This window comes from Canis lupus, chromosome 4 (genome assembly GCF_048164855.1).
Source record: "Canis lupus baileyi chromosome 4, mCanLup2.hap1, whole genome shotgun sequence".
NCBI classification, from domain to species: domain Eukaryota; kingdom Metazoa; phylum Chordata; class Mammalia; order Carnivora; family Canidae; genus Canis; species Canis lupus.
The window spans coordinates 53,416,050-53,652,969 of record NC_132841.1 but is presented as its reverse complement, the minus strand read 5'-3'; the positions used below and the strand labels follow the sequence as shown (position 1 = coordinate 53,652,969).

The following is a 236,920-nucleotide window of genomic DNA, read 5'->3' as shown; positions in this document are numbered from 1 at the left end:
TTCCAAGAAAATGTTTGCTACGTAAGTTTCATTCAGGCATGAGTTATAATGCTGTTAACTGTGAATTTAACATTAATGAGTCCACAAGGTATAAAAGTTTTTCAACAGAAATGTGTGTAAAACAAGGTTATATATAGATCAGTTAATGAAAATGTTGGGTCCAGGGGCTCACAGGAACCTAATCCTATACTTCCCCTAGGAGCAATGGTTTAGTATCATTCATTCAGTGTCCATGGCAACTTTATTTTTTAATATCTTATTTAAATTCAACTTGCCAACATACAGTATAACACCTCGTGCTCATCTCCATGGCAACTTTATAAAATGTAAGTACCAAATAATGAGAATCAAATGTGATTGCAAGGGGATGCTGTAGGTTTACCTGATGGAGCAGTGATGACAATATAGTGAAAAGACAAAGAGCAAAAACACCTAAGAGATCAAGGAGGACTTCACAGAGGAAGTGATGTTTGAGCTGTCCTGAAGGGTAAATGGGAGCTCCCAAGGAAGAGGGGGTTTGGAAGAACATTTCAGGCAAAGAAACCAGAATAAAACAAGAAAAATACATTGTATTCCCCATTCTTCCCTTGCATTATTTTTTTAAATACCTGGGCTTATTTTTTTTTAAGATTGATTGATTGATTGATTCATGAGAGACAGAGAGGGAGAGAGGCAGAGGCATAGGCAGAGGGAAAAGCAGGCCTCCTGCAAGGATCCCAGTGGGGGACTCAATCCTGGACCCTGAGATCATGCCCTGAACTAAAGACAAAGGCTCAACCACTGAGCCACCCAGGTGTTCCTCTTTGCATTATTTTTAAATTAGGACTTGGGAACATTGAGGATAAAGGCAGTAGGTGCTAGTGAGGTTACAGGACAATCAGCTGAAGGAGCCAAGTGGATAGTGATTCCTCACCATCCAGGGTCACCTCTACCCACACCCATCTACACCCATCTAGAGCTGTGAAAGAGTTTCTGGTGCCTTTCCATTTTCCAGACTGATTTTGAGTATGGCACAGTTGTCCTCTTGGACTCCAACGCTGTTTAATCCTGCTGGGGCTTTGTTTCCACAGTGGCTTAGGTCTCTGAGAAGAATACCCCTACTGTGACTGCTCTGGATTATCACATTGGAGAGGTCCCTGGTTCTTCAGGGAGATGCACCCAAGGAAGATGAAAAACCTGAAGTCTTACTTTTTTTAAAAGATTTTATTTATTTGGGGCAGCCCGGTGGCTCAGCAGTTTAGCACCTCCTTCTACCCAGGGCATGATCTTGGAGACCTGGGATCAAGTCCCACGTCGGGCTCCTTGCATGGAGCCTGCTTCTCGCTCTGCCTGTGTCTCTGCCTCTCTCTCTCTCTCTCTCTCTCACTGTCTCTCATGAATAAATAAATAAGTCTTTAAATTAAAAAAAAAAGATTTTATTTATTTATTCATGAGAGATGCAGAGAGAGAGAGAGAGAGACATAGGCAGAGGGAGTTCAGGCTCCCCAGGGGGAGCCCGATGTGGGACTCGATTCCCAGACCCCTGGATCATGACCTGAGCCAAAGGCAGATGCTCAGCCACCTAGCCACCCAGGTTCTCCCTCATATTTTTTTAATGGCATTGTAATTGTCTTTATTTTTCTAGGCTGTTTGAAGTAATTTAATACAGTTGGATCCCGCAAAAGGTACATACCAAGGGAAACTCAGCAAGTGAGAGCTGGCTGGCTAGAGGCACCACAGCACTCGCTCCTCACGCACAGCCAGCATCTCAGAGCCACAGAGGTGCTGCCAAAAAAAGAGGCTTCATGCTCAGAGTTGAAGCAGGACTTTGTTCAAACTACTCCACACCACGTATGGGGGCATGGGTGTCTATAAGCTGAGACAAACTATATAAACATTCATTTGCTTTTCTTTTTTGTATATCTCAAAGCATTTTCCCATCTAAGATGATGTTGGATCTTTCAGCAGCTTTGGGATAAAAGCAGGAGTGCATGGGTCTGACCAGACAGAAAAGGGAAGTGATACACAGAGAACATGCCTGAGGTCATAGAGCTACTTAACAAAGGTGAGGTTAGAACTCAGAGCTCCTTCCAAGTCCTGCATTCCTCCTAGAGGTCACACTAAAATTCAAACCATGTTAATAATAATAATGATAACAATAAAAACAGCCATTTTTAAGTACTTATGATGACTCCACTTAATGTATTACATTTATTATTTCATTTAACCTTCCAAGAATTCAAGGGATAGCTATTATTATGATCAATTTTACAGATGAGAAGAGGGCTTAGTAAATTAGGGAAAGAATTCATAGTCCCACAATTAGTGAGTGACAGATGAGGGCTTGAAGCCAGACCTATCTGTCCCCAAATTCCATGCTCCCAACCATTCTGTGGAGCTGGTTGTAGGATTCATTATGCTAGCTTCTGACAACACAGCACCACTGGGCCCCCTGGGCCTTGGCTACACTGCTGTGTTCCAGATCCTGTTCAGAATATGCTCGACCCTCCTTAACAGTTCTTATCTAAAATTATTGAATATAGAATTTGTTTAAATAAGGATAAAATGTTCTTTGCCATGAAGTTATGTGTAAAAGATCTGACCTTCAAGGGAGGCCAGTTCTGTAGAAGTTGTGAGAAATGACCAAAATGAGAGAATGACAGTGTGAAGGGGAGACATGCATTTCCAAATGGCCCAGGATGAGGCTGCAATCTTTCAGCAGCAAATCCATTGTCGATGTTTCATTTATAAAATAACAGGGCTGTTTCTTAGGATTTCGTAAGGATGAAACGAGCCGATCCATAGATAGATAGTACTTAGCATAGAGGCTAGCCCCAAATAAACATCTCATAAATGTTAGTTTAAAACATAGGCTTTAACAAATTATTCCATATTCAAAGAAGGAAATAGACAATCCAGTTTCCTATGGGAGGGCCTGGGTCTGGGTCCAACCAGCCTTGGGCAACTCTTCCCCTCTCTGGGCCCCAGTTCTTTCATCTGTAAAATGAGGCAATTTTGAGCAAGTGCTCAGGTCTTATCTTACGGACAACGTAAATTGCAAAACAAACCATCAAGTTTCTCTTTTCCTGCTAACTACACGCACCAGTGTGTGAGCCTACTGCATGTAGCAAGCCCATTGCACTTAGTGACTTCTTTTGTATTATTTACAGTTTCTCTCCATCTCATACCCTTTTCCTTGTTTTAAAAATTTATTATTGAGGGGTACCTGGGTGCTCAGTGGGTTTAGCCTCTGACTCTTGATTTCAGCTCAGGTCATGACCTCTGGTCCTGAGATGAGCCCTGCCGGAGGCTCCATACTGAGCACGGATTGAATTTGGGATTCTCTCAATCCCTCTTCTTCTGCCCCTCCCCTGCTTGTGTTCCTGTACTCTCTCCCTTTTTCTCTTTCTCAAATAAATTAATTAATTAAATCTTTAAAAAAAATTATTAGTGATTCTAGGGGCACTTGGGTTCCTCAGTCAGTTAAGTGTCTGATTCTTGATTTCAGCTCAGGTCTTGATCTCAAGGCCGTGAGTTCCAGCCCCATGTGCGGGCTCCACACTGGGCCAGGAGCCTACTTTGAAAACAATTATTATTGATTCTAAAACATTTTAGCCATTATTGTTAACATTAATATTTACGTTCTCTGTCTCCAGAACCAATCCTTATATCCATTCCAGATACTCTAGTACTGGTTTCTATGAAGGAGAATCTGCGAATTTTAAATGGAGACTTGGATGTCCTAAGTGACCTGAGACTTTTCTAAAAACAAGGCAGTGTTGCCACACATGAAACCACGGTGCGTGGGCCACAGCTTTACAAGTGGGAAAGCAATTTTTGCCTGATAGCTTCAATCCTCTCATTGCTGATGGTGCAGCCGGGGGTTGGACATGAAGCATATCTGAAGGCAGTAGACAGATGGCTACACATTTCATTGGCAACATGTATACTAAGATTTTACTTTTGATTATTGATTCAACTCATATTTACCGAATTCCTATTAAGTACTAGTCTCTGAGGAGGCAATGAGAAGTAAGAAAGACACATCCCTCTCTCTTCGATTTTATGCTCTAATGATGGTATGCAGGCAAGTATGTCCTCAGTGACAACACGCACAACAAGGGGGATGATAGAGGAAGCCCAGGGGGCTCTGGGGAGCTTAGGTGACTAACACTAGCCTAACATGTCTCTCCAGACATGGAGGGAGCTTGAAGGAACAGACAGGTAGGTGGACACCAGAGGGACAAATAGAGGTTAGTCAGCAAACTGGGGGCATGTGCAAAAGCGGGAGGAAAGGAGGATAGATCATTCCAAGCAAGAAGTCCAGCTTAGGTAAAGGCCAAATGCAAGAGGACACAGCAAATCTGGGACACTAAAAGATTGCTTTTAGCTGAAAGCATAGAGAGCTTGCTCACAGCAGTAGAGACTGGAGAGGTAGATGATAGATTATGAAGACTCTTGTGGGCCATTAGTTAAGGAGTTTGGGCTCCATACTGAGAACAATAGAGAGCTGGTGAAGTGCTTTAAGTGTGTTAGGGGCATGCCCTTTAATTCATGTGATTTTCTACATGTAGAAGGATTTGGGAATGTATCCAACTTACTTCACTGTATAGATGGGGAAACAGGTGAAGTGACTTGCCTAGGATCACTTACTTGCAAAACTGGGACCAAAAGGCAAGCCTCTGGATTTCCAACACAGCGGTTTGAACGACACCATACTGCTTCCCCTTATAAGCAAATGGAAATCAGGGGTCATGGAATTATTCTTGCCTAACATCTAACCAAATATATATGCAATAGTCTTTTTGTTTCTCTTAAGCAACTTGTTCTTGAAAGGTGAAAAGACAAGGAAGGAGTAGCAGGGGAAATGTGTCTTCCAGAAATCCACAACATCCAACATAGTATGTCCTCTAGAATGAAGATCCAATCTCTCTTGTTACATAACCACTGACACTCAAAAAACTAAGGATCACAGTGGAAAATGAAAAATTAAACAAGGAAGGAAGGAAGGAAGGAAGGAAGGAAGGAAGGAAGGAAGGAAGGAAGGAAGGAAAAGAGAATGAAAGCAAGCAAGCAAGCAAGAAAAGAGAAACTCAGTTCGGTTTTTAAAGCCATCCTCCACAAACACCTCCACAGCTTTCTCACAGGGAAGAAATGTGTGTGTGTACATATATATATGTCATCCTTTCTGAAATAGCAATTTAAATTGGAGTGAGTGATGTAACATCAAACCATAAAGGATCATGAATTCTGAGGGTTTGGGAAGTGGTGTGAGATCCATGAGGGCAAAGATTCCTCAAGTCCTTTGCCAGAGACTCCTGTAATACGGCCCCTCCATAATTAGCCCCTAAATAGGAATAGCTGAGTGATTAAGTATAAATTTGTGGGCCCTGGGCAAACACTCCAGAAAGCTTCCCTTGTAACAGGACTTGATTCTTTATATCTGTACACACTTTAAAACGTCTCGAATGCTTTCCAGTGTTTACCCTGTGAAGTAGGAAGGGCAAGCATTACCCTCACGTTATAGACACAGTGGCTTCTCAGGAACAGTGTTGAAGTGACTTGGGTAGGGGGTCTCAAGGTTGGATCTGAGGGCCCACGAGGCTGCAGTTCAGTGAGGACTGTTCCTTTGAACAGCCCTCAACGCAGAACAAGGCTTCCTGTTGCCACGCATTTTCCCTTTTGTCCATTAGGCAATTCTCCCTCAATGAAGTCGAGGCAGAGCCTCCTTAGGAGATGGCCCCTTCCGGGGGTTGGCTCCAAGGAACGGAGAAGGTATTCCTTTTTTTTTTTTTTTTAATTTATTTTTTATTGGTGTTCAATTTACTAACATACAGAATAACCCCCAGTGCCCGTCACCCATTCACTCCCACCCCCCGCCCTCCTCCCCTTCCACCACCCCTAGTTCGTTTCCCAGAGTTAGCAGTCTTTACGTTCTGTCTCCCTTTCTGATATTTCCCACACGTTTCTTCCCCCTTCCCTTATATTCCCTTTCACTATTATTTATATTCCCCAAATGAATGAGAACATATAATGTTTGTCCGGAGAAGGTATTCCTGAGCAGAGGAGCGGCACTGGGGGCCAGAATCAATGGGTTGGGGCCCCCTCGCCCCAGCCTCAGCTGTATTTCCCATCACTTTGCCCGGTTCTTTCCTTCACGGAACTTCTTCCCGCTGTCAGTGCGCGTTGGCCAGGTTAATGCGTGCCCCATCTCCCCTGGTAGGTAAGAAGCTCCAAAAGGGCAGTACACCGGTGCATACTCAGCTTCTGGCACGGGGCTCGGAACAAAGTAGCTGCTCAATAAATATTAGGTAGATAAATGAGCGCTTGGAAATAGTGAGGTCGATGAGCTCCGAGCGCAGCCCAGGGCCGCCCTCCCCGCCGGCGGCAGGTGTGGCTCCCGGCGAGCGAGACCTGAGCGCAGGTGCCGCCTCCGTCCCTTACGCGGGCCGCGCGGCCGGTCGTCCTGGGGCAGGAGCCGCGCGGCAGGTCGGGCGCCCCGGGAGCCCCTCGCCGCAGCCATTTCCTGCTCTTTGTGTGACGGCGGCGGCGGCGGCGGAGGGCCGGCCCCGCGCGGGGGAGGAGCCGGAGCCGGAGCCGGGAGCCGCGAGCCGCGAGCCGGGCGCGGGGGGCGGGGCGGGCCCGGGGGCGGGGGCGGGGCCGAGCGCGGCGGCCGCGGGAGCCGAGCGGAGCCGGGCGGAGCGGGCAGAGCATCCTGCGCCCCGGCGCGGGGCCCCCGGCAGCCTCGGGCCGCTCGCCTGGACCTGCCGCCGACGCAGGTAAGCGGCGCGGCGCTCGCGGGCCTGGGCGCCGGCCTGGGCGCCGGGATGCTGCGGGGGACGCCGGTGCGGCCGCGAGGATGCGCGGGGGGCCGGCGCCCCTCCACCCAGCCCGAGGGGGGGCGCTCGGCGCGGCGCCCCGGCTGGCGCGGCCTGGGGGACCCGGAGCCCCTGGGGCAGGGCTGCAGGCCCCGCGCGGCCCCTGCCGGCTCCGGCCCATCCCGGCCCCGCGGCGCGGACCCGGGGCGAGGAGGCGCGGACACGCGACGCAGCTCGGGCGCGGCGGCGGCGGCGGCGGCGGCGGCGGCGGCGGCGGCAGCAGCAGGTGCGCGGCCTGGGCCGAAGCCGCGGGCCGGAGACGGAGCGGCGCTGATCCCGGCCGGGAGACACCTGCGGGGGCCGCGAGCCCAGCGGCGGCGACCCCCGGAGCCCAGGTACTGCGGAGCGCCGGCCGCCGCCTCCGCCGCCTCGGCCCATCCCCTCCTCCAGGGCCAGCGAGAGGCGCGTGGGCCCGCCTGGCGGCCGCCGGGGACAGCAGCGCCCTGCGCTGGGCGCGACATGGGTGGGGCGGGGGGGCCGCCGGCGACCGGGGGTGCGGGGCTTTAGCGAGGCGGGAGGAAGCCGGACCGCTTGGAAGCCTGCGGGCCTACGCTGGCATCCTCTGCCTCCCGGCTGCCTGTGGGCGGGGGAGGACACGGGGAAGGGGACGAGTGCGCCGGGTCCTGGGGAAAAGGTTGGATTTCTCTTGAGCCCTGAAGAAATCAGGAGGATCGCCTACCTGTCTGTTGTGGCTTCTGCTTTTCAGGACAGCCCGCCCCCTCGATGGATGGGTGGAAAGGAAGAGGAGGGAGTGCTCTCTGTTTAGAGGTGGGGGTGGGGACGGGGGCAGGAAGCCTGGTCACGGTCAGACAGGAGGACGGTTCTCTGTACTGCGGAGACCCTGGCAGGAAAGGACCCTGGGACTGCCCTGGCCCTCCTCAGCTCCAGGAACCTGCCTTTGACCTCTGCTTGCCTACTGTCTCCAGTTGAGCCGAAGCACTCACCTAGAGCTGATGGGCCATCTGCTCCCCTTCCAGCCAGGACAAGAAGGTGGCAGGGGTCTTTCCCAGCTAGCTCTCGGGTGCCTGTGCCTTCCTGGCATGGGTAAGGAGACTGGGGCAGTCCTGCGGGCATGAGGGACAAATCAGAGTGCTGGTTCTCATACTCCTCTTTTCTAACTCCTACCCTGTCCCTCTTAGGGCAGGTTGTCTTATCTTACTTACCCTTAGGCACTGGCCCTGTGGGAGGCCATGCCGGTAACCCTGGAGATCACAGATGTTGGAGGGCAAAATTCTAGGACCATATCCCTGGGCAGGATTGCAGAGGCCTTGGAGGCAGTTTTCTCTGTGACTCTCCCTGAGGCCTCCCATCTCCAGCTCCAGCTCCATGTTCTGTGCTTCCCCTAGTCTCCTATGTCAAAAATTATTTTCAAGAGAGGAGCCAGTGAACATGTTTATCCTTAAGAGCTAAATACAAAAGAATTTGAAATTCGATGCAGAGCAGGTCCTTTAGAAGTCGTTTAACTGGAAAGGAAACAGAGGCTGGGAGGCATTTGAATGGAAAACAAAGCTTTAAGTCAACATATTTGCTATCTCTAATGGTGGAATTTCAGGCAGTAGACTGGAAGTGGGAATGGGGAACTGGGTAGCAATGTTGGGGAACAGTCACTGAAATGACAGTATCTAGCATCTGTCAGCAATGTTTGCTGCTGGGGCAGAAATGCCATTGGAGTGTGTGTCTGTGTAACTGTCCAGGGGTTCCTGGCACTGGAAGGTATCTGTGGTGCACCCAGTATCCACTTGGGGGAGGTGAAACTTTGCTATAGAGAGTTATTCAGTGGTACTGGCTGCCATCTGCCTGGCCAGTTACTGAGCCACAAGAAGAGTGTGTTGTTGCTTACAAAGCCAGTGCTTTGCCTAGTTCTGAACACTGAGCCTCTGGCGGGGGGCATTAGCTGTCAGCTCACTAAGCTTCGTTATTATATTTCCTGGTAAGTTCTGACCAGTTCTGTAGGCACCCAAGCCTGCCCTGTTTAGTCTCTGCTGAAAGTAGAAACTGAAAAACTTGCTTTAGCCGTTAGGCCAAGAATGGGGTATCCGATCCAAGAGAGTTCAAGAGTTTTTTCTCGAACCAAATCAGAGGCTGGCCCAGAAAAGGAAGTAGGCATTTAAAATTTAAAATCTGGAAAAGGGGGGATCCCTGGGTGGCGCAGCGGTTTAGTGCCTGTCTTTGGCCCAGGGTGTGATCCTGGGAACTCAGGATCGAATCCCGCGTTGGGCTCCCGGTGCATGGAGCCTGCTTCTCCCTCTGCCTATGTCTCTGCCTCTCTCTCTCTCTCTCTGTGTGCCTATCATAAATAAATAAAATTTAAAAAATATATATATATATCATTAAAAAAATAAATAAAAATAAAATAAAATAAAATCTGGAAAAGGGCCCCAGGAGAACACTACATGTACCCTCTGATAAATTGTGCCCTCTTGGGTGTTCAGTGGGCCTTCTCTGCTGTCATTGACCAGCAAGCTGAATGAGGTGATGAATAGGCAATGAGCTAATTAGCATTGGAAACAGCACTCCTGGAAAACAGTACAGGGCTCCAGTCCCTACATTTGAGAATCGGCCTACACTCTCAAAGAGGTTTCTTTTGGCTGCTGTTGGCCCCAGGGTTCTACCAAGAGCTTCACAAAATGGCCTTTTGTAGCCTCCATGTGGCCACCATAACAATGCATCTATTTCTTTACTAGCAAGTATTAATTATTCACTCGTAGTTGATGAAACAAGACATCAGTCACCTCATTGGAGTCTTTGTAACAGGCCTTTGGTCTTGTCCTTCTAAAGAGCAAACCCATGTCTAGGGCATAGAGGATAGACCCTGCCTTGGTAGTAGAGCATGTTGCTGGGCAGTGACTGGGAGGTCAGTGGTAGTGGGGAAGGAGCTGGTATTCAATACTGGATGCTCTAATTGAATGAGGGATGCATGAACATGTTAAGCAGAATGTCTAGTACATAATAAAGTGCTATTATATTTATATATTTAAGAATACGGTTCATGTGTGTAGTCAACCCATAGCCCTTCCCAACCCTACCTCCAGGGGCTTCCTGGATTTTGCTTTTCCCAGGGGAGTTGGCTCTGTGACCAAGAAACCTAGCCCCTGCAGGTTTACCTGCAAAAGTTAACCAAAAGAGTGGTAAGGTGTAGTATCAGTAAGGGCTTCAGGTCGGAAGTAGCTCTTGAGTAGCTCACTGAAGGTGGGTATAACTTGAGTAGGCAGAAAGAAGGGGAAGAAATATACTGAGCAGAAGCCCAGAGGTAGTTCTCACATTTCAACACACAAACAGAGGTCAGGAAGGAACTTTCCTCCTGTGTGCATTTAGCATTTTGCAACCAGCCAAAAATGTTAAGGGCATGCTTCACTTCCCAGGCAGACAGAGCAGAGCAGTGGCCTTCGGACACAGGATTTATCCTTGACTTGCCATGTGCCTTTAAATCCTCCACTACCTCTCTGACTTCAAAAATTAGCCCAGGGAAAGCAGCTTGCCCTGCTTGTTACCTACCTGTTGCCACAGGAGCCTGCAGATGAGATAATGTCTATAAATCCCAGTCTTAGAAGAAAGGCCGTGGAAACAGGGAAGAGAAAGAGGTTTCTGAATGGGTGGCTCTTTTGGATGACTGCCCTTTATTCCTAAAGGAACAATTTATTAATTATATATTGTGTGTCAATTTAAGAAGACAAATCTGTGGCCTCTCTGTAACATTGAGCCAAAGGGAAACTGAAAGGCACTTTGTGATTCCCAGATTCTGTCAAGGCCCCTGGATGGCCTTGTCTGTACAAAGACACTTCAGATTTCAGTTGGTGGGTGTGGGACGCCTCCCAGGATGCAGAGTTTGGATATTGGCTTCCTGGCCATGGCCATTATGCCAAGGGCTGTGTGTGGTGTGCCTCAAAAGATGACCATTCAAGCCATACTTCTGGGGCCCTGGCAACAGAGGAAGATTCTTGAAAGGAATTGTTTTAAGAATTCTTACAGGGACCATTATGGCCAAGTGGCATTTTTGAGAGACTTCCAGCAACTCAGAAATAGTGCAAGGAGAAAGGAAAGTAAACATGACCTTCTGGAGAGATACCCAAGAAGGACCCAGTGATGACTTCATCAATAGGCCTTTTGATTGTGTGTTTGCATCATCATTAGGTCATCTTAGAGCAGTGGTTCTCAGACTTTAATCTCTTCGTAGGATCGAGGGAGGTTAGTATGTCCATGTTGTATGGTCTCTGTCTTCTAAATAAGGGAGGAGATGAGGTCCTCCACAGAAAGTAAAGGTGGTGGACTGGTTAGGAGAGTTCAGGAGACTTCCGGAGGTTTGGAACAGCTGCCCCTGTGGGTGGAATAAGAAATCAACTGGGGGATGAATGAGAGGATTGTTTAACTTTTCTGAGACCAAAGAATCTGTAGGGCTGACCCTCATAGAAGACACTCAGTAACTCAGTGTTAAGTGAAGGGATACCTGAGAAAGATAGTCAATGTGTCCTTTTAAATTGTGATGCCTTAAGACAGATTTTGGCAAGGTGTGAATGCAAGAAAAGAAATCAGGACTAGGGGTCAGTCACCAGCCTTCAAGTATGTTATACCTTCATGTGGGAAAGAGAAATAAGGACCTGTGTCTTAAGGTGGAAACTACATGACAGAATTTTCTAAAGAAGTCTCTTCAAAGTCTTCATAGTAGGAAGGTTGACTTAGATATGATGCTTTAGAGGACCACAATATTTTAAATTAAAAAATTTGTTTTTACCAGAAGATATGTGTTTTGGGTCGTTGGCTTATGCATTCAGCAAGTTGTTCATATCGTGCTTATTAAGTAAATAAAATGTGCCTAACATGTGCCCGGATCTGTACTAAGGCTATGAGTCAATCTAAAAAAAAAAAAAAAAAAGGATGACCATTCCTGTTTTTGGTGATCCAAAGAATTAGTGAAATATAAATCAATTTATAATGCAGTAGGAAATTGTAGACTCTTCGTGCACTTTTAGAATCCAGAGAAATGAAAGTTTGGGGGGTTTGGTCAGACCTTTATGAAGGAGGCCTATCTTGAATTGGGCCTTGACAGTGGTTAAGGGTAGGATTCAAGAAGGGGAGAGGAGAGTCTACTGGAGAGTGGAGAGAGTTGGAGCAAAGGCAGGAATGTCCATGGGCAGGTTAATGGCACTCCAAACATCCTGGCCAGTGTGGTATCCATGTTGGAGAACTATGGTCTTAAAAGAAGACCTTTGCATGGAGTCTCCATCTACTGTCCATGTCATATTTTTTTTTTCTGGTTGGAAGGGCCCTGAGATAGTCTCAAGTCCAGTGATTCTTAACTAGTTGCTTTTGGGTTTGCACTCTTTTTTCTTTCTTTTAGTAATATGATCGACAATATTGATGAGCTCAACACACCACACCCACAGCCAGTCCCCTCCCCACTCCACCCCCGTTTTCTCCCACACAGGGAAAGATACACATGCAAGCAATGATAGCACAGGAGCAGTTGGAACCTCCCCAAAGACACAATAAAAAGTACATTGCTTGCACACCTCACTACATAAACCATTACTGGTAAAAGTTGCCCACAAGAACCTTCACAATGGAGGTTTTGACATCATGGTTGAGAACCATTGCCCAGGCAGCTTCCATATTTTACAGACTGGGAAATGGCCTTTTTAGAATGAGTGAAAATATGATTCCAGGGCCTAAGTCAGTTTTCAGAGTGAGCCACAACCAAATTGCACCTTCACATCCGTGAGACTGAGGCCGCAGGCTCTGCTCTGGGGGCTGAACCTACAGTCTCACTCTGTTTCCACAGCAGATGCAGCGTGGCTGGCTTCCCTTCCTGAGTTTTAGCAGGTGCTTCTGAGACACAGCATATCTCCGGATATGGGTCACGTTGGTGCCCCTCACATGGTGGCTTGTCACAGGCCCCAGCGGGAGCAGATTGACAGGCCACCCTCCCTGGCCTGACCGTGTGCCCCCCACCCCCACCCCCGGTGCCTGCAAGAGGATGGGATCTGCCCAGTTGGGTTATCAACGGAAAGGCCCCCTCAGCCCTGACAACACAGGAAGCAGCTGAGTAGAACTGGCTGGCAGGAGCAGTGGCAAGGTTTCTAACCTTGCCAGGGTCTTTTTCTTTGCTGTAAACAACCAGGAGGGTAGGCCTTCTCCAGAGGCCCCAAGACATGGACTTCTCTGCTCTGACCTCCTGTCCCTTGTGTGGAGAGAAGCCGCCGGTGATGATGCCTTTTTCCCAGAAGCCCCACAGCGAGGGAGTTAGGTAGCGAAGGCCACCTGGAGACCATGCTGTGGACTGGCTAGATGTCCCTGGAAATGCTGGGAAGGAGGCCTTGGGTTGTTGTCTCTGAAAGTAAATATAAAAATTTCAATCAAAGCGATACATGCTTTAAAAAGATCAAAGAGTACTGAGAGGTGCGTGATGAGAACAACCAAGCAGTGCCCACCTCCCCGTAGATGCTGTCGCTTCTAACTCACTGTTTCTTCCAGCACTTGTCTCCACATCTCGAAAGGATATGCTTACGCTGCCGTTTCTTGATTTATCTGTTCTATGTATTGTCTATTTACTTCCTGCTGTGATAGAAGAAGGCTTGGCTTTCTTACACCATCTGCCTCCCTCCCTGTCCCCATCTCCTGATATAGGGAGAGCTGTTTTAACCTTAGTCGTGTTTAAAGCATCTATATTATTAAGATGTGTAAATGATGGTCACAAGAGAGCTAGGCAATGTCCTTTGATTTATCTCCTTTCCTTCATGGCTTTTTTGTTTTATTGCAGAAGTAGAATTTTCTCCCTCCCTTCCTGCCTACCTATTTAATGTTACTTTTTTTGTTTTTGTTTTTGTTTTTTTTACAGCTCTGTCCTATCTATTACTGTATTAGATCTTCTTACCTTCCCAGGAAGTTACAGTGTTAACCCCAGCTCTGCCCCTAACTGGCCAGTAGACCTTGCCCAGACCTGTCTTGCCTCTCAGCCCCAATGTCCTCCTTGCAGAAAGAGAGCTCAGGGTGGAGGTGGAAGGAGGACTACACACCCATCTCGTTCTCATTCTAAACCTCAAAGCCCATCCCCCGGGTCAGAGACTGTTGCTGTGTGAGCAGTCTCCCCTCCAGGGTGGGGCAGCCCCAGACTTGACAGATGGAAGGGCAACAAAACTGGGGTGGGGGTGGGGAGCAGGTGGAGGTGCAGGTTTGGGCCCTGCTCCACGGTGCTCCAACCCCTCCTGTCATCTAGGGGCTGCTCCATGGGATCCTGTGGATGTGTCTGTTACTCTCTGGTTCTCCCCCACTTCCTCGGGTGATTTTTTTTTTCAGCACAGTCTCTGCTCATCAGGGTAGCATCATAGTTCCCAAACACACCCACCTCCTTCTCTAGCTCCCTCTCTCTTTGTACCACTCCTGCCTATGTTATACCCAAAGTTTTCCCAAGTACTCATGCAAACCCTCACGTTTTTTTGGTAACGACTTTATTTATTTATACACTCTGCAGGTCACCCACTTAAAGCATATAGGTCAGTAATGGGGTATTTACAGAGTTGTGCAATCGTCATTGTGACTAATTTTATAATATGTTCATCACGCCAGAAAGAAGGACCTTCATGCCCATTAGCAGTACCACTATTTCCCCCAGTCTCCACCCCAAGCCTAGGCAACCACTAATTACTTAATGTCTCTCTTGATTTGCCTACCCTGGACATTTCCTTTAAAAAGCATATTATCCTTCTTTCACTTAGCAGATTTTCAAAGTTCATCCATGTTGTAGAATGTGACTATGACTCATTCCTTTTTGTGGCTAAATAATATTCCACAGTGTGGACATACCGTATTTTATTTACCCATTCATCAGCTGATGGACATTGGAGTTGTTTTCACTTTTTGGCTATTACAAATAATGGTGCTGTGAACATTCATGTATATGTTTTTGTGTGGACATATGTTGTCAGTTCTTTTGGGGTTATACTGAAGCATGGGATTGCTTCATCATATGATAACTCTATGTTTAAAATTTGGAGGGACTGCCAAACTGTTTCTCAAAGTTGCTGCAACTGTTTTACATTCCTACCAGCAGAATATAGGGGTTCCAATTTCATATCCTTACCAACATTGGTTATATCTGTCTTTTTGATTATAGCTGTTCTAATGGATGTGAAGTGATAACTCACTGTGATTTTGATTTGCATTTCCCTAATGGCTAAGGATATTAGTAATTTTTATGTGCTTATTGTCCATTTGTATACATTCTTTGTAGCAAAGTCTGTTCCTATCCTTTGCCCATTTTATTTTATTTTATTTTATTTTATTTTTAAAGATTTTATTTATTTATTCATGATAGTCACAGAGAGAGAGAGAGAGAGAGGCAGAGACACAGGCAGAGGGAGAAGCAGGCTCCATGCACCGGGAGCCCGACGTGGGATTCGATCCTGGGTCTCCAGGATCACGCCCCGGGCCAAAGGCAGGCGCCAAACCGCTGCGCCACCCAGGGATCCCTCCTTTGCCCATTTTAAAGATTGGATTCTTTTTCTGTTATTGAATTTTAATAATTCTTTCTATATTCTATAGCAGATATAGGACTTCCAGATAGTCTCTCCGATCCTGTGGATTGTCTTTTCACTTTCTTGATGATGTTTCTTTTTTTTTGAAGCACAAAAATTGTCAAGTTAATTTTGACGCTATTAAAAGCTGGTAAAATCAAATAGGTGCTTATCTATTTTTTATTTCACTGCTTGTACGTTTGATGTCATTACATATTCCAAAGTCACAAAGATTTACTCTTGTGTTTTCTTCTAAGAGTTTTATTGTTTTGGCTGTTACATTTAGGTCTTTGATCCATTTTAAGTTTTTTGTTGTGTGGTATGGGGTAGAGTTTACCTTTATTCATTTGCATGTGGATATCCAGTTGTCCCAGCACCATTTGCTGAAAAAAGTATTCTTTCCCCCATTGAATTTTTACTTGGTACCCTCGTCAAAAATCAATTGACCTTAAATATCAGGGTTTATTTTTAGATTTTCAATTCTGTTTCATATTCTTATACCAATGCCACACATTTTTTTCACAGTTTTGATTACTGTAGCTTTGTAATAAGTTTTGAAATTTTGAAGTGAACGTCCTCCAGTTTTGTTGGTTTTGGGGATTGTTTTGAATTTCTATATGAATTTTAGAAATAGCTTATCAATTTCTGTTACAGATGCCAGCTGGGATTTTGATTCAGATCACATTGGATCTGAATCAATTTGGGGAGAATTGCCATCTTAAAACATTATTAAGTCTTCCAAGCCATGAAAATGGGGTATCTTTCCATTTATTTGTGCTTTCTTTAATATTTTTTACAATGTTTTATAGTTTTCAGAGTATACTTTTTGTGCTTTTTCCTTGTCAAATTTATTCCTAAGTATTGTATTGTTTGTGATGCTGTTGTAAATATATTTTCCTGATTTCATTTTTTGATTGTGTGTTGCTAATGTATAGAGATACAATTGATCTTCATATGTCAATCTTTTATCCTGCAACCTTGCTGAACATGTTTGTTCATTCTAATACTTTTCAGTGGGTTTCATTAGGATTTTCTACATACAAGATTAAGCATCTGCGCATAGAGATAGTTTGACTCCTTCCTTTCTAACATGGATACCTTTTATTTCATTTTCTTGGCAAATGACACTGGCTAGAACCTTAAAACAATGTTGAATAAAAATGGAGAGAGCTTACATCCTTGTCTTCTTCCTAATTTTAGGAAAACATTCAGTCTTTTACCATTAAGTCTGATATTGGCTGTGGGTTTTGTTTTGTTTTGTTTTGTTTCAGCTGCCCATTATCAGGTTTAGGGACTTCCCTTCTATTCCTAGTTTATTGAGTGTTTTTGTCATGAATGAGTATAAGATTTTGTCAAATGCTCTTTTTGCATGTACTGAGATAACCGTGTAGGATTTGTCCTTTATTCCGTGATATGGCTTATTGCATTAATTGGTTTTTGTTTTTTGTTTTTTGTTTTTTTTTTCATTAATTGGTTTTTGGATGTTATTGTTAAAGCAATCATACATTCCTGGGCTATATCTCACTTTGTCATGATGTCTAATCCTTTTTGTATGTTGTGTGGATTTGGTTTTATTGAGCACTCTTTACCTAGCAAGCAAGGATTTGCTGGGTCACATGGTCACATGGTTACTCTGTGCTTTAAAATTTGAGTAACTGCTACACTGTTTCATAAGTTATTGCACTGTTTTACATTCCCACCAGCAATGTCTGAGGGTTCCAATTTCCCAGCCTCACCGATATTGGAAGGAGTAATCAGATCCCAGAGGGGAGAGACCTTGAAAGAGGAGTGAAATCCAGTCATACCGTGAGAGGAGGATGAGCATTTACTTCAGAGATAACTGCTCACTTTAAGTGCTCACATGTTAACTATTTGAACCTTTTTGATAGAGTTCTTTCTAAAACATAAACAGGTTTTTTTTGCTATTTATACTCCTTTTCCTCCTCTCCCAATCTTAAAATCCTGGTATCTTGGACATAGCTATGTATTTCTTGATGTCTTGGGCTACCTACTCATTGAATAATTCATCACGTAGCTACGAATGTGTGCTTGATACTGTGCTTGGGAGCTGGGTGGGAGTTAGACACAGCTCCTGCCCTCAAGGAATTTGGCGTTTAGAGCTGGAGAGAAAATGTAAAAGATGTAATAAAGCGTTCTGGATGCCATGAAAGTAGGGGCGCACTGGGTTTAAGGAGGGCCAGGGGAGGAAGTGAATTCAGGTAGAGGGTAGGAGAGGCAGAAAGGCTCCTTAAGGAGGTAATGTTCCCTTCGTCCTCCGCTCCCCCAGCCCCAGGATCATTCTGGCAATGTATGAAGCCTTCAGTGGGTTCTACTGTGTCCTGTGCTAGTGATGATACTTCTATAGGCTATTGAAGTATGTAGAGTTGTGCTTCTGTGCTTGGTGGCCCAGACTCCCAAGCCCATATAGTTCCTCTCCATCCCGTATGGCTCTGCCTCTCCTCTTCATGCAGCACTGTGAGGCTTGCTGCTGTCAGCTCTGGGGCTGCACCTAACCTATGGCTTTATTTTACAGATAGGCGATACATTAAAAGAAGTGCCAAGTGGCCACAGTGGGGTTTGAAGTCACAAGGTTTGACCACTGGGTCATTTCATTTCCAGCCTGTTCAAGATAAGCCACAGGGTCCATTCTGGTACAATCTGTGGAAGTCCTGCAAGATGCATATGGGTGACTGTGTCCCTGTTTGGCCCCCACACCTATGAAGATGCTGACTCTGACATGTGGAAGGGTCTCAGCTGCAGAGGAAATACTGACCTGTGAAGCTACATCCTGTCACAGCAAACTTGGGTCCCTGTGTAATCTCCAACATGCCCAGTGTATACATGGAAAAGCAGGCTGCACTCCAGGTTCCTTCTTTGGATTTTTCCTTGCTCAGTCAAATGCTGCTCAAGAATACACTTTTTTTTAAGAGGGACAGTCTAAGCCTCCCTTTTATATTTACATATTTGTTTACATATTTATTTATATAATATTTGTATATATAAATATACTCATATTTATAATTTTTATTTTATTTTTTCATATTTATAATTTTTAAAATTCTGTATTTGTGTATGTATTTAATTGCTTTCCAGCTGGAGAGATTACAGGCAGCGAAAATATTTCCTGGCCTCTTGATGTTTGTGGGACCCAGAGGTGATAGTTACCTAATCTTTTCAGGTTGGCAGAGGGTTGTTCTTCATGAGGGAAAAAGCAGCCAAGCTACAAGGGGAAAAAAGTAAAGTCCTTGGTACTTTTCATAAAGGTACAAAAGTAGGTGTCGTCCAGAAGAAAGGGCAAAGGACTGGGAGTCAAGATACCCCTTTCTGGCCCAGCTCAGCCACCAGCTGACCACGTGACCTTGAAAGAAAGTTTTCACTTCTCAGTAACACCATGCCCTCTTTAGAAAAACAGCAAAAATAACACCTGTTCTCTCGAAACTGCAGGGTGGTTGTGATTAAGGAAATCAATGTGAAAGACCTATAGAGTTGAGATGCTGCAGTTGAGATAATGGTAATGCCCTCCTTTTTTTTTTTTTTTTTTTCCAATAGAACTGTTGCAGTGTTTGCTTCATCCATTCACTGTGTTGAAAAGAGGCCACCCGGCTGCTAACATTTCCCAAGGGCTTACTCTGTGCCTGCTATTGGGCAGCATTCCACATTCTGTAATGTTATATAATCCTCAGAATAAATCACTGAGGACTGGGACTATTATTAATTATTGCCCCCATAAAGGTAAGGAAACGGAGACTTGAGAAGTTAATATGCTTATGGTTATATAGCTTAGTGACAGATGACAGATTTGAGTCCATAGCTAAAGCTTAACTGTTACACTTTGGTATTCCACTTCTGTAAAAAGATCTTACTCTTTTTTTCCTTTCCTTCCAGAAAGTCAAATAGAAAATGACAATGCAGATCTTTTGCTTACATAGTAGCAGCCTTTAGGGTGTGGTTAGTCAGAACCTGCATCCCCCAAGCCAGGTTTTCCTGGCACCCTGCTGGTGTTCATGGGGCCCATCTCCTCTTCTCGGGGTCCCTCAGTCATCTGAGCCACGGTGCCCCTAAAGCCCTTCCCAGAAGCAGATTGCCTTGGAGCCCAGAGTTCTTACCTTTTGGTGAAACCAGGCTGCTGGGTTTGAGCTTGTTAGCAAGATGTTGAATTTAAATTTGCCATCAGTGCCTGCCCTGACAGCCTGCAGCTGTGCCTGGTAAGTGACACTCTCAGAGCACTGTTCATTGTTCAATATTTTTATTAATTTCTTTTCCAAAGTGGCAAAATGGCCACATGTTCATTGACTGGATATGGGGAATTATTCTCATTTGGAAGATTGCGAAATGGGCAGGACACTTGAGCCAGAAAACAAGTGCCTATTTTCATGTATACTGCTTAAAATGCCCAAAATGTTTTTTTTTCTTTCTGATTGATGTGGAGTTGGCAGTGACTTACAGCACTTGAGTTAAAAATGTCTGATTTCCTTCTCCCTGAGGCAGTGAATGATCTACAAACAAACACAGGAATCCATTAGAGAAGCTGCATTTACAAGGAGAAAAGGAAGGTTGCATTAACAGAAATAAAGACTTCTAATTTACTGGCTTGTAGGCTGTTTACTTATTGATTCTCTTCAAGGGAGGTGCAGGGGTGTTATTGTGTTAAAGGAAAAACCTGAAGGGTTATTCTGGTAGATAAATTGTTTTGAAGCTTGTGAAGTCCAGAAGAAACCCAGGTTGTAGGAAGGTGAAAAGAAAGATCATGGCAAGTGGGAGTCATGGAAGGTAAAGGAAGGGGACATGGATAAAAGCTGATACTATATACACTGAGCTGATGATTTCTTGAACATTTTCAAACATATATAAAATTGGGTGGAAAAAATATAATAAGCATCACACAGCATTAACAGTTATTAACTCCTAGCCAGTTTTGATTCATCTGTTACTCACTTTCTCCCCATCTAGTATTATTTGGAAGCAAACTCCTCTATCATTTTACCCATATTTTAGGAAGTGTTTCTAGAAGATAAGAACTCTTTTAAAATATAACCTTGTTATTGTTATCACATCTGAAAAATAATAGCACTGTTTCCTCAATATTATCAAACATCCAGTCACTATTAAATTTTCCTATCTCCTCATAAACGATTTTTTTACGATTGTTTTCTTATGGTTGGCTTCTTATGGTTTTGTTTGAAAGAGGATCCAAAGAAGGTGACGCACTGTGATCGTCTGCCAAGTCCCCTATTGGCTATAGTTTCCCCTCCATCTCTTTTTTCCCCCATGGAATTTATTTATTGAAGACACTGAGTCATTTATCCCACAGAGTTTCCCATAGATTATGTTTTACTAATTACATCACTGTGGTGTATTTTAATGTGTTCTTGTGTCCCCTCCATTTCCTATGAATGAGTGTCAAAGGCTTGATTGGGTTTAAGTGTTTTGCTTTGGGTCCAGCATTCTTCATAAGGTAATGGTGTGCTTTTCCGTCAGGAGGCACATAATATCTGATTGTAATTCATTTAGTGATGCCAGCAGTGGTTGATGATCAGTGCCTATATCCATTTTAAGGGTTAGAAAAATGGGGATATTTTAGTTGCCAATGTTTCTGGGGGAAAAAAAGAACTCCTATATCTATAGAGAGAAACATCCCCTCTTCTGCAATTTGGTTATCCAGCGGTCAGTTTGTATAGGAAAGGTATGTTAAATGTTTGCTTTTTTCCTTTTTTGTACCTATTTTCAACATAAAGTTTGGTTCACAGGCATCCTCCAGCAGTAAACAAACAAAAGTTAACAAAACCAAGGTCTAATTGTCTTTATTATTTCATGGATTTAAACATATTTGACATTGCTTCATTGAGGTATACTAACTGTGCTCACAGTCCCCTTTGTTGGCCAATGGAAGCTGCCTCAGGTTGGCTCCTGGGTCCCTTGGACACACCCCAGGAGTCATGGTTAGAGACCTGCTTCCTTGCTTTCTTCTGTGACAACTTGCTCTAAGCCTTTCTTATACTTTTTCTGTCCCAGACCTGGATGAGCTGTTTCTTCAAAATACTGATCCTTTTAGTGGGAAATGCTATTTTCAGACCACAGCTTGACACTAAAGGCACTCATTCATTGCTCATGGGTTGGTCATTGCGTCCTGGGCTTTTCAGTGCACAGAGCTAGGAAGTAAATGCACATATATACATACATACAAACATACATATGGTATATTTAAAGTCAGAACACATGATGACTTCCTACTAATACCCAATTTCCTATTCAGGACTATTTGGTTTACTTGGTTTAATATCTCCTTTCACCAAGAATGGCAGTGCTCAACACCACCAGGAATGATAGAGTATTCCACAATTACTAATTTGTTTTACTTTGCACTGCAACAGTTAACCAATATAATTACTAAAAAAAAAGCATGAGGTTTTTTTTGTTTGTTTGTTTGTTTGTTTGTTTTTTTTGCAACTCTTCATTGTTCTTAGGGTATCTCCCATCAGAAATGGTAGGATCAAATTTCTGAATGTGAAAATCACTTGGAATAGGTTGTTTCTGTGTAGTTATGCCAACAACTAACACAAATATACCTTCATTTGTTTTATCTTACTTTTTTGGGGGGATGGTTGCTTTTTTAAATTTAAATTTTATTTTATAATTATGTAAAGTATGTGATTTCAAAGTCAAATCTACAAAACAGTATATCCAAAGAATTCTTGCCTCTATCTCTACACCCTCAAGCCTATCTTCCCCATAGGTGGCCAGTTTTTAAAACTAGGTGATTTATCCTTTCATTGTTTGTTTTTTAATGTGTGTGTGTGTGCGCGCGTGCATCACTCCTTTCTTAAATAAATGTATTGTACACAACTTTATCCTGGAGATCACCCCATGGTTGTGTGTATAGATAGATTCCTCATTCCTTTTTACTGCTGCCTAGTATTTCACAGTACAGCTGTACCATAGTTTATTCACACAATCTTCTGTTAAGGGGTGTTTGCATTTTGCAAATTTTTGTCTGCTATTGCAGATGATGCTGCAGTCAATAGCGTTGTGCAAATGTCTTTTTGCATTTTTATCAATTTATCTTTGGGATAGTTTCCTAGAAGTGAGATTGTGGGTCAAAGAATAAAATGCATATACAAGTTTGTTAGATATTACCAGATTTCCTTCCTTATGCTATCTTACATCCTTACCAAGGTCCTAGAGATGGAGCCCAGGCATTTTATTATTAAAAAGCTATGCCTGTGGGAGATGCCTGGGTGTCTCAGTGGATTAAGCATCAGGCTCTTGATTTTGGCCTACATCATGATCTTGGGGTCATAAAATTGAGCCCCATGAAGGGCTCTGTACTCTGTGGGGAGCCTCCTTAAGATTATCTCCCTCTCCCTCTGCCCCTCCCTCCTCTCAAACAAATAACTAAATCTTAAAAAAAAAAAAACTGTGCCGGTAGTTCTTTGGCACAAGCAGGACCAATAATCACTGATGTGTAGCATTTGAAAGGATTTAGCGTAGAGACCTCCTGTCAGTAACACGCAGTCTTGCAATAGGAGTCTGAGCACGTGGAAGGGAGCACAAAATCTGGAACTGGAGACACCTTGGTTCCAACCCCAGCCTGACACTTACCAGCACTTGACATTGTGAAATTACTTAAGTTTGAGCTTCTGTTGGCTCTTCTATAAAATGGGAATAATCATAGGACCTACCTTTATGGGGTTGATGCAAGGTTAATCCAGAAATAGTGGAGTGCTTAGCAGTGTAGGGGTTAAAGAATTATTATTATTATTATTATTTGAATTAATGAAGAGTTATTAGGGCTTTGGAGCCCTTTGGATCATTATGCTCTATAAAATTATTAGTTCTTCCTACGAAATGAATTTAATATTAATGTAAGAAAGAAGATAATTTTTTGTGTGTTGATTGGTAAATGGTTTTGCTGTAGAACTGGATGCCACACGTAGAATTCAGGGGAGAGAGTAGGAAGAAGCACAGGCATGGAGAGGACCTGAAACCACCACCATGAGGTCAAATACCTGCAGAAGACAGAGGGGAAATAACTCTGGGCTCCTCATGCCCTCATTTGACGTGGCATTCGCTGTCACCACAGTACCTGACAGGGAAGTGTGTTAGGAGACTCTGTGAAGTGTGAAGCATAGTTAGCTGCTCAGCCCCGAGCTGCCCTCCCAGCCATGAGCCTGAAGGAGACACTAGTTTAGAGACAGCATGCCTTTGGGTACACTCTGCAGCCCCTAGATCCAGCTGTCATGTTGGTGGTCCTATTCTACCCTGGTTTAGATGCCTCATTTCCTGACAAGCAATCAAGACACATTCTCTGACACTTCAAAACTCTAGCCTGCAAGCCCATCTCAGGCTTGCCTGGGATTTGGGGAAGGGAGGGGAGGGGTGCTCAGACCATCAGAAGTGGGCTTTCTCTGTTTCCTTATTCAAATGTGCTAAAGGGGCAGCTCGTTATTATTGTTAATCTTATTAAACTCAGTTTTTTGACTTTTATTCACCTAGTTTATTCTGTTTTGCTTTGCTTTGTACTTTGCTTCATTTATTTCTGCTTTTGTAATGATCAGTCCTTGCATTTTCATTTCTTTGGGTTGATTTTTTATTCCTTTTTAAGATTTTTGAGTCAAAATTAGGTTCATTTAGTTTCACTTTCTTACTTTCTGCTAAATATGTTTAAGACATTTATTTCAGCTATCTTTCAATTTTAAGTGTTTCATAATTTCTATTTGAATTCCTTTTTAGCTGTGAGTAGCCTTGAAGTATGTTTTTGCAAACTTTCATAGGTATAGGAGGTTTTTTGGCTGTGATTTGTATTATTGATTTTGAATTGTGTTGCATGGTCATCTGTGAATGTAACTTCTAGGATGTCATATTTGGGGGAACTTGTGAGAACCTGTTTTATGGTCTAAATCAGGATCTTTTTTTTTTTATCAACGTTTCATGTACGCTTTAAAAAAATGAGTATTCTGTGCTGAGTTCTTAAAATAGTAGTTAGCTCGGGTTGGGTTAAGTGCATCTTCAGATCCCCTTTAGCCTCACTGCTAGGGGAAGCTCTCATCAAATCCACTGCACTCTGCCAGGGTCCAGGACACAGAAATGTCCATTTAGGACTGATTTACTTGGTGTGCCTCAAAGCATCTCCAGACCAAGGAAGACCATGGCTCTTCCATTTTTGCAAATAAGGTTAAATTTGTTGGAGTCTGAATTCTTGTAGTTCCAGCTTACTGAGTTTGGAGTAGAATCAAGTCAATAATCGTGGCTATTTCTATCATGTGTATTTGTGCTGTTTGGTAATTTAGGAGTAGAACTGCATATCCTCATGCAGAACAGAAGTTGGAGGTGGCCGAGGCTCATGTCTAGCATCAGGTACATCTGAGGCCCTTGCCCTTAGTCACTGTGGTTGTATGGGTGTCATATAACTGCTCTGAGCCTTTTCATTTATCAGTTCTGTAAACCACCTGCCGTGTTGATCACAGAAGGTGGTGGTGAAGTTTAGTCCAGATAATAGACATTAAAAAAAAAAACTTTCTAAACTGTAAAGAGATCCTCAAATATCAGGTACAGGTTGTGAGCACCTTGTGAAGACGCAGCAGATGGAGATGGTCTCGATGCATGTAAAACCCCCTTCATTCTCTGGGAGATATTGAGACACATTTGGAGGCCCCTAACATTCTTTTCCCTCAGTGCAGAAGACAGCAGCTGCAGCCATGACCACCCACGTCACCCTGGAAGATGCCCTGTCCAACGTGGACCTGCTGGAAGAGCTGCCCCTCCCCGACCAGCAGCCATGCATCGAGCCACCACCTTCCTCCATCATGTACCAGGTCAGTTCTTCCAGAGGACCAGGGAGTTCCAGATCCCTTCTGAGGGTTTGCCCTGAAGGCACAGGGAAGGGGGATGCCTGCCTCTAAAAGGTGAAAGGTCTTGAGCTGATGGAGTCCCTCGTGCCCTGGTGGAGCTGAGTATGAGGAATAGATTAGCTCGTAAACATAAACCAGGGCTATTTGTCCTCCCCAGGGAAGGCTTGTTGATCCTCTCTGACCCCAAATACCTTCCCTGCTGTTCTTGCTGCGGCACCAACCAAGGATCTGGGAGCTCTGATCTCATGAATTAAATATTACAATTTAGAAACCCCTAGAGCCTGCCTGGGTAATTACTTTTCCTTCATGTATGTGAGAAGAGCTTTCAGCTCCCCATAGCAGCTAATGGCTCAGGGATGCCAGTCACCATTGTTTGCTTGTGCCTGAGCTTATGATAAACCATGATCAGATCGCTCAAAACCATGATGCCCCCCTCCCCCCGCCCAACCACCCCTCAGGGCATGATGGGAAGGACAGCAGTGTAGCTGGAGTCCACTTTATAGATAGCCCCCCATCCGGGCATGCCAGGTGAGCATGCCACATTGGGAAAGAATAAGTTAATATGAACTTTTTAGCCATATTTGACCTTTTGTAGGTTCTGGGCCTGCTAACTGAAACTAAATATGAATGCATAATATATTTGTAATTTCATTCAATAGTTAGATTTTATTTAAGCATATTCCTGAAGGTTCAAGTGACAAAACGGCTTATTCACATTTTCTAACCCACATTAAATTTTTGATTACATAAATATCTTTTTTATTACAGGCAATACAGAAAAGTATAACAAAATAAAATTTCCCTGTAACTATGACTACATATACATACACATACCCCTTTTTACCATATATATGATATATATATTATACATTGATATAGATATATATTGTTTAACCAAAAGGGAAGCAGAGTATATATATTGCTCTATAATTTGGCTTTTTTAACTTAAAGTTTATTGTGGGTATTTTTCCATAGCAATACTACAGTGCTACCATCTTATTTTTGACCACCACATAGTACTTATAAGTCCCTTGTATGGATACGCTATTATTTATTTATTAGCCTTTTGCTGTTAATGGACATTTGGATGGTTTCCAATTTGTGCTGTCACCAAAAATGCTGCAGTTATCATCCTTATGCATAAGTATCTGCAGCCTCAGGTGAGTACTTTTGCAACTTCTGGATGAAAATAATGCACACCTTAATTTTTAACAGCTCTTTAGGTTTCTATAGTTTAAGCGTGTACTTCCAAGGCTCTGCCAGGTGAACCTGGGAAAGCAGATGCGGGCCCCGTCTAGCCAGCGCCTGCCCAGTGTGAGTCAGAGTGGGGTTTCTTGGGGGAAGATCAGAGGAACAATGTGGAGATAGGTTTCCACAGAGACGTGTGGCCTTTGTTGGCAGCGGTTTGGACTCGTTTTTGGACACCCAGCCACCTTGGACTCATTTTCCAACAAACAAATATTTCTGTCCTCTAATTCCTCCAGGCTAACTTTGACACAAACTTCGAGGACAGGAATGCATTTGTCACAGGCATTGCAAGGTACATTGAGCAGGCCACCGTCCATTCCAGCATGGTAAGTTGCCGTGATCCTGCCAGCATGGGAGGGGCTTGTGCTCAGCTATTCCCAGAGCTGCCTGCCTCAGACTGGTCTCCGTAAGCCGGTTTTCAGGTCCTGCCCCACCCCCTCTCAATGCCTCGGGCACACTGTTCCCCTGCCTTCTGGCTCGCCTGTGGGGCCCCACTGGATCCCATTATTTATATCCGTGAACTTCTGTAGCTTTTCAGGTTAATGTGCAGTTTAATCCTGCCTTGTCTTATACTTTATAGATTACTGGCTATGTGGAAATGTGTCTCTTGACAAAAGCAAAAGGTTTCTCAAAAAGAAGAGATGGTGGCTATAGAATACCGCCTTATTAACCCAAGGAAGTTCGTGGTCTAAATCATTCACAAATGGGGTCGATGGTCTAATAGGTCTGTATCTGACCTATCTGTGAGGAATCATCCATTTGCCACTTGCCTCTTGGGCTTTGATTGATTTTATTCTCTCTCTCTCTCTTTATTCATGAGAGAGGCAGAGAGAGAGAGGCAGAGACATAGGCAGAGGGAGAAACAGGCCTCATGCTGGGAGCCCAATGCAGGACTTGATCCCAGGACTCTGGGACCACAACCTGAGCCAAAGGCAGACGCCTAACCACTGAGCCACCCAGGCGTCCCCATTGTTTTTATTCTCATGTAGCCCTGGAATTTGAAGAATTTCAGAACCCTCATTCAGAGGCTCTGCCTGTAGCTCATTGGACCTTTCTCACTGTATCAGTTATATGCTAAAGCCTTGCCTTATCATCCCTAGCCCCATTCATTCAATATATATTGTATACCTGGTACCTGCAGAGACTGTGCTAAATGTAGGAGAGGGAGATACACAAGGACAAATAGTGGCCAGTCTTGATTCTCAATGAGGCAAGTGAACAAACTTTCCATTTATTGAACACTTTCTGTGCAGGTATTTTATTTATTTAAAAAAATATAATTTTTTTCCAATGTAGTTAACATGCAGTGTTATATTAGTTTCAGGTATACAATATAGTGATTCAACAATTCTGAACATAACTCAATGCTCATTCTAAGTATCCTCTTTATCCCCATCACCTGTTTCACCCATTCCACCTATTCCCCAACCCACCTCCTCCCTGGTAACCATCAGTTTGTTCTCTGTAGTTAAGAGTCTATTTTTTGGTATGTCTTTTTTTCCCCCCTGTGTTTGTTTTATTTCTTAAATTCCACCTATGAGTAAAATCATTTGGTGTTTGTCTTTCTCTGACTGACTTATTTTGCTTAACATTATACTCTCTAGGTCCATCAGTATTGCTGCAATGGCAAGATTTCATTCTTTTTTGTGGCTGCATAATATTCCATTCCATAGTAAATATGTATATTACATACACATATAAAATACATATTATATACATATATACATAATATGTAATTATATACATAATATATATTTAATATATGTAGTACATACATATATACACATATATAAAACATACTGTGTGTGTGTGTATATACACACACATACACACACCTCATCTTTATCTATTCATCTATCAATGGACATGTAGGTTGTGTCCATATTTTGACTATTGTAGATAATGCTGCAACAAACAGAAGTGCATATATCCTTTCAAATTAGTGTTTCTATATTCTTTGGGTAAATATCCAACAGGGTGATTACTGGATCACATGATAGTTCTATTTTTAATTTTTGGGGGGAACTTCCAAACTGTCTTCCACAGTAGCTGTACCAGTTTGCATCCCTAGCAACAGTGCAAGAGGGTTCCTTTTTCTCCTCATCCTCACCAACACTTGTTATTTCTTATGCTTTTGATTTTAGCCATTCTGACAGGCGTGAGGTGGCATCTCATTGTGATTATGATGTGCATTTCCCTGATATGATGAGTGATATTGAGTGTCTTTCCTTGTGTTTATTGGCCATTTGGATATCGCTTTGGAGAAATGTCTATTCATAAATTCTCTGTCAGATATTTTAAATGCACTGTTTGAATTAGTTCTCATTTCAACCCTGTAAGATAGGTTCCCATTTTACAGATAGGGAAACCCAATGTTCAGAAAGTTAGTGAATTACTCAAGCCCTGCCACTGACAAATGACTTGGCCAAATGCAGGTCTGTCTGACTATAAAACCTGTGCTCTAGATTACTCTGTGTAGGCAAATAGAAATGTATTAAGTTAAAGGTAAATGACATGGTAAAAGTTCAAAGCTCTGTGCTTTTGAAGAGTTAAGGGTCAGAGAAAGTTTGATGAAAGAAGGGGCTTTTGAGTAGGGCCTTGTATGCTATATATATATATACAGATACACATTTTAACCATTTGTATGAAAATTTAAAATGTGTAAGATATTCTCACACATAGATATCATTGGAGCCTTATAATAGCCCTGTGACTCACAAAGGGATCATTATGTCCATTTTAGAGATGAGAAAACTGAGACCTGGAGAAGTGAAGAAGCAAGTTACTCATGATCCCACAAACTAACAAATTATAGGGTTGAACTTGGAATCAAGGCTTTTGGTTACCAGTCCTGATCTCTTTGCACTCAATTCTGCTGTCTCATGTAGTTAGAATTTTATGTGTCAGAGATGAAGTGGGGAGGGCACACTAGATGGTGGAACGAGCAGAAGCAAAGACACAAAGATTCTCAGAGACTTCCTGGGTTTGGGTTTCTCTGTGCACACACATATATAGTGTCTCTCTCTTTGCCCACATGCCCTTTCTTGAGCTGTACACTGCACTTGCTTTGAGAGCATTAAAAAACACCAAGGCCTGGGCCCCTACCTGGAAATAAGGATTTAGTTCTTGTGGGGCATGGCCTGGGCATCAGGGGTGATCCAGTGATTCAGGCCAACTCTAAATGAGAAAATGGTGACATTTTTAAGGTAAAAGATGAGCCTAAGCAGAGCCACAACCAGAACTTCAATCTCCTGAGGCTGCACTTAGGGCTCTTCCTGCCACGCTGTCCTGACTTCTGCACTCCAGGCAAATAGCAAAGTTGATGGTCACCTGAACGATCCATTGGGCAGCATCTACACCATACTTGTTCGCTGCACTTGCTCACAGCACACAGCCTGCAGCCTGGGACCTGTGAGCACGCAGTAAACCATTCATTGAGTGAAAGTCCAAATCTCACCCTGCTGGTGGGCTGTTTGGTGCTAACAAGTGGACACACATTCCCTCTGTTACTGTCACTTCTCTCTTTTGACATCTTTTCTGAAGCAGGAGCAGCAGGAGACCCACAGGCTAGGTTCTTGGTTCTCTCTGGTCTCAAGGACAATCTGTTACTGATTTTAAAAGTACTCCAAATTAAAAATTGAAAGTACGACTCATTATTGACATTTGCTGTTGAAAGCAAAACTGTAAGAAGTAATAGATTCCAAATTAAATCTGATCTTGCACTAGGGAGATACTATGAAGTAGATGTGATATGTGGAATTAAAAAATTAGGGGATCCCTGGGTGGCTCAGTGGATTAGCAACTGCCTTCGGCCCAGGGCATGATCCTAGAGTCCTGGGATTGAGTCCCATGTCGGGCGCCCTGCATGGAGCCTGCTTCTCCCTCTGCCTATGTCTCTGCCTCTCTCTCTCTCTCTCTGTGTCTCTCATGAATAAATAAATAAAATCTTTTTTAAAAATTAGTAAAGGTTCATTTTTATATCAGTACATACATTTACAAGACACATGGTCTAATGATACTCTTTTTTATTGCTTTTTTGGAAACTTCACATAGCATCAAATTCACCACTTAGAGGGTATAATTCAGTGTTTCTTTTATGTATTTACAGTGTCATACAAAATCCCTACCCTTTTATTGCCATCACCACAGCGAAACCCCAAGCCCATTACCAGTCATTCCCAATTCCTGTCTCTCCCTTTCCCCTAGCAAACACTAATCTGCTGTGTTTCTGTGGATCTGTCTGTTCTGAGCCATCTCATCTAAATGAATCATGTTAACATGCGACCTTTGTGACTAGCAGAATGTTTTCAGAGTTGATCCATGCTGTGGCATGTATCAGCACTTCACTCCTGCTTATTGATGAGTGCTGTTTCTTTGGGTGGCTGGGCCGCATTGTATTTATCCACCCATCAGTTAATGGCCATTTGGGTAGTTTCCACTTCTTGGTGTTAGGACAGTACCACTGTGATCAAGTGTGCACGTTTCTGCCAGACTGTCTTTTTCCTAATAACACTCTTCCCTTTACAGATCACCTAGAATGTGTGTGATGTGTGATGTATGTTTGCTGTGTGTGTGTGATTTAATTTTCATAAACTTCTTGGAGGTTGTCACCATCATCATCATTACACAGATACTAAATGGAGAATTTTAGGTTAAGTGATTTCTTGAAGATAAAGGACCTAAGAAGGGATGACGTTGGGATTTGAGCCCAGATATTTAGATCCCGAGTTTAGGGCTCTTAGCACTTGCAGGGTGAGGTGAGTCATCACTGTATTTTTCAGATTCGTTTTCCATGCTGTTATTGGTTTTGCCATCTGCTGTATTTTTAAAAATTGATCTTAGTCATTTTCTTGCTCCTGAAATTGTAGCATGGGCTCCGATAAAAGGGCAAACCTAGTACTCTGGGATATGAAAAGTAAAAGCCCATGTTTATCCAGCCCCACAGAGAGTTTGTTCTTCATAACCTGGTGCATATGGCACCAAAATATTTTTCATTACACGACAATATACTTTCATAATTATTACTCTGTGTTTGGTTTTTTAACTTACCTGCTGTATGTACCATTTCTCTCATTGCTTATTTTCTTGCTCACAGTATATCTGAGATAACTTCTTATGGGAACAAATAGATCAGCCTTCTTTTTCTAAGTTGTCTGCCCAATCTTTGAAAAATGTTGCCTGCTGGTAGAGCCCTTGGGTGTCTGAGGAGGCTAATTTAAGCCTGGGTTTCTCAAACTTAATTGCGTACCTGGGAATCTGAGTCACCTGGGAGTTTTATTGAAATGCAGAATCTGATTCCCCAGGCCCAGGGAGGGGCCTGAGATTCTAGTAAGCTTCCCAGGTCCCTCTGATGCCTCTGGTCCACAGGCCACTGGGAGTGATGAGGATCTGATCTGGGGGGGCTGTGAAGAAGCCTTCTGGCTCCAGTGTAATTTCTCCCTGCTGAGTGTGTTTTGCTTTTCAGAATGAAATGCTGGAGGAAGGGCACGAGTATGCAGTCATGCTGTACACCTGGCGCAGCTGCTCCCGGGCCATCCCCCAGGTGAGACTGTCCTTGCTGGGTGCCACCCTCCACTTTATTTACCCTCATCCAGGGAGCTGAGCTTTTCCAGGTAGCTGGGAGTGAGTGAAGCAGGGCCTGTTATTCAAGGGTGCTTTTCAAGACATTTAGTGAGCTTCCCGTAAAACTGATGACAACCTAAAAAAATATCTGTTTGATTTATTTCAAAAGCGAAATGTACTACCTGTATGACACCCAAACCGCTGCAGAAAGATAAAGGTGAAAGGCAAGATATTCCCACCTCCTCACCCCCACCACTCAGTCCCACCTCCCACCAAAGCATAATCACTGTGGATACTTTGATGCATATTCCTCTGGATCTTTTTCCTGTATGTTCCTACAAATATTATTTGTAAATTATCATTCACAAAAGTAAGCTTCTTATTTATATTGTTCTGCCGATTGCTTTTTTCCACTTGATTCCTTATTAGTAACTTTGTTGTGTAGCCTTATGCAGATATTATATTTACAATAATTATCATCATGTAATTCCAGGGTCCCATTATAACAAAATTAACAAACCACAGGTGTACAAAGTAAATAGAAACTATATCCCTCTCTTCCCCTAATCTTAGCCCCCAGAGATGACTACTTATTAGCAGCTTGCTTTGAAGTCTTTCAGATTTTCTATGCCTGTATTATTTATGGACATACAAACAAACACTGTTTTGTTTTGTGTTTCGTTTAACAAGAATGGGACTCAGTTACACTTCATGTCCTGCAAGTTTTTTTCACCTGTCAGTTTATGGTAGCAATGTCTCCATGTCACTTCACATCCATCTGTCTCATTACTTCTAGCAGCCTTAGGAGGATATTGTATGAGTACATCATATTTTATCCATTTAATCATTGACTGGTGGGTATTTACCTTATTGCTACCATTTTAAGAATTTCTAAGCAACAGCGTGAAGAATGTCCCCGTGCTTATCCTTTGCTCACTCTTCAGTTTCACTTGATCAGGTCTTGGGTACACATGCTATGAAAACGTCTGCTATGTGATTCTGATGTGTTGAAAACTACTGGGCAGAGAAAATGGGTTTCTTGATGGGGCCAAGTATGGCCAGGGGCCTTGCTCCATTTGCATGCAGAGAAATGGCTAGAACATTTTTCTCTGCTCAGATGCTGGTGGGGCCCCACTTGGGAGTTTCATTGAAAAGGCTGAAGGAGGGAGACCTTGCAGATCAAGGTAGATGTGTATACAGCTCATGGTCAGGGTACTGAACTGATTGAAGAGGAGGAGGGTTTTGATCTCAGAACTAACTGGTTTCTTTCCTGCAGCCAATGTCTAGGGAGCAGTTTTGCTCTGGTCAGACCCGTCAGGCAGGGCTACCCCAGCCCCCACTTACTAGGGTGACCACCACATTTACCATCCTAAACGAAGTGCCTTCAAGAGTGCAAATGGGCCCCGTTAATAAGATGATAGATGTGAACCAGAATTGCGCTGATAAAGGAAGATGTGTGATCTCCCCTCTCCCCACACAGGTGAAATGCAATGAGCAGCCCAACCGGGTGGAGATCTATGAGAAGACAGTGGAAGTGCTAGAGCCAGAGGTCACCAAGCTCATGAAGTTCATGTACTTTCAGGTGAGGGGTTAGGGTGGATCTGGATCAGGAGACTTGAGAGGCCACACCTCACTGATTGCTGGGGTCTGGATTTTTGACCCAGGTTATTTATCCAATGAGCAAGAGCTTTTTGTGTGCCCCCGTGATACACCCCTTAGTGAGCAAAACAGACAAGCCTCCCTCTCTCCATGTGATTTACATCCTAGTGAGTACACAAGTGTGTTTCAGGTAGGAGAGACTGACAGTAAATAATACACAGTCCACCCACAATCAGGGTAGAGTAAGTGCTGTGAGTAAATAAAATTTAAAAATCAAAACTCTGGGGTAGAGGGTGTCTGTGACATGGTGCAGCTTTAGGGATGGCCTGTCAAGAATGGTATTTGCACTGAAATCTGTATGTAACAATCATCTGGCGTGTGACGATCAGATGAAGAGGATTTCAAGCAGAAGGAACTGCAAAAGCAAAGGTCCTGAGGCCTGAAGAAGAAGGATGTGTTTAAGAAATAGAAGAAGCCAGGGATGCTGCAGTGAGAAGGGATGGTGGACCGAAAGTGACATGGGAGAGGTAGACAGGACCTGACCTTCTAGGGCACTGTAGGCCAGGAGGCAGGACATGAAGAGAATATATGGATTTTACTCGAACACCATAGAAGCCACTGGCGGTTTCTTGTGACGGGTTCTGGTTTGAGGTTTTACAGCAACATTCTGGCTGCTGTGTGGGAAACAGATGGGAGGTGGGAGGCAGTTACAGATGTGGAAGGTGGGAGGGGAGAAGAGACAGCACGGAAGCCAGCTGGGAAGCCAGGAAGAGGAATTATGTCAGGAGGAGAAGAGAAAAGAGAGCTGAGGGGCCTCCATCAATGGAAGACTAGAGGGCAGGCTGGTTAAGCAGGAATGGCAAAGAGAAAATAATGCAAATTGGTTGATTATTATAGTTAGGTCAGATGCTGTTCAGGAATGCAGGTTGAACACTTCAAGAACAGTCTGTACCCTGGGGCGGGAGTCATGGCACTCGCTCTATGCCCTCCACACAGTCCACTGAAAAGCTGAGCTTCATAAATAGACTTGCAAGCCCTGGCCAGATGTCCACCCCACACCCAGCTCTACCCGGGCCCCCCGGGGGGTGGGAGATGGGGAATGTCTGGGGAAGGTGCAAATGCATGCAGCCCTGGGCAGATGGCCTGGTGTCCGAGGCAGGGAAACTCAAGATTTTGCCCCACTGTCCCTGTGTGCCGGGGAGTTATGTGACGTCTCACACCTTTGCGTTGACAAAGGTTCTCTCACCTTGGAAATCATGCCTAATCTCTGGTTTGTGGTGAGGACAAATGAGGTCTATTAGTAAAGAGTCAAATAGAGTCCTGGTTACAGAGTAGGTTTGATAAATGGCAGCTGCTGTGACTAGCATCATGGACCTGCCCTTAGGAGCCTACTCTCTTTAGGAAGGCAGGCCCAAGAGAGAACTATCCAGAGGCTGATTGAGTGCGAAACAAAGGGCCTTCAACGAAATATTGAGAGGAGGATCTGATGTAATCTAGAACTATGCTGTTCAGCACAGTGGCCAGTAGCCATATGGGACTATCTACATTAAAACTAAATAAAATTTAAAATTCAGGTCCCCCAGGGCACTGGCCATTTCAAATGCTCAGTAGCCACATGTGATGAGTGGCTACCATATTGGACAGTGCAGATGTGGAGCATCTCCATCATTGCAAGAAGTTTTATTGGACTTAGACTCTGGATGGAGAAAGTCTGGCTTGGTCTAGGCTTTGAAGGAAGGAATGACTGGCAGGGTATCCCATGTCCATGGAGTAAAGTTCACATACAAGGAGTGATTTCTCTCCTTTCTCCTAGTTATCCTCCTCTCCCTCTTCCTCCACCTCCTCCTCTCTCTGTGTCTCTTTCAGAATTGCTACTTTAGCCCTTTTTTGTTATTTGTCAGCTGCTCTTTTTGGGAACAGATTTTTTTTGAGGTATGATTCATATACCATACAATTTGTCCATTTAAATTGGACAATTGAACAGTTTTTATTAGTATATTCACAGAGTTGTACATCCACCACCACACTCAGTTGTAGAACATTCTCACCCCAAAAAGAAATCCCATTCCCTTTAGCTATCACCCCATCATACCTTCCACCTGCCCCCCTCCAGATCTAGGTAACCACTAATCTGTCTTATGGATTTGCCTCTTCTGGACACTGCATATAAATGGAATCACATAATATGTGACCTTTGGTGACAGACTTCTTTCACCTAGTATATTGTTTTCAAGATCCATCCATATTGTAGCAGGTATCAAATTGTATGACCAAATACTAATCTTCTATATGGATCTACCATATTTTATTTACATATTTGTGTTAATGGACATTTAGATTATATCCACTTTGAGGCTATTATGAACAAGGTCCTGTGAATATTCATGTATACATTTTGGGGTAGACATATTTTCATATCTCTTAACTATTCTCCCTCCTTTTAGCTTTGCCTGCTACTGTGACCTTTTTTTTTTTCTTTAGATTTTATTTATTCATGATAGAGAGAGAGGCAGAGACATAGACAGAGGGAGAAGCAGGCTCCATGCAGGAAGCCTGATGTGGGACTCAATCCTGGGACTCCAGGATCATACCCTGGGCCAAAGGCAGATGCTCAACTGCTGAGCCACCCAGGTGTCCCATGTGACCCTTTTATTTTTTATTATTTTTTAAAAGATTTTTTTTTATTTACTTATTCATGATAGAGAAAGAAAGAGAGGCAGAGACACAGGAGGAGGGAGAAGCAGGCTCCATGCCAGGAGTCCGATGTGGGACTCAATCCTGGGACTCCAGGATTGTGCCCCAGGCCAAAGGCAGGCGCTAAACCACCGAGCCACCCAGGGATCCCCCATGTGACCCTTTTAAAATACAATTCAGATCATATTATTCTTGACTCACTCAGTGTAGAAACCTGAGCCCTCACAAAGGCCTCAAGGGTTCCTCTCTGCTTCCAGTTTCTTCCTTTTGCTTACTCCACTTCAACCACTAGTTTATTACTCATCCTTCAGACATGCCAGGCACACTCCTGCCCCAGGGCCTTTGCACTGGCCACTCATGCTGTCCAGAATGCACTTCTATCAGTTATCCCTGTCATTCTCCTTCTCTACTTTCAAACTCTTTTCCTAGAAATCACCTCTGAATGATTTTTTCTCTGATCTTCCTACTAAAGTATATGGCTCCCCCTGCCCTCCCTATTCCCCTTTATTATTCTGCTTTATTTTTCCTGCTTTATTTTTCTCCGTAGTACATATCACATTCTAATACAGAGCATTTGTTTTGTTTTCTGCCTTCCCTCATATACAAGTCCCTTAGAGTAGAAATTTTTCTTTTATGTTTTGTTCTCTACTTTACTCCAGTACCTTGAATGATCTTTGGCACATAGTAGATGCTCAGTAAATACTATTTATTGGATACATTACCCTCTCTCTCTGAATGTTTCTGTCACTCGTGGTCCCTACCCTACTCTTGTCTGGCACCTGACACTGTCCTAGGTGCTGGGACACAAAAATGAATAAGAGAATAAGACAAGGTTTTTGAGTGAAGGCATGGTGAATGAATTCATTGATATGACTCACTAGGTTGCAGGTTCCAGGCTACCCTCTGGAAATGAGCCCTGGATTTAGGGACTCCTCTGAGAATGACCTGACAGATTTGACTTTCTCTAAACTCTGACTAGAGCCTCAGAGGAGGGAGACTTGACCCTGCTCTCCACAGAGAGCACAGTGAGCCCCCTTCCTGGGCTGCCTGGCCTTACTTGCTGCCCCCTCTGCCTGCAGCGCAAGGCCATCGAGCGGTTCTGCAGTGAGGTGAAGCGGCTGTGCCATGCCGAGCGGAGGAAGGACTTTGTCTCCGAGGCCTACCTTCTGACGCTGGGCAAGTTCATCAACATGTTTGCCGTCTTGGATGAGCTGAAGAATATGAAGTGCAGCGTCAAGAATGACCACTCTGCCTACAAGAGGTCAGGGCGCCCTCACCCCACCCCCCTCTTCCTGCGGAGCCAGCCTGGGGCAGGCAGAGGATACAGTCCTGCCACGCTCCTCCTCCAGAACCAAGCTGGCCATTCCCCAGCACGAGCAGGGTTGGGCCTGTTACCGGCTTTTGCAGTTTGAGAAATAACATGCAGAGCTGAGTCTTTGGAGAACTGGGTCTCTGTAGATGTTCTGTCTCAAGGTGGGGTCAGATCCTCATTTTCCCTAACCTGTGGAGCAGTAGTAGTTTCCCATGCAGTATAGGACCTGCAAGATCATCATAAAATGGTCAGTCACATCAGTCATTTCCTGCAATATTCAGAAAGCCATTTCAAACTGTTTATATTAAAAAGGAACTCAATTGGCTCCCAAAACTGAAAAGCTTCCTTGTTTCTGGATCCAGGTACTCAGATGCTGTTGGTCTGGTTCCCCCTACCTCTGGGCTCAACCTCCCTTGATAGCAGCTTCCTTCTCAGGCAGGCCTGTGCCCTGTGGTGGCCTCGGCAGCTAGAAGCTACCCTCTGACCAGCACAGCACCCCCAGTTTCAAAGGAAAGAAAGGGTGCTTCTTTGAAATAACTTTTGCAAAAGTCCCACAGATTGTCATTGCTCTGGTTTGGGTCCCGTGTGGACCCCTCCATCAGGTAACTGTGGGGAGTGGAGGCTCCAGTTGGACAGGTGCTTTCCCTCAGAGTCAGTTGGAGGTCCGCGTCAGCTGAGAAAGAAGGACTGAGAATGTGTGAGGGATTGTCGTGCTCCAGAAATTAGGATACCACCACCTAGAAGGTGGCAGGGGGCATTTGAAAGCAACAGGTATCTTTCCTATATGTTGCTGATGTTCAGATGAGCTCTCAGTGTCTGCAGATGTATCTTGGGAGGGATTTTCTGTGTCACTGATGAAGAGGCCCCCTCTTCCTTGAATCACATCCTCTTGGGGCTCCAAGGTAACTGGAAAAAGCAGGCAACAGACCTATTCCCACAATTGTATCCTAAGTGAACTGTGTAACCTGGGGGTGTCCATAGACAGAGCCCCCTCCTCAGCCTGGTGCAGAAATGGCAGCTTTCACAAAGATTTCGTAGACAACTCATAGTATAATATCTCCTACATCTCCCCCCGCTGCTCCCTGTGTTTCTCCCCAGTTTTGGCCACTCCTTGCATCGTGGTCATAAGTGACACCATGCAGAGCAGCTAGGGCTGTGAGCAAGGCGGGTGTCTTGTCTGTGCTCTCGTGGTCAGTCGTGATATGGGCTGCACCACTACCAGGTTAGGCTGGGACAGACCAGGATGGCGTGGTGTTCCCCCATCGAGCCCTGTGAGTGCTCCCCACAACCATCACCCTTCACCTATAACCCTATTGGGTGAAATAGACTTTTGTTTCCACGCAGTGCTTTGCTTTAGAAACTTGGAGGTTTTCTGTAAGTAACATAATCCATGCAAAACCAACACATCCTGCCTCGGATTCTTCTCCATGACCACTGTGTGGTTTCACGGCAGGTTTCACAGCATGGCGCAGGGATGCCCATTTCGCTCTGTCTTGCCACCTCTGGCTGGTTGATAAGATGCTTGTTGCCCTTAAACTTGCCGGTTTGGGCCTTCAGTGTATTCTTGCCTCTTAAATGTAGGTATCCTTAAATGTACAAGGTGTATATGGTCCCTAAGGAAATGACTCCAGAATACACTCTCCTTTGATAATAGAGTCATCTGTGATATTGTGAGCTCCTTAACCTCAGGCCTCGGGGCGGGGGTGGGGGGGTGGGGGCACGACTCTGGGTTAGGTGGGAGCGGGAGTCAGTGAGGCCCGGCTTAGGCGGGTTATGCTTGAGCATTCCTCTCTGCAACACCGTGTAGGGCGGCGCAGTTCCTGAGGAAGATGGCGGACCCCCAGTCTATCCAGGAGTCACAGAACCTTTCCATGTTCCTGGCCAATCACAACAGGATCACCCAGGTGATGGCAGAGTCCTTGTTCATCTCAGCCTGGTGTCCCAGGACACAGGCAGGGGCCTGAAGATTGAGGGACCACAAGCAGGGGAGCTTAGTCCAGATCTAACATCCTCACTTCCCTGCTGATGGATTAACAGACTAAGTCCGCTCCCCAGCCACAGATGACCCTTTCACCCCCTGCGGATTTGGTTCCCTGAAAGCCTTCTCAGCCCATGTGCTACCCCCACAGCAGTGAGGATTGAGGGCCTGGGTTCTGGAGTTTGACAGACTTGTTCATTTTATTTCTTTTTTAAAAAATTTTATTTATTCATGAGAGACATAGAGAGGCAGAGGGAGAAGCAGGTTCCATGTGGGGAGCCCGATGTGGAACTCAGTCCCAGGACCCCGAGATCACAACCTGAGCTGAAGGCAGACACTCAACCACTAAGCCACTCGGGTGCCCTGACAGCCTTGTTTTCTAATCCTGGACCCTCCACTGACCCTTGTGAGATCTTGTGAGATCTGAGACCCTCAGATCTTAGAACTGAGGTCTAAGCCTCAGTTTCCTCATCTGTGGTGTGATCTGTTATTTTTGAGAATAAGAGTCCATCTCATAGGACTGTTGTGAGAAATGAAACATCATATCAAAAGCCCTTAGTAAGCAGAGCCTGATGAGTGGTAAGAGTATAAGCTGCCGTAGCTATCGTTACTGCCACCACTTTGCTGGGCACCCCCATCAGCTATGGCTCTTTTGCTCTGACTGACTTAATGTAACCCGTCTTGCTCACCTGTCAGGTCAGCCTAAACAGGCACCAGCAAGAATGTGAGCTGGGCTCCAGCTGAGAGGGGCGTGCATCTTGGAAACATTTCAGGCTCAAACCTCTCTCAGGGATGCTCCTGGCTTCACTGGACCCTTCCTGCTCTTGGTTAACTGCACAAGGCTGCCAGTGTTGAGGCTCCATGTTTCTTTTCCGAGACTCAGCCCCACGTCTCAGCCCCAGGTTGTCTGTGGAAAGCACCAGCAGTGTCTTTCACGGTGTCCTCCACAGGGGCCCAGGTTGTCCCTTTTGAGAGAAAGGGCCTGAGATGGAGCTCTTAGACTCTGTTCTTATGGGAAATGCTTCTGTACCACTGTGTCCTGCCAGGAGGGACACACCTGCTGGTCCCACTCTCCTCCCCTGGGCTGGGTATTTCTGTCATCGTCTGAGGTATCATGGCTAAGTCTATACCCTCAAAGCTAAGCCTAGATTACTCAGGCCTGTTACTGTAAAGCTGAACTGCTTTTCAGCTCAGCCCAAGAAAGTCCTTGCTAAATGTCAGAATTGCCAGGAAATAAAATGGAGAGCTCAGAGTGGGGGCAGGTTGCCTGCCGTGGAAGATTGCAGAAGCTTTAAGGAGAAGTGGGGACTTTAAGGAGAATATGCAGGTTCCCTCCACCTGGGATGGTCAGGGGGGCTGTGCAGTGTCACTGCCAATCAGCCGTGGGCCTTCTGTGGTGGTGCGGGTGGGGAGGAGGGAGAGGAGCTAACCAGGGGTGGGGGGCGTTGCTGTTCAGTGTCTCCATCAGCAACTGGAAGTGATCCCAGGCTACGAGGAGCTGCTGGCAGACATTGTCAACATCTGCGTGGATTACTACGAGAACAAGATGTATCTGACCCCCAGCGAGAAGCACATGCTCCTCAAGGTATAACTGTAGTCACACACCCCACGTCCTGGGCTAGCCCCTTCACCTCCTTCTTATTTAAAATCTTTTTTTAATGTTTATTTTTTCTTAAACACTGATACAGATCTTACCGGACATAATTTTTTGTCCTTTTTTCTTTCCTTCCATATGTCATATACGCCTTTCCAGATGCTGTTAAGGATATTTCTACAATGTAATTTTTAATGGCTGCTGAGTGTCCCATTGTGCATGGATACTGTTACTAAACAAATCCTATCATTGGATATTTGTTTGCCAAATTGCATTGAACACTCTTAGAGCGCAACTTTTGTGTACATACTCCTGCCAAGTCAAATGTCATAGAGGAGAAAATTGCTGACTCAAAGGAAAAGCAAAATCTTCAAGCTTTTGCTGTCACAAAGTAGTCACATTTGTTCCAGCGGTTTGCAAATTTCATTTTTAAATTATCAAGTAATATTTATTGTAGAAAATCTGGAATATATAGAAAAGCACAAAAAATTTTAATGTCTCCCCATCTTTTCCTCCAGAGGTAACACTTTTAGCATCTTGATATATTTCAGTTTTTCTGTGCTTATACTTCTTTAGCATATGCTATATGCATAAATGATGTGTGTGTAATTTGTATTCCATTTCATTAAGTGTAGTGGGAATATTATGCAACCACTCAATAATGTGATACGGATGTGCTTGTATTTCTTTTGCCATTACTCGGCCTTTGGCTGCTTGGGTTCTGATTTCTCTGGACAGCAGTAGCACTGAGATGAGCAGCCTTCTGCATGTTCTGCTGACACCCTGCATAGCCCCTTTTCAGTCTTCCCCAGAGCCTCCCCTTCTTCCAGAGTTCTCCTGGTAGTTTTATTTTTCCTCCTCTCTGCCTTGCCACTCTGGCATGCTATTCTGAGTCCCAGCCCTGTTGGGGTTCCTTCTTTCTGTTCCCACAGCACCTCGACAATATCTGTAGGAAGGGGTATCTCAGTGATTTGTTCCCTCCGGCTTCCTCTGTACCATCAGAAATCCAGATGAGTCCCCAAGAGCCTAGTGGTCTCTCTCACCCCCTTGCTGTGCCTGGGCAGGTCCCAAAGCTCTGCCCAGAACAGCTGCTGCCACATACCAGGTCACTAAATTCCAGCCCACCAAGCTCTCTGAGATGCTGCCAGCAGATTCTCTGGCCCTGGTTTTCTCTCACTGGCTTTTAATCCCTCTACTCCTCTACTTCTTCATCTTCTTGCCCTCAGCTCTCCACCACTTTCCCCCAGGCTCTGGGTCTCAATATTGATTGTTCCCTGGTTTTGCAGCTCAGATTGCCACCAGGGGCACCTCTCACCTAACGTGGAAGAGTCTGGTGCCCACCCTGCAGAGCAGGAGACAGAATGGGGCTAAGAGGGATGCGACCTCAATAGTCTTCTAATCCAGTCCCTTACGTGTCAGATGTGACTTCCCCACGGTCACAGCAGCTCTCAGCAAGGGAAGCTGCTTTCAGCCTAGCTGTTCAGGCCCCCTTCAGCCTTGCTGTGCATTTGACAGAAGGAGCAAAGCATGTCAGCATTCGAGAAGCTATTAAATGGACTGGCACATCCAGAGTCAGCCTGACCTACTTACATGGCGTTGTCAGACAAAAACATGTTCCCGAATGAAGTCACCAGTGGCTCCTTGTGAATCTCTGCATTGTTTTAGCTTCCTTGGGGAAAGAAGTCAGCAGTTTCACATTCATTCGACACTGAGCAGGTATTCCCAAGTGCCTGTAATGTGCTAGACCCCAGGGATGCAGCAACAAGCAGCGCTCAGCCCTTCCTCGCAGGAAGCATCTAAATGTGTGGATGTTCTTGTCCGATCTGGCTTCAGACCCTGTCTCTGCAACCTGTTAGCTGTGTGACTTGACTCATAAGATTGTTGTGAGAATTGAGGAGAATATCTGGTAAAGCCCTACGCATAGTAAGGACTCAACAAGCGACCACCATTACAACACACTACAGGGTGGTCTGAATTTCTTCACAGAAATCAAGTTTTTAGTTGAAATCAGATTTATGTCTCCTTTCTTTAATTGAAGACATGTGGGTTTTGAGAGAGAAGGTGTCACTACAAGACATACGTGTGTGTGCACATGCACAGACCTCCTTTTTTTGTTTTGTTTTGTTTTTTAAACTTTTCCAGTGGTCATGATGTGCTCTGCACTTTCTTGCTCTAGGTAATGGGTTTTGGTCTCTACCTGATGGATGGAAACGTCAGTAACATTTACAAACTGGATGCCAAGAAGAGAATCAACCTCAGCAAAATTGATAAATTCTTTAAGGTCAGTACCTGAGGGTGGGGCCGGGCGGCAGGGCAATCTCTCTGAGGAAAGGGAAGAAATCTGCAGGAAGCAGGGCTTGTTGACGGAGCTGCAGCTCTAAAGTCCCCAAGAGGAGGAGGCGGGTAGAATGATAAGGACCTCCAACTGCCCTCCGTAGAAGGCTGCCCCATTGAAGTCAGACATGCTCCCAAGTCTCAGGATTCTGCTGGGAGGCCTTAAGATTCTTTCTGCATATTACTTTTTGTCTTTCTTGAATTCCTTGCTATCTAAAGAAAGAGGTGCATCCCAGAAGATAGTGCCTGCTTTAATTTTCCATATGAATAAGAGCTCACAGAAGCAGGAGGATTAAAGACTGGATTTTAAATTGATTCTCACTTGCAAAGTCACAGCCTCTCCTGGTCCACTGAGGACTCCCTCTACTTGCCCCCTGCCTCTGGGTGCAATGCCTCATCATGGTCCGTTATACACTCAGACCTTTGCAGTGCCTCCGAGGTTTGATTTTCTGGCCCCAGGTTTTTAAAAAGAAAACCTGGGGTTAAATTAAGCCTTTGAGGTTTTCATGAAGAGATTTCCCGCTTTGGAATTGAATTCCATGGTGTCAGTTTAACTAGCATCAGGCACTCCAGGCTTGGAGTAGAGCCTCAGAGGTTAGACATGGAAAACCCAGGCTTAACATTAAAAGTCCCCCATGTGGCATGGGGGACACTAGGCTGGGCCTGGATCCCACTGACGCTTCCAGGTGAAGAGGGAAATAAATCACCAAAGGCATCCTGTGGCTTTGCTTCTTTTTAAGGCAGGAACTTTCACTTTTCTCTGGAGCTGCCCCAGATGAAAACAGGGCTCATCTCAGGAGACCTTGTAAAACCCGTCTCTGCCCCCAGTCAGGAATGAGATTGGGGTGCAGTTGAGTAATACAGCTTTGCCATGGTCAGGCCTGGGTTTTAGTCTGGCTCTGCCACTCAACAGCTGGATGACTCTGGAAAGTCACCAAACCTTTCTGAAATGGAATTCCTCAGCCCGAAAAATGTGAATGCAAAGAGTATTTACTTTATAGAGTTTCCTTGAAGATTCAGTGGGAGGCAGAGCCCTGGATTATCATCCTGGCTCCTTGACTTCTCTCGGGTTTGATTTTGTGTGAAGATTACTTGAGCTATCTAAACTTCAATCTTTTCATCTGTGAAATGGGGATGATAATTGTATTGACCTCACAAAGTATTTGTATGGATTGAGAGACTGTTTTTTTTGTTTAATAGACTATTTTATAGAGCAGTTCAGTTCACAGCAAAATCGAGCAGAAAGTGCACAGTTTTCCCATTTACTCCCCTGCCCTCCACCATATAGAGCCTCCCCCACTATCAGAATCCCTCACCAAAGTGATACACTCTTTACAATCATCAAACCTACACTGACACATCATTATCACCCAAAGTCCATAGATTCCATGAGGAATCCCTCTTGGCGTTCTACATTCTGTGTGACTTAACAAATGCAGAATGACATGGATCCACCACCGTCCTAAAAATCTGGTTTCGAAGAGTTTGATATGGTACTTGTGCATAGAAGCCAGCAGTACATACCAGCCTCCTCTCCATTTATCCTGGTGTTCATTTAGGACCTGTCTGCCCTTTGGCGTTTAGTGTTAGGGTTTCAATTGCTTTATGTTGTAAAGTTCTCAGGAAGGCCACACACCCAGCCGGCAGCATCCAGGTATCCACTCCTAGTCCAGAGTTCACGGCAGCAAGGATCCAAGAATCCCAGGGAAATTAAAGCAGAAAGGACCCTGCCCTGGGAGGCAGGCCATCTGATTCTCATCCTTCATCCATTCTGCCTGCTGTGTTACCTTAGACAAATCACTTTGCCCCTTTTGTGCTCAGTTGCTGGAACATGGGTTGGCTGGAGGCAAGAGAGGACCTGTACAACTGGGACTCTTTCTGGTGCCAAGGTGACAAAGTAGCATGATCAGAAGAAGAACCTAGGGGTTGGCCCAGAGGTACACAGAGGCCTGCTTTCCCCAGCAGAAGGCAGCCACCTACCCCCACTCCTCTCTCAGCATCTCACGCCTTGTGTTTGCTTCCTTTGCAGCAGCTGCAAGTGGTGCCCCTTTTCGGCGACATGCAGATAGAGCTGGCCAGATACATTAAGACCAGTGCTCACTATGAAGAGAACAAGTCCAAGTGAGTGCCTGCCATAATGTCTCTCGGCTCCCGCGAGGATGCCCAGCCCGGGCAGGGGGCCGAGGGGCCACTTCAGCCCCTCCCCCCTCCCCAGAGCCCTGGGCAGGTGGATTCCATCACAACACTGGCACCCAGCCGGCCAGAAGGGAACAGCAGAGGGTGCTCTGAGCTCTTTTGTATCTGCCCTTTGCTGCCAGGGTTCAAAAGTGTTCAGAGCACAGCCCTGCCCCTTCTCCGTCCCAGCGCTGACCCATGCTGCCCACAATGGGATGGCAGGAGCCCACCTTCCCTCAAGAAGGGGGAGGACTGGCTGGCCCTCCATGGTCGGGTGGAGCAAAATGGCATCCTTCATCACCTTGCTTCTTTCCTCAGATTTATGTCTATGCAGTAAGTATGTCATTGAGTATATGGCCTGGTGGTTCTACCTGCAAAGTGGGTCGATAGCCTCGCCTTAGATTGTTTTATAAACCACCGTTCTAGGTAACTTGTGCTAGGATCTGGGGTGTCAGTGACTCATGGCAGGTGGGTGACATCTAGGTGCAGCCTTGGCCACTCCTTTGATATCTGGGGTTGTTAATAAAGTTCCTTCTGTCTGCATCTTCCCCAAAGCTGAATGAATATGACCTTTCGAAACAGAGAGTGGCTGACTGTCCTTTAGTCAAAAGTGAGGGTTAGTACCTTAAGAATATGTGAATGGAGTGTCCTCGAGCCCCACCAGCCTTGAGACCCTGTAAGGGAGCCTCACCAAGGAAGCTGATTTAGTCTTTTCATAACCTGCTGGCTGCTGGCATGTGAGGAGGTTCTCTAGGGAAAGCATGGAACTGAGAATGCTGAACTCCTTTCCTTACATTTCCTGCGTACATCCTTGACCATCTAAAGTTGGTTGGGAGTGGTGATGTGGCCACGGTGGGGTGTCAGGAGTTTGAGTGATTGTGTCCCCCCTGCACAAGTAACCCAAAATATGAGTCATGCCACAGTAAAAGCATGAAGAAATTTATCACCAATCTAAGCATTCTTATGAGAGCCACTTCAAGGAGATCCTTTTGAGATATGAAATTTTTCCCAAAATGTTTATCCACCTTGTTTGGTTCTAATGCTTAGTCTGTCCCTGGGGTCACCCAGCACCAGATGACAGAAGAGGGTGAAGGGGGCAGTCTTCTTTCTCTTGGGGAAGGAGAGTGAAGACTTTCATTCCTTGATTTACTCTCCATTTCAGGATGGTTTTCCCAATGATCTTTTTCCAAAGAGTTGAGAAAGGAGAGAGGCAAGGGGAATGAGAAGGGAGTGGCAAAAGAGAGAGGGAGGGACAGAGAGGAAAAGCCTGCCAGCAGTACCTCTCAGAACACATCCCTTGCCATGGAGTCCTCTCACATTGCCAGATCACTGTTGACAAAGAGGCACGATCCCTGTAAGTTTCCCGGGTCCCACCCCAGCAGCCCTACCAAAGCCGGTTTCAACCACAGGATGCCGCCAATGCTGACAGTCAGTAGGCATGTTTGGGGAGGTCACCCACCTTGCCTTTTCTTCACTCGGTTTTCAGCTCTTTGTAGCCCTAGAGAGGCTCTTCGCTCATAGAACTGGTAAGTACCATGGACATAAGGTATCCGGAAAAGCCTGTGATTGGGTCTCAGAGGAGGAAAAAGACAATTGCAGTCGGCCTGTGGCAGGCTCTCTAGCTGGTGGCTGTGACACCTCTTGGGTCTACCCAGGGGAGCCAGCCACATTTGGCTGATCGCCAAGAGCAACTAGTGAGTGGAAGGAGCCTATCCTGCTGAGGTATATAAGACCAGGACCTGCTCCAACACTGTGATTTTCTGCCCAGGTGGACCTGTACCCAGAGCAGCATCAGCCCCCAGTACAACATCTGCGAGCAGATGGTTCAGATCCGGGATGACCACATCCGCTTCATTTCCGAACTCGCTCGCTACAGCAACAGTGAGGTAAGCTAGCTCTGGCTGCTAGGATGGAGGCCTGGGGGGTTCAGGGTGTGAAGGGACAAGGACTAGCCAGGAAGGAAATGATCACAGGGATAATGGAGAGCAGGAGTGAGGCAGTACATATCGGAGGCAAGAGGTCAGACTGGCCAAGAGAGTCAGACAGAACTGGATTTGATTCTGGTTTTGCCACTGACCTTCACAAGTTATTCATAATCTCTGTGCCTCAGTTTCCTCATCTGTAAAATGGGGGTAATAGTATCTGGAAAGGTTCATTGAGAAGATTAAACAGTAGGATGCATGGAAAATGCATCTTGCCCAGCAGATAATGGTGGCCCAGTAATGGTTGATCTGCACACAATCCCAGCCATTTTGACCCTGGATGGCAAGAGAAACAGTTCTGAACAGTCATGCTCAAAGCACTTACTAAATATTTTAAAACTACACAATAATAAATTATCCTTATAACACATCAGAAAATGCAATTAGGGACAGAAGACCATAAAATCTCTTGCAATACCACCAATTACATTTTTACTGGTGTCAAATTTTTCTTTTCCTTTTTTTTAATATGGAAATATAGCCAATGCATAAACCTCAGAAAAAATACAAATATACGAAGAAGAGAAGTCAATCATGTAAAATTGTACCAACCAGCACCAACTGTGATTAATACTTCGGTTTCTATATCCTCCTGGACTCTTCCCATATATACCCTTCTAATAAATTTACATATTGGTTTGATAAACATAGGTCTCTGGATTCCAACCTGGATGACTCTGCACTATCCTACGTTTGCTCACTGGTTCCATCATGTGGCTGGCGGTGATAATGCATATGCTTTCCAAACCCAAACTCAGAAAATGTCTTTGATCAAAGGGCAGCATATTTGAAATGAGGACAGACAGGTGCACATGGTGTGGTCATTAGACAGGCGGCCCATATCCTTAGGAGGTCTCCTAGAAGACATAGACCAAGGTCAAGCCCAAACCTTTGGTTTTCTTGACCATATGTGACAATCAAATAAAGCTATGGGAATAATTTGAGCGCTGGGGCCTCCTTCATCTTTGTCAAGTTTTGGTGTGACCTAACAATGAATTTGGCTTAAAGTTTTGTTTTTTTTTTAAGTTATACATGTTATACATGTGTATACACAGATAATTCTCATTATTCACAGAAATTATATTCCATAAAGTGGGCACGAACACTAGATCAACAAATGCTGAACTATTGCTCCTAGAGGAAGTACAGAGTTCAGTTCCTTTGAACCTTTGGTCACAATATTTTCATATGCTGATCAATGTATAACCTCGTTTTCTGTGTATTTCTATTTAAAGTCCCCTTATGTAATGTATGTTTATAATATATATTGTTAATTCGTTGACATTAACTCACATGCAACAGCACTATAATTTAACATCCAAACAAAGCTTATCTAAAACCTGTGCTTTTTCCCTAAGGCATGTCATAGCCTTCTTGCAGTTAGCATCACTAGACAGAACTTGAGCACTACACTTGGGGCCACTTTAAATAGTGAAATCACCAGTAAAAAGTTCAAAAATGTGGAAAACGAGGCATTAAATAAACCATGAAAAGGACATGTATACAGCATGATTACTGAAACAAGAAGGCAGAGGGTCATCATGTTCAACCTCAGCTGGGACAGGACTCAGATTTTTCACCACTCAGCACGTACCTGTGAATGACCAGTGAAGGTACTGGGAGTATTGACTTGAAGGTTACAAATAGATTTTAGTGAGTAGGCAAATTCACAGTACCAGAACCCACAAATAATGAGGGCTGACTCGATATGTATATACATATATGCAGGTACATACATGTATGCACGCAAACATATATGCGCATATGCGTGCATGTATATGTATGTATGCATATGTATGCATACATATTGCATGCATATCTATGCATATGCACTTGCATACATCCATATTGCCTTATGGAATAATACACATTCAAGTAGGTGTTTATCTTCAGCACTTTTCAATTGGTGAGACATCTAATTAATGAGTTGTGAAATTAATATAGTGGCTTATGATTAGCATTTTTGTATGAGATAGAATAGACAATCAGAGAAATTATGAGTAAAGTTACTTCATGAAAAAATGTTGGTTCATATATATATATATACAGGTATGTGTTCCTGAGTTAATTTGTTGTGTGTCCTACAGCTATAATTTGCAATTTAAAAATTTGAAAGCCACAGCTCTGCAGTATAGCTGGGGTAGTTGTGAGTGGGGCTATGGTATCACACCACCTGAGTTTAAACCCTCAACCATTTACGACCCATGTGGCCTTCAACCAAGAACTTGTCTGAACCTCGGTTTATCTATCAAAGAGGATATAATTTTAGCACCTCTTTTGTATTCTTCGTGGAGGATTCAGATAGCATCTAAAAGTGCCAGGCACGTACATGGTGAGGGTGACAGCTCATGTTCCCCAGGTGGTGACTGGCTCCGGGCTGGACAGCCAGAAGTCAGACGAGGAGTACCGTGAGCTCTTCGACCTGGCCCTGCGGGGCCTGCAGCTTTTATCCAAGTGGAGCGCGCACGTCATGGAGGTGGTAGGTGTCATGAAGGCAGAGGGCCTCCCCCTCCCCAGACCTCTCCAGCCTGACCTCCATTCACGCGAACTCTTGTCTGCCTCTGCCTCTCCCCAGCACTCTTCCTTTAACAGCCTTACTGAGATAATTTTCACACTATACCATTCACTCATTTAAAATGCAGATTTGTTGGTTTTTAGCATATTCGCAGAATTGTACAACGACAGTCAAATTTAGAATGGTTTTATCAGTTCCAAAAGAAACCCTGTGCCATCACCCCCCCATTCCCTATCCCCACAGCCCTAAGCAATCTGTCTTCTGTCTCTATAATTTCCCTGTTCTGGATGTTTCCCTTAAGTAGAATCATATCATATGTAGTTATTTGTGTCTGACTTCTTTACTTCATGCCTTCAAGAACCATGATCCATGTTATAGCCTGAATCAGAACTTCATTCCCTTTTATAACTGAGGAGTACCCCCCAACACACAAGGTCACGCCATGTTAGCTTTTGCCTCTCATCTGCTGATGGACATTTGGGTTTTCCCCCCCTCGCTAGTACTCTTGGAAGCTGGTCCATCCCACAGACAAGTTCTGCAACAAGGACTGCCCTGGTACTGCAGAAGAGTATGAGAGAGCCACGCGCTACAACTACACTAGTGAAGAGAAGTTTGCCTTCGTCGAGGTGGGTACTGACTCCCTCCATTCCTCAACCCCTCCACCCCCCCCCCCCCCACTCCTTACCATCCCATCCCAGGCTGCTACTGGTGTTGATCCTTGTGATTCCAACAATGCTTCTGAGCAAGATGGCAGCCATGATCCTTGTATGCATACACTTCCCTGTTCTCCCCCTGCCTGATTTAATCTTTGTCAAAAGTTGCCATTCAGGAGCACCTGAGTGTCACAGTCACTTAAGTGACCCAACCAACTCTTGATTTCTACTTAGGTCATGATCTCTGGGTCATGGGATCGAACCCCATATTGGGTTCTGCGCTCAGCGCAGTCTGCTTGAAATTCTCTCTCCCTTTCCCTCTGCCTCTCCCTTTATGCTCTCTCTCTCTAAAATAAATAAATCTTAAAAAATAAAGTTACCATTCAAAAATGATTAGAAACTCACTCTGTTCCTAAGAATCCAAAGGGGAAGCATTTACTCTACTAGAAAAGTGGGAAAAAGGAAGCCAACAGCAGAAACAAGGACAGACAAATGGCTAAAAGAGATAAGAAAAATGCCCAGGCTAATGAGTGATCAAAGAATGACAGGTGGAAACCAAGATGAGAGGAGTTATCAGATGTTGGATCCCCCAGATTTAGTGTCTCATGTTTTTATCTTTTCTGTTTTGTCCATCACTCATTTTTGTTCTGTCTTATGGGATATATCCTGAAGTTCAACTTCCTACTCTTAGTATTTTTTGTTGTCCCTATTATATTTTTAATGTCCAGAATCTCCATCTTGTTCTCTAAATGTTCCTTTTATAAGACTCTATTCTTGGGTCATGCATGCCATACATTCATTCATGAGGATAGTATAGTGTTTTTATCATCTTTCTTGAGGTATAATTTATATTCAATAAACTGTATCCATTTAAAGTTGCATGTAAAGTTTGACTGTTATATACACACCTATGAAACCACAAAGATACAGAACATTTTGTTTTCCCTTTGGCAACACATAGACTAAAGTTGGAACAGTACAGAGAAGGTTAGCCTGGACGTCCCACAAGGATGACACACAAATTCACAATACATCCCCTTTAAAAAAAAAAAGATGCAGAACATTTCCACCTCCCCTTAAAGACTTTGTACCATTTACTATCTATCCTCCAACCATCCACGGGCCTGATAGATATAGATATAGATATAGATATAGATATAGATACATATCTTTTTTTTTGTCACCATAGATCTATTTGTATTTCCTATTTTTTTGTATAGTTTGCATTTTTTGTGTGTGTGTTTGGCTTCTTTCAGTCACCATCATAATTTTGAGTTTTATCCACATTGTTTTATGTATCAATAGTTTGTTTCTTTGTATTGTTGAGTATAATTCCATTGTATGGATATATACTATAATTTGTATACCCATTCAACTATTGATAAATTTTGGGCTGTTTCTAGCTTTGAGCTAGTATGAATAAAGTTGCTTTAAAGATTTGAGTATAAGTCTTCGTATAGATAAAGGCTTTTATTTCTCTTGCAACGGTCACATTGTAGGTTAATACTTAACTTTTTAAGGAACTGCCAAATGGTTTTCCGATGTGGATGTACCCTTATATATTCCCACCAATGGTAGATGAGAGTTCCATTGTTCCACACCCTCATTGTGAAATTGTGCTACGATTTGCTTTTGCCAATTTTCTTAATTTTAGTCATGCTAATGACTATTTAGTGAAATCTCATTGAGGTTTTAATTTGCATTTCCCTAAAGACTACTGATATTGAGCATCTTTTCATGTGCTTATTGGCCATTCATATATCTTCCATTCTGAAATGTTGTCTTCTGAAATCTTTTGCCCATTTTTTAAGTTGGGTTTCTGTCTTATTATTGAATTGTGAGAATTTTTATATATTGTAGTTACAAGCCCCTAGCATATATATGTTGTAAATATTTTTTGTATTTGTTGACTTTGCCTTTTCATTTTTCTAGGGGTACCTTTTTTGAAGAACGACTGTTTTTAATTTTGATAAAGTTCAACTTACCATTATTTTCTGGTTTGTGATTTTTGTATTCTATCTAAGAAATCTCCACCTAGCCCAAAGTTGCAAAGATTTCCCTATAGGTGTAACAGATCTGCATACTCTGCTGTGTTTGGAATTATTCTAAAACCTCTCCATTATCTGTTTCTTCCTTTGTCTCATTATTTCCTAGTTACATCTCTAGCCAGGAGCCTGGATGTTTTCATGATGTGATGTTCCCTTAAGACTTCTGTCCCATTATTTCTTTATACTAAGGCTTCTCTCCAGCAGAACCACTATGCTTATGGTATATATATAATCCTTACCTCCCGAACTGTTCTCACCATTTCCCCAAACCTCAGATGTTCTATTTATTCCTTTAAGGTTTAGAGGAAGACAAAATCTTAGCATCTAAACTCATTCATTACTTTATTCATTCCTTTTCAACAAAAATTTTCTGACGGCCCACTCCAGGCCCAGGCTGTAGGCCTAGGGTGTGCACATTGCTGGGCCTCACCCCTTCAGCACCTAGAGTCTGATGCAGAGGTAGAAGTCTAGCACATCACGTTGGGTGTGATAAGTGTGGTGGTTGTCAGGAGGCTGCTGTAGCATTGTGCTGTCCCCTCAGAATTCGGAATCACTCCCAATATTAGCACTCGTGGCTGATAGGGGCCAAAGGATCAGGCTTGTCACAGGTGAGCTAAACTAGGGATGTGACTTCCACCCAAGGCCACCCAAAGCTTCTTATTCCTTCTCCATCCCATTAAATTTACCTACCGGGAAACAAATGATACATACATGCCTTTGTTCCTCAGGATAGAGAAGGAATGGTGATTGCAAGGAGAAGTAAGGAACCCAGAAGGGGATCTGTCCCTATAGGCAGACAGATCTCAAAGGAGAGCTCCAAGGCAGGCCAGGATACACTCACCACAAATGCCTGTCTCCCATCTCTGTAGCCTGGGAAGCAAAAAAAGGAGGGGCAGAGGCTTTCCCTCACCCAAGACTTCTACAGAGATTTTACATCATTAGGAAAAAGTTCTAGGGACTTAAACAGCAAATGACCAAATTATTTCAAAAGCAAAGATTGTAAAAATTCGAGGACGTCACTGCAAGGGAAGGGGTCAGCGTTCACTAAAGGAAGACAGGGTAGATGCATATAGATTTGACTTTAAACTCCTCCCTCACTATGGAACCTATACTTCTATAGAAAATTTTATAGTAAAAAAGTTCTATTTGATACAGTCTGTGGGTGTGTGGTACATGGAGAGGCCTCTCAATGTCAGAGTGATCTATGAAATGTGCTCCATGGACTGGCTGCTGTGTGATATCAATCAGCAACAAGATAGGAAACCGTGCCAGAATGAAAATTGGCTGTGTCATGAAGCCCACTGTTCAGTGTAGCTAATATCTTTGCCTTATAGCAGGACTCTTCTTGATGAAGAAGGCAGAGTGCTGATTTCCATCCTGGCACATGTTTCTTACCTAGCAGTGAACTGGCACTTTGAGTAGCACTGGCCTTTTGCTTCTGGGCATCTCACAGAGCACCCTCTCTGCAATGCGGTGAAGGGTACTAGATGGATAGGTAAGCTGAAGCCTGGTGAGCCTGACCTTAATCTGTGCCTGGCCAGGTGATCGCCATGATCAAGGGCCTGCAGGTACTCATGGGCAGGATGGAGAGCGTCTTCAACCAGGCCATCAGGAACACCATCTACGCGGCCCTGCAGGATTTTGCCCAGGTGACCTTGCGTGAGCCCCTGAGACAGGCAGTGCGGAAGAAGAAGAACGTCCTTATCAGGTGGGTCTTCAGATGGCCCTTTCCAGGGGTCACATAAAAAAATCAAGGGTGCTAAGTGCACACCACAGGGGAAGTTCCTGGCTCAGTCAGCTTCCAGCGCAGCCTCTGCACACACACAGACTCTGCTAGCAAGTTCTAGGAGGCTGTCTTAGTAGATTGGCATTTGAAATGAATTAAGCCCCAGTCTGGAAGAGTTGGAAGCCTGTATCCACCTACTAGCTTTGTGTACTTGACCAAGTAACTTACTTTCTCTGAACCTCAGTTTTCCTCCTCTGTAAAATGTGGAATATAATGGTACTTACTTCATTTATTGGCTGGTAGGATGATAAGGTGAGATAATCAGTGTGTAGATCTAAGCACACAGCAGCATGGATACACAGCAAGTATACAACAAATAGAAGCTATTATTGAAACTTCAAACATACAGAGATGTAATTGGACTCCTGAAACTCCCCTATAATGAGAAAGGAAACTAGCCAGTGGGCATCAGCATTGCCTGTGGCACTTGTTGAAAGTTAGACTTCTGGACCATGGCTCAAGCCTGGGAAGCCGGCACCTCTTGGGGGTGGGGCCAGGAATGGGCATACTTCCCCAGCACCCAGGAATTCTAAGACAAGGTGTCCTGGGCCCTCACGGACTCTAGAAATGGAGTTGCAGGGCCTCCTTCCAGTGGTAAAACCTGGTCTGAGTATCAATTCTTCCTTCCCAGTGTCCTGCAGGCAATTCGAAAAACCATCTGTGACTGGGAGGGGGGCCGAGAGCCCCCCAATGACCCATGCTTGAGAGGGGAGAAGGATCCCAAGGGTGGATTTGACATCAAGGTGCCCCGGCGTGCTGTGGGGCCCTCCAGCACACAGGTAAGTGGTTCCGGGCACAGGCCAGCTCGGTTGACCTAGAGGCCAGCCAGGCCATGGTAGTTCATCCTGGCTGGACCATGGGGCCATGGGGCTGGGGGTCCTCAGGCAGGAGGGGCAGGGTCCAGCAGCTGCACTAGTCTTACTCTGCCATCTTGTTTTAATACAGGAGGGAGGACTACCAGCTTAAGATTCAGGAGACCTGGATTCTAGTCCTAGAAACCTGTGTGACCTCGGGCACGTTACACAGTCTCTTTGTGCCTCAGTTGTCTAATCTGGCAAATGGGGGTAATACCAGGACTGGCTATCTCCTGGCCCTGTGAAGTATAGGTTCCAAAATATAGGAAGAGTTTAAAGTCAAATCTATATGCATCTATCCTGTCCCCCTTTAGTGAACCCTGGCCCCTTCCCCTGCACGTCCTAGCTTGGGAATTCACAAGTTCTGCCTCTGATGTGCTGTGTGATCTTGGGTAAGCACCTTGATCTCTCTGTACTCTGATTATCTTCTCCATTAAGTGAAAATTTTGAATGAGATCATGGTACTGACAAAATATTATTATTATTAACTCCTCAAATGCACAAGTATCAAAAACCCTTGACCCCTTAGAGAAAGTCTAGTAATCAGAGAGATTCAGAGTTGCTAACCAAAGCTTCTGAACAAGACGTCACCTGTGATTTATCCAAAGTAGTCATTAAATTCCAAAAAAAAAAAAAGAAGAAGAAAGAAAAAGAATCTGGGCATCTTGGTTGAATCCTTGCCACTAACTTAAGGATAAGCAGTTCCTGGTAGGCTTTTTGAAGTATTGGAAAAAAGCATGAGAGTCTATCGAACTTTCAGGGGTCTTACAGGAACTCCCCCTTGACATGACCTTCCAGCCTGACTCAGCTCTGCAGTCCTGAATGTGAACCATCTGAGATGAGCCATCCGAGGCCCACCCCTACCCCTTTTATGTGTCTGTGTCTGTGTCTGGGCAGGGGACGGGGAGGAGGGATGGGGTAGGATGGGTTCTCAGCAGCATCACTGTCACTTCCCTTGGCTTCACAGCCCGTGGGCCAGTTTGCACTGATCTTGCTGGTCTTGGAAATCCCAAGGAAGCTTCTACAAACACTTCTGTATAATGTCAAGAACCTTTCCAGCCTAGAATACCCTGGAGGGGCTAAGCAGGGCTTTCAGGTGTTTCTGGAAGCCCCAAGACTCAAGTGAGTGAGACACAGACAAGGCAGGAAAGATACTAGAAAGGAAGCTGAGGGGAAGGGCCAAACAGGCAGAGAGGGAGAGAGAGAAGGAGACAAGAGGAGTGGAAAGAGTATCTATACAGGTGGTCTGAGAGGGGAGCATGACCACAAGTCAGCCTCTAATTACGTGAGGTGGTACAAATGCATTGAGTAGACTCTCTAATGGAGCCAGAAGAGCCCTTAGAGACAAGCTAGTCCCAGTGCCCTCCCTGCTTTACAGATGGGGAAACTGAGGTCCAGAGAGGGGAAGTGACTTGTCTAAGTCACAAGGTGAGTCACAGGTGGAGGTGGGACAAGAACCCAGGTCTCCTGACTCCCGCCCCAGGGCTCTGTTAGGGCCTGCAGAGCATAGTGGACAGGGGCTTCTAGCATAGCTGGGATGCTGACTGATCTGATGACTTAAATGCTCCAGTCAATAGACATAGGTGGGAGAGGAGGTCCCCCTCTTACCAACAAAATGGATTTTCAAATAGAATTTGATACAAATCAAGTCAATACCACATGGATTGTACTTGATAAATCCTTTCCTGGAAGGATGGCTCCAAGGGCCATCATTAGAATCCTGGTGGCTCCAAGGGCCATCATCAGAACAGTGCTTCTCAGTTCTTAAGGATGATCAGGCCTGCCCACCGATGGGGTTGCAGTGGGTGGACTGTCCCATAAATCAGCCACCATGGTAGCTCTTTGACCATCAAGGGAAATGCTGCGGTAGGGGCGGTGTGCCCCTCCTCTCTGTGGCTGCACTGCCCGGCCAGGTGCCAGGCGCATGGTGGGTATGGTCCTGGAGGAGATCCAGAGCAGACGTGGTGGCAGAGGGAGGTTGGAGCTTCTGAGAGGTGGTCGGCAAGTGGCCCCTAGCAGTTGCGGCGGCTTTCCCACCATATACAATACCTCTTGCTTTTCTCTTTCTCTCTCTCTCTTCTCTCTCTCCCTCTTCCCTGTCTCTCCTGCCCTCCCATTCCCTCCTCTTTTCTCCTATCTATGTCTTAGGCCTGCCAGTGGTCCCCGCGGGCTTTGTTTCACCCCACTGGTGGCACACAGGGCCGAAGAGGCTGCCGATCCCTGGTATAACACCGCCTGGCTGGGTTGGTTGGGGTACACTTCTCCAGGAGGCAGCAGGAATGGACTAGCCTGGCTCCTCAAGGCCCCTTCCAGCCCTAAGATTCAAAGACATATGATGTGGAAAGATCTAGATTAGCACTTGCACCCTTTGCACTTAAGGCCCTCTGTAAGCGGGAGTTGATTGTCTAGTAGACCTCCTGTGTAAGTACCCATCTTCACCCGCTTATCACCCAGGATTTCAGTAGGCTGTGCAATGCAGCTGGCGCCACCAGAGGGCGCCATCCCTTGGTAATGGATTCCAAGTGCTAAGGGTCTGAAGCTTGAGGTGGCTGGGCGGGGGGCTTGCTCTGATCAAACCGCATTTCGCAATTCCTCAAAATGCTAGAGCTGAAAGGGACTGGCTTGAGAAAGCATCTGGTGCAACCCCCTCGTATTAGCAGATAAGAAAACTGAGGCCCAGAGTGGGACTTTGTTGCCCAAGGTCACACAGCAAGACAGTAGCAGCGCCTGGCCATAGACCCAAGTCCAGGGTGCCACCATAGCCAACCAGTAAAGCAGAGAGTGACTCCAGAGTGATGTGAACTGAGGTTCTCCTCTGATGCCCACGCCCTTGGCCAAGCAGAGCCAGCAAAAACTTGGGCCTTGAATGACTTGTTATTACATCAGGTCCTCCTACCCAGGGATGCCACAGGCCCTGGGCAGAATGTCCTTTCTGGGCGGGCCACTCTCCCTCATGAAGGTTTACATGTTCGAAATTCACTTCTCCAACCCTAAACTGGTGCTTCCTTAAGAAGGGCTTTTTAAGAGCAGACATCTGCAGAAAAAAAGAAAAATATAAACACAGCACAAAGAAACCTTTACCCCAGGATAGAGGGCCAGCCCCTGACCTTCTCCTCCTACTTTCTCTTTCAAGCTGTACATGGTGCGGACCATGCTTGAATCGCTCATCGCAGACAAGAGTGGCTCCAAGAAGACATTGAGGAGCAGCCTTGATGGACCCATTGTCCTCGCCATAGAGGACTTCCACAAACAGTCCTTCTTCTTCACACACCTGCTCAATATCAGTGGTGAGTGACGCTATCCAGGCAGTGGGGAGAGGACGGTTGGGTGGGGGCAGGTCCCAGACCCACTAAGGCTGTTGGACCAAAAGTTGCAAAGAAATGTGGTCATCGGCCAGAAGGGCACGTTTCGCCACCGAGGTAAAAAATGCACACTTTCTGGTGGACTTGGAAAGGCCAGGCTCAGTTCAGCTATTCTGACTCAGCTAAATTTGTCTGGTAGACATTTGTGGTTTATTTGTCATGAAGTCCTTAGTAAAGGGGATTAAATCCAGCAACATACCCACAGATGCAACCAGGCATCTTAAGCCTTAGCTTTTAAGCAGCAGCTCTGTGCTGATTAGTCTTGTTGCTCATTGCAAAGGAGGCTTCCAAGCTGGACCCCAAGCCGTGTCCCCCAGTCCTGTTCTCCCATTAGCAGGACACCTCTGCAGGTGGGACAGGGCAGGGGGAAGGACAGCAGCCTCCAGAGACCCAGGAGTGGTAATGCATTTGTTGGTACTAGAACAGTAACCTTAACGAATCCAGACATCTCCATTAGAGCACAGACCAGGGCCCCTCAAGGCTTCTAAGTGGATAAAAACCAGAATTACTATGTACAAGGGGACGAGGAGCAGTGAAAAGCGGGCACTTGGGGAGCTGGCTTGACACTATGTTTGGATAGCAAGCACACTTTTTCCACTAAGATTGTGGGTCTTCAGGTTGGCCTTGTAGGAGGACGATGGAGATTATGGGGGCATCGAAAGCTTTAAAATGTCACTGCTCTCCTCCACCATGGGGCTGCTACTGTGAGTCTAACAGATACTGTTTTCTAAGTAGATATTAGACTGACCTTCAGGTAAAAGAGCAGGATCTACTGATTAGGTCATATTTATGAGTACCTGCTGTACTCCAGTATAGTGGTAGAAATAGCAAAAGCAATAAGAACCAAGTTAATAGGAACAAAGATCTTTTGGTGCTTCTTCTGTATAACCCACTGCTCTTTCCTTAATGCTTTCAGAAGCCCTGCAGCAATGTTGTGACCTCTCTCAGCTCTGGTTCCGAGAATTCTTCCTGGAGTTAACCATGGGCCGGCGAATCCAGTTCCCAATTGAGATGTCCATGCCCTGGATTCTAACAGACCATATCCTGGAAACCAAAGAACCTTCCATGATGGAGTAAGAGGCAGGATTGGGTCAGCAAGGAGGTTCCCAGGGTGCAGAGGGAGGGCAGTTTGCTAGGGAGCTCTGTTCTTTCCAGAACTTTCGAGATGAGACAGTGTGGCCCCACTAGGAAAAGCGCTCATGCCAAGGATCAGGTCATACCAGATTTGACTCAGCCTTGCAGATAGGCTCAGGATTATACCAGCCCAACTGCCCTTCCTGTGCTCTGTCAGTGTCAGGCAGCTATGCTTGGAAGATAGTCATCTCTGGGGACCAGGAAGCTAATATCCTTAACTGCCACCTGATTTCTTTTGGTCCCAGACTAATTGTTTCAGGCCTTGGATTTATTAACATCATGGACTTCTGATTTCTATAGGCAGACTGTAAAGTAAGGCATTCCGAAGGCAATTTGGAAACCTCAGAATGCTGGAAGGCTCCCTCATATTAACCCCAAGCTTATTCATGTTTTCACCCAAACCTTCATATTTCCCAATCCACTTGCTTTCAGATTGATTAGTAAGCTGCTGGTCTCTGCTTTTCTCTCTTCAGGTACGTCCTCTACCCTTTGGACCTGTACAATGACAGCGCCTACTATGCTCTGACCAAGTTTAAAAAGCAGTTCCTGTATGATGAGATTGAAGCTGAGGCAAGTGACCCGCATCTCCTTTTGTTCCTATAATCTTATTCCAACAATGTGGACTTTTTAAATCTGTAGCTCTTGGCACAAAGTGGGCTGTCTTAGTCCATTCAGGCTGCTATACCAAAAATCCACAGACTGGCTTATAAAAAATACTGTTGTAGAGGCTAGATGTCTAGATCAGGGCATCCTTCTGGGTCACAGACTTTTCATTGTATGCATAGTGGAAGGGGTGAGGGAGCTCTCTGTGGTCTTTTTAGAATTTTTTTTTTTAAGATTTTATTTGAGAGAGAGAGAAAAAAAAAAAAAAAAAAAGCCAGACTCGGGGGCTTGATCCCACGACCCTGAGATCATGACCTGAGCCAAAATCAAAAAGTTTAACTGACTGAGCCCCTAGTTTCTCTCTTACAAGAGCCCTAATCGCATTCATGAAGAGTCTACTTTCATGACCTAATCACTTCCCAAAGGCCCCACAGCCTAATATTTTTGGGGGTTAGGATCTCAACATATGAATTTTGGGGGACACACATATTCAGACCATAGCAATGTGGGATCAGTGACTTGTTCTGGAGAATGATCTCTTTTTATGACTTTAAAAAAAAAATTGCAGTATAGTTGATGCCCAATGTTATATTAGTTTCAGGTGTACAACACAGTGATTCTACAATTCTGTACGTCATAACTGTGCTCACCAGAGGTGTAGCTACCATCTGTCCCCGTACAATGCTATTATAATAGCATTCACTATATGGAGAGTGATCTTAACAAATCATGATCATCAAAAAGGACCCAGACCAAGATGATGGTCTTTCTTTTTCAGATATATTAAGGGATAACAAATGGTAAAACTGCATGGGTAATATTAATATTCTAATGAATCTTTTATGGTTGGAACATTTTGTTAATAATAATAACAGCAATATCACCTATCAGTTATTATATATTCACCATTTGCTTTTAAAACAACTTTTTAAATAACCTTTACAGCAATTTAAGGAGGTATATACTATTAATCTGTTTTACAGATTAGTCTTAGACTTAAAGTGGTCAGTTATCATAATGCCAAGGTCACTCAGTGTAAAGTGTCACTTGGTAGAGTGGTAGGATTGAAGTAACCTTTATCTCAACTATTAAGCTGTTTATTATTAGTCACTCAATGGCTTTATTTCTGTAATGGTCAGGATAAGCTAGGTTATGCTGCAGTAACAAATAATTACAAATTCTTAGTACCTTGAAATCAAAGGTTTATTTCTCTTTTATGGGTTGGTTGTGGGCTCTGGTCCATGTAGTCTGCGAGTCAGGACCCACATGGAACATTCACTAATTGCCATGGCAGGAGGAAGTGTTACTGCTACTTCAAAACTTCCACCTGGAAATGACACATGTCATTGGTCAAAGCAAGTCACATGACTGCATCACCTTCACGGAGAGGCGCAAGGAAGTACAATCCTGCCACATGGAAGGACGAGGCCAATAGTAGTGATGGCTACTGAAATTTCTAAGTTTTGCCTCCTGGGAAATGGAATGATAGTCTGGGTTCTTCCTTAACTGCATGGGGCTATATAAACACAGAATGAGGCCAATTAGGTAAAAATATCATAGAAATATAAAACATTCTTGTTTATAAAGGAAAGACATGAGTGTTTTAGGATTAACACCACCACCAACTTAGTTTGACAGTTTATGTATTTCAAAGAAAATCTAGGAGAGGTACTGTTTGCTTTCTCTACCCTCCAGTTTCTTTGGGAGTTGAAAACCTTAATGGACTCCAACCCAGATCTCTTCTCCTGAGCTCAAACTTGGGAAGAGAGATTCCAGGAGACAAATGAACTGGTTGCATCTTAACTTTGACAACCCCATGCTCTGACAAGATCCTGTATAGTTGTGTTCTCCAACAGGTTGAAAGCAAAAGAATTCTAGAGTGTCATGTGGCCAAGTGAGATTCTTAAATATGAAGAAAGCACACAGCCAGGCCCTGGGTAACATTTGAGGGCATGGGGTCAGTACAGATTGAGACCCCCCTCCCAGCTTATGGGCTGTCCCCTTTCTCTTCCCATCTGAAGACTTTGTTCTGTACTACAAAGAGCCTCATGTGCATGTGTGTAGATACCCAAGCTTTGTCTGCCACCACTGCCCACAAACAATGGCCCCTTAGCTAACCCTCAACCCTAGGGGTGCTTACACCTGCCATGCAATCCACATTCAGGAACAATACCAGGGAAAACTACAGACAGGTCTGAAGGGGCTTGAGCTTTTGGGACAAGGATAGTAAAGGCTGGTTCTAGAAGGAGAGCTTAGGGTATGAGTAGGCACCTCTACCTTAGCCCTGCAGGTTCTTCAACTGGAAGAAGACCTGGTGGGACCCTTGAAGCATAAGTCCAGAGCAGAGGCCTTACCTGCAGTTGAGGGCAAAACTGCACACAGCTCTGTGTTTTATGTTCAAGATAACATCTAGGGTATAAAGTAAGAGATACAGAAGCTCTTCAGATAAAGAATTAGCTTTATGGAGCTGAGAATTTGGTGAAGGAAGACTAGAAGATCAGTCCCCTAATTATGCTCTGTTCTCTTTGAAGTCACATGGTGCTCTGCTACCACCACAGCCCCATCTCATTAAGGTCCCACCCTTGGCTATTTCTTGCCATCAATGGAGGGTTTGGTTTTGATCCTGTGTCAGACATGAACTTCTCACCTGAGCATCACAATCTGCCACCGATGTGATGAGACAGACACAGAGATGGCAAATTGAGCCCATATTCATTAAGAGACAAAGGTTTTCAAGCAAAGTTTGAAAAAAAGATCTTTTTCAATTTCCGAGGACCATCAATTTCTTCGTTTGTCAAGCAAGTAACAAATAAAATGAAAGGAAAAGATGAGAAGGTCTAGCAGGGAAGAGGAAGGGTGGGCTGATGTGAATAATTGCAGGATATGAAGATCTATCTTGCCTTCCCACCTTGGAACTGCAAGGAGGGGACCTAAGCAGAGGCCAGTTCCTCAACAGCTTTTTGAACTTTGCCTTCTCTGTACCTAATTAAGGACCTTGAGGGCAAGGGACCAAACTTCTTAACTTACTTAGCCACAGAATCTTCTTTTTTTGCTATTCAAAGTATCTTGCTCTACAACACATAATACAGCCCAGATGCCCCTTGCAATTTGCCTATGCTTCTGTGATAAAGCTAGATGCACAGCACTGACATTCCTGCTTCCCTTTCACAGGTGAACTTGTGCTTTGACCAGTTTGTCTACAAGCTGGCGGACCAGATCTTTGCCTACTACAAAGCCATGGCTGGCAGGTATGAGAATCCCAGGGCTGTAAGGAACAAATGTTCTTAGACTGCTCTCTGTAAGACATAGTTTCCTGTTGTGAAACCTCTCTTCTTCTTCAGCCCCTAAGGAAATCTGAATGATTACCTGGGCCTGGACTGGGTGCTGAAATGTAGGAGAAAGGAAATAGGCAGATTTGGTGCTGTACCTCATGGAGCTTACAGACTAGTAGGGATAACAGACTTTAGTAAAAACTGATGAAAGCACAGTGATAAGGGAGGTTGCATGCTCCCCGCAAAGGAAAAGTTCATGGGAATACGTGAATCTATGATGGTTAAACCTGAACTAGTCTTTCAGATGAGGAACTGGAAAGGCTATCCCGAGAAAGTAATGTTGGCATTCTTATCTGAAGCTGATAGGGATTAAGTAAAACTAAGTAAAGGATGAGACGGGAAATTGCAGGCAAAAGAACTGCTTGTGCAAAATCCCTGAAGTAGAAGTATTGTATTGACAGCATGCCTACTCCATAGGGCAGTTGAGACAATTAATGTGAATTAGTACATGTAAATGCCTCGTCCACAGGCCACAAGAGGAGGCAAGTTACATGATAAAGCTGGAGAGATAGGCAGGGCTCAGGGGATGGGGCTTGTAGACATCTACCTAGGAGGAATAGAATACCTTGGGATTTCAAAAGTATAATGGGAACCTGTTTCAAATCTTATTCTTAAAAATCTGTCCTAAACAAAAATGTGGGGAATGGATTGGTGGTGAGCAAGAATGAGTATATAAAGGCCACATAGGAGAGCAGTGAAGAAGTCCAGTAAGAGACATATTAAGTATTGGAGGCTCGTTGGTATTGCCAGTATGTGTTGATTTAGTAAATTCCTGGCTTTCAAGAACCCATAGCAGTACTGGTCAAGAAAAACCTCAAAATAAATATCTCCCTTCTTTTGGAAATCCAAATGTACCAACCAATAATGTCAAGAATAATGACTTAAGTGTCATAAATTATTTTTCTTTCTATGAAGAGAATTTGCTTCATTTTGCTTTTGACAGCTAAGATTGCCTTGACATATTTCAAATAGGAGTTGACGTGCAGAACACACCAGTTTCTGTTAACACAGAATGTGCATTAAATGAAGTGAATGGTTCTTGATGATGGGAAGTACACAAAGCATGTACTTTCAGGGAAAGCACAGATTACATAGCCTTTCACAGAGTAGTCACTTAGTAAGTGTCTGGGTTGAATATGATGCAGTTGTAACAGTGAGCTGGACCTCCAGTGTGTCTGAGATCATTTTTTTTAAGGTTTTATTTATTTATTCATGAGAGACACAGAGAGAGAGAAAGGCAGAGACACAGGCAGTGGGAGAAGTAGGCTCCATGCAGGGAGCCCAACGTGGGACTTGATCCCAGTCTCCAGGATCAGGCCCTGGGCTGAAGGCAGGTACCAAACCGCTGAGCCACCCGGGCTGCCCCTGAGATCATTTTCATTTCAAATATGCTATCTACACAAACTCAGACTTGTCAAACCCTTGGGTCCTTCATATAATTTAGTTTACAGAATATTCTTATCTGAAAAATACCCCTTAATCTATACTACCCCCTGTAAGATCAGTGGTTTCCAAATATATGGGAGGCTGGGGGAGTTTGAGAGATATTGAGAGAGTCCAAGAAAACACAGGAGGGGAAGAATGATGATGTAGGTCAGTGCTGTCCATTAGGAATATAGTGTAACCACAAATGTGAGCCACAAGTGTCATTTTGAATTTTTTAGTAGCTATATTTTTAAAAAGAAAGAAAAACAGGTGAAATGAATTTGAATCATGTATTTTATATAATCCAGTATATCTAAAATACAGTTTTGACATGAAATCAATATAAAAAATTATTAAAGAGACAGTTTTCTTGTTTCTTCTTAAGTGTTCAAAGTCTAGTGTGTACTTTATACTTCTAGCACATTTCAGCTTGGACCCACCACATTGCAGGTGGCTGGTGGGCTCCTGTAGAGCTAGTGGCTGTTCTCTCTGTTGCAAAGTGTAGATTATGTTATGTCACTTGCCTACCTAAAGCCACTGGCAGTGGCTGCCAGTGACATCTAGAAAACAGCTAACTTCTTTACTGTGGCTGATGTCATCCCACATGATCTAGCCCCTAGGTTAACTTTATAAATCCATTTTTGTGTCATGCTCCCCAGCATGCCCTGTCCTTTATCCATCCTAACCAGCTTTCTTTTCCTCTGCCAGAAACACTCTTCCCCCCAGATCTTAACATTTTTAGCATGTAGGTGCCCATCCAGCAAAATTGCTTTAGAGAGGCTTTCCCTGACCTCCTAGCACCAAATGATCCTGTTTTATCATCTTCAGAACACTATTACTCTGCAACATGTAACTCGGTGTGAAAAGTAATAGTAATACATCTAACTCAGAAGGTGTCTTGAGATTAAAAATGACCATGTACAGGTGTGTGTGTCCCTGATAAGCCCTAAATATGGTGCGTTATTTTCTCTCACCTGAAATTATTTTATTCCTTTGTTTATTTAGTTACAATCTCTCTTCATTAGAAGTCAGTTCCATGGGGACAGGAACTTCGTGTCCCCAGTACCAGAATGTTCCCTGGGATATGGCAAGCACGCACTCAATTGCTTTTTTGGTAAATGAATAAAAGAGGGAAATGGCTCAACTTCTGTGTTGCTTGTCTTTAACTTAGAAATTGTGCTTCATGTTGAGCTTATGTGGCTAAAAAGCTGAAAACAGCTATATTCAAAATATATCAGCTAGCGCTTCCTGAGCAGATCCTGTGGTCTGAAATAGATATGGCTGGGAGATAAAAAACCATCCATGGTCATGTTTACTGGATTTATGTAACTTCTATCCCTTGCAGCGTCTTGTTGGATAAACGCTTTAGGGCTGAATGTAAGAATTACGGAGTCATCATCCCGTACCCACCATCCAACCGCTACGAAACGCTGCTGAAGCAGAGACATGTCCAGGTATGGCAAAGAAAGCCAGAAGGGAGTTGGATTGGGCTAGAAGGTAGCCGTGAAGTTAGTGGGGAGATTGGAAGTCAGGACTGCATACTCTCCACCCTCCTTCTGAACATGGGTATAGCACAGCCTTAGAATCTTACAGGCAATAAAGAGGTGTTGGCATCCTGTGGTTCAAGTTCTGGGCTTCTCAGTCCCCCTTGCAGCTCATCTCTCAGGAGTTGTGGTCACCAAAGCCTTGGTTCTCTTGTCATAGCCATGGCTCACTCCCTTCCATCAGGATTGCAGCTAAGAAATAAGTAAATCTGTTCTTGAGTGGGGTCCAAATGCTGATATAAGTGAAGGCAGGCTGCTTCATGCTTTGAAATGGAGCGTGTCAGCTAAACCCACGCTAGAAATTACAGTTTGTTGCTATGGAGTTGGTTTCTATTCACATTTGACCCCAGATGGAGAGGAAATAAATGCTGCCAGGAGCTCAGAAACATATCCATGCTTAAAAATGTTAACATGAGCCAGGCAGGCAAAATACAAGATGCTGCAGCTGCCCAACTCCTAAGCCCCCCTTTGGCCAAGCGGTGGTGGCACAGCCTTTATGCCATGACCTCTATGTTTAGTAGGTGGGCCACAGTGTTTGTCGGCAAGACCCACCCAGGGGAAGGGACATGGCTGAGAAGTGCCCCAATGAAGAGGAAAGGCTTACCCTGGACATTTTCACTGCTGTGATAAATCAAAGGGAAATGGAGAATTAGGAGAGAAAAAAGAACATCTTCACCTCTGCCAACAGCAGGAATTCAGTGCTCTTCTTCTGGCCTCTCAGGAAATTATAGCAATCAGTTACTGATGTGACCAGAATTAGCTACAGGACTTTCAACACCGAAGGCTTGATGTGTGTACAAGGTGGCTGCCAGGGGTCTTAGTTGGTAGAAAATCTCCCAAAAGAGAAATAGAAGAAAAGTAAAATTGTTAAGAATAACCCTTGGGTGACTAGCAAAGCACAGTGCACATAGCAGGTGCTCAGTAAATGTTTATTGTTATTTGCATAGCATCTGTGATAATGCCCACATGTGTGTGCCCCAATGGAAATTAGTGTAAGTTCTGTTTTCCATCTTGTAATCAGCCCTTGATTCTTGTGCTTCTGTGCTGATCCCCATAAAGGCACACAGGAGGCCTGCTAGGGAGCTGCCCTTCTCTGGTGACTGAAGTGGGGCACAGGACTCATGTGGGAAAGACCTCATAGCTAAATTTAGGATGTCAGCATTGCATGGGGTCCCAAGCCTATGCTGAGCCTTTTCCTACGGTCTGGGTGAATTATATTTTTCCTCAAATTTTTATATATTTCAAACTTACAGGAAAGTTGAAAAAATAACACAATGAACATATATATATATATATTTATATATATATATATATATTCTAGAGACATATTCATGTTACTATTTTTTACTAGTTGCTTCACTTTCTTATATACATATTTTTCTCTCTTGCAAATACATTAAAAAATAGTTAAGAATAATCTTTGGGCACCTAGAAAAGTGCAGTATATGAATGTGTGTGTATTTATATACATGTAAATACACATGTATGTGTATAAATATATAAACACACATGTAAAAAGTACATAAATAGTATATAAATGTATGAGTAGTATATAGTATATATACTATAAATATAGCAAATATAGTAAATAGTATACAAATAATAAATACATAAATCATAAATAAATATGTAAATAACATAAAATACATATATGTAACATTAAAATATATACATTTTAAATATATTTACTTTTTCTCAGCCATTTGAGAGTAAGTTGCAGATGTCATGACATTTTACCAATGGATACCTCAACATGTATCTCCTAAGAAGACATTCTCTCATAATCAAAATAGAATAACCAAATTCAGGAAATTTAACAATACTGTTTTCTGCATAGAGTTCCCATTTGTCCTTGTAATGTCCTTTATGCTTTTAATCCAATTTCCTATCAGTACATTGCATTTAGTTGTCATGTACCTGTGAGAACCTTAAGTAAATTTTCTCTCTGTCTCTTCCATGCAGTTGTTGGGTAGATCAATTGACTTGAACAGACTCATTACCCAGCGCATCTCTGCCGCCATGTATAAATCCTTGGACCAGGCCATCAGCCGCTTTGAGAGTGAGGACCTGACTTCCATTGTGGTAAGAAACTGGGGGCCTGTGAGAGTTCTGGTCTGGGATTCCTTAGACTTGAAGCCTAATTTGAGGTGTTGTTAGCCTAGTACTGAGCTAGTTAAAGAGAAGCAGGGAGTCTCTTTCCCAACTTGATTAGAGCAAGAGAAAAAAAAAGACTTAAAAAGAATGAAATGATCTTACCTCCTGATTGCCCTGAGATCTCTGAGATGGACAAAACTAGGGCACAATTGCTTGTCCTTTGGGCTTCTACACAGGTGAGCAAGTATAGGGGTGGTCCTGAGAAGTTAGAGACGGTTGCACAAAGGGCGGGCATCATAGGTGTGCAGTAGTATAGGGCCCAGAAGGACTCTGCTTGGTTTAATGCTCTGCTCTTGCCATCTTGAAATTCTTAATAACTTTTTAACAAGGGTCCCACATTTCCTTTTTTTTTTAATACTTTATTTTTTTTCCTTAAGATTTATTTATTTATTTATGAGAGAGAGAGAGAGAGAGAGAGAGGCAGAGACACAGGAGGAGGGAGAAGCAGGCTCCATGCCGGGAGCCTGACGTGGGACTTGATCCTGGGACTCCAGGATCGCGCCCTGGGCCAAAGGCAGGTGCCAAACCGCTGAGCCACCCAGGGATCCCCGGGGCCCCACATTTCCATTTTTGCACTGGGACCTGCAAACTGTGTCTTGATCCTGATGCACAAGTATGGAATAGTCCTGTTCCCTTCTATTAAACAGCAATTTGAGTTACTCTCTGCTAACTCTTCCTCTCCAAGAATTAGGATGAACTTGATCTACCAGTCCTGAAGTGAATCAAAGGAAGACTTTAATGCTTTCAAAAGCAGATAAGTAGAAGGAATGCAAGAAATAGAAAGTCACCATCAGAATGCCACATGACCATTGTGGGCAAAATCTACCAAAGGATGCTAAAATTAGTAGGCAGACCTTTGAGAAGAATATTTTATGGTTCCTCTTATCACGAGGTCTCTAGAACAGTCACATTCATAGAGACAAGAAAGTGGGATGGTGATTACCAAGGACTTAGGGAATTGGCGTTTAATGAGTAAGGAGTTACGGTTGAGGGAAATTAAGTTCTGAAGATGGATGGTAGTGATGGTTACACAGTAATGTGAACGTACTTAATGCCACAGAACTATACATTTAACAATGGTTACAGTGGTAAGTTTTATGTTATATATATTTGGCCACAATTTTTTAAACTACTCAGAAATTAAAAAAAAACTAAGAAGCAGAATTCTTGCATCATCTCAAACTATCTCCTTCAAGATATTTACTAATCTTCCAAAGATTAGTAACTTTACAATGGGGACACGCACTGGTAATAATATTTATTCATTAACCCCTGTTATGTATCTTCTGTGATATTATTGCCGAAATGCATATTCTCAATCTGATCATGAGAAAATATCAGATAAACCCCAATCAAATGGCATTCAAAAAAAACAAATGCGAACAATACTTTCCAAAAGCATCAGAGCATAAAAGACAAAGACTGAAAAATGTTAGTGATTGAAAAAAAGATTAAGAAGATATGACAACTAAAAGCAAAGTGAGATTCCAAATGGAAACACATAACAGAAAAAAGGAGCCTCTTGGAGAATCTGGTGACATCTGAATAAGTGTGTCATTCAGTTACTAGAATTGGACCAATGTTAATTTCCTGCATTTAATGATTATGTTATGGTTATATAAGATGTTAGCATTAGGGAAATTGGGTCAAGGATATGCAGGAATTCTGCTTTTTCACTTACAGAAAAGTAATTATTTCAAAATAAAAACGTTTTGTTTTTTAAGTGGACAGAATGGTTTTAAAAAGTGACTAGGGACAAGGATTCTAGAGTCAGAAAGACCTGGGGTCCCAGTCCTGGCCCTGCTACTTACTAGCTGGCAATATTGGCAAGTTGCTTAATGTGTATAAGCCCGTTTCCCCATCTACATGATGGAGGAATATTAGAATTTACAGAATAGCATTTTTTAAGGATGACTCTTTACTGCCTAGGAAGAGCTTTGCATAGTTCCTTGTACTTAATAAAAAGATGAGGAAAAAAAAGAAAAGAGAATGAGAGAAGCATAGAAATTTGGAGCTACAATGAGACATTCTCAGGGTGAATTTTTAGCAGCATTTCCTATGGAGACTTGCCCCCAACTGCCCACCTAAGTCCTGGGTCAGTTACTTTAGGAAACTATAATATAGCACGTGTTCTTCTGGGAGATCTATTTTAAGAAATAAACTTTTCTTAAAAAAAAAAAAAAGAGGGAAATAAATGGTAAGGAAAGGAAAGGAAATAAATAACATTTATGCCAGAATGTTAGCAGTGATTATCTCCAAGTGGTGGGATTTTTTTGTTTTCATCTTTGTTGTTTATCTGTATCTTCTAGTTATCCAGTAATGAATGAACATATCTCATGGAAAAACTGGTTTGGGGTGTGTGTGGGTGTCCATGGCCTCTTCCCATCCCTTCAAAGGCACTGAATGTTCTTTTAGCTGAGAACAGTCAAAACAAGCAGCGAAAGCTGGTGTTTATCAGGTGAGGCCAGCAGCCCCCAGAAGAGTGGCCACTCCCTGTAAAGCCCATGAAGAGGAGACCCCAGGGATGCTCCCTCCTGTGGGGTCAGGAGGCCCCTACTGGCCTTGGCTGGAAAGCTCTGCCTCTTGTGAGAAACAGCCTGAGGAATCTGCTCCATTCAGCCCTTCCCTCCACCTTAGAAGCTCTGTTCTGAGATGAGAAAGCGGCTCAATGCCAAGCTGGGCGGGTGGCAGAGATTTCTTAAGTCAGCCATCCTCATCCTACACAGTTGAGCAAATAGACTCTCGGAGAGATCCTATGCTGAATTTGAGGGCTGGCAGCTTGCAGGCTGTGTTTTGTTTAGGCTGCAGAGCACATTTGAAATTTTGAGCCAACATTTAACATTTGGAAGAATTTGAATAAAACTGCAGAAGCTTTGGCAACATCACACCAGCCTTTCCAGATGGCAACAATTGTCTAGAAATGATTAGACTATCCCATCAGCCGGGCTCTGCTCTCTTCAGCTTGCCTCACTGGGGTACTTCATTCCTCTGTATGGCCTTCCACACTTCACTGCACCCGACTTCGAGACCCCCATTCTTCCTGCCTACCTGGGACCACAGAGCTAGTCAGCAGTCCAGGGTGGCCGACACTCAGGTTTTCTGGTTCCCATCCAAGAGCTCTTTCCTCTCCATTTGCCCCATTAGGTGTTTTATTTCCCCAGCTCTGCTTCTCTACGTTGCTCTCCGTAAACCAGCTTTACTATAGAAAACCGAGACCCTCTCAGAGACACCTACACCACTCACGTGGCCTTTTAAACCACCAAGCCTGCTGCACTGAGCTCTGCATCCTAGAGCCAAGTGCCCTCTATGATTTAAAGGCCAGAAGAACGTGGCTGATGCCAAAACAGGGCTTGGGTTACATAACAAAAACCTTGCTACTTTTGCATGGCAGAAGAGGTGGGCCTACATTTCCAGCAGCCCCACATCAGCAGCACTGAGAACTCCTCTCTCCTTTGGTCTCCCTTGTAAACACCGCCACACATTCGTGAGACTGTTAAAATCGCAGAACATTAGAACAGAAATTATCCCCAAGTTTTTCATTTGCAATTATCTTCCTGGTAACATGGCACCTCAGTGTGCTGAGGGACTTGATGAGCTTAGAAATAAAATCATTAGTGCTTACTCCATTTATTTGATTTATTTATTTTTTTACCCATCCTAAATGAATGGGAACAAAATTAATAGTCCAGCTGGCTAGGCCCTAAGAGACAGAAGCAGAGAGGTGATTCTGTGTTTCTGCCCTTCATTAACTTCATGGTGCACAGTGACTGGAAACTGATTCTTCCAGCTGTCATTCCAGAATTAAAATCCAGATTTTGACCTTCTTTTGAAAGATGATGAGGTCTATCATCACTGAGCCCATTTTGAGAAGGCAGCACACCTATATGGAGTTGAGTAGCAGACTACCCTGTCCAGACAGACATTTTGCCACAGGCAGCCCAGCCTCAGGAATCCCTCCTGCTCCTGCCTGTCCCTCTTCCCTGAGCTGGGCTGGCCTATACAGCCATTTAAGTTTGCAAGCTCCGATCCAATTCCACACCCCCAATTTAGATCCATAGAATCTCAGTTGCAGAAAGACAGAGCTCCAAAATTGGAAGCATGGTCTGGGGCCTCCACCTGGCCACACTCTGGACCCCAGCCAGCCTTAGGGACACCTTGTGGCTGATGAGAATAAGATCGATTCAGTGGTGTGAGGTTGCATCCTGTGACCAACCTGAGCTCCACATCCTAGCCCCTAAAGCTGTCCTGCCTCCTGGCCACCCTCTGGTGACCTGCCCTTGCCAGTGTTCCTTGAGTCTTTATATTGTCAAACTATCATTACTTTTCAAAGTGATTTCTTAGCAAATTGCTCCTTTATTCCAGGAAGCCATGTCCCAGGGGCCCAGGATCACACACTAAACCATGTTCTGTATTCCCTGTGTGACCTTGGGCAAATCACTTCACCCTCTGAGCCTCATTTGTCCCCTCTATAAGACAGGGGCTATCATACCCATCTCAAAAGAAGGCTTAACCACAATAATACGGGAGCGTCCTAGAGCATTACGAAGAGGCATGCCCTCTCTCTCTGCACAAGGCTGTGCTTTGATCCTTTTTCATAGCAGCACTAAGGACGAGAGCCAGCCCAAAGGGTTTCAGTCTCCTTTTACTTGCCAGCAAATGCAGTGACCTGTTGTGTCTGCGTATTGGCCACTTTGCTCCCATTCTCTGCCCAAAGGTAGGGTTTCAAGCAGTCAGGGCCCACCACTCACATGAGTCCTTGGTCCATGGCTTTCAACTGCACCTTTGCCAACATGTGTCCAGCCCTTGAGTGGGAGACACAGGAGGAATCCAAAGGAGGGGGCATTCTGTCCCCGGCTATTTGTAAAATTTCTACAGTGTATGGTGGTTAAGAATATGGACATCAGAGCCCAACTTCCTGAATTTGGAGTCAAGTGATTGAACTTCTCAAAACCTCAGTTTCTCTAGGCATAAAGTAAGGACAACTGTAACGGTGACCTTATAGGGGTTTTTGAACATGAAATGAGTTAAGACACATAAAGTGCTTAGGATACTGTTTGGCGTATAATACACTGAATCACATGAATAACTACTAATAGCTGATGGTATTTAAGCTAGAAAACCAGTAGTTTCATGTGGTCTTGGCTAACAGGCAGCACTTAGCAAGCGGTAACCCGCACTTCTGATCGGTGGAGGTACAGCCCCTGGTGGTAGGCTGGCGCACCTTCCTTTTGTTTGCCCGTAGCGCTGAGACGCAGGCTTCTTCCTCCCCAGTACGGAGACTGGAAAGCAAGCAGGCCTGCTTCCACCCAAGGGGGACTGACCGGGTTTGCCCCCGGTCTGTGGAGCCTTCCCAGAGCGCCTGTGCAGCTTCCCTCGGCCCAGGCTGGGGACTCGTCCTCTGAAGAAGGGCGCGTGGTCGCGTGCCCCGTCTCCACGTCAGCAGTGGGAGGTTGTGTGAGGGCCTCTCCCCCGCACGAAGGGGGCCGTCAGATTACAGTGTGCGCGTGAAGTGTGCGTATACGCCCTCAGCGGCCGTGGGCTCTCTCTGGCAGGAGCTGGAGTGGCTGCTGGAGATCAACCGGCTCACGCACCGGCTGCTGTGTAAGCACATGACCCTGGACAGCTTCGACGCCATGTTCCGGGAGGCCAATCACAACGTGTCTGCCCCCTACGGCCGCATCACCCTCCACGTCTTCTGGGAGCTGAACTTCGACTTCCTCCCCAACTACTGCTACAATGGGTCCACCAACCGGTAAGGGAGTGCCTGGGCGAAGGGCGAAGGGCGCGGGCACGGGGCACGGGCTGCGGGCCGGGGAAGCGGGTCCTTCCCGCAGTAGTCAGTCCCTCCTGGCTGGAGGCTCTGCGCAGAGCCGGGGCTGCCGCGTGAGCAAGTCTCCTCTCCCAGCCCTCAGGCCAGAGGACAAGGCAGGCAATCCGACGGTCCCCTGATAAATGTACTGTCAGAAAGAGTGAATTTGGAGATGGAGGAAAACCCCAGTCATGAGCGAGAAAACACCACCACCTGATCCAGCCTGGGAAGTGACGGGAACCTCAAGAGAGGCTTCCTCCTCTGAGAAGTCATGCTTGAGTAGAGTCGTGAAGGATGAGTAAGAATAAAAAAAGTGAAGAAACGGGAGAAGAATATCCCGGGCAAAATCTCCAAGGAGTGGAGAGCTCAGTGAGGGTGTAACAGATGGGATGGGGAATGGTGCCATGAAAGATAATATAGGAGCTGGAAGGAAGCAGGAGCCGCGCTGTGCACTACTCCACAGGCCAAGATAGGATTAAGCATGGTGCTTTATGATCAGATGATACTTTTTTAAAAAAAATTTATTTATTTATTCATGAGAGACACACACACACAGAGGAGGCAGAGACACAGGCAGAGGGAGATGCAGGTGCCTTTCAGGGGGCCCGATGTGGGACTCAATCCCCAGACCCCAGGATCATGCCCTGAGCTGAAGGCAGATGCTCAACCACTGAGCCATCCAGGTGTCCCTCAGATGGTGCTTTTATGAGGACATCCATATACACGAATACATTCATGCAGAATAGGCACATGTATGTGTGATGAAGTGGCATATGTCTCCTGCAAGGTGTACACAGCCCTGTATCGAGCACCAAGGTGAGGAGAAGACCTTATCCCTTATCATCACAGAGGTTCAAAACCTGACAGAAGAGAGGAGATGTATTCACGCACAAAACAAGTCCGTTAGGTTATACAAACATGTATGTGTTTACAGGTCCTCTCTGTACCCTCAGAGCCTGGCTTACAGCCAGTATTAAATAAGTATGTGTTGAATGAATTAAAGGGTCTGGGAGGAAACCACAGATGAACATGAATCCACACACTTAGCAAGACACGCTTCTGGTTCTGTAAAGATTTGGGACTTTTAATCCTCTTGAGCAGAGGTCTGCAAGCTATCGCCCACAAGCCACATCTTGTTGCCAACTGTTTCTATATAACCCACGCATAAAGAATGCTATTGACATTTTTGAATGGTTGGGGAAAAAAATCCAAAGAAGAATTATAGTTTGATGACAAGTGAAAATCATTTGAAATTCGTAAAGTTTTATTGGAACCCAGCCATGCTCATTCATCTACAATTGTTTATGGGTGCTTTCACACTATCGGCAGAGCTGAGTAATGGTGACAGAGACCATCTGGCTTGCAAAGCTGGGAATACTTCCTATCTGGGCCTTTATAGAAAGAGCTTGTGGAACCCTGCTTGTAAGAAGCCAAACTGGGGGTGGAGGGAAGGATCTGGAGCCCCAAAGAAGGCCATTTTCAGGCCCAGCCAATTGTCTCTTGGTTGCCTACTATTCTCGTGAGCAGCCATAGCCCAGAGTCTAGCTTGAGAATCTGGACTACAGTTTTCCCATTAGGGAAGGGAGACAGTAGGTAAATGAATGGGAGTGTATGATAAGAGTTTAGTATCTTTATAGACAACCACCTAGAAACAGTTTGCTTGTACCTGGTCAGGAAGGGCTCTGGCTAGGTTGCGTCCCATGAAGAATGCCCTAGGACCTGGTTAATTCCTGCCCCCTCTCTATTCCTCTACTAGTTTTGTTCGAACTGCCATTCCTTTCACCCAAGAACCGCAAAGAGATAAACCCGCCAACGTTCAGCCTTATTACCTCTATGGATCCAAGGTGAGTAGTCTTGCCTGCGTCCTATTCCTAAGAGGACTTGTCAACAAAAGCAAATAGAAAAAGTGTTCCCCAAATCATAAAAGTAAAATGGTATGGAGATTAGAGAGGCAGCAGTGAGATCCAGGCAGAAACAACTGCGAGTATATTCATCTTTATTTGTGCACAACTAGCAAGGGTGAGGGTGAGTGCAGACCTGGTAGGGGAGTAGTTCCTGGGTGGGAATTGTTTGGGGGCAATTTCACTGAGGTGAGCGGAAAAGTAGGTATGTGGGGCTTCTCATCTTCATCCTGTCTCCTGTTGCTCAGTTGATTCACTGCAATATGGTCCTGTGATTCTGGGATTTGGGTTCCAGAAAGGTGAGGAATTTGCAGACAGGAAGCAATTGGGAAGGTGGAGTTTTGAAAGAAATCCCAGATTTTTGGAGCTAGAGTCAAGAAGCAGGTCTTCTCCCATCTCTTTGCTGCTTTGTTCATAATACGCATCCTGACACTAACCAGGCCTCCCAGAGGAAGCCCTGTTCTAGACTTTCAGTCCTTTGTCATTCATTAAACAGACATTTATTAAGCGCCCACAGTAGGCCAGACATTGGGCTAGATTCTGCATGCTAGGGATATATCAGAGATTAAAACAGACATCATTACCCTCCACAAATTTCTACACCCATGGTGGGGACGGGGGCAGTGTTCACTAAGTCTCACCAACATGTGATGTATGTAGGAGATGCCTTTCTTACCCTGTGGGTTTGAAAGGGAAGAATGCCACTGCAAGAGTAAAACTTGCCAACAATAACAAAACCAACATTTTTCTTTGTGATGGACTAGAAATGGCCACCTTTGACCCGATTTTCAAAAAGTAAGCACAGATACACTTTAAAGAAGAACTGACTGAATACATATGAGAAAAGGTTGGGGAGCCCAAGATTGGGAAGTGTGGTGAATCAGTGAGCTCCTACCACTTGGGCCTACTGGTGGGCTTAGAAGGTCTTAGGATGATGCTGGGACAGTGCAGGTGTCCTCTGGTCCAGGACAACCAGTCTGCTCAAGGCAACTTTCTCAAATCACAGGACACTCAGAGCCAGCATTTTGAATAATTCACAGATGTGTCACTGAAAAACACTGACTCACAAAGTAAGAACAACACCTCCCTTTTCAAATCTCTTTCAAGCCTTGTAATTATAATTGGAGAAAGACACATTTTTACGTTGATGCTAATATGCCTTCGATACCTTCTGCTTTCCCATTTTCCTTTTTGTCAAAGCTAAGAGAGCAGACCTTAAGTTCAGAGTTTTTAGTAAGCAATAGGATCTAAGTCAAACTTAATATGATTTTGTTTTTATTATATTTATTCCTATGTCGCTACTACTTAGAGCAGGAAGGTGCTGGTTTTAATTTATGGAGTCTTATAAGCCTATCTTTTAAAGTAAGTTTAAGTTTTAAAAATGAGTCCATTTAAAGAAAAATATTGTTAATAATAGTAAAGATAGTCTATGGTTTAAACAAAATGGAGGTGGGGTATGAGGTGGTATGTGGTTGCCTGAAAGCTGGAAAACACTCTAGAGCAAGGCTTCTCAACCTTTCCAAAATAACCCCCTTCCCCAAGAGCAGAGGAGACTAGACATCTGCCTCAGCTGATTGGAAGCATAACCTGCAGAGCCCATCTTCAACTCAAAAGTTTCCTCGAAGTATTGTATTTTATTTAAGCCATGCAAATTTTGCTTTCTTTGCCATGATATATTCATGTTTGTTTTAACGTTAAAGTAATGTTTTTAGTTCCTAACTGGGCTCCCCTAAATGGACACACCTAAGAGATGCCATGTTTCTCCTTTGGCATACCTTGGGGGGTATATGCTTTTTAGCTTGAGAAGCTTTGTCACAGGACATTCATCCAACCAGGATGATCCACAAGAGCACAGACAGTTGAGGGGAGGCCAGTGAGTAGTCTAGAGACACATTTTTACCAAAGATCTACTATATGGAGGGCTTTAAGCTACACAGTATAGGTTGCCTCCTCCATACTACCTCTCACTCCCTAAAATGAGGCAGTATGGCAGGATGATCACCACCGCCCCTCAGTAAGGCACCCACATCAGGGACATCCTGATTGGCAGCGTCCTCGTCAGCTGCATCATCCTGGTCGGCTTCACCTTCAGCTTCTGGTTCGGCTTCAGCTCCGGAGTTCTTGCGTGGCATTTCCACCAGGGGGAGCCCCTGCAGGTCTTCCTCTCTCTGACCAAGAGCCGGGGCCTCCTCTGGCCATCTCACCAACCCATTGGCTTCCTCCATGTGGCCGGCTCTGTAGGACCATCGAGGCTCATGACAACGGATGCACCAGAACTGGAGGCAAATGAAAGCTAAGACGGCTGTGAAGCAAGCCAGCAGAATGGCCATCAACACCCACAGGGAGATTTGGGGGTCTACTAGGGAACTTCCAGCAGCCAGTGGGCTCTTATCCAGGGTATGGAACATGGTGCAGTAGTGCCTATAGGGGAAGGCAGCCTTCTTGCAGCTGATACACAGGAAGTAGAGAGTAGAAGGGGCGAGGTGTTCCAGCACCACAGAACTGATTGTTCGAGGCACTTTCTCCTCGTGATGGAAGCTGTAGCGAAGATAGCCGGAGAAGATGCTGTTCCAGTTGGGCCTGTACATAATATGGTAATAGTCCTCCAGGCAGGGCTCTGAGGATGACCAGGAAATGATGGCTCCTGTATAAGAAACGTTCCCAACCTCGATGTTCATCCTGATTCTAGAACCAGAATCAAAGGGAAAAATGACATCCCCTTGTTTAAGTATTTAGTTGCAATATTCATAACCACCATTTAGTGAACATTCAAGATGGGGACTGACATTGCCCCTGTTTTACAAAGAAGTGGACGTCAAGAGGTTACATTACTCAGCAAAGGCGTAGCTAAGAAATAACAGAACAGAAGTTCAAATCGGGGCTGTCTCATATCAAAGCCTGTGGCCTTCAGGCCTGAGAAAGGTGCACCCATATCCCCCAGGTTCATCCTGCCCTAGCTCAGATCCTTTAGGTACAACAGTGTTTCCAACCCCTTAAAAAACGAAGAAAGGCAGTAAAAGAAATCAGACCACATGCCCATATTAGTCACCACAGCTCTGTTCCCTCCGAGTCAGACAGTTATATCCCCTACAGTATCCCTTCTGGACCTTCTGCTTCTGCTCCAAGTGCTCAGCCATCTAGAACATTCTGCCCACTGCTTTTTAGCCTCCCAGTTCTGTTGCCCATGAAAGAGGAGATTTGCGTCATCACTTCTTGGCAGCTGATTTCTCCCCAAAGCCTCTGCTCATGTTTTGTTTCTCTGTTTGTTCAAAGCCGAAGGTACCCAGAAAATCAGTTGTATAGGTCAAGACAGTCAGCTCCTAATGCCAGCATAGCTGCTACTATTTAATGTCTCTGGTACTATGAGTGTTAATAATGATACTAATCAACAACAGTTAGTGAGTGGTGGCTGTGTCACATCTCGTATGTGTCATGCTAGATGCTCACATACTGTAATACATTCCCTTTAATCTTCATCACACCCTCTGAGCTAGATCCCCATTTTACAGATGAGCAATCTCAGGTCACTTGGCTAGTAAGTAGACTCAAAGCCACTTAACTGCTAGATTTCCAAATGCAAGGCTTCTGGGTTTAGTTGCAGAACATTATTGCAAAATGAGGTGCTGGTACTAAGACCTAGTTGCTGTTTTTCCACAAATCAAACGAGCCCTCTTTAGACTACCAGCCCTCCCGCTTTGATAAGAGAGCACCATCTTCAAGCTTTTTAGTTTCTCTTAAATGCTATCTCTTTGAGAGACAGAGAGCTTCCTCTCCAGTGAATTTCCCCTGATTTAAAATTCAGGGACAGCCATATTCATTCAACCTGTGTATGTTCACATACGGGTCTCACCCAGCCCTGTTCTCTGCCCTTCCTGTCTCATGTGAAATACAGAAGCCTTCGTTTTAGATTTTAATGACCCAGTAAAAACCCATCAACCAGATCTGAACCTGAATTGGATGTGAAGCCAAACTGATTTCTATCACAAGCTGCTCTCTCCCCTTCCTGCTTCCCTCTGACCTTCTATTTTCATGCCTGTGTTCCTAGAGGAGGTGGGTTGCAGAGAGATGCACTGAGTGATTTTTCAATCCTGGTTTTTCTTCTCTAAGGATGACAGTGAACTGACATGTTCAGGAAGGGGAATAGTTCCCTTCTGTTTGGTTGGAAATTTCATCCCAGAAACATAGTGAATAATAAAAGAGACAAGACAGGTGTGCTCAGATCCCTCCCGGGAAGGTCATTGCAAAGGAGACGTTTACGTTCCCTTCGTCATTGTCCTTTCTCATGACCTCCCCCACCCACACCACCCCACACATCCTTGTAAACGCTTCTGACCACAATGAAAAGAGTTTAATTCATTACTTATAATAAGAGGCAATGGCCTTTGTACAACCCTTCCATCAGGGGTGATCAGGAATCCCGTTTTATTGTCATGAATTTTTTGTTCTGTTTGCTTTGCATCTGCTGCTGGCTGGCTCTGCAGACTGAGTTCTCTACAGCAGACATTTTTAAGAGCTTTCTGGCAAGACACTGTAGCAGCATCCTCAGCTTTTGGGACCAGATCAAGCTTCCTTATTTGCTTTTCTTTCTCTGCTTCTGTTTCTAAATTCCCCCTATTTTTAGCTATTCATATTACCATTGCCTGGCCCTCCTCCAAGAAGAGTGTGAAAGGAAAAACCATTTCCATTTCCAAGAAGAGCCATGTATGTCCCTTACCTGATGCTCGCGGTGGGTCTGGTTAGAACGCAGTCTGCAGAGGCAGAGACAGAGTGGACCAAAGCTGAAGGAATGGAGCCTTCTCGCCTCCTCTGCTCTGGGCTCTCCTTGATGCCTCTCTCGCCACTGTCTGAGTAATCCCACTGTCGCCCCCAACGCTCACATTATTCATTTCTTCAGATCAGCATCATTCACCATGGCAACCAGCAGGCATCTGTACGCACGATGCTTTCAGGGACCAGTCTGGAAAGGCTTTTGCCCACTGAGAGGAGCTCTCATTCCTTTGGCCAAAAAAAGGCAAACAGTCTCCGGCAAACCGATCCTCAGAATGGGACTGATTCTTCCAAGGCTGCCAAATTTTCTCTCTAATTGGCTGGTGATCATTTTTTGCCCCATCTAGACCCTCTTTGGACAATGGCCAAATGCAAAGACGCCCTTCTCAGTTATCCTACAATTAAAATAGTAATTTTATCCCAAGCCATCCCACCTCTACATCATCTTCTTTCTTCATTTTTATCTCCTGTGGCATTTTCTAGTCTCATGACAGTGGTCAAGAGCTTTTTATCCTCTGGGCCTCAATTCCATCATCTGTAAAGCTACAGACTTGGGCTAGATGGAGATGGCAGATGGAAAGCAGGAGTACCTCCCAGGTCAGGCTTGCCGAACCATCACAGCATTTGTGCTGGGTTGATTTGAGTGTCCCACCAAAATTCTGGACTACCCAGAACCTCAGAGTGTGACCTTACTCGGAAATAGGGTCTTTATAGACTTAATTAGTTAAGGATCTTGAAATGACATCATCCTAGATTTAAGTGGAGCCATAAATCCAATGACTGGTATCTTTATAAGAGAAAGGAGAGGGAGATTTACATGCAGAGGGACACAAAAAGAAGAGGTCATGTAAAGACAGAGGCAGAGGTTGGAAGGATGCTGTCATAACTAAGGAGCACCAAGGCACCACCCAGAGCTGGAAGATGCGAAGAAGGAGTCTCCCTTAGAGCACTCAGAGGGAGAGTGGCCCTGCCAGCACCTTGAGTTCAGGCCTCCAGCCTCCAGAACTGTGAGATAGTACAATATGAAGACACCATATTTATGCTAATTTGTTACAATGGCTTTGGAAAACTGATACGGGCACCCCTTCCAGCTGGTCTCAGAAACATAAGCATCCCAAGAAACTGCTTACCAATCCATCACTTGGGGTTGACACCAGAAATGGAAACTTTTTACTATTCCTGGATTGGATGATCCCCAAAGTTCCTTTCCTTTGAAGAATCTTGATTCTGCTTCCATTTCCCACAAAGGTATATCTGCCTCAGATTCCACCCCTTTCAGGTCCCCTCAACCTTGAAAGAATTTGTTGCCATCCCTCTACTGGGGCAAATCACAGAGCATGTCTGAAATATAAAGAGAATGAAGTTCTGTCATCTTAAGCCTTGACCAAGTGTGTGGAGATTTGTTGTAGCAGCTCCAGCCCAGACAGATTTAGATCTGAATTATTTTACACAAATTATGTGCTTTTAAAAGTCAGGTTTTTTTCTCTTCTTGGTTCCTGGCCAAAGTATTGAGGTGAACCCATGGAAGTCTCCTTGTGATTCACATGAGTGATAATCAAAAAGTTATGTAGAGTTTCCTGGTGAGTCACAGACCCTCCCCTGGCCAAGGGTCTCTGTGAGTCTTGGAGTCTCAGGATGTCCCTTGATTAGACACTTGCTCTGTGGCTTTCCCATGGCATTAGGTCTTCCCAGGGGCCTGTCTAAACTCTGCTGTTATGTGTGCTAATGGCGACTCCCTGCAGAACATGAAAGTGTCCTCTCCCCAGAAAGGCTAGTGTGGTAGTTTGCAGGTACCTTTTGAAAAAGTTATTTTGAGAGAAATAAAAATACCAGACTTAGGAGGCCTGTGGAGTGACAGGATAGAACTCAAGCCTTTGCCACAGAAAATGGGAATTTATTTTTAATGCTTCTAGATGCCAATTTTAACACCAAGCTCTTTATTTGAGAAGCTGAGACACTGAGAGAATGTGAGTGGGGCCTAGAAGCCTTCCTGTTTCACAGAGCCTGAGAGGAAGGATGGCATTCCTCAGGCCATATGACTGATTAGTGACAAAGCCAGGAGTGGAAACCAGTCCCCAACTTGCAGTCCTGGATGCGTCCTGCCCCTTTTGGGCTCTCACCGTCCTCTGGCTGCACCCGGAGGAGCCAGGGCAGCCCTCAGTGCATGAGATCTTCTGGGGGAACTCCCCTCAGGAGATCACATCTCAGCCAAAGCCATACTTTTTCCACCTTCAGGGAGGACCCTCCTGCCTGCATCCAAGTCCAAGTCCATCTAAGTCCAATTTATAGCCTCTTCAGTTGGCAGCCCAGGAGGGCTCTGATTGGCTCACATGGTTAGTAGATTATAGCCAGAGGAAATCAACCAGAGTAGGGTCCCTGTGCCGTTCCTGAAGGTGGCAGCAGAGGGACAAGCTGAGGCCATTCCCGGGGCATTCCTGGGTCCCAGAGCTGACTGGCACCCAGGAGAAGGTAGTTGTTCAGAGTGCAGGCCCTAAAACCCAAGGCTGGGTTCAAATCCTGCCTATGTAGCCTTGACAGATCCCTTCTTATAAGATGGGAGTATCAGGAATCCCTGTCTTCTAGTGTTGGGGCATGAGATGAGCCTATCTCTGTAAGAGCTGGGCCTGGGAACAGCTGCTCTTCTTTAGAAGAAAGGGTCAATGGGCCAGAGCCATCTCCTGAGTTGACTGTAGCTTGATCCAGGGGCTGTAATGAGCAAGGTTTGCACCCTACATGATGCTTCCTTCCTTGCTTTTTGTTCTTTCTTGAAACAGCTTTATTAAAAAATAATAATAATAACAGTATGCTCATTGTACATAAATTAAAGAATACAGAAAAGCCCAAAGGCAACATTCAAACCTGTACAACTCAGAAATAACCACTGAGAATGTTTTGGTGCATTTTACATGTGCTTTGTCACTTTATCAAGGCAACAAGTCTTTGAGGTCAACTTCTTACTACCATTGTGCAAAAGGAGGAACTGAGGTTTACAGGGGTTAGTTAACTTGACCATCATCACAAAGCGAGGTTTGGCCAAGCTGTGCCATCTCCTGGTCGGTAGTCCCTAGAGCTGGGACTCCTGGACTGCCTCCCTGATGTACTCCTCCTCCTCGGTTCACAGTAGTCAACAGGAACACTTACCTTTGCTCTGCTTCTCTGGAGAAGCCAGAGACAGGACTTCACAGTTCAGTGGATTCCAGAATGACGGGAACAGACAAGGAACTGAAAGACCTCAAAGAGAACATCCAACCACCTGGATGCAGCCACCAGAAGCAGGGAAACCATCAAATACATCTGAAGAAGCACATTCAGTGACTGTTTCCTCTCCCTGCTCGTGAGTCTAGAGTCCATGTACCCCTGACCAAGAGGGTTAGAGGTGATACTAAATGTAAAAACAAAACAAAACAAAAGCATTTCACAACTGGTCCAGTCATTGAAATTAGTCTATGAGCCTAAATTTTAAATGTGTTATTCTCTAAGTAAAGTGAGGTTTTTTTTTTTTAAGTTTTTATTTATTTATTCATGAGAGACACACACAGAGAGAGGCAGAGACACAGGCAGAGGGAGAAGCAGGCTCCATGCAAGGAGCCCGATGTGGGACTTGATCCCAGGTCTCCAGGATCAGGCCTTGGGCCGAAGGCAGGTACTAAACCGCTGAGCCACCCAGGGATCCCAGTAAAGTGAGTTCTATAGAATCGATCATAAAACTGCCTTCCAGGTGACATAGGTTATCACACAAATCAGCCCTTAAATTATGCCAGTAATGTCCCAGTAACTTTTTAGTCTCTAGAAATTGCTGGTGGGACCTTGTGTTTGTGTGGTCATCACTAGCTAAATGACGCCCCCATGATTTGACCTCAGGGAAATTTATCGTACTCTTGAAACGCTTTCTCCATGAAATCACCATCCGTAAGATCTAGGGCCCAGTGCTCTGCTGCATCTAGCTGAGTACATCTCCTCTGTATCCATCCCTTGCTACCAGCACTTCCCACCGTGGCTTGCCCAGGTGAGTCTGCGTCAGCCCCACTGACAACGTCACCAGCAGTGTCACTGGCTTTGCTGTGGCCACCCCTGCTCTCAGGTCTGCATGGCACCACTCCCCAGCTATACAACATTACTGATCCACTAGTAGTGAAGAATTTTGTTATTTTGGCAATTGTGAAACACATGGTGAAATATCATCCTGTGTTTCACTTCATTTACCTTCCTCCTCTACTAAATGGGGGTGATTGTACCTTGCCTTACCTGATGTAGGAGATTGGTAATGACCACCCCCCACCGAGATATCAGGTCCTAATCCTATAACACGGAAATACTACTTTATTTGAAAAAAAGGGGCTTTGTAGATGTGAGTAAGTGAAGGACGAAGAGATGAGAAGATTAACAGGATGGGTCCTAAATGTTATCACAAGTGTTCTTTTAAGAGGGAGGCAGAGGGAAGTTGCATACATATAGAGGAAGAACCCAAATCTCAGGAGATGGGTGGGAGCTGGCCACAATACAGGAATGCTGACAGCCTCCAGAAGCTGGAAGAGGCAAAATATCCATTCTTCCCTCAGGCCTCTGGAGGAGGTGTGGCCTCATTGACACCTTGATCTTAGCTCAGTCAAACTGATTTTGGGTTATGATTGTAGAACTACGAGAGAATATATTTCTTCTGGTTTACCAGATTTGTGGTCATTTGTTGTAGCTGCCACAGAAAACCAATATGCCTGGGTAGTTATGAAAGAATTATTCACAAGCAGAGAAGTATTATCCACTTGTGTATCATCATATGAGTACAGGTTATTTAAAAAGGGTTGACATTGGTTTCTTCCAAAAATTTTAGCATCTCTGAGTATTACAGTACGGGTATCATACTGCTGAATGGAAGTCTGGTTCCTTTTCTCCACTTGTCTTTATTCATGAGACCAGAAAGAGAGGAGCATCAATTCTTGAGGTCTCTACAGCAATTCCCTTGGATTTTTCAACCTCTGAGCTGAGAAGCCCAAATGGAACCCAGATGTTGGAGACCTAGCCTACAGCTCTCTACATATCAAGAAGGGACAGACAGGAACGTCAGCAAGCCCTACTGATGCCCTTGAACCTGTAACTCAGGATTTATCAGTCCTTTAACCCATCTTAGCCCATAGGCTCTCCTAACAAAGACTGCATTGCAGTTTTATTCATCTCTCAATCTCTCTTGCCTTGCGGGGATTTCAGAGAGTTGAGCTGCAGCCTGAATTCAACTTGAATTAGGGAGCCATGTTTGTGTCCCTGGGCTGATGGGATTCTGGTTGCTCAAGGAACATTAGAGAAATTGTAACTAACATAGGAAATTAGGAACCATTTAATACCTCTTGAAATCTCTGAAAAACAGGGATTGTGATTCCAGAAAGCAGAGATGCAAATTGCTTGCAAATTCAGTTTGCCAGATAAATAGGCCTCATTGTTTAGAGGAGCTGGCTGTGTTCACTGTCAGAGGTAGAGGCCTTAGGACTTAAAAGTCCATATGCAATGCTTAAAAATGATAAAAAATAGTAACTTTTATGTTATGCATATATTACCACAGTTTTTTTAAGTCCGTAAAATAATATTATAGGGCCCAGAATCTGCCAGATAAAACTCACTTTATTTTCTCTCCTTAAAATACTGCCCTGCCTTAAAAAAAAAAAAATATATATATATATATATATATATGTGTGTGTGTGTGTGTGTGTGTGCGCATATATATATATATATATATGCACATCTATGTCACATTAAGAATATGGTTCTAATTTCTGAATCCAGATTGTTTATTGAGATCTCATAAAGTTAGCTATTTTGTGCAGTGTGATTTGAAACAAGCTTGATTTTAAGTGAGATATCTTAAATAGGGTACATAATTAGTTTCTAAGGCAGGCCAGTTGACTGTTACCTGAGTCAACAGGATTGGTTTAGTATAAGAGATGTGTAGCAAGTTTCCGATGTCTTAAGTCATATTGCCTTCCTGTTTTTCTTTGCTAAACCTCAGAAAATGGCCAGGCTCCCATATTCCCACATTTTCTCAATAGGGCCCAGCCTCCTATTGAGCCAGCAGGTCAGATGGGTGCCCTCCGGGGGTGTGTGTGCATGCACTTTGCAGCATGCATGTGTGTGTGTGTGTTTCCTCTTGCATGGGTGTGGTGTATTTTGGGGGTGAGGGGAGTAAGGGGAGCTTATTCACTTAGGAGGACTTGAATTCTGCTCATTTCACACTGATCCTTCCTGAGCTTGGGCCATCAACTAAGGCCTAAATTTTTGGTCTAGACCAGGATCCAAGACTGATGATACAGGAATGGCAACAAGGGGCCTCTTATGTGCGCTGCCCGGTCTGTGAGAGGAATTCTTTACACTGCTGTGTGTGGTAAAATAATCCCAAAATTATTCTCCTTCTCTGCCGAGAACTGGGGAAGCTACTGAACAGTTTCCATCTACTTGAACATATTTTAATTTGCACTTGCCATGAGTGTGAAGGGAAACGTGCTACTTGGGTAGGAACGAAGGTTAAGACTGCCTTGGAGAAGTGCCCAGGAAGCCAGCACTGCAGCAGAACGCTCTGCAGGGAGAGTAAGCACATCTATCCAATGAGTGCAGGGAGATCTCCCTTCTAGCAACAGTTTCTCAGCCTCCACTGGGGCACTTCTAGCTGTGAGGGCCTCTACCCAACACAGTCTGATGTTGGACACCATTTTATAACATAATCAGTATTGAGCAAAATCTGCTTTTTTGATGTGTTCTATCAGCTAGTCCAACTGTGACCTCTGTCACACCCCCACGTGGGACGTACGGTGGGTTTTATAAAAATGTATCCAACATGTGCACTCCCCTCTCCACATTCAGAGAATCGTGACTGTAGCCAGAGCTGCTGCGGGACATTTGACCAAGAAGTGGTATTGTTTTAGTCTTTACTTAGCAAATTATCAAAGTAATATTAATGGTGGTTATTGGAGCGAGTGCTTCCAGTGTGCCAGGCCCCACGCATAGTGTTTTATGTATGTTATCTCATTTAAACTTCCAACAGCCAGGGGCGCCTGGGTGGCTCAGTTGGTTAAGCATCTAACTCTTAATCTCTGCTCTGGTCTTAATGTCAGGGTCATGAATTCATGCCCATGCTGGGCATGGAACCTACTTAAAATAGCAATAATAAAAATAAATAAATAAATAAACTTCCAACAACCCTATTGGAGTTCATATTATTATCTTAGGAGAAACCATGGCCTAGAGAGCTTAAGTACTTTGCTCAGAATCATCTAGTTAGTAAATTTGTGGACCTAGGATTTAAACTCAGGTATACCCACCCCCAGAACCATCCCCTAGAATCAAAGCAAGACAAAAACGTCCAAAAAAAAAAAAAAATGTAGTTGATTGCTTTTGTATCCTTCAAGGATATCCATTTGAAAGCTCCCTGTTGCTCAGAAATTCCTTTCATAGGATATTTGAGAATGGATGAAGGAGAAATGCTCACAGCTTTACTGGGGGTTCAGAGAAGAAGTCCAGAGTGCCTGGTGTGGGTGGGGAGATGAGAAGGTAGTTCTACAAGTCAGTAAGCTCTGTCACATGCCCTTAGCACAGCCAGGTCATCATTCTCTTGTTCCCGTGCGGGCTTGAGCTGCAGCCCTTTTCAGGAGAAAATCCAAATCATGGTTTTGTTTTTTAATCTTTGAAAATAAATGTTGGGAAGTAAATTAGGCTATGGTATAGCCCAGTAGGTTTTTTAACTTACTTTTATACTGAGTTATAATCACATACAGTAAGATGGCAGTCTTAATCAGTTCAGGCTACTATAACAAGAATATCATAGATTGGGTAGCTTAAACAACATTTATTTATTGCCTAGAGGCTGGGAAGTCTGAACCCATGGTGTTGGCAGATCAAGCGTCTGGCATGGACCCACTTGATGTTCTGCAGAGAGCCTTCTCGCGGTATCCCACATGGTAGAGGAAAAAAAAGAACAAGCCTTCGTTTGTCTTCTTACAAGGGCACTAATCCCATTCATGAGGATTCCATCATCATGACTTTAATTACCTCCCAAAGGTCCCATTCTTAATACCATCACAACAGGGGTTAGGATTTCAACAAATGAATTTTGAGAGTATACAACTATTCTGTCCATAACATACACAGATCATAAGTGTACATACAGTTTCATGAGTTTTGACAAGTGTATACAGCTGTGTAGTAAACAACCCAAGCAGCAAGTAGGGCATTTCTCTTACCTAGACAATTTTCTCCTGCCCCTTTCTCATCAATCTCCTTCTCCAACCAGGGGTCAGCCATGGTTTGTTTGGTGTTTACTGTATACTCCTCATCCCTAGTACTGAAAACAGGAGAATACAGAATAGGGCTTTGATAACAGGACCAGAGCTAAAATGCACTCACTTAGGAGAATGAGCATCTCCCTCACCTCACCCTGTCCCAGCCCTGTTTGATAGGTGGACTATTCCAGAGACACTAAAACAGTTCACTTTCATATACAGAAAATTATATGGCCCAGCCTGGTTTCATGATCGACTAAATCAAACTCAACAATCCATACGTATACTTCCATGATTTCTTGAACATTGACTTCGGCAAACATCATGTTTTCAATCTTACATATTTCCTGCCCAACATAAGCCTTTCCTGCCTCATAACATTTAGAAATCTCTAGTAACTACATAAAGACATCCCTCCCTTAGGTTAAGTAGAATTTACTGGGACAGCCCATCAGTGTTGAGTGCAGAGTACTGCTCCTCACATTCCAAGCCTTACCATATGTAGGCATTACCTTACCAAACGAGCTAATATTCAACCTGCTGGATGCAGGGGTATTCTGATTCCTCACAAATTCTTATTAGTGGGTCCTCTAATTGTGTTCTTCATGTATCCGTGTTATTAGAGAGTACTATAAATGTGATGCTTTTTTCGTAAAGTTTAGAATTCATATATAGTAGAACATACTTACCGCAAAGCCTAGACTGAACATAATTAAGTCTTCCTTCAATGGCTCCAAAGGGAGTTGAGAACCTTACAGTCCTCCAAAAGCATCATTACAGTTCCTATTTAATAGAATTTCTAATTAGCCAACTAATAGAAAATTTCAGCTAATAAAATATCAGCTGTGGTCTTTACATATTTGCATGTTCCATGTAGATTTTTACAATTCCAGATAGGATACTATAGTCGGAACTAAGTTTTGAAGTGACACCTTATCTAAAAAACTGGATATGGTTTCTAATAGAATTCAGCCTCCGAAGTCCACCATTACATACAGAGGGGAAGAACGTGGGCTTTGGAATCAGACCTCTCTGGATTCAGGTCAGGGCTCAGTTATCTAAGGACTGTGTGACCTTGAGCAAGCTACTTAACACCCTGAACCTCAGTCCCCTCATCTGCGAAATGGGGCCAGGAATTGTCTGTATGCATGTGTTTGTTGTGAAGATTGAACGAGTACACACATGGAGGGCTTCACAAAGCCTGGCATGAGGTCTTCCATAAATAGCAGCATTTCAAAAATGAAGTCAACCATAACTTTACCGTCTCACTGACTGAGTGAGACCAAATTGGGGCCCTATATTTTAGTCACGTATTCCCAGACAGAAAAATATCTTAAGCAAATTTCATGAAATCAGTGAAGGTGTCTCATGGAGTCTAGAGGACAATGGTGGTGGCCCCCAAAGAGCAGTCAAATGGAGCAACTGCTCTTGTCTGTTTCCCATAGCAGCTTCCATGACACCTTTTGTTTGGACTGCTACTTGAAAGGTTATGAAACCCCTGATTTAATCCAACACCCTCATTTCATAGATGAAGAAACTGAGGCTCAGAAGAGCATTGGTGATTCGCATGCACTCAGCACAGGTCTCCTGACTCCCAGGCCTGTGCGTTCTTGGGACCCTGCCCTGTAATAAATGGAGACAAGGAACAGTAGGAGACAGTATTAAGTCAGCTACTGAGTTCCCACATGGTTCTTCCAGCCAGTTTCTAGTAACAAAGATGTCTCTAGAAAAAACAGAATCATCTGTTTTACCACTACCCCATGCCTCAATTTGTCAAAGTCCTGTTTTGTGGGTGGCAGGAGTGCCTGTAAAAAAGATACTTGCCTGGAAGCTCTTTCTCCTCTTCTGCTGGGGAACTGCTGTTCATGGAGTGGCTTTCGGGCCATCCTGCGGTCACTGGCCACACCTCTCTCAGTGACCGTCTTCTTGCAAACATATTCACAGGGGTTCCCAGTGAGAGATTACAGATACCAGGCTTTTGTCCCCCAGCAGGACTCATGCCAGCACCCACTTACCTCCCTGTTTCTTATTTTGCCACAACCTCTGTTTTCCAGCCTCTCAACATTGCCTACAGCCACATCTACAGCTCCTATAGGAACTTTGTGGGGCCCCCCCACTTCAAGACCATCTGCAGACTCCTGGGTTACCAGGGCATCGCAGTGGTCATGGAGGAACTGCTGAAGATTGTCAAGAGCTTGGTAAGGAAGGGCCTCAGTGAGGCCTGGGTCATGCCTTGAGCTCTGTGCAGAGGAATCACCCTAGAAATCCTGGGCCCTTATGCCTGGGTTCCTCCTACCTAAAGCTCTGTAACATTTCTGTGTACTTCTGATCTTGGGGCTTTGCCTCTCATTTTTTTACCTTTAGGGCCTACTAATTACTGTTCATACTCTCCTCCCATGCAGTGTTTTCTAATTAGAGCATCACAAATCCATGACATATGTGCCACCATTTCCCTACCCTGTGCTCACGGCAGACATCTCTAATCAATCACCATGCTTCTTCCCTTGGGGTTTACTGCTCAACACTTGCAAATACTGCACTGGCCTCAAGAGAATTCTATATTCATCCCAAGTATGATCATCTGAACCTTTATTTAGTTCTCCATGACACTGCTGAAGCAAAGCTGAAACATTTAAACCAGATTTTCCTGAAATGTGGAGTTGACAAAAAAGAAGTAAATGAAATAATGAATAACCTTGCCAGAAATAGGAAACAGCATTCACCTGCTAACTCCAGGCCTCTGAAGTAATGTAATGGATTATGGGTGTCTGCCTCGGACACAGGAGGGATAAATGTGCTATGTATTTTCTGTGTTTAAATTTGGCTAATGTGTCTCAGTCTCCACAGCCCCTTGGCCCATGACATTTCAGTCCTGGATCTTATGGAAGCAGCTCAGCCCCTGGAAAGACCCCATGCCTAGAAATTGCCCTTCTGAAAGTCTGTACAGCCTGGAGTGCTACTGAGACAGCTCCCTTTCTGTCTCATAAAGGCCCATTTTTCTGTATATGTATTTTTCTGAGAATGGGGCCATGCGCCACCTTTAGAAGGGGACCTACTCTCCTCCCAAGGAACAGTGCCTCACTGTCTCATGCAGCTCAGGCTGCTATAACAAAATACCACATACTGGCTTCAGCAACAAATGTTGATTTTTTCATAGTCCTGGAAGCTGACAGTCCAAGATCATAGTGCCAGCATGGAGTGGATGGGGGGTACAGATGCCTGCCTTCTCCCTGTGTCCTCACCTCTCTTGTCTCTTCTTGCAAGGGCAGGAATCCCATCAGGAGGCTCTATTCTCATGATGTAATTACCTCCCAGAGGCCCCATCTCCACACCAGCACATTGTGGGGGGGGGGGGGGTTCAGTATATGAATTGGGAGGGGGCACAAACATTCAATCTATGACACTTGCCCACAGGCTGCAGCAGAACCCTGTGTACCTCAGTAGCCCATTATTTAGTCCAGAGATGTACATATATAGCAACGGTGGATCGTTCAATCATGCTGCTCTTTTCTTTTGTCAGCTCCAAGGAACCATTCTCCAGTACGTGAAAACACTGATCGAGGTGATGCCCAAGATATGCCGCTTACCCCGACATGAATACGGTTCTCCAGGTGGGCAGTGGGGCCCAGGAGGCAGAGGGTGGTGATAAGAAGATAATCTAGGCCCATCCCATGGTGGGCGGCAGGGCCCCACCATCTCCCCAGGAATGTTGGCTTCCCTATCATGCCAACAAGCTGGCCCAGCACTGGGTCTGTGTCCTACCTCCACTGCTAGCTAGGTAGCCTTGACCCATTTTTAATCCCTCTGGGCAATAGTACCATTTTGCCCAGGGAAGGCAAAGGATGCATGCTGGAATGCCTCACAGGCCTACTGGGGAGCTAGGGAAGATAGCAGTTGCGAGAGCATTTGTGAGGTTGCTTGTAAATGTCTTTTCTAACTTAGCACCTCTAGGGTCCCTTCCTCCCTCTGCCCATTTGTGGGAGGCGGTAGTATAAGGCGTTGCAGGTGGTGGTATAATTGACATTTCCAAGGTGAATCAGGAAACAGGAGTTTTGGCCACTCTGCCTCTGGGCAGAGAAATCATTCTTTCCTTCCCTAAGAATGAATGGCTCAGAGACTGAATCTGGGGACTGAAGAATGGGAAAAGATGGAGGCTATGAGTTGAGTTTGGAACCTGGTGTTTTTTCCTAAAAATCAAGCTGTCAGGTGTTGAGTGTGTGTGATTCAGAAGAAAAGGGGCTTGCACTCAAAAGCTCTGGTTTTCAATCCCAGCTGCCCACTTTCTAGCTGTGTGATTGTGGGCATGCCACTTACCCTCTCTGAGCCTTATCTGAAAATAAGAGTAATAGTGCCCAGTTCATGATATTGTTATGAGTATTCAGTGAAAAGCTGTAGAAAAGTGCTTAGCACAATGCCTAATGCTTATAAATGTTCATTCCTGGCATTATCAAGAATTCAGACAACTTTTTGGAGGGACTAGGAGAGATCCAGGGATACTGTATTTGTATATGTTTGTTTTATTCCAAAAAACGATTTGGCCAGCCTCCTGAGCTTTCTGTAGTACTGAGCCCTGAAAGAACTCTCACCCCTGGCCCACATAGAGAGAGATGTGGGCTTGGTTTTTTACTCTCCCGCTCAGATCTGGGACTGTTGCTCAGTCAGTACTTCCCATAATCCCGGCTGAGCAGGGTTAGTTTCCCCACTAACTCTGCCTTCATCCCCCAGGAATCCTGGAGTTCTTTCACCATCAGCTGAAGGACATCATTGAGTATGCAGAGCTCAAGACAGACGTGTTCCAGAGCCTGAGGGAGGTGGGCAATGCCATCCTGTTTTGCCTGCTCATAGAGCAAGCTCTGGTGAGTCGTGAGCCCAAAGCAATTGGAGCATCTCCAGGCTGGAAGGGACCCCTGCCCCAGCCAGATACTTGAGGCCCTTCTACTGCATCCTGCCCAGAGGCCCTGCAGCACAGACTCGTGCTCTTCCAGCACTGGGCACGCACTGCATCTCCATTCTGCCTTCAACAGCTCCGACCATTTGAACCCTGGGAGGAACACAGGCATTCTGTCTAAAGCCAGGGCCTGGGTTCCTGTCCCAGCCCCACCTTCACTAGCTGCAGGATCTTGGCCACCCATCGAAGCTTAGTATTCCATCCATTCATTACACAATAACTGCTTGGCCGCCACAAGCCAGGCACTGCACTGGGGGACGTAGCCGTGGCCAGTCCCAGCCTCAGGTCCTGGACAGTAAGTAGCAGGGAGATTTATATTGAATAAGTATTTACACAGAAATGCTGTGTTTACGTTACAGCAAGTGCTATAAGGGGGGCATGCATGGTTTCGTGGGAACATTAAACAGTACCTAGTGTGGTGCTGGGGGAGAGGGAGGACTTCCCTGAGGAGGTGACTGGGAGAATGACCAGGGATTGATCTGGTGAAGAACCAGGAGTGACAGTCCAGGGTGAGGGAAGAGCATACAGTGCTCTCTTCATTTATTATGAAGCAGCCATTCTAACCCACAGGGTAGTTTAGAGGCTGAAAGGAGGCAAAGCTTGGAAAGCACATACAGTAAAAAACTAAATAACTGGTCAAGGTTATCATGATGGGTAGAGGCTTGCCACCTCCCAGGCCCACACAGACCCAGCGCACCCTTTAGCTGCCCGACCGCTCATCTGGCCTCACCTCCCTCCTGCCTAAGTCCCAGAGGCTGCCTTCCCCTTGTTCTCCCCAATGCTCTCTGCTGCCTTTTCCCCTCCATGTGGGGGTTCCACAGCCCTCCAGCCATGGGTTAACTGTGCAGGGGAGCAGGGGAGCACTAGAAGGATAGGGAGAGGCATAATCCTCAGGAAGCAGTGGGAAGATCTTTCAGCATCCATGAACTCATCCAGCACGAGGGGATTGAGCACCCGCCTGTTGACTACTGCAGCTCTAGGTTATGGGTGAATGGCCTTGGGTAAGGGAGACAAATTATTACCATTCTTACTCCAGAGAGGCAGATGACTGGAGAAGTAAACAAGCAAAGACTGGGCATATGGAGGGCGGTACGTGCTGTAAATGAATAAAAAGGAAAATAGGATAGAGTGATGAGTGTCGGGAGGGACAAGCTGATTTTGGAGATAGTGGAACTGGATGTCTTTAAGAAAGGGAAAGAATGGGACACCTGGGTGGCTCAGTGGTTGAGCGTCTGCCTTTGGCTCAGGGCATGATCCCGAGGTTCTGGGATTGAGTCCCACATCGGGCTCCCTGCATGGAGCCTGCTTCTCCCTCTGCCTGTGTCTCTGCCTCTCTCTCTGTGTCTCTCATGAATGAATAAAATCTTTTAAAAAAACAAACAAGGGGAAAGAACCCTGGAATGAGCTGGAGCAGAAAGGCAAAGGGAACAAGCTAGTAGCTGAGGAGGGAGCAGCAGGTAGCTGTGGTCCTGGGCAGGTAGCCCCATCCTGGGCAGGTAGCCAGGGTCCTAGGTGGGTAGGCGCAGTCCTGGGCAGGTTAGCCGCATGCTGGACAGGTAGCCTTTGGAGTTTCCTGAGGTGGAGAGTAAAGGGGTTGGATTTGAAACCCCTTTCAGCCTTGGGAGAGGCACTAACCGTAAGCAGACTGAGGCTATGTGCAGCTGCGCAGGCCAGGGGTCATCCTGGAGGCAAGAGGCACATGGAGAGGGGAGGAGGTGAAGCAAGAGGAGATGCTCAGAATAAGAACCCCAGAGAGTCCTGCTTCTCGTTGTCTGTATGAGTGAGCAGGTTTACTGCCTGCCCATGGTCCCCACCTCTACAAGGGACATGTCCCATCTGCTCTCTCAGACCCTGCCCCCATGGAAAGGCTCAGAAATGCACACAGTTTCGCTTTCCCTCCATAAGGAGTAATTGCCTCTCTGTTCCCCTTTAAATAGACTCTCGAGACAGCTAAGTGTTCCTCTTTATGGTAACAGGTTTTGAACATGGTTCAGTGGCCTGAGTTGCCATGGCAACTTAGCCTTCCGAAGTCACAGGAACAAGATGGGTAGGAAACACTGCTCTGTTCAAGGCTGCAGGATATGAGGAGAGGCTCCAGGGGCACCGGAACGAGTGGAGGTGGGGGAGGGTTGGCCCCAGAAATCTTGGTGCCTGCGTGTCTCCTGTGAGCACCTTCTTTCATAAGGAGCTGTAACCCAAGAGCTGAGAGCACCAGTTAAGCTTCTCCTGCACAAACCCCAAGAAGTGGACTATTTATTGAGGGGGCTACAAGGAAAGGAAAATTTTTTTCCCAGGCACACCTGCCAGGGTGGTCACTTGCATATATCAGTGAAGACAAGAGGATGCTTAGGACCAAAGACCTTCAGCGCTGACAGAGGCCTTAATGGTTTATGTTCCTGCTCCCTCTCTTCACGCATGAGGAAACGGGAACCAGAGAGGGTCCTCTCGGGAGGACTCACAGCCCATCAACAGCAAAGGTGGAAGAAGGAGAGCAGGGGTTCTCAGCACTGATTCCAGTCCCAGCAGAGGCCAACATAGCGAGGAGCAGGGCTCCACAAAGCTGTGTACCATGGTTTCAGTTGACAACTGGGGAGATCCACAAGCCAAGACGATGCTTTTTGAGTTAGAATGAGGCATGACATCTAGACCATTCTAATTAAAGCGGGGCACTAATAGCAAAAAAAGAAAGTAAGGGAAGAAGGAAGGAATGAATGGAGGGGCTTTAATGGCCATCCACAGAGGATGGACTATTTAAACAGTGCTACATCTGTTCTTATGGAGGACTCTGAAGCAGTGAGAAAGGACAAGATGCTCGAGTAGCTTTGTATATACCCACATAGAAAATGTTGAAAGATTACTAAGTGAAAAAAGAACAAATTGCAGGACAAAACACATAATGATGCCATATGTATAAAATAAACTAAAAATAAAACCCACAAAAATAACACTGTATTGAAAACAAAGATCTAGGGGGAAAAAAAGGATACCAAGGATACCAGAAAGTTCATTTTCTCTAGGTATCGGGGGTCGACAGGGGCTTTCATTTTATCTGGAATGTCTAATATTTTGCAGGGAAAGTATTTTCATGCATTATGTTTGAACTGAAAATTAATTCAAAAAATAGTAGGACATAATAATTATAGATTAATAATAACAGAAAAACTGGAAAGTACAAATAAGAAGTCTTCTGCCCATTTATCTCGTGTTGTCTTTCTCTAATAGATTTGCAGAGTTCCTCGTTGTAGGTTCCGTATTGCAATTTTTGCTACAAATACCTATCCTTCTGTGACTTGCCTTTTTGTTTTAAAACTGAGATTATTAATAGATCATTAATTCGTAGGTAGAGGGAATATAAATTGAAAAGATTGATTACCTTTTCAAAGGTATTTTTTTTTTATTCTCTTTAGGTTAGGTGCTTGCAAATACTTCTCAAAATTCAAGGTGCGTGTTAGTATAGGAACCTCTATATCTGTCAATCAGGTTGTTTGCTTGGTGTTTTTAATTAAGGTCTAACGTAAATAGAGTAATACATGGAATATGCAGTATCGCCCTGTATGGATTAATTGAATCATTCATGTTACTGTGGGTGGGTGTTTACAGAGTGATGCTATTATGAATGAAGATGCCATGAATGTTCTTATACATTTCTTTTGGTGGATCTATGCTCTCATTTTTATTAGATTTACTTACCGTGTGGTAAAATGGCTCAGTCAGTGTGTGGATAGATAATACCGAACAGTTTTACAAAGTGATTGTGCCAATTTGTTCACTCATTCAGCAGTGTAGAAGAGTTTTCATTTCTTCACATCCTCATGAACACTGTCTTTGTCTGTCTTTTCCATCATAGCCATTCTGGTGGATGCGTCATGATCTCTCGTTATCGTTTTGATTTCCATGATGACCACGGATGCTGGGCCCCTTTCCAGACGGCACTGCCATTTGGACAGCCTCTTTTGTGAAAGGCTGTTTGATATTTTTGCCTGTTTTAAAATCCGGTCATCTTTTCCTTATTTATCCATACATATTATTGATATATTGTGGATACATGAATCATCAGTATATTTCCGTTGTGTGTGTTTTGATAAACAGAAGTTCTTGAGACTTGATATATTTATCATTCTTTCCCTATCTGTGGTTGGTGCTTTTGTAGCTTGTTTAAAAAAATAACTTTTAAAAAAAAAATAACTTTCCTATCTAAAGTCATGAAGATGTGTTATCTTCTAAGTGTTTTACAGTTTAGCATTTTGAGGCTTAACAGACCTTTAAGTCTGTTCTCCACTTGGAATTGCTGTGTGTATCTAGTGGGAGGTAGAAATCCAGTTTCCTTTCTTCCCTGGTTGTCCCAGGGAAGAGACCTTCTTCTCCCCACTCTGCGGTGGTGGGGCTGTGTGCGTCACTGATCAAGCGTGCACACAAAGGGTCTAGACGTGGTAGCCTCTTAAATATTTGTTGAGTCTAGTCTGAAATGAATCAGCATTTGTCAGGTATCTATTTATAAGTTCTGTTATGTTTTTTAAAGGAAATTCTCTTATTAACAACTAGTATTTCCTCTAGCATCTCCTACCCTGAGAAATCATAAAATTGTCATCAGGGAAATACTCCACAGTCGCCAAGTTTTTGCTCAAATTTTGCATAGTTTTGGAACCATCAGCCCATTGTTCGTTATGCCGACATACACCAGAAGAGGGCCCTGTTTGTTCATGTGAACGAGCGAGGGCCCATCCCTGGGAGGAAGACAGCCTTGTCTGTCTGCCTGTCTGCCTTTTATGGCAGGACCTTCCATCCAGGACTTTAGAGTGTTCCCTGCCCTGGCCCCTGTTGTTTATTTCTCCTGTCCTCCTTAGAGTTGGGTGGGCCACAGTCAGAGTCTGGGCAGCCATGAAACCATCGCTTCTCGTACAGGAGGCGAGGAGAGTCCGGGTCTAAATGCACAGAACCAAATGCCATCCAGGGCAGCTTTCACCACCTTGGCACTGCTGGCAGTTTGGGCCAGATAACCCTTTACTCTCGGGACCTGTCCTGTGCATTGTAAGATGTTGAGCAGCACCCCTGGACTCTACCTTCTCTCTAGATGTTAGTAGCACCATCCCCAGTTGTGACAACCAAAAAAGTCTTCAGATACTGCCTATTATTCCTGTAGAGGACAAAACCTCCCCCTGTTGAGAACCACTGATCTAGTGCAATCCCACATTTTGCAGCTAGGAAGCCAAGGCCCCTAGAGGGAGATGACTTTCCCAGGGTTACAGCTAGTGCGGGAGTTGGGGTGAGAACCCAATATCCTTAGAGTTAGCATACTCAGGGACAGAGGGCTGCTCTACAGAGCCTTGCAAATTGCGTTGTTGGTTTTTGTTTTTGTTTTAGTTCCAGCTCCACGTCTGACCCTTCTATCTCCTGCTTCCATTTTATAGTCCTTTCCTTTAATTTTGTTTTTCTTATTGCATAACTGAAAGAAAGTCATGGCTAGAAAACCCAGAAACACAGAAAAAAGAAAACAAAAACCACATTGCCACGCTAAGATAGCCACTGTTCACATTCCAAAGGATATCCTTGCAGATGTCTTTATGTTCCAGCATATTAATAATTTTTTCATAGATTTTTACTTTGGTTATAAAAGTAACATTCACCGAGATAGGAAGAGTGGTTACCTGTGTGGGATGTGATGGGAGCAGGAGATAGGGGTCTCCCATTTTTTATTTTACACTCTAAATTATTGTTTGGCTTTAGTGCAATAAATATTTTTGCTTCCTTTTCCTTAAAAGGAAGTATTCACACATTTAACAAATGTAGACCATCTTGATGCATGGGAAGTAAAGAAGCAAAAGCCCACCCTTTAGTGTCCATCTCAGACCTTTGCTCCATATTCCCACCTATCCTTGATTTAGGGTAATTTTTCCCATCACCCTGACAAAACATCCCTCTAGCTACTCAGGAGGTACATCCTACACCCAGGCACAACTAAGCAGTACCTCTTGGCCCATCTGCAAACAGTGTATCTTCCAACCCAGACTCAGAGCCCAATGGTGCAATAAGTGAACAATGAGCCAGGCTTTGTGGAAAGGAGTCACCTCAACTCACAGTAATCCCTGTCCTCTACATGGTTTTATAGTTTATTTTTTGTTTTTGTTTTTAAGATTTATTAATTTGAGAGAGAAAGAGAGTGAGAGTGGGAGGGAGGGAAGAGGGAGAGGGAGAGAGAATCTCATGCTGACTCCCTGCTGAATGCAGAGCCCAACTAGGGGCTCGATCTCATGACCTATGAGATCACAACCTGAGCCAAAACCATGAGTCAAACACTCAACTGACTTTGCCACCCAGGTACCCAAGGCTTTATAGTGTTTAAGTATTTTACATTCTTTTACATATGTCCCAATCTGAAAAACAAACCTGCTAGCTTCATCACCATGTCAGGTACCTAGCAAACATGGTCTGACAGATGAGGATCACAGCTTCTGTAGACATACCCCCATGGGCCAGGCGGTGTGTGGGACTCCAGGACTCAGAGGCCATTGGACATGATCCCTTCCCTAATGGCACCCTTCACAGTCAACACCTTCAGTCTGCAGCATAGAAGGTTAGCTGTCCAGGGGGTAGGCAGGATGATCTCATAGCTTTTAACTCTTTACTTAAAAATTAAGAAAGAAACTAAGCCGTCTTGTATATTAACACACTGTTAAATTATAGCTATCCAGAGTTGATCAAGTAAATACATGTCAACTGGGATGTTTGCTCAAAATTGTATTGATGAAAAGCGTGTGGTCCAAAAAGTTTGGAGACCACCAGCCAAGATCCACAACCACAGAGTGATACGGGTATAAAACAGTGGAAATAGGGATCCCTGGGTGGCGCAGCGGTTTGGCGCCTGCCTTTGGCCCAGGGCGCAATCCTGGAGACCCGGGATCGAATCCCACGTCAGGCTCCCGGTGCATGGAGCCTGCTTCTCCCTCTGCCTGTGTCTCTGCCTCATTCTCTCTCTCTCTCTCTGTGACTATCACAAATAAATAAAAATTAAAAAAAAAAAAAAAAAAAAACAGTGGAAATAGGGAGGAGGGGATGATAGGACAGATTTCTGCATGAGGGTCATTTTTGTATCCTCTGCACCTAACACAAGTCTCTTTATGGCCTAAATGATGAGGGGAGGGACATTTAGCTCAATTCTAGATGACAAGTAGAAACATCCCTGTTTATACCCCAAAGTCTTTCAAGATAGCACCATTCCATTTGAGGCAGAGACTGTCAATTACCTTCATCCAAAGCCACCCCAATCCTTGAAACATGCCGTGTTTGTTTCATTAACCTTGCCAGTAATTGCCAAGAGATCAGAGCCTCAGTCATCCAGTTCTGCACTAATGACTTTTCTATGAGGATACCCCATTGGATAGGATGTCTGGAAGCTGAGGGCTCAGGAGTCACAGTGCAGCTTGCTCTCCTGCATGTTGTTGGAAAATGGACATCTGCAAACATCCTGGAGGTGGTGTAGTGGTCCCACCTGCAGCTGCTTAGTACAGTTGCTCAGAAAGCTCTTTAAATATCCCGTGTCTGTCCTTCATCCTGCTCCAAGGAGGCCCTGGCTAAAATGCCAGGCCAGAAGCTCCACACTCGATTCCAGGGTACAGCCAGGGTGGAGAACCCCTGATCTACATCTTCTTAGCCAGCATTTCCAGAGATTACTCATTGAAGTGTTGTCATAATTGATTCTTGCCATATCTACAGACCACTAGTCCTCTTGTTTATAAAACAGTTGTATTTAAATTGACTTTTTAACTTAAATTTATTTTAAAAGGAAACTTCCATTAAAAAAAAAATCATTAACTCTTGCCATCATTAGAAAGCAACCAAAAAAACAAATTCAATTAAAATTAACCAAACTCATGTAATTCCAGCTGCTACCAGCACAGGCCATTGAGTGTAAGGGCTGCTCTCTCTGTTAAAAATGGAGATTAGCAAATGTTAGAGAGGTGATAAGATGTGTTGGATCCAAATGGAGACTTTCTCACTAAAGTTGTCAGAAACTGAGAAGGAAATAACTTCCTCACCGTGACTCACTGTTGTTAAATATCATTTCCCTGCATCCCCAATTCCCACCTTTTAGGAAGTGCCAGCCTTGGAAGACATTGATGTGCTCCAAGGGGAGGGGGCTGAGCTACGTTCTAAGCCTGTTTCTTGGCTGTAGATCTTTCCCAGCTGACCAGACATGATTCTGATCCAGAGTAAGAATTATTTTTCCCCTTGACAATTCAGAGGGGAGCGGAAAGAGCAGAGGTGAGACATGGTAATATACAGCATTATTCAAGTGAGGCGGAGATTGGCGGGGAAAAGACCACACACACACACACGCAGATACACAGAACCAGATAAGGTTACTGATGTATTTGGCCAGGTTTACAAAGAGCTCCTGGAAGTGAGGGCCCCACGGAACAGGAGCAGATGGAATATATCACAGTTGAGCTTTCCACTGCACCTGGAATCCCAGACCAGGGGTGGAAGCTGTAGCTCATATTTGCTGTACAGAGCTGGCTGTGGGAAGCCTAATTTGTTGCCTGCTTCACAGGCCCTGATCTTTGGGGCTTAACATCAGCATGCAGGAAACACTTCACAAGCCATCTATGCGTATCCATATAAGGGAATGTTTAGAATGCTGGGCTCTGGTTAGGCCCTGTACCCCACCCCCAAACACACACACACTCTTCCCACCAGAAAACCAGAGTTTTCTGAGAGCCTCCAGTTCCCAGCTCATTTCTGCACCCTCACTTGACAAGGACAAAAACATAAAATATTAGTGTTAGTGTTACTGTTTTTTGGTTGCCTCAAAACTTAGAATGTTAGGAAAATACTGTTTTGAGTTTAGTTTCACGATTCCCTTTAGGTGATGGGCCAAAACTAATACATAGTTTTTCCACCCAGACATGGAGCCTAAAGGTAATGTTTAATGCTGTTGAATGTGAATCCGATCTGTGTAGGATCACATTGACACTGTTTTTCCTAAATGTGTATCCTGAATCTGTATGGTATCTATTACACAAGAGAAACCAAGTCCTCAGTTAGCCTCAGGCTGAGTGAGTTGAGAACGTGAAGTTTTGTGGTATTTGATGGAACTCCCTCATGGTCAGGGGTTTCTAGCTGGCTCAGTCATTGGAGCATGCGACTTTTGATCTCAGGGTCGTGCGTTCAAGCCTCATGTTGGGCAAAGAGTTTACTTAAAAAATAAAAAAAATTTAAAAGAAAACTTAAATCAGTAGTTAAAAGTACTTCCCCAAAAAAACTGAAAAGGAAAAAAAAAATCCCTCATGGTCCAGGAGTTTTAAGTAACATAGCAAAGGAAAATCTTAAAACTGAAGCTAATACAAAAAATAAAATACTCCTCCCTTGAAGAATTTTTATGAGGGTCCCTTAAAATAAAAGATTTTTGTGTCCTGATTCCAAAACCTCTTCACTTTTACTTGCTCTGTTGATAGGGCAATTTCATAGTAGGTTTTGGTTCTTATTAATCATCTAATGATCATTGCTCTCATAACCATGAGGTGTCAGTAGTTGTCCTAAGCAGTAGGAGTAACAGGCATTAGTGTGGCACTTGATAAGTGCAAAAGTGACCTAATCGCACTGGTCACTCTCACGCTCCTGCCAGAGAGAACCCCATGCAGAAGCAGAAGCACAAAGCAGGTCCCGAACAAGAAATTCATGGAAGTCCTTTTGTGTAGAACAATCATGCTTTTTTCACACTTTAGAAAAATCATTATAGTTGAATGCTGGTTCCAAAAAAAAGGCTATAAGAGGAACGTTTTAGAGGCAACTAAGGACATTTTAGTATCAACTGTATCTTAAATGATATTAAAAAAATTTTTTAATGTAGGCAGTCATAATACTGAGGTCACATAGGAGGATAATCTTGGGTTTAGGAGTTGCATGCTGAAGTATTTAAAGCTGAGTAATGCAATGACTTCAACTTGCCTTCAGCGATTCAGTAAAACATTTGGAATCAAGGCAGAAATGGTATAAGAAAGGGTTTTTGTGACTATGTCAGGAGTATAAGGATGTGCATTGTTCTTTCTAATATTTTATATGTTCAGTATTTTTCACAAGATGGGAGAAAGGAAACTTCATTATGGGATCTGGAAAGTTAAGAAGAAAATAGATCACTAAGCAGACAAGGTCACAGTGTGTAAGGAGGAAGAAAAGTTATGAGGCTTTTTGTTTTTTCCAGCTAGTTCTGCTAGTTGGTGAGATTTATTCTTGATAACGTATGCTTAGGAGCTACTTCTGACCTCATTTTTTTTAATTTATAGAGGCATCTGCTAGTGCTGAACTCAGCCACGACTCTCATGCTACCCATCTATTTGATTTATAAGTAGGAAATACCAGTGTAGAATCATGGAAAGGCAGATGAAGTCGGGAAAGCTGTCCAATCCAAATTAGAAAGAGACCATATGGGATTTGTGAGTGGCCCTAAGAGAATTCCCAGAATGCCACTGTCAGCTGGCCTCTTCCTATAGGCCATGGTGGGGAGGCTTTCCCTCTACTTCAGGGTCCTTTAGAGAAAAGAAAGCAATAATGCTTTCTCCCTGTGTGCAATTTAAGAGGAATGTCTAAGACCCAGCTTATTTGAGGGTCACTGCCTTACCCTTCTTGTCGAGGATGGAATTTTAAAGCATTGGGGAATAAAATGGCAGAGCTGATTTTCCATTTAGCAGCAAAAGCACTTTCAGACAATTATAAATCAGATCATGTTACTTTCCTGGTTAAAACTGACAGATGGCTTCTCATTGTACTTAAGTTCTAGCCCCCAGCTTTGACGCAGGGGCCCAGAAAATTCAGCCATGACTCTTCCTCCAACCTCATTCATCTCTTATTATATACCCTCTCCCTTGTGTACAGTTTAGCCACATCAGACCCAGAAGGTCAGTGTACAAATAAGGAAACCAAGGTACACGGGAGGTCTTCGTCAGGGTATAGCCAAATCCTACCTCCTTGGTTTCTACCGTAATGCCTATTGACATTTACTTCCTTGGTGTTATAATTCAAGGGGTACCAGGAAGACTCTCACCACCACCCCCAAACCAAAGCATCTCTTCCCATTTCCAACAGTGTTTGAAATCCTCCTGTTAGAGACTTTTGATTTGAAATGTTATCTGATCTTTATTTTTTGTTGTTGTTGTTGTTATCTGATCTTTAAAAGCTTCACTGGAGACGCCTGGGTGGCATCTGCCTTCAGCTCAGGGCGCAATCCCAGGTCCGGGGCTCAAGTCCCATATTGGGCTCCCTAAGGAGAAGCTTCTCCCTCTGCTTATGTCTCTGCCTCTCTCTCTGTGTCTCTCATGAATAAATAAAATCTTTAAAAAAAAGCCTCACTAAAATACAAAGTCTGCTGAGATGCGTTTGAAAAAGATAATGCTGTGAGAGCCAGTAGTTTAGTGGGTAATCATTTATCAAATAATATGAGTAAGTAAGATGGTCACTCAGGAAAGGATGTGGGGAAAACAAGACTCCTCCAGGCCAAAACAAAGACAGAGACACACATTAAATGAGAAACTCTGTACTGCACATAGGAAGATGTTGATAGTATATGCTAAGTGATGAAAAGAGATTACAAAAGAGTAGGTGTTTTATACCCCACTATTTTAAAATACATACTTAAATGTTATACGTGTAGAAGAACCTGGCAGGATAAACCCCAAAAGGTTATCAGTGATGACCCCCCAGGTGGTGGGATTATAAATTTCTTCCTTAAAATAAAATGCATCTGCATTTTTCTTTTTTCTTTTTTTCCAAAAATGAGCGTAAATACTTGAGCAACAAAAAGAAAGGGGCTAGAGTAACAACTTTAAAAACATACCCGCTGTGGTGTAAGGTCCAGGCATGGTGACAAGAGTTAACAATACTGTGCTGTAAACTTGAAAGCCATTGAGGAAGTAGATCTTAAATGATCACCCCACCACAACCACAACAAAAATGGTAATTGTGAAAGATGGTGAAAGATGTGTTCACCAACTTACGTGGTGGTAACCATTTCACAACCATCAAATCATCACAAGGGCGCCTGGGTGACTCCATCAGTCAGGCATCTGCCTCCAGCTCAGGTCAGGATCCCAGGGTCCTGGGATCAAGTTTCACATCAGGCTCCCTGCTCAGTGGGAGCCTGCTTCTTCCCCTTCCCTCCCCTATACCCTCCCCTTCATCCTCCTCCTGCTCTTGCTGTCACTCTCTCGCTGAAATAAATAAAACCTTTTTAAGAAATCATCACATTGTACACCTTAAAGTTACATGGTATTAACATGTCAATTGTATCTTAGTAAAGCCCGAGGAATATCTGCCAAATTAATAGTTTCAGGGGACAGTCCTCGCCTAAATTAAGTATTTGATGCATTTCCAAAAGAAAATGACAAATATCAGGTCAGTTAACACACATAAGTAACTGGTGGTGGTGGTGCTGGTGGTGGTTTTTAGAGGTCAAGAATAACAAATTTGTGACTTAAGTGCCATTGTCCCTATGCTAGCCCAAGGCAGACATTAAAAATCAATCCTGCTGAGCCTGAATATGTTGTCAGAATCCTTTCCGAAAGCAACCACTGCCTGAGTCATGGATTATTGGGAGAGGACCCCTGGACCACTGCTTGCATATATGTTGCCTGCAGGTAAATCATGAAAAGGTCTCCTTCCTGAAGATGTTTCACTTCTTTCTTTTGAAATGTTATCATAATATATTGATTTTTGGGACACCTGAGTGGCTCAGTCCATTAAGCATGTGCCTTTGGCTCAGGTCGTGATCCCAGGGTCCTGGGATTAAGCCCCTTGTGGGGCTCCCTGCTCAGCAGAGTCTGCTTCTCCCTCTGCCTCTTTCCCCACTCATGCTAGTGCATGTGCTCGCTCTCTCTCTGAAATAAAATCTTTTTAAAAATTTTTAGAAATATTAATGTTTGAGGGGTACCCAGGTGGCTCAATTGGTTAAGTATAGCCTTCAGTTCAGGTCCTCATCTCAGGGTCCTGAGATGGAGCCCCACATCGGGCTCCCTACTCAGCAGGGAGTCTGCTTCTCCCTCTGTCCTTCCCCTTGCTCATTCTCTCTCTCAAATAAAAATATTGATGTTTAAAGAACAAAATACATCTGCTAGAAAATGATCATTATAAACAGTCAGTCTCTGGTGTCTGTAGTATACTTGGCCTTCCCTAGGATGAGCAGACAGTATTCTCTCTTCTTAAACCATTCATAGCAATCCTAGGTGATTCTTTTTTGTCATCTCTGCTGGAAATCATTAACCCCTCCCCCCCAAAATAAACACAAACCCTGACAAGATGGTATTATCTCCCAGTAAAAGTAAAGTGGCCTGAGACCCCACTGGAAACTGCCTAGTCGTCGTATATTCTAGGCGCTAGAATCTGTCGTGCTTTAGTATCTAGGAGGCTGCTGAAATGCCCGCTTCCTCTTGGTCAGATGCAAAGTCCAATATAACAATATGGCAAACCATAGGACATGAACTGGGTATTATTAACCAGTCAGCTGTTTCTGCTTCAAGGCAGCATGATTCAAGGAGGACCATGAGTCTTTGTTCTAATTGAAGCTCAGGCTTAATTCCATTTTTTTCCAGTCCATGAATTTGCTCATTTCTCATTCCAAGTGATTTGCAATGAATGTCATTCCCTGGGACCTTTGCTATTGCATTGGCCACATCAAGACCAGGCCTTCGCATTTGTGGTGTGTAGTCTAGTGGTTGGGAAGGAGATGTGTCCTAGGGGATGGGGGACAGGGTCCACTGGATCTAATGATGAGCCAGGGAAACTCAGATGGTAAGGACATTTACCACCCAGTAGCTTCTAACTGGCCACTTGCAACTTAAAAAAAAAAAAAAAAAAAAAAAAAAAGCATTCCCATTTTGAAACTTGCTGCAGGCACTTGCTCTTGACCTGCCTTTGTCCCTCTGAAGAAAGATCTGTCTCATTCAAGGCTATATAACTCAGCAGTAGAGCAGAATGAAAGAACAGGGTAAGGTTGGTTTAGGAAGGAGGCCCAGTAGCCAGGCCCAGGTCAGCAAGAAAATTCTGAGAGATCTCAGGTCTTTTACTTATACTCTGCCCATATCCAGAAGAATACACAGTGCCTTACAATTAAAGAAAGAGTGTCACTAAATCTATAGACCTTGCACAGAATAAGCCCAGAAATGCATCAGGAGCCAAAGGAAAAGGCCAGGCCAAGTTTCATCAGTTTGTTTCAGCCTGATATCAGCTTGACTCCCAGGTGCTCCTGGAAAGGAATATCTCAGGACTCAGACATCCTGGGTTCAAGCTTTGCCTCTGTACTTAATAGCTATGAGACTCCAAGAGAGGGATGAAATCCTCTCAGCCTTAGATTCCACACCCCAAAATGCTGGGGCTAAATGTAAGTATCCCCTGCTTTTTGAAAAAAAGTTTGCATTCTGCCCCTTTGCTTTCACAAAAGACCTTACGGTGGTACCTGTTTTCACGAACCACAGAAATCCAAAGGGGATATTGCTTTCAGGAAAAAAGGTGAAAAGCAAGAACCGCACTCACTGTTGCTTTGCAGCAAGTCCGTCTAGAGGCAGCACGTGAGTGGCTGCACCAAACCCCTTCCCGGGGACTCCACTCAGCATCTCAGCATCAAGCTGCCGGAGCTTTGAGCTGTGCTTTATCCGTGCTTCATCTCTATTCTACGCATCCCTTAAAGATGTGTTGTGAAGTATCAGAGAAGCCTGAGAGAGGTTGTTTTTGGGGTCTGGGAATGTTCAGAATTTTTTTCCATGTAAAATAAGTGTCATTACTTCTTTGCTGTATGCCATTTGGGATTAGGAAAGGTTTCATTAGGAACGGTCTACTTCCAGATTACAGAGGAAGCCTATTCCTACTTCATAGTCTTTGTGTTAAGTGAAGTGATGAATGTAAAGTCACCAGAGCCTCATAAGCAGGCCCTTTCCTCTTCCCAGAGCAAGTAGGTTTCAGCTGGGCCTTTCTGACAAGTCTCCAAGATGGAGAGCCTGGCTCCTGACTGCCTGCAGCCTTTTCAGCCCACCCCTCCCTCACGAGCCCCAGCAGATGATTTCCTGCTTCACATTGATTTTGATCTTATCTCTCCTCTGTCTGTGGTTGCACCTTTCCTAGTTCAGGACCTGGCCCATTCTCTCCAGCCATCCCAAAGCCCTTACCATCTCCTCCCCTCCAGCTCCAGTTTAGCACATACCTTATTATCAAATGCCTGCTCTCCACAAGGAACTTGATGTCACTGTCCTTCTTCCCAGTCTTCAGAGTCCTTTGATTTATTTCCCAGGCACAGGTGTCCTGGGCTGTCTTCCTCCACTACTTTGGAAACTTCATTCAAATCTAATTTTTCTGGTCTTACCTGGCATTGTGTTTCCTGCAGCATCCAGGCCCCTCTCTACCCTGTAGAGGACACCATCCTTACCTCTGTGCCTTTAGGTTGGGTGTCAGACCACAGAGCTAGTAATCAGTGGATGTTTGGTGAAGTGAAGGAAGGATGAAAGAGGCAGCACCAAGTGTGTAGGAGTAGCCTTCCTCCCCACACCTGGTTTGCAAGATGGCCTGTCCTCTCTCATCACATAGTGTGTTGGTAGACATGGAAGTGTCCAGAATTTATCAGTCTCACCTTGATCTCTTTGCACCCTCTCTTTCTTTGAAGTCAGAAGAGCTGAAGTATGTGTAAGGGTCTGGTCACTTTGAGAAATGCCCACCCATGCCTACCCTCACACTGGTGTATTAGCCTCTCCTGGAGTCAGTTTTCATCTTCATGCTGATGATTCCCAAGTTCGGATCTACCCTTCAGATTCTGGGGCCCCATACCATACCTCTAGTTACCTGTTAGATGTCTTCTCTTGAATGTGCACAGACCTCAGAAAATCCCCTTACCCAGATCTGATCTCAACTTCCTGCTCCCTGCAAACCCACTGTGTCCTTGGACCCTGTGAGCAAGTGGTCATGGGTGTCATTGCCCTCTCTGCTCCTGTATCCCATCTGTCATCCAGGTCTCCGATGTCTGCTCCTTCCTCTCTGTCTCCTTTGCCACCACTCCCTACTCTCTCTTGCTTAGACTATCCCAACACCTCTTTTCACACACACACCCCACTACCCCAGTCCTTTCTGTTTTACAGACAGAAGGTGAAACTGCAGATTTCCCTGATGGAAACCAGCAAGGTGGCATTCAGATGCCTGAGCAAGGCTTCTAAGATCTTTCCACATATGCCTCCTGATTCCCCTTCTCCCTCAGCTCATGCCATCTTCCTCCAGCATGGAAAGCTTCTTATTCAGTGGTCAGCCCTTCACCCACCGTGGTCCCTGTCACTCTTTGGCCTTTGCAGGAAGTGTTCTTCCTCAACTGTCCAACACTTACTCCTGGTTCAGGTCTCAGCTTAGTATTCCCTTCTCTGAAGAGCCTTCCCTATCACCCTCTTATGCATTGCCATAGCCCCATGCATGGCCCAGCTCTAGCACTTGCCACAATTTTCCATTTACTTGTTTTCCTCATCACCTTGACAAGTACCATGCATCAGGTCTGCCCCCAACACTGTCATGTCTCCACCCCTTGCAGAGAGACTTGTGTATAATAGATGCCTATTATTTGTTGAATGAATGAATGAATGACTTCTTTCTTTTCTGTGCTGACTATATCCTAGCCAGAATGAAGGTGTTCAGATCTTGCTTGGTCTTTAGATATTATACCTATGCTCTGTATATTCTTTTTGTTGTCCTCTCATGTCAGAGCAAATGTGGGTCTTGCATATAACTGGTCCCTCCAAGAAGACTCTCTCTCAGTCAGTGGTATCATAGGATATAAGACACTGCTCTGATTCTTCCTCAGAACCACAGACTTTAGGGCCCTGGTCTGGGGCTAGATTAGCTCAACCTACAGACAGCTTATGGGGCCTGAGTGAACAAGGATTTTGCTAAGTTTTTAAAAAGAAAACCACTGTAGACTGGAGGGTCTTAGAAGACGACCTAGGAGGTGAAGCTTGAGTGGGGCTCTGAGGGATGGATGAGGATGCATGGAAGTTAGGAGGGTGGGGAAAGAAGGAATTTATAGGTGTAAATTACCCTGGGTGATCCAGTTATTATTTACCTTGGTATCCAACCAGCAGACCTTAAAAAATGAGTGGCCTGCAAAGAAATTATTTACACAAATCCAGAATAGAGGTTATGTCTGGGGGTTGCAGAAGAGTAGTTTTAGTAACTCCGTTTTATCAGCTAGAAGATAGCTCAAGATTCTTCATACTTCAAAATGCATATTTGTGTGTGTGTGTGTGTGTGTGTGTCAGAATTTTTTAAGTTTCAAGAATGTTAGTAGCTGTGACTAAAAGCCCAGTAAATAAAGCAACAAATGATGTAATCCTATCAGATGTGAGGCTAAAAAGTTTCTCAGGTGATGAGATTTTAACCAATCTCCTGTTTTTATTTTTGATAACTATGCTTTTTTTTTTCATCATGTGCATGTATAATGAGGGGGGGAAATATTCCACACTTCCTCAGGCTTTGGCTGCATGGGTTGCCATGGAGAAGCAATGGGTGTCAAAGGAAAGTGGCTCTTGCTCTTAACCCTGTCAGCCCTACTGCTTCTTTATTGCCATGTGGACCTGTATAGGAAATGTCACCTCCCCGAGAGTCTCAATGTCCTGGTGTGTTGGAGGGAGATCATAAGAGCTACCCTCATAGGATATTCTAAAGTGCAAAGCAGATGACGGGTACAAAGCACCTGGCACATAGTTAGTGTTCAGTAAATGCTCATTGCCTTTCGTTCCCTGAAGAACAAAGCAAACATGTTGATATAGATTCTCAGTTCTAGGGAAAGACCCTTAGAGACCATTTAATCCAACCTCTTCATTTCATTCCATTTAAATTGTTCTTAATTGCACATGATAAATCAAATAATACAAATGAGTTTATGATGAGAAACATCATTCTTGGCTCTGCTGCACCTCTCCCCACCTGTATCCCAGTCCCCAAGGCAACTTGTTGTAATCATTTCTATTTCTGGTTCTTCTCGTTGTTCTCACCATAATGCTGCTTAATAATCGGATAGCTTCTATTTCTTAATTGGCAACTCTAGACAATACTTATACTCCCTAGTTGGAAAGATGAGATTTTTAGCTGATTTAAATCTCTCCTCTCTCTTCCTCTTTAATATTTGATTATGTTACTTATTACTTCTGTTGCTTCCTTTGGAATCAGAGATAATATACTTATACCACCATTGCTGCTTTTAGTAACATTATTTAGTATCTTGACTCCTTTCTGTGCAAGATGAGGAAATTAACACACACACACACACACACACACACACACACCCCGCAACTTCCACTTCTAACACTTCCACCTCTTACCTCGCGTCAGCTTCACTTTTACTATTATATGGTCAAAGCTGTATTTTTGTAACCCTTGTATTTTCTTCTGCATCTGTAACCTGTCCTTAAATGTAGCTTAAAACAAAACAAAAATATATACTATTTACATTGTTAAGTCTGTGCAGATGTTATTCCTTGCTAGATCAAGTGGCATGCTAGGATTTCATTTCCTTCCTTCTAATTCCAGTTCAAAACCCTCAAAGCTCCATATTTTAAAGGTAGAAAGTAGGTACTTCCAGAGGTTTTTCAAATTAATTTAAGTAATATATGTTCAATATAGAAAATTCAGTAGATAGGGCACTTGGGTGGCTCATTGGTTGAGCATCTGCCTTTGGCTGAGGCTGTGATCCTGGGGTCCTGGGATCTAGTCCCATATAAGGCTCCTCTCAGGGAGCTTCTTCTCCCTCTGCTGTCTGTACCTCTCTCTATGTGTCTCTCATGAAAAAATAAATAAAATCTTTTTTAAAAAATTCAGTAAATATATACAAGTAAGAAAAAACATAAAGAGAGAGGGATAGAAAATTAAGGACACCTGAAAATCCCACCACACATTAATGCTTCATATAATTTATATAGAGTAATCAGTAAAACTGAAGAGGAAATACTTTCCTTAGTAATAAAAGGAAACATGCAGGCCTGCATAATATGGGCCCACACCCCAAATAGGAGAGATTCTGTCCTAAGTTTTAGTTCCCTTATATGCTGCAGACATTCAGCTGTTTTTTTAAAGATTTTATTTATTCATTCATAAAAGATACAGAGAGAGGCAGAGACACAGGCAGAGGGAGAAGCAGGCTCCATGCAGGAAGCCTGATGTGGGACTCGATCCCGGGACTCCAGGATCATGCCCTGAGCCAAAGGCATACACTCAACCACTGAGCCACCCAGGTGTCCCAACATTTAGCTTTTTTTGCACATGCTTACTGAGCATTTGCTATCTATGAGACACTGTGCTATTAGGAATAAAATACGGTCAGAATAAGACATTGTCCCTACCTTCATGAAGGTTAAATTCCAGTAGGGGGAGGTAGACATTAATCAAACAGTCATGGGTAGGCAAGTATAAAGTATAAAATAAATTGAGTTCAGGTGTTGAAAGGAAATGAACTTGATTCTTTGAGGACACATGACAAAGGAATGTGCCCAGGCTCAGACCCCCCTTTCTTGAGGGGGTTAAGAAGGTCTCCTTTGAAGGAATGATGGTTGAATTAAGATCTGAAAGGAGTGTGGGAATTTACGGAGCAAAGAGAGTGTGGGCAAAAGATAGGTTAGGGAGCATTCCAGAAAGAAGGTAAAAAAACTCTTTGATGGGTGCACAGATAGGGCATTCAAATAACAAAAGCTTTTATGGCTGGAGCAGAAGGAACCGGGAGTGAATGGAGAAGAAACCCATACTCAGGGCGCTTCACAGGCCAAGGGTTCCAGGGGCACAGTGGAAGTCCAAGTGTGGATCCTTTAAGATAGATATTAAATAAGGAGGAGGTTGACCGTTAGCATGGATACCCACAATGGAGGCTTGTTTGCCTCCCTGACATAAGACTTTATGTCCCCTAAACCGGACATTTTAATTAGTTGCAATGGCCTCATCTAAGGAATGCCAAATAGATACCTTCCCCAAAAGGTGCTGCGAGGTGTGTAGCCACCTCACTATGCAAATGACCACATAGCTCATCCTTTGGGACCTTTCAGGCAGACACTTTCCCACCTCTATTAGGAAACACACCCTTCTGCCTTTCCTCACCTTCATTAGCAAATTGCATTAAGAGATAGAGAGCACACAGGAAGCATGCCACAAGGAAGCCTCCACTTGCCCCAAAGCACCTCTGATCCTATAGTTACTAACTGGAGGACAGGGGGATGTATAGAGAGGGATAAATGGAACACTCTTGTCCCTCCCAAAGAAATCTGAAGGAGAAGCTCATCATGTAAAATGAGTAAAGCAATAACATTGCTCCTGTTGTAGAGGACCCAGAACATTCCTCTCCTCCATCCCCTGAGGTGGTACCCAAGGTCAATTTTATTCTCATTATTAAAAGAGAAAGCTGATAGTCCATGCAACGAGCAACTTTTCTAGTAAGAAAACATTTGTAGGAGCAACTGAAATTTTTGGAAGAGAAGAAGAAAGAGGAAAATTTGGCAGTTGAAACTATTGTAACCAATCCTCTGCTGAGAATACCTACATAGTTCCTCGTCGCACTTTAGAAAAATCCAGACTTCATACCACTCCAGTATTCCCAGCATGGTATCTCTATGGTCCAGCTTACTTTCTGCCCCAGGGCCTTTGTACTGGAATGCTCTTACCTCATATCTGCATGGCTGGCTCTCTCACTTCATTCCATCTTCTTTCAAATATCTCTCCCTCAGAAAGATTTTCCCTAACCACCCTTCCTCAAGCAGTCCATTCCCCATGCCCAGTCACTCTCTAGACTCTTACCCTATTTTCTTTTATCACTATCTGAAATTTTCTGATTTGTTTGCTTGTTTTTATCTGTCTCTATCAACCAGAACATAAATTCCATGAGGGCAAAGATCTAGTCTAACTTGTTCAACATCATATCTGCAAAGCCTAGAACAGTGCCAGGCATTCAACCAATATCTGTTGGGTGAGTGTATGTAATGATATTCTCATACTTGGAGGTTGGTTATGTGGCTAAACAAATTTATTCATCTAAGAAAATATGAGATAACAAATATGCATTCATTAATCAGTTATTGAGAAACTGTTATACTCAGTGGGGTGAAGAGGCAAAACTAGAGACAGCACCTCATGCTTAAGGAGTTTGGAGCATTGTGGTGGTCAGTAGGAAGGAACATAGAAAGAAGCAAAAGATATGAGGACTTAATGGTCTTGGAAAGTGAAGAAGAGAGAAAAAATGAGCCTCAGATTTTAGGCTTGGGCAGATAAGGAGATGATCATGACATTCTGGGAGCAGAGGAACCCCAGGGAGAAAGGGAAGAGGTCAGCTTTGGAAATGTTGACGTGTGGAATATCCAAGCAGTGATATCCAGCAAGGAGTTAGATATCCAATCTGGAGCATGGGATTAGTGAAAGGAGCCGTGTCCTTGATACATACAAACCCCCAATACTTACTCAAGAAAAAAATGGTAACCTGAATGGTCGTGTGTCTATTAAAGAAATTTTATCAAGGACATGGGTCCTTTCACCAACCCCAATTCTAGACTTGGGGCACTCAAGTGCCCAATTCTGCACAGTTGGATATCCAATTCTGCACAGTTGCTTCCGGAATGCAGAAAAGAAGGGATTTCTTCCCAATTTGTCTTAGAAGGTCAGCATTATCCTAATGCCAAAATCAAAGGCATTTAAGAAGAAAACAGCAAATCAGTGTCCCTCATGAATATAGAGTAAAAATAAGCAAATAAAATCCAGCAATGTATAAAAAGGATAATGCATCACAACCAAGTGAGGTTTATTCCCAGAATGCAAGGCTGGTTCATCATTGAAAAGTCAAACAATGTTAATTAGTAAATTAAAGAGTAGCCTGAATGACCAGTAAGCCAAATTTTAGATTAATGATGAATCCAAGGACCTGAGTTGAGAACTATCAGTACTAGGTTATTTGATTTAGTGGTTATGAGAGAAATAGTTTAATTAAGAAAGAGGGAAATTTTCCCCTCTGGCTAAGAAACAGAATTACACTCAGGTCAGTCCCTTCAAAGGGTTCACTTGTCTTTCCTCTGCTAGCATCATTTCAAGGACTGACCTAGAATAAAAAAGGAGTTTTGGGGTTCCCCTCTTGAGCAGCCAGCCTTCCAGATTTCTAGGATGGCATATTCCACCCATGCCTGGGTGAGGAAAGCCAAGAGCACTCACAATCCTGATTTTCTCACATGCTTAGGATCCAGGAGTGCCAGAGTTGAATGAAGCCTGGATCTTACCTAATCCAAATCCCTGCAGTTTAAAGAAGAGAAACCACGAGCCATGGAGGGTGGCTTCTCTAGGTCCCCTTATCCCGTCTTCTGTTCTGAAATCCAGTGATCGTAAACTGATCCCGGACAGCAAGCCCATTAAACCATCTCTTACATGTCTGTTCTCCCCAGACTTTCCCCTCTTTTTTAAGCTGTTTTAAAGCTCACTTCTATGCATAACAAGTCACCATCAAAACATATCTGTCCTGGGTTCTAGTTTCCCTTTTCTCACTAGCTGGTGTCTGGTGTGGAGAAAACCAAACAGACACAGGCTTTTCACAGAATCATCTGCATGAGTGGATTGTCAGATTGATCCACCACCTGCTTTGAGCCTACAAGCCTCACAACCAACCAGACAGACAAAGAGTCTGGGGCCCATCATTTCTCTTCAATTCCTCTGTCACTCATTTGAAATCCTCAACAAATTCCTTATAAGATTATAATGAAAATGTATTGCACACTCATGACGTGCCAGGGACTATGCTATATGGTTATGCATTCTCTCACTCAATCCTTACAAAAACTCCTTAAATAAGTACTGTTCTGGCCCTCATTTTGCAGATAAATAAATAGGCTCAAGGAGATTAAGCAACTTTCCTAAGGTGCCATAGCTAATAAGAGGAAGAGCCAAAATTTGAACCCTGGCTGACTGCAGTGCTCATGCTCAAGGTTTTAGGAGTGAAAATTCTTTGTGGTTTAAAATGTGACTTGTTTTCCCTTTTTTTCTTCTATCTCTGTTTGCAGTCTCAGGAGGAAGTCTGTGATTTGCTCCATGCTGCACCCTTCCAGAATATCTTACCTAGAGTCTACATCAAAGGTAAGAAACCACTAACAACAGCTACATAGCCAACTTGCATTTGAACTTCATGCTCGCTTAATCCCAATAAACTCAGACCTGCAGTCAGAAAGGCAAAAGGTTAAATAAAGCTTTGGGCAGCTATTCAGTATTCACAGAATTGCAGAATTGGAAGTGATACTCCAAGCCTTGTTTCTTGGTGCTTCTAGATCATCCCTAGTGCATTCCTGCCTAGCCTTGGTTTAACTCTTTTGAATGATGAGGAACTCACCACCCCACAAGGTATATATAATCTATCACTGGACAGAGAAAACAGAATGTTTTTCCTTATAATGAGTTCTGATCACACTTTAGAATGAAGGAGAACAGTTCTACACAGTCCATGCATGTTTTGGACACAGATACATCACCGGTCCTCTCAGAGTTTTTCCTTCCTCAGTTCCCCCAGGGCACCCTGAATCTCATTTTCTGCTCTGCTGCTCCTTTTGCAGAAGGGGAGCGTCTGGAGGTCCGCATGAAACGCCTGGAAGCCAAGTATGCCCCGCTTCACCTGGTCCCACTGATAGAGCGGCTGGGGACCCCTCAGGTATGATCCTTCCATTACAGACTCTGAGAACCAAAAGGAACTTTCTAGGGAAAGCATTTAGTCCAACCCCCTCATTTTACAGGCAGGGAAACTGAGGCCCAGAGAGACAGTGGGGAAGAATGTCTACAAAGCCTGTTAGTGGCAGGGTCACGTCTGGAATGAGATTTGCTGTTTCTCAGGCCTGAGTTCTTTCTTCTCACCTGTATCAACTATTATTCCAAGAAACAAGGAAGTCAGACAAGTATCTAATATGCTCCTGTTAGGTATTGGGAATTCTACTAAGTCCTCTTTGAGAATTAAAACCCCACACACCCCAAATACCAGCAGTTCACTTCTGGATATCTTTGCTAGAAAAACATTTATGGGAACACAGATGTTTACCATAGCATTGTTTGTTAAAAAAAAAAAAAAAAAAAAAAAAAACAGAAACAACCAGTAGAGGTTGTTATTTGACTAAATAGCAGGTTTTAAAGTTATCTGAATGCTGACTACTGGCTACATAATAATGAAGAGGAAAGATGAGATCTAGGTGCGACAGTGTGGACAGATCATAAGTGCGTGGTCAGGGGAAGAAAGCACACAACAAAAACCTTTCAGTGAAACTTTTCCTAAAACATGACATACTCATGGTCCGTAATGGCGACACTCTCTGAAGAGAGATGAAAGAGACAGAGATAGAATGATGACCACAGGAGACCTCAGCTTTATCTGTAATTTTCTAATATTTTCAAAAGCAAATAAGCTCATATGTTAATTCTGTAATTAAAATGAAGTTTTACAGAGGTGCCTGGCTGTCTGAGTCATTCGAGTATGTGACTCTTGATCTCAAGGTCATGAGTTCGAGCCACACATTGGGTGTAGATTACATAAAAATAAAATCTTTGAAAATAAAATTAACTTTTCCAAACCAGTACCAGTTGCTATGAACATGGAGATGAGTAGAGCAGGACTCCTGCCTCAGAGAACTCAGAGACTGTGGCAGGAGTCAGGAAAGAAGAGAAGAGAGGAGGGAGGCAACAAAAGCATGTGCTGGCTCCTTTCAAACTGATTTGAGTAACTGGCACATTGTAGAGAGGCTGGGGGAGGAATTCTGAAGGAGGAGAACTGGGGCATCCCGGTGAGACAAGCTGGGGTGGTCTGTTTTATTCACCTTTGCCAACTTTTTAAAAGGTTTAGGATTCAGATCTTCACTTGGACTTGCATTCCCAGGGATCCTTTCTGTTCTCATCACAAAAGCTGAGGAGTCTGAAGGACTCACACCCTCAGCAGGGGGCAGAAGGCAGCCTCTTCTCTCAAAAATCAGGGCAAGTATCTGGAGCACATCGCAGGACCCAATCTGCTCAGGTGTCACGCTGATGAGCAACCCTCGCCAGACCACCTGCGTGCCACCCACCTCCTACTGGAAATGGTGACTAAATGTTCAGTGGCATTTGGGTTCTTTGAGTCACCACAGGGAGAATTCAGATCCTGCGGAGTACACACATTTTCTTTTTTGGCCTTGAGAGGCTGAACAGAGGAGTCCTCTAAAGATTTCCTTTTAGGGAGAAATCCCCCAAGCCAGCGAGCGACATATAAATGTGTCTGCTCTGTTATTGGTGTCATCCTACAAGAATCTGGCCTCTCGCACCCAGGGTTTGGCATGTGTTTCCACTTAGAAGACTGTGAATTCCTTCCCTGTTCTGGTGAACACCATTTCCTTGGGACTGATAGAAATCTCCATTTGTCAAATGCCGAATCTTTAACAAACAAAAGCCTAGACATTCTGCTGGAGAGGAAGTGCCAGTTTTCTAAGGCACCCGGCCCTCAAGGAATAGCCCAAAATTTAGCCGTCCCAGAGATCAAAGAAAAGCTAATGAAATATTACCTTCCAAGCTAGCTGGGATTCAGGAGACTCACATAATAGCTAAGTCTGTGATGAGGAGGTTTTGACAAATAAATGTTTAAAGTCAAGAGGTTTTAATGGTGTTGCACTGTTTGCATTTATTTCTGGGACATGCTAAGGTGCTATCGTGGAAAGCAGGGAGCCTCATCCCAGCTTCCCACTTGAACCAATGCATAATCTGGTGTTAGACAATGTCTCAGCCTTTGTCTCCCCACCTTTGAAATGGGCTAACACCTGCTTTGCGGCCTTCGTTAAGCTGCCTGTTATGAGGGATGCCTGGGTGGCTCAGCAGTTGAGCACCTGCCTTCAACCCAGGGCGTGATCCTGGAGACCCCAGATCGGCTCCCCACAGGGAGTCTACTTCTTCCTCTGCCTCTGCAGAGAGAGAGAGTCTCTGCCACTCTCTCTCTCTCTGTGTCTCTCATGAATAAATAAATGAAATCTTAAAAATGTTTAAAAAAAGAAGCTGCCTTTCATGAATGTTATGATAAACAAGGACAAGTAAAAGACTTTTAAAAAACACAAAGGATTATATAAAGGATTATCAAGGTATCATTCTCCTCCAAAGGGTACTAAATGTAATCAGAGTATTCTGTGCAGAAATTTATTTCCACATTTATTTTCACAATTCTTTTTCTATTCCCTTGTTAACTCAGAGAAGAATGGCAGAAGAAGAAAAATCCCCCCCACTGAGTAGAATAGAAAAGAAATGGATGAGATTTATGTGAAACACACACAATATATATATGTACATAACACCAAGTCTCAAAGTGGTGGCCTTTGCTGCAAATAGTCATTAATACGCTTTTTCAAAGCAAGCCAAAAAGGATAGACACATCCATAAGAAAAAGGACATGGAAGAAAACTGACACCCTAAAAAGTATAAATGCCAACAGCGAAAGTGTACAAGGAGCAGACTTAAGGCAGTTTTCTTTTGGTCTAGTTGGCTACTATGTTGCAAAAGTCTTTTAAAATATGTGCTCACTTCCACTGTGGAGTCCTACTCCTGGGATTTTATCCTAAGAAAATAATCAGAGACAAGTGTTATGTATAAGGATGGTTGCTTAAGAATTGTCTCTAATAATGAAACTTGTATACACTTTAAAATAACCAGTAAGAGTGGAAGACTCAATAAATGGTGATCTATCAGTGGCCATTTTATGTAACCATTAAAAAATTATGTTACTGAAAATATTGAAGGAAATGGTTTTGTAAGCTGCTGCTATCCAAAGAGAAAAAAAAGCAAGATAGACCATATGATCCAAATTCTATTAAATATAGACACACACACACACACATACATTAACACAAATCACAGATCGGTATTTTAAGATAACCTGATTCCTAGGTAATGGGGTTTATGGGAGATTTTTATTTTCTTATGACTTCTTTGAAAGTGGTTTTCCATATTTACCCAAGTGACTGTGTGTTACTTTTACAGTTCCCAGGAGAAACTGAAGGGTGAATGATTTTCTGAGGAAAGGGCAAAGCCCCTAAATGTTTTCCATCAGGGGCCCTTTTGGTTGTTCACCAGAGTTCAAAGTCTGTCTGTAGATTTATAAACCCCATTGCTAATTTTTAGTTCCCACCATGGTTGTCAGGCCCTGGGGATTGATTCAGACTAACTAGATACACAGGAGATTAATTAGTAAACCAGAAGTCTCTGTGTTAATTTATGAAGAATATTCATGACTTGAGAGCAAATATGGGTCCTTTATTTATCTACTGACCATCTTCTCTGTAGTGGAGAGAGATGGAGAAAGTGGAGAGCCCTTTCAGGGTCCAAATACCACCGTAAAGTGTTGCCTAATGTAAGAACAGAATCAAGTACTAGGTTCAGGATTTTTTTTTAAGACCTATTTCTAGCCAACTGTGGCAACTCGAGTGGTCTCATCTCTGCTCAGGAGCTTTCTCTGCCTACGGAATCAAGATGAGTCACCGTGAATCCAGGGTTCCCTCTCCTTCATGCTTGAAACACATGTTGTCTTCCCTAATTCACATTTTTTGTCCTAGACTTCTTTCAGTTTATGGTTGTCATGACAACTAAGCTCATGGCCCATTTTTCTAACATGCCCCAGGGTTATGTTTCCTGATTTATTTCCCCCTGTGGATTAATTTAGAGGTTGCACTCCTTGTAGGGGTTCCAGAGTGGGACCTTACAGGGAGAAGTCAGGTAGACTTCCTCCAGGTACTTTATAAAATGAGCTGTCTGGAGAGACATCCCTCTGGAGAGCAGACCCCATGAGTGCCCTATGGGCCTCTCCGTCTCAGAGGACAGCCTCCTCTAGCCATGTCCCTAGCTTTCGAGACCTTACTTTGACTTAAAATTTTAAAATCTATCTACTATTTGCAAATGGTTTTGAGACTTCCACCCCCAGACATTTTTACTCATAATGCAGACGGTAATGTGTTTTGATGTGCTTGTCTAGCGAGCTGATTATTAGTTATGCAATAACCAGGACCCAGATGTGAAGCCAGTTTAAATTATTAATAGAGATAGCTTACAGTGGCCAGAGGACTTCTAATGGGAGGAAATGATCCTGTAAAATCAGTGGCAAATTTTAAAAGACTAACATATGCTTATTGTAGAACATTCAACTGTACAGGAATATTTAAAGTAAAAAGTGAAAATCTTGCCTGCTTCTCCAAGCCCATCTGTTCCACAGTTGACATTTCCTTCTAAACTAGTTTATACACACACACACACACACACACACACACACACACACACACACCCCACATATAGTTTTGTTTGTTTGCCTGTGGATGACATGTTGTTGATGGGGGGTTTTTTTGTTTTTTGTTTTTTGTTTTGTTTTGTTTTCTTTGCAGGAATACTTTTATTTATGCTGAGCAACTGGTTTATTTTTCCCTTTTGGACATTAAGTTAATCGACTGTGTCCTCCTTCTTGGGTGGTTGGGCAGTGCCAAGTTTTTGATGTATGGCAAGTCTTTTGGGTATGATCCCATTCCTGGTTGTTGTTGATGTTTTTAATAGGATTATAGCATACATCCTTTTCTGAAACTTGCTTTATATTCACTTAACAATTTAACTCATAGATCTAGACAGTCAGGATGTAAATCCCAGCTTTTACCACTCATTGGCTGCCACTCTGAACCTCAGTTTCTTTATCAGTAAAATGGGGATGCCGATGGCATGTATTTCCTGGGGTTGGTATGAGGAATAAATAGCTCAGAGCAGGGCCTGATGTATTATACACACTCTCAGTAAGTGTGAACGACTCAGTCTTTTCAGTGGATACATAGCATTTCATTATGTAGTAGACTGGGATTTTTTTTAGTTTGACTCTTCCTCCCTGATGGCTCCTAGATTTTACTTACCACAAGTAAGTCTTATCACAAGACTCCCTGCTACTGCACTAGGACCTACAAAGTTAGTGCCCAGCTCTGGGTGAGATGTCCAGGTACAGCCAGCCCTAGGGTATGGGAATCTCTGGTGAGAGGTGGAAGATGGGGTCTGGGGTGAGGATAGAAGATTTATGTACTTCTCTGTTCCCAGCAAATCGCCATCGCTCGGGAGGGCGACCTGCTGACCAAAGAGCGGTTGTGCTGTGGCCTGTCCATGTTTGAGGTCATCCTGACACGCATTCGGAGCTACCTGCAGGACCCCATCTGGCGGGGCCCACCGCCCACCAATGGAGTCATGCACGTCGATGAGTGTGTGGAGTTCCACCGGCTCTGGAGCGCCATGCAGTTCGTCTACTGCATTCCCGTGGGGACCAACGAGTTCACGGCTGAGTGAGTACCCTCGGGGAATGGCGAGTCATCGCCCAGCTTCCATGTCTCCCCCCACCAAGAGTCACCAAGCTACCAGGGCTCAACCAGAAAAGTGATCAGGGACAGATTGTCTGACAACTATTTATTGAATACATACTGTGTGCCAAGTGCCAGACAGAAACCAGTGCTGAGCAAAAGTAGATGGTTCCTGGCCTCATACAGCAAAGGCAGGAAGGGCAACAGGTGCCTGAGAAGAGAGCTGAGTGGGTTATTGGAATGTAAGTGACATAGTAGAACTGAGCCTTGAACATTGCCTGGGATTCAGCTCTTAGGAGGTGAGGACATTCCAGGAAAAGCAACAAGTGCCTCCTCAGGAGAGCGTCATGCCCTAACTGCTCATAGTAGCCTGGCTCGTGAGGCCTGTACTCTTGAAAACCAAGAAACCTTCTAAAGGAACCCAATATTGTCATCAGAAAAGACAGAAGCAGATTCCAGTTCTTCCTTCCCTCACCCAGCTACCCATCAAGAGTAGTGCAATAAAGAAGGCAGACAAGGTCTCTGCTCCAGGAGCCAAGAGCCCCTGAGAATGAGCGAGTAAGGCCAGAGAAGGCTTCCCTGAGGAAGTGCTGTTGGGACTGGGCTGGGCTGAGCAAGCTGTTTCCAGAGCAGCTGCTGGGCCTGCGCTTCTAGCCAGAGTGATGGGGAAACAGGAAAGCCTGCCCAGGGGGCTGCAGCTGCTGCTCGAGGATAAGAAAAACAGCAGAGAGATGACCCCGCAGCCTCTGGACCTGCCCAGGATGCTGTCGGGGGCTTGTGGCACGCAGGCTGAGCTTCCCAGACCCAGAGGACTTGCAGCGCCCACGGCCCAGCAGCAGCTGCTCACCCGCACAGCACACCCGTCCCTGCCCGCTCAGCCTCCACAGGCCGCTTGGTCTGCAGGTTTAAAAGGGTCCTTCACTTCACAAGCATTCCTCTGGCTCCCTTACAGAGGCGAGACAGATTCTCATCCAAATTCGAATCAGCCACAGAAATCTCAAGGAATGGTTGAATTTTTTCCCTCCAAGTGTATACATCATCAGTGGCCGACAGGCTGGCACCTCTCTGTGGTTAGAGAGACTTGTAATATATCCATAGTCCCTGGATCAAAGCAAATGTATGCTCACGTCTTACCTTGCACCCACTTTACAGATTGAGAGGATTGACCCAGGGACTGGCTGGCTCACTATCTACACTCCTGGCCCAAGATGAGGATCTTCCCCCACCCTCCCCTGCCCTTCATTCCAGCTGCTTTCTCTCCTCACTCCCAGGCAATGTTTTGGTGACGGTTTGAACTGGGCTGGCTGCTCCATCATTGTCCTGCTGGGACAACAGCGTCGCTTTGACCTGTTTGACTTCTGTTACCACCTGCTAAAAGTACAGAGGCAAGATGGGAAGGATGAGGTCATTAAGAATGTGGTAAGCAGCTAAGGGCTGGGGCCTGGGGAGTGGGGCCAGGCCTGACAAGCAGGCTTTCATCTGCGAAGGAGGGCGAACTGTTTATGGAGGCCAAGTCCCCACACCACAGGTAGGTACAAAGATGCTCAGCAGTCGGGGACCTTCTCGTAGGAAGCCATGAGTCACTTGCTCATAACCTGCTGGGATGAATCAGGTCACCCTGCAGGGCCGGGCCAGGCTCCAGACCTGAATTACCCCTATCTTGTGCCAGCCAGACTGCTGATGCTGGCACTGCAGCCACACAGACTGTCACTGAACACAGAAGTTGTGCCTGTACAGGGATGGGAGAAGCGTCATCATAGGGTAAGCGGGGCTGCTGTAGGGGCAATTGAAAAGGGCTGTCTAAACTGAGCTGAGGCAACGGGTGGTCAGAGAAGGCCTCCCTGGAGGCGATGTTTGGACTGAGTCCAGAATGACCAGCAGCCAATAAACCAGGCAAAATATGGGGTGCAGGGTGGGGAGGATATTCCAGATAAGAGGGATCAGCTTGCTGTAGCATAGGCCCAGAGACATGAAGATGTATGGCTGGAACAAAGAGTTAGGTCCCTAGGACCAGCCGAAAGGAGGAGGAAGCAGAAGCCTCCTCATAAAGGGGTTCTTTGGCCATTATGGTAAGCTATATCTAAGCATTTGAACCATCGTTAAGTGTACAGCGTGGTGGCATTAGGTTCACTCACACGGTCATGCAGCCATCACCACTATTCACCTCCAAAACTTTCTCAGCTTCCCAAACTGAAACACTACACCCACCAAACAAGAACCCCCCAGTCTCCCCTCCCCCCAACCTCTGGTAACCACCTAACCCTAACTTCCACCTTCCGTGTCAAGGATTTGACGACTCGAGGTCCCTCATCTAGAGGAGTCATACAGTATTTACCCTTTCATGACTGGCTTATTTCACTTAGCATCATGTGTTCAAGGTCCCCTATGCTGTAGCTTGTATCAGAGTTTTCTTCCTTTTGAAGGCTGAATAATGTTCCATTGTATGTATACACCACATTTTGTTTATCCACTCATCCATCAATGAACACTTGAGTTGCTTCCACTTTTGGGCTATTGTGAATATGCTCCTGTGATCATGAGTATACAGATATTTGTCCAAGCCCCTGCTCTCAGTACTTTTGGGTATCTCCCTATAAGTGGAATTGCTGGATTACACGCTAATTCTATTTTTAATGTTTGAGGAACTGCCATACTGTTTTCAGTAGTGGCTGCGCCATTTTACATTCCCACCAGCAATGCGTAAGAGTTCCAGTTTTTCCACCTCCTTCCTAGCACTTGGTGTTCTCTGGGGTTTTTGATAATAGCCATCATAATGGATATGAAGTCATATCTCATTCTGATTTCAATTCCCATTTCACTAATGATTTAGTGATGTTGAACGTCTTTTCACATGCTTATTGGCTGTTTGTTTTCTTCGGAGAAATGTCCATTCAAGTCCTTTGTTTGCTTTTTAATTGGATTGTTTTGTTGTTGTTGTTGAGTTGTAGAATTCTTTATATATTCTGGATATTAATCACTTATTTAATATTTGAGTTGCAGATATTTTCACCCATTCTGTGGGATTGTCCTTTCACTCTGTTAATAGTGTCCTTTGATGCAGATAAGTCTTCAATTTTGATGTGGTTTGTGTTTTCTTTTATTACTTATGCTTTTGGTGTCACGTCTAAGAAATCATTGCCAAATTCAATGTCATGAAGATTTTTCTCTGTTTTCTTCTAAGAGTTTTATAGTTTTAGATCCTATGTTTAGGTCTTTAAACCACCTTGAAGTTTGTTTTTTTATATTGTATATTATATAAAGTAAGGATCCAGCTTCATTCTTTTGCATGTGGATATCCAGTTTTCCCAGCACCGTTTATTGAGAACACCGTCCTTTCTCTGCTGAACGGTTTTGGCACCCTTGTTCACCCTTGTTAAACATCATTTGCCCATATATGGAAGAGTTTATTTCTGAGCTGTCTATTCCATTGATCTATAGGCCTGTCTTCATGCCAGTGTCATATTATTTTGATTATTGTAGCCTTGTAGTAAATTTTGAAACAGACAAAAGGTTTTATAGCCAAGTTAACACTTGATTGCTAAGCTCTGGAAACCCACAGAAGGTCTTAAGCAAGAGAGTATCCTGATCATTGAAGCATCAGGACCCTGGACCCCAACCTCACTGAATTCTCTTGCTCTTGCTTTTTATTTCTCTGTCCCCTCCTCCTGCCCCTAACCTGCACATCCCTGTCCATCTGCAGCCCCTGAAGAAGATGGCCGACAGAATTAGGAAGTACCAGATCTTGAACAATGAGGTTTTTGCCATCCTGAACAAGTACATGAAATCCGTGGAGACGGACAGTTCCACCGTAGAGCATGTGCGTTGCTTCCAGCCACCCATCCACCAGTCCCTGGCCACCACCTGCTAGGTGGAAGGTCCTGCAGATCCTTCACCTGGAAGAGAGGAAGCACCAGGAGAGAGGAAGCCATGGCCAGCCTGCAGCAGGGTCTGACTGGACAGCACATGGGATAAGCCTGGAAGCAAACAAGAACCTCCCCAAACACATCTACACCTCCCAAGGGCTGGGCCTGTGCATGCTCTCCCATGACATCTCCATGGTGGTTTTTCCATAGCGTAAATGAAAACAAAAATGAAAAGAAACAGGGCAGTATGTGCTTTTTCTTTTCTTTTTTCCCTCAGCTGTGTTAAGAGCCCTAGTTTCACCCCTTCTTCATCTCACAGCCCTGCCCCCCCATCCGTGGTTGCTTCTCAAGACCTCCTCCCAGATGATAACCTCCTACTTGGTGCCCACATGTGACCTCAAGAGGGAAGTCTTAGTGCTGGAGACAAGAGCATGGCTATACCTCAAGATATCAGTCTGACCTGACAGGCGTGTCCCCACTTCTTGGCTTCTTCCCCTCCTCTGGCCCCTTACCACCAACAGTACTTGTGGACCAGACGCTGAGAGCCATGGGAGACAAAAGACAAGGTTCCTGGTACTGGCACCGTGATAGATGGTGTTGGCTCTGGGCCTTCCATGAACTCCCCAAACCACACTCCCCTCTCAGGGTGCTCCAAGGGAGAACTCAGAAATGCATTCACAGCTGTATCTCACTGAGTGGAATTAGGGTAGGAAGATGGTCAGGCCTGCTGTACAGAAGCAGTATTTATTGACATAGCCAGGAATTCCCTAGCCCCGAACAAAAAGCTCTTAGACCATCTCAGCTTGATGAGCAAGTGGTTCCTTTATTCATCAAGCAAATACCGTGAGTAGCTGGACACTGGGAATGCAGCACCGAACGGTTCAGCTGTACTGCCCTCAGCACTAGCCGGTGACCAAATTAGGGACCACTTCTCTGCACAGACTCTCATCAAGGCAAACTCCCATGAGAAAGAAATTATTAAGAGGTTATTTCAACAGAAGCCCAAAGCATATTGGGGTCAGGGAGGTAAGGAATATAAGTTACACTTGTCAATGAGTTTTTAATACCAGGATACACTCCCAGAAAAGGAATCCTGTGTTGGTGAATCGGGACTTTCATCGTCCTAGAAGCTGAAAGATCCTTGGGATGTTTTATCTCTTGCTCTCAACGTCCTTAGTGTTCCTTAACTTAGATTTTGAGGCATGTGGCGTTGCTCACAGGGGCATACCTACTTCGATTTCTCTGAACCAAAAGTCTTTGCAGAATGTCTCATTACAGAGCATCTCTTCTTCAAAGGGAGCCTGTGACCCTGAGCTTGTAAGAAAATATAAAGTGAAACATTTAATATCTCTCCCCCAACCCAGGTAGGCAAAGAAAGGAGAGAAAAATAGAACGGCACTGATCCTCCTCCCTCAGGGCAGATAAATGGAAATGATAACCATTAGTCAGATGGCCCATGTTAACCCCATGGAAAGAGCAAAAACAGTCCATAGCAAGAGGGTTGTGTGATACACTCTGCTTACCAGGGAGGAGCCAGGTGGGGCTCACCAAGTGTGCTCCAAGAGCCTACATCAGGATGTCCTGAGACGAGCACATTGGATTTCTGGGCCTGACCCCAAACCAATTAAGTTTGCATCTCTGAGAGTAGCAGAGAGATCTGCACTTCCCACAAGCGCTCTCAGTTGTGTTGCACATGGAAATCTGAGGACCACTGCCATAGAGGGTCTCTCCACTCCCCACCTTGGACTTTGAATTCCCTCTGAGCCATGAAAGAAGATATTTGTAGGGTAGGAAAACTACCGTCCAGGGTGGAAACTGGCAGCCTCCCGTCTGGACTTGCCACTTATCCTATTCTGATTTTTTTGTTTTTTTCCTCTTGATGAGCATAGATGTGTCCCAAAGGCGAAAGGGAGAGGCTATGCCACGTGGTCAAACATGCCTTCCAAAACCACATTAAAGTCTCTAAGCACCAGTGTTCTGAATCTTCACTCCCGTCTGGGGACAGTGGGTATTTCAGATAGGCGACCAACTATTAAATCCTAGAGTTTATTCCAAATCCTTGACCATTGCTTTTGTGGAGATTTGGATCATCCGTTTGATGGGATTGCTTTTTCAACAGCCAGCCCCTAGGTCCTGCATTCGAAACCTGAATCTGACCCCCTCGGTAGAATCCTATTATCTTCAGGAGATTGGACCCTGGTAAACTGAGGTCTTCACCTTAAGGAGAGACATTTCATTTCCCTCACTCGCTGGCAGCATTTATTTATGAATACCAAACAGGTTTAATATTCTTTCCTCTCTGATATTCCTGCCACCTTTGATTTGATTTTTTGTGTGTGTCTAAGAACCAGGAAAAAAAATCTTAGGTTTTAAAAAGTTTTAAAAAAAAATTGTTTCAGAAACTGTCAAATGTACCATATTTGTATTAAGAGTTGTTGGGGATTTTTGTACAATGAATTTACATTTATTTATGGTGACTTCTATTTACGCTTGTGATCAAATAATGATGTTAAATTCTTAAACCATATTTGCTATGCAGCTGAAGATGATATTTTGCTTTGTATTTTGGGGTATCTGTGTTGAGTTGATAAACATTTCCATCTCCATTAAAACTGCTTCCAAACCAGCATCTTGGCCCTGATTCCTGGTCTTATTCCAGGGCTCATGGATCTGTGGAAGGTCACATGAACACTTGTGACTAAGAAAACATCCCAAAAGAGAATGGAAGGAGATAGGGAATAGGAAGCAGGTCAGTGCATCCTAAACTAATGGCTTGTTTTGCTTTCTCCTGGGGGCATGACCTTTACCAACTGACTTACACTGGACAAGATACAGGCTGGTAGTTCCTGCTCTTCAGGATTTCATAGTCTCACTGAATGATCCCTTGTTTCAGAGGAGAGTTGGGAACTAATATTTAACAAGACCTGATGTGTTCAGACACCGTGCTAAAACCCATCCCTCCATTTCTTCGAATCAGCCGCAGCCACTCTGTGTGTTATAGATCCCACCTTGGAGAGAGAGGCTCTGCAGTGTGTTTCCGCACAGTTACTAAGTGACAGTTCTGATTTGAACCCAGTTTCAAAGCCTGAGCTTTTTCTCTCATGCTGGCATGAACTGATCAGCCAGGCCAGACCCCGAACCTAGACTTAGGGCCACTGGACTTTTCAGGTTTTTGGGTGAGTAAGATAGAGCAGAGCCTGGTATCAGGAAAAAGGCCCAGCATGGTGTCAGGGGAGTTCCCAGGCTGAAGGTACCTCTCCCCCCTCATCAGAAAGGGTGACACCAGAACACTAGAAGGTTGAGTTTAAAACCAACACCAGTACTTGGAGTCTCATATTTAATGGAGCAGCAACTTTCCTAAAGATGAGTCCTAGGGCATTATGACTCCCCTTTGGCTCTGGCCTTGGGCAGCCCTCTAATCTCTTAGGGCGTTGGTTCCCTCTTTTTCAACTTGGACAAAATAATCTGAGGTCCCCTCCAGCTTTACTATCCCGATTCCCGATAATGTCCCAGGGGGGTACTTTGAGGGGCCTGACTCACAAATTTGCAATCTTTTTCAGCCATGTGTCACCACCTTCCAAGGAATCTCATCATTATGGGTTGTATATTTGAGCTGGTGTAGATGGTATGCAATTGGTATAGTCCTGAGAGATGCTCAGTGAAAAGGGGGTTCTGTGGCCATCTGGGTTTGGGGAACGCCTCACGCTCTTTCCCTTCTTGAAGATCTCCAGTGTTGTGAGTCCTGCGGCACCTAATCAGCCTAGAATAACCACATTGCCTAGTGGCCATGACTTCGGGAACACCTTTCTCTGCAACACTAGTGACCCTCTCATGGAACATGCTTTGAAAAATACTGGCCTAAGAACATAGAAGTCCATGTTAGATGTATACAAATAACAAAAACAAGACTCACAGAAGAGAAGGACCACTGACTTGCAGGCAGTCCTAACACCTGGGCACAATCTGGGAAGCAGGGACCTGGCAAAATATTGAAGGATTTCAGATGGAAGGGAGAAAACATTTTCACAATGGGAGAGAATTGGGCAGCAGAACATATTCATGTGCTAAGGCTGCCATAACAAAATCGCACAGACCCCATGGTTTAAACAACAGAAATTTACTTTCTGGAGGCTAGAAATCCACGACCAAGGTAACATCAGGGTTAGTTTCTTCTAAGAGTCTCTCCTTGGCTTTTATTTATTTATTTTTTAATTTTTATTTTTTTTCTCCTTGGCTTTTAAATGCCACCTTCTCCCTTTGTCTTCCCAGGGTCTTCCCTCTGGCTGTGTCTGGGTCCTGATTTCCTCTCCTTAGCAGGACACCAGACGTATTGCATTCGGATGCATTCATATGGCCTCATTTTGCCTAACCTACCTTGTTAAATAAAGGTTTTTGTCTCTGTATACGGTCCCATTTTGAGGTACTGGGGGCTAGGATTTTAACACAGGAGTTCTGGAGTGGGGAACACAATTCATAACGCTAGGGAAGAGAAAGTCTAGGTCTGAAAAAGCCTCTGTCTCTGGGGGCCCTGGACTTGTTTGAAGGTTGGGATACCATTGCTTTGAGAACACATCTTGAATACTATTTGCAAGACTCTGTATGATTAAAAACTGATCATAGTCACAGACTTAAAGGAACTCCTGGAGTTCTAGAAGGAATAAAACCATATCGTGAATAAGAACGTGACGGAGAGAATATGACAATTCTAATGATCACTAGCAATTATTGAGCTTCCTTACGCCAGGCATCAGAAAAAAATGCTTTAAATTCTTTATTCACTTAAATGTCACAAATTGTAGGAAGTAGGTACTGCTATTTACTCCCATTTCCTGTGCCAAATTCTGAGGCACAGATCTCATAAAGGGTAAGGAAAGGAGCTAGAATTCAAAGTCCAGTAAGTCTGGATCCAGATCCAAGGTCTTAACCACTAAGCATATAACAATATGCTTTGCAGCACCTCTATCCTAAAGGGATCCCAAGAGACAGTCACACCAGGTGTCTCTTAAGATCAGAGGAAAGCGTGTTCTTCCCGTTGGAGTAAGATAGAGTGAGGGCCATATCAGGGAGGACTTCAGGGAAGAGGTTCCATTTATTTTTTTTTTAAGATTTTATTTATTTATTCATGAGAGACACACAGGCAGAGACACAGGCAGAGGGAAAACCAGGCTCCCCACAGGGAGCCTGATATGGGACTCGATCTCAGGATCCCGGGATCATGACCCAAGCCAAAGGCAGATGCTCAACCACTGAGCCACCCAGGTGCCCAAGAGGTTCCATTTCTGCCTAAACTTGAAAAATGAGCATCTGGACACAAGGAGATGCAGGCACCAAAAGACTGAAGAGAAAGAATTTTCCAAAATCAAATGTTGGCCAAGAAGAGGCCCTGACCGGCTTAGATTAAACCTGCTCCTGCCCCTAACCCTACACTTTACCAGGCCCTGAATGTCAGTCACAGTCTGCAAAACAATGCACGTGTGAAGTAGCGTTGTGCATCTGCGTCCCTCAAAATCCGATGCTTGGTGCTGGCTCGGTGGCCTGTGATCCTAAACATCCACCCTGTGACCGATGCTGTTCAGGCCCCAGTAGAAGCTTCACACTTATTTTTAGGCCATGTCCTTGATTGCAGTGACCTCCAAGTGTAGTGAAGGTTTTGTGCACTGTGCTGCCACTGGCCCCAGGGATGCATTCTGCTTGGGAGGCATGGAAGCTTGAGCTGTAGAGGCATACAGGTGAGGAAAGAGGGCAAGCCTACGAGAATGGCAATTTTAACCAAAAATCCAGGAGTGTTTTTGTGCCACAGAATGCATGCAGCTTGAAGTTGTTACTAGGCAACATAGGTTACAACTGTGCCTCTAACGATGTCCCCTTTTTTGAAACAAACAAACAAAAATTACCTACAACAGTTTATGGAGCTGTTGTTCAAAGATAGAATGTTTGATGAAACACATATCACATTATAACCATTTCACATTATAACCACTTTCAGACACTCAGTAGAACTGCTGACAAAATGCTGTTCAAGTAATTAGATTTAGTTTAGATAGGATAAAAGAACTGAACCGAAAATTTAAATAAAGACACAGAACATCCTCAAAAAAGTGAGCAGTGGTCTTATGAGAAAATAAAATTCATTTTGAATGTACACTATAGTCATTTGGTCTGCATTATTGCTTACTATTATTGACATTACCAAAAAAATCAAAGTCATCTAGGTTTGTCTAATTTGCTTCAAGGGGGCGCAAATATTTTTACAGATTTTACAGAAATTGGCTTTCCTCAAATGAAAATGCATGTGATGTATGCCACAAAAATGCCATTCTAATGAAATAGAAATCGAAACAGTGAAACAAAAAAATACTTTGCATGACAAAGAAGATTCACATGCAAATAATGCCAAACCAACTTGCTTACAAACTATTTTTTGGCCATCATGGTCAAAGTATTGTTCTGAGGAAGATCAGAACAAGGGAATCCACTGGCCACTTTTAGGGAGGTTTCCTTATCAATCCCAGAATTGAAAAAGTTGAAAAAACAAGAAATACTATATGCTCCAGATGCTGCAAAGAGACAGTGAAAATGATATTGTAAGGGATATTTGTATAATAAAATGAAAATATTTTGTAATATTTTCTGTTATTATATGTGACCCCATTACAGTAGTTGAATGTGATCGGTAAAATACCTTGCTTATTTTTTAAGTAGTGCTTAAAAAATCCTATTGACAATTTCAGGTGCCATCCTCTTACCAGAGCAGAATTTCTTCAAACTAAAATTAATGAAAACCAAAGAGTTACAGTGACTCAAGAAAGGTTGTCTGATCTGGTCTAACGGACAATAGAGCACAAATGGTATAAAGAAAGCTTCTGGGCAGCCCAGGTGGCTCAGTGGTTTAGTGCTGTCTTTGGCCCAGGGTGTGATCCTGGAGCCCGGGGATCGAGTCCCGCGTTGGGCTCCCTGCATGGGGCCAGCTTCTCCATCTGCCTGTCTCTGCCTCTCTCTCTCTGTCTCTCATGAACAAATAAATAAAATCTTAAAAGAAAAAGAAAGAAAGAAAGAAAGAAGAAAGAAAGAAAGAAGAAAGAAAGAAAGAAAGAAAGAAAGAAAGAAAGAAAGAAAGAAGAAAGAAAGAAAGAAAGAAAGAAAGAAAGAAAGAAAGAAAGAAAGAAAGAAAGAAAGAAAAAAGAAAGAAAGCTTCTGAGTGTTCTCACCCCGCGGATAATGGAAAGGTGACATGTGAGGTGATGGGTTAATTAACTTAGTTGTGATGATCATTTCACAGTGAACACATGCATCCACACATCTCCTTGTACACCTTAAATATATACAATTTTTATTTCAATTGTATCTCCAGAAAGCCAGAGGCTGGGAGGTCTGGATTATAACATACAATGTTACTAAAATGAAGGCAAGAAAGATAAAATGTATAGTATAAATGCATATTAATTTAAGAGTTCGATTTATAGTTTTGTTTTTTTCATCCCCACACCACCGGCCCAACAACAGAACGTCCAAGAATATGTAATAATAATTCAGTCCTCTGGTGTTTTTCCCAGCTCCCAATCCTATAAAACCCTCAACCTGACCTGTGCCTTCTTTTGTGTTATAAAGGTATATTTCTTTGTCAGGAAGACAGAGCATATTTTCTAACCATTTAATAGTGTGGTGTAGAACTTTGATGTCGACACATATGATACTTGGTACCTTTGACCCAGTCCCTGCAGATGGTTGGAGGGCTCTGACTCTGCCTCCCGCTGCGCTAGTGTAAGTAAAGCCAGAAGGGGGGAAGGGTCAGACCCATTTGCTCCCCTCTAGGCAAGGAGGCGAGGAACCAGCGCCCCCCCCAGGCAGTCCCCCCCCCCATCTGGTTTGATTTACCCGGATCCCCCGGGGGGCTCCCTCCCAGCCCTCTCGCCTTCCCAGATGCGCGCCCCCCGCTGGCCCAGAGCTTCCGGCAGGATGGGGCGAGCGGGGCTTCCCTGGGAAAATATGCTGGGAGATGCTATCGGAGCTAAAAATACTAAGCTCCGCCTTCATTAGTCAGAATAAAACCCAGGGATTTCTGCCTTCTGGAGTTGCAGGTCAACGGGAAAATGGGAAATCAAAGAGCCTCCTGGTTGGGGCTTTTCTTACACCACTTTGTGGCCGGGATGCAGGCGGGAGCTGGAGAAGGCTCGCTGCTCCCCCTGGGGTGCAAGGGCCTCAGCAGCACAGCCCGGCCCGCCCCCGCGGCTCGCACATAGGCTCCTGCAATCTGCATCCCCCTGTTATACCTGAGGACCCCGACTCCGAAAACAGGGGAAGGTAAACAGCCCCCATCACTGGCCTCTCCAATTCATCCTGGACCAGGCTGTCCCTGGCCCCCTGCAGGTGCTCACGTTGCCGGGCCTGCCAGGAATGCTTGCCCCCCACCACCACCACCTCCCTGTCCTCACAGACTAAGCATTTCTGTCCTCCTTCAAGCCTCACTTCATTTTTAAAAATTTTTTTTATTGGAGTTCAATTTGCCAACATTTAGCATAACACCCAGCGCTCATCCCACCAAGTGCCCCCCGTCAGGCCTCACTTCAAATGCCCTTCCTCCTGGAAACCTAGTCCCAGTTGCTCTGGGAAATACTCTGTGCATCCTCTACTTGATGCTCTGGTCATTTATCAAAACTGTGGTCCACGGTGCACTGTGACCATTTGATGAGTACAATCCATGAGTACAGGGATGGCAGGTGTCTTGCGCACCATCCTAGCGCCCGAGCTTTTCACGGCAGGCGCCAGACACATCGAAAGTGTTCCATCTATGTCTGCTGACTGACTCCATTCCCCTGCTCCCTCAAAAAGCTTGCCGTGTGGTTCGTGTCAACAAGTTAGCCTGCCTCAAAACAGCAGCCATCATAAAAGGGAAGAGAAAAAAGGAGTAATTGTCTGGTGTGGACGATAGGCATCATGGTTTTACCCTACAGGGGTGTAGGGAGGACTGTGCAGGTGGGCTAGGAGAGGGAGGGACACGGACAGGAGTAGTGGCTGGGCGTGCAGCTGGGGGACAGTGCGCAGACACAACCTGCTGGGAGCAGTTGGGAGTGATTTTCTCCCTCTTGGGACCCTTCTCAGCCAAGAATAGGGGTGAAAGAGAGTGATTAAAAACTTGGTTTTTGAAAACTCAACTCTGCAAGGGACTAGCAAGTTCTCTATCTCTCTGAATATTAGGTTCCTTATAATAAGAATAGTAACAGTGATAATTCCTATTTCTGGGGTTGAGAGAATAGAATAATATCACAGTATCCCCCCTTTTCTGTCATTTCATCTTCTACTGTTTCAGTGACCCATGGTCCACTGTGATCTGGAAGCAAATGAACCTCTTTCTGGTGTGTTGTCAGTAGTAGCCTAGTACTACACCACATGACACTACACCATTCACCTCACTTCATCTCATCACGTAGGCATTTTATCATCTCACACCATCACAAGAAGAGGGAGTACAATACAAGAAGACATTTTGAGGGACCCCATTCACATTATGATGGTGTATTGCTATTGTTGTTAATCTCTTACTGTTGAATTTATAAATTAAACATTTTTAAGTATGTATGTAAGAAAAAACATTATATATATATAGTTCAGTAACAGTTTCAGGAGTCCACTGGGGGTCTTGAAACATAATCCCTGTGGTTAAGGGGAGACTGCTGCAAATCATGTTAGCACAGTGCCTGGCACATTGTCAGTGCTCAATGACTGGAACTGATTCAGAAAAGAGGGTTCAGTCAGCCAGGATCATTTGTTTTTCCCCTCTGCAGCCAAGGGTCCTATTTCCTTCTTTCCAACCTGGGTTTCCCCTTCAGATTCCCCAGGGAAGTTCAAAGCATATCATAGAAGAGCTCATTACCCCTTCTCCCCATTCAATCCAAGGCTATTTTCCAACAGAGTCAAGAATCAAGAGGTCTAGAGGAGAGAGAGGAAACAACTTGGAGGGTACTGCCCCAGAAATTTAGAAAGCCAGGAGGTCAGATTGAGTTATTCCTAAAAATCAACGGGGAGAAGGCAAGGCCTATTTCCCCATCCCAGCCCTTTTTGGAAAGGCCCTTGAGCTCCTCAGAGAAGCTCAGGATTAATTCATAGGACCTGGAGCCTGCAGCCAGGGGTCCCTGAAGCGGTCTTCTATGTGACCACTTCCTACTCCAACAGAGGGGAACACCAGCCTGTGGGAGGCCTATACTGCCTGTGTTTGCTCAGTTAAGAAAATTTTCCTCATCTATAATTTGAGGTGTTTCCAACACCCCAGCTGAGCCCAGGAATGCATCCCATATTCCTCCTTCCTTGAAGACAAAGGTTATTCAAGCCAAAGAGTACTTGGGATCAGGAACTGTGAGATCTGGATCTAGTCCTAGTTTTTCTTTTCCTTTTTTTTAAATTTTTTTTTAAAGATTTTATTTATTATTCATGAGAGACACAGAGAGAGAGGCAGAGACACAGACAGAGGGAGAAGCAGGCTCCATGCAGGGAGCCCAATGCAGTATCGATCCTGGATCTCCAGGATCATGCCCTGAGCTAAAGGCAGATGCTTAAATAAATTTATTATTTAAAAAAAATAATAAAAAATAATAATAAAGGCAGATGCTTAACCGCTGAGCCACCCAGGCATCCCAAGTCCTAGTTTTTCTACCTCAGGCCTCTTTTTCTCCATCTTTAAAATGAGTACATGACCTCTAGGGACTCCTCCCAACAATCTGATATTTCTCAAACCACAGACACGAATCTCAGCCTACCTTTGGGAAATGGGGAAAGGAAAAGAAAGCTGAGGCCCTGAAAGGACAGCTCTAACTTTAGGAGGTCTGGGAACGAGCTTTGGGGGTCCATGGTTTCTCTGAAATAGTAGACACATATATAGGTGCATCTTTTTCTACTTCAGAGAGGGTGCTTCATGGATAGCCTCATATTCCCAAAGGAATCTAGACAAGTTAACAACTTCTGGTCTAAAGAGGATGCAGCCCTGTATTGGTCTCCTGTTTATTGCTGCTTTAACAAATGACTGCCAATTTAATGGCCTCAAGCAATCCAAATGTGTTGCCTTACAATTATGGACATCAAAAGACCACAGTCTTCCAACTTAGTCACTAGGCTAAAAATCAAGATGTCAGCAGAGCTGATTCCTCCTGGAGTCTGCAGAGAACCATCGGTTCCTTGCCTCTTGCTGTTTCTGGAGGTTGTGCCTCATAGTCATGTCCCTTCAGCCTCTCCTTCCCTTCTCAAGTGACTTTCTCCTCTGGCTTAAACCTCCTGCACTCTCTTAAAAGGACCCTAGTAATTACATTGGACCCACCCAGATAATCCAAGATAATCATCCCACTCCAAGATTTTTTTTTTTAAGATTTTATTTATTTATTCATGAGAGACACAGAGAAAGAGGCAGAGACATAGGCAGAGGGAGAAGCAGGCTCCCCAGAGGAAGCCTGATGTGGAATTCCATGCCAGGACCCCAGGATCATGCCCTGAGCTGAAGGCAGACACTCAACCGCTGAGCCACCCAGATGGCTTCCTACCCCAAGATTCTTTTTTTTTTTTTTTTTTTATGATAGTCACACAGAGAGAGATAGAGAGAGAGAGGCAGAGACATAGGCAGAGGGAGAAGCAGGTTCCATGCACTGGGGGCCCGACGTGGGATTTGATCCTGGGTCTCCAGGATCGCACCCTGGGCCAAAGGCAGGCCCTAAACTGCTGCGCCACCCAGGGATCCCTACCCCAAGATTCGTAATCACATCTACAAAATCGCTTTTATGATGTGAGGTAGTAAAATCCCAAATTCCAGAGATTAGGACATGGATATGGGGAGGGGGTGCTAATTAATATTCAGCCTACTACAAACCCATTGGGAGGAAACATTTTAAATAAGCAAACCCTTTATCTCAGAAATTTCACTTCCAGAATTTCTCCTATAGGTATAACTACCACATGTATAAAGATATGTTCAAGAATGTCCATTATAGCAGAGTTCACAATATTAAAACCGGAAAACAACCTGTCCTACTGATAATCAGTAGAACTGTAATTAAATAAGTAGGAAATATTCGTACATTGGGATATTCTAAAAAGCAGTATTCTAAATATAATAATCTATCTTCATATATACTAATATGTAAAAGTCTGCAAAATACCTTGTAAGGTAAAAAAAGCAACTTGAAGTGCAATCTGTATAATGTGATCCCATCTTTAAAAAGAATGTACACTTCTGTGGGTACGTGTGCATAATTTCTGGATAGATCTTAAAGAATCTGTTAGTGTTGGTGACTGTCTCTTGACTACAGAATAGCCAGTGGACTTTTATCCTTCACTTTATACCCTTCTGAACTGCAATTTTTTAATTAAAAATTATTATAAGTTTTATAATTTGAAAACCATACATTTAGAGGTAGGGATGCCTGGCTGGTTTGGTGGGTAGAGCATGCAACTCTTGATCTTGGGGTTATAAGTTCAAGCCCCATGTTGGGTGTAGAGATTACTTAAAAAAAAATCTTTTAAAAAAGCCCCATCATTTCAACTGAAATTCAGCAGTTTGAGGAAAAAAGAGGTGGGAGCAGGGTCACAGCTCTGAGGTCATCTTTAGGAAACTCTGATAAGCAAGTATCTCCTCTTCCTGTAACTTCAGCTCCCATTCCCCCCCCCCCCCCCCTGCTGCTACTGGAGCCAAGAAAAGAAGAAAGTTAGTATAGTTAGTAGAGCCTTGGTGTCACTTAGGCCTGGGGTTGCATTCCGGTGCTACCGCTAACCAGCTTCATGGTCTTGGTCTTAAACTCAGTGAAACCTCTGTGTGAAATGGTGATAATATGCTTTTCTTTGATGTGAGACTTTAAGTTAGGTATGTTACGTGCACCACAGGGATTAGCACTCAATGACTTATAGTTTCGATTATTAGTAAGATTGACTTAACCAGAGAAGGCAGCTTCAAGGCTTAACTTAACCATGTTAAGAGTAAAGTATCAGTGGATTTTTACATGTGTATGCAACTGTTGAAGCTGCCATTCAGATACCATAGAGATCACTCTCAGCCTTCACTATTCTTTATGAAGTGCTGTCTCAATAGAAATGCACGTTCAAAAATTTAAGACTTCTTCCCCCCTTTGGCCAAAAGCCAAGGGTTATTAACCTGACTCCCCTGAAATTCAGTGAGGAGGATGTACAGATAGGTGGGTGCATCTTTCTGGGGCAAGGGTTCATAATCTTTGTCAGATTCTTAAAGGGATGTGAGGGCCCCTAAAAAAAAAGGTAAAAATCACCAGTTAGGCCCTTTTCTAAAATGAGGGCCACTCACTCCTGATTCTGCTAGGATGTGACTATAGGTCAGACCACTCCGCACAGACCAGGCTTCCTGGGAATGCAGGACGCGAGATGGAGAGGCACAAACATATTTATTGAACTAGTCCCAAAACAAACATCTACATTTTTGTTTGCAGGGCGAAATGCAGATAATTATCACCAGTTGATCCTCAGCTCAACTGAAAAAAAAAAGGTGTGGCTTTTTAATGGGCCCAGCGCCTGGGTCTGCAGCCAATCCAGACGTGGCTCCGCCCACGGCCCCTCCCCCACACCCCACGGGGCAGAGGTCCTCGGGTGGAGGGGCGGCTTAGCCCCCTCTGCCACCTGACAAGGGGTGAAGAAACCTTAACCCACGCTCCGGATTCCTTTGGGGCTCCTCATCCAGTCCCTGCTCACAAACCAGAATTTCCAGTGTGACTGTGTTGGCCTTGACAGCAGCAGAGGAGGAGGCTTGGGCGCCCACTGCAGTGGCTCTGCCCCCCGGGGGGGGGGGGGGGGCGCGCAGACTCTGCTCCCGGGCCTTTCTCCTGGATCGAGACAGGTGGGAGAGTGCATCTCAGAGAAGGAAGGCGGCGATGAGAATGAAGCCCTGAGGGGAGGAATATGGAAACTGAAACCCCAGCTCCTAAATATATTCATCGCGTGCCTGTATGCAGTGCTTGTTGGATGTACACCAGGCCCTGGGCTGTACACAAGCTCTACGTCAAGAATGGGGTTTGAACCAGACAGCGAAGGTGTGAATCATAGCTTGGCCACTTTGTAGCTGTGTGGCCCTGGGCCAGCTGTGTGCTGTGTGTGTGTGTGTGTGTGTGTGTGTGTGTGTGTGTGTGTTAGGACCCTCTTCTGTAGTAATGCGCCTCTCAGTAATACCCACCCTAAACTCCTAAGCATAACTTCTAAGCTGGCCCCTGCCTAGAACTCCGATTTTTTAAAAACTCGAGATACAATCCACTTACCATAAAGTTCATCCTTTACAAGTGTACAATTTAGCGGTTTCTCATATATTCACAAAGTTGTCCAACAATCACCATTATCTAATTCTAGAACGTTTTATCACCCCCAAAGGAAACCCCATACCCTTTAGCAATCACTCCACATTTCTACGCCCCCCTCTCCCCCGCCCCCACCCCAGCCCCAACCATTAATCTACTTTTTGTTTCTATAGATTTACCTACTCTGGACCCTTCATATAATATGGGGCCTTTTATGTCTGACCTCTTTCACTGAGCATAATGTTTTCAAAGTTCATGCATGTCGTAGCATGTATTAGGACCACATTCCTCTTTATGGCCAAGTAATACTCCATTGAATGAATGTGCCAAACTTTGTCCATTTATCAGTTGATGAACATTTGTGGTGTTTCCACTTTTTGGGCACTGTGAATAATGCTGATATGAACATTTGTGCACAAGTTTTTGTGGGACCAGTTTTTGTGTTTTTATTGCTCTTGGGTCTATACTAAGAGCAGATGATTTTATCTTGTACCTCCCCTATCAAAAAGTTTTTCCTTCTGCTCCTCAAACAAACCAAGTTTGCTTGCACCTCAGGGCCTTTGCACTAGCTGTTCCCTTTGTCTGGAAGGCTCTTCCCCCAGATTTTTTTAATGGTTCACTCCTTGTCAATCAATCACTACTTGTCAATCAATCAAATCTCAGTTTAAATATCACCACCTCTGTGAGGTCTTCCCCAACCATTTTGCCAGTCATTCTCTGTCCTTACTCTATTTTATTTTCTCCATATTAATTATTATACTCTGATTTATTTTTTATTTAGTTGTTTGCTTGTTTGTAGCATGGCTACCCCTTCTAGAATGTAAGCTCCATAAGAACAGGATCTTGTCTATTATGGCATTGGCTATCCCAGGCTGCTAGAACTGATACATAGTAAGCACCTATGAGATCTTAGTTATTATTACTTGAGTATAATAATACACAACTAACTTTCACAGGAAAGTTAGAAACTTGGTACCATGATTATCTCCATATTACAAACAGAAACTGAGACTGAGAGAAGTTAAGTGATTTAGCTAAAATCACAAAACTAGAAAGTGTTGGAGCCTGACTCTAAAGAACCATCTGGCTCAAAAGCCAGTGTCTCTTGCACAAAGCTTACTGCTTACCCCAGCTTTCCTTCCTGAACGTGTGTCTTAGCTTTGCAAAGTGACAATTCCAGCAAGGATTCCTCTGAGCTCAGACAAGAGACAGGGAGAGAAGGCAGATTTGGGGAGACTATTGGGTCTGGCAGCACCGAGAGGTCTGGCCCCAGGGGAAGGCGTGTAGGGCACCCCTCCACACACACCTTCTGGGAACTGTGGCTGGACAAGGGGCTCCAGAGAGCTGCCAGCAATCCCTGGCCTCCCTCCAGCAAGGCCCCGGTGAGTCCTGGCTGCCAGCAGCAGACTCTCTAAAGTAGCATCCACACCTCGGACTCACGGAGAGTGCCATGGACACTTGGGTAAACTTCATTTTACGCAAACTCTAGTAGGAACAATGACAATTAACTATTTTATGCCAGATGCTATCCTGAACACTTTTCTTGTATTAACTCACTGAATCCCCCAGTTTGCCTGATGAGGTATACACCATATTGTCCCCACGTGACTGATGAGGAAATTGAGGCCCAGGAAGGTTAAGTGACCTGCTCAAGGACACTTGGCTAGGGAATGGCAGAGGCAGGATATAAGCCCAGTCCATCCGATTCCAGGTTCCTGCTTTTAACCACTGCTCTACCCTGCGTGTGTCTCAGTGGTGAGTTTGAGAACAAAGCTTCTATCCTTATGGCTCTATGACTGTGGATTATCCACATAAGCTCTTTGGCCTTTAGTTACTTTATCTGCATGAATGGAAAAGAATCAGCTTCCCTCCCAAGAATGTTCTTTAGAATAGGATGTTAATAGGTATTATGTTAATAGGATATTAATAGGGGTGAGGCATGGGAATTCCATAATGAGCAGGGTTTGGAACACTCTGGGTCAAACTACATTGAGCAGGATTCTTTACAGGCAGGACGTCTCAGTGTCTTTAACATGCTAATATGCTGTGAGCATCTCACAGAGGACGGTTGAGAATGCAGCATTTCCCAAACTTTACTGAACATGGGACAATGTGGAATGATGTCTCAGGATCACAGTTTGGGAAACACTCATTAAAGAAGGTTTTTGTAGGAGAAAAGCAATTTTTCCTGAGATCAGATAGATTTCTCTTCCATTTCCCTACTTTCACTTGCTGGGAAGAAAGGGACCTGTAGACAGACTTTCATCAACTCCTTCAGGCTTGTAGGGGACCTTTCAGACATTTAGCAGGAGATGAGGAACCAGAACCCATTTCCTGAGCACATACTATGTGCCAGCTCTGTGTTTATGATATAGGTTGTCTTTTGTGATTCCCAAAACAGCCTTTTGAGGCAGGTTTAATTTAAGAAGTCAAGATAATGTTGCAGATGAAAATGTTGGCTTTGGAGTCAGAAAAACAAAACTTTGCCTACTATTTGATAATTGTAGCTGTATGCCTTGTGCAAACCACATATCTTCTCTGTGCCTCACTTCCACATCTGTAAAATGGATACTACAACACCTGCCTCATAAGGTTAATGTGAGGATTTGCTGTGTTGTAATAAATGCAAAGCACTTACACAGAATCTACACAGAGTAGGTATTCAGCACGAGGTAACTTTATGATTATCATTACCATCATCATTATCTTTGTTTTACAGATAAGACAGCTGAGACCCAGGAAAGGTAAATAACTTGCTCAAGGCCACACAGCCATTGTGTGTGGTGGAGGTGAGACCCACACACAACTCAAACTGCTCTTCCTCCCCAGAAGCCCTGAAGGAGGCTGAGCTCTTCACAGGCTGGCAAGTAAAACACGTCACCCTCCCCATACTGCTACAGCCCTCTCACACGGAATGCCACTCTAGAGTGCGTGAGAACCTCCCCCAGGGACTCAGACTATACCACCTGCAGGAGAGTTCAGACCCACTTGGCCACAACGTGACTGTGTCTCAGGACCCTTACAAGTTGGCCTGGAGAATTAAGGTCCTGTGTGCACAGGCATCCCTTCAAGAGTCTCTCCATGCAGTAAAGTCTCTGGCTACTCTTCTGAGCCCCAAACTAGTTCTAGGGGAGCATCTCATAAGAAGAATGGCTGATACAAACATTGTGTGCTCAGGGGGCCACACAGGCCCCCCAGTATCAACCTAGGATTTTCCAAGTCCTAGCATGGATGGGAGATGGCTCAGTGGCTGCTGCAGGGAAGGGGGCAGCAGGGGATAACATGGAGGCCAAGGTGACAAGGTTCTAGGCTCCTGCCCTGTATCAATGAGAGAAGCACCTCTTGAACATTTGTAGGTTGTCCTTCCATTTAGCTTTCTCCTTGGGGAAAAAAAAATGTTTGGTACCTACCTCCACCTCATTAAGAAAAAAAAAAAGGCTTTAAAAACCACTATCTAGTCCTTCCTTTCATTGCACATATTGTGGAAACTGAGGCCCAGATGAGAAGGACCTTGCCTCTGGTCCTCTGGTCCCACTCCTATGAGTGGTCCCAGAATGAGGACTAGAAGCTCATATCCCCTGACCCTTTAATACCAACCTCTCAGATAGGCCCAAAGCCTAAGATGGGTTAATTGATTAAACCCAAACGAAAAAACAGAGCCTAAGTTTGTCCTTTCTCAAATGACTCTTCCCACTTTAAAAGCAGTCCTCCCTGTGGCCACAGAGCGCATGGTGCCCTTGTCCTCCCTGTTCCCACAGAACAAATGCTAAGCACCAAACAGGTGCAGGAGCAGGGCATCACTATGCTCCCCAGGGCCCCCCACCTTGAGTCACCAGCCCCAGTAATGACTCAGACAAGCAAAAGGAAGGGAATACAGAAGACACTGAAGTAGAGCTTTGAGGACCTGCTCAAATCCCGGCTTAGCGACTTATTATCTGTGTGACTTTGAGCAAGTCACCAGACCTCCCGGACTCTCACCGTCATCAGCTAGCTGTAAAACTAGGGTACTCCATTGCCTCCTACGACTACCATGAGGATTAGAGTTCATACATGCAAAGAACCTGAAACATGGAGGTTGTGCAGCAGTAGTTCATCTCAGTATTGTTATGTTAACGATAGCTGGTTTTCCATAGGATCTGAAGATCTTTTCCATGAATTAAGTGCATTACACTGTCCGCACATCCACACCAAGGCCAAACAATGCTGTGCTTCCCCATAGATCCCTCGCAGCAAGCTCTGCCCTCTGTAGGAATTTGAAACTTCGTCCACTTGTGGGCAGATCCTCTGATAAGGGATCCCCTAAATGCAGTGTGATCAGCCTGAGGATTGCAATCAAGAAATGGCTCTAGAATCAGCCTGCTGGATTTCATCTTGGCTGCACTGTTTGATTCCTGACAAGTTACTTTGCCTGAGTCTCAGTTTTCTCATCTCTAAAATGGGCATCATAGCAGCACCTGACTCAAGAGTCTTACTGTGAAGAGTAAATGGGACAGTGTGTATGCAGTCCTTAGTGCACTGGCTCATCCTTAAAAAGTGGCCAAAAAATAATAACTCTCATTTTTTGCCCTATGGTCGGGCTTTTCTGCTCATAAATAAAGCATCGTGGGAGATAAAAGTGCTGGATTAGGGTTGGAGTGATTATCAGTAAAGTTCTGACTCTGCCACAAAGTAGCAGAGATGTTGGGCATGACCTTTTCCCTCTTGTGGCCTCAGTTTCCCCTTCTGCAGACTAAGAGAGTTGATTAGTTCAGCTCTAACTCTGAAGGTTGTAAGGATGGTCCCAGTCTTCCCAGCTACCCATACAGAGCAGGGCCAGCAAGAGGTCTGGGAAGAAGCGTCTGACCTCTGCAAACCAGCTCCTTAGTTAAGAAAGCTGTTCTGGGAATCTGCAAGTCCAGCTTGAAGTGTTGTCTTTACCATTGTGCATGATCTTGGTAAAGTCACTTTACCTTTCGGAACCTTAGTTCCGTTATCTGTAAAATGGGACCTAAAATGGTACCAGAGTACAGGATTGCAATGATCACGTGGGCCAATGCCTGCAAAGTGCTTAGCACACAGAGGACACAGTCAGTAACAGTGTGTTGTTTTAATAATCGTTATTGATGCCAGCTGCATGTGGACTCATCCCTGGGCATGGTGCTCTTCTTAGAGCCAGTCTGAGTGCACCTGTGGCCATTCCAAGTATTGTTTCTGGTGACAGTAAAGCTTTTTATGAGAACAGCAGCCATCCTGGGGACCCACCTAAAGAAGAGGAGTTGGCCAGCCTCTGCATGCCAACAGTCAAGATTCCCATGATTCCAGGTCAGTGTGAGGGAGGTGATAGCCATCTGTCCTTCCCCACCCTGCCCAGAAGACCAGCTCTGCGGGTTGGAAAGGACCACAAGCTGCATCTTGTCTAGCCCTTTTACCTGGGGTAAGATGCCAAGAGGGGAAGTGACCTACTCAAGTCTCATGGCATGTTACTAGACCTAGAACATTCAGTCTGTGTAGTATTAAAAGGGTATTTGCATTTGATTCTTGGCTTCTTGACTTACAGGCTTGGTGACCTCACTGCACCTCATTCCTCATCTGGAAAATGGGGATAATAATAAAACCTGCTTCCCAGGATTGCTGAAAGATTACATGAGCATGCATATACATATATGCGTATAACTTATAAGCATGTAACATATAACAAGTCCTCTATAAATAACAACGTCCAATAGAAATATAATGTGAGCCACTATGTAATTTTCCATCATTTTGTAGCCACTTTACAAAAAGAAGTAGAGAAAATTAATTTTGACAATATATTTTATTTAAACCACAATATCCAAAATATTATTTCAGCATGTGATCAATAATAAAAAGTTATTAATAGTTTATATTTTTTATCTTATTAAGTCTTTGAAATCTGGGCACGTTACAACCTGGGGAAGATTTTGGCAATTATCTGGGATGCTTTTGGTTGTCACAATCAGGGGAGCCTAGGAATGGGAGGCAGTGTGTGCTACTGGCATGGAACCAGGAATACTGACAAGAATCTCACTGTTCAGGGAGGCCTGGGTGGCTCAGCGGTTGAGCATCTGCCTTCAGCTCAGGTCATGATCCTGGGGTTTGGAATCGAGTTCTGCATTAGGCTCCCTGTATGGAGCCTGCTTCTCCCTCTGCCTATGTCTCTGCCTCTCTTTCTCTGTCTTTCATGAATAAATAAATAAAAATTTTTTAAAATCCCGCAGTGCATAAGACAGCCCCCCACAACAAACAATTATGTGGCCCAAAATATTAACAGTGCTTAGCATAGTTCACAGTAGCCTCTTTCCACATTCTCAATGGTCACGTGGAGCTGGTGGCTACCGTATTGGGCAGGGCTGTTCTGTAACATAAAGCATTTGGAAGTGCACTTAGAAGGACCAAAGTTTTAGGAATTCGGGTTTTGGAAAATTAGTTTTTTCCTGTTCACGGGGAATAACTGGCTGACCAGAGCCTGGCTGGCTGAGGACAGAGCCCATCTGTCTCTGGCTGGTCAGACCCTTCCAAAGTCACCGCCCTCCCCTCGTAGACGAGCCTGGGACGGACAGTGAACCCTGTTGTTCTTCTCTGGGGAGACAATGCTGCAGGCCCTGCTACCTGCCTGACAGTGCTATTGTGGCTCCGGGAGAAAAGGGCTTTGTCAGGACTGCAGGCGAGGAGACTGCGGTTCAATGGGGCTCATTATATCCTCACTCTCTGGATGCTGATGCCACCAGCCCTGGGGAAGCCCCGCCTCCTTCTAGAACAAATGGGGAGCCTGAGGCCCAGAGGGTGTGGAAGGCCCTCCAGTAGATCCCAGCTCCCTCCACCTCAGCTCCCTGCCCTAAAACATGAAACTCACCTAACTCCGAAAAGTCTTGCCTCAAAGCACAGGGTGAATTCAGTACTGCCCTTAGCCCCGGGCAAGGGACCCCATGCCCGGGACCCTAAAATTTAGCGGCTCCACAAATCACAAACCCATCCACAAATATATATATTAAAGAACACATTGCTTCAACGTGGATGGAACTGGAGGGTATTATGCTGAGTGAAGTAAGTCAGTCGGAGAAGGACAAACATTATATGTTCTCATTCATTTGGGGAATATAAATAATAGTGAAAGGGAATATAAGGGAAGGGAGAAGAAATGTGTGGGAAATATCAGAAAGGGAGACAGAACATAAAGACTCCTAACTCTGGGAAACGAACTAGGGGTGGTGGAAGGGGAGGAGGGCGGGGGGTGGGAGTGAATGGGTGACGGACACTGGGGGTTATTCTGTATGTTAGTAAATTGAACACCAATAAAAAATAAATTAATTGTTTAAAAAAAAAAAAAAAAAGAACACAGGTGGGGGCACCCCGGTGGCTTAGGCAGTTAAGTGTCTGACTTTGGCTTAGGTCATGATCTCAGGGTCCTGGATCAAGCCCCTCATCGGGCCCCCTACTGAGCAGGAGTCTGCTTCTTCCTCTCCCTCTGCCCCCTCTCCCCTGCTTGTGTTCTCTCTCTCTTCTTTCTCTCTCTCTCAAATAAATAAAATCAGAGAGAAAGAAAGGAAGGAAGGAAGGAAGGAAGGAAGGAAGGAAGGAAGGAAGGAAGGAAGGAAGGAAGGAAGAAAGGAAGAAAGAAAAAGAAAGAAAGAAAGAAAGAAAGAAAGAAAGAAAGAAAGAAAGAAAAGAAAGAAAGAAAGGAAGAAAGAAAGAAAGAAAGAAAGAAAGAAAGAAAGAAAGAAAGAAAGAAAGAAAGAAAGAAAGAAAGAAAGATGTACATTTGTCTCTCAAGATCTGGGCTCAGCTCTGTCACGATGTGACTATAATCTAAACATCCTCTCTTGTGCTTATGATTTAAAAAGCCCAGGCCAGAAAGAAAGACCACAAATCTTTTGTTCTATGTCCTTGGAACAAACTCAGAGACTGAAGGTAGTGAGTGTTTGCGGTTGGTACTTCCACCAGCCTCAGAGATGGACATGTTTTGTAGCATGTGTTAGATCCAAGCAGCAGAAATACTCAGGAGAAAGAAAAGACCAATTAAATTATCTTGTCCAGTCCTCCTTCTCAGGTAGCATGGATGCTTCTTTAATGAACTGTCATTTCTGATCACCCAGTTTCTGGTTTCTCTGTGTTCCAATTCATACAGGACTTGGAGGTACTCACTTCCTGTGAACTCTGGTGCCACATCCCTCCAAAGTAAGAGGTAGATCTGGGTGCATTGTGTCCCCATGAACTTGGATGTGGAATGTTAGTAATATCTGTGATTCCCTTTCCCCCTTCCTTACCTAACTTGCCCCCAACCCCATGGTCTCTCTCTCTCTCTCTCTCTCACACACACACACAGAGAGAGAGAGAGAGAGAGAGAGAGAGAGAGAAGCTGTCTCATTGACAAATGAGGAAACTGTTTCTCCTGGAGAGTAAGTGATTTGTTTAAAGTCACCCAGAAAGTGAGGAGGAGCTGCATGCTGGGAGAACCCATCCTTTGTGTCCCAGCCAGAGGCCATAAGTTGAGGCTGGAGAAGGATGGCGGGGAGGATAGGCTGGGGGCAGAGCCTGTTTACTTCCAGTTCCTTCGCTAGTTGGCACCTCGGGGGGAAGTTTTTCAGAGTATCTAAAATATGGGTAATAAAATATTTTTCTATTCCCGTACCAAATGTTAACATTAAGGGAACCTGGTGACAGGTCTATGGGAACTTTCTGTATGATTTCTGTAACTCCTTTGTGAATCTAAAGTTGTTTTATAACCAAAAGGTTTTTTGTTTGTTTGTTTGTTTGTTTGTTTGTTTTTATTTTTATTCATGAAAGACAGAGAGAGAAAGAGAGAGAGGCACAGGCAGAGGCACAGGCAGAGGGAGAAGCAGGCTTCCCACAACGTGTCTGATACGGGACTCTATTCCGGATCCCGGGATCATGCCCTGAGCCAAAGGCAGATGCTCAACCACTGAGCCACCCAGGTGTCCCCAAAAGGTTTTCTTAAAGTACTTTTTTTCCCCCATCTGTACCATGGAGAGAGTAATGGTCCCTACCTCGTAGGAGGCTCAAATGATATAATGTCTGTATAGGTTTTAGTACAGGGTCTGTCCCATAGTGAAGACTCCATAAGTAATTATTTTTAAAAGCTACCTCCTCCAGGAGGTGGTGACCACCATTGCCAGAACTGGCCACTGTTTCCTTGGTGGTCCTATATCTTCACTACTCAGGAGCAGGAGTGTATTTCAGTCTAAAATGCTAGGCCTGTTCGTGTGGCCACTGGGAACATTCTCTTGCTTGCTCTTCACTCTTCCACTTCCTAGCTGGGAAACCCAGTAAGTTACTTGATCGCACTGCGCCTTAGTTTCCTTTCTGTAAATAATGAAAAATACGTACTGCACACGGTTGTCCTGAGGATTAAATGAACAGGGATTTTTCAGCACTAATAACGGCACCTGGCCTCTAGTAAGCACTACAAGTGTTTTTAAGGTCCAACACAGTGTTTCTCTAATTTATTTTTACTATTACCCATAGTAGTAACTATACTTTCCATAACTAGTTTTTTTTTTCAGGGTGATTTGGAAGACACCAGCTTCTAGAGAGTAGATCCTATTTTGTTTTTCTCATTAATATATAAGGTTCTCCAGGGACAGAGAGTATATCTGACTCCTGTGGGTCTCCAATCGCTTGGAAGGAGAATTTTACTTCTCTCATTCAATTTGCCAAACTTCTGTCATCCATTCATTGCGCGTACAGGTACTGGCCGTTTATTCAGCGCCTGCTACTAAGTGTCTGTTGTGCACCAGCGTCCAGCACACATCAGATCTACGTTGAATGAGTGAACAAGGCGGGCAGGCAGGGAAGTCGGAGGCCAGGAAGGCAGGCAGGCGGGAAAACACCAGGGGCTCGCCCCCCCGCCCCCCGGGGCTGCAGTCGGCCCCCACGTTCCCACTGCGCCTCGGCCAGGCAATGTCCCCCTCTGCCACCTCGGGACGCAGCCCTGTGACCCGCGCAGCTGGTGCAGTCCCTCGAGGCGGAGGGGCGGCGCCGGGAGCCCCGCGCCCTCGCCTGGGCCCTGGGGAGCCCCGCAGCCTCCGCACCCCGGAGCCGCGCGCCCCTCTGCGGGCATCTGGAGCGCGGGGCCCCCGGCCCGGGGAGTCGCCCAGGACGCGGGGTGACTCCTCCCCGGGGACCGTCCCCTCCGGGGCGCGTCATTCTCTCCACCCCTGGGGCCGACCCGGCAGCTTCTCGCACGCGGGGCGAGTCGCGGCCACCTGCTCGGAGCCGGGGCGCCGGGAGCCGGGGAGCCGGGGCGCAGGCGGCGGCGCGGGGGCGGCGCGCAGGGCCCATGGAGCGGCCGGCGGGCAACGCCAGCTGCCAGAACGGTGCGTGCGGGGGCGGGGACGGGGTTCTGGCCCCTTCCCCAACCTGGAGCCGGGCAGCTGGGGGGGTGCGCCGGAGGGGGCAGCGCGCGGAGGGGGCCGGGGCAGCCAGAGGGGGCTCCCCCGGCTCTTCCTTCTGTACAGTTGCCGCAGGTTCAAGCACCTGCCCGGTCCGGCTGCTGCCTGGGGCCCGCCAAAGCTGAGGGAGGGGGCGCAGAGCCTCACCCCAAACCCACGCACCCCGGATAAGCAAGGACCCGGAGCTTTACTGGAGGGATTCCTACCAGGCACCGGGTGGCAGACTGGGCCCTTTACCTACATTATCTCATTTAACCCTTAACTCTAGAGGGCAGGTGGGTATTATTACCTTGCTGCCTCCTTTCTGGAGAGAAAGAAACCGGGGTTCTGAAAAGCCTGATAATTTGCTCAAGCTCCTGCAGTGGGGGAAGTGGATATAAAACTAGATCGGATTCTAAACCCCGTACCCCCACTGCTATGCTTCCTCTTGGTATGTCTCCACTTCGCTACTCCCTCTTAAAATTGAGCGGCTGATCAGATAGCCTTGTTTCTCGAACTTCTTTTCTCTAGTGAAGTGTTCAGAGCCAGCTCTTTGGGTGTTGGCTGGCTTTGGCGTCCAACAATGCAGTCCATTTTCAGCCTCACCTTCCCCTGGGGAAGAATTCATGCCCTGGTCCTCGCATATTCTGGAACAGAAGTGGGGTTCACCAGGCCCAACACCCATTTGTCTAATGAGCATCCTCCTCGGAATTGGATTTTCTTTGGCCACCATCCCGCTCTCCTTTTCTTTTTGTCTTCATGGGAAAACTCAATTCAGGGGAGGGTGCTGTGCCCTTGGGTGCCTCAGGCCTCCCCAAAACAGGCAAGCTCACTGTTTGGCTCCACCTCTGGAGATGCACCTTCAGGATGGTAGGTGAAGGGGGTGGGAATGGGATTGGCCTTCCTCTTGGGAGTCACCTTTCTTGGCCCATGTCCTAGCTCTGGCTCATTTCCTGAGTTCAGGGAACTCCCCAGACTCGACTGTCTGAACTGAAGAACAGCTGTGAGAGGTCAGACCAAATCTGATTAGGGTTGGCAATGGCTTTTTGTCTTACCCTTTCTTGATTGTGACACAGGTGTCAGGAAGAGGCATCTCCCATTGCAAAAGACACATGGATGGCCCCTGGTGGGTTCCAGGTCCAGCTCTGCTACTGGGTTTTTGTGAGACTCAAAGAAGTCCTTCCCCTTCTCAGGGCCTCAGTTCTCCTGCCCGCAAGTAAGAGAGTTAGGCAGGCTGTCTTCTCGGGATTCTCCCAACACCATTGTTCTGAGCTTCTGTGCCATAGAAGAAAGGTCAACATTGCCCTGACTCTATTCCACCAAGATGCCACTCTCTGATCCAGATACGCCAGTGCCAGAGCTGCATGACCGTGGACTTTGGGGCACACCTGGTGCTGTAGTGGCCTGTAGTTCTAACTGGTCTGAGGAGAAGTGCCTGGCCCAGGCGTACATCCCTGGCACAGGAGCCTGTAGTTTTGTGACCCACAGTTTGAGAAAAATCAGAAGGTTTTCACAAACTCAAATGCCTACAGAGGCTGAGCACATAACCAAAATGGATGAAGGGACCCTGGTACAGACTTTGGGGGAATTTCAAAGAGCCTGTCCTCAGGGGGCAACCACTCTCAGCTGCAATCAGTTGTTGGCTCTGGGAAGGTGAACTTGATAAGGTCAATGGAGGCAGCTCAAAAGCTGAGTTTTCATGGAAAATCCGATTTTAAATGTTGGTAATGAATTCAGAATTTGTAACAACCCGCAAGAGGCCAGATGAACCACCCACCCCACCCCCACCCTTGCTGCCTGCTCCGTGGGTTGTGTGTAGCAGTGAAGAGCAGGCCTTTGGCGTCACATGGACTTGGGAACAGTTTGGCTTCCCGTTTGCCACCAGTGCAGTCTTGTTCAGCTCACCAAATGTACTAGGGCCCCAGTTTCTTCAACTAAAACCCTGCACATGATCACTGTGCCATTTCCATGACAGAAATGCTCATGGAAAGCCTGAGAGTAGAGGATCATGTGAGGGATAATTGGCTGTGCTTTATGGTGCTTTACTGAACTTGAGCCACTTAACTCCTCTGGCTGAGGATCTGCCCCTCAGACCCAAGTCTGTCCTATGGTCCTTGGTGTTTGTGCCCAGAAGAGCCAGCAAGGGTTTGCAGGTTCTGGGGCATGAGGGCTGATTCTGACTCTCAGGATCTCTAGAACTTGGAAAGCAAGCTAAAGAAGATTCTACGTGGCGTCATAGGGACACCGATCCCTCTGAGGCTTCAAGGAGGCCCCAGCCACAGACCATGGGCACCAGAGATCTTAGAATAAGGCCCGGAAATGGTCAGCTCTAACCAACAGTCTGCTTATATTTCGTTATCTTCAGGCCTGGAAGGGGCTGTGGGCTCTCTAGCCTCACTCCTTCATGTTAACGTCAGGAGTGTCCACTAAGGCTGGAGGTAGGGATATGGAAGTGAAGAGGCCTCTTGGCGGGGAAAATCCCTGTGTGATCCTGAGCTGTTGGAGGTCCAGGGGCTGGGAGGGGATTCCTGGGAAATGCGGGAGGTTGGATTCGGTGATGCCTGAGAACTTGGAGGAGACTTCTTGGTGTGTGGAGCATCGGTACACCTTAGTGGTTATGTGCTGGAGTTCTGGAGTCAGACAGTCTGTGTTCTTAGGCAAGGTGCCTGACCTTTCATGACCTCTATGTCTCATCTATGAAATGAGAATTCAAGATGGCACTTATCTGACAGATGGTTATAAAAATTGGATGAGTTCATGCAAATGAAACCCCTAGCCTGGGGTAAGCACCCCGTGAATCTCTGTTATTGTTGGGCTGAGGCCCATTGTGCAGACAGAGGCCCACTACCACTAAAGTATGAGATCTGAAACACTAGCCAATTCTAATATTTTGCAAGCATGCAGATGCCCCCAACATGACTCTCTTATCATGGTCTTCCCATCCAGGTTCCCTGATCAGCCTATACTGCTCCTCTCAACAAGTCCTGTGCCAGATCGTCAGTGACCTCAGCACCCCAGTGCCCAGCAATGTCACCTCTCACACCTGGAAGGAGAGGTTCAGGGAGAACTATAGCTTCTACATTGGCCTGGGCCTGGCCTTCTTGTCCAGCTTCCTCATTGGCAGCAGCGTCATCCTCAAGAAGAAAGGCCTTCAGCGACTGGTGGCCTCCGGGGCCACGCGGGCTGGTAGGTCCTTGTAGGGAAGGTGGGCATGGGGTGCTAGGCGGCTGAGCCCCCAGCCAGCTCCATGAATCTCCTTTACAGGGGGCCTCTGCGGCAGCTGGAGAGCCTGGCCTACATGGTCACAAAAGGCTCCTTGTCAACCCCACTGGGAATCCAATCCACCAACAGGAGACCTTCTTTTAAAATCCAACATTTCTGGAGAACTTTAAGATCAGTTAATTGAGGGTACAGATGAGGAAAAGTCTCAGGGCTAAGAATCAGAAACCCCAGATCTAGTCCCGTTCTTTTTCTTACAAGCTGTGTCATTATAGGCAAGCCCCAACTTTCCTGCAAAATGGGAATGCAAACACCTCTGACCAGGACATCGTCACACACCAGTGTGCCCTCACAGCCTCTCAGATGGAGCCCCCTTACAGGCTACAAAAGAATTATTGAGTCACTGTCCACAAGAGATTTGTTTGTTTGGAAATAAGGTATATATCTATGAACCCATTTTGAAGAAAAGGAATCATGTAAAAGAATTTGTTCATTTAATTATCATTTACCATATACCTGTTGTATGCCAGGTCCATGCTGGACCTGGGGATACAGTGTCCCATGGGGGCATTGATCATGTAGGAGAGTCAACAGGCAATTGTTCCAGAATGTGTGACGTGCTGTCTATCATGGGGAAAATACAGAACACTTTGGGAATATTTGGAGTGCATGTAATGCCCAGGCTTGGAAGGTTAAGGGAGCTTTTCTATAAGAGGTGATCCGGAAGGTGGGACTTAAACAATGAGATGGCAAGATGAAGGGGAAAAGAGGAAGATGTGGTGTTCCAGGCAGAAAGAACAGCATGTGCAAAGGCCCAGAGGTGAGAGAGCATGAGTGAAGCTGAAAGAGTTCAGGCTGGTTGGAGCACAGGGCAGTGGAAAGAGTTGGGGGAGGGGCCAGATCTCGAAGGGTCTTAGGAGCTGCGCCACAGGGTTTGGGTGCAACTGTAAGTGACAAAGGTTTTACACAGGAGAAAGACAGTTCAATTTAGGATCTGAAAAGATTCCTGGTTGCTGGGTGGGCAATGGATTAGGGGACAAGACTGACACCTAGGAGACCAGTTAGGGAAGAGAGACAGCAGAACTTGGGCCAGGGGAGTTGCAGTGGGAACGGAGACAGTGGGGAGTCCAGAGATAGCCTTCGAAGGTAGAACTTACTGGGCTTGGTGTTGACTGGCTCCAAGGGGAGGGTAGAGACAGAGGCGAGACTGACTCAGCTTTCTCACTTGAGCAACTGGGGAGATGAGGGTGCTGTTTTCAGAGATGAAGAATTCAGGACGAGCAGGTTTATGGGAAGATGATGGTTCAAGTTGGGACGTGTTCAGTTTAGTGTTCTGTGGGACACTGCTTTGGAAGCACACTCCCCAGGTTCCAATTCCAGCTCTTTAATTCCTGGTGATGTGATCCTGGACAGGGGAAGTGTCTCAGTCTCCTCATCTGTAAAATGGGGTTCTGAACAGTTCCAGCCATTAGGATTATTGAGAAGATAGGGAGCATGTTGGGATCCCTGGGTGGTGCAGCGGTTTGGCGCCTGCCTTTGGCCCGGGGTGCGATCCTGGAGACCTGGGATCAAGTCCCACAATGGGCTCCCTGCATGGAGCCTGCTTCTCCCTCTGCCTGTGTCTCTGCCTCTCTGTCTCTCTCTGTGTAACTATCATGAATAAATCAATAAAATCTTTAAAAAAAAAAAAAAGATAGGGAGCATGTTTACCAAGAGGCTTGGGACAGAGTCAGCACGAGTATCGGCACTACTGTTAATCTAAGTGAAGGGCCAAGCAGACAGTTGGATACCCAGCTCTAGAGCCAGGTGCCACCTAAATGGAGAGCTGGGAGGAGCGGGGAGGAAGTCAGGATCAGTGGTCTTTTCTGCTCTGTCCTTTACCTCTGGACAAGTGTTTGAAAGTCTACCGTGTGAACCAAGCAAACACAATTCCAGGCCTCATACTGCCTCCATTTTAGTGGGAGAAATGCCAGAAAATAAATACATGAACTCAAATTATAAATGAGTGTCATTAGGGAGAAGATTTGGGTGTGATGAAGGAGAATCCCAAGGGGGAAATAACAGAGATAGGGAGTCAGGGAGGGCATTTCAAGGGAAGCAACATTCGAGCAAAGTCCTGTAGAGAGTGTAGATAGAAGTAAATGTTGTTAAGAAGACTTTCCCCAACACAGAAAAGCACATGCAAGGGTCCTAAGGCCAAAAAGAGCTCATCATTTTGGAGGAACTAAAAGAAAACCTGAGTGGCTAGATAGTAATGACAAGTATGGCAAGAGATGCCTTTGGAAACATGAACAGGGTCAAAACTATGAACTGGCTTGTTGAGGATTTTGGTCTTTATCCCAAGAGTATTTGGAAGCCATTGGCCTGCTACAAACTGAGGAGTAACAATATGATTTACATTCTTAAGAGACCATTGGTTGCTATGAGGAAATGGGTTATAAAGGGATGATGAGAGTGTAACCAGATGAACCATAGGAGGCTATTGCCTCACACTGGGCCAGAGGTGGTTGTGCCTTGGAATCGGGGTGGCGAGATGGTAGTGGAGTGGACACATGTGAGATGCTCTTTGGAGAGGGAATCAGCAGGATGGATGGAATTCAGAAGGTAGAGGAGTAGGAGAGTCAAGGGTAGTTTCCTGGTTTCTGGCTTAAGCAACGAGGTACATAGAGGTGCCACTTACTGAGTTTCATTTGGTAGATGGGTGGGGAGCATTTAGAATCAAGAGTTCTATTTAGGACAGAGTTTGGGATGCCTGTGAGAGATCCAGGAGATGTCAAGTAAGCAATCGGATGTACATCGAAAGGCTCAGTATACATATGTGACACTCATGTAAAGATGGTATTTAAAACTTTGAGAATGGATAAATTCACCCAGGAAGGGACCCAGAGGCAAGCCCAGAGGACTAACCACAGTGAACATGTATTTAACACTTCGAGATTAGGGAGTGAAGGTAGACATAGGAAAGGTGCCTGAGAAAGCATGGCCAAGCTCTAACTTTGTGTCCATTCTTTTCTACAGTGGACGGAGGGTATGGCTACCTGAAGGATGCAATGTGGTGGGCTGGATTCCTCACCAGTAAGTGGGTTCTTTCCTAACGACACTGACCCATTGAGGGTAGAGGCGGAGATGAAAGGAGAGGTGGATGCGTTTTTTCTGTCTTCATTGCACAAAGTGTGAATCTGAGGCCCAGATTCTCAAGGGGGAAATCCTTGGCATCTTTGCAGGCAGAGCATTTTCTGTATATATCAGATCACATTCTCCACCCAAAGTTGGTCAGTCCTTCAGCCAGGAAACACGTATTCCCAGCGGGGTTTGTAGAGAGCTGCTAATGATAAAGGTGTAATTTCTCAACTTCCCTTGACATGGAGAGAGTCATCACTGCCGGTTGGAGTCTGTTGGGACTTCCACATGGTAGAGGCTGGGTCTCCTCAGCCAGTTTTCCCATTCCACAGGCAATGTGTTGGCTCACTTAGAACCAGGCTGGTCTGCCACTTATGGTTTCCTTAAATTTGCACATTCACACATTTCCCTGGCTTTCCACCCATCCTGTCTGGCTTTCAAAACCCTAATTCTTTTGAATGGAAATTTAGCCAGCTTTCTATTTATAAGTCAGGTCCCAGTCCTAGCCAGGGCTATCACATTCATCTTCTACTTTCAAAGGGCACACCCAGGTCATTCTCTACAGGAGAGACAGGAAATGCACTTGTAGGAGGAGTCTGCAAACTGGAAACTCAAAGGTGGAGAATTCGGCTACTTGGGAATGTCATACTTTCTCACCACCTGCCCACCGGTCTAGGCTAGACACAGTTCCTCTGCGACAGATGGCTCATGACCAACTGCTACTTGGAGAATCAGTAACTAAATGTTTCTTTATTTGGTAATTAACACTTTCTAGAACTTATAGATCCAGACCAAACATTGGCAGTCCCCAAGGTACACTCAACTGTGACCTGAACTAGAAGCCAGGATGCCTCAAGAACAAGAAGGCATCCTTCCACAAACTTGTCACGTGACCTTCGACACTAGGTCTCACTCGCCTATCTTTAAAATGGAAGGATTTGATCAGGCTGGTCTGGACCTGACCTTCTGACCAGATTCACCAGGGGGAAAGAGTAAGGATCAAGACTTGAGGGAATGCTGGCCTGGGATTCTGTGAACGGTTGATCACTGAATGATGCTGTCTCTGCCCAGGTTAATTTGGGCTGCAGATGGTTCATTGAAACCACGCTAGCCTGTTTTCTCTCTTTATTTCCTAGTGGCTGCTGGAGAAGTCGCCAACTTTGGGGCCTATGCATTTGCTCCTGCAACAGTCGTCACACCTTTGGGAGCACTGAGTGTCCTCATAAGGTTGTTGTCACCTCTCACGCTGTCTCTGCCTCCTTCCTATATTCAGTTTGTTGAGGGCTAGATCTGCAAGTGGGGTCAACTGCCACTTGCAACCAGGGACCTGAGTTGGTTCCAGCTCCCAGAGAGAGGCACCGTGCTGATCAGAGCCCCTGATCCTTGGATTGTTTGCAGCCACCTGTTCTAGCATCCCCTCAAATGACTGGCCAATAGCGGGGCAGACCAAGCCCAAGCTGGTTGTAAGGGCTTCCACTGCCACCATGTTGAATGTCTCATGTCAGTCTTTTGGTGTCTCAGTGGACACAACATGCAAGTTGAGAAGCATGAGCTGGAGACCAGCGCTCCCTGAGTTCTAACCTTAAGCTCTGCCACTTAGTATCTATATTACCATGGGCCAGTCACTTCACTACTCTAAGCCTCAACTTCCCCATCTGCTCAGTGGGGATGCTAATAACCCCTACCTGAAGGCATTGCTTCAAGAACGAAATGTGTGTGCTTCCCATTGCCCCATTCTTCTTGAACTATGAGCATAGTTCCTCTGTGGGGGTCTTGGAGCCCCATTTGAAGCTGGCTGTGATTATTGGCTTAACCTGGGAGCCTAGGTATATTACAGCCAACCATACCCAGCCCCCATAATTCCCTGTTTTGTTTTATCCTCTTGATGACAATTTTGTAACATTTACACAATCAAAACCAAACAGAACCATGACTCACATTACACAGTTGGCTGATGAAGCTGTGATACCACTATCACATATCTGATTAATGTACAAATCCCCACTCCCAGGAAGTTGGGAGAGGTAGGAAATCCTCCATCATGTGACCTCAGCCTGGGCTAATGTCCCCAGACTCTCCTGAATGCAAATGTTTGTGGTAGTTTTAGAGGATAGATGGAATACAGTCAAAGGAGCTTGGACATCAATCCCCTCTCTCTCGATACCTTAAACAAGAATTTTGGGGGAGTAATTCAGTCCTGGATCAGCCAAATGCTTTTTACCCTAAGCTAATGTTCCCTTTATAAAGAAACAGAAACCTGCCCTGTGAGCATACCTGTCCTGCCCAATTTGCCTCCCTTCTTCCCCTACCTCTGCCACCTCATCTGAGAATGTGAGGAGAATGAAAATGGTATCACTAGCAAGAAACTGGAGGTGTTCGGGCCAGAAAAGAGAAAACTCAGGGAAGTCATAGGAATTCTCTTCAATGAGGTATAGAGGAAAACCCATAGGCTTTATAATTAGACAGAAATTCAGCTAAAATCCTGGCCCTGCTACTCACCTGTTGTATAACCTTGCCTAGTTATGTTAACTTCTACAAGACTCAGTTTTCTCATCTATAAAATGAGGATAGTATATTTTACTTCTCGAAGAGTTGTGGGATGTTAATGAAATATAATAAGTAGAAAATTTGTAGCATAATACCTAATACATAATACATGCCCAAGACGTAGTGCCTGTAATTGTCATTATAGTTGTTTATATTATTGGATACAAATGGAAGAAGGAATCGATGTGTTCTGTATGACTCAAGGAATAGGAATAGGATAATGAGTAGAAGTTGTCATATTTTTGGTGACCAGAATAAGTCTATAATAGATTCACTTGCCTTGGGAAGGGGTGAGTTGCTTGCCATCAGAGGTATACAAGCCAAGCCTGACAGCAATCTGTTCATAATGTTAAGGGAAGATGTGCTCATCGGGTGGGAAGTTAGACAAGAATGCCTCGAAGGGCTTTTCTGACCTTCTATTTAGGGAGGCTTTTTGTCTCTAAAATGAAAGAAGTCCACATGTATGTCGATTCCTCCGGCACACGCTGGAACCCTCCCATCAAGTTTCTATTTCAAACACTTTGAGGAGGGGTGTGGTGAGTCCTGACCTGTTCTTCTCCATGAATGCTTGCTCAGCCCCCTTTCCCCTTCAGGACACTGGGGCAGGCACGGCTGCTAATCCCTCTCTCCCATTTCCACATGCAGTGCCATCCTGTCCTCCTACTTCCTGGGAGAGAGTCTGAATCTGCTGGGGAAGCTGGGCTGTGTGATCTGTGTGGCCGGCAGCACAGTGATGGTGATACACGCCCCTGAGGAAGAGAAGGTCGCCACCGTAGTTGAGATGGCTGCCAAGATGAAAGACACAGGTAGGCTCCAAGGCCCTGTGAGCTGGCAGGCACTGGGGGATGAGCCACAGGGAAGGCCTAGCTGCGTGCTGACCGTGCCAGGTGCTGCCACCAGGAGGAGAAGAAAGCCAATGAAGGAGAGGTGGGGGGGCTGGTCCCAGGGTTAGCTCACAGGCTTCCCAGCCTGCTGTGTATTGATTGATGCCATTTATCGTGTGTTTATTATGGGCCAGGCGTGGTTCTAAATACATTCTATGCCTTGTCCTGGCCTGTTCAGGCTGCTATAACAGAGTACCATAGACTGGGTGGCTTATAAACAACAGAATTTTCCTTCTTACAGTTCTAGAGGCCAGGAAGTCCAAGATCAAGGCCCTGGTAGATTTGGTTCCCAAATGGCCATCTTCTCTCAGTGTCCTCACATGGTGGAAGGGGTGGGGGAGCTCTCTGGGGTCCCTTTTATAGGGATACTAACCCCATTCATGGGGGCACCCCCTCATGACCTAAATCACCTTCCAAGGGCCTCTGTCCAAACACCATCACACTGGGGATGAGTGGGGGGACGACGTAGTCTTGTAGCGTGTATTATCTCATTTAATCCCCCCAAAAAAGATCTATGAGGAAGGTCCTCTTATTAGCCCTGTTTTACAAATGAGGAAATGGAAGTCTTGTGGTGTAATTAATCCCCTGCCCGAATTATTAAGAAGTTGTCACGTGGGACTGGAACTCAGGTCTGTCTGACTTCAGAGCCCAACCCTTAGTGCTAATATCCCATTACCGTGGGTGGAGGGCTCTAGAAACTACTTGCATCCTCTACAGCTCCAATTATCTATTTTCCACCCCTCCTGAAGGGTACATCGTGTTTGCTGTGCTTCTGCTGGTGCTGTGCCTCATCCTCATCTTCGTCATCGCCCCCCGCTATGGACAAAGGAATATCCTCGTTTACATCATCATCTGCTCTGTGATCGGGGCCTTCTCCGTGTCTGCTGTCAAGGGTCTGGGCATCACCATAAAGAACTTCTTCCAGGGGATGCCAGTTGTGCGGCACCCCCTCCCCTACATTCTGTCCCTCATCCTGGCACTTTCTCTCAGCACTCAGGTCAACTTCCTCAACAGGGCGCTAGACATTTTTAATACCTCCTTGGTGTTCCCCATCTACTATGTCTTTTTCACCACGGTGGTGGTTACCTCCTCCATCATCCTCTTCAAGGAATGGTACAGCATGTCTGCAGTGGACATTGTGGGCACCCTCTCTGGCTTTGTCACCATCATTCTGGGTGTGTTCATGCTTCACGCTTTTAAAGACCTGGACATCAGCCAGACCAGCTTGCCCCACATGCACAAAAACCCAACCCCATCTCCCACCCCTGAGCCCACTGTCATTCGACTAGAAGACAAGAATGTCCTTGTGGATAATATAGAACTTTCCAGCACCCCATCACCAGAAGAGAAGCCCAAAGTATTTATAATCCATTCTTAAGGCTTGGAATACATGAGTGAGGAGATGAGCTCTACGGTACAGCCTGACCTCTCAAGTTCAGAGGCACCTGGTCATTTTCACCACAACTGTTACCAATGGGCTCTCTTCTCTTGAGATGTTCGTTTATACCTCATCACTGTTTCCAGAAGGAAAATCCCTACCCAGTGAGTGGTGGCGGCAGAACTTCATGGATACAGCCTCAGTGACCAAATACCCTACTTTCTGTTGGTGCCAGCAGGTCCCCTGGACCTCCCTTCCCACTTGTTTCCTCAGCGCCATCTTCGTGTTGTTGAGAAGAAGAGAGAATTTGACCCGTTGAATGTAGCAGAGGCCAAGAACTTCCCTGAGATGCTGGTTGTCAGGAAATCCCTAGCACTAGTTCTCCTGAGACTGAATCCCCTTCCTCGGCCCAAGGACGAACTGCAGCTGCTTCCCACTCCCAGAGGCCCAGAGAGCAATTCATCATGCCTCCCCATCCAGAGCCAACAATTAATGTGGGACGTCTTGCTGCTTTTGCCACTTCCTCTTTGGAGACAAAAGCATGACCTCAGCTGACCTTCTTACTGTGAAAACCACCTGATGTCTCAGGGAACATTTCTACCAGCCCCGTTCCCCGAGCGCTCCAGCCTGGAGGTCACCATCTTAGTTTCTGTCCACTCCACTCCATCCCCCACCTCCTTCCGTCTCTCTCTATATCCTAAGGAGTCGTCATTGGGACATTCAGGCAATTACCTTAGGACTCAAAACAAAATGACAAGAACACAACAAAAGATACTCCACAGCCATGCTCTGCTGGTCCAACCCAGTGTTTCATTTCTCTGGAAAGAGAACAGCATTTTCAGTGCTTTTAAAAGTAGTCTGGCTGTCAAGCTAGCATTTGGCAGAATGAACTTTCCTTTTCCTCAAGGAGTAAACCAAAATAGGATCTGGGGAGATGGCGAGAAGGAGGAGCCGAGTCAGGATTTGGCAGAATGCAGCCATAGGCCTCTAGAAACCTGGGGCTGACTCCTGTGTTTACTCTGGTGCCCAACCAAGAACCCGGGTGGAAAGGGCTCTGGGTAGTTTCTGGACTGTAATGGCCTTAGAGGCTTGAGCAGTAGGATCAGCTCTGAACTTCAGTGACCAAGTGGGGTGTAAGCTTGGCGTGGGGGGAGTTCTGGCTGTTGATCAGATTGCCGCCAAGTCCCCGACACCCTGAGAAACAGCAGGTCGTGACTGCTCCAACACCATCTGTTTTGGGGACTGTCTTTAGTCTCCTCACATTGGCCAGAAGCATTCAAAAAACAAGAGCAGCTGGAGAAAGATGATTTCCTTCCTGCCTTCTTTCTGGCTCCAGGATATGGGAGTTGGTAGACACACCATTGGAAGGGAAGGAAGAGAGCCAGTGTATCTATAAAGAGGGAAGGCTTGGTCCTCAGCCCCCAAGTGGGTGCAGAGCCTCCCCTTATAACCCCAAAACTGTGTTCCACGCCCTAAGCACAGCCAAACCTGGGCCAGACTCTTGCTGGCCTTGATGCTCCAAGGGCCCGTCTGACTGACAGGCTGGCTTCTTGCACTTCCAGCCTCAAATCCCTGGCTTTTAATGAATGTGTATTTCTGTCTGTAACTAAAATCAATGCAATATGTTGGATCTTGAGAATGGCAGTAATCTAAGGGCCCTGAGAGTGTGGGCTGCAGGGTCAAGAATAAAGACCTCTGACCATGTTTACTTGATACTTGTGTCTTGGCCTTCCTTGGACATGGAACAATTAAACTGGTTTGTCTGGTGCTGGGGGGTTGGTCCCTGATCTCTGGAGGGATGCGGCTGCCAAGAGAGTCCTTATGGTAGTGTTCACAGCCACACCCTCACTGCAGTGGGAAAGGCTGTTTTGGGAATATCAGTTGAAGATACTCATCCCTGGTCAATGCCTGGGCCCCGTACTGGGAGCCAGGCACAGTACTTAGAGCTTCCTGTGAATTCTTTAAGTCCTCACAAATCCCCAAGGTAGATACATTTTTAATCTCCATTTTATATATGCGGAAAGGGTCTCAGGGAGGTTAAGTAATCGCCCAAGGTGACACAGCCAGGAAGAATCAAAGTTGCTCTCTGGCTCTAAGCCTATAGTCTGAACCACCAGTCAACATGTCTCTCCAAAGGACTAAACTAAGTCTGGCATTACTTTCTTTTCTTTTCTTGTGATCTGTGCTGTTTTCCCTGTCTGGTTATAAGCCCCATGGGAGTTGGTCTTTATTTGCTGCTTATTCTCAATGCCCAACGCATAGTTGGCACTCATAAAAACATTTATTGAATATGGAACAATACTGTTCCTATAGTCCTTCTTTGCCCAAATTCTCTTGGTGGCCAGCTCTCAATCCAGAGCAGATCTTAATAAAACCCTGGCACGTGCAGCAGAACCACACTAAAACTCACATAGTCAGCAGTTTCTGAGCACTTAGCTTGTGTCAGGCCCAGGTGGGTGCTTTCATGTGGAATATTTCACCGATGAGCACAACACTTTTGAGGTAGGTATTCCCACTGTGTAGTGAAAAGAGGCTCAGGGTTCTGGAATTCATCCACTCTCACGCATCTAGTAAGCAGCAGAGCTGTGATTGGATCCAGGTCTGTCCGACCAGGCTTTGTGTGATATGTTGCTGACCAATCAAGGACTGTCAGCCCAGAGACTGGCTGGCAGGGTAGACACAGTGGCTAGTTTAAATGAAGGGTGTTTGGGAAGGGGCTAGTTTCATGAGCAGGCATTTTTATAGTCAAAGCATTTGTGTTTGATGCCTTTGATACCCTTCAGCAATCTCAAAACCCCTGAGAAGTTAGAAAAATATAATCAGATACCAAAGACTTCTCAGGGCTTATGTGATGATTGATCACTCACATAAAGATAGTAGCATACAATGCCAGCATACGTTAAATACTGGGTAAATGTTACCTCCTCTCATGGTTATTATGATTCCCAATTAGAGAACCTCAAAATAGAGGGGATCAAATGAGAGGAGGGTGGGGTCCTATTGTGGACTGGAAGGCACTAATAGGCGTGAGCTATTATCACACAGGGCTCTGGAGTCAGAAAGCCTACCCAATCCTAACCGTGGCTGTGCACCTGCCCACCCAGCCCGACAGACCTTGAGCACGTCTCTCCCCACTCAGAAGTGCATGTTACTTAGCAAGAAGATGAGGAGGCGAACACAGGATCTCGTCTGTCTCCTAAACATGAGAGTGTAGCCCTTTCCACCTGGGTTCTCTGATAGCAGAGAATCCCAGGATCATTCATGCCTTTCATGATCCAAGACCTAACTAAACTAGACCAGCCTATGTCCAGGTACAAAGACAAACACCCCACCTTGACTGGTCACAGGAAAACCCAGGGCTTTTCTGTGGCTTCAGGTCTTCCACTATGGCCTGACAGGCAGGCTGCCAGTCATTTGTGGGAACTCTTCTGAGGAGTCCTCATGGGATGGATCCCATCCAGGCTGAGCAGTGGGAGATTAAAACAAACAAAAATAACTGCCAAACCAGACATTTCAAATGACAATTTATTTTAATTAAATACAAACAAGGAAAAAAGGCACCATGGCCCATTCAAGTATTTTGCATAGATGTACAAATATTGTAAACAATTAATAGGTGGACAAGAGAGAAGAGGATCTGTTTTCCGTGAACAATCTCCAAAGAAAAAGAAAATTCACATTGCCCTAGATCCCAGACACGTACGTACACACAGTGGATGGTGTGAGAGGATGCACAGAAGGGTGACTTTGGGGACACTGGCTTGGATTCTGCAGAACCCCTCTTAGCAAGCTTCCCTAAGGATGGGGCACCTTTCCAGTTGGCATTCCCTTGGGTGTTCAGCAGAGCTGTTATACACATATTCAACACAATCATAACTTTAGAACTGGTCCCCAATTTAAAATATGCGAGTCTTCCATAACCTTGGCCAAATAAGAACAAATTTGGACATAGGTAAGGGAAGGTTTTATTCAAAAGGACTATTGCAAGAGATAGCAAGGGGCTACTGCAGTATGCAGCAGGGGCTCCCACAATCCCGTAAGATCTGCAAGCATCTCAGAGCTGGGGCAGAAAAGGGTCTTTAAAGGGAGAAGTAAGCAAGGCTAAAAGGACCTCATGGCAGGCAGGTAGTCACAACCTGGAGCCAGGTACTGGGGATAAAATTCTGAGACAGGGGGATGGAGGTGCTAGCTCCTTTGTCCATCTGAACAAAGTGCTGGTTCCCTCCACCCAGCTCTAGCCAGGCTCATCTCCTCCCCACCCAATTCTGAACTTGGCCCCCCACTCAGCCTGAGTCTGCACAGGACCCCACCGCAGCAGCCCCTTTCCAGGGAGGCTGAGCTCAAGGACACCCCAGGTGCGGTTCTCTCTGGCTAGGTTTGCTCCAACTGTTAAAGGAAAGGCCTCTCCTTTCTGAGCTTTGAGAAGCTCGCAGATCTTGTGGGAGCTCACCTGAGCCTTCTGCCTAGAGCCCCTGCCCTAACTACAAATTCCCTTTCCGCCACCTTGCAGTAATCCTTTCCAATAAAGTCCCTCTTAAGGCCGTATTTGCTTTTATTTGTCACCTCAAGCAGCACTTGGGCACAGGAGAGAAAAGGGGAGTGCTTGGTGGTCGCTCCTGCTCCCGGGCAGCCTCTCCGGCCTGCCGATATGGCGACTCCTGGTCCCTGAGCGCAGCCAGAAGTGAGACCATAAATAGAACCGGCTGCCAAAAGTCTCCATCAGATTTTAAAAATTCAACCTTCTTCCAGTTCACAGTACAATTTTATGGGATGGAGGGGCTATTAAAATAACATAAAATAAAAACAAAAAAACAAGGAAATATAACCCAGGGCTTTTTCTGGCATGGGTGTGGGGAGGGTGGATTTCAAGTTCAAAAGGCTCCTGCAGCCAGAAGGGCTGCGGCATTTTCACTTCTGAGCCTTCCACCTCCTGATGTATGGGACATACCACAGGAACGTCTGTGAGGCATGCATGTGGGCATAAGAGTGATTTGTTTTTTCCTAGAGTGTTTTCACCTTTACTTTTCTGGAACCTGACCTTAAGGCCTGGGGCGTTTGGAGTAGCACAATTATATGGAAGGCTGTCCCCTGACCTAATCAGGTAGCAAGGAAGGTGGAAACTGGTTATGGGGATCAACCAGGGCCCATGTCTGGCAGACAGAGGCAGGATTATCAGACTACCTGAGGGAAAAGAGCCTCATTTTCCTGAGATCTTTCTAAATCCACCCCATGTGTGTCCCTGGAGGCATATCCTAAATCTCCTACTAGTCTAAAACCCGAGAACATCTATTGAGCACCCGTTGTGTGCAGAGAACTGTAAGGGGGCCCTGGGTTGGTGGTTGGGAGTGAGAGCTCAAGCTTCTTCCTTGAGGTTTTCAAGAGTGAACAACAGCTCACTATAGGAGGTGGAGACAGCACAGCACCCTTCTGGGGGTGAGAGACCATCACCAGAGAACATCTCCAGTGACAAGTTGTCCAATTGAGCAGAGCACCACATAGCCTTTCTTCCCTGCTCCATAGCCTTCATATGAAACCAAAAAACTCTATTACCAGGTGGTAATACCCACTGGAGTGGCATTTCCCCAGCTGCTCCAAGTTCTTTCTGTAAAGGTCAGATGAGGGCAGTGACCAGAAGAAAGAACACAAGGAAGTGGATGATAAAGAGCCTGGTGGCCCCAGCTCAGACTGTTCCCTCAAGACTATTGACTGCTGCTTCTCTACAGATCTCTAGAGACAGGTCAGCTCCCTGCTCAGAAGGCAACAATCGTGCCTCAAATCAGTGACCAGACCTAGGAACAGGCTGGGGTTCTGCCCTCTTTGCTGCCACCCCTGAGGACCTTACTTAGATTTCCATCAGGGAGTAGGGGGTAAGACCGTCACTCTACGGAGGTCACAAAACACAATGGCAAATAAAGCTTCGACCCCCAGCCACGGCCAGTGGATGCTCTTGAGAACCACATGGGATACCCAGTGGCCAATCCTTGAAGCAGGATCCTCACATGTACGTCACAAGCACCAGGACTCCAGGAGGCTGGGACCGCTGAAGACCTACTCATTGCAGCACCACACATTAGGTAGGTCTGAGCGGGGAAGAAGAAATTTCTGAAGGAGAAACCAGAAGTGCCGAGCACACTTGGAAAGAGAAGAAAACAATAGGCAACCGAGAATGATTCCATTGAGAGCCGCAACCTTTGGCATTGGCTCAGAGGAGGCCCAAGCCTGGTGCTCCCTCTGCTGTCTATACTGCCCACAAATAGTACCTGTCAGAGTCAGGGGGACCCGTGTGAATCAGGGGAGGTGGGGGCTTGGGGGGAGGGAAGGGGAGGGGACTTCTTTTGTTCACATGTGGCCACAGAGCCAGGAGTGGTAAAGTCAACTGAGCCCCGGGCAGGGCCACCGTGGAGGCTGGTTTGACCCCTCTCAATCACAGAGCTAAAAAGGATGAGTAAGTGTCCACCCTCTGTCTAGCTTGGGACCTTCGAGGAAGACAGAGGCAATGGCAAGCTCTCATGCATACCCTCCACCAGAGGACATGAATGGATGCTTCTCCAAGCTAAGTCCTGGGCTGAAGGGCTGAGTAGGACCTTTCCCAGTTGGGTTTACCAGCTTTGACAGCCCAGACCATCCCCACTGACACCTGGGAGGTGACAGGCCAGCCGAAGGGAGGTTGGAGGAGAAGCTGCCATTCATTCTCTTCCGTGCTCTCCCCTCCCTTCCCCGGGGCAGTATATTGCACAAAACACTATGATGCCATTGGGTAGTAGTCTCTCTGGGCCTCCAGGGAAGCCAAGGAGGCACTGAGTCAAGATGGAGATTTTCAGAGATGTGGTCGTTCTGGGAGGAGGGAAAGCAGGGAGGAAGGACTTGGAGGTGGCCAAACATGCTTGTTCTGGATTCCATGGCCACGGATCCTCTGGGGGTTTCAGAGTCCTCAAGGAAGGGCAGAAGCTCCTTTAGAGGGGTCTATATCTTCGAGCCAATCATCCCCCCAGCCCTCTGTGGTCTGTATTCAGGAAACTGTGGGAAGAAAGAGAAACACTAAGCTTTTGTCTTTGATTTTTGTTCTAGAAATTCACCCCTGCAAAAAGAAGCACGAATCTGTTTTCTCAACCACATTCTTGCCTCCTGGAGCCCTCTGGCCCTAGTTTATACCCTGATGGCTTCCATGGACTCACCTTTGGGACAGGTGCTGCCAGAGGCCGGGGCTGCAGAGGAGTGGTGGCGGTGGGCTGCAGGATGGAGGTGCCACCTGGCCTGGGGAGGCTCTTGCGGCCTGGCACCGGGTTAGCGGGGAGTGCTTTCTGCGGTGGCCGTGGCCTGGAGAAATCCTGGGGAGAAAGCCACAAACCTCACTCAAAGGCCAGAGGGGCCTATTTGAAAGAAAATGCTCCCAACATATTACGATCAAAATCAGATGACCAAAGGGAAATACTGTAGGGTCCTATTTAAAAACAAATTGTGTGTATACATGTTTACATGTTCAGGAAAAAGCTTTTTTGGAGAGCAAGTTGGCATTATCTGTTAAAATTAGAAATGGGTCATTCTCCAATCTGATAATTCTACCTCCTACTATTTGCATACGTGCACAAAAATAAAATTGCAAGGATGTTCCTTGCAACACTGTTTGTGACAGCCAAAGGAATTACCAACAACCAAAATTTCCATCAATAGACAAGTTAGTACAGTTAATATAGTGACAATTGAGGTGGAATTTTAAAAGAATAAAGTGGGGTATACAGGCTCAGGTGGAATGATGATTGAGAATCATTGAGAGCTGACGTACAAGTTGTGGAGGATGGTTTATGTACAGTAAGTCAACATGTGTGCCCTCCTATTCCCACCCCCACCCCCACCCCCCACTCCATAAATGTAAACGCACAGAAGAAAGTCAGAAAGGATACGGACCAAATAGATAACAGAGGTTAGGGATGGGGTGTGAGTGGGGAGGGGGTCATCCAGGGGAACATTCAACTTTTTTAAAAAATATTTATTTATTTGGGAAAAGAGAGTGTGCGTGCACATGTGCACACGCACACACACACACAGGGGGAGAGGGAGAGCTTCCCACTGAGCAGGAAGCCTGACATGGGGCTCGATCCCAGGACTCATGAGACCATGAGTTGAGCTAAAGGCAGACACTTAACTAACTGAGCCACCCAGGAGCCCCATATTCAACTTGAGCCCTGCATTCAACTTTTTTAACAAGAGCATATATGTGTATTATTTGAGTAAATAAAAAAAAATTTTTTTTAAAGAAGAAACCACATTTTCTGTATTCGTTTTCTGTGGGTGGTGCCATTAACGGGATTCTTCTCTTTGTGCTTTTATTTTATTTTTAAAGATTTTATTTATTTATTCATGAGAGAGTGAGAGAGGCAGAGACACAGGCAGAGGGAGAAGCAGGCTCCACGCAGAGAGCCCAACGTGGGACTCCATCTGGGTCTCCAGGATCATGCCCTGGGCTGCAGGCGGCGCTAAACCGCTGCGCCACCGGGGTGCCCTCTTTGTGCTTTTATATTTGTTTTGTCACCTTCTCAATAAGGTCTTCCCTGACCACCTTACTTAAAATTACAACACCCCCCACCCTGGCATTCAGCACTTTCAGACCCTTTAATCCCAATCTACTTTTTTTTTGGAGGGGGGCAGGTATATATCACTTTCCTTCTTCCAAAATACTGTACAACTTACTTATTTCTTTTCTACCTCTCCACCCCCCACAAGACCAGAAGCAGGGGCAGAGGTCCTTGTCTGTTTGGTTCACTGACACAGCTCAAGCTTTCAGAACAGTGCCTAGTATACAGTAAACACTCAACATACATTAGCTGAATAAATAAATTTCTGAGGGTGGCCCTGGGTGGGTTAAATGTCTGCCTTTGACTCAGGTCATGATCCTGAGGTCCTGGGATCCAGCCCCAAGTCGGGCTCCCTGCTCAGTGAGGAATCTGCTTCTCCCTCTCTTTCTGCTGTTCCCTCCACCTCATGTTCTCTCTCTTCTCTCAAATGAATAAATAAAAAGTCTTTTACAAATAAATTTCTGAGCTACTCAAAATTCTTCTAATATGTATTTCTCTTGTGACCAAAATAACTTTATTTTTTTTTACAGGGCAAAGAATGGCCCATGCCACCCCTCACAGATCCCTAAGATGGTGAGGTGTGAGGCAGAAGCCAATTCCGGGCCCTGGGAATTCCAGTGCCTGCAGCCCTTGATTGTCCCTCTTCCTGAGGTCACTAGCAGGCCTAACAATGGCCAAAAGGCATGCATACAGAGAGGGCAGGAGCAAATTAGAGAAGTGGGATTTCTGGAAAGAAGCTTCTCAGCCGTCAGAAAACTGAGAGCAGAAGCTATTGGTCAAAGAACAGAAGAATAACAGATTCTTGTGACCAGAAAGCCATGCTCTCCAACTCTATCCCTTCCCCAAAGGACAACGCAATCCCATAACCTTCTAGCCCAGACAGCTGCCAAATGGCAGTGGCTGCTGGAGGCCAGGACAGAGACTTTCTGGGGGAAGCAACAGCTGGGAGCAGATGTCAGGTTGCTGTGGAGAAATGCTATGTCCTCTAGCTCCTTGCTGTGCAAAATGAGCAATCGGGGGGTGGGGGGTGAGAGTGGGCATCTGGGCAGGAGCCTTATGGGCACGGCACAGCAATACCAGGCCTTCTGGAGCAGCTTCCTGCCACAGGCAATATTGCAGGGCCCCAGCTGGGCTCTACTGGGGGCCTCAGCCAGCCCTGTTTCCCAGAGGCAGAAACAGTCCCTGCGCCGCTCTGGCCCACTGCTCCCTTCCTCACTCGGGGGGTGGCACCTCCATCAGTCAAGCTGCACAGACCAGACTCTGGGGGCATTGGTAACTGTTCCCCATCTATTTTTTTCTCCTACATATCTCCCATCAGCTTCAATCCAGCACTCCTGCCACCCCCTGCTCCAGACTACCATCATCTCTCCTCTGGGTGGCACTTAAACCTTCTGACTGGTATGTCAGCCCCTCTGATCAGTGAGTCACACTGCTGCTAGAGTGAACCTTACACTGTTTTTTTAAACAGTTTTTTTAAAAGTTGAAGTGTAATATACATATAAAACTGTGAATCACAAATATACAACTAGATGAATAATCACAGAGTGAACACACCTACGTAATCCCTACCCAGAGCATGAGAGATTAACAGCCCCAGAAGCATCTGTGGGTCCCTCCCACTCCTGCCTAAAGTGAGCCCAAAGAGCAATCCTCGTAAATAGAAAAGTGGATCATGTCACCATGCCCCACCAGTGTGCCCTTCCCAAGGAATGCAGGCCCTCCTGATTCTCCAGCCTCATCTCATAACTCCTTGGGCCCCAGGGAGCTCCCTACCAGCATGTCCTTGGACCAGGAAAACTCTCTCCTCTCCCACCCCTTACAGCCTGCTAACTCCTACTCATCCCTTAGCTCTCAGCTTAAATATCAGGGAAGCCTTCCTAGATTTCCCAGAGTAGGTCAAGTCCCCCTATAACTCTCTGAGAACCCCGAACCTCTCCTTCATAGCACTGATCACCACTGTAACTACACATAACAGAGTCTCTTGTCCAGCAGGATGTGAGCCCTGTCATGCAAAGCTGGCATGTGCTTTGCTCACCACTGCCCAGTAGGGAGTAGAAGCTCCTACATATCTGTAGAGAATAGAAGGGGTTACAAAGCTTCACCACCTCCCCAGGGTGGTCCAGTCACCGAGCTAGCAAGTGCTGGAGCTGAGATCTGGACTATGAATGCCCCCCAAGACAGGGTTGTGTCTCCTTCAGTTCGGGGGACCCCAGGGCCTACACCAGGAGCTGGCTCACAGGGTGGTAGAGGGTTTGGAGTCAGACCTAGGTTGAGATCCTAGCTCTTCCACCCACAGATTCCAATGTAGCAGCCCTAAGCCCCAGGACCTCGGAATGTGACTATATTTGGAGACGGGGAATTAAATGAGGTAATTAAGTTAAAATGAAGCCATGAGGGTTGGTCCTTATTCAGTCTGACGGGCATCATGAGAAGAACGAATCTGGACACAGAGACACTGGGGCACAAAGGAAGCACTGTCAGAAGACATGGGAGAAAAGTGGCCACATCTGCAAGCCAGAAGAGACCAACCCTACTGACACCCTGGTCTTGGATTTTAGCCTCCAGGACTGTGGGAAAGTACTGTGTTTAAGCCCCCGGTCAGGGGGTCAGATGGACTCAGGGCCTCCCGGGCTGGCTAATACACCCTCTGCCCCCTCTCCTCATTTCTGCCCTCTTGTTCTTTTCCCTGGTCCCCCATCCAGTCTCACTGCTAGTCCTCCCTGCCCCCTTCCTGCATGGCCATTCTCCATCCCACCCTTGCCTCAGATGAGAAAAATGGGAGTGGCAACTCCACCTCACTGGAGAACCAAACCTAAGTCTCTCAGCCCTGCCACACCAGGACATTGCCCCATGTCCCAGGGACCCTCCCCAAGCTGGTGCCAACCCCATGGGGTCAGCTGGGGCCCCAGCAGAGCCCTTCTCCATGCCCAAGAAAAGCAGTTCCAGGAGGAAAATAAGCACGTCCTTTGCCCCACTTCAGAGGACCCTTCACACCCAGAACACACAGGACGGCTCTGGAAGGTACTATGTCTAGCCACTGCCCGGGAAATATGTCTGTCTATGCTGCAGGAAACTCCGCAAGAAGATACAGTGGGAGCCATCAGAGCATAGACAGGCCAGATGAACAGGCTGCTGGCGGGGCAGCTCACACCTCCCGGGGGCCCCTGCCCCTTGACCTGCCCTCAAGTTAGTTTCCCCCAGGAAGACTTCCTGATCAGTGGAAGGAACAATTTGGTGGGATAAGTTCTATGATGAGAGAAGTACAGGGGCACCGAGGCAGGTGTGGCAGTCAGGGAGGGCTTCTGGGGGAAGTGGCATCTAGGAAGCGATCTGAGGATGAATAGGAGCTGGCCCTGCAAAAGGAGGGAAGAATGTACCAAGCAGAAGACAAAGCATTTGCAGAGACCTCGAGGAGAGAAAAAGAGCACAGGAACTGAAAGAAGTTCACTGGGGGCAGGAGGGAGGTAAGTGGGCTGTCATATAATAGGTCAACCAAGAAGGAAAGCCTCTGTAGTTTGGGGGCTCCCTGGGGAGTAAATTTCTCCATGCTCACCATCTCCCCTTCTGCGCGTTCCCTGCATTTAGCAGAATGCAGGGAATGTGGTCCGCTCTGGACTCAGAACTCCATCTGCACAGTCATTCTCCATTGCCGGCGCCCTTAAAAACACTGCCCCTGGTCCAGGGCTGCCGAGAATCCACTTACCTGGGAGAGGATGCAGTTTGGTGCAGGGGGCACTGGCCGGCTGGGAGGCGGCCTCCTGGATGACTCCCTCCTCTCTACTTGGGGCCCTGCCCCTGGGGAGTTCCTAGCAGCTCTGCTGAGGTGCGCTGGCAGTGGTGCAGGTGGCGACCCGCCGTGCAGATAGTCTGGAGGGGGCCGAGGAGGAGGCTGGGAGGGCTTCCGCGGGGTTTCGGGGGTGTTGGTCACCTATACGCATAAGACAAGAAATGCCTGAGAAACAGGGATCCTCAATATACTGAAAAACTCAGAGGTGTCCTTGTGTGTGTCACTGAGATGACAGAGGCCAAATCCCCAGGTTCCCAGAGGTCAGGTGCAATCTTTAAGTCAGAACCAATAGAATCTCTCTCGAGCCAAGAAAGTGGCTTTTATTACCAATCCCAGAGGCCCACAGAAGCTCCTAGGAAAATCCAGCAGGGTTCTGAGGGATAACAGAAAAGCAACAAAGTTCAATAGTGCGAAGCCCTTACCTTTCGCTTGCCCTGGGGCGTCTGCAACTTAAACGTTGGGTTGGCGTGGCCAGTTCCACTGTTCTGAGACACCCTGAAGGGACAGCTAGTAACAAGGATGGGGGAGAAGGCAGAGGGGGAAAGTTCAGAAGGGGTCTGGGTCTGAGTTCCCTCTGGCCCAGCATGACCAGCAAGCAGCTAAATCTCTGCCAAGTCTGCAGACACAAGGGTGTCACCAGCTAGCCACTGATTCCCTTCAGGCATAGACCCAGAAAGACGTGGGATTTAAAGTCCACCCCAGAACAAGTGTAATTTAATAGGGGACTCGGAAACTACTCATCCCCAGGATCCAAAGGAACGAATCACTGGGGGGAAGATGGCAGCATGGCCCGCTCATTTGCCTTCTCTGCATTAGACTCACTGCCACCAGGTTTTGTTTTGTTTTGGTTTTGTTGTTATCAAGTTCTGCTTACGGAAAGCTTTATGACCCACAAGTGGACCCCAGTCCTTCATGGCACCCCATCATACCCCCATCATACCTGAACTGTTGCCTCAGTTTGGAAGGGAGCGCCAAGGGCTTGAGTTGGCCCAGTTTGTTGTTCTGTTTACAGCAGCAGTATATCAGCATAAGGACTGCCAGCACAAATACGGCCGTGAACACTCCAGCTATCATAGGACCAACACCTTCCAGAAACAGAACCCAAGTGAGAAATTTAGAAGCTGTTTGGGCCACAGTAGTGTTGTTCAAACACTGTATTCCTGATTCTTCTTCAGATATTTGATTGCATTTAATATGTATTATTTATTTTAAGTTAAGAAGTATAATGAAACGCACACATGTACCACTGGGAATCCACTAATACTAGCTTAAACAAGTCATGTCAACTTGCTTTGTTCAGACCTTGTAATGAAGCTTCTCTAGCCACTTCTGCTGAATTGAAGAGTCCTTTTTGAGGCAAGGAGCTCAAGTTTTATTATTACTTACCACTAGTTTTTAGCCTGAATATGGTTTTTCTGGACACAAAGCTACCAACCCAAAATGCTGAAAGACTAAGACTGTTCTAAGACTAGAAGTCTCACCAGTAACCCACAACTTCATATTTGGTTTCAGCAAAGCCACCTCAGCATTCTCATAGATTATACTTTTAAGCATACAAAATAGATATACACCAGGGACACACTACTTTATCTGTTTTCTCTATTGGGATTTCTTCTCCAAAAGATTTCATTCAAGTACAAGTACTTTGCTATTGAAAGGAAAGAAAGAAAGAAAGAAAAGAAAGAAAGAAAGAAAGAAAGAAAGAAAGAAAGAAAGAAAGAAAGAAAAGAAAAGAAAAGAAAAGAAAAGAAAAGAAAAGAAAAGAAAAGAAAAGAAAAGAAAAGAAAAGAAAAGAAAAGAAAAGAAAAGAAAAGAAAAGAAAAGAAAAGAAAGAAGGGAGGGAGGAAAAGAAAGAGTTTGGGAACCAAACGGCTAGAATATCTGTGATTTACACTAAAAACTAAATTTTTTCACAGGTCTATTTCTCCATTTTAAGCTTTGTTCATCCAGGGATTCTGAACTATTATAATGTGCCCCAGGCTCATGATTCTTTTTGTGTGGCTGAGAAGGACCCATCACCAGCCCACTGTCCAAAACTGGATGAAATTATTCAATAACCTGTGTTCTCTCTTCATCTCTCTCACCCAAGCAGTGTCAGACCCTCTCAGTAGACATGGTAAGAGAAAAAACACTGAGAAGCGCCACCCGCCCCCAGCCTGTCAGCCTCACCCCTCTCCCACTTGGTTCCTCCTTTTTGTTCCCTCATCTACAAAATCAGGATAATGGGGCTGACCCGTTCCCTCTCTACAACATGCCACCCGCCCCCCCTCACAAAAGTGGGCAGAGGCCACGAGCAAGCCTAGCACTCACTGTCGGAGGGCATGGGTCCACTGTCGATGCTGCCCCCCTGGCCGGGCGTGTTGCAGAAGGGCGGGGCCCAGCCCTGGAAGCAGTGGCAGTTCTGGTTGTTGTTGCAGACCTGGAGGGAGGGAGGGGCACGGATGTCAGCACCCCAGAGCACTCCGGCCTCCCACGGGCCTGCCCTCACAGGCATCGGTGCAGAGGAGCCCCAGGACCCCGGGCACACGCACCCCATGGCCATTGCACTTCTTCCCACAGCCTTCTGTTTCGAAGAACGAGGTGTTCCTGCACTGCCCCTCGAAGCAAATCTGCAGTGGGGAGGAAAGCAAAGTGTCAGTCCAACAGCAGGGACACTGGTTGGCAATCAGGAAGCTGGAGTTTTCACACTTGGAATAGAGAAGACTCAAAAATGTGACTCACTTCCAGTTATTTATGGCCAAAAGGCCAGGACAGGATGATAGTTAGCTACATTCAGGTATTATTTTTGTGATCATAGAGAAAATAACAAATATATTATTAAAACATTACATTTAACATAATAAATATGTTATTACATTCTACATTACTGTGTTGGCTATATGTTAGTTAGTTATATATTCATATATAATAATTTAAGTATTAACCTTAAAAATAATGACGGTGATAGCAGTCGACTCTGTGCCATGTCTTATACTAAGGCTGCACATTTTTTTTTTTTTTTATAATTTTGTTCTCAGTTAACTCTGATTTAGGCGCCCTTATTTCCCCCATGCTTTTGGACTAGAGTCTAGGCCATTTCTTAAATCATATAATAATTCACAATGAAGACAGAAGTGATAATAGCTAGCCCCTCTAAGCAGTTTCCAGGGATTATCTCATTTAATCCTTACGACAATTCTAGGGGGTGGGTCATGCTATTACTAACATGCTTTACAAAGGAAGCCACTGAGGCTTGGAGAAGCCAGGAAGGTGGGATTTGAGCCTGGGCATCTTCCCTCCAGAGTTCACATTTCTTATTCTCTCTCCTCTCCCCTGAGTGGGGCAGGGACTCACGTGGTTGTAGCCACACTTGGTCCCGGTCATCACCAGGCCTGGGTCCAGCATGTCACCCTCTTCCTCGGGACCACGGTAGACATGGGTACCTCGGCATCGGATCTGCCTTCCATTCAAGATGATGGTGGTGTCAATGGGCACTGCGTTGGATTCCAGGGGCCGGGCCTCAGAACTCTGACACTGGATCTTCCCACACTTGGCATCTCTGAGCCCGAAAGAGAGGGAGGGAAGGGAGTGGAATCAGAGGCAAGGGAAGAGCCAGGGCTCAGAAGAGCTTTAGTCTTTCTTGACTAGGAGTGCAGGCTTGGATAGGGGAGCTCTAGGGACCCAGCACGAGAGATCTCATGTGAACTTAGACTAAGGATAGGAAATAAGATCCTTGTCCCCAGGTAGTACTAGGCCAGAGAACAGGCCTTGAGAAGTCCTCTTTACTGCAAGGACAACTGCCTGACCTGAGAAACCTGCCCCCTTATGCTCCATCCAACCCCATGCACCCAGATGCTGCAGCCAGAAGCCTGGTGTCATCCCCAACTCACCCATTCTCCCTCACTCCTGGGTTCCAGTGATTTTGGAGTCCTGTCCATCCTCCCTCATGTATATTAACCCTGAATCACATCGCCATCCTATTTTACCTGGACACCAGAGAACTGATCTCCCTGCTTCCAGTCTTGCCCCCACTGGAGTCTAATTTCCAAACTCCTCTCAAGCCAAAGTCCAAACTGTCCTAGTCATGCATTCAAGGCTTTTCATGATCTGGTGCTTGCTCAACTGTCCAGGCTCATTTCTCAGCCATTGCCTCCCCAATGCACCCCCACATTATGCATTAACTATACAAACTGCTACCAGCTCCTCCTACCACCAGTTTCTCTCTACTCATCTCCTGTGTACCCGCACCATTGCCCATTCTGTTCAACTAGGTAATTTCTCCAGATCTCAACTTAGGTGTAACTTACCTTGGGACCTACTAAGGAAAGGCTGACCTATTAAGTAAGACCTTGATCTAGTAAGACCAAGTTGGGTGGCTTCTCCACAGCTTTGTTATATGTATTGTAATGAAAAGTTCCATGTATTCAGCATAGTATTTGGCACATAGCAAACTCTCAACAGATAGTAGATGGGTGGATGGGTGGATGAATAGATGGATGGCTGCGGGAATGGTTGGTTGAAATGAATGAATAAATGAGTGACAGGTTACTCAGATGAGGGTACAATTAGCATCCCACAAAAATGACCCGAGAGAGCTGATTCCCTACCCGACTGTAAGGTCCCAAGAGAAGTCTGACCAGCTTTCTAGGAAGCATTGCCATCCACGCTCTCCTTTTGACTTCTTTAGACTGTACATTGTCCCACAATGGGCCTGAAATTCATGACTGACTCTGACAATTTATTTAAAGGCCCATGCTGCTGAGCTGGGCAGAAGTGAGGACAGAGGAGAAATTGCTCGGTCAACCTTAATCTTACAGGGTTGGCCCTGTGGTCATTACCTCATGTTGCATTTCTTGTGTTCCCCATTCATGTCTTTCCCACAGTTTCCAAAGGTATCCCCGGCCACATTCACCTTCTCAAAGCAGAGATCAGGAGCAGGCCGGGCTCCTGGGTGAGCAAGAAACATTTGTCAGCACATTAGCCAACTTTTGTAGAACTCAGAAGCCCCCCAAAGTGCAAAGCTAGCCCTTGGTAAAAAATTAAGAATTTTTTGGGGGAAGGAATGTTCAGCTTTTTCTTTCTGTACTGTTTTTGGGTACCCCCAACTTCTCATCAAACCCTGCTCATAGAAAAAGGGTATATACCAGTTCTTTACACCTTACTGAAGTATTATGTCTGTGAGAGGTTTGTGTGTTTACCTTCTCTGTAAGGAAAAAGCTCTGTCTTATTTCAGATTGTAAAATAGGTAATACATGCACAAAATTTTAAAGAAATGAAATATGTCTTTATTTTTCTAAGTAGCCATTCCAGTTCCTACTTCTCCACAACCTGAAGAAGCAGTCACAATTAGCAATGTATCTTCTAAAGGTAATTGTATCTCTCTATCTTCTAGATACAATTCTTGTATCTCTTCTAGAGATAATCTAATAAAGAATGGCAGTAATTCTATTCACTGTTCTGCATCTTGCACTTTGGGCTTATTGTAGGAGGTGTTTTTATTCAGTACACACAGAGTTGCCTCCTTCTTTTATTCAGCTGCAGAGTATTCCACTACATGGGTGTACCAGGATTAATTTAATCCGTCCTACTGAAGGATATATGGGTTGCTATTGCTATCACTAACACTGCTGCAGTGGAAATCTTTATAAATCTACCTTCACATACGTGCACAAATACCAGGATAGGATACACTCCTAAGTAGTGGAATAGAGGGGTCCAAAGAGAAATTCATATAGTTTTTGATATCTTCAAATTGCTTTCCAGAAAGGCTGTACTCTGTGTTTCCCCACATTCTCCACGCTACATTATCACCACTCTTACCATCATAGTTATGGTATTATTATATTAACTTTTCGGTCTTTGCCAGTCTGACATATGAGAAATCCTATCTCATAATAGTTATCACTTGCTTCCACTTAATATGAATGAGGTTAAATATTTTCTTACAGCCTAGGGCCATCTGAATTTCATTTTCTGTTCCTATGCTCTGCCCATCTTTCTGCTGGATGATTATTCTCTATTCACCCACTCTGGGAATTTAAAACATCAAGGACCTTGGGAAGGACACTGTTCACTGTCTCTCTCTCTCTCTGAAAGTCTACTCTGAGTCAAGGGGAGGGAGACAGGGAGTATCTAGAGAGGCCATGTTGAAGTCAAGGATCTAAGCTACGTCGGGGGCCTGACGGAGTGGAGGGCTGGCTTGGAAGTAGTGGGGTGGGAGGAGGGCCATTCTGTAGGAGGTGCCTTACCAGGACCCCAGAGCTGCTGGCACTGTTCCTGGTAGGTGAGGCACATGCCATTGTAGCAGTAGGCCTGGCCACCCTCACAGGGGGTGCCGTCCATCTGGTAGAAGTTGGTGGGGCAATGGGGAGACTTGCCCGTGCAGAATTCTGGGAGGTCACACTGCCGTGCCTGCTCACGGCACAGGGTCCCAGGGGCCAGCAGCTGAATGAACCAGACGGGAAAAACAGTCAATGTCTCAAATGCCCTCAATTCTTCCAGCAAAGAACTTGTGAGCATCACTCTCGTGAGAGTTTTCCCATTTCCATTGTTCCAGAGACTGTCTTTGGCATGACCTCATTAACTTAAACCATCATCAGCCTTCTAATATGAATAATGACTTAGAGGTTTTCAAGGTGTTTTTTCACAAATGTTAACTCATTTCCTCTTCTCAGCAGTTTGAAGAAGTAAGTAAGAATAATATTTATGCAACAATTTACGCAACAATTTACAGTTTACTAAGTGTTTTAGTAATCATGGCCACTTTTGTGAAGCCCCCACTTTAGTGCCTGGTACCAATATTACCTCATTCACTTTTCATGAGAGTCCTAGGTAATATAATTATCCCTGTTTTACAGATGATGAGACCTGAGGCAGAGGAGGTTAAGCAAGGTCCCAAAAGTCTGGTGGTCAGTAAGTGGTGGAAGAGCCAGGCCCCCTAATATATACACACAAATGTGTGTAAACTAGTATTCACACATCACCTCTGAATTTACAAAGCATTTCAGCAATAATATACTCCCGTTACTGAGCCAAGCACTGGACTAAGTTACACATATTGATCCCATGTGAGCTTCACAATATCCATGAGGCAGAAGCTGTTATTTGCCTCTTTCTGGAGATAAAATAACCAAATAACCTGATCAATAGCACAGCCATGGCAATGATAAAGACTAAGTTTGCCATTTGAATCTTCCAGTCTCACTGAGTGGTCAGTGTTACTGACCACCCCATTTTACAAATAAGGAACCTACACTAAGATGGTTACTATGCTGCCCCAAATTGCACTACCAGGGCTTGAAATGAAGGTCTCAGACTCCAAGCTTCATGTTTCTGCACACACTTCTCTCCAGAAAATCCTTTCTGAGACTTGAACTGAGTGGACATTGTCCATGCTTATTCTCAGGCCATGGTCCAAGCCTCAAAGGACTCCCTCCTCCAACCAACCAACACAACTCCATGAGGAGATGCCAAGTCAACCCTAGAGTCAAATCAAATGGTGAGTTTCCCCATAAGAAAAGCTACATCTGAGAACAGTGCCCTCCTCTTCCCTCCTCCCAGGTGACCCCACACCACCCGCAGGGCTTTCCTAGGAGAGAAGGCAGAGAACAGGCCATGCTGAGCAGCTTGCTAAAAGCATGGAGTAGGGGCGCTTGGGTGGCTCAGTGGTTGAGCATCTGCCTTTGGCTCAGGTCATGTTCCCAGGGTCCTGGGATTGAGTCCTGCATCAGGCTCCCTACAGGGAGCCTGCTTCTCCCTCTGCCTATGTATCTGTCTCTCTCTCTGCATCTCTCATGAATAAATAAAAAAATTTTTAGATAGATGATAGATAGAGCCTCTTGTTGCCGGTGGCCCTGTGTGGAGGAGGAAGACTCAGGACACATCTCTATCACGAAGGAGGATAGAGGTAGAGAGGACACACCTGGAGCCAGTGTGCCTGGGTTCAGATCCTAGCTTCTTAACCAGCAGTGGAGCCTGGGGCAGCTATTGAATCTCTCTGGGATGGCACGGAATAAATGGGATAATAACTTTCTCAAGGGATTGTTACAAGGACTGTATTCAAATAGAGCACTTCAACAGTTACCTAGCTCGTAAAGAGCACTCACTCAGCAAGTGCTAGGTGGAAGCACAGGTCCACAATTCTCATCCAAAACTTTGGGGCCAATGGGCTCCAACTTTTCAGGTTTCAGAAAGCAGACGTCACACATGTATACATACACACAGGTGGGTATATACATTCATATGTTATATAGGTATATTTATTATATGACCCCCCCAGCAACACCTGGGATTATACTTTATTAACAAACACATTAATTTTTCTACAACAAAATAGAAATATTCACTTTAAGTGTGTGTGTGTTTTAAAGACCATAATTATGTCAATTCAGGTAAAATTTGCTACCAGAAGAGTTAAGAAACTTTTTTCCCAGTTCTTAGAATTTTCTGAATTTCAGAATTATAGATAAGAGACTATAAAGATATAGTAAGATTAGTAGCAGTATTTTCCACATCAGGAGTGTAGGCTCCAGGGGTAGAAAAATGTGGTTCAGCCCCCTCTTGCTGTGTGACCTGGGATAAGCCACTTATCCCCTCTGAACTGCAGTTTACTCATCTTAAATTGAGGATATTAATATACATTTCATGGGACTTTTGTGAGGCTTGAATGAGACAATATATATAAAATTCCCTGCATAGTGCCTGCCATCTACTAAGTCCATTAATATTAACCAAAATTTTTATGATGATTATTATGATCTCCAAATAAAATCAAGCCTACTCTCTCTGGATACCTTTTTTTTTTTTTTTTTTTAAGTCTTCCATCTTCCAGTATGCACAGCCCTCTGGGATGATTTGAAGCCAGGAGGCATGGTATAGAAAATAGTAAACTTCATCCCAGGGGCCAGCCCAGATCCATGTTTCTGAAACTTTGATGCCATCCCTTCCCTGGGATGGAGGCTGAATCCTGACCATCAGCCCCCAGCAGAACACTGGGCTGTCAGGTCAGAACGCTGGAGCTCTGCGGGGCGGGGTAGGCAAAGGGCCTCTTACCTTACACTGGTGACAGCAGGCTCCATGGGCACATTCCGCCCCTTCTCTCAGGGTGCAGTTGGAGGCATTGCAGCACGGGTTATTACATTCCTGCAGAAGCAGAGGGAATGTCCATGAGCCTCTGGGGCAGCAGAGCAGGGAGACAGGAGTTGGGGTGGAGTGAAGCCCTTCATCCACATCCCACATTTCCCCAGCCCTGCCCCCCATGCCCTTGGGGCCCAGGCTCCCTAGAAAATTTTTACCAAAAATTTCATTTTATAGGTTTATAATGAAGGTAATGTATATTTATCACCAAAAATACATAAATGCACAATCGCCAGCAACATCACAACACAGACACAACTACATTTTGATTGTGAATATTTACCAGGCATTGTCCTCTTCACATATAGATACATATTTAGTTTACAAAATGATAGTATCCATACTGCTTTTTAATGTAATATAATATGTACATTTGCCCCTGCAGTCCTGTGTTCTTCCAAAACACGATTTTTAGCATAATATTATACTATATAGGAATTCTGGGATTTATTTTTCTCATTCCCAATAGAATGTCCAGAGACCCTGTCTTCTACTGCTGCCCTTCTTGCCCTCACAGCCCCAGGCCTCTTATCCCATAAGAAAAGGCCATCAAAAGCAAAAGCTATGCTGCAATAAGGTCTGAACACAGTTTTTTGTTTTAAAGATTTTATTTATTTATTTGACAGAGAAGGAGAGCACACAAGCAGGCAGAGCAGCAGGCAGAGGGAAAGGGAGAAGCAGGCTCCCCGTCCAGCAGGGAGTCCGATGCAGGACTCGATCCCAGGGCCCTGAGATCATGGCCTGAGCCATGGCCTTCCTAAACCTTTACCACAGATCATACTAACTAGCTGAAGGTAGATGCTCAACTGACTGAGCCACCCAAGACAGTTGGGTGAGCCTCCCAACTGAACACAGTTCCTTAGACTGCCCTCCCCATCGGTTGCTCTTCCTCACTCTTCACTGGCTTGGACCTTTCTGAAACAGAAGGTCTTTAGGGGTTCCATGCTCTCCTCTCTTCCTTCTTGCCTTATGGGTCCTGATTTGCTGATGTACAGCATGAAATTTAAAAGATGATGAGGGGCACCTGGAGATCCAGTCAGTTAAACTTCTGCCTTCGGCTCAGGTCATGATCCCAGGGTCCTGGGACCAAGCCCTGCATCAAACTCCCTGCTCGGTGAGGAGTCTGCTTCTGTCCCTTTGTTGTTCCCCCCACTCGTGTTCTTGCTTTCTTTCTCTCCCTTTCTTGCTCATTTTCTCTCAAATAAACAAAATCTCTAAAAGATGATGAGACACCCCAATGACCCCCAAGTGTCCTTATCACACCCCTACTATATTCATAGGCCTATCTATCCCAAACCATTTCTTGACAATGCGCCAGGCAGGCTCCATGCATAGGTCCATCACAGCCTTGTGAGGCAGGATTATTCCCATTTCACAGATGGGGAAATGGAGCTCAAATAAGTCCTATGCTGGTCAAGGTACACACCCAGCAAGTGCTGCACCTGAATTCAAGCCATGTCTGCTTGGGAACTGTCCCATGCTAATGAACCATATCATAACCCTAACTGTCCAGGTCTAGCGTGTTGGAGGGACACATTACATGCCTGACTATGATGCCCATCCACTTGTTTCCCGTAAGAGAAGGAAAAGGATACTTTCCGTCCATTAGTCTCCCACTATCCCAGGCTCCAGGCAGACCGTGTTCCTTCCCACTTCAGGGCATAGTTCCTCCTCTCGCTGAAATGTGCTTTCTCTTCTTGTGCTCCTCAGTAACTCCTAACTTAGCCTTTGGATATGGGATCAGAAGTCACACTCCCACCTGAGTAGAGCAGCTCTTCTCATACTGCAAATGCTCACAGCACAATATCACTGGCCTTCCTAAACCTTTACCACAGATCATACTCATATACTTTTGTAATTATTTGGTCAATGTGTTTCCCCCAGTAGATGATATGCTCCACAAGGACAGGAACCATGTCTATTTTTGCTATCCATCCTATCCCTAGCACCCAACATAGTGCCCCACACTCAGTAAATATGTGCTGAACATAAGCCAACTGGCTGAGCCCACTTGTGGATTGCTCCTCAACTCCACTAGACTCTCCATGGTAAGACGGACAACTCCCTCCTTTCTGATGGGTCTGGACTGATCTCTCTGAACTCATGGTGGTGGGGATGGCAGAGCCTCTAACTAGTTTTTATTTTATTATGAAAGTTATGTGCTGACATTAAAGACAAAAATCAGGGGTGCTTGGTTGCTCAGTCAGTTGAGCATCTGACTTTGACTTTGGTTCAGGTCATGATCTCAGTGTCGTGAGATTGAGCCCTGAGTCAGGCTGTGCACTGAGTGTGGAGTCTGCTTAAGATACTCTCTCTCCCTCTCACCAAGCTCCACCTCTGCTCTCTCTCTCTCTCTCTCTAAAACCATGCAAAACTAAAAAACAAAAATCAAACCATAGGGAAGGTTATAAAATCAAATAGTCTTACACACACCCTCAGCCTCCCCTTCCACAATTTACTGTTTTGCATATGTTAACGTGCATATCTTATCCTCCAGAAAATAGACATGAAACTATCCAGTTCCGCTTTTTTGCAAAAAATAACACACATCTGTCAAAAATGACAGCACCATGCTGCATGCCCACCACTCATTCTGAAGAGAAGGAGGAAACAGCTTGCACACAAACAGTTCTGTTCCTTCTTCCTGCAGCAGCCCTTTCCAGACCTAACAGTATTTCCTACATCCTCTTTCAATCATCTCTTCTCTAGGCCAAGTAGCATAAGCTTATTATTTTAAGCATCCTTAGGGCCCAGGTTCAAGTTCATATATCCAGCTGTGTGGCATTGAAAAAAAAATCAGTGGAGCTGGAGGACAAGGAAGGCCATCTGTAACTGCCCTGGGGAGGAGATTATAGGCTTTGGTTAGACCAGACACTCACAAGGAGAATCCCACCCTGACCTGGACACCAACAGTGCCAACCTAAAACTGAGAGGGTCTGCAAAAATGGTCCACATCTGTTTGGTGACGGGGTCTTTAATAGCCAAGTGAATGTGGGAAATGCCTAAGACTCAGAAGTGTTCGGTTGCATTCTCTTTGACTTTAAGATTTGAAACCAGTGCACAATCTTCCCTTCCTGCTAGCACTACCATGCCACCTTACCTCTTCCTCCCCACAGTCACATTCTTCCCCATCTTCCAGGTAACCGTTTCCACACCTCCGGCCTCCATACAGCGTCCTGGTGTCTGGCATGTTGGAGAGACACATCCCACCGCCTGACTGCAGATACCTGTCCAGCTCCTTCCTGTTGCATCCATTGAACACTCTTGGAAAGGGATGCCTGGCAGAGAATAAGGCTGGAGTTGATTGGGAATCTGAGCAGCAAGCAGCCAGAATAGTCTTAATCCTGCTGCCTATGATGCTGATTCCACCTAGACTCAGACCCCCACCGTCTCACGCACACACATTCTGTCCTCTTAGAACATCGCTGATACATTCTCTTACAATTCTTTCTAACCACCCCATAATGTTCTTTTTTCCCCTCACTGTGCAAGGAGGTGTCTGAGAATCAGAAGCAGCAGTTTCTTCCCTTTGTAGGAAGAGGTTGCAATAAATAAAGGGTTATGAATATGTTACAATAGGTTTCCTGAGTCTTAGAGCTGAATAAAATACTAGCCAACCCAAACTTTTCCTGAAGCTTTTATCAGATGGAGATTTTCTTGGAACTGAAGACCAAGCCAAAAAAAGCCAAGATCATGGGTTTAATTTTTTTCATTGGGCCAGTGATCTTATGACCTCTATTCTAAGGATGCAGGCAGCACTCCAAACTCAACCAGCAATTCACAAATGCATAGTTTCATCACCAGATTATGAAAGGTCCTGGGTCCTGCTATTGGAAAAAAAGAATCAGAAGTCATATATTCTCTAGCAGCAGGTCAGTACCACAATTTGGGTCTATAAAGGAAGAGTTATCCTGTTCTAAACCAACTAAAAGTTATACACTGGAGGTTTCCCTTCAGTTGTCAGCTCTGTCACCAGGAATTTGTGGCCAACAATTTTTAAACTACTTTAGTAGTTTATATTTGCCTCTAGTTTAAAAACAAAATTGTGTAGTAATTAATATAACTCTCAACCACAGGACTATAAATATGCTTTTTAGATTGAGAGAGAAAGGGATGGACTTCATGGTAAGCTCTTAGGGATTTGAACATGACCCATGGAGCTGCATCCTGCACGTCAACATCATCCTTTGTATGTCACAGCCAAGAAGCAATGGAAAACACCGGATGATGGAACTCCAAGAAAAGTGCATTTCCTCTTAAAGACACTGAAATACCATTCCCTAAGAACCATAAGTAGGCTCTAATGGTCTGGGGTAAAGGGAACACAAACTCCCACCATGATGCCTTCAAAAGAGCAACTCAGGTCTTGGGAGAACCCAATGTTCTCTGCTGTATGAGTCCAGATACTAAATATTAAGAGTTGTGGCTGTTTCTCTTTCAAAGGCTCTGGTTAAAAAAAAATCCTCACAAATACAGGGAGATGTAGCTGGCTTGTTCTTATCCTCATGGTAAATGCAACCTGTAAATTCCTGGAGGGGTCACTATGCAGGCATGGATGCTCCCCTCCCTTTTCCTTGTTGGGTAGGCTACATCAGAATCTTGAATCAGCACTGACCAAATTTCCTTGGGACGGAGAGATTGAAGGGTTGGGGCTATTCAACATAGGTCCTCTTCAAAAATTCAAGAAATGAAAAAGAAACATGCGGTCAGGCCAATTTTATAGCTGAGAACTCTATGACAGAAATCAAGTATATCTAGGGTTCCACCAGCACCAAAGTACCTGCTACAAACCTAATGTTCCTTGCACACATTTGCTTTCTTAGTTCTCTTTCAATTTCTTTGTTGTAAACTGCATTTCCCTCCATGGCCCCTGCAAGAGGTATAACAGAGGCTCCTAGGGCCAACTGGGAGGAACACTTGGGTTATACTGTCCTCAAATGTTCTGCTCTCCTTGTCATGGCGCTTGACTCACCCAGTGGCAGCTGCCATGATGCACCCGCCATCAGCTGCGCTGGCTGAGCAGCATTCTGCAGAATCGTGGCTCATGCCGAAGTTGTGGCCCATCTCATGGGCCATGGTGGCAGCCACACCAATGGCATTCTCAGAGTGGTCCTGCCCAAGGAGAGAGTTAGAGTCAAGAGGGCAGCTCTCCATACTCCCTGTTTCTGTCTTTTCTTAGCCAGGCCTCACAGCTGTCCACTGATTCCATGAACAGCACATCAGGTTCGGTGATGAAAGCCTGTGCTTTAACTGTCATGCTACATCTGTGGATGAATATAGGGTAGATAAAGGGGTGGACAAACAGATGGAGAGCAGGCCTCCATCTACTTCACAGGTTAGAAATGGATAGTCAAAACAGTCCCACCAAGCCAGAGAGAATTTCAAAAGAAGGCAGTAATTTCCTAACCATGACTTTGAGACAAGCAATTGTTTCATAATAACATGCATAAAAACACAAAACTGAGGATTAAAAAATAATTTTTATCTCTATTATCTACTGTATGTTCTCCAGCCCCTGGTTTGGAACACAAGAGACCTAGCTGACATCACTAGATGTAATGTAATCACTTCCAGGGTTCTCCTGAGCTTGAAAATTGGGGATGAACTATAAAGAAATGAAAATTCACCCCTGGGTACCTCCATCTCTTAGAACTTAATGACTTCATTTTAAACAACTGCCCTCCTTGATGTCAAGCTTTTTTTTCTCCCCCACAATAATAAATATAAACATTTTTTTCCACATTTTTTCCTCCTGTCCCATGAGGCAGTTTTCTGCCTTCTGCAGCATCAACATATTGGCTGAGACTCACCATGTTGACTCCTCCAGACTGGTACACGGAGCACATGGCCATGAGGGGGGCCAGCCCGATGGTGGTGCCATGGAAAGACATGCCCCTGCAGGAAGGAACAAGAGAAGGTCACTCAGGAGTGGACAGCCCTCATGGCGTTCCTTGGCCCTGCTGACATTGCCAGATCATTCCCAAGGAGAGAAACCCCGGTATTCTAGGCCAGTTGGACAACTTCCAGGTCACCACACCTCTCACCTACTCTCTCACTGCTTCAGAGAAATGGAGGGAGCAAAAGGTCACTTTTTCCCACAATATGCCCAGAGCCCCGTTCCCTGGAAGGAAATGGGCAGGGCTCACAAAGCTGCATCCCATTCCTGCTGCAGAGGAAAAGGTCAAGGGGAGGAGCTGAGGAAAGAGTGGCACAGGTCCTGATGCTAATATGACTCATGAGCACTTCTGTCAGCTGCCAGGGTCCCATTGCCATATCCCTGGCTCTATGGTATGTGTATGGGTATGCGGTGGGGGGATTGGGCAGCAGCTGTGGGGGCTGATGCTTCATTTCCTCATCACCCTGGGGCCAAGGAAACAGATGTGTCCCATCAAGAGCCTCACAAAGTGCAGCTGGGTGCAAAGATGAGCTGTTTCTGCCTCTGTTTTGCAATTGTGAGGCAAATCTGCCAACAGCCAGCTACATGCCTCCAGTACAATGCATCCCTCTCTCAGCTGTATCCATCCAGGACAGGGGAGAGGGAATGAATAAAACACCAGTATTCTCAGGCATGCCACAAACATGGAATTTATTTAAAGGCTCCACATGGAAATTCATTATGTGGTGCTTTCGTATCTCCATGTTTATCTTCTCATCTAGACCATGAGATGTTTGAGAGCCAAGATGACCTTATTTATTTGGGTGTCACCAGAACTTAGCATAGAATCTGACACACAGAGGGCACTCAATAAATGTTTGCTGAATTGAAGGCAGATTGTTCTTTAGAGAAAAAAATCTGCAAAAGAACACATAAAACATATGCAAATCTCTATGAAGCCCCACAGGTTATCTTATAAACTTAGACATGGCCCTGAGGAAGTCCTACTGGACACCTGGATTCAAGGTCTTGCCCAAAGCAGGACACCAACCAAGCTTTGCAAATTCAAGCAAAACCCAAAAACTTCCTAGGTGAAGGTTCCATTGTGAAATAACCACAGCCAGAGTTTGGGTACATTTATTTCCCCATTTCTTTTTAAGAGTGAACAAATGATTATTGATTCAGAGAGATATTTTTAGGGAGCAAAAGGAAAATAGCCTTGCTATGTCTGTGCCTTTTGCTACAACTGTCTCAGAATACCATTGGAAGTCAACACTAAAAACATCAAATGTACACCCCTCCCCTGGGGGGCCTCATGTGCCACCATGATTCCCAACACTATCTGTTCATTTCTCTCCAGGACTGAAGAAATTCCAGCACAACACCCTCCACCCCCCAATGTCTCCCTCCCACCAAACGCACGGTTCCTACGCTATCTGCCACTGGAACTGGTTCAGGGTCTCAGCCCTGAGCCCCCAGGAACAACGTGAAGGGCAACCTAAGGAAGCCTCTCTTCTGCTACTGCTTTGGGAAATTACCACGCCTACTAAAATAAAGCACCAGGAAGACCCAAATGAGCCCCCTAGAAAGTCTGTTTGAAGGCAGCCCCCAACAGTCAGCCACTTCCCGATATACATCCAACTGTTTCAGAGGTTCACCTGAACATGGCCTAAGTCTAATTTTCTCACCTAGATCATAAACACTTCTTGGGGTTGTTAAGACTCTTAGGGTTTTGATATTTTCCTGGGTGTACTGGGGGCAGAGCACACATCTGAGAAGTAAGTGATTATTTAGACCAGAGAGGCAGGATGGCTAGTACCACCCACTCTCAGCACTGGGGGAGGGCGGCGGACAGCACAGCACCCGCACTGCAGGCAGGGGCTGTGCAGCCAGGCCCGAGGAAACGCACATGGAAAGAGGCCACTTACGTGATTAACTGTGCGTTGTCATGGTTCTTCTGGGTGAGCAGCTTGCGCCTCCAACTGAGAAATGACCATAGAGTAGAGTAGGGGTTCTCGGAAACTTCACACATATTCCCGTGAGTCCATACTTCCAAGCCCACGAGGGCAATCCGGATGTTCAAGGATCGGTAAAACTGAAAAAGCACACACGAATGCCACAGCATCATCTGTCAACACCAGGAGATTTATATGCCCCTCCCTAGCCTCAGCACTTGGAACAGGGGCCGGATTTCTCTCCTGTACATTCCTCGAAGGGCATGGAGGCAACAGGGGCTGCTGTTCACGTTTTTCAGAAGGAATCAATGAGATGCTGAGAAAGATACACAACGTTCTGGTGCCAGAGATGGGTCATTAAGCTTAGAGGAAAGAAGCCTGAGATGGAGGTTTAGGCGGTTCCTATAACCAGAATTACCAGAATTACAGAATATGTAGTCTTTGTTTCTGGCTTCCTTCACTTAGCATATTTTTGAGATTCATCCATCTCATGGTCTATGTCTGTCATTATTTGTATTGCTAAATGGTATTTCGCTGTATGGAGATACCAAATTGTACAGAGATGCATTTTTGTGTGAGGTCTCCCACTCATTTTGGAGTAAATGGGTGTACATAATATACAAGTAGCTAGATACACTTATTCTTGAAAGTTTCCTTTCCTGTCACTGGAGCTGTTTGGGCTTTGTCACAAAGGCCACAAACAGGTGGCCAGCATGAGACTGCGAAGGTCCCAGATACCGTTTAGAGTTCTGTCCAAACCAGAGATCCTGAAATTCTATAAATGAGACCTGACTCCCAGGTTCCTTCAGAGTAGAGCTACACCTGGTGTTTGTGATGTGGTATGTTTCACCTCGTGCACATATAAACAGGAAGAGCGTTTTCTTTAAAGCAAAGTACTACTGGGGGCACCTGGGTGGCTCAGTGGTTGAGCATCTGTCTTCAGCTCAGGGTGTGTTCTCAGGATCCTGGGATGAGTCCCATTACAAATATATGTATCTGCCAAGGTGGAGCCACTTTAAAGAGTGAGTTTTGTCTTGTATCTGAAATGGATACAAGCGTATGTTTAAACTGCAAGATTTTTACTTGCTAGAGAATCTGTTTTAATATAGTGGTTTGGCCTCTGATTATTTATAGGTTTTGTAAATTTTAGAATCAATTTCTCTTTAAGGTGGCTCAGATTTTTCAACTCTTGTGCACATAAAATTGAGTTGAAGTTCATTGTGCCTTTTTTTCTTTATCCAAATTTTGAGTTAAAGCTTCATATGGTAACTGCATCCTGTTCAGACACTGTAGTCGAAATTTTTGAAACTGTGTGGTGTTCACTAAAAGTAGGAATAACAAAGTCAAAGCTAATTAAGGTCACAAACTTCGGTGAAACCCTTAAAGTCCAAATCTTCTTGATATTGTGAATTGTACCCCTTCCAGGTTAGTTTCTTCTGGACTCTCCATACTCCTTACAGTTACCTTTTAAATTTTGCACACATTGAGATTAAATTGGGCCTCTACTGTGCCGATTCCTATTTCCTCTTGTGTTTTAAGTGTGAACTAACAACATAAGTGAACATTAGCATCAAGTAGTGCAGACATATGTGTGCATTTGCTTGATTCAATTTGTTGTGACCTTATCAGTTTGGAATTGGAATTGCGCCATTTCGTAGACAAAGGAAACTAAGTATATTGCTGCACTTTTAAGTTTTCAGAACAGTGTTGAAAAATTGCATTGTTTTTATTTTTTTTAAACTCAGTTAAAAAAGACTAAAACGTTCTTTCAAAAGAGGCATCTAAATGTGTTCCTAATTTTGTATATGGGCTTAGGTTTTGTAACCAATAAAAAAAAGCTGCTATCAAATACGATAAAAAAAAAATTTCTTCTCCCTCTGCCTGTGCCTCTGCCTCTCTCTGTCTCTCATAAATAAATAAATAAATAAATAAATAAATAAATAAATAAATAAATAAATAAATAAATACAACCTTTAAAAGAAAGAAAAAGCTAAGTACCACGGAAGGCATAGGTTCAAAGGATTCTTTGGCCTACCCTAGAGATTACTGAGGCAGTTACTCTGAAAAAAAAAAAAAAAAATTGCACGCAAATCTAGGTCACATGAGCAGAAGATACCATCTTAAATCCAAAACTGGCAGGTACTGCAGCTGCTAAAAACAACAATCGTAACATCAATGTTTATCAAGCACATTCTATGTTCCAAGCACGGAAGCTTAGAAAAGTTCAGTAACTTGCCCAAAGTCTTAGCAGGAGGATGGTGGAGCCAGGATTAAGGCCCAGATTATCAGATCAGACCCCAGAGCCACTCAAGACCCTCACTGCTTCAGTGCTGGCCTATTACACATCCAGAGACTCATCTTGCCCCCCAGAAGTTGTGGTGTAAGATGGGCTCCAGATTCAGTGAAGTAGCAGTTGATTTCAAAGGAAAGTCATTTTCCCATTTTGTGCCAGGTCAATCATTACAGAGAATAAAGGGTTTGAACTTGCTGCCTGAGGGAGCTTTTAAGGACGTAAAACTTGGCTTTTTCACAGTTAAGGAAAAACATTTTGGATTGGGTTCATGATTCAGCAAATTAGTGCCACTCCTTCCAGTTTTACAAGTTGCTGGATCAGCAAGCCTCAGAGAAGTTGGGTTTGCCTTCTTTCACCCTAGCCAGGGTGACTAAAATCAGCTGCTCAGGAGAAAACTCAGACTACTCTCCAGAAGGGACCAGCCAGGCAAGGCTAGGGGCTTCAAATACGGGCCAGGCCATGGTATCTTCTCGCTTCCATTTTTCATAGGCACTCTTGGTTCTACCACCCAGACCAGCTGGAGAGTTCACAATGGGGAGGCCCAGCCAAGTCTGCCACCTGCTGGGTCTCCAGAACAATAGATGTCACATGGTGAGAACGGGGTCTGCCTCCTGTATACATACCCCCCAGGAAACAAGCTTTTTCTGTTTTCCCAGATGTTGAGTGTTTGGGATGTAGGATCATTTAAATGTTATTGTTGAATGAACTAAGAGCTAGAAAGACAACTGAGCTGTGTCCCTGGAGGCCTTCCTTCCAGGAAATGCTGATGTTTGACTTTCACCTGCCACTGAACACTGACCAGTGTTTCCAGAGCCATCTAAGGCAAAACAAAAACACAGACCATTAACTCTCCCATCTGATGACTTCGGAACACTACCAAGTTTGCTGGTAAATCCAGCAAAAAAAAATTTAAATTCTCTTCTTTATCTTCTGTTTTGAAAAAAAATAATTTCCCCTTTAGATCTGGGAACCATGAATACCTAATAGGCCTGGAGTTAAGCATCAAAAGTGCTCTGAGTGCCCTGAAATTGTACAATGTTTTCAGATTCTCTCTCTCTCTCTTTAAGATTTTATTTATTTATTCATGAGAGGCACAGAGAGAGAGGCAGAGACACAGGCACAGGAGAAGCAGGCGTCCCACAAGGAGCCCGATGTGGGACTCAATCCCCGATCCCTGGATCACGCCCTGAGCTGAAGGCAGACGCCCAACCGCTGAGCCACCCAGGCATCCCTGTTTTCAGATTCTCAAAGAGACCCGTGACCCCAAACATTAAAATCTAACTTTTAAAAACCATTTACTACTGGCCTATCAAGAGAGTACTGTAATTTAAGGTTATCTATTCTACTGCATTTTGTAGTATAAAAAATACCCTTTTTCATATAAGCAAAGTATTTCCAAGTCCTAGACCAGCCTGTTCTAGTAAAATTCAACAATTTGGGTATTTCCTAATGGCATGATTAAAAGGTCCTGATCTGGGAAAGTTAGCTATTCACACAGTCTAAGAGATAACTAATTTTAGAACCATTTTACAGATGGAGACTATATAGATTGGCCCAAAACAACCCATTCAACTTTTAAGGCTCTGTATCTTTCCCATGCTGACCTACCCCAATCTTCCCCTAAGTCAGAAAATGTGGTCACATGAGCAGAAGATACCATCTTCAGTGGCATGTCACTCAGATTGACTGGCAGTGCTTTCTACAGTGAGAAGAATTCTGAGACTGTGTGGGGTTCAGCAGGAAAGGGTGCTGGGCTCAATTACAAATGTCTGCCATGGGTACCGGTAAGGAGACTTTTCAGTATGTAGCCTCATATTTCTCATTCTTGCCTGAAAAGGAATAGATCCCTTTCAGCTGCAATGATGAAAGAAACCTTCACAGTGTACGCTTTCTAAAAAGTGTTGAGCTTTTTACCTGGAAGGAAGCTTAGAGAACCTTAAAGCATTCTTAAACTGGGCTCTTCCATGTCCTAGGTTCCCTGGAAGCCATTGGCAAGGGTGAGGAGAAGGAGCAAGAGGATAGCACTCTGGATCCTCACCCCTGCTTTAGTTTAGAGAGTTTGTCATTACCTGACTTTTATATTAGACACTGGCATAAGATTTCATTTAAAAGAAGGGTTCCACCAGGAAAACAAAACCATTGAAGCCATTGATTTAAGCCAGCCCCTCTGCTTTGTAAATTAAAAGCATAACAAAACAAAACTGCAACCCAAAGAAAACAACTTACCTGGCTAAGGTCACATAGTTGAGGGCTTTGTCATGACTACCCTAAGCCTCTATGCCACTGCTATTGCCTCTCAGAAACTGTGGGGGGTAAGCAATCCATGAGGCAGCTGAGGTACCATGTGATCTCCTGTCCTGTGGCCCCTCTAAGGTGCTGGCACCTTTCCCACAAAGTACACACCTGGTCTCACCTTATCAACGTAATTGGCGATCTCCATGAGCTTGTGTTTGGTGGCGTCCTGGTCTCGCCGATTCTTCTGAAACTGAATGGAGCAAGCAGAGCTAGGTGAGGCCCCAGAACCCCTTCCTGGACCCTCCTGTGACCCATTTCTTATCTTTCAATTAGCTTTTGTTTTCTCCAACCTTCTATAAGCAGTTATTTTTATTTTTATTAGTTTTTAAAGATTTTATTTATTTATTCATGAGAGAGAGAGAGAGAGAGAGAGAGAGAGAGAGGCAGAGACACAGGCAGAGGGAGAAGCAGGCTCCATGCAGGGAACCTGACGTGGGACTCCATCCCGGGTCTTCAGGATCAGACCCTGGGCTAAAGGCGGCGCTAAACCACTGAGCCACCTGGGCTGCCCTTAAAGCAGTAATTTTTATACAATTTCTTCTCCCCTCACATACCCACCCTCCACAGTGTCAGCTCAGGGAGGGCTGAACCTGGGTCACATTCATCTTGGTATCTTCAGCTGTCAGCTCAGTCTCAGGCACACAGTAGGCATATAATAGTCGTACAGTAAATTGAGGTCTCTTCCTTTAGCCCTTGAAGTCAAACCTGTTCTCCTGTCCTCCAAATTATCAGGTCTCCTGCAAACTCTCACTGGGGCTTAGAAGTGGGACCAATCTGGTCCTTGCTTTGGCCATCACTCCAACATGAAGCCATCATTACAGGGAGCTCATGAGGCCTCCCTAAATGCGACTGATCAACATTGATCAAATCACTGCTGAATGTCTACCATGTGCGAGGCATTATGCCTGGCACTAGTATGTGAGATCCTGGTACTGGCCTAGAGGACCTTACATTAAAACAGAAAGAGAGGGGCACCTGGGTGGCTCAGTTGGTTAAGCTTCCAACTCTTGGTTCCCACTCAAGGTCATGATCTCAGGATTGTGAGATCAAGCCCCGCATCAGGCTCTGCGCTCAGCAAGGAGTCTGCTTGGGATTCTCTCTCTCCCTCCCCCTCCCCCTGCTTGCTCTATCTTCTCTCTAAAATAATCTTTAAAAAAAGAGAGAGCCAGAAATAACAACAATGACAGATTCTGTATTTAAGGCATACACAATTAAAATGGACACATAAATAACTGCAATGGGAGGCCACGCCAATGACAAACATGGTGCTGGCAATCAGTACCCTAAGACTGTGGCAAACAGGCTTCATCTGGCATGTCACTCAGATTGATTGGCAGTCCTTTCTACAGTGAGAAGAATTCTGGAGACTGTGTGGGGTTCAGCAGGAAAGAGTGCTGGGCTCAATTACAAATGTCTGCCATGGGTACCGGTAGGGAGACTTTTCAGTATATAGCATCATATTTATCATTCTTGCCTGAAAAGGAACAGATCCCTTTCAGCTGCAATGATGAAAGAAAGCTTCACAGTGTAAAGCTAAAATCTGCTACAATTGCAACCTAAATTTGCAAATGATGGGCATGTCCTGTATGCGGCCATTGTTACAGAGAATCCGGGTACCTATCTGACTTACCTAGTGCACAGTATATATGTTACTTCAATTCCAACCCTTCACATCACTCCTCCACCCCATCCCACAAAAACATCCAAGCAAGAATATTAAAAAAAAAAAAAAAAAAAAACAGCCAGGTAATACACGTTGAGATATGTGTTGGAAAGAGGGTGTGTCCTGGCCATGATACAGGGGAGAAAACAGCCGCTTCTATTCTTCCGTTGCTGTTGGACTTTCCTGGGCCTCCTCAGAACTGTCACTTGTCAGAACTGTGGATCATCTCACTTCACCCTTGCTTTCTAGAGTTCAATTCAATGCAAAGCCCAAGACTTGGACCTATGACTTGTGAATCCTAAAGTTTCTCTTAATAGAGTGATCCAATTTCTAAATTGGTCTCACTGCAGAGAAAGTGTTGCAACATTTATTGAATATTTATTAGAACATCAGAGTCAGATTTCACTGTTTTCCAAATATATTAATCCTATCTTTGAACAACTGCCTGATAATACCACTGTTGTTGATGGACAATATACTCTGGACAATATACCATGTTGTCCAGAGGAGCCTCAAGCAGGGGTAGCAAACTTTCTATAAATAGATTGTAAATATTTGAGGCTTTGTAGACATACTGTGTCACCTCTGCTCACTCTGCCACTGCAGCTCAAAGCAGCCATGGACAATACACACAGCAGGAAGCATTTGTTCCAGTACAACTCTATTTACAAATACATGTGGTGGGCTGGCTTTGGCCAGAGGCTAAATATAGTTTGCAGACCCCTGATCGAAAGAAAGAACTCTATCAACCTTATACTTTCTAGGGTGACATGGGAAGTAAAACGTGGAATATCACCTGGGCTTTGCCAGCCACCCCACGTTCTTTCTGGAACATATCAGCACTCTGCGTGCCTGTTTTTACAACTATCCTATATCCTCCTACAACATCCTATCTTGCTCCTTCCCTGCCTGGATTTCCCATTTCACCTGAGTAATGAATAAACAGAGGACTGGCCCAGGCTCTCCCACCTAGGCTCAAGGAGTGAGCAGCTACTTGGTCATTTTTACTCTAATTACTCACTCTCTGGGCGGCTCTGCTCCCTGCACCGGGTTCAGAGCCCAGAGATGGAGCCTGGCCTATCTCAGCACCAGGTTATAAATCACAGATAAGGCAGCCCTCCCCTTCTCTCTCTTCCCAACCTCTTAGATTAATTAATTGTCAGGAATACATATCTGCCTGCAGAGGATGAGAGGCCACTGGGAGAGAAAGTCAGGGAGAGGGGGTGTGGGGAGGTGAGGATTTGTGAGCCTGCAAACCCAGCCTGGCTGATTACAACCCCCACCAGTGAATCATTCAAAGCCCAGAACCCTGAGAAATGAGCACATTCCTGATCCACAGGCTGCACGAATCACGCCCTGTCAGCAATGCCTATGGGACTGGTGCTGGAGGCTCTCTCCTCTGGAACAGGAAGATGGCCCTAAACCACACCATAATCCTAGAGGCCCCTTGGGAGCCACTCTTCCTCTTGGGGCTTTGCTGTGGCCCTGAAGGTCATGATATTGAAGATGCCCAATCCCTAACCCACCCCCAATTCTTCAGCTTCCAGAATTTCACACCCATCCAGTCTTAGAACCCTGCAGCAAGATTGCACTGGGGAGAGTGCAGGGCCGAAGAGGAGGATCACCCAACCTTTACATTAGAGCAGTGGGGTTTCTATATACTTAACTGTGGGGGTCTCAGGAGCTTTATCTGAACAAAAGATTCTGTGGCTAAAAAAAAAAGTTTCAAGACCACTGTATGAGATGATCTTAGATCATCTAACAAAAGCTCAAATGGAAAAATGTCCTGGAGTCAGAGGAACTCAGCCTTTTTTCCAGCAGCCCTCTCACCACAAAGCAGTCCTGCCGGGCAGGGGCCAGTGTCGTTACCTCTCCCCATGACCATGGAACCTCGGCTTTTAAATCAGCTTTAGATTTTGCTCCCCACACCACTCCCCCATCCTACAGGCACACCAGTCTTTGGAAAGGAAAACAAAAGAAGAAAAAAAAAATGGAAAGGTTGCTGGAGAAACCAATACCTACATCAGTTACAAAGCTAAATTCTTCTCAAAGCAGAACATGATGCTCCCTTGGCCTGAAATGCCCTTCACCTCCACTTTTCTGCCCAGTTAAGGACTCCTTGTCCTTTAAGGTAGCTCAAGGCCACGTGCTCCTGCATACTAACGCTCTCAAAGGCAGCTCTTCCAGCACGAAGCCTAGTGTTCTTTCCATGCCCTGCACTGCTCCACGATCTGTGTTTTGGGACCGTGGACTAGGTAAGGCCACCTTGGGGAGGTAAAGCTCCCTGGAAAGAGCTGCATCATCTGGATGGGGCATGAGACAGGTGGAGCTCTGACGAGTTCTGTCCTAGGGGACCCCAGGTGAGGTGGCAGCGTTAGAACACAACGAGTGTTCAGCTCATCGTGACTTTCCCTGCCCAGATGTGCTTAGTTGTGGTTAGGTCACTATATGAAGTGAGAACTGGACGTGAAATACGGCTAGTTTAGGCAAATATGGGCTCTGGAGCCTGATCCCATTCTTTGGGTGTCAACTTCAACATCATCAGCTTGGAGCTTTCCCCAATTCCTAAAGCCATGTCAGATCTTTCATGACCTTTGCTCTAATTCTCTATAGAGATCGATCTTGGCAGTCACCACACTTGAGTTTTTGTGCCACTTTTATAAACTTTGGTGTCAGGGGCAGGTCTATCTTAATCTCCTGGGGCCAAGTACTGTGCTTGACACATAAGAGAAAATCAAGATACTGTTGATGAACAAATGAAATGAAAGACTGAGAGGGATGAGAGTTCATCAAATCTCAGAAGCCAAGGCCAGTCAGTGAGAACCTCACCTGATTTGAGAAATATAGAATTAAAGGGCAAAAAGCTATTCCTTAGGTCAGTAGTTCTCAAACTTGCTGTGTCCAGAATCACCCAGAGGGCTTGTTAAAACATGGATTCCGGGACCTCAGCTGCACAGATTAGGATTTAGCAGATCTGGGATGGGGTTCAAGAATTTGCATTTCACAAGTTCCTGGGTGCTGCTGATACTTTGAGGACCATTTGGTTCTCATTTGGCACCCACATGATTATAAAATGGATCCACCCATGGGAACAAAAATTGTATTCAATCAGATGACTGAGAATATACTTATTATCTTTGCAAAAAATTTTTTTTGAAATTTCTATAGAGAATTTATGGACTCCCTAAGAATATACACCCTAACTAAAAGGTCTCAGACTCAGTTTAAGAAATGTTAATCCAAATAACACTAGTTGCCCTGATTTTCTATCTGATTAATGTATTGAGCCAGAAGAGATTTTTCTCGTTTTTTTTTTTTTTTTTTTTTTTTTCCCTCAACTATTTAAAAAATAGCCAAAAGAGCCCTTGGTCAGATTTAAGGCCAAAATCACATGATCAACTGGAGAAAGATGAATGTTTCAGCATTTCACCCAAAGTGGCTGGAAGCCTGGAATGGCAGCTATCAAGAGAGTAGCTTTTCCACTAAAACCCATTGGCTCCCCCTTACCTCTGCATAATCAGCCACGAGGTAAAGCTCCACATACTTCATGGAGTGTAAATCTTCCCTTTTCATCTAAGAAAGAGATATAAGCAGATCAGAGCTGTAGAAATGGTGGGCATGCTAGTTAATAATGGCCCTCCTTACTGACTTTACACTTGGCATTAGAGACCATGCTGGCTATAGTTACCATTACCCTCACTACACCTTCAGCCCGTCATCTTGGCCATCGATGGGGCTGCTCGGGGACTATGAGTCAAGTCCTTTATACTCAAAAAACAATAAGCTGGGGTGGCTAGTTCACAGGCCAACATACTGTGAGGGAACACGCTGACAATCAAGTTCCCAAAAAGCATTTAAACCACATACCTCTATTTTCAGTATACATAAATACATGCGTTTTGTGCATATGGTTAAGTGGCTATTCCAAAAGGGAAGGCATGGTTTTTTTTCTCTCACATTTTAAAGTTTCTGAAATCAGCATCTCAGAGTTTTATAAATGTCATAGTGTTTTTTCCCAAAAGTTTTTCCCAAAGGCAATTATTCCATCCAATACAAGGGTATCTCACATAGCAGTGAAAAAGATAAGAACTTAGAATTAAAAAGAAAGGTTATTTCCTCCCTCCTGTCCATCTCCTTTAATTTAGGAATACTCCTGGATCCAAAGTAAGGACATCCGAGGGGACAAGCATACCACCAGGTTGGCTCTTGCACTGAGACTCACCCTGCGAGGTCGTTTCTTGGTCTGGTTCATAGAAGGAAGGACCCTGTCCCCAGTGATGGACTTGGAGTACTTGAACCCACAGTTCCCCAGGGGCAGCTTGAGATGTTCAGATCTGTAAATAAGGTGGTGGCCCTCGCTGTCGGGGAGGGGCTCGATGATGTAGCTGAGGTTACTGCTCACCGTAATCAGTCCTCTGTCAATGGGAGAAACAGAATCTCTGGTCAAAGACTATAGTCCTGGAAAAGTCTCTTGCTCAGGCCTCGGTTTCTCCATATGCAAAATGACATGGTTGGTTTTGATCACTGTTTCTTTACTATGGGGTCATGTATAGTATGGGGTCTCTTTTGGTGAGATTCTGATGCAAACTCAGACTTTCCCTGCAGAGAAATATGCATGTGTATATGAAAGGGTACATAATTTCAGATACTAAAAGCTTATTAATTAAGAAGCTCAAAGCTTCTAAAAAGGCCCACCAGGGGCAGTTAATAATATAAAGGATGGTAAGACCAGGATTCCAAAAAGCCTCCCAAACTCAAGCACCGCATGTGACAAATCAAAAGTTGCAACTTATAGGTTCAGAAAAAGATGGTCTGTAAACTGGAAAATAAACACTGGCCTGGGGGTGAGGAAACCCACGTTTTGGTCCTCACTCCAACAGTAAGCTGTCAAATGGTCTTCAATGCACTTCTTAAAAAAAAAAAAAAAAAATCACTCCAAGCCTCAGTTTCCCCTGTGTAAATGCAAATGATAATTTACTAATTTAACAGGATTCCAGATGAGGGATCCCTGGGTGGCGCAGCGGTTTAGCGCCTGCCTTTGGCCCAGGGCATGATCCTGGAGACCCGGGATTGAATCCCATGTCGGGCTCTCGGTGCATGGAGCCTGCTTCTCCCTCTGCCTGTGTCTCTGCCTCTCTCTCTCTCTCTCTGTGTGACTATCATAAATAAATAAAAATTTAAAAAAAAAAAAAAAAAAAGGATTCCAGATGATTAAATGAAAATATTTTTGTGTACAGAAACCAAAGCCAGAGGCATCACCGATGGCACTCCTAATAGTCTCAAGGAGGCCGTCTTTTAGTGAAGCCAAGAACATGTGACTACTCTTGGCTCCCAGTTATAGATACAAGCACTGAACTCAGAATAAGGACATGTGTTCATTCATTACATTCTTTCACCCACTGAACTCTTAATCTGTACTAGATGTGATCTAGACATAATCCCTGTCCTCAAGTAAGTCACAGCTTCATTGGAGGATGATCATTCATTCTATAAGTATTTCCTGAGCTCCTTCTATGTGCCATGCACATAGAAGAACTAGTTGATGAGCATGGAGAAGTGAACAGGATAGACAAAGGGCCTGCCCCTCTGAAGCTTACACTCTGAACCTGGGAATAAATCACTAGAGTATATAACAGAGACAGCAAAAAGAATTCATCGCCCCCAACACGGATGGACTGGATACAGCTGCCTGGGAGCACTCCATCAATGCAGCTTCTGAGAGAAAGAGTGCTATGACCTGTTATCGATCACGATCGCAAATAATCCCTGGTGAGTACAGGCCCATGTAGCAGGTATCTGCCATCCTTGATACAGTAAGATGAATACTATAGCAAGGGAATGCACTGAGTCAGGGCTCTGGGGGAGGAAGAAGCCCAGTAACGAGTCCGAGGGCACCAGCAGCATGTCATGGGATCCCAAACCTGAGGCCCCCATCTGTCCAGAGAGTTCAAAAGCTAAAGTATCTCCAAGTCAGGCTTTGTCACTCCAAACCGGCAAGACCTCTGTCTGGCTGTCCCAGCTTCCACCTCCACCCCTCCTCCCTCAAATCCCCACCCAGGCTCTGCCCTTTGGGAAGAGCCTGTGATGCTTGTGGGAGAGATAGCGCCAGTTTGTGATCAGCAGCAGCCTTCCTGGAATCCATCCCTGGCTGACCTCACTCTGGTGCCAGGGAGCCTGACGACTTCCCGGTTGCCTCACCCAGGCTGATGCAGCAATCTGGGACCAGCCCCTCAGCCGGACACCCAAGGTGCTCCCCTGAACAGCTGAGGGTGGGAGTGGGGCTAAGAGCAAAGGTCACATCCGCTCTCGAGTCCAGACAGGAAAGGGCAGAGGGGAGAGCCACTGTGGGCATCCTGTTCCCAAGCTTTCTTCTCATCTCGCCTGACCAAGGCCCCTCCCATGACCTCAGTTTCCCCCAATGGCTCCAAACATTGGAAACAGAGGGCTTGACAGCAAGTCAGAGGATGGTTCTGTGCCCATCAGGTTGTGGCTGTGAAGATAACACCCAGTGAGTGGAAAGTTCCAGGCTTCCCTTGAATAAGCTTCTGGGTCAAACAGAACAGAGATAAAGCCAAAGCTTGGTACATGGTGAACAATAGGAATCATGGTGGCTATACAGAAGCTTTGCTATGGTCCAGCCACTATGCTGAGTATTTTCTTCTTCACACCAACATTTCTGATCCTTAGAAACATTATCCCCATTGTACAAATAAGAACACTAAAGTGAGGTGAGGTTAATAAACTGACCCAAAGTCACACAGGTAGCAAGAACCCAAGCAGTCTGGTTCCAGATCCCACAGCCTTAACCATGATCTCACACTGCTTCTGTCACAACAGCCCTGGAGAGTGGGTCAGAAAGATAGCCCCCATCTACAGATGGTTACAAGTGACAGGCACCAGTCCCTCTCCCCGGCGGTGGGATTGGCCTGTCCTAAGTAAGATATCAGTCTGCTGGGAGATAAGACGAAGGAGGCTGTTAGCCTACTTTTCATTGTTGGATGCCATTTTTTTGAGAGTTAACCGCAGGCCAGGCACTGTGCTTACAATCGTCATTCTTTTTTCCTCAGTGTTACTAGGCACCATCAGAAGTCCCACTTCATAGATGAGGAAACTGGGCCCTGGAGAGATTAAATAACAAAGTCTACTGGGTATCTGGAGCCCAAGGTTTGAGGTCCAGACTCTGGGCTGTCCATCAGTGAGTTCCAAACTGATGGGTCAAACTCCCAGAGCTACCTATTAGAATATTCTTTTTTTTTTTTTCCTATTAGACTATTCTATGGAGCATATTAAAAATACAAATGTAGGAGACTCAGATATCGTAGGCTGGAGCATCTGCGCTGTAAACAGTCCTGCGGTAATTCCCTGCACAGTAATACTCAGGAAGTTTGGCCTGGAGCCCAGGCGTGGTGGCAGGAGCCTGTCTTTTCACAAAGCCCCAGACAATTCTGCTTCAGAGAGTGGGAAGATTCTACTTCGAGAAGCACAGGCTCAGGAGGACACTGAAGGTCCTTCTGGCAATAGGACTCATGGCTGCTTCCCGCCCGTCCCCCTACTGTGGTCCCTGGTAATCTGCCCCATGGCACCGTGGCCATCCTCCCAGACTACCTGGCTTGGAGGAGAAGCTGGCACAAGCCCCAGCACTTTACAGTGAGCACCAGCTTTAGACAACAACAGTCGGGGAGAGGGGGATAGATTTCTTAGAATCTAATTCTCAAAGGCTTCCCTATCTCCACCCCCAAATCCTGCTAGCTGCTCTCCCCTGAGCACCCACGGGTCATTTATCTTCCCAGGAGCCTCAGTTGATCTAATTTGCTAAATGTAAGCACTGGCAGAGCTTAGCCAGGGGGCACGGGAGGGGAGTCCAGGAGGCTGGGTGGCTGGAACCTCCCACGCTATTTTCTATTCCATTCTCCATCCTATTGCTCATTGTTAAGAGTCTGATATAAATGAAATTATACAGAGGAACCCTGGCAGGGCAGGGCAGGACAGGCAGGGAGGAGCAGATGATTCATGTTTAACTCCTGAATGACCATGGGACTTAGCCAAATGCACCCTTGAAGGACCGAGGCAAGAAGTACTTCCTAGGAATGTGTCCGTTCAGAGCTAAACCTACGGGGACACATCCCACGTCCCTACATCTGGGGCTGCCCTAAGAGGTAAACACCCTGTTACCCTTCCTTCCCTCCCCTCACTGCTCCCCATCCCCACCCCAATCTGCATCCAATGAGAAGGAGGTACTGGGAACATGAAAGGCATCACAGAAGGAAGGAGGTGCAGAGGTGACCAGCTCCCTAAGGGATGGGGTGGCAAGGCACAAGTGGGGAGGGTAAGCTGGGGAGGGAGACACAGCTGGGCCTGAATTCTGGCTTTGCGTCTCCTAGCATTGTGCCAAGTCAATAATGCTGGCCAGCTCGCACTGTGGCTATGATAACTGACTGAAGTAAGGGAGCCATTCAGTAGTCATTCAACCCATATATATGGAAACTACTATGTGCCAAGAACTGTTTTAGGCACTGGGGATGCAACACGATTGGAAAGAGTTCCCTCTTTTAAGGACCACACTCATCACCTACTATAAATCCACCAATGAGGTCACAGCTGTTCCCACTGTATAGGCAAGAAAACCAACACTACAGAACTAGGTGTAAAAACACCAAGAATGGTTTGGCTCTAGAATCTACACCTGTCATGACTTAGCGGTACCGCCCTGCGAGGGCTTATTCTGTGCCTGACACAGAGGCAGTGTTTATTATACGTTCTTCAGAAGGAAGGCCAGGTATTCAAAGGGGAAGGCCATGCCCCTCCCTGGCAAAACAGCAGACGGGGATGGACTGCTGCGGGTATATGAGCCACCTCCTTCTGCCCCAGGTGCCCACCTCCCTGAGACCGTGCACTCTCTGCAGCACAGAACTTCCAACACTGAATAGTCCTTCGAGTGATCTGATCTACTTTATTTTTCAGATGAGAGGAACCAAAGCCCAGAGAAAAAGGAACTCGCAAGGTCACCCAGTGAGTTACTGTTACAGCTGGGAGCAGATCCCAGTCTTCTGGTGAACTGGCTCCTTACTCCCCAGTGGGGCCCTGACACCAGCCCCCACCCCCACCGCCCACTCACAGTCCTTGCACCATGAACACCATCTGTAAAACTGAATAAGGCCCACAGGAAAAGAAAAAAAAAAGCCCACAGGAGATGCCAGTCTAGCCAAAGGCAAAGACAAGGAGAAAATGATTTGAGGAAGGCGAAGTTCAAAGACCACACAGCTGGGAGGTGTGGAGTGAGGTCTCAGACTTAGGTCCCTTGGTTCTAAATTCTGAGTGCCCTCCAGGCCATCATGCACACATTCTTACACGTTCTCTTGCATTCATTTTCAACCTCATGTTCTCTTTCCAGCCCTGTCTCACAGATATGAGTCCTGGGACCTGGAGTAAAGTATAACCACAGTAAGGGTGGGCCTCAGAGTTTTGAGGACAGAGCTGCTATAAGATAATTTATTGTATATCCTGGAAAGACTTCCTGTGTAATTAAACTTGCCAGACATACGTACATAAGATACTCTGCAGCCATTCAAAGAATGAGATAGATTTATATGTGCCTAAGACATAATGTTCATTTAGAAAAAAAATTACAGAATGTTATGTATAGGATAATCTTATTTGGATTAAGAAACACCCTGTATACACACAGTTATGTCTTTCAGTTATGTATTCTCCAACCGTGATTATAGATGGGGAATGCAATTGGTTGGAATGGTGGGAAGGGTTAAGGAACTTTCATTTCTTTTAACTTGACACTTGTGGACTATTTGAACGTTTAACACACTAGTTATGCAATAATAATTTTCAATAAGCATTTTCTTTAAAAATAAACAACTTACCAATGAGGTAAAAATAACGTTTTACTGCAATCAGTACCTCTCTTGCTGGCAAAGAGCGAGTTAAGCACACAGACACACACATATATACACACAGGGTGTGCTAGGACCCACATGTTCACTTAGGGTTCACTTCATTCCAGTACTGTCTAGATTCCTTCACAAATAACCTTTCCTTCTTACATTGATAATTTGTGTTACTTTGCAAAGCATTTGTAGCATGCAAGAAGTCAGGCAGACATTTAGAGGATGAGTTGTTGATCAGACAGGCATGAAGGGCCTTGGCGCACAACATCCACAGTGAAATGATTTGCCACATCTTTTTACTGCTGTATTTTATAAGTATCCATTGATGCCGTGCAATTCTGACTGGTATCAGCCCAAATACAGTTATAAAACACTATATTACCTATCAACATTCTCCTTTCACAAGAAATATTTCTAAAAGAATAAACAAGAAACTGGTAACAATGGCTGCCTCTGGTGGGGTGGGGGGGAATCTGGAAATCCTGGATGAGAAAGAAACCTATCTTTCACTGTACCCTCTCTTTTATACTGTTTGAATTCATTTTTATTATGATCATGTATTACTACTTCAATTAAAGTCACCCACATACTGCTTTGGAGAGAAGAGGGGGCCCAGGAACAAACTGGAAACTCAGAGGAACTCTTCTATTTGTATTAACAGCCTGAAGCTTCCATTTGGTATAAACCCTACCTGTTTTCTCCAGTCACAAGGAACATGTTCCCAGGAGAGAAGCACAATCACTATGGAGATTCTTGGATGGGGCCATGGCTTTATGAGCCTTGGGGAGGCACTTGAGAGTCACACAGGTTTGCAGTCTGCTGCTGCTGTAGCTGCTCCTCCTCTGGGGTCCGAATGAGACATCTGGCATACGGCTCTGGTTCTTAAACCAGTCGGGCCCACAGATACCCTTAAGTTCTTAAGGGGTATAGTGAGAAGGCTGGGAAAGTAAGACGGGGGGACTACACCAGAAGGAAGCATGCAAAACAGAAACATGTGGACGGCTCACCCGGTTTCCCCCTGTCAACTCGGCTGTGGGAATGATTTGTGAGAGGCCAAGCCAAGTTCCCACTGCTCCAGACCACGGACACAGGGGAAGAGGCAGAGAGAAGCAAGCCGCACCTGCCTGTTCATTTCTTCCTTCTTGGGATAGACATTGTTTACTTGCAGACTGCAGGTGGTGGTGGCTCAGCCTGTAAACACCACAGGGAGACCAATTGGCTTGGTTCAACCAGGTCATCTGAGCCAGGGATTTGGAGCCACTGTCACGGTCTCCCAGCCAAAGCTTGTTTCCTGCCTAATTCCCTCCGGCAGATGCACATAAAGCCTTACAGAGGAAACATGGCCTAGTTTATAAACAAACACATGCGATTTGCAGCAGGAGGGACCTTCCACTTACATGTGGGCCTGGGTTAAGTTTAGTGTGGCTTCATTGTTATAAAATGATCATAATCCCGTGTGTCTGTAAAATGCAGTAGTTAACACAGCACTTAACATTCTCTACTGTGCCTATCTATCATCAATGCCCGTTCTACAGAAGAGGAAACCAAGGGCTCAGAAAATTACTTTTCAATGCCCATCTTTTCTCAACCTTTGTAGGGCATGGGCACAAAGGAGGCACCCCATATTGATTTGCTGAAGGAAAAAAAGAGTCATGGAATCAATTGACCAACAGAGAGGAAGGGTACACAATGGAGACACTTCCTACTGACTCGTGGGAGCCTGTCACGTGCATACCTCCCAATTCTGCCTTCAGTAACGTCATGTTGACAGCTTTAAATTGGTCATGGTGAGTATTCTGACCAGCAGATGCTACAAATCATAGCCTTTTGGTCCTTTTGTTTTCCCATACTGTATGGCCATTTCATCAACACACTGGGTATAGGTGCCACATAGTATAGGCAATTAATACCCAGCAATTAATATTAGTAATGAGAATGCAGGTTTTTCAGATCATCATCTCTTTTTCAAAGAAAGAGAGAGTGGGAAGAGTCTAATTAAATGAAATTTATGACTTCAACATACATGTAGAGATCCTACTACATGCAAAGCACTAGCATGGCTGGAGGAGAGAAACAGATATTTGAGATCAGATGCATATCCTTAAGAAACAGGTATTCTCAGGTACAAACTAAAGTGCATAGGAAACCCCAGGGATCTTGGTAGAACGCAGATTATGATCCAGTCATTCTAGATGAGACCTGAGAAACTGCATTTTGAACAACCTCTCAGGTGATGCTGATGCTGTCCTTCCGCTGGCCACACCTAGGAAGCAAGGCGCTGGGAGGTTGTTGAGTGCTACTATAGGCCAGCCAGCTCTAAACATTAAAGATCTATCAACACATCCAATCCTCATGATACTAGGGATCTTTATTTACTTCTTATTCACATGTTCCACATGAGACTACTGAGGCCCAAGGTCACCCAGCTGGTCAACTGCTACTGGCTCAAACTCAGGGAGTTTGGTTCAGAGAACAAAGAGCCACTTTCTTTCCATTGTGCCACCTAGTTGGACCTTCCTGAAAATTATCTTGCTTCTCCTTTCTCTTCCTTTCTCCTCTTTTCACTAACTGCCCACCAAGTACTTCTACCAGAGAAGAGCAAAGGAGAAGTGAGAATAAGCGCTCACGCTCATTTCAAGGGTATAAACCATGTCTTGTATTTCCTATATTCTGATGCTTTGACAGCCAAGGCCTTGCCCTTCTCAGGAATTGCCAATTCTTAGGGATGGCAAACAACTTTCAAATGCAGGCTCTCACCCTCTTGGCCAGTCTTCCTGCCCTGGTCACCCCAGGGTAAGGTGCTAGATGACCAAAAACAGCCCATATGCCCCAGATCCCACTGAATTATTCAACTTGAACAATCTTAAGCCTGCTTGCCCTGCCTTGCCTGTTTCTTCCCATAGAAACTACAGCAAAGACTCTTGCCCACACTCCTTCACTCCCTACAACCTGCCCCCAGACTGCCCCCTATGCTTCCCTATGTGGTGTGCCCCCTCTTCTTGGGATCTTGAGTACAACCAACTATTTTTTTCAATGGCAGTCAGTCATCTCCTGATCTGCTGGTTTTACCATACCTATTTTTTCATAACAAAACAAAGTTCCTCAAGAAAAAGCTCAATTTCAGTGAATTATGGTTTTTCTAGGATTTCCCTTGTCTCTCCCAAGCTCATCCCTTCTTAGAATTGGCTTGAATACACTCTCAATGGACAGCTTCTCAAGGTCTCTGCCTAAGGCAGCCCTGCCTGTCCTAAAAATGCCATGCCTGGGGAGAGTGCCAGGTGCCCCCCAGCACTGTCAGGGTCCCTTACCTCATTCCCCGGCAGGTGCTGAGCGCCACACTGGACTGTTCTGCCTTCCTCACCGTCCCGTGATAAAAGCAGTGTTCCTAGCAGGGAGAAAAGGGTGGTCAGATGAAAGGACACTGATGAGCATGGCAGTGTTAATGTCCCATGAAGTCCAGGGATGATTATATACATCCTAACTTACAGTCTGCAAAGAGCTTTCCAAGCCACCATTTTATTTGATCCTCTTAATAGTCCTGGGAGGTGGGACAAAGCAGATGTCACCATCCCCAGTGGACAGATGAAGAAACCAAGATTCAGAGAAGCAGAAAGGTCTGCCTTGCTGAAGCTTTCCCTGCTTGTCAAAGGAGCCGGGACTTCATGACCATTTCACAGCTCTTGCCATGACACGTGGCCCCAGGAAACGCTGACTTCTGAAGAGCCTGCCTCCCTGCTAGAGTCACCTCTGTGACCTCTGTGACCCCCTGCAGAGTTGAAATGCGTGTCCTCTCAGAACCTCAGAATGCGATCTTATTTGGAATCGCGTCTTCACAGATGTCATTAAATTAAAATGAAGTCATCCTGGACTGGTGTCCTTAGAAAATACGGAGAGGAGAGAGAGAGAGAGAGAGAGAGAAGAGGCCATCTGCAGATAGCGGCAGAGATTCGGGGGACGCAGCTACAAGCCAGGGAGCACTAGACTGCAAGGTGCCACTGAAAACTGAAAGAGTCAAGGAAGCATCCTTCCCTGGAGACTAGGGAGGAAGCCTGGCCCTACCGACACCTTGATTTTGGACTCCCAGCCTCTGGAACCCGGTTTTACACCCCCTCTCCCCCATGTTCATGGTGCTTTGTGACAGCAGCCCCAGGAAACAGAGCTGCCCCTCACCCCCACCTCCCCCGAGTCCCTGCGTGTCTGGATCAGGCCTGACTTGGCACTTGCATCCATGGAGTTCTGATCCTGTTCTCTCATTGGCGCGTGTCTCACGGCCATCTGGTCTCCCCGACCTGGCTGGACTCCTCGGGACTACAACCAGCCGCCGAGCACCGCTGCGTGCCAGGCTCCCGGCTGGGCCTGGGAGACACAATGAGGAGCGAACAGACCCAGCTCCAGCCTTCCTGGGACTTGGCGTCTTGTGAGAACCAATCTTAATTAAAAACTCATACAAAGATTTAATTACAAACTGTGAAGTGGGGCTTGAAATAAAAGTTGGAGGCACCAGCAGAGTGTTTTATAAGTAGGGGAGCCAGTGCATCTAAGAGGCCAACTGGGACGCAACTGGGAGCACTGAAGCACAAACCAGACTGGAGGGCACAGCCCAGGACTGTCCCCGACACACAGAGGGGTGATGACAAGGGACCCGTTACTATAAACTTCTTCCTGAATAGTTCAAGAGAGATCAGCTGCTCAGAAGAGACAGATGGTATAATCCTCAGGGCAGAGTCAGGTTTTGCAAAGGTGTTCAGGAGGGTATGAGCCATGCAGTTGCAGACACGGGAGCTTTGTCTTTCCCCTCAACACCCAAGTGGGTCCAATCAGAATTTTCAGGCATCTGCCTATGGAACAGTCCAAGTGATCCATCACTAGGACCACGCTGCTCACAGTTGTTCCCCAATCCTCAGCCAGCAGGGAGGGGACCCAGGAGACAGCAAACCCATTCGACTGTATTCTCCGGCTCCACCTCCCACCCTGCTTTGGGTGGGAGTATGGTCTGATAATCAAATTCAGGTATTTTGGCATAGCCAGGCCAGATTTAAATGCAAGCTCCCACACCTGCCAGTGATGGAAACAGTTCCACAGCCTCTCTCAGACCCTCAGTGTCTTCAGTCTCTATGGTTGTGAGAATACTACATGCATCAAGGACCTAGAGCAGGGTACCTGGCCCAGAGTGGCCAGCAATAAAACTTAGTGATCATGATATAGCCATTAAATTCTCCTTGTCAAAGGCAGAATGTGGCCTCTAGGGAGCTGGAAGCCCACCAAGTGGCTGAATCCCCAGTCGTTCCATACCAATTCTGTGTCCTATGCAGCTGTGCCATGCAGTCAGATCATAAGATATAGGCCAGGCCATCACTCAGCTCAGGGTCAATCCCCAGACCACTGGTGCCTTTTCTCCTGGTGACGACCTGCATACACTCTCAATGGACAGCTGACCAGCAATGTGGTTCGGCTCCTCCACCCATTCAAGCTCAGGGAGTCAGGAGGAGGGACAAGCAGCAACCCCTCTCATTGCATCAAACTTCAAACAAGCCAGATCTGGACCTTCAGAGGAGCACAGAGGAAAGTCGCTGTGCCCACCTAGGAAGGAAAGTGAGGCAGGCGAAACCCTTCTTCCAGCCAGGATCCCATTTACTTTGGAATGCCAGCATGTCATGTGGTTTCTCCCCTCCTCCCAGATTCCAAGACTTGGAGACACATCATTAAACACCCCGGTTCTGAACTGATCCTTAGAACTCAGCCATGGGGCCATGAACTCTACAACCCAGGATCATTCACAGGTGGAGGAGGGGGCCAGGCCTGTACGGGGTAAATGGGGTTCGCAGATGTCAGAATGGCAGAGAGTCAAAAAGTTCAGAAATGAAGGTCAGCTAGTTTCAGCGATCCAAATCCAGGGATGGGCATGAAGAATCCCTGTACCTCTTCCCATCTTTGGACTGATGCTGACAGTGCTCCCTCACTGCTCTCTGACATAGCATAACAACGGACTGTAGTAACATGCTTTAAATTGACCCAGGGCTTTTACACACGTCACCACGGGTGCTAATGATACCTGCCTTTCTCTGCTACAAACAATGAAGGGTAACGTCTACCCAGCCCTTACTACTGGATAAAAAAACTGATGCAGATATTTTTCCTTTAATTCTGACAACCTCACAGCTTTATGAGGTAGGTATTATTACTCCCGTATTTAAAAAGGTGAAATTAAAGGTGGGAGAGGTTTCAAGTCACTCACAGCGTCACACAGCCAGGTGGAGACCTGAACCACAGCAGCCTGACTCTAGACTCGACAGCCTCTCCTAGCAGAAGCAGCCCCAGGAAAGTGTGCAGAACTTAATTCGCCACAGCCCTACTCTCTTCTAGCGCCAACAGGGACTTCATTCTCGTCTAAGCCTTGTCACTTACTGGCTATCTGAACACAAACATGTTACTTTGTCTCTTCTCCTCTCAATCTCCTCATGAGTAAAATGTGCTGGGAGAAATGTTTATAAATTCCCATAAAATCGGTGATTCATCTTACCCTTCTATAGCTCTGAGAGTCAGATCTTAGCATACCCAATTTTCTGATGAAGAAACTCAACACCAGTGTGGTCAAAAGGGTTGGTTAAGGTCACATAGCTAGTTAAAGCCAAGCCTACAGCCCTGGCTTCAGACCCCAAATCTGTAACTCCTCCAGGCCCAGTGGATGAGTTTGATGAGGTTCCCAGAGCTCCCAGTACCCCAGGCCAAGGCTGGTCGTGGGTCGCAGCCCTCGATGTCTGGGTCAGGCACAGCCAAATAGTTTATTCTATTCTCATTTCTCTTTGAAGTCCTCAGCTCCCAGATAAGAAAGCTGAGTAGGAGCTCCATGAGGCTGGGTGGGGGCTTTGTAAGAGTCCAAGAGGAGGGGATGTAAGAAAATAATGGGTTGTCCCATGCTTCAGCTAGGATACCAATAAGACCTTCAGCTAGGAAGGAGGGGCATTCTGGGGGTGAGGGGACGTTCTCTTCCACTCCTTTGTTTTTGAAAGGCCCTTACAGCATCTCTGGCTAACTCTGAGAGCACAAAGAACAAGTAAATGAACAGTCATGAAGTCATCGCATTCCTTCTCAGCTTCTCGGCCCGAGGGGGCCACCCATGGGGGCTTTCACAGTAGGAAGTATGAGCTCATGGCACACTTGACTGTGCAAAGAGAAGTGCAGGAGCCAAACTCAGAGGATGGTGCTTTGTGAGGTCCTGGGGCTTTCAAGGCATGCCTGCCCCCTCCCTGCCTCCCTGAAGGCAGAGAACAGAGGTCTCCGTGATGGAAGAAATTTCGACCAAGGGGCATGTAAGAAGGCATGCAGCCACAGCTGGAGAGCCTCCCTGGGGATGAGAAGACACAGCCAACTTGCCCGCCATGGGTCCTGGCCACACTGCCAACTCCTCCCCTATCCAGAAAGGTCTTGGTAAAGAAGATAGCATTGATCCAACACAGCTCCTCAGCTACGTGATTACTATGCTCCCGACCTCTTAGATCTATCAAACTGGAGCTGTCCTGTGTCCATTTCCCCATTCAAGGCTGAGCTGAAAAACTAATCTGAGCTTTTACTGATGGACAGTGGCTGTCATTGTCTTTTGGACATCCGCACTGTAGCAGGGACAGTTTAAAGATGCACAGATTCCATGAGAAGCTGCCAGAGGAGCACTGAGGCAGAGGGACCTCTCCTGCTGTCCTCTATATAACACTCCACTTCTGCATGCCACAGAAGCCCATGATGTCCCACCCCACAGGCAGAAGACCACTGCTGCTCCTGCTGGAGTCCACCTGCCCTTCTTCACCCCCATCTCATCTGCATGGTCTGAGAAGGATCACCCTATTCCAGAATGTCTCATCTTGCACACTGCTGACATTTGAGGCCAAGTAATTCTCTGCTGTGGAGGGGCTGCCTTATGCATTGTAGGACACTTAGCAGCATCCCTGGCTTCTACCCACTAGATGCCAGTAGCATCCACTTCCCAGTTGTGACAGTCAAAACTCTCTCCAGACACTGCCAAGTGTCCCTTCCTTCACTGGCTAAAATGGCCAAACAAAGAAATAGAATATTTTAGGGTAACCGCATGTGATTAAAATTGACATAAATCATCATGAAACATATTTTTTGTATCATGCTAGTTACCCACATGTTAATAACAATTTAAGCAAAAGAAATGATTTAAACGAAATCACTCCTAGCTGAGAACCACTGCTCTGATCCCACGAATGCTAACAGATCCTACCACAGGAAAAGTTAGCAAACCATAAAATGGGTACAATTCACTACCTTAAATGCCCACCAGTGGGGTGTGGTGAAGCAAACTAAAATGTATCCATCTGACAAGCCATTTGAAAGACTCTTTTTAAAAAAGATTTTATTTATTTACTTGAGAGAGTGAGAGAGAGAGAGAGAGTGTGTGTGTGTGTGTAAGTGCACACACACATGCACGCACAAACAGGAGGAGAGAGAGGGACAAGTAAAGCTGAGCATGGAGCCCAACACAGGGCTATATCTCATGACCCTGAGATCATGACCTGAGCTATCAGTTCAATCAAGAGTTGGACCCTTAACCAACTGAGCCACCCAGGTGCCCCTGAAAGACCATTTTTAAAATGATAAATCTTTGTGCAAATATCCATACTCAAAAACACCTTTGAGTGAAAAAATATCTAATATGAAGATGGAAGCAAAACAAGAAAGTCTACATAACCTAAAAGCACATTAAAAAGGAAGAATATAAAACTTCATATGTCCATATGGCAAAGGATCAATTAAACATCTAATTAAGTGAAACAGCGAAATTACCAGTAAATCACTTCTTTTACTTAAACTTTTGTTAATATGTGGATAATTAACATACAACAAGGGAAATGTATGCTTCGTAATGATTTATACCAATTTTAATCAGATGTGATTACCTAAAATATTGTTTGAGCATTTTAACCCACAGAGGAGAGAGTGCCCTCATGAAACAAATTCACATAAGGCTTCTCCTGCTCACGCCATTGGTCTTGGGTCAGAGCAAACAACCTTTCATGGACTGTCTCCACCATGCATTTCCTTATTTGCCAGAGGTAGGACCAGGCTTGGCCAGCTGCTTGATAGATCTTGTTAACCTGAACTTACCTCAGATTTCAGCATAGTGGTTTGAGGGTTGCCATGTGGAGTATAATGGGTTTCTGTGTAGGCTGGAGCAAAAAGGTGCCTGCAAAGAATAAACACAGACATTTGTCTCTTTAGATAATGGCCTCCATTCCATCCTGGAAACAGAAGCCAGTCATTAAATGATCAAGGAAGAACCACCCAAGCATCTCTGTGCAGAAGGAAATAAGCCACCATAAGGGCCTAAGGAACAAAAAAGAAAGGCAGGAGGAAGTTGATTAATTTTATACTCAGTGGGCTCATCACTTAGTTTGGACACAGCCAGATGAAGTAAACAAAAGTAAAGCAGTGGTCGGAACTTTTTCTGGGTCCTAGGAATATACACATGCAAACACATATTCAAAATTTCCCAGGGTCTATGGACTCTATTTTGTACCTACACTGGTAATGTTAGCACTGCATCCACCAAATTCCAGTATCAATATGCCAATTTTTCTTTAAGAGAAACCCTCTTTCCTGTTGCATGTTTTGGTGAGATTATTAATCAAGGTGTCCTACCTGGCCCTGTCCAAGGGCGGCCCATGACCCAGGCTAAAGCCAATGGAATGACGTCACAAAAACCAAGCAGATGGGAGCAATTCATCTGTTCCTTTGTTCCAGCTGCATGGATGCCCGGCGCCACCTTTGCCTGCCTTTTCTGAGACCTACTGGTTCAGATTTTCTGAGACCTGGTAGCTCTGTGTGTTACCCTTACAATAAATTCTTCTTTTTTTTTTTCTTTTCTCTTCTAAAATTGGACATTGATTTCTCTCTTGCCACAGACCCCTTGAGGCTGAGGTTAAGAATCCCTCACCAAAGGCAAGACAGCACCAAACAAGGTTCCTAGAACTTCTCTAAAAAATTAAAAGAAAAAAGAGCCAAGTGGATGTTTCAACTAGCTCAGCCATGTTAAAAGCAAAATGCATCTATAGAGAGTTGAGGTCCAGGGGCAAAAAGAAGAGAAACTGGGCAACTAACAAAAGAATTAAGTAGATCTATATGTACTAACATGAAAAAAAAAAGTCTAAAAATGGAGTTAGATTTAAAAAAAAAACTAAATAAATTTCAGGAAAAAATATATTTTAAAAATCCCTTTTAATAAAAACTAGTAACAGTACACACCAGTGTAAGCATTGAAACAACTAGAGAAGCGAGCATCCACTGTTAATGGTGATTACCTCAGGAGACTGCGGATGTTCACAATGTAAGTTGCATATTTCTGAAAATTGGTTGATTTAAAAAAAATAATTACCGTGTATTTATTTTGAAAACTGAAAACCTAATTTGAAACTGCTTTTAAAAAGAAGAAAATAGAGACTGAGGCCAGCACAGGGGGAGACAAAGGAATCTGCAGAGACCACCCTGGTTTTGGAAGAGGTGATATTTCCCAGCAAGACAGGGTCAACTGAAGAGGGTCTCCAGAGCCACTTCCAGCTGTAAGTTCTGGAACTCCCGACTTTCAGATCCGCCCCCCGACTCCCAGAGTGCAGCCAGAAGGTACATGTCATAATAATTGTCTCTTATACTATGTCAAGCTCTTCAACATCCAGGATTGGACAAGAAGAAAAGAAACTCAAAAAAAAAAAAAAAAAAGAAAAAGTAAAAATAAAGCAAAGTACAAAACCCAGTTTGTGTAGAGAAACTCTCACTCACATGGGAATTTTGGGTCCACAGCTCATTTGGCAGGTTCTGTCCCCCAGACCTACATCTTTCTCCTTAGCATCTAACAAGCCAAGGATCCAAGAAGGAGTCACCCATTTGTCTGAGGGAGATAAATGGTAAGCCCCCGGAGGACCAAGGCCAAGCGGTTTTGTTCAACAGTATCTATCAGTGCTTAACATTTATTTAATGAAAGAAGGACTTAAGTAGTTTTTGAATATGAGTGAATGAATGAATTGTCCAACATGAGGAGCTTGGAGCATGATCTGGAGTCTAAGAGAATGAAGTTTCAATTCCAGCTCTGACATCTACTGTCTCTATGGCCATGAGTGAGCCGCTTTACCTCTCTGAACTTTTGTTTCTACTTCTGTAAATATGAGGATGATATGCCTACCTGATAGAGCTATATTAAGAGTATAAGGACAAAGTGCACAAACATAGCTTAACACTAGGCCTGGCACAGAGTGAGCTCATTGTCATTGTTTTCACCAGGGATTATGATGGAAGAATGCAGAAAAACAGTTGGAAATCTACCTATTTCCCCCAACTCTCCCCAACCGTGAATGCTCCAGCTTATCACTTGAGAGAGATGAAAAAGCAATTAGCTGATTCCTGCAGCCCCATTTCCTGGATCTGCTTTCACAGACAGCATTATGGACAACTAGTCATGGGTTCAGAGTTTAATGGTCTATCCCAGTGCCAGTGGGAGATCTGAATTTTCCCACAGGAAATGAGCTCCTGGCAAATACATTCTTAGCCTCTTTTTGAGTCTTAGGGGGTAAAAATCACTCATTCATTGACATTCAGATGCTCCAAGATGCTCCGATATGTTCCAGAGAACATTCCAGATTGAACCTTAGAGGTCTACATTCTTGGCAGTCCCTGGCCATGTCTCCAGAAGGATAACCATCTTTTAGTAGTTTCTTATTCGGAGGATCTGACACCATCACCATAGGACTTTCAAAGCCTAGTGTTAAAGGGACTTTAGCAATAATTTAGCCAAACTCATTAGACTGTGGGCTCTCTGAGAGCAAGGGCACAGGTGTTTTGTTCAAGGCTTCTCTCCACCTCCCAGGACCTCCCGGGCAGGCAGTACATGTTTATTCTGTGAATAATTGGATGAATGAATGAATGAATGAATGAATAAATGAACCTTCTACCTTGTGTAGGAATCTGCCAGATGGCCATTCAGTATTGGACATCTCCAGTGATAGGGAGCTTATGACCACCCACTCCATTTCGGAAGACATACAGTAGTTAGGGAACATTCTTACATTGAGTCAAATCTACCTCCCTGTAACTGGCACCCACTGGTCTCATTCTGTCTTCTGAATCAACCTGGAACAATCTGCTTCCTCTTCTAGCTAACTACCATTTCAGGACCAGCAGCATCAGCATCACCTAGGAATTAGTTAAAAATCTAGATTTTGGGCCTCATCCCAGATATATTGGGGCAGACAGAAACTCTGGGGTTGAGGCCTGATGGATGGTTACCCATTGTAATAACTCTCTAAGTGATTTTGATGCAGAAACACCTAGACCACAAGGTCTTAGAATACTTTTAAAGTAGACCCACTTCAGAACATCAAAGTGTCCCTAAGCCCCCATCACATTCCTGCCTCTACCACATCCTGGACCATTCTGAACATGAAAACCCAGAAAGTTCCATCAAAACAGTTCACACATATTTAAGTGTTAAACCATTTAACACACCTATGTACAACACACCTATGAGGTGGTCCCAATCCTTTTCCCACTGTGTAGGTGAGGACACTGGAAACTCAGACATTTGACTTATCCAAGTTCTCCCAGCACAATGTCAGGGGCACGTTTCAGAACCCCGGCTGTTCGCCCTAACCATACTTTTTAAGCACTTTTCTGCTCTGTTTCTCTTAAAAAGTGGAAGCACCAAAATAAAGCACTTCCAGGAACCAGTAGTCCAAACCACAATTTGATGGTAATGATAGTGGCCTTGAGGACACATGGGATGTCACAAAAATGTCATGAGCTGTTAGATGTGCATATGTGCATATATGTTAGATGTGCAAAGAAAATATGGACAAGCAAGGCACATGGTAGGAGAAAGAGGATAAATCCATATGAACTTCAAAGCTAGTTTTTTGAAACAACAACCCTTTCCCCAAATAGGGTTGCAGATGTTGGCCAGGAAGGTCCTTTTTTTTTTAGAAGCAAAAGGAAGGGTCATGTTTCATCATCACCATTCATGCAATTTTACTGGTAGACAAAAACCACTTTCAAATCCTTCCCACTGCCCAAGCCAGGCCCTTCTATGCCTGTGTGTCCATGTGGTACCCTGGCAGTGCTCTCCGGACTCAGGGACAAGGCCACAGTGCCACTGAGCAGCCCAGCTTGGCCCACCCATCCCTTCTTTAGCCACATCTTGTTCTCATCTCCTCCCTGACAAGGGGCTGGCTCAGCAGATCAGCAGGAAGCCATCTCTCAGCACTGGAGTGTATTAGGATTTTCAGGAAACAAGTTGTGAGTGATGTGAGTCCAGGAAGAGAGGAAGACTGTCCAAGATTTCCCACCCCACCCCCTCCTTTTTCTGGCTTTGATGGAAAAGCAGTTTCTATGAAATGCTCCCTGGAGCCATACACACACCGCAGGCTCACAAGCCCACAGCAGGCAGAGACAGTATCCCAATGCTAACAGCAGCCAGCATGGAAATGCTCACACTGGGCAAAACCCAGGTCGCTCAGACCCCAAAGTCCTCCAGCAAAACCTGCATCTTCTGAATTCCACCTAGGAAAATAAGCTGCCCTCCAAATACTAGTCATAATCTTGCTCTCCAGGGAAAGACAATAGAGTTGCCTGTGACTGCCTGGGCCCTGTGTGTACATGCACCCGGGCCCCAAATGCACACAGCAGTCTGAAACAGCCCTGACCCCTTAGCCTAAGATTTGGTACATTCGAAACCAGAACGATCCTTTCATGGATTATTTACTATCAGGCAAATTTCAAACGCCTCTCTAAACTTCAATCTCTAAAACTCCCTCTGGGGAGAGAAGCCAAAGAGCTCAAACAAATCTGCAAAACATCTTCTCTGAGCTCAGCCCTCCTTCCTCTGCTTTAGATAAGCAGCCAAGAGAAGACAAAGTGATAACAATTTCCTAACTACCTTGAAAAACAACCTATGTAGCTATGCTCAGCACAAGTCAACATTACTTAGCTCATCCCACAGTGGCTATTTTTACTAACACCAAGGCTTCCTTCTCCCAAGGCTTGCTCCATCTAGGTCTTTCAAGAGTATCCTGGCACTTAAACACCGGTGATGGCCCCTCTTATTTTCCCTGGGGGATCTTCACCCTGCCCACCCATGTTGATGATAATGCAAACTCTGTCATTTCTCCCTCATATTCTCACTGCCATCATCACGGAACTTAGACCATTAACTGCAGAACACCCGGAAACACTGAAAAAGTATAAAATCCCAGGCCACACCCAGCCCCACTGAGACTTATATTCTCTAGAGAAGGACTGAGAAATCTGTATTTTTAATAGTTTTTCCAGGTGATGCATTTTCAGGCTCTGAGAATTCTCCTACTCCACTAGATCAATGTTAACATCTTAAATTCTTTTTCCCATTTCTAGTCTCCTAATCACCCTCCCAAACCTGAGGAGGACATCTGTGCAGCACAGAGGGAAATTCTAGGCTCAGAAAACTTCGGTTTGAGTACCAGCTGCACTACTTTCTAGATGACTGTCCTTTCAAACCCTAGAAACAAGGCCAAAGATTCAATTTTGTACAAGAGTACCAGGGAGTGGTAGGCTCTGAAAGGGCAGGCTGGGGGTCTTCAGACTCCATTGGGGGGAGGGAGAGATGTAGCTTTGAAAGGTTATAATTAATTAAGGCAGCTCCTGTACATCCCTGTAAAATAAGATGTTAACTTGTAAAACGCTAATGAGGTACGATAGAGATGCAAATGATTTCTACCCAGTAGAAAACATAACTCCAAAAGTTACGGTTTCATTTCCCCTAAAATATCTAACTTCGCAATCTTATCTCAACATTCATTTTTTTCACTATTAAAAAAAAATGCATGCATACATACATGTTTCCCTTATCCACCTTTAAAACCAGTTCTATCATCTTCCTGGCTCCCCCATAAATGAGATAAACCGAACTTTGACAAGTGCTCACTAGTATTTGCATGAAAACTATTTCTTTTCACTTGAGCCACCTAAATCACCTCCATGTCCTAGACCAAAAATAACAGAGTAATAATTACTATCTCACAGCATCATTGAAAGGATCAAATGAGAAGATAACATTCAAACACAGGACACCTGGGTGGCTCAGTAGTTGAGTGTCTGCCTCTGGCTCAGGGCATGATCCTGGGATCTGGGATTGAGTCCCACGCTGGGCTCCTTGCATGGAGCCTGCTTCTCCCTCTGCCTGTGTCTCTGCCTCTCTCTCTCTCTCATGAATAAATAAAATCTTTTAAAAAAATAACATTCAAACACTAGCTCTGACATTTCCACTTCTGATGAGCTTAGGCAAGGCAGTTAATCTCTCTGTGCCTGTTTTCTCATCTATAAAATGGAAAGAATTTTGGAAACCACTTCATAGAGTTGCTGTCAAAAAAGTCTATAGAATTTTGTCAAGTAAAATCAACAATTGTGAAATAACCCTTTGTAAAGCATAAAGTATTTGTGTTCTGCAAATCATTGTTATCATTTTCTCCAGAAATAGCTAGGTGCACGTGTGTCAAAATCTTGATAATTGGAAAATCCAGATAATGGGCATCTGAGGGTTCATAATACTAGTCTCTCTCTTTATGGATCTTAATTTTTTTTTTTTAAAGTAGGCTTCACACTTTTTTTTAAGTGGGCTCCCTACTCAGGGCTTACACGCAGAACCCTGAGATGAGGATCTGTGCTGAGATTAAGATCAGATGCTCAACTGACTGTGCCACCCAGGCACCCCTGGGTATTAATATTTTTTAACCAGCTAGAGGATATTATGCCAATCATAAGCTACTTGGCCTCAGTCTCCCTTTCTATCAAATGGAAATAGTTCAGGACAGGCAGACACTGGAAGGGTTACTGAAAAGCAGAGAGTGCTGTTCTAATGTAGTGGCCAATGTTCACCCATATTTGGGACAAAATAACAAATTCAGTAAGTATTGTTTTGTTTTCTTTTGTTTTCGAAGGAGAAAGTAAAGGAGAGAAGAGACAGCTGTTTCAGAACCAAGATTTCCAAACCAGTGCTCATTCCATCTCTGACTCTGGAGGAATGGAAACAAACCAACATGCCAAAGGCATGGCCCTAAAGCCAAATAAGGGCTGACAAGTCCAGGGGCCCACAGGCAGAGGCATTCCTTTTTGAGGGAACAGAAAGGCCAAGGAAGGCGGAACTTTAAACATCATTCCTAATCTATAGAGTGGGGATCTCCTCCTATCCCAGGACTTTCTTGAATAAGTATCATTCTGGCCAGAGGACCAGCCCCAGAAGTAACACTTTGAAGCAAGATGGCGCCACCCACAATCCTGGCAAAAGGCCAAAGCTACATAACATGTTTTCTTTAACCTTTTATTAAGGAAGTTTCCAAACAATGTATTAAATCAACACTCCTTTTCACCAACCGCTTCCCATTACATCTTCTCCCAGTCCACACAAGACCTGGCATCTTTCCGACCAGCTCCTGGTCTTATGTTTTGCTTTTATATACCAAAGGATGTTTGGATGAACACTGTTTACTCACTTGACCAGCAAGGTCTTTATTTAATTCTCTTCATGCCTCCCTCTTGGCTAACTCCACAAAAATGAGTAACTTTTCTGTGCAAATAGGGCTGATTTCCTGGGATCAGGGAGCTTAACTGTCAGGGACCTGAGGTAAGGAACCTCAAAATGGCTCACCCAAAAGTTTACACATTTGTTGAGCCCATTATGAGTACTTATTGGAACTGGATAAGCACAGTTAAAGGGGGGAAAAAACAGAAGAAGAAAAAGAACAGTTGAAGGAAATGGGGTCCTATCTTCATTTCTTAGAAAACATTTAAAAAACAGAAACATTGCCTGATAGCAGCCTAACAGCCAGATTTCTTTTTTTAAGATTTTATTTATTCCTGAGAGACACAGAGAGACAGAGACACAGGCAGAGGGAGAAGGAGGCTCCATGCAGGGAGCCTGATGTGGGACTCGATCCCAGGTCTCCAGGATCACGCCCTGGGCTGAAGGCGGTGCTAAACCGCTGAGCCACCTGGCCACCCCAAACAGCCAGATTTTGATAAATAACCATTGTGGCTTGTTTAACAGATCAATCTCAAGGGAAGGGCCAAAGCAAGAGGCAACAGGCATATTGTAGAGATAGAGTTTGTGAATAAAACAAAGGGGAAATGAAGAAAAGGAACCTCTAAGATCACTGGGCCTTTGAGAATATGCTAGAAAAGAGGGGAATAAGTGAACCATCCTAAGAAAAAAATCAAGCAAACAATAAGCAGGTGGGTGAAGACCACGAACAAACCTGACCTAAATGTGAGTGCTTGGTTCCTATTAGGTCCTGATTAAATATCCCAGTAACTTTGATAAACCTTGCCCCATGTTTCTCAGCATCCTAGAGCACAAATCACAGCTGTTGCAGTCAAGAGAGTCAGATATTGGAAAGCCCTCCTAGATCATGGTAGACAATGACTGTCCCAGCCTCCCGCATCCCTGCCACCTTCATGGCAGAAGAATGCCCCAATTTGCATTTAGACAAGCATTCCCTTCTCACTGCATACTGACTTCAGGCACCTGGAGTTAGTAGTGAGAGGCCAAGACAATCAGATCTTATTTCACCGAATTCCACGGAGGGTGACATCTGATGAAAATGGCTGAAGCAGAGTCACTCTAGTGGTGGCACCTGAAGAGACTGCCTATAAATTCTTAGATTTGTCCTTTTACAGCCATAGTTCTGAACTGAGCTCAAAAAAATGCAGCTGCTTTTCAACGTATTCTATTTGTCCTTTATCGTTTCCATAAAGTTTTCTTGGGGGGTGGGGGAATCAGCATATAAAATGCAGAGTTGGCTGCAACAAAAGCATCTTTATATGCTGCCCTCTGTGTCCAATATTTCCCCTCAATCCACTTTTATAGAAGAATTTGAAAAAGAGCAAAAGCAACTTGTCCAACATCACACAGTTATATTTTGCTTCTAAACCCATCAATCTAAATAAGCAAAAGTAAGCTAAATGTCAGTGGTAGATAATCCAAGAGTTAGGCCATCCAGATACTCCCAGAAGGCAGAGAGGAAGGATGTTTGTGCAATCTCATCAATAACTGCTTATTAAGCAGCATCATACAGTACAAACTGCGGGGCATATGGCATCAGGAAGTCCTAATTCCTCCTGGCTTGAATTCACCATGTATTTGTTCTGGGTCAGCAGCCAAGCTGCAGTGTCTCTTCCGAGCCTCACACTCTGCATCTGTAAACCCATTGACTCATTCCATGAATATTGATTGAGGCCAGTGCTGTGCCAGGCACTGTGCTAGGATGGTAGGAGACGTGAGTGAAGCAAGCATAGTTTTTCTGCCCTCCACCCAGCATGTGCATCTCCCATCATGAAGATCAGAGGAGGCTGAATCTGACACCCCCAAAGATGCCACTTTAACATAAGGATTATTTTGCACCAAAGGCAACGGAGAAGCAGATACAAAAAAAAAAAAAAAAAGTGCTCTCTGCCCTCCCCCTATTTGCCTAAAAGTAGGACAAAACTTTCAAAACTTTCAAAATTTTCCCTCCTCTCTACCAGGAAGGACAAAAGTTAATCACCAGATACAACTTCAGATCCTATCGGCCCAGAGAAGGCTCCAGAGGAATCTACACAACAACTTTTACTGACTAGTCTTTGTCTCCCATTGGTCTCCTATATATTTACCTTCCCACACTTTACCTTCTTTGGAAGCCTGTTTTCCTCTGTCCTGTCATTTCTCTAGAGATTTATTGTTCTTTGGGAAAGATGCTGCATAAGCCCAAAGAGGCCAAGTCACTGTTAAACCAGCCCATCTTCCTTCCTTCCTAGAATTGCTGCAAACCAGTCAGGCAACCAATCTCCAAGTACCCCTAACAAGCTGCCTCCACAGCTACGGAGAAAGGGTGCTTGCGCATCGGTGTTTATGTGTGTGTGCACCCACATGTGCGTGAGAGTGTGTGTGTGTTTTGGGGACAGAGAGGAAGAGTGGAATATAGAATAGGAACTAAGGGTCCTTACTCAACATTACTGATCTGTTTTCCCCAGCTGTATTCTCACCACCACATAACTGAAAGGCTAGTTTAATCTTTGCTCTCTTCCCCAAGCCTCAAATTTAGCAGCAAGAGATAAAGCACTTCTAAGATACAAGAAGCCTGATATCTTTTCCAACACTTAGATCACCTCTTTCCCTAGTGTTCCAGTCTCCTTCCAGAGGAATCCCTTTCCATGACTTGTCTTTCCTTTCAGGGGAGGAGGGGGGCTTGGAAAAAGAAACCATGCCTGATATAATGCAGTCATTATAGCCTCTTGTCCCATCTGGACCTCTCTCCAGGGAGACTGATGCAAGAGGAGAAAATGTGGAGTCTGTCAGTTTTCCGCAAATCTGTAACCTCCGGGGAGAAAGCAGGAAAGGGGGCAGTGGGGTACATGGGAGCTATGGAAGGGACTGGGAAAGAGCCATAAGTACAGAAGTCATAAAGACCCCATTTCTCCTTAAACTGGCTGCAGAAAGCCTGGCCCAGCTCCACCCACTCAATGATATCATTGTTTTCAACAAAAGCTGGTTTGAGAACCCCCAGAAAGGCCCCCAGTGAGGCCTCAGCTGCTAGAACAGGCAGAGGGCTCACCAGTTCCTGGGAGATTAAGTCCTTAGAATTGCAGATAAGGAGAGAAAACTATGTAAAAGCCCAAATTACAGAGATAAGCAGGGTAAGGACAGACTTTGCTTCCGCCTGGCCTTTTAGGGCCAAGGAAAGAGAGTAGGACACTACTTTATACATAGATTTTGTCTGTGGATCCCTACCATGATCCTGCAAAGTTGGTGACTGGGGATTATTATCTTCATCTAATGAGAAAACTAAAGATCTGAAAAGAGAAGTGGCTTGTCTGAGGTCCCACCCCAAGCTAAGGGCAAGCCCAGGGACTGGCAGCCCTGTCCCACTACCTACTCACACAGAAAACTCAGACTGGCCCTTGCATCCACACCTTCCCTCAGCCCATGGTCAACCCATCTCCTAATCTCCGTGATTCCATCCTGTAAACATCTCTGCAATGCGTCTATCGCCTCTCCATATCTGCTACCTCCTCTCTAAATTCAACCACCATCATTTCTCACTCAGAGTATAATAAAACTTTTGAATGGGTCTTAGAACTGCATTAGTCTTGCCCCTTCCAATCCACCCTATACTTCAGCTGAAGTAGTCCTTCTCAAATGCATTTTGGATGCTATTACCACCTGACTTTCAAAATATTCTTCATCAGCTCCCTGTTGCCCTCAAGATAAACAGCCAATCTCTTTAAGGAGCCTTTGAGGCCCTTCAAGGATTCACCCTTGTCTACGTGGCCAACCGCTTTCTTTGCCATTTCTTTCTGCCCTCTTCACTCTCTGCTCTAACCACAAAGAACTCCCTTTCATCTCCACATGTTCCTCTTGCGGTTGGGCCTTTGTTTCTTCCTTGTGCAGCTGGAATATGCCGACTCTATCACCCCCCTCCCCCTACCACCCAACTTCTTCCTTACTTCACTTCCTCTTAGAAGCCTTCCCTTATCCCTAACCCAAGGTAGGTTCCCCTTCCCCAGGCCTCATAGCGCTCTCTACTTCCTCCATGATAGCCCTACATTGTTCCCTAGTAGTTTAATTCTCCGCCTCCTCCACTAAGCTATGAGCCCCTTAATGGCACAGACTGTGTTTTGCTTGCCACTGCTCTCCTGGGAACACCCATGACTTAGCCCAACACCCATCACATGGTTGGCACTCATAATATTTGTTGAATGAAGGAAGAGGAGGAAGGAAAGACAAGAAGCTAAGAGTTCCCAAGGAGTGGTCCAGAGCTCAAGCCCAGTACAACAGAGACTCTCATCAGAAAAGCCAATGATTCAGGTCACCTGGTTGGCTCAGTTGGTAAAGCATGCAACTCTTGATCTCAGGGTCATGAATTGAAGTCTATGTTGGCATGGAGCCTACTTAAGAAAAAAAGAAAAAGCCAAGGATTCTGACCCAATGTCTGCCCTCAGCTTAGTTTGAGCAAGACCTACAACTTGCCCCATTGTGCCCAAAGGCCTATTTATTTAGTATTCAAGGTGTCAGCTAAAGGTCTGTGTATACCACTAAGTTCTACACAGAGAAAGAGGAAGCTCATTTTCTTAAAATCAAAATATTTCCTGGGTGAAACATAAATGCAGGTGGGGTTTTTTTGTTTTGTTTTGTTTTTTTGTTTTTTTTTTTTAAATGCAGTTTCATTCTCAGGATAGAACCCATCCAGAGGCTCTAGTATTGACCTCCTCCTCTCTTAGATTTTTCTTGGGATAATCATGCTCCATTGCCTAAGCACAAAGGTTGGGGAGTAGAAACATCCTCCAACCTCTAGAATCTAGAGGAAGGGCCTAGACACATCCTGGAAGCTAGGGAGAAAACAGAAGTCTTGAAGGTAGGATTTCCACACATCTCCCAAGTCTAAAAATATATCCATCCATCCATCCATCTGCAGCCCACCCGCCACGCCCCACTTCTCAGGAGACTTCCCCCCCACCCCCCGTCCCTAAATTGTGAAGAAGCTGTTTTTGCCTTATGCTCAGCCTCTTGCAGTCCATGGCTCCATCCACTAGGTATGCTCTATCTACTGGACTCAGCCCGAATTTCCTTCAATGGGGAGTTAGGAGGAAAGAGCTTCTTCTCATTTGATGTGTAAAAAAAATACAGTCTAGCTTTAGAGTGTACCTCAAGTATCTTTCCTAGAAGTACCCCACCTACTTCCTTGATCATATGGTTTTCACCTGAGGGGAGAGAGCCCAACTCAAAGTCAAAAATAAGAAACTAAAAAATTGAGCTTAAGGCACTGAAATCTTGAGTAACAAGCTGTGGAAGGAAAATAAGCCCCTTCCCTATTCCCTACATAACACCCTGCTGAATTAAAATGATTTGGCTAGTTGGAATACTGAATTCCTAAGAGATTATTAGCAGTACAGCTTTGGTTCCTCTTGACCCAGACCAAATATTTACATATTAATTTCTCAGTTTGCATTCCTTTATCATTCTTCCACTCACCTCTCCTCCCTCCCTCATCCAAAGCCTCCCCTCTTTTGGATGAACTTAGAAGGTAAAATGCTAAGTGAAATAAGTCAAACACAGAAAGATAGATACCTTGTGACTTCACTTACATGTAGAATCTAAAAATGAAAACAAATGAAAAATGGAAACAAATTGTTCATTATTGGAGGAGGGGAAGCTTGGAATAGGTGAAGGAGATTAAGAGGTATAAACTTCCAATTATAAAATAAATAAGTCATGGGGATGTCATGCACAACATAGGGAATATAGTCAACAATATTGTAATAACTTAGCATGGGGATCATTTTGTAATGTATAAAAATATCAAATCACGTACCCTTGAAACTAATAGGATATTGTATGGCAATTATACTTCAATAAGAAAGACAAAAAAAAAAATAACCTCCCCTCTTTGCTTCTGTAAGACAGAGTTCCAAGTAACTGTCCTTAGGGAAGCTTTCTCTACCTCCCCAGTCAGAAAGTCTCTATTTGCACCTGCCTTCTCAGCACCCTACTTTCAACTCTATTATTACATTTGTAATCTGCCTTGAACGCTGCTGCTTTTCTGTTTTCTCTCTCAGAGAGCGCAGACTGCCAGAGGGCAAGGATGGTGTGTTTGCATTTACTCCCTACCACACATAGTCTAAGATTTTACACACACATGTTCAATCAACATTTGCTGAAATCAACCTTGTGGAATGGAGACAAGTTAGCTCTGGTTTAGAAGGCAGGAGATCCATCAACTGATGAATGAAGAAACAAAATGTGGTATATCCCTACAATGTAACGATAATATAACAATAAGGAATGAAGTACTAATCCCTGCTATTCAATATGGATACAACTCACAAACATTAAGCTAAATGAAGAAGACACACACCCACACAAACACATGTTGTATAATCTCTTTTATATGAAATATCTAAAATAGGCAAATCTGTAGAAACAGAAGTAGATTAGTGGTTGCTTATTGCCGATGGGGGTGTGGGAGAATGAGGAGTGCCTACTCACATTAGTTTGCTAGGGCTGCATTCACAAAGTACCACAAACTGAATGGTTTAAAAAACAGATTTGTTATCTCACAGTTCTGGAGGCTAGAAGTTTAAGATCAAGGGGTTGGCTGAGCCATGCTTCCTCTGAAAATACCAGGGAAGGATCTGCTCCAGGCCTCTCTTCCAGCTTCTGGTATTCCTTGGCTTTTGGCAGCATGATCTAATCTTCACACAATGTTCTCACTATGTGCATGTCTGTGGCCAAATTTCCCCTTTTTATAAGAACACCAGTCATGTTGGATTAGGGGCCCACCTTAATCCAGTATGATCTCATCTTAACTGATTAAATTCACAATGATTCTATTTTCAGATAAGGTCATTCTGAAATCCTGGGGGTTAGAACTTCACATATGAATTTGGAGGACACATTCAATCCATAAAACTGCTAATGGTTTCTTTTTTGGAGTGATGAAATATTCAAAAACTAGAACATGTGGGGTTACACAACTCTATAAAACACTCAATTGAATATTTTAAGTGGATAAACTTTATAGTATATGAGTTATAGATCAATAAAGCTGTTTTTAAAAATGGCAGGAAAGTTGGGCTTAAAGAGTGTGTATCCAAGCTCAAAAATCAACCCATCAGGACACCTGGGTGGCTCACCAGTTGAGCATCTGCCTTTGGCTCAGGGTGTGATCCTGGGATGGGGATCGAGTCCCACATCAGGCTCCCTGCGAGGACTGCCTGTGTCTCTGTCTTTCTCTCTGTGTCTCTCATGAATAAATAAATTTAAAAAATCTTTTTTAAAAATATCAACCCATCGGTGTGTGAAAACAAGTTCGCTCCACAAGGGCTTGAGGATGTAACTTAGAAAAAAGCCAAAAGCAAAGTGCCTTTATCCATGTGTTCCACATGAAATACCCTGATGCAGTGATTGAAACCTAGAAGGTGATCCTCTAGAAGTACCTTCCAAAGAATATAAGAGTGTTCACTTCAACACTGTTAAAAATGAGAAGAAGAAGAAGAAGAAGAAGAAGAAGAAGAAGAAGAAGAAGAAGAAGAAGAGGAGGAGGAGGAGGAGGAGGAGGAGGAGGAGGAGGAGGAGGAGGAAGAGGAGGAGGAAGAGGAGGAGGAGGAGGAGGAAAAGAAATAGCTTGAATGTCCATCAATATGGAGTAATTACATTACTCATGGCATCTTTATTATTACTGAATCTGGATGATGGGTATATGGGGATTCATTATTTTATTCTACCTCTGCATGCATTTGATAATTTTTCATTATAGGAAATTTTCCAAGTTAATTACAGCATGCACATAAAATGTAATATTATACAGCCATTAAAAATTGTCACATAAAAAAAAATCACCTGAGCAATTTACATGGAAATGTGTCTATCATATGCTCTCACATTCTGCTGTATGACTGTAAAATGGTTCAGCCCTTGGGGGCAGAAGCTGTGGAGTAAGAGGTATAGCTGATAAAAACTGAAACCGTTTTAAACATATATGCTAAGTGACCTTGCAACTCTATCTGTAAGTATCAAGCCCACAGAAATGCTTGCAAATGTTCTTAAAGATAATGTGTCAGCTGATTACTGCAGCAGGATTTGTAATAGCAAGAAACTGGAAACCTAACTCTCCACTAATAGGGAAATTAATAAATTTTGACCCATCCATTTAGTGGAATCCTAGGTGACCATTAAAAAGAATGAGACAGACCCATAAATATGCTAACGCGGAAAGATATTGAAGGTAAATAATAAAAAAGCAAATTACAGAGTAGCATATAAGGTATAATCTCATTTACTATGAAACTCTTGTACTTGTGTAATTTTTTCTAGAATCTTATTAACAAATTTTTCAAACACTCCAAACATTTCTTATGTAAAATTTTGAAAACGATGTGATGTTTGTCCATGCTATATTTCCACGTGAAAAAACATGCATAAAACTGAGGGTATAGTATAACCCCATTTGAGTAAGTTTACATGGAAATTTACAGTTAAAAAAAACCCAAACCTATATAAAATAGTAGGTTCAGAGTAAATGCTCACACACTGGATGCCGGCTATCGTTATCTTAAGGTAAACAACCTGATGGTGAAGGGATCCTCAAGTTCAAGAATCAACTCCTGACTTCCTCCAAGTGTGCTGCTTCCCTTTGCTCTGACAAGGGTCCGTCTAAGGCCAACTGACAGCTTCCTCCCATTCATTTTACCCCGTGCTCCTGCTGAAGGGCCGCCAGGAGAAATAAGCTTGAGACAAAAGAAAACCATGGACATCCTTCCTGGCTACATACGCAGCCCTGGCTGTGGATCCCTGGAAGGAGATAGAGCCGGAATCCTGACCTCCTTATCGGACAGTTCAGGGCCTTGCCAAGGGAGCGGCTGGGCACAGAAAAGAGGTACAGTCTGGCTGGCTGGAGAACCCTGCAAAGCTGTATTTGGGAGATACAGTGAGGTCAAACGTGCCATGGCTGGAGAGTAGGAGTGAATTTCCTCTCAGTGGCAATGGGTTTTAAGATCAACCCTTCCAAATTACATTTGGAAACCAACACAGGGGAATTCCCTCTTACTTCATTCTTAACTGTTTTTCCGATCCTGCAAAACACAAATAATAGTGACTATTTATTGCACTTTGTGGTGCACCAGGGACAGTGTACGTTCTTTAGGAGCATCACGTTATCGAGTTCACACAACACCCAGCAGGGTGGCCACTATTATTAGCCCTATCAAGTGTATGAGGAAGCAGATTCACAAAGGTGAAGAAACTTGCCAAAGGTTACATCCCCAGTGGGTGCGAGGAGCCAGATTCTGAATCCAGATCCACCTGGATGACACTACTGCTGTACACTGAAATCCAGATCCTAATCAGGTCCTAGGAGAGTTAGAAGGAAAGGAAAGAGGGAGGGTAGAATGGGGATAATGCTAGTTCTAACCAAGACAGAGTATACTGAGCAAGGAAAAGGCATCTGAGAAGCCACATACAGAACCTGGGTTTTGGAGTCAAACAGATCTAGCTCCACATCCTGGCTCTTCCCTTCCCACCCAGAGGCCCTTGAGCAACTCACATTGCTCACGGTCCATGTCTGCTGAATAAGGCCAATACAGGTACCTCCACCTCAGAGTTGTGAGGATTCACTTAGATGAACCACCTAGAGACCTCAGAACAGTGTCTACTCTGTAGGCATCTTCGACATGGTAATAGCTATAATTAACATGATTGTTGATATCATTATTAATATCTGACCATCATTCCTCAGAACGATGTCATCTAAAGGCAGACTGAGCACCAGAGAACATGACCAGAACTTAGGAAACCCTGATAAGGGGATCCCTGGGTGGCACAGCGGTTTAGCGCCTGCCTTTGGCAGAGGGCATGATCCTAGAGTCCCAGGATCGAGTCCCACATCAGGCTCCCTGCATGGAGCCTGCTTCTCCCTCTGCCTGTGTTCTCTGCCTCTCTCTCTCTCTCTCTCTCTGTCTCTCATGAATAAATAAAATCTTTTAAAAAAAAAAAGGAAACCCTGATAAGCAACAACCACACACTGTTTTTCACTATGTTTTTCTCTTGTTACTTCATGCTTAAAGACAGTCACAGGGGTCACATGCAATGCTATGGATTACCAAGACCCTTCAGAAAACATTTGTTCTTGATTTTGCATTAATAAAAGTTAGTGTGTATTGAAATCTATTGTTATATGCTGGGCATTGTACTGAGCACCTCCTAATACGTTACCACAAAACCTCAGAGCCCTCTGTTTTTGTTCCCTGTGATTGCTATTTATTACCTAAACCTATGGCTTTAAACAACAGGAAATTAGTCTCTCTCGGTTCTGGAGGCCAGAAGAATGACAATTTTACTAAGCCAAAATCAAGGTGTTAGCAGGACTGCACTCCTGCAGAGAGATGCCATTCCTTGCCTCCCACTCCCAATAGCTGCCTGCATTCCATGGCTTGTGGTCACATCACTCCGGTCTCTGCCTCCATGGTCATACTGCCTTCTTCTGTCTGTGATCAAGTCACACTGCCTCCCTTTTAACATATATTTGTGATTTAACTGAGGAACCACCTAGATAACTCAGGATAATCTCCCCTCCTCAAGATCCTTAACTTAATCATATTTACAAAATTCTTTTGCCATATAAGGTAGCATATTCTCATGTCTCAGTTTTCAACCCAGCCCACCCTGCAATGAAGGTATTACTATTTATTTTCTATGCATGTGGAGAATATAGTAAGAAACAGATCTGAGTTTGACTCCTGGCTCTGTCCGACATTGGGTTAATTACTTAAGTAATTAACACTTGAGTTTCCTCATTTATAAAATGTGAATAACGGTAATACCTCCTTCCAAGGGTTGCCATGAGGATTACATAAAACAGTATGCAAAGTGCCTCTGCATAGTAACTGGCTCTCAGTACATGCTCACTAAGGAACAAGTGTTATTATGAATACAGATGGAAGAAATATTCAGAAGGCCAGTGACTTCCCAAAGGCCACCTAACCAGGAAGTGTCAGTGCCTGGAACTGAGGCTCTGGCACCAAAGCCTGAGCCTGTTCTACTCTATGGATAATGGTGTTTCGAGTTTATGTGCTCACGGCCTTCAAAATCAACACATCTAGGTTATTTCAATTTCAGACACT

General features: G+C 45.0%; 4 protein-coding genes and 1 non-coding gene across 9 annotated transcripts in view; 3 read left to right on the top strand and 2 right to left on the bottom strand.

Annotated features, from left to right (window-relative positions):
* Positions 1-6,630: 6,630 nt before the first annotated feature.
* Positions 6,631-130,588, top strand: CYFIP2 (cytoplasmic FMR1 interacting protein 2). 5 transcript variants are annotated; one of them, XM_072824360.1, is made up of 32 exons: positions 6,640-6,758; positions 25,042-25,176; positions 26,697-26,786; positions 31,925-32,002; positions 33,503-33,604; positions 37,395-37,576; positions 39,435-39,531; positions 41,062-41,190; positions 43,376-43,480; positions 45,563-45,654; positions 47,477-47,594; positions 50,050-50,169; positions 50,706-50,831; positions 54,448-54,614; positions 55,324-55,471; positions 57,695-57,769; positions 58,680-58,833; positions 59,825-59,981; positions 60,516-60,612; positions 63,817-63,893; positions 66,748-66,856; positions 68,909-69,028; positions 74,653-74,852; positions 76,666-76,753; positions 91,890-92,033; positions 93,356-93,446; positions 94,561-94,691; positions 117,805-117,877; positions 118,348-118,442; positions 123,845-124,083; positions 125,370-125,517; positions 127,799-130,588. In XM_072824360.1, the coding sequence occupies exons 2-32, from the start codon at positions 25,060-25,062 to the stop codon at positions 127,964-127,966; spliced, it is 3,837 nt and encodes a 1,278-aa protein (XP_072680461.1). In that variant the 5' UTR covers positions 6,640-6,758; positions 25,042-25,059; the 3' UTR covers positions 127,967-130,588. The 5 variants fall into 5 exon arrangements, with proteins under 5 accessions (XP_072680462.1, XP_072680461.1, XP_072680463.1 ...); XM_072824362.1 differs by having other exon boundaries at positions 6,647-6,758; positions 25,037-25,176; XM_072824361.1 differs by lacking the exon at positions 57,695-57,769 and having other exon boundaries at positions 6,631-6,758; positions 25,037-25,176.
* LOC140632795 (U6 spliceosomal RNA) lies at positions 51,797-51,903 on the top strand. Its single transcript, XR_012030481.1, has one exon. It is a non-coding gene; the product is annotated as a U6 spliceosomal RNA (small nuclear RNA).
* Positions 76,889-81,808, bottom strand: FNDC9 (fibronectin type III domain containing 9). Its single transcript, XM_072824365.1, has 2 exons — positions 81,525-81,808; positions 76,889-79,495 (listed from the first exon to the last, which is right to left on the bottom strand). The coding sequence occupies exon 2, from the start codon at positions 79,486-79,488 to the stop codon at positions 78,775-78,777; it is 714 nt and encodes a 237-aa protein (XP_072680466.1). The 5' UTR covers positions 79,489-79,495; positions 81,525-81,808; the 3' UTR covers positions 76,889-78,774.
* Positions 130,589-152,375: 21,787 nt separating the features above from the next.
* On the top strand, positions 152,376-165,498 carry NIPAL4 (NIPA like domain containing 4). The gene is made up of 6 exons (XM_072824359.1): positions 152,376-152,583; positions 155,584-155,823; positions 158,875-158,931; positions 160,113-160,203; positions 162,169-162,329; positions 163,157-165,498. The coding sequence occupies exons 1-6, from the start codon at positions 152,547-152,549 to the stop codon at positions 163,783-163,785; spliced, it is 1,215 nt and encodes a 404-aa protein (XP_072680460.1). The 5' UTR covers positions 152,376-152,546; the 3' UTR covers positions 163,786-165,498.
* Positions 165,499-167,292: 1,794 nt separating this feature from the next.
* The window catches only part of ADAM19 (ADAM metallopeptidase domain 19), an 83,345-nt gene continuing 13,717 nt past the window's right edge, over positions 167,293-236,920 (bottom strand). The window contains exons 4-23 of the mRNA XM_072824340.1: positions 218,363-218,441; positions 212,548-212,624; positions 203,563-203,755; positions 202,848-202,913; positions 197,796-197,867; positions 193,063-193,229; positions 191,070-191,154; positions 190,232-190,371; positions 188,360-188,537; positions 185,176-185,265; positions 182,373-182,568; positions 180,963-181,071; positions 179,479-179,683; positions 178,677-178,754; positions 178,456-178,564; positions 177,086-177,230; positions 176,568-176,652; positions 176,062-176,286; positions 170,961-171,113; positions 167,293-170,802 (exon numbers count right to left, since the gene is read on the bottom strand). Coding sequence (XP_072680441.1) covers positions 170,749-170,802; positions 170,961-171,113; positions 176,062-176,286; positions 176,568-176,652; positions 177,086-177,230; positions 178,456-178,564; positions 178,677-178,754; positions 179,479-179,683; positions 180,963-181,071; positions 182,373-182,568; positions 185,176-185,265; positions 188,360-188,537; positions 190,232-190,371; positions 191,070-191,154; positions 193,063-193,229; positions 197,796-197,867; positions 202,848-202,913; positions 203,563-203,755; positions 212,548-212,624; positions 218,363-218,441 — 2,506 coding nt within the window. The 3' untranslated portion in view covers positions 167,293-170,748. The remainder of the gene's footprint in view (positions 170,803-170,960; positions 171,114-176,061; positions 176,287-176,567; positions 176,653-177,085; positions 177,231-178,455; positions 178,565-178,676; positions 178,755-179,478; positions 179,684-180,962; positions 181,072-182,372; positions 182,569-185,175; positions 185,266-188,359; positions 188,538-190,231; positions 190,372-191,069; positions 191,155-193,062; positions 193,230-197,795; positions 197,868-202,847; positions 202,914-203,562; positions 203,756-212,547; positions 212,625-218,362; positions 218,442-236,920) is intronic.

What these genes read in the sequence shown, in the direction of transcription:
- CYFIP2 (XM_072824360.1), top strand. Translation starts at nt 25,060, where the DNA reads ATGACCACCCACGTCACCCTGGAAGATGCCCTGTCCAACGTGGACCTG. An exon ending in AGAAGCACATGCTCCTCAAG is followed by an intron (nt 41,191 to 43,375) that starts GTATAACTGTAG and finishes TTCTTGCTCTAG; the next exon opens with GTAATGGGTTTTGGTCTCTA. An exon ending in TGAAGATTGTCAAGAGCTTG is followed by an intron (nt 92,034 to 93,355) that starts GTAAGGAAGGGC and finishes TTCTTTTGTCAG; the next exon opens with CTCCAAGGAACCATTCTCCA.
- FNDC9 (XM_072824365.1), bottom strand. Translation starts at nt 79,488, where the DNA reads ATGAACATCGAGGTTGGGAACGTTTCTTATACAGGAGCCATCATTTCC.
- NIPAL4 (XM_072824359.1), top strand. Translation starts at nt 152,547, where the DNA reads ATGGAGCGGCCGGCGGGCAACGCCAGCTGCCAGAACG. An exon ending in CAACGCCAGCTGCCAGAACG is followed by an intron (nt 152,584 to 155,583) that starts GTGCGTGCGGGG and finishes CTTCCCATCCAG; the next exon opens with GTTCCCTGATCAGCCTATAC. An exon ending in TGCCAAGATGAAAGACACAG is followed by an intron (nt 162,330 to 163,156) that starts GTAGGCTCCAAG and finishes CCCCTCCTGAAG; the next exon opens with GGTACATCGTGTTTGCTGTG.